Genomic DNA, 221,226 nt, shown 5'->3' with positions numbered 1-221,226 from the left:
TTCTTTCTTTCTTTCTTTCTTTTCTTCCTTTCTTTCTGTTTCAATGGATGCTGGTAATCCCATATACAGCTGACAAGGACTATATAGATTTCACAGCAAACGCTACAGTAAATCCCTTATAGTGATACCATTAAAACGACACTTTCTTTTTTCTTTCTTTCTTTCTTTCTTTCTTTCTTTCTTTCTTTCTTTCTTTCTTTCTTCCTTTCTTTCTGTTTCAATGGATGCTAGTAATATCCCATATACAGCTGACAAGGACTATATAGATTTCACAGCAAACGCTACAGTAAATCCCTTATAGTGATACCATTAAAACGACACTTTCTTTCTTTCTTTCTTTTTCTTTCTATCTTTCTTTCTTTTTTCTTTCTTTCTTTCTTTCTTTCTTTCTTTCTTTCTTTCTTTCTGTTTCAATGGATGCTGGTAATCCCATATACAGCTGACAAGGACTATATAGATTTCACAGCAAACGCTACAGTAAATCCCTTATAGTGATACCATTAAAACGACACTTTCTTTTTTCTTTCTTTCTTTCTTTCTTTCTATCTTTCTTTTTTCTTTCTTTCTTTCTTTCTTTTCTTCCTTTCTTTCTGTTTCAGTGGATGCTGGTAATCCCATATACAGCTGACAAGGACTATATAGATTTCACAGCAAACGCTACAGTAAATCCCTTATAGTGGTACCATTAAAACGACACTTTCTTTTTTCTTTCTTTCTTTCTTTCTTTTTCTTTCTTTCTTTCTTTCTTTCTTTCTTTCTTTCTTTCTTTCTTCCTTTCTTTCTGCTTCAATGGATGCTAGTAATATCCCATATACAGCTGACAAGGACTATATAGATTTCACAGCAAACGCTACAGTAAATCCCTTATAGTGATACCATAAAGTACCACAAGAGTATTATAAGAGATTATTATAGTGATGATACCACAGGAGCTGCGTGGAAATAAAACAGGCCTACCATCAGGTCACTGTAGCTGTTAGTCCCTATTGATATATTATGCAATAGACATATTAAAGGGGTAGACTAGATGGATGGATAGGCTGTAAAATACTATAGGGTGCTTTAAAGCGCCACAGGCGCACCACAACTCCCTACAGGAGCATTTTAGGCTTATCAGTGTGATTGGTGATTAAAGATGTCCTTCAGCCAGCCAGCAACCACCTGTCCTGCTGCAGTGCCCTCAAGCAAAACTCTGAAAGAAGAGAGAACAGATGTACAGCGGCTCAGAAAGGAGAAGCCTAGTAAGGAGACTTGAGTTAAAAAGCATTGGTCTTTGTAGCTGAATTAAGGATTTTTTTTTTTTTTTTTTTTTTTTTACCTACATCAGATAGATAGTTTGCCAGCCAACAAGGACTTGTGCAGGGTGAGAAGGACAATCTTTGCTTTATTTTACATACAGAAACTGCACTGGAAAAGTGTGGATAAAGTGCGCTCTTTATCCACACTTTGCACGCTATGATACTAATCTTATTTAGATGTAAATGCAGTGAAAGACTTTAGAGGGACTAGAAGGCAAGTGTTCAATCCCCATGTTGACAAGTACCCACTGTGCTCAAGTGTCCTTGAGAAAGACACTGAATCAGACAGTGAGCAATGAATGTATTACAAAAAAAAAAGTGCTTTGGTGCTTTATTTTTGGAATTTACCAGCCAGACTTTCAAGCAAGAGCTCTATAGTGAGGCGACCGAGGAGATTTTTAGTCAGAAGTGATCAGTGCGATGGGACAAAATGGGGAATTCTGGTGCAGGTTGAAGTTACCCTGAGTTACGCTTTTAAAGAGATCATACCTCAACCAGAACCAGTTTCATGCCTTCTTATTAGCAAACATCCATCATGCTGAAGTGTCTTGGAGCAAGCAGCTGAATCCCCCATTAGCACTAGGGGGCGCTGTTATGTAACTGTACACTAAAATTCATCCCTACAGGCATCAATAACGTATGACTTCACAAAATCAGTCTCCCATTTATTTATTGCACAAAAGCTGCCTTTCATTGCCGCACACTGTAATTTAATTTACAGTCTAGACATTTAAAGGGGCAGTTCACCCAAAATACAAAAAAAGGTAAGGCAATCTTCCTGCCAAAGAAACTGTATCTATCCTGCCTGGTGTATGAACTCACTCAAATAAATCTGCTGGTGTTTTTCATCTTTGCCCCCAAGGGCTGTGGATTACATCTGGTGTTCTTGTCACTGATTTTGCAAGTTGTAGCTGTTCAGTTTTTCACAGGTGCATTTTTGATGGTTTGAGTTCTGCAAAAAAAAAAAAAAAAAAAATGGGGTCAAGGGAGACAAGGAAGATGACAGCAGACTGGAAACCTCACCAAATCACACAAAAACTACCTGGATGGACCGACTGCAATGGGAGTCAGTAGGGAAATAACTTTTGTTTGTGTTTTTGGTGAACTGTCCCTTTTAAAACAACTCATGAAAAGGTTCTGGTTAAGGATCAGGACATGTCAGAGAAAATACTGAGACCTTTTGTAAAGATTTTCTCTCTTGCCACCGCACCAGGATGACAACCAGGAAGAGTGATGCCTCCTCCATCTTTTGCCTCCATTTATATGATCTAATCCCTGTGATGCCATGATGAGCATAACCTTTGTGGTTTATAGCAGTGAGATGCTCGTTCAAGTTCACAAAATGATTGGATTATCATCAGCTTTTAGTATAATATACGACACTTCCCCTTTAAAATAACTTAGTGATGTCCCCCCTTTGCATCTCTATCACATCAAGCCAGATTCCCCTGCATTGGTGACTAAATTGGTGTTCTCATCCCACTGCGAGGATGATTTTTTTACACATTTACGATCATCAGGGGGACGCTCAGCTTGCAGCGTGTAGAGAGTCGAGTTGGTGTCTTCTCAGAAAATTAACGTATTATTAGAAAGTTATTCAAGCTAACTCAAAGCATGAAAAATTCATTGTTTTTCAATCGTACCACCATGGGCCAGATGGCTCCCGAGCGGCATTGCAGTGCCGCACAATGACATATTGTATTTGTGTGTGTGGGTGGCTGTGCGGGGGTTGTTGGTGGATGAGTAGGGATGTGTGCATGCATGCGTGTGTGTGTGTGTGTGTGTGTGTGTGTGTGTGTGAGTGAGTGGGTGAGGTAATGAAGCACTTCCTCAAACAACTGGGTGATGAAGGTGCCAAAAGCTGACTCCTCAACCTCACGTCCACCACCCTTCATGCACCTGCAGAGCGCTCGCACGTACAGTTTGGAAATGCAGCAGAAGTGGACGGCGAGGGCTAAGAATAAAACCGGGCCTTCTGTTTTGACTTGATTCACTGCTGCGTCATCTCTTCTGTAGGTGTTATACAGTATATGCACCTACAGCACACAGTAGATGCTGTAATCCCAGTGAACACACAGCAAGGATGGCGGGAGTTTGCCTTCCCAACTGTGACCTCTGCTGGCAACAAGTGTTGAGTGATTCGCCAGTAAATGGTAAACCCTGCTGTGGTCACTTTCAAAAGGTCCAGAAATAGAGAAGACAGTGTAGTTAAAGTATTCAGCGGCAGTTCAGCTCTGACAGTCCCATCGGTGGGTTCATCATCAAATGTATGCTGCTTCGCCAAGCTTTCTTCTAAGCCACAGGACTTTATGTGAAACTTTAAAGGACATCCCAAGTTTCCAAAGACACCAAATATGCCCCGCTGAATCACAGGGAAATGTGTATAAAATGCTGCACAAATGTCTAGACATTTTATGTTAAAAGCAATGATACAGCCACAAAATAATGACATCTTGGGTTTGATTTTCCACTCAATCTAAAGCATGATGTAGCTAAAATGACATAATGCAACAAGCAGATACAGAATATACACTATATTACCAAAAGTATTCGCTCACCTGCCTTTACTCATACTATGAACTGAAGTGCCATCCCATTCCTAACCCATAGAGTTCAATATGATGTCGGTCCACCTTTTGCAGCTATTACAGCTTCAACTCTTCTGGGAAGACTGTCCACAAGGTTGAGGAGAGTGTTTATAGGAATTTTTGACCATTCTTCCAAAAGCGCATTGGTGAGGTCACACACTGATGTTGGTCGAGAAGGCCTGGCTCTCAGTCTCCGCTCTAATTCATCCCAAAGGTGTTCTATCGGGTTCAGGTCAGGACTCTGTGCAGGCCAGTCAAGTTCATCCACACCAGACTCTGTCATCCATGTCTTTATGGACCTTGCTTTGTGCACTGGTGCACAGTCATGTTGGAAGAGGAAGGGGCCCGCTCCAAACTGTTCCCACAAGGTTGGGAGCATGGAATTGTCCAAAATGTTTTGGTATCCTGAAGCATTCAAAGTTCCTTTCACTGGAACTAAGGGGCCAAGCCCAGCTCCTGAAAAACAACCCCACACCATAATTCCTCCTCCACCAAATTTCACAGTCGGCACAATGCAGTCTGAAATGTACCGTTCTCCTGGCAACCTCCAAACCCAGACTCGTCCATCAGATTGCCAGATGGAAAAGCGTGATTCATCACTCCAGAGAACGCGTCTCCACTGCTCTAGAGGCCAGTGGCGGCGTGCTTTACACCATTGCATCCGACGCTTTGCATTGCACTTGGTGATGTGTGGCTTGGCTGCAGCTGCTCGGCCATGGAAACCCATTCCATGAAGCTCTCTGCGTACTGTACTTGGGCTAATCTGAAGGTCACATGAAGTTTGTAGCTCTGTAGCAATTGACTGTGCAGAAAGTCGGCGACCTCTTTGCACTATGCGCTTCAGCATCCGCTGACCCCTCTCCGTCACTTTACGTGGCCTACCGCTTCGTGGCTGAGTTGCTGTTGTTCCCAAACGCTTCCATTTTGTTATAATAGAGCTGACAGTTGACTGTGGAATATTTAGGAGCGAGGAAATTTCACGACTGGATTTGTTGCACAGGTGGCATCCTATGACAGTTCCACGCTGGAATTCACTGAGCTCCTGAGAGCGGCCCATTCTTTCACAAATGTCTTGTTTCACAGTCTGCATGCCTGAGTGCTTGATTTTATACACCTGTGGCCAGGCCAAGTGATTAGGACACCTGATTCTGATCATTTGAATGGGTGAGCGAATACTTTTGGTAATATAGTGTATCATCAATCAAATGGAAAAAAAAGTTGTTGTTTTTTTCTATCTTTGAAGTTCCTTAAGGGAAAACTGAGTTCAAGCGGTTCAATGTTGAAATTTTACTGAATTTCATTTTTTTTTTTTTTGTAACACTTAACAATAAGAGTACAACAATTAACATTAGTTAATGCCGTGATAAACATTAAGTAACAGGTAATAAATATTAAGTAACAGTTAACTAACCGTTAACTAATGTGTCTAAGAATCATGTACTAATGCTGTTCATGCTAATATATTAATTTATATGTTATTTAAGGGTTATTGTAGATATTATTAACATTAGTAAATGTCATAATATTCATTAACTAACAGTAAAGTAACTATTACGGCATTAACTAACATTAACTAACATTAACTAACGTTAATTGTTGTACTCTTATTGTAAAGTGTTACCTTTTTTTTTTTTTTTAATTGAAAATGTCAAGACCTTTATCAAGAAAGAGAGAGCCCTTTTTGATTTATTTTGACCTTTTGGATTAGCCCTGTTTTCTAACGATATGAATGAGGACTCCACTATTTAAGATTGTATTTTATTTATATACATATATATATATATATATATATATATATATATATATATATTTATATTTATTTAAAATGATCATCATTGGCTTTGCGGGCTCATCATATTTTTTCCTACAGTTTTCTTTTTTAAGATAATTTTTACTCATTTGCTTTTAATCATATCTTTACTTTTTTTAAAAATAATCTTTGGCCCAACATCAGTGAAGTGAAGTGACACTAAACTGTGGGTTGTATGTGTTGCCATTTGATTGGTTAACATGAAACTCTCAACCCGTTCTCAACTGTTGTTTCATGTGATTGGTTGATTTATTTTACAGTTTGTATTTTAACTGGCTTTAGTATAACTTTGTGTGCCAAAACATGTTTGTTTGAGGCTGCATTTTTTTCCTAGAGGTGTGCCTGGAATTCTTTGATTTTTCAAGCAGACAGTCTAACTATTTCAGACTGAACCTGTTTGTAAAAATATGTTCAGGGTCAGAAAAGCCACATGAAGCACCTCTGCTGTTTTTAGCAATGGTCATACTTTTTTTTTTTTTCTGGGTTGTGTTTCTTATATCAACAATATGGTTTGAGCACAGAGTGAGGAAATACAGCACCAAAGTGGTCATGCCAAAATTGTCATTAAATGTGAAAAATATGATAAATAAACTCCTGACACGGCAAATTTTAGGTTTAGGTTTGCACATTAAGACGTCTCAACCTGACTTATTTCCACTGAATGGGCTGGCAGAGATTCAGTGTCTTTAAGGTCACATGGTCTCATAAAAGATGACAGGACCTTGAGCACAGGTACCTCAAGGACCCATCCTCCACACACACACACACACACACACAGCCACTCACTCCTACGCACCACAATATGAAGGCGCAGTGTGTAACCATGATCACAACATACAATTACATAACTGTGTTTACACCACGTTGCTACTAGAGGCCAGTTTGCTGGACTTCATTACCATATTATGCCCGGAGGGATAAATTCTCCTGCATCTTAACCGAATTTACAAGGCAGCAATTATGATCAATTAAAGCCAGCATCAAAATTACGCCTCTCTCAACCACAGCAAATAAGAGGGTCATATTCAGTCTCTATTCTGACCCTCTGGGCCTATGTCCAGTATTACTACCACTGCTAGAAAAAGATATTTTGGTTTGTGTTAAGTAATTCTTAAGATGTTATACTTGAAAACTGACGAGTTCAGTTCAAAGTGGTGAGATAAATGTTGTTAAATTAATCACTTGTGCATGTTTTGTACCATAACAGTTTTTTTTTTTTTAGTGAATAAATTATGGTGAAATTAAAGTATTCCTCGGTTTTCTGGGGAGCCTCTGGAAGCTCCTCAAGGACCCCTGGGAATCCTTGGACCCCTGTTTGAAAACCACTGCCTCAGCTAAGCATGATGGACTTCTGCACCGTTTGCTGTGTTTTAACTTCTCTCATGCTTTAGAGCACATGAAGAAATAGTTAAATATGAGCCAAAAATGAGCCAAAACTGCATAGTTTAGACTGCTCAGTATCAGAAAACTACATTTGTCTTCTTATACAAATAAAATCACGCATTTGACGTTTTGAAGAACCCATCACAGTTTAATCAAACGTTAAACATGAAAGCAGCATTCTACTTTTTTCTGCTCTACTTTATTCCACTCGCAGCGTTTAGTAGAGCGATGGCCAAAGTTATGTTGTTACGCTTATGTGGTGAAGTTCCTGTTGCCGTGGTCAAAAGTCCTTCTCTGTCTTTCACTGCTTCCTCACATTGCAGTTGTACATCACTTAATTCTAAGTGATGTACAACAAAATCACGGCATGCTTCCTCATTTCATTTCCACAACAGACTGCCATAAAAAAAAAAAAAAAAAATTAAACTGTCTCTGATTAGGTATCTCGAGTGCACTGTAGCTCAATGGTAGAAAATTGCCAGCCTTGTGGTTCTCACTGTGATCATCTAAACAAAATAATGGATGAATTAATGGCATATAATTTAAAGTGGTAATCTGAAAAGAGGGGGTGGTGGTGGTGGTAGCATCAGCATTTTAGCAGAAAGCAGCACAAAGGAGGGTGTTGATTTCAGTTCTTTTATGCAAATTTTAAGCATCCAATAGTTTAAAAAAATCATTACTGAACTGATGAGGTTCTTAAAAGCGAAAGTGGCATTCTTGTACAGAAATAAGGCATGTTTAAGGCATGTATCTAGTCTAATCGCTTTTAGTCAGATTAAATCTCTTCTGACTTACTTAGAGCTGTGTGAATGGGGTTGTTTTTTCAATTAAGGTTGCTGAAACATTTTTGTACTTCTTTTTAATTATCTATGTATATTTTATAAAAACATTTTGTAAATATGTATATTCACTTTTCCATGTTATCCCTTGGATTATGGTGTCTGAGGGTGCAGACAAAATCTGTGTATCGATCTATCTAAATTGTTTTGTAACTTTGTGTACTTTTATTGAGTATTTTTTAAATCTATATTACTTGTTTTGCTTTTATGATAACTTTTTTTTTTTTTTTTATGTATTGTAATCAGGGCATCTCGTAAAAGAGACCAGGCTCTCATTGGCCTTTCCCTGTGTAAATAAAGGTTATGATGAGCATGTTTATCTATAATGTATGTTTAAGCGTGAAGTTTTTATATTGTAATGCCACTTTGATCTGTTGTGGTGTTTAGAGTGTGTTCATTGTTTTCTCAGGCTGAGTAGACGGCTGAGAACAGGAACTGAAGGACTCATCTGAAACACTCATAACTGAACTTCTGAGGAGGAACTGAGCCAGATCATAATTACATCCAGACTGGGAGAAATACATTTATTTTATTAAAATGAATGGTAGCATGCTCGGTGTTTCAGTGTTTCACATACAAGAGCATCATCCTCAAAGACCCGCATCTTCATCATCACCTTTATTTATTCATGGATGGGCCGACTGCGAGCTGTCTCTCTTCTTCAGTGACACCCTGATTATAAGAAGTTCAAACGTTCAAGGCACAGACACAGATATCGTCACGCCATTTTCAAATGACAGACATGACTCGAGCTCACAGGGTGCATTTACGATGCGCCTGCAAAGTGTCAGGCAAAAGGTGGCTATCATGATCCACTGTCTAATTTTGGCAAGCTCTGTACAGTATTTCATCTGCGAGGGGCAAAGTATCTAAAAGTGAATCTTCTGAGCAGTGTGTGTGTGTGTGTGTGTGTGTGTGTGTGTGTGTGTGTGTGAGAGAGAGAGAGAGAGAGAGAGGTAGGAAAGAAGACAGAGGGAGAGATTGACACCTCAGAAGTTATTTTGAATTTTGCAATTTTAATTTGTGCTCTTTTCATAACATGGTTTCTGTTTAACCCTATAAAGCCTGAACTATGACAGAATTGGCAGAAAATTCCATTTTTTAAAAAAAATTGAACCGTTTATTTAGTCCTATAACAAAATACATTAAAAAAATTTAAAAAATATGTTATTACACAACCTTTCTGGTGTATGATATATGATATGTACTTGAAGTGCCAATGGTATGGTCCAGGGTGAACAGGGGAAGTGTTCAAAGGTATACAACAGTATTTTGGTCAAGTATTGATTAAACTGAAAACGAAAAACGGATTTGAAAATGTGTATCATATATGATACAAATGGCTTTATGGGGTTAAAGTCATATGACTTCTGGCAAAGAGCCAGAAACGTTTCGCAAGCTGGAGGTTCCCAGCCACCTTGTTCAAAGTGAAAGTGGCACAGATACTGAAAGGACAACAAAAAACTAAACTTGGGAGGCTTGGAGGGCTTTGAAAGAATCATGGGGCACTTTATTTTAAAATTTGAAAAGCATTTGACAGCATTATTTTCTGCTCCTGACTTTTGCTCAGCACATAGGGTAGCATATGGCGCAGAAAAGGGGAGATAAGTCTGGAGATGATCTGCATCCTACTGAGTGCACTCCTCTGGTTTTGTAATTAATTAATGATCTATAAATGATTTGTAAAATTAACCCTATAAAGCCTGAACTATGAAAGAATTGGTAGAAAATTCCAATTTTTTGAAACGGAACCCTTTAATATATATACATATATACATATACATATATAAAAATTCAAAAAATATATTATTACATGACCTTTCTGGTGTATGATATATGATATGTACTTGAAGTGTTAATGGTATGGTCCAGGGTGAACAGGGGAAGTGTTCAAAGGTATACAACAGTATTTTGGTCAAGTATTGATTAAACTGAAAACGAAAAACGGAATTGAAAATGTGTATCATATGTGATACAAATGGCTTTATAGGGTTAAAGGAATGAAAGGCTGCCTTCCTCCCTGTCTCTCTCATGAATTTCACCCCCACCAAATACACCAGGGCAGCCCAGAAAATCAGCCTAGGACAAACTGTGCAGGCTGACAGTTCAGCTAAACCAATCCGCTAAAGGGAGCTATGGATAATTCTTGCATGTTACCAGTCTAGTCTTGGTGCACAATTCTTCAGCAAAAAGTTACAAATGGTCCAATAACAAGTGAAGACATGTCTAGCACTCTGAAAAGCTTGGAGAGATACAAATAAACGACATATTTTTTTAAATGCTACCACATTTGTCAGTCCTACATGTTTGTAGTTAGGAGTTTGTGATAGAAAATTATGCAGTGTGGCATTATCATGGCGTATGGCTAAAAAATTATGCTATCTAAAAAAGAAAAGATTATCATTGGTTACTCCATACTGTCTTCATGGTAACTGCATTGTGAAATTGCAGGGAAGGGAAGGGGAAAGTGCTTCTTCGTCATAGTGGGAGGCACTTGAGTCCAGCATGGATTCTGGCTACAAACATTGCCGAGGTGGAGAAAAGTTGCTATTGGTTCATATCATTTCATTTCAATTCCAGTCTCCAGAATCCTCAGGATGTTCATAGGGCCAGAAATCACATAGTGCAAGTTTAAAACAATTTACCATGTTCCCAAATTTCCTGTTTGTTTGTTTTTTTTCACTCTCCTTTTTCACAGCTCCGTTGGTATGAAATGACTATGTTAAACTCTCATTTCCTCAGTGTCATGAGTCAGCAAACAACTTTAACTCCCCGCGACTCGTCCGTAATGGGAACTGTCAACCAAGATAGGCGTACTACTTTCATTTCCCCATTTGTCCCACATGACAGAAATAAAGTGTAATAAAGCAGAGGACAAAACCTTAATGACTTACTGGGTGTTTCAGAGGAACAGTTTCACAACTGCTGAGGAACAGCTGTGTCAAACAAAAAATATACAATTCAGGGTGGACATGCAGTCAAGGATTACTTCCCTCATCCTTTTGTAGAACAGTAAGTATTAGAAACTTTTTTTGGTTTGTTTTAACGTTCAGTATGTATTGATTAATAAATGTTAGAACAGTATTTATTGATTACTTCCCTCATCCTTTTGTAGAACAGTAAGTATTAGAAACTTTTTTTGGTTTGTTTTAACGTTCAGTATGTATTAATTAATAAATGTTAGAACAGTATTTATCACTTCACTGCACGTTTATATACAGTGCTGTGAAAAAGTATTTGCCCGCTTCCTGATTTCTTATTTTTTTTTTGCACATTTGTCACACTTAAATGTTTCAGATCATCAAACAAAGTTTAATATTAGACAAAGATAACCAGAGTAAATACAAAATCCAGTTTTTAAATGATGATTTCATTTATTAAGGGAAAAAAGCTATCCAAACCTACCTGGCCCTATGTGAAAAAGTAATTGCCCCCCTAACCCTAATAAGTGGTTGTGCCACCCTTGGCGGCAACAACTGCAATCAAGCATTTGTGATAACTGGCAATGAGTCTTTTACATTGCTGTGGAGGAATTTTTGCCCACTCTTCTTTACAGAAATGTTTTAATTCAGCCAAATTGGAGCGTTTTCGAGCATGAAAGGCCTGTTTGAGCTCATGCCACAGTATCTCAATTGGATTTAAGTCTGGACTTTGACTAGGCCACTCCAATCCGTGTATCATTCGTTCTTTCTATTTTCAATTGCCAATCAAAAATTAAAAAATGAAAAAGTGACTGGTTATTTTGTTATTTGTTTTTTAATCTAACACCAAAATCCAAATATGCCTGGTTTTTCATAGTTCAATTTTAGGCTCGGATCAAAAATACGAAATGGAAAAACGGGAATCAGGACTGAATTTGATTTTATTATTTAATTGGTCCGGTTTACTTGACCCAGAAGTTTGGTAATGAGCGGTAGCTCACAGCAGATCACAGCAGCCAGGTGCATTCAGTCCCGCCACCCTGATCACCGCCACCATGGATAGTTATTACGTGTTGTTTCGAGGACCAAAGCGTGTGACTAAAAGAAGAGGACATGACAACCGAAAAAATCAGCTGAGCTTCTTAACAATGATGGGTAGTAGCTCCGGAGACCTTCTTAACCGATCTGGGAAACCCAGCCCTTTTCTGTGAAATTGCACAGTGGCGGTTCTGCCTATGTTGCCGCCCTAGGCGAAATTACTGGCTTGCGCCTTTCCATGTTACTACTCCTACCGCGGCGCCAGTCGGCCGCGGCATCAGGCGGGCCAGCCGCAGCACCGGACGGCATCAGGCAGGCCGACCGCGGCACCGGACGGTACCGCGCCCACCCGCTTTGGTCCTCGAAACAACACGTAGCCTAATAACTATCCATGGTGGCGGTGATCAGGGTGGCGGGACTGAATGCACCTGGCTGCTGTGATCTGCTGTGAGCTACCGCTCATTACCAAACTTCTGGGTCACGTAAACCGGACCAATTAAATAATAAAATCAAATTCAGTCCTGATTCCCGTTTTTCCATTTCGTATTTTTGATCCGAGCCTAAAATTGAACTATGAAAAACCAGGCATATTTTGGATTTTGGTGTTAGATTAAAAAACAAATAACAAAATAACCAGTCACTTTTTCATTTTTTAAATTTTTGATTGGCAATTGAAAATAGAAAGAACGAATGATACACGGATTCACTCCAAAACCTTCATTTTGTTTTTTGTTTTTTAAGCCATTCAGAGGTGGACTTGCTGGTGTATTATGGACCATTGTCCTGCTGCATAACACAAGTGCGCTTGAGTTTGAGGTCATGAGCTGATGGCCAGACATTGCCAAATGACAAATATGCAAAAAAATAAGAAATCAGAAAGTGGGCCACTTGTCATCGAGATGTGTGGTTAAATGGAACTGGCCTCACATGCACTCAGTTATGTTTTTCTCTGTACATTAAATGCACATACAGCACACTGCACATCAAGGAGGCTAATATTTATTAGGGTTGGGAATCTCTGGCATGAGGCCGATTCAATACATATCTAGATACACGGGTTACGATTCGATTCAAAAACAATATATTTTTAATACAGAACGATTTGATACGGTTTAAGAATGATACGATTCGATACGGTGTAAAAACAATACGGTAGTTAACATTTGTTGATGTAGACCGGGTAGCACTAAACGGTGATACCCAATTTCTATAATACAGTGCCTCAGCGGAGTCAGCACCACGGACAGTACCTGTGAGATTTTCCACGGAGATGTGCGGCTATAAATCTGTTCCTGTTTGTCATCAGTTATTAATTAGCCTATTAATCGTTATTAATTTGTTTAGTCTTTATGAGTTGCCTAGGCCATTGATTTAATTAATTTGTCAATTTGTTTGCATCTGTACATTGAAATGAACATTTAATCTGTTAATCAACACATCTGTGAAAACTGTCGTCTTTATTTCAGAGGTAAATTGATAACAGCCTGAAAAGGTGATTAGCAAAAGCCCCCGAAAGGTATGGGTTGAAATTATATAACTCTGTTCAGCCTTAATGTCACTGGTTACTGTCGTTATTTTTGCTGCTAAGCCACATTAATCGGAGCTGACTTTAAATTGGAGTGACACTCCCCCAGCTGAAATAAAACATCTGCCGGTGAGTTTATGAAAAGATAGATGTTTGCCGACACTGGAAAGCAGTAACCTATATTTAAATATAATTGTTAATATAAGTTGGTTGTAGATAAAGATCAGCTGCTGTCACGGCACCTGTTAAATTAAAAATGACCGAGAAGTCGGCAGAAGTATAACTATCAGTCCAGGAAAACAATTTTTTTTTTTTTTTTTCCAGCGGATATTCTAGTTACAACATGATTCAGCTAGCAAAGCAGTTTTGTGTTGCTATGTGTGGTATTTATTCAGTTTCGGGGTACTTTGCCTGCTAAAATAATTCATAGGGGGTACTTCACTGACAAAAGTGAAAAAAGTGAGAACCACTGTGTTAAATTATTATTTGTTTTAAAAATAAAAATTACTTATCAAACAGACCTAACAATTCAACAACCAATGAATGAGCAGGACTATGCCTGTGGTAACATAGACTGAATATGAAAAATAAGCCGAGCACGCGCTATGTGAAAGCCCCTTAACGTTACGGAGCATGCGCGAGAGTCCTTTCGTGAGCTCTCGCGTTGTTTAGAGATGAAGACTGTAAAGCCTCACGCAACCGACTCCTAGTCTCACGATATCGGATCCACAACTCTGCAATCGATTCATCTAAGGATTCATGGCTGATTCTTATCGAAATCGGTTATCCGGTCATATTGGTTAATCGTTTCCAACCCTAATATTTATGACAGTGGTCTCAGATCCTCAGAATTTGTGCATATTTATTTGTTGTTTGTCACCGTTGTTGATTTTTTTTCTTTTTTTACTTTACTTTTTGGATCTACAGGATTGGACTATTCAACAGCTGGGGCAAGGAATCGACAAGAAGCCTCACTTTCTTGTTTGTTGGATATCACTCTTGGTGTTCTGTATCAAAGATTTCAAAAAAGGAAGGCTGTGAAACAACACGAGACAAAAATGACGCGGTCAAGAGAAGCTAAATTTTTTCAGTTAAGAGCTCTTTTCTGCCTGCTGAGTATCACCGGGTTTGCTGTTCCTGTCACAGCTTACACACTGAAGAGGTGCCGAATAAGTCGCAATAAGGCCATATGTACAGAAAGTCATTTAACAAATATTCCGCAGGACATTCCAGCCAGAGTGATAGGTTTTGACTTGTCCAAAAACAGAATTTCAAAGATAAAAGTATCAGACTTCAAAGATCTAAAAAATTTGAAAACTTTATACTTGATAAAGAACAACATTTCTGTGATAGATAAAGGTGCTTTCACCCATCTGATTGCCCTGCAGGTGCTGAATCTAAATACTAATTCTCTTACTGAAGTGGAAGATAATCTCTTTGATGGTTTGAGCAACCTCACAGAGCTACGCCTGGCTAAAAATCACATCCAAGCAGTAGCACCGTCCGCATTTCAGTCCCTGACCAACCTCAATTTTCTGGACTTAGGTAACAACAAGCTGCATTCCTTAACACAAGTTAAGTCTATCTTACATTATTTGCCACATCTACAATATCTGTGGATTGGAGGAAACAATTTTTCCACTTTTCAGTCATCTGACTTTTCAAGCAAATCAACAAAACTCCGCGAGCTTGATTTGTCTGGTAATTCTAATCTGAAGGTCTTTAACCTCACCACAGATATCTTCCCCAACCTCACTAGTTTAAACCTCGGCCACTGTGGCAAAACAAATTCCATGATCTGGGAGGTGCACAATAAGACTTTCCTTGGAAGAGTGTCCAATCTTGATATTAGTGGGCTTAACATGTCGTTGGAGGGAATGAAAACATTGCTGGAGAGCCTGAACTCCTCGCTAATTTCTCTGAGGATGAGTGCAATGCGAAGAAATGTCCAAGCGCTTATCAACATTTCCTGCGGAATTCCCTCGCTGTCCAAACTGGAACTCAGATCTAATGGCTTCAAGGCTGTCACTCAAAATTTGTTTCACTTGTGTGTCAGTGTGTCTGAGTTAGACTTGGCAAGTAATCAGATACGATGTCGCTCTGATAACTGCTTCAGATCTCTTCGACAATTGAGGATACTGAATCTGAAAAGTAACAGGCTTTCATCTGTTCCATTTGCCACAAGGAATCTACCCACCCTTGAAGAACTGGATCTCAGCTTTAATGAGATCAGTGCACTTGGTTGCCAAGATTTTGCCAATCTAACAACGCTCAGAAAGCTCAGTATTCGTCAAAATATGATCTCATCTCTAAAAGATTGTGCTTTCAAGGATTTACGCCAATTGCAGGTCCTACGGCTGAATAACAACTACATTTCCAACTTGAATGGTGCTTTCAAAAATTACTTGCCAAATCTTATAAGCCTGACTTTAAACAAAAATCGCCTCACTATCATCAGAAAGGGGACCTTCGCAAGCCTACAGTCACTACAGAATTTGTCATTACATGAAAATCAAATAAATCGCCTTGAACCTGGGTCTTTCATTGGATTGACCAATCTAACGATCATTCAGCTGCAGTCTAATAACCTTACTAGGTCTCAAATAAATATAAGTGTTTTTGGTGCTCTAAAAAATTTAAAGACGCTACATTTGATGGAAAATCACATTAAATATGACACAGAGGATAAAATAGTCGATCCCCCATTTTCTCAGCTGTCTAAACTGGAGACATTGCTTATTTTTGCACAACACTACAGACTTAAATCTCATCTACCACAAAACCTACTGCAAGGCTTGACAAATTTATTAGTATTTCGTACCAGGAATATTGAGATTCTATCTTTGCACCCAGACACATTTAATTACACACCACTGCTAAAAGAACTTGACATTAGCTCAAACGAACTTACAGATATCCCTGCACAATTGTTTTCTCAGATTAAAAATCTTGAAAAACTCTACGTGTCTAGGACAAACCTTCGCTCTCTAGATTTCCTCGTAAATGCCAACCTTACCAAGCTACGGTTCTTGCAGGTGAGAAAGAATGCGTTTTCAGTGATCAGTGAGGAGCAATTGCAGTCTCTCCCGGCTCTGGATTATCTGGACATGCAGGGCAACAGTTTCACCTGTAACTGTGATAACGCCTGGTTCCTCCAGTGGGTGAAAAACAACAACCAAACTCAAGTTTATGATGCCTATAACTTTGAGTGTAACTATCCCCATGCCCTAAAAGGTATGAAGCTGTTGAATATTGATTTCCACACCTGTTCAGTGGATATTGGCTTCATCTGCTTTATGTCCACCTCATGCACGGTTATCCTGTTTCTGTTGGCATTCTTTACATACCATTTCCTAAGATGGCAGCTCGTCTATGCCTATTACCTCCTCCTGGCTTCTCTCTTTGACAAAAAGCAGAGGAATAAGCAAACTTCTCATCAGTATGATGCCTTTGTCTCCTACAACATCCATGATGAGCCCTGGGTCCTCAGAGAACTGTTGCCAAAGCTGGAGGGCGAACAGGGCTGGAGACTGTGCCTGCACCATCGAGACTTTCAGCCAGGTAAGGTTGCCTTTGCATCTGCCATTTACTCCTTGAACTCCGATTTCCCCTTAAATTTCCCCTTACATAGTTTCAAAGTTTGAAAAATAATAAGAGCTCCTTCAGGGATCAGTGAAGCCTCTCAAAAGTAGCAAATGTAAATGCAGCTGTTTCTGAAGTCCACATAAGTCAAATATCTAAAGTGTGTCAGAATAATTAGTGCACTTGTAATGACAGCAGCTGCAAAAGTACTTCCCTAATGTCTGTCCAGATCATGGTTATCTGACTGACTTCTTAAATATAAAAAGGAACTTCCCCGAGTGCTGGCTGTCTTTCCAAGAAGTGTGAATATTGTAAGGGGAAGTAACCGGCACTGTGACTGTATGTTGCTTGAGCAAAAATCATCTGTCTGTAAACTGGTGATGCAATGTTGGGTGTAAATGTCACCTGGGGGTGGGGGGGGATCATATTTACACACAAATGAGACCCAGTGTGGGTGTTCTCATGTTGCATTGTCCTTAGTATTCCAGAAGGTGTCGCTGTCTAGCTATGTATGGCATGATCAGTATATGTAGAGATAACATTTTATGGTCTTATTATTGACCCTTTGTACTTCCCTTTATTCCTCTGCAGGGAAACCCATCCTGGACAACATCACCGATGCCATCTATCAGAGCAGAAAGACCCTCTGTGTGATCAGTCGGCGGTACCTTGAGAGCGAATGGTGCTCCAGAGAGATTCAGGTGGCCAGGTAATGACCTGAATACAATAGAATACAATAGAGTACAATAGTGTCATTGTCCTGACAAAGCAGGGAAATTATCTTTGTTCCCACCAAAGGCTGTAAAAACATGACATTTTCTTTTCATCACAGCATCACATCAATTAAAATACAAAACCCAGAAATGCTGAGGGATTAGTACAGTTTCTTAATTAATTTGGTTGCACTAGGAACAAAAGATCCTTTTTAGATGTTTTTTTTTTCTTTTTTTTCTTCCAGGTATGCTCTGTAGTGTGGCCCTGAGGGTAGTAATTCAAACTTGTAGTGGAGGGGGTGTTGGGCCCGATAATAATGAGCAGAGCTTTTCTGTGTACAGCTTTATTACTGTACAGGTTCTCAAGTGACCTTTGCTAATGAGCTGCTTTTTTCCAAGCTGTTTTGACTATCCTGGCCTTCTAACAAATGCGAGCTTATTTTTTGCTCGCATTTGTTAGATTTCCATACCAGATGGAAAAATTAAAGGATGTTTCAGGCTGGCGTGCACTCTTTTTCCACATTTTACATTAAGCTATGATTACACTGGCTATACTTACACATTAGCCAGACCTGAGTTAAAGACTATTAATACATTAAGATGTTAAGCATGAACCTTTGTGGCCATGAATAACCCAGGTAACATAATATTCCTGTATACCTGTGGGAAATATGTTCACTGGCATGTCACCTCATCCACAAATCATAAAAACTGCCAAAAGACACCGAAATCATGATGAGAAATATCCAAAAACAGCCGTTTGTACACCACCAGATGACTCCGAGAGGTCTTGTGCTCTTGTGTCATTTTGCACACACAATTAAATTTTTGGAGGGATGTGTATGCAAACTCAACCACAATGGTGCCAATTTTTTTTAACACATTTTCATGCCAGGCTAACCCCTCCAAGATGGGAGCCAGGCATCTTCGTTTCACATAATCAGATAATGGGCTTAGCCTGGTTACTGTAACTGTGAGATGCCCCCAAAGCTAGGCGAGGCTGTGATCAGATAGGATGCTTTTTGTCTCCTCCAACACAAAGACAGAGCCATGTTAGGCTTGCACAATAATGTTCACATAATGAAGTAAACCCTGCAGGATTCTAGACTCTTGCTCTCCGACTTACATAAAAAGAAAAAGCCTGGATGAGTGCACGTTATCTGACTTGTCAATCCTGTAGATCAGGGGTGTCAAACTCATGCCATGGAGGGCCAAGAGGCTGCAGGTTTTCATTCCAACCAACAACTCCACCAGGTGATTTCACTGATCACCCTACTTCCAAACAGAGAGGCGGGACTAATCAGTGAAATCACCTGGTGGAGTTGTTGGTTGGAATGAAAACCTGCAGCCTCTTGGCCCTCCATGGCACCAGTTTGACACCCCTGCTCTAGATGCTTCCAGGGATACGTCAGCTGTTTCATGTAAATGGACCACAAACAAATCTATAAATCTATAAACATTACATTTTCAGAAATGACTGAAACCTTTAATGAGTCTAGATTTATCCTCACATCACACGGGCTGATCCAGGAGTGATTCCACTCTTGAAACATAGCTGATCTTTGGTTACTGAGGAATGTGTCTGAAGCCCAGTATGATCCTCCGTAATGTCTCACGGGACTAAGTGTATTTTTACATCCAGCTGAGCTCCTTATTTCACCAGCTTTCCTGCGCTCGTCAGTGTAGCCAGTGACTCTCATCCTGCGGGATAAACGGTGTTGTCTCCTGTCCGTCCAGCTTCCGTCTGTTCGATGAGCGGAAGGACGTGCTGATCCTGGTGTTTCTGGAGGAGATCCCTGGCTGGCAGCTGACCCCTTACCACCGCATCAGGAGGCTGCTGAGGAGACGGACCTACCTGAGCTGGTCCCGTGCCGAGGAGCACCGCGGACTGTTTTGGGAGAAACTTCGACAGGCTCTGGAGACCAAAGAGGATCCAGTGCTGCAAAGCAAAAGCCGGAGACACCAGAGGGACCATGGTATCTTTGCAGAGAGCTGATAGAGTGCTCGATCTATCCACTGTCCTCCATAAGAAGTCGTATCATCTGGTGTCAGGTCTTAACTTTCTTAAAACGTAAACTTAAACTTAAACTTAAAAAGTAAAAAAAAAAAAGTGTGCCCATCTGATGAGATAATCCCACTTGTTTCCAATTCTAATCAGCTTGTTTCTGGACTTTTCTTGATCCAAGTGCAATTTTTTGACACTTGACACTCTTTTTTTTATATCTTTTTTTTTTTTTTTTAATATCTTTTTAAAATATTTTTGCAGTCATTTAAAGAAATACTTATCACGAGACTACAGTATATAACCATGATTTCTATCAGTGATTCAAGAATTATTTTGCCAGGTGCTGAGATTTCTGTTGTTCTCGTTCTGCTTTGAACCCTGGCTGTTTTGTTTGGTGTGCATTAATGAATGTACCATTTTAACGTATTTGTTCATTATTGTGCATTGTTCATTATTCATTATCAGGACAAATCCTGAAAAGAGCATTCTCTTCTTTGCAGAAAAAAAAAACAAAAAAAAAAAAAACAAAAAAAAACAAAAACAAAACAAAACAAAACAAAACGATTACGCTATTAAGTAGGAATAGGCTACTTAAGTTTTAGTTTTACATTCTTGGCTCAGCAATGTTATTATACTGTAACCAATCAATCACCTCCCATAATTTCTTGTAGACCTCCTCAAAATCAAGTAAGGTTGTTGATTTTTTTATATAATAAAACAAAATCATGTTCAGAGTTACAGTGAAATAGACTATTATTTAAACATATTGTCTTCATATTTCATCTTTACTGAGATGAGTTGTGTTGAAAGATGCAAAAGAACAAGGTATGTTTGAGAACTGATTGAATTCAGTCAGAGACACTTGTATTCTTAAAGAAAATATTTTATTATATTCTTTCACAACATTTGTTACAAGAATAATCTCCCCTTCCACTGCCTCCTACAGGATCTTATTATGGGAAAAGTATTCATGGTTGCCAAAAGCTAAAGACAAATCATTCTTACACATATGAATTACACATATGATGTCAGTTTGCATCATCGCTGTTTTGAAAAAGTACAGTCGCACAATATGACTTCCACCTGAGCACATTTCACCTGATTCTTCCCGAATTAAAGAAAAAATATTAAAGGAGGTGAAAAAGGCTATATCTCTGGCCATGTTGAGAGCAGCAGCTACACAAAAGGAGAGCCAGTTTGTGGAGAAAGAAAGTTATGATGTCGTTTATGTGGATTTTTAAAATTGTATCTATTTTATTTATCTTTATTTTTATCTTTAGCCACGAAGGTCCCACTGAGATACAAGTTTTATACCTCAGTTTTACCATAAACTTGCAAATAAATATTTTAGATTGACAAACAGCATATGAGTAATTCATGCAACAGTTTCAACAGGATCAAAACATTATTTGTCACTGCTGACTGCTATACATTTTTTTTTTTTTTTTCTGAAGGGTTGGGCCTTTGCCTCCCTATTTCATTGAACACAAAAATATTTTGTAATACTTTCTGAAAACCATGTTTTCATGTTTGTTTGTTTTTTTCAAATAACTGTAGCTACAGTCCACGTGTATTAAGAATACTACACTTCCTGTTTATAAAACAGAACAAATAGACATGAAAGTCCCCAATATTATCTTTTGCAATCTTGCAATACAGGTGCTTAGACTTAAAGATGCATGAAAGTACCACATTATGTAGATACAAAGATATACAATCTATGATAAATTAAAAAAAAATAATAATAAAATAAAAATCACAAGAGGATCCAGGAGATTTCTCTTTTCAGACGTGAGCTTTCATCCTCCTTGCACTGTGGGAAAAGACAATGTGCATTACAACTGTGCAGCAAGTAGTTACAGGTACAATCAGGCTACAGAAATTAAAAAAAAGAGACTCAAATGCATAAAACATAAAGGACGAGTACAAACACACCACATAAATGGGAAATATGGCTGTACTCACTTCAAGCACTTGATCCCTCTCATAACCCAGGGCTCATTGGGGTTTGCACACACAAACTTGTTCTGAATGTTGAAACTGCGTGACACAGAAAACAGTGAAGGATGAACACACGTGAACGCACTCAGTGACTTCCCAGGAACATTTCACCTTAAATAGCTTTAGTCAGGTGAAATGTTCTCCCATGACTTTTCCTCAACCTACTTCTCTATGAGCGAGTGGAGTTAGATATTCAAAATAATGCAATGATTGATTTTCCTGTGGCATTTCTAACCTAGAGGAATATGGAGAGTGCTCTAATACATAATGTATGTATAACACTGGGACAATACAATGGAAGTACATGGAAACTGTGCAAACTAAAATACATACAAAATCACTTGTTGCCTTCTTGGATGATGAATCATTTTGGCTGACTAATTTGCTATTGAATCCACAATTCACAGCTCATAATTCAGTTTAGTATACAAGTATAATGCAAGCAAGTAATGAGTAAGTTTAGTTTTCATTTGTCTTACTTGCATTGCTGTTCACGTTCATAAATACATTGTGTAATAGAAAGGCTTCCACTAGGAACTTGATTAAAGCCACTGCAAAGCTGCGGTTTTCCAGTGTGCAGCCTCTCTGAATCAGGGCGGAGGATTTTCAAAATTAATAAGCTGAAAATCTCCCTTCCATAAAAAAAAAGGCTGTTAACCACATTTCAGCTCTATCTAAATTCTGCAGACCTTCAGAACTGCAGTTTCAGCTGCAGCGCACACGTTATCAGATACAAGCACATGGAGGCACTTCAGATGGGATCCAATGGGGTTTGGATGAGTTTACTCACATAACAGCACTGATGTCACAGGAGCCATTGATAGTTTGGATGCTGTAGTTCATCAGCTGCTTGCATCGATAGACACGCCTTGTGTAGCTCAGGCAGCAGCTTGCTGCAAACACACAAACACACACACACACACACACACATAAACATCACAAAAACTGCATGCAATGGCAGCACCGAGTGGCAGAAATAGGTAAATGTTTGTGACACTAACAGCCACAGGTCATGTAAAGTAATGGCATTTACATGACAAACAAAAAAATGCCTAGAAACACCTGACTTTACAATAAGAAAAAAAGCACTATCATTTAATGAGGATGGGAGCAGCAGGTGAACCAGAATACTACACTGCACTGCGTCACTCGATCGATGCCGAGACACTCACCTGACTGTGTGCTGCCAGTGAAGGTGGCGAGGATGAGGAGGGAGCAGAGGGCTGCCAGGACACACAGTTTGCAATTCGCCATGGTTCCTCTTCAGCGGTTGGTTTGATTGCTGTGCTGTGCTGTGTGTGAGTGTGTGTGTATGTGTGAGCGTGTGTGAGTTTGTAGGTGAGGCTCCTGGCTGGTGACGCTGCGAGTGTGACTGCAGCAGAGTGTGTCCATTCCTTAAGTAGGACGCGGCTGGGATTTTCCCCTGACGCGCCAGTTGTGTAATGCACTGTGTTTTTGACTTGAATGGAAGCCAACAAACTGGAGAAGGGAGAGGGATCTGCTGATGTAGCTTAACCTGTGTGTGTGTGTGTGTGTGTGTGTGTGTGTGTGTGTGTGTGCTGTTATGTGTCCAATCACAACTAAGTCCCATTCATGCAGCGGATGGTATTACATTGTGCTGCAACAGTGCTCTGCCTCTGGTGTCAGGTTTAAAGTGTGCATATACTCTTTTATTTCTAAACTTATACACGGCAAAAACACCCAGCTTAAGTTATTTAGTCCATTATTCACTATTAAAGTCTTGTTTTTCTTAAAAAAAAAAAAAAAAAAAACTGCCAGTGGGTTAAAGATGAGACAATGCCACTTGTTCCCGATGCTGATCGACTTGTTTCCAGAATCTTCTCAGATTTCTCGATGTGTCACTGACTTCATTATAGTGGACTGACCTGCTTTGCTCAGTCTTGTTTCAACATATTGCTACAACTGCAAGTCAGACTGTGCTGGGAACCAGTGGGAGTATCTCATCCCACTGGGAGATTTTTTCACATGTTTTAAGAAAAACAGGGAACTACATAAATGACTTGTTGTAATGGTTATTTTGCAGTGTGTCCTCACATGGGCACAACGATGAGAAAAATGTTTGATGTGAGGGTTTGTTTCTTGTTTTAAAGATTAAAATAAGGATTCAGTTTCATTTAGTGTAAGTAGTGAGAGTTTTCATGGTAACACAAGTATGCATGCATGTGTGTGTGTGTGTGTGTGTGTGTGTGTGTGTGTCTGTCTTTTTCTTTACTTCCTTGTGCATGTTATTCATCAACTTCCTTGGGCCAGACAAGGTGGACTCTCACTGTGTGTGTGTGTGTGTGTGTGTGTGTGTGTGCGCGCGCGCATGTGAGTGGGAGTGTGTCTGCACATTCTGTCTTTCAAATAAGATGGAAAATGAAAATGATCCCTGAAGCTAAATAAAATTTTCTCAGGAATGCATAACTTTAGATTACAGGAATAAAAGAGATTAAATAGTCTTCAGTGAAAAAAAAAATCCCACAACTGCCTTATCAGTTGTGGTCAAGATAGCTGCTGCTTATCTAATCACACAATGCCTTTATTCATTAATCCAAGAATGGAGCTCGGGACTCTATCTATGCAGTCAGTTTATAATGAATTGGAATCCAAGTTCCCTATTGTGGGATTATTTGCATTTATTTGTCAGTACATTCATCGTCATGGAACATTTGATGTTAGAGGTTTTCCCATTTTAGTCCCAAGAAAATTCCCTCTTCAGTTCACATTTCCATGGAACGGGAACATACCGACGAGCAGAAACGATCCATCAGAGATCAAAATTGGAGGCAAAGATCTTGCACACTGGAATATTCAATTAGCCCTTTCCAAAACAGAGCTTCACTGCAAATATTTTTTATAAATTTTTTTTAATTGTGTTAGTTTGGTAGCTCTTTATTTTCCAAGTTCACTTGCTATTCTACAAAAAAAAAAAAAAAAAAAGTTATCTGTGCAAGCTGGACTCATCATGTGGCAAATATTTGATTGCAGGCCAAATGATGAGTTTCTTTCTCCCTTCCTGAAAAATACTGACTCAGTTGTGTCCTTCCTGGTCTTTTTCTCATGACCTAAAATGAAAAACCTTGCAAAATATAGACAAAGTATCGCATTTTAGCAACCAGAGTACCCATGCAAACTTGCATGTGTTTTCATCTGACATTGATGTGATGTCAGACCTCTGAATTTATAATCACAGGGTCCAGCCGATATGGGTTTTCAGCGCTGATAATGAGGCTTTATGCTAACATTTACAATGTCTAAGAAATAATCAAAGATCAACATTTATCAGACTGACTGTATTTTGATCCCACTGTGTAAGGAGGGCTAAAAATAGCAACAAGGTACCTGTGCTAAAAATAGCAACACACTATCTGATAGTGACCTTGTGTATGTGTGTGTGTGTGTGTGTGTGTGTGTGTGTGTGTGTGTGTGTGTGTGTGTGCTACTCTTTGCTTTGCATGTTTGTTTTGTGAAGCTGTTTCCTTGTTGATGATGAAATCACAAGACGGGAGGTACAATTGAGGGTTTATTGTCCAGCCAGGCCCAGGGGGAAATCAGGTGAACGCTGCGTTGTCCTGACTGACCAATCAGAGCAGAGTATTCCACAGGCCAGTGTAGTAAATAGCAGAGCAGGTGTGAAACATGCCCTTCCTGGAATGAGCTTATTGTGAATGAAATTTGACACATTTGCAAGAAAAGAATAAAATTAAAGAGAAAATTATTCCGGGTCTTGAGCGAATAAACTTCTTCAATCTCAATAAAATTCTAAATAAAGTCATAATTCTTGTGTGTGTGTGAGTGAGTGTGTGTGTGTGTGTGTGTGTGTGTGTGTGTGTGTGTGTGTGTGAGTGTGTGTGTCCAATCCTCTTCCATATTCTTACGATGTCTCATAAACCTAAAAAAATATATATATATTAAACTGATTCTATTTTTAACTCAGTGTTGAAAGATATCTGTACTAAAAATAGCAACAGTGTGTGTGTGTGTGTGTGTGTGTGTGTGTTAGTCTTTCCTTTGCATGTGAAGGATGCATATATAACAATACAAAAATCCTGCATGTACTAAATCAGTGTATGCAATGTTGATTTAGAGAAAATCTAAGTTCAAGTTCAGTTTAATATCTGTGTGGGGATAAATCAATATTTCACAAGAATCAGGGACTGACACCTTTCCAGTGATGACTCTGTCACCAGGGTGGAACCTGATAGATTACAATTCAAATCTGTGTCTCATAATGTGATTCATAGCTTTACTGCCCCATAACCTGCAAACCAGCGTCAGTGGAAAGACTCGGGTCAATAGCCCAGCTCTTCCCAGGTAGCTATCGTCATTTTTAGCTTGATGGGTATCAGGGGCGTTGCTATGGCCAACAACCTTGTTATGATGAAATATGTGTAACAATACAGATACAACACGAATGACACAGCACTGAGAGACAGGACTCAAAACCAATACGTCAGCCTTCTCAGCAAAGAAGACTGGCTTGATGCATTGTCATATGTATATGAATGTAAAGTAAAAATGTAAGTAAATGTAATGTAAATGTAAGTAAAATATGTAGGTATCATATATTATGGCCTATACATTTATTTATTTATTATTTATTTATTTATTATTTATTTCATTCATTTATAAAAGAAAAGAACAATTTAATATAAATACAGACGTTCCCAGATATTGAATGAAAGGGAGCAGAAAGAAGAATAATCTTATTTAACCTACCCCTTTTATCCCAAGAAATCCATTTACAAAAAACATAATTTAAAAAACAAAATAAACTAGAAATTAAATAAAAATAAAAAAATAAATAAAATAAATAATAAAATAAATAATAAATAATAAATAATAAAAATACATGGTTCATTCTGCTAAAAAAAAATCTACTACACCTATATATTTTGACTCCACTAATTCTATGAAGGTTGCCATTACTTGTTACTTTTTAACACAGCTTTGAAGTCAGCTGTTGAATTTATTTTGTGTTTTATATTGCGATTGGCTACACACTGTGTCCCTCACACAGGAAAACAAAACAAAAAAAAAAAAAAACAATCACAGTGCCTGCTCTCGATTGGGTTTGATGGAAAAGCAGAAAATGTCATCCAGCTCTGCGAAACAAGTGCGAGCAAGACATTCACTTTCATTTGGTGGTTCCAGAGAGTGACCAGGCTCTGTAATGCATTAAGAAAACAACACAGCAGTGCATTGATACTGAAAACAAAACGTACTTTTGAACACTTAAGTATTTTTAAAAGCAAATTCTCCAGTATTACAGTTTTTCTCGATTGCTAAAACACAAAAACTGGTTCCTGTAGCACAAAAACCCAAACCTTTTTTGTCATTCCCGGAAGCACACACACATTTCCCATAACCATAAAGACAATTCACCTGTCTCCACGCATGTTTCAATATTCAAAACTCTTTCTGCAAAACCTTACACAAAAGTGGCCAGATAAATCATTCACTGCACTATGTGTTCATTCAGCAAACACATGCTCTCAATATAATTAACTCAAGTTATCATGACCTAAACTCAGAGACCACACCTTTCTACACACCAATCACAATTGTGGGTCAATAAATAGGCCTGGAGGCATGTTCATGTGCTTTGGAACAATGGATCACAACCACGCCGAGGTTGGTGGACAACAAAGAGGAAGAGGAAAAGGGTGAAGCAACTTTACCGTGTGCCTTTTGAGAGGAATTCTGAAAGGGTTAAGGAGCAACGATTCGAATATGTGCAGGTAATTGCTATGCAACACAGAAATGTTATAGTATGTAGAGTAAAGGCCCATCTTTCACTCCAATACACACAGTACTGTGTTTCAAGTAAAATGTGTGTTTTTGACTCCTGTAGAGAAGCTTTGAGATGGACGCCATGGCTGACCCTCATGAGTACATCTTTATCGATGAAGCAGACTTCAATCTGACAAAAAGGCGCAAAAGGGGCCACAACATCATTGGACACCGAGCAATCACACAAGTTCCAGGCCAGAGGAGAGGCAGCATCACCATGTGTGCAGCTATTACAGTTTTTTTCAATTGCTTACACACAAAACCTTTATATATCACACTATTTCTAAACTCTTTCACTCAAACCTCACAACTTCACCTCAAATCAGCAAAACCATAAACTAATTCTCAGCCTTGACACAGTTTTCAATTTAGCTATTCACTTTTTGCAAATCAATACACACAATTCTCTAGCTAACACACAAAAATCTATCAGAAAGTAACTTGATTTCCCATTTCAAACACAACCAATCAAAATGCCACACTTATTCATCAGTGCCTCAGACTCTGTCCTCATATATGTAAACAATAATTGCTTTACTGAACACCAACCAATCACTCCTTGACATAGGCCTATAAAACTATCTGTCTTGAACAATGGATAACAACAATGCAGAGAGCCAGGGGAGTCAGATGAAGACGCAGAGGACGACGAGTCCAGGTTCGTGGAGGACGCTTTGGAACAGTGATGGGTCTTTCGCGAACGAAAGAGCCGGCTCTTTGAAGTGAACGGCAGGAGCTGGCTCCTGATTGGGAGCCTTTTTTTTTTTTTTCAGGATCCGGTTATTTTTTCTGCGAAAGCCGCACGTGATTGGTCAAGATGTGGGTACCGTCTGTCTGAACTGAGTGCTTCATCCCGAACCGGCAGTTACACACACAAAAACACACACTCACACTTTCCTCCATATTTGATGGTTGGTGTACTTTGCTTTGATTTTTGTTTATATGCTATACAATGCTGCATCCACAACAGCAACTGATTTATTCAGAAAATTAAATATTTTTGGTTCCATTATTGCTTGTGTTGACTTCTATTTGCATGCTACTGGATTTTCACTCTTATATGGCAATATATCAAGAAAATCCATAGAAACAAAAGAGCTTTAGATTTAGAGCAACAGTGTGTAAATGATATACACAAGTGTGTGATACAATGGGAGATGTGTTTGTGATGTGAGACAAATGCTTGCTTTTGAGATGTGTTTACAATATTTTGAATACTGTGTTTCATTTTGCAGTAGATAAGGCGCATTTTGCATTTTGTGTTAGCAGTAGTTGGATTTGTGTGTAAAGTTTTGAGAAAAAGACACAGAGCTTTGAAAATGTGTGTAAGCAATTGAAAAAAACTGTAATGTGTGATGTTGACAAAATACTATGGCCTGACCCTGACCTGAGACAAGATCATGCTGTTGCCGATGTCGATGCTGATGAACCTGTATATGTGCTGAATATGGAAATACTGTGAATAAAACCTATTGTGGACATTTTGGTGGCAGCATTTTGAATGAATCCCTCCAGTGTGTAACAAACACTCATGTAGTCTGTGTGTTTCGACAGCTTGTGTGTGTTGTCTGAGGGTAAAAACTAATTGGGACCCAGAAGTTGGATGTTTGTACCGTTGCGTGTGAGTTTTTAGAATTGTGTGTGAAGAGTTGAGAAAATGGTGAGTTGTTCCAGGAATTGTGTCTAAGCAATTGAGAAAAACTGTAAACTCAAGCAAAAGAATATCTATACTTTGACTTTGTCCACTATTAGCCATTAGTCTGTATTCATTGTAGGCGGATAGATACAGTGATAATAGTTACCAACGAAAGTCTTCATCCTGCAGGGCTGTGGATTATTTTGCGTATTTTTATCACTTATTTTTTAATGTGTTGTAGCTGTTGAGCTTTTCATATTAAACCTTTGATGGCTTGAGTTACCCGTCCCAGTGTACCGGGGTGAAGGGAGACAGGGGAGATGGTGGCAGACTGGAAACCTCACCAAATCACACAGAAGCTGCTTTGGTTGGAGCGCGGCCAGATGGTCAACCAACTCCATTAGCTATACTAAATTATTCCATCTTATCTTGCTATTTACTTCTCACAGACAAACATAGTGTTTCCCACACACTTTGGCACTCCACTCAAGTATGTTATCAGCATATTAAATATATTTCACCTCATTTCCACAATAAATTAAACACCGCATTTGGGCGAACAATGTCACTGATAACTTTCACTTTAAAAAGGTTAAAACTTTGTGACTGTATACACGCAGTTTGGCTCAGTTTGGAGCTGATAATAAGTTAAGCTGATAATGTGTTATGTAGAGCAACAGTCCAGGTTTACCGTTCACTGCAAAAAGTCAAATCTTACCAAGATTATTTGTCTTATTTCAAGTCAAAATGTCTTATTTCTAGTCAAAATATCTCATTACACTTAAAATAAGACATGATCAGCTCAGAAATAACTTGTTTTTAGACATTTTTCACCTGTTTCAAGTGAAAATTTACTTGAAACAAGTTAAAATTAGCTTGAAACAAGAAACAAATTCTGCCAATGGAACAAGCAAATTTTTACTTGTTCACTTGTGTCACAAGTAAAAATTTGCTTGTTCACTTGTGTCACAAGTAAAAATTTGCTTGTTCCATTGGCAGAATATGTTTCTTGTTTCTAGCAAATTTTAACTTGTTTCAAATAAATTTTCACTTGAAACAAGTGAAAATTGTCTAGAGACAAGTTATTTCTGTGCTGATCATGTCTTATTTTAAGTGTAATGAGATATTTTGACTAGAAATAAGGCATTTTACTTGAAATAAGACAAATACTCTTGGTAAGATTTTGACTTTTTGCAGTGTACTGTCGTTGCTGAAGTGCAGAATTTAGGACATCCTTGGTATTTCAGGTCTTTGCAGCACAGATTGGATTTAACATAATAAAGTTAACCTGGAGAAATGAACTTGGTGGAATGCCCCTGCTGTAGCTTCACAAGGTAACTGAATAACAGGGGGTGCGACCCACACACACACACACACACACACACACAGACACACAAAGCATTGGACGTCCCTCCCTCAGAGGTCTCCTCTTTCCCGGCAGTGAGTCTCAAGTGTATCCTAAACTCTCTTCCTCCACAGTCTGTCCCCCTGCTCTCTCATTCCCAAACTCTTCCCTCAGATGCCAGCGCTTCTCGTCCGTTGTGAAATGAGGCTGTTTTCTGCTCTTTTATTAGCCATTTTTTGGCTGACCGTCATGGCCACCAACAAAAACACCATGGCTCAAGCAGCAGGTAGGTTTTGGCTTACACTACAGTGAATACAATAAAGAATACAATTTTCAAAGTATCTCTTGGGTGTCTGCTAGTGTTGTCTGCTAGTGTGTTTTCTTTTGTAATACAACTGTATCTGCTTTGGTCATTTGCCCACTGGGTCAGCACCTGTTGCACGCCTGTCTGGCCATGAAAGATCTCCTCTCTCTGTGGATCCTCACAAGTTTTCTTCCATTTTTTTTTTTTTTCATTTTGGGGGGGGAGTTTTTTCTTGCCCACTATGAGGATTAAGTTTATTATTTGTGAACTTGTGGGCCCGTAAAGCCCTTTGACACCGCAAAGAGTGATTCTGGGGTCTAAATAACTTTGTAGTAGACTTCTCCTGTAATGCACTGTCAGTGTTGAGAGAGTCTCTTGGTATCTTCATATTGATGTGAATGACATGCCAATACACTACTGATGCCTTGGCTAAGGTGCAAATGTACAGCATGCAGTGGTTCTCAGCTTGGGTTCCCAGGACACCCAGGGGTCCTTGAGGGCCTTCCAGGTGGAAATGTTTAATTTGGCATTAATTTAGTATCAGCCTGTGCAATGGAAACACTCAACTTACCATTTTATCACTTGTGTGGGAATTTGGGTCAGAAACAAAGTTGATACTAAGTTGAATGCAAGCATGTATGCGTACAATCCCACAAAATGATTATAACGTATCTGAGGAGCACTGAAAAGGTTTCCCAGATTTCTAGGTAAAGTTCTAACATCAAGTAAATACATTTTGAACACAATCAAGAAAAAAACTAGGTAAATGGATGGCATTACCCTTCTTCTCTGGTCAGTCCAGCCCTTGCAATACAATATCCAATGCATCAAAAAGCATTTGTTACCCGATTATTGTTTAAATCCAAGTTTTAAAACTGGTTCATAGGTTCTTCTTTTGTCCTCCACCAAAACACACAATAGGAGGCGTCGGCAAGCAGGACACTACAAGTTTTCCCAAAAAAAAGGATGGTATTGTAAGTTGTTTGCCAAAAACTGCTCATTGCTCCTATCGGATAACTATTGTGTGTGTGTGTGTGTGTGTGGGTGGGTGTGTGTAGGACGGCATAGCTGCTGTACTGCCTTCTCCAAGGCCCGTGCTGTGCATGCCATGTTAACCAAAGGAGGAGTTGCCAAGTGCCAGCCTCAGGGCATCACAGAGGGATGCAACATCAACGCAGTGTAAGATTCGGTTTCTTTTCTGTTTTCTTTCTACTCGGTTTTCCTCCTGTGTCTGATGCCAGCCTGAGCTCTCCTGTTTGGTTGACTTACACTGTTTCTTAATTGATTTTCTTTTTGCAATCTTTCAACATCTCTTTATCCTTTTATCAGACTCTCCCTTTAATGCTCTTTTCATTTTTCCAGATTTACATGGCTGTTGTTGAGTCAGACCGCCAGACTTTGAGTCCTGTCTTTGTGTTTCAGTGTGATAACCTGGAGAAGCCGCAAAGTGTGTGTGGACCAGACGCCCCGGAGGATGCGCAGACTGCTCGCAACTTTGTGGTACAGTGACGCACAAAGACATGCACACACACGCAGACACACACACATACTCACTGTGTCAATGCATAACCAAGTGGGACTTTTTGGGAAGTTAATGACTTGCCAGCTGATGATGTGAAATTCACCTGCAGTCCCCGCTGAGCACACAGGCCACGACCTGAAAAACACAGCTCCCACATTCCCACGTTACGTTTTGCATTTTTGTCCATGGGAAAAAAAAAAAACGCACTTTTGGTCAGTGCACTGAGACTGTTTCCCGGAAACAGTCTTGAAATGCTGTTTTCATTTTTCTGTGAGGGCAGTGAAAATGGCACAATCGTATAACACCGATGTGACTGCCGCAACAAATCGACCTCTCACAGCGGGGCTTTTGGAAGTTCCCTGTTAATTTCAACAATTTGCATTAATTTGTCACTTTCAGTAGGAGCTCTGTCTGGTCATTTGTCCATGTAAATGACACACCCCTGTTTTTGTCACCGATTTTTCTTTTTCCACAGTTTTAGACGTTATTAGATGGTTTTTAGCCATATTTGTACCTAAACTACTCCCATAACTCAGAGACAAACCTGAACAGCTTCTGAATTTGGCAAACGCACCAGTAGATTTAGACTTTTCATGAGTCATAAGCAGAAAAAAACTACGGCAAAGCTAAGCCGGGTAAATCTGAAGACATCGTGCATGTGTGTTTTTCTCTTTCCAGACACACTCGGCCTTCTTCTTCTTCTTCGATTAATTCCCAGTCCGCGCTGAACTTCAACAAGTTACAAAAACATGACACAACAAGACACGAATGATGTCAGTTCAAGCAAGCATGCATACGACACATATCATATGACAAGTGCCTTCGAGATTTCCTGTTTTCCCGTCAACACTACAACACAACACAGGGTGTGTTAAATGTATCCACATATTAGGAAACATCTGGCTGAACATGCCATGTTAGGGTGGATGGAAGGCAAAAACAGAGAAACAAAAATAACTGGCGATTAATTGGTGAAATAGGGTAATTAGTGGCCACATTCAGTTAATTTTACTAATTAATTAAATTGATGAAAAATGTCTACCTGGCCTTTAATTATTATTACATTTGTATTAGTAATAGTATCATTATATCTACAGTAAACAATTGGTGAGGTCGTTTTTATGTAATGCTGGAGAATGAATGGAGGTGAATGGGCCTGAGCCGGTTACTGCTATTTTAAGGCTCACAGTAACCTCTCACAAAGAAATAGTATGGGTATATCATACATTTCCTGAATCCTCAAAGTCCATTAGGTATTGTGGTTGTTGTCTTTTGGGTCCTTGATATCCCTTGATCCCACAGGGATAAAAGAAACTATATAGTTTGTAATTTATGGTTTAAGGAGGTCATGTGACCTCTGTGTTTGTCAGAAAGAGACACCCATGGGCTTAAATGAAAGCTGAGAAGGTCCCCTTTACAATGATACCAAACAATCATATATAGAATATTGACAAATAGGAAACTGATAGCCATTTCTAACTTTGGGCGACTAATCAATAATCATGCTAATTAATCAATAATTATGACTAAACGGTAACTTTTACAGCTTGGCATACGGCAGAAATGGATTCAGCACTAAAAAATCATACAGAAACAACAGATGCTTTTCCTCAAAAATGCCTAACCATGTTGTTTTCTAAGGGGCTTTTTCAATTTTCGGTCCTGACTAAAAGTGTTTTCAGATTTACCTTTATAGTGGACAAGGTCTAAAGTCAAATGGGTGCTATACTTTATCCTTTTTCTAATTGACTTTCATTCTTCACACATTCCCCCCTAATGCTAGTCATAGCCAACTTATACCTAACCCTAACCTTAACTTAACCCTAACCTTAACCAATAAGCCCAAAATGACAACACAAAATGTAAAAAAGAAAAATAAATAAATAAATAAATAAATTCATTGCTGTACAAGGAAATGCACATTACCATCCAGGATATTACTTAGCTGTCAGCTGGACGTGCTTCCTGCATATTCTAGGAAGGTCACAATATGTCGGCACCATGCACGGGCCCTAATCAGCTATTCTGCTGTATGTTCACAATGTGCATTCATTCACTTTACATCCTATATGTCCAGAAAAACAAACAAAAAAAAATCTCACTTGAGTGTGGAATCAAACCTGTGACCTTCTGTATTTAAGCGTGCTCCATTAAACTCCATGCTGCAGCTGACACAGACAAGCCACATTCTCACAGATATTGTCTGACTGACACTGAGCATCACCTTTTTGCATACCTGATACATGCTGGTCATATGCACCGTGTGAATTGTGGGATCAAAGACAAATACCGCAGGCTTAAAACGATGAGACAGACACACCTGAACCACATAAACGTGCAAAGTCATACGAGTCTTTGTATGTGGAGTGGATGTCGCAGAGTGCCTATCTGATGAAGCACTTCACCAGAAAGTGTCAGTCAGACATCTTTGTGTTCAACAATAAACAATGACATGCATTTCCTGTTCTCTTAGCCATAAAGTGATGATTATCTCCTTGTCTGTAAGAGAGAGTCTGGCCTGACCTGTTAATTGTGGGAGAGGTTCGCCTTCAGGGCTTTCTGCCAGACCGCATTTTTAAGGGTAAGATAAAAAGGTTAGGGTTAGGGTTGGAGAGCCTTTCTGCCAGAGAGCCCCTGAAAGCAAAGCAAAGCAAACTTCCTCCATGTGTGTTATCACACGACATGGAAACAACGTCACCGTCTGAACCGCGCCGCAGGTTTGGCCGTTTGTGTTTGTGTTTGTGTTTGTGTGTGGTTTCGCTTTTCTGGTTGTGGCACCGCAGTGTTTCCACAGAACTTTGATTTGTGTGATTGCATTGCACAACGCCACACGGCACTGATGTGTTAGCTCGCACACCCATACACCTGCACACACATTCTTCCACAAAGCGCACACACCCACACAGGGAAAGAAAAAAAAAAAAATAGGAATGGATCCAAATATGAACAACAGGTCATTTTAGTTTTAAAATTTTAATTTAGTTTGGGATTTTAAATTTTAGTTACAGTTTTAGTTTTAGCTACCTTTCTAGGTACATTTACAGTTTTAGTTGTTTTTTTTTCTGAAATTGAAAAGTCTTAGTTTACTTTTCATTTTGCTTCAGTTTTAGTATTTTCTATAAGAATATCTCGCAAAAGTTTCAGCGATCACACAGTTTAGTTATGGACCAGCAATAATGAATCAAATCGCTGAGCTTCCATAGGATCTATATTTTCATAAAAAGATGAAAACTAAATCGTTACTCTCCATAATCGTATTTAGTAGTAGTTAGTTTTGTACTGCACATTGCAGCTTTAGTTATGTCTTTAATATTTAAATGTTTATTTTCACCAGTGGTTTTAGTAGTCGTCTCAGTTTTTGTTAAGGAAAATAAAAAAAATCAAAGTTTTTTTTTGCCCTGCAATGGACTGGCGACCTATCCAGGGTGTTTCCTTGACTTCTGCCCAATGAGCGCTGGGATAGGCTCCAGCAACACCCCGCAACCCTTGTGAGGATAAGCAGTTTAGAAGATGAATGAATGAAGGTTTTTTTTTTTTTTTTTTGCTACTCCTCCTGCTTAGAAGCTAAACTGAGGCGGTATAGGCTACACCTCAGTGTCACTGACAAATAAGATGTATGCACAGGTGTAGTATTGGTGGTGTTCCAATAATGATTCATTTTACCACATGAACAATAATGTGGGCTCACCAGTTCTGTCTTCACTCTGCAGCACAAGAAAACCCCAGAAGGAGGAAAGAAAACCCAGCCCACGCAGAGGGAAGACCAAGAACTGACTCCACATACCAAACACAGTACTTTGTTGGAGAGTATCCTCCACTCTTACTGTACATGTAACTATAGTTTGATTCTGTCACTATACCATGGGGACTCACAGATTCTTTCTTACTACTGTATGTTTTTGGTTAAGGTGTCCTTGTCCAAGACCCTGAGTCGCCTCCTGACTCAGCAGCATTACCAGGCATCCACCATGTGTACAATTATTAACATGTTGTAATGTCAGTCCCCTGCACTGTGGCCCACAGGGGGGCTTGAGGGGGTTCAAGGGGTCCTCCAGAAAAATGCAGAATATTTTAATTTCACTTTTATTTACTCTCTATGGGGGAGTGTATAAGAATGACTATTCAGTTCAGGGGTTTCACACTCCTCACTGTTAATCTAACAATCTACAGTACAGACAGTTATGGAATAACTAAATATTATCAGAGGGGAATCCCTGACACTAGATCAATATCTTTTATTACAAAATAACCAAAAATAAAAATAAATAAGAAAGGTGTCAACTCAAAAATGTATACAGTATAGAGTATACTGTACTTTACAGTACAGTACAGTTCACTTTTTCCAGTATAATGAAACTGGGATCCACTTTGTCGTCATCTTCACCTCCTTTTCCACAAACCACCATTCATATGGTGGTATGGTGGTTTCAATTTATAGGCCTATAAATTGTATTCTGTATTTTTTTTTTTAACTCCTTTGAGTTTTTCTGTGTAATACTGTATGTGAATTACAGTATTTCAGTTTTGGCCATCAATACAGTAAAATTTCACTTCAGAGTCTTTCTGAGTTTGGATGCAATTCTTTACTGTAAGTTCACATTTGAATGTGTAGCTCACAGGAGAACCTTGTTCAAACTGACAGCTGTATTTTGTATTCTGCTGTCAGCTGTGTTACAGTACAGTAGAGCTGATTGAAGGAATCTACTCATTTGGGCAGAAGTTGAGTTGTTTGAGGGAAATATTGGCTTTTGCTACTTGCTTTGCAATATGTAACGATGTAAATTGTTAAAAAAAAATATGACTGCAATCCACACAGGAGAAAGTGAGGCTGAACCTGCTCAGACTGAAAAGGGTAAGTTGCATTTTGGTGTTGAGTATGAAGTGAGTGAGTGGATTAGTTGTATTGGGCGGTGACAAAATGTGCTTTTGCTGCATGTTTGAAATGTTTTGTCATGATAAGAGCCTTTTGCAAACAAAATGTGTTATTTTGGGCAGAGTGCCTGTCATTAGGCCTGTGGATTTACTGTTTTGAAACCATGGTTTCTGAGTTGACAAACATAAATAAACATACATACATAATATGTAAAGCAAAAATAAAACAATACAACAAAATCAAACTACGCACGGCCACAAAATCTCATCCACATCGCATACGATGTCTTCCTGTGCCTCTTTCTCTCACCGCCTCCACGCAAAGTACTCAACATGGCTGACCTGGGGTCTGTTTGTAGAACACCTGACTGATTGGTGTTTTCTAAGTAAGTAAGTAAGTGCTTTCATGTGTGTGTCTCAGGTTTTCTAATTAGCCGATGTGTTTTATATTTTGTGCATAAGTGTTTTCCCTATGGTAACCATATGATTTCATTTTTGAGCGAGGTGTCTTCTGTGTGAAATAGTGTCTGGTGTTCAGGAGGAAGTGTGTTGCAGAATTGCAAACACAGTTCAAAGCAGCACCTGTGTCTAAGGTATGGCCACGCTGTGTTTGAGGTTTAGTTCCAATGAGTTCAAGTTTTGTCAGTTTTTGGTTTAAGTGTATGTTCTTAGTGTGTAAATGGAAAAAAACTGTAACTTCAATCACACAACCTTTTCTTCCACCTCTGCTCCTCTCCTCCACAGTCAGACACACACACTGTAAAACTCTGCCCCTCATGTGTTGTATAGGCTGGCATGAGTGGTCAGATCCCATGTTTTGTTACACATGTCGATTTTGAATAATGGCTGTTCGTGCATGGCTGAAAACGTCATAGTCACGCGAGAAGTGGGGCCGTGTCGTCATCATTTTCACAAGAATTTCGTTGTGCCAGTTTACACGGCGACGGGGAGAGCGGCGTTATCAAAAAATTTCACTCTGGAACCCGGTTTCAAAAGTTTGCGTTTTCAAGCACCTAAAACGCCGTTGTCGTGTAAATGAAAGGCCAAACCGCAACAAAAGTTTACCGTTTTTGTGAAAATCGTTGTCGTGTAAACGGCACCTTAATCTCATCTATGCATCCAACTGCCAGCACCATGAGAATGAGAATGTTTGTGGCAGGGACACATACTCTAGCATGTTTCAATGAAGGCAGTGTGCATGTGTGCAGTGTGGGTGTGTACATGTCTAAAATGAGAGTCAGAAAGCAAGTGAGATAGGATTTCAATTGATCAAGGCCATGATGCTTACAGCTGATTAGGATATACAGTACAGGCCAAAAGTTTGGACACACCTTCTCATTCAATGCGTTTTCTTTATTTTCATGACTATTTACATTGTAGATTCTAACTGAAGGAATCAAAACTATGAATGAACACATGTGGAGTTATGTACTTAACAAAAAAAGGTAAAATAACTGAAAACATGTTTTATATTCTAGTTTCTTCAAAATAGCCACCCTTTGCTCTGATTACTGCTTTGCACACTCTTGGCATTCTCTCAATGAGCTTTTTTTTAAAAAAGCTTTTTCCATTGACAATGCTTATTGTCACCAAGTCCCACTCTGCGTTCGGGCGGTCGACCGCTTTAAGATGGCCGCCAAGTCTGCTGTGAAAAAAGGTGGAGGCGCCAATCTAGCCTCTTAATGTCTATGGCAGGCACTGCAAAAACAACATTTTTGCCAGGTAGCAGGAAGAATACCACTGCAAGCCCACCAAATGCAGCAGTATTCCTCAAAGGCCTTCTGACCACATCATTCTGCCACAGTCTTCTGAGAAGAAGACTTTTAGAGGGGGAAGAGGGGGGGTAGAGAGAGGGGTAAAGGGTGTAATATCGTGGTGGTATTTATAACCTCTGCTTTTATAACACACATTTATAACACAAGCTGGTCAGCTTGTGTGTGTGTGTGTGTGTGTGTGTGTGTGTGTGTGGAATGTCTCGCTGACCGAAGGAAAGCAAATGACACTGTGCACAGGTCAGGACAGCAATAATTTGAAATGGTCAAATTATCGTACATTTGGCCTTTTGGGGGATTATTGATCGTACAGAGGGCCAAATTATCATACAAATACGATAATTATCGTACACCTGGCAACCCTGTTTACAACGGACTCGGACTGTTTGGGCGGGTGTTAATCAAAACAAACCAATCATGTCTTGATCTCTTCACAGGTTGCTGGCCTCTGATTGGCCTGGCCTGTCTCTCTGACTTCTCTCTCTCTTTGATCAGACTGGCGAGGCCAGCCAGACCGGCCTGACAGCTGATTGGCCTGGCCAGCAACCTGTTTTTTTTTTTTTGTTTGTTTGTTTGTTTTAAAAAAAAAAAAAAAAAAAAAGACGGGCAGGCCACTGGGCCAGTGACAGGCCGGCGCTTTGGGAAATCTCACGGTTCTCCCGATGTACAGTCCGGGCCTGTCTTACACCATTGGACGATATGCAGCGTTGTGTTCAAGTGCAACTCCAAAAAGGAGGACAAATACGCGTCCGGCTTGAGGCTACGCCGGACAAGGCATTTAAATTCCGGACTGTCCGGCCTCAATCCGGACGTTCATCATTGGAAGCAGTATCAGTAATAATACTTGCTATGGGTTGCTAGATAGTCTATATAAGCTTCTGCACACTTTTATACACATCTATTATCCACTATTATACACATGACCCAGCTTTGAGGTTGTTGTTTTGTTTTTCTGACATCCGAGTAAAATGGCTGCAAACCGCTGAAAAATGCGCTGTGCAGATAACGTCTAATCACTTTTAATCTTCCCTTCAAGTTGGCGGAAGGCGAGAACAACAAGGAACCACCATACCTTACAACTTGTGATATGATACTTGATCTTTTGAGTCAAGATGCTTGGCTTGTGGCAAAACTTGGCACGGTCACAGTCCCAGATACTTCACTGGCCGAGTGCAGCACAGGAATTTCTCATGGTGACTTTGATGCAGGTCATATTAAGAGCTGGCATACTAACATCACTATATATCACCATATCATATTGCAGCTGTAGGGTGGCAGTGAGTGTGTTGCAGTAATTTGAAGTAGGTCTAATCATATATAACTACACTCAGTATAATGAAATGAGTGGATTTTGTTTGTAGCATTATTAGCATTATTAGGTTTCTGTACCTCTGGATTACAGGAGAAACCCTGTAGATTTATCTTACAATTTTACTCCCCGCTGCATTAGATGCATTTCTGTTTCTGTTTGCTTATATGAATGTTAGAGACCTGAAGATTTATCTAGATTTGATTGTTAGTTTATGTGCCTGGGTGTTTTGTTTTTATGATACTTTAGGAAAAGGTTTCACTGGGAATTGTTTCTGTTTTCCAGAGGTCTGTTTTCTACTGAAATTAAAGCGGTTTTGCTCACAATGGTCAATGTTTTTTTTAATATATATATTTTTTTGGCATTTCTGCTTTATTTGATGCAGAGAGAGAGACAGATTGGGGGTGGCACTCTGTTAGGTGCTCGGTGTTTTACCAGTTATTCTGTCACTAATTTCTAGTGAAAAAAAAAAAAAAGCATTGGGCTAATTTATCCAAATAAACACAAAGGGTTAGGTCACGGTGCTGCAAACAGAGAATAAACACTCTTTAACAAGTTGCAAGTGGTAAATGGAGCTCTTTAATGTTTTATGGTAATTTAAAGCTGCACTAAGCAAAAATATGATGTGAAAACATAGATATCACAGATTTACTCTATGTGCCCGAGTGGATTGAGGTAGATTATGGAGCTGGTGGGGGACTTTGGTCCCAAACAGGAAGCGTCACATTGAAACTGAAGAGCAAACCTAAACTGTGTGGACTGTCCAGCATCAGATGTGAGGTCTCTCTCTCTCTCTCTCTCTCTCTTTTTGTAAACACGAGTGTGTTGTGTGCAATTTACTGACATTAACATAACATGACTCCTTTGGAAATCTGACGTATTCAAACGTTGGCTCCTTCCAACATGTGGCCTTGCCTAATGGCTCCTGCCATCACACTCAAGTCTGGGGGGAGAGATGTTAACAGGAAAACAAGAAAAACAGCTGCTTCTTTAGTGTGATGATCATACATCTTTGATGTTATGCAACGGCGTTTCAAAAGAATAAACTGCTTGGAAGTTCCTGGAATGCAAAAATGAAAGTTAATTCATGCGACTTTGAAGCACATAAATTAACAAATGTGCATAAATTAGCGAAAGACAAAGAAAAGAAAAGCATAGTTAGAGCTCCTCAGACAGCACTGAATGAAAATGCAGGACATTCAAAACGGGAACAAGAGACGACATAAGATCACCTGCGACAGATATAAAATAATAATAAGATCAAGTAAAATAAAATACATAATTAATTGATAATACCTACAGAACACCGGCAGTAATACAAAGATACAGTGGGGTGCATATAAATCAAAGAGGACATCAAAGAAAATGAGAGAAATGTAGTTCCTTAGGAGATTTTAATCTGGTGCCTAGATTAAAAATCCACTGGGCTTCTGCTTCTCGGCGACATAATTAAAATCCCTTCCCCCCGTGTGGGTCCGTGTGGCACAAAATTTCACTTCGGTGACTAAGTGTCCTTGTTGCTGTCGTCTTTCCTGTTTATTCTGCTCTAATGCTCAGCAGTGGGAATCTGAAGGGTGTTACAGATTTGGCTGAAACATGGTGGAAAGATGGATACGTATGTTTAATTTTGATGGAGATCAGGGTGATATTTGTTTTTAGCTCTATCTGTGCTGTGTTCATGTGCTGTGGAAAGAGCTGCCATGTGGGGCATCCACACTGGCTACTCAAACACTTTGAAATCTTGCTGAAAAATCAAAACCCAGAAGGCAAACAATAAACAAAATGCCAGACAATCTACAGAGATTTGCAAATGGGACAGTTGTTGAACATTGGTAGGATTAGGTTTGCACTTGATTGCACTTGAGTGATTTAGTTTGGCATGTAGGCCTGTGTTAAATGGGTGTACATGAAGACATGGGACGTTATGTTACAAGGTGAAAAAGTTGTTTTTGTCCTTGAATAGACATCGTGCATGAAGATAACTCATGCAAAAAGATTAAAAAAAAAAAGACTCGCAGAACTACAGTGACCTTAAGCAAATGAATTGAAATGAATTGCATGGCACTAAAAAGCCTTACAGAAAAATCAATCTCCCTCTTTTTATTTATTTATTTTTTTTTGTCCCTGATGATTCTGGCCGCTGTTTTTGTCCAGGTAACTATTACTAGCAAACACACAGAGCAGACAGCAAATTCAGTCTAATTTTTTATTGCAGTTTTTGAACAACACAAGAACAAACAGATAATAGCTGGAATTAAAAAAAAAAAAAAAAAAAAAAGCATCGAAATAGACATACGCAAGAGACAAATGAAAGGTTACTACACAGAAAACATGAAGGAAACCTAACAACCCTAAATAAATAACAGGCATACAAACAGATAGAGTGATGTGGCGTGAAGCTCATACACAGGACCGCGGTCAGGATGGCAGTAGTGTTACATCTTATTTTTGGCATTTGGCTCACAGTCCAATCCAGAGTGACTTCTCCTGACAGCTGTGGATTGCCTGACGATGATGATGGAGTTATACCTGACTTTGGACATATTCCATAGACAAGGCTGTAAGAAACTACTGAAGTAATACAACATTTCTTGAAGCATCCCGACGGTCACATTTTGAGTTTCTGTAGCGGTCCTGCTGTGTTTTGAGTCAAGACCGTTGCTGTCTGTTATAAATATGAGTTACATAAATGTGTGCAGAATATGCTTTGGTTGCTTAGAAGTCAAGGCCGTGGTTTGCTCCCATTCATGTTCAAACGATGTGTTTTATTTCTAACCAGGGGCAGACTTACCGTTAGGCAAAACTAGGCGGTTGCCTAGGGCCCCAAGTTCCTGAGGGCCCCATAAAACTCCTCATACACTTATGGTTAATACAGTTCACTGCAAAAACTCAAAATCTTACCAAGATTATTTGTCTTATTTCAAGTCAAAAATGTCTTATTTCTAGTCAAAATATCTCATTACACTTAAAATAAGACATGATCACCTCAGAAGTAACTTGTTTTTAGACAATTTTCACTTGTTTCAAGTGAAAATTTGCTTGAAACAAGTGAAAATTTGCTTGTTTCATTGGCAAAATTTGTTTCTTGTTTCTAGCTAATTTTCACTTATTTCAAGTGAATTTTCATTTTTTTTCCACTGGCAAATTTTGCCAATGAAACAAGCAAATTTTCACTTGTTTCAAGTGAATTTTCACTCAAAACAAGTGAAAATTGCCTAAAAACAAGTTACTTCTGAGGTGATCATGTCTTAATTTAAGTGTAATGAGATATTTTGACTAGAAATAAGACATTTTTGACTTGAAATAAGACAAATAATCTTGGTAAGATTTTGCGTTTTTGCAGTGTTATTACTTATTTGAACACATTAATTGTGTTTTTGATTAAAATCCTTTCGCTAAAACGCCAGCAGAATGCTTATATTATGTGTGTCTCGGGGCCCCTGTTTTGTGTGTTGTCTTCTCATTTCAGAGGGCCCCATGCCTGCCTTTGCCTTGGGCCCCAAATTTCTTAAATCGGCCACTATTTCTAATACAGGTGTTCTTCTTGTTGGCACGGTCAACAAAATGCCAGGTTTCATCCTGTAGCCATCATCATCAAAGTTGTCACGACATTTCAACTCTCAAAACCACCATGACCACGACCGCTATCACAACATTATGGCCTGCTGGTGGCGCTAGAGAAAAGGTCACGGTCATTTCTTTATTGATAGCAACAGCAGAGAGAGAAACAACAAAGGCGGTGAAGAAAGAGGGCATGGAAAGCAGCGCTGACTTCAAAGCTGCCCGAGCATGTTCTGTACGTATTTATGAAAATGATATTCACAACAGACAGATACGATCAGCGCTGTTGACTGGAAGTCAGAGCAGGACGGGCGTGTCCTGTAACCTCAGAAGACGCTCGGCTGCTTTCACCAGACTGCGGAGGCACACGTCATGTTGACAGTTCACAAGCACAAACACATACGGTAGCGCGCACACACACACACACACACACATGTAAACACATACAGATACATAGTGCCTGCACTAAAGCGCTTTGGTCTGGTCTGTGGTGACGTGCACAGTCGGACACGAATTCAGTCAGCCCTGCACACGCGGAGACTCCAACGTGAAAAGGCACTGTGGCGCTCTCCTGTGCACACCGTGGCCCGTCTGTGCCGAGAGAGAGAGAGAGAGGGAGAGAGAGAGAGAGAGAGAGAGAGAGAGAGCTAAAGAGAGAGAGAGAGAGAGCTAAAGAGAGAGAGAGAGGAGAGAGCGACGCAGGGCTGGTACTGGTACTGGTAGTGTGGTGTGTGTGTGCGTGTTTCTGAGTCCTCCAGGGGTTGTCGTCCAGCTGTCCCATCACGCCTCCTCCTCCTCCTCCGTGCATTCGTCGCTCCTCAGCCTCTCTCGCTCTCGGTGCCGCTGGATCGCCCGCCAGATGCGGCAGAGCACCCCGCCCCTGAGTGGAGAGAGTTACCATGTCTGATGTGTGGAGTCAATTTTTCTTTTTTTTTTTTTTTCCTTGAGAAACAAAATGATACCATATCCTGCGACCTCACCTTAAAACCCATGGACATTAAAGGAGCAGTTCACGTAAATAGATATGAGATGTTGTCACTTCCCGCTCACCCTCGTGCCAGTTAAAGCACAAGTTGCATGGACAAAGTGTCTTTGTTCATACAGCAACGCAGCCAGCACAGCCCCATAACAGGACTCAGAACAACAGAAGTCAGTGGATACCCCTTATTAGAGTAAAGTGGAAAAATGACAACTACACTGCAAAAACTCAAAATCTTACCAAGATTATTTGTCTTATTTCAAGTCAAAAATGTCTTATTACTAGTCAAAATATCTCATTACACATAATATAAGACATGATCACCTCAGAAGTAACTTGTTTTTAGACAATTGTCTCTTGTTTCAAGTGAAAATTTGCTTGAAACAAGTGAAAATTTGCTTGTTTCATTGGCAAAATTTGTTTCTTGTTTCTAGCTAATTTTCACTTATTTCAAGTGAATTTTCACTTTTTCCACTGGCAAATTTTGCCAATGAAACAAGCAAATTTTCACTTGTTTCAAGCAAATTTTTACTTGAAACACGTGAAAATTGTCTAAAAACAATTTACTTCTGAGGTGATCATGTCTTATTTTAAGTGTAATGAGATATTTTGACTAGAAATAAGACATTTTTGACTTGAAATAAGACAAATAATCTTGGTAAGATTTTGCGTTTTTGCAGTGTAAGTTATTCCATGCCGCCAAAAGATCCCATCCTGAGTGGAAAAGAGACATATTTACACTGTAAACGCCACAATCAGCCCCTGTATTTTTGTGTTTACATTGCCGTGCTGCACGTAGGCCAACAAACACACACGGACAAGCTCTTGCAGCGATGATACTTTGAAAATGCCTCGTGCATGTCCCTGCATGCTGAACTCTCTTGTTGAGCAGGACGTGCATGTGCAGCGTTTGCATGCACGTTAGCATGGTGTGTTTTGCTGTCACAGGAGTCTGCACCGTTCAGAATGCGATCACTCGGCTTCGGGAGGCATGGATCATGTTGCGAGGCCTGCGTGGAGCCGTTTTGCTGACATTTTTCTCTCCCTGACTTCAGCTACAGATTTGTGTCAGCCACCTCCCTCTGTGTTGTATGAACAAAGACGTTTCGCCGGTGTTTCACCTTGCTTGGGGGCGAGTAGAATGACGAATCTTCATTTTTGGGTAAACTGTCACTCTAACTACAAAACGAGAGAAAGGACCATTTCAGCTACTCTTGGATGCCAGTGGATACTCTAAAAAAATGTCTTTTGTGACAGAAAAGCCGACACTTTTTGGCAGAAAGCTTTCATCGGGGTTATGTGACACAGACCCGGAGGAGGCTGGCGGACCGAGCCCACACACACACTGGGCGACGTCGCCGGTCGCGCTCAGTGTGACTGCAACATGGTTTGAGGGCTTGAAACGGGATCAGAAAGGACAAACAGGACTGGCCGCATGACATCACACGTAACCTTGGAAACAGCGATGCAAATGTCTCACGTGGAAAGCCGATATGTGCTCGACCGTCTATTTTTGTCAATTGCATGGAAACTCATATGGAAATGTGATGGAGAGCACATTTGTCAGAAAGCACACTGACCGCCAGACATTCACTGCAAAAACTCAAAATCTTACCAAGAATATTTGTCTTATTTCTAGTCAAAATATCTCATTACACTTAAAATAAGACATGATCACCTCAGAAATAACATGTTTTTAGACAATTTTCACTTGTTTCAAGTGAATTTTCACTTTTTCCACTGGCAAATTTTGCCAATGAAACAAGCAAATTGTCAAGTTCTTGATCCTGATCATGTCTTATTTTAAGTGTAATGAGATATTTTGACTAGAAATAAGACAAATATTCTTGGTAAGATTTTGAGTTTTTGCAGTGTAATAACACAAGCCAGACGACAACATTGTAGCTCTCATGTAGCCCAGGATATTGTTGCCTGTGTATAGTCCAGAAAAACAACAAACACTCAAACTATGCGTAAATGACTGTATCCATCAAAAAACCTACACTAGAGAACTTATGCACAGTAAAACGCTGCATTTTATGCTGTATACTTCAGAGGAAAAAGTCTAAAATGTTTTTTAACCTCTAAGTCTGACTTTTAAATAGTGAATTGATGTATTTGCTCAGTGAGTGTATACTGTATTAAAGTACAATAAAACAACACACTAGTCAGACAGATATTTCCATTATAAAATTTTGCCAACGCTCGTGCTTCTTTGATTTTATCGCTTCACCTGCTTCATGTCAGCGGAACGACAGATTTTGTTTCCAAAGCTAATCAGCTTGTTTCAAGAATTTTCCTTAGTCAAGAGTATTTTTAGTAATACTGTGCTAATCTGTCTTATTTCACCTTTTGTATACTTTTTCCCCCAGAAAAGAATCCAGAAACAATAGAAAATTGCATTGGAAAGTGAGATTATCTCATCCCGCTGGCAGATTTGTTTCAATAGTAACAAGATTTTTTTTTGGACCAAATGAGACTAAACGAGTTGATAGCATGGAGATTTCTGCAGGATTTTCTACGAACATCCACTGGCCTCCAAGAGCGGCTTAAATCAATCTGCGTTTTTGGTCATGTTTTTTGTGGAGAGCAGATACCGTAGGCGGAGATAGCGCAGGTCGTCTTTGGTGACGTCGCTGAGAATGTCGTTCAGTGTGTACTCCTCCAGCGCAAACTGGGAAACACAGAAACACACAGAAAACCCGTAAACCGCCAGCGCACAAACACACTGACATGACAGCTAAAAAGTAAAATAAACCTAATTTTAACACAAATGATAGGCTAACACACGGCTGTCTTCACATAACAAGATGCACAACCTTGTCTATGGTCTCAGGATCTGCCCCCTGGTCTTTCAGCCAATCAGAGAGCTGCTTGTCAGGCTCGTGGTCAGCTGGGATGTGGAAGATGGAGGGAGGTGAAACGTCTGGGAAAAAAAAAAACAACAGGTAGGTGATGAGAGACAGAAAGAAAGAAGGAGAGAGACAAAGAAACAGAAGATGGAGATGGAGAGGAAGGTCACTCTGACTTTCCATGACGAAAACGTTGAATTTCCATCGCCTGCGTACAATAACAACAACATGATGTGTTTCTCCTTGACCAAAATTTTAAACACACTTCAGTTTCAGAGGACTGATTAAACTTTATTATTCTATTTTATGCGAGTAAATGAGTAACTAGGCATTCACCAGTGAACCCAACATGGACATAAGGCTGGGCAATGTGGTTGAAATCAATGTTACAGTTCAGGATTTTTCAGTATTACCATATATAACAGATGACTCATGTTTGCAAGCTCATATTTCAAAATAATCAAATTAATGTTCAACCCAATCAAATGGCAATGTCAGGTGTGATATCAAACAAAATGTTTTATTCCTAATTTTATATTTTTTTAGTGAAAAAAAATCTATTTGTTATCATCAGTTGAGACAGCAAAATTGTCATGATGTCCAAAAATAGTCTAATAATCAATTTATTACTGAAAGATGAAAGACTTTAATTAACATGGTAGATGATAAATATTACAAAGTAGTTAGTATTTTTCTCAAAACTGAAGCACAGATTTCCATGATTTTCCATGACTTGCCCCAATAATTTACTAAAATGACCTTCTTTCCTTGTTTGGAGCAGGAATTCAGTGACCTGTGTGTGTGTGTGTGTGTGTGTGTCTACCTGCTGGTCTGTGCCTGACCCGGGCCAGCTCCAGGTCGTGGGTCCTCTGCTGCAGCGTGGCCTTCAGCACCTGCTGGTACTCCCTCTCCTTCTGCAGCAGCTCCTCCAACAGCCTGCAGGGGGCAGCACAGCACCACCAGCAGCTGTGAGCACACGCAGCCACGGAGCCGCTGCATTCTTGATGTGTTTGTCTGTGTGTGTGTGTGTGTGTGTGTGTGTGTGGGAGTGTGTTTGTGCATGTGCATGTAAATGCTCTCTCTGTCTGTTTCCTCTTTCCATTGAGACACTGAATGGAATGTCATCATGTGTGCATGTGACGTTTGTGTGTGTGTGTGTGTGTGTGTGAAACCACTGAAATATGGAAAGAAAAAAATTCTGAAAAAGGTTTTTAGTGGAATAAAAAAAAAAAAAAAAAAAAAACCATAAAACATCAGTATGTGTGTACCGGTTAGTCTCTTGTTTGAGCCGTCCCAGCTGAGCTCCCAGCGGGTGGTGTGAGCGCTGCGGCTCCTGGGAGTGGGCGGAGCTTAGCGTGCTCGCCCCAGAGGCGGTGGGGTCAGGGGTCGCCCTGGGGTCGTCAGTGGGAGGAGCTAAGACGGGGCCGAACTCCGCCTCCTCCTCGTCCACCTCGTCCTCCTTCTCCGCTCCTTCGCTCTCTGACGCCGGGCCGAAATGAGTCTTCAGCTCTGTTGAGGACGAGTTCAAGGTCAAAGGTCATGATCATTGTACAGCAACAGTGTGAGACACATAACATCATTTATGCATGTAGAGTATTTCCTAAGTATTTCCTACAACACGTTCACATGCACAACACACTGTAGGAATATTTATCCCTAATTTTCACTAAGAAACAGAATATTGAAAACAAGAGCAGGTGAAAGCCAAAACTATGCATGGTTGGCCACTAGATGGCGATAAAACCATAAGTTTTGATTTGAGAGAGGAAGCAGAGTGGAGGCCTCCAGTTATTCCCACTCCACACATGCCTGCACACACACTGGAGTTTGGCTGACACACACTTTGGGGTTTGGCTTATTTTGGTCACAAGTGCTTAACACCTGCTCCCTGAGGAAAAAAAAAAAAAAAAAAAAAAAAAAAAAAGCTCCCTCCAATGGTTTCATGATCTCAGACATTTTCCAATCTCTCCCTGAAACACTTCATCACAGAAAGCGGATTGGTTGTGCCAGCGGTCTGTAATCTGTAACTAGGTGTTCATCCTGTTTTCCCAGGTAAACCAGTGACCTACTTGCTTTGCAGGTCTGAAACCACTAGAGGGGGTGTAGTTAGACTTGTTGCACAGGTGAGGCCCTTTGATAAGGACTGAGGTCATGAAATAAAACGAGTAGAAGCACCAAAACATATGTTTAGGCGATATCTAGGTGTTGTCTGAGGCACAAGAGAGTAATATCGAGCACTTCTTCACTATATGTGCATACGCTGAATAACCACTTTCTCTTGGGTTGAAATTAAAAATGCGCAAATGCCATTGGATGTTTTGTACTGTTGTGCTTTGATACATAATCACACTGATTTGTCAGCTGCACCCTCCTCCCGCTGGCCTTCACCCAGTTTTCTTCAACGCAGTTTTTCCAAACAGCCGATCTGAAACCATTAGTGCAATCCTGCTTTCAAAAGCTGGCGCAGGCTTGAGGCGGGGAGTCTGCTTTTAAAAAGGTTGGACAGACCACCAGCTGAAGCAGATGGTCTCCCGTTTGACAGTTTGGCTCTAACCCAGCCACTAATCACTCGTTACATATCATACAAAAGCTTGAGAGAGCGCAGGTAGCGTTGCCAACTGTTTATAGAGGAAAGAGTGACATGCACACTCTTTTTTTTTTGCAGCCCCTTGGCAATATATTCAAAATACTAACACTCTGCCAGGTGTCTTTTATCTCCATTACCACTGATGAGCTGATTAGCAGCACCTTGGATGCATGTTTGCATAATGTGAGACTTCCCCACAGGTTCACTGATAGACCAATCCTAGGACATACAATGAGGAGGCGGGGCCAGTGGGGAGAAGGGGGGCGGGGGGGGGGGGCAGGCAGACCATGCAGAAAGAGAGAATGGACAGGGAGGGCCCGTTTACACATACACGGGTATTTTTAAAAACAGAGACATTTCCCTTCGTTTGTGCTCTTCTTTTATACACAAACGGCGAATTCGCCTCTGAAAACGATTCTTTCTAAAAACTCCGGCTAGAGTGGAGATTTAGGAAAACTCCCGTTTCACGTTTGCATGTAAACTGAGAAAAACAGAGTTTTAGGCAGCCGACTTCACATTATGCACCATCTGATTGGCTTGCATGGTTTTCTCCTTCTTCCTACACTGCCGCCCATAGCCTTGGCGTAGTTATGATGGCGCTCGACGGCGTATTTATGCTTTTTTGAAAATTATGCTGTGTGCACGATGTTATTTTGGAAAACAGAGGGAGGGAAATATTTCTCAAAATACCCGACTATGTGTAAACGTAGCCGGAGTCCTTGTTCAGACTGTCAGTCCACATCTGCTCTGATTGATTTTAGTAATTCTGGACAACCAAAAACTACATGAAATGTGATTTTTGCAAATCAGATCTAAGTCACATTTGGAGGTGATTTGAACTGCGATTCCAATCCGATTTCTAAAGATGAGTCTCAGTCCGGGTGCTGTGGCCGCTGAAATCGGCATTCAGATTCCAAATTGTCTTTGGACGATTCACAGTTCACTTGTAATGAACGTGACATAGAACCTGGGCTGAGCAGAATCCAAGCTGCCACTAGCAGAGCAACACGGAGGACCACACAGAGGACAGCAGTCCCAAGGACAGACACCGAAATAAACCGCCTGCCGGCACTTTGCAGAGGGGCTTCTGGACATTTCTCATGCTCCCGCTTTGGAAAGCCACGTCACCGGCGTACGTCACCGACATCATTACCGCAGCAACCCATGAAGATAGGTTGGTGATGCCCGGATGCAAAAATCCAATCTGATTACTTGCAAATAACAGTGCACGCAGGGGCGCCGGCACCTGCACAAATACCTTTTTTGGAAAAATACTTTTTATATGGACAAAATCTTGTTTGAATAAAAAAAGCCACCGGCCGGCATCAGGCGGGCCGGCCGCGGCACCGCGCCCACCCGGTCAGGTCTGCCGGATCTGACAGGTGAGCAGCGCACACATAGGCTACTGCCATATATACCTTTCATTATAAATCAACTTTTGTTCATACGGCTGCAGCAGCACAACGGACAATGACACAGAAAACATGGTTGATTACTGACTGCGCAATGAGGCCATTTGCCGGTAATCGCGGCATCAGGCGAGCCTACCTACTGGTTTACATATGCAGGTACAATAGCCTACATGTGTATGTGCTTAGACCCCCAATATTAGACAAGGGCGTTTTTTCAGGGTATTTTCAATGGAAAAAATATCATCTTATATTCGGATGAACACGGTAATAGAAAACTGATGATTTTTTTTTTTTTTTTTGCGCTCGTGCCGCCCCCCACGTGACATGAAAAAATGCCACCCATGCCTAAAACCGCTACTGGTCTGAACCAGGCCTGTGTGGAGATGATGGAGATCGATACTGAGCCCCCACGACATGACCGTCATCATCAAACCTTATATTACCTGATATTACTATGTACATTGGCAACAGGACAATGCATGGACATCCATTACTGACACAATATTAGCTTTTCAACACCGCCGCATTATCACTGGGTAAAAATAGCCTAATCAGTTGATGAAATGCGTTCGTGTAACGTTACTCCACCACGTTTCAACTCCGCCACTAAACACTCCGGGCTGCAGCCACCCGACACTCACCTGGTATGAGGATGGTGACGGCGGCCTGCACCGCTCGCCGGATGATGTTATCCATCGCAAACATCCAGTGGGGTTTAATGTGGTGGTTCCTCAGCACCTTGTTCACCTGAAGGCATCACACACACACATAGAAACACACACAAACTTGCAATCACACCGTGTGCAAGTGCAGAAAAGTTTACCTGTGGGTGTTAACTTTAACGTGTAACATTTTCTGTTGAGTCTACACCGGATAAGGAGTTAATATAACACACACACACACGCACACACACACACACACATACATATAACTAGTCTGCACCCCCAATCAGTGGACTTCCTAGAGTGACTTTCACATATTTTAAACTCTACTCTTTTTTGTATTAAGAACAAATGAAAGATTGTGGTGAGAAATAAAATAAAATAAAAAAGAAATTGTCACATTCATGGGCTCTTATTATGTCCAAGTAAAGTACGCCATCTAGTGTTAAATATTGGTATAATGGTTCAATCTGGTGATTTAATATCAAATCAGTATGAAGAATTGACCCAATGGTAATTAATGAGGCTTCTTCCTCACCACTGGCAAATTAAAGTCATTCTAGTGCTGACATTTACACCAGTGCTTGTGTAGGTCTCTGTGTGTGTGTGTGTGTGTGTGTGTGTGTGTGTGTACTGACCGAGTCCTGGAAGCCAAAGAGCACCAGCTGGATCTGGTTGATGGAAGTGGAGTCGAAGTCCAGGTCCAGCTTGAGCTTGGAGATGGTCGTGGCCATGACGCGCCTCTCGGGGGAATGGATGAAGTCTCGCAGGATGCAGATGATCTGCTTGATGTGGTCGACGGACAGCTGCAGCTCCTCGCTGCCCTGAACACACACACAGACACATGGACACACACACACACACACACACACAAAGTGAGATTTTTAGCCATTTTAATGAGATTTTTTATTCATTCCAGTGATGTCTGGTGAATGTTTTATTATACCAACATGAAGGATCTGATCTAACACTCCTTTTAAACACTAATACCTTTAATACTAAGATTTGCTTGGCTGTCTAAAATTTCTAAATTACTACATTTAGAGGTCTACCATTCCAGTTCTATATTGTTGTACATCAGCATGATAGATGCATCTTATTTTATTTTATTTTTCTTTATTTTACTTTATTTTTGGATCTTATTTACCTTTATTTAGTATTGATTATTATTATTTTGTTTTTGCTTGATTTACTGATGTTTATGTTTGAAATAAAGATCTCAATCAATCAATCAATCAAGACAAATGAACCAACTCTGGCCATAGGAAACTAAGAAAAGATTGTTTTTTTGTTTTTGTTGTTTTTTTCCCCCCCCTTACGATGGTTTAGTGAATCTGACCTGTGGCCTGGATGTTCAGGTCCTTTGTGTCTTCACATGCTGTTCCCAAACTTTTGTTTTCATGTTTTCGTTATTTCTTGGGTCTGTTGAAATTCGTCCTTTACATGTATACGGTAGCAGCTTCATCTCCACTTTTGTATGTTTTTTTGTCCCTGCATGCCATCGGAATATTTTTCCACCTGGTCTTTTGAATATCACGTCTTTATCTCTCTCTCTCTCTCTCTCTCTCTCTCACACACACACACACACACACACTCTCACACACACACCTGGATGTGGTTCTCCATGAGGTTGGAGATGACCTTCTCCTGGTCTTCGTTCAGGACCTTGAACAGGATGGCCCGTCTTTCGCTGTCCTTCTTCAGCAGGAACAGACCGCTGTCCCGGTCCTCAGGGGAGGGGGGCACGCTGCGGTCCTCGGACACCGAACCCTCATCGGGAACACTGCAACACACACACACACACACACACACACACACACACACACACAGTGGAACACACAGCTGATTTACAACTGCATGGTGTGTACAGATTCAAGCCTCTCCTGGCTACTGTGTGTGCCCAAGAAAGTGGAGACAAAGTGTGAGTGAGCAAGGCAGAATGCGGACCTGTTTGCTTGTGCACGTGTGTTTGTGTTTATATAAGCCTGTGCATGTACAAATGCGTGTGTGTGTGTGTGTGTGTGTGTGTGTGTTCGACCCCCTCCCAAAATGAAGCTTGTAAAATTATCAGACCTCATTGTAATGATGTTGTAAATGGCACTGAAGCGCACTGTGGGAACAGTGAGGCCACCTGCTACTCACACACACACACACACACATGCACGTACACAAATACATTCATTCACATCCACATCCACACATTCGCATTATCTTTATTGTCCTGCCAGGCTTTTGTTTGCAGCCGAGGCTAAAAGCAAATTAAAATACACAGAAATCCACGCTGCACTCAGACCACAATGGCAACAAGTAAATTTCCAAATTCTCTGATTCCAGCTTGTCAGGTGAGAATATTTTCTGGTTTCTTTAGTCCTCCAAGACATTAAACTACATATCTCTGGGTTGTGGGTTATAGATTAAGACGTTAAGATTAAGATTAAGACGTTTGAGGGCATCACTTTGGGCTGTGGGAGATTGTGATCAACATTTTCCATTTTTCATTTTCTGACATTTTATGGACCAAACAACTCATCAGTTCATCGAGAAATAATAATTGGCAGATTAATCAGTTCTATTTTGTTTGATGCTTACATTACAAAGGCTCCTCTGCATCACCTTGTATGAAAATATAGAACAGCTGGCACTATTTAAATGGCTTTCCGAGCTCCTCAACTTACAATATCCCCATATGTAATCATGTACATTTTCAATGATTTTCTTCCAAATAATATGACCGAATCAAACTGTGTTTTTTTGCATGTGGAATATGTGACACTGGTACTCTGAACATGTCTGGTTGAATAAAGGTCTATCAATATAAGCAGTGGAATCGGTACAGACGAAGCGCCATGCGTGCACGGTTTTAATACTAAGGTCATGACAATAACTTCTCATGGGGATTCACAGACCTCAGGTAGTTGGAGTTGGAGGGTTTGAGCAGGTTCTCCGAGGCGGACAGTTTCTTCTTCTGGAAGAAAACGTCGTGTTTGGAGTCGCAGTCTGGACTGACGGAGCCGTGCTCGCTGCTGCTGCTGCCAGTCGCCTCGCACTGCAGCTGCACCGGCAGGGAGACGCTGTGGATGTAGTCTGATGGATACACACACACACACAGAAAACACATTAAACACACAAGCAACTGAAGAACCTGTTTACGCAAAGCTAGATATCCATTAAAAAAATAAACACTGCTTGAGCCATATCACAAGCGGCAGATACTGATTTTCTCCTAAAGTATATTCTGCTATTTTTTTCTTTCTTTTACTTTTGCTTGGTTCCAAATTATTGGTACATACACACAAACTGTGTAGACGTCACGCCAAAATGATTTCCTGCAATATGCTGCCTGGAGAAAGTCACTTTTCAAGCCCCTTGAGGGTTTTTGAGGCAATTCTCTCTCACATTTTGCTCACATTTTTCCCTCATAAATATAAATTAAGAAATCACAGCAAAACAAATTCACTTGTGTGATACACTCCATTTTGTAATCATTACCTGAAGTTTCCTAATCTCTCCAGTTTGAAAAGGTAATTAACAGTGGATTTGAGTTTGCACTATCCATTAAAGAGTGCCACCGTTTGTTTTAATTTGGATTTATGAATAACTTTGTAAGAATGTGACTTATTTCTGCAGGGAAAAAAAAAAGAGAAAGACAAGGGACGACATGAATTAACTCACAGGTTGGCCAAAGGTGAACCAGACACTAACCACACAAGCCAAAGGATCTCTGATAAAACTTTTATGTAAGTTTGATATAATTCATATCAATGACAGTGACAGGCTGGTGTAAAATGTCCACGTTTCATGTCGAAATGCTTTTGAACAACAAGACCGTTCTACATTGCTCTGAATAAGAAATTAAATATATATATAAAAAAAAAAACTCATAAGATAATGTGGCTTGTGAAGCTAATGGCTCATCCAACAGACAACGAACCCTCATTTGACCACAAACACACCGCGCACACACACAGAGCTCTGATACTAACCTTGCCACACTGAAACAATCCCGACAGCAAAAAGAAACACAAAAGAAAACACACACAGTCAACACAGTGCAGTCGTTGGTAACACTTTACAATAAGAGTACAACAATTAACTTGTCTTAGTTAACGTTAGTTAATGCCGCAAAGGTTAATTAACTGTTAGTTAATGATTATTATGGCATTTACTAATGTTAATAATATCTACAATAACCCTTAAGTAACATATAAATTAATACATTTGCATGAACAGCATTAGTACATGATTCTTAGACACATTAGTTAACGATTAGTTAACTGTTACTTAATGTTTATTACCTGTTAGATAGATAGATAGATAGATAGATAGATAGATAGATAGATAGATAGATTTACTTTATTGATCCCAAACTGAGAAATTCCCACGATACAGCAGCATCAATAGAAACATAAAATAAAATTAAGAAGTATATTCAATAAAGACTAAATATACTAAATATATACAATAAAGACAATAAGGACTAAGTATTACAATAAAATATGAGATGTGAAATGTGAAATATACCGATGGTAATAATAAATACGAAATATGAAATATACAGATAGTATGGCAATAAATAACAGTTACTTCATGTTTATTACGGCATTAACTAACGTTAATTGTTGTACTCTTATTGTAAAGTGTTACCCAGTCGTTTCATTGTTTCACATTCTGGGAGTGTGTAGATGAGTCCCTGTGTGTGTGTAGATGAGTCTGTGTGTGTGTTTGTGTGTGTGTGTGTGTGTGTGTGTGTGTGTGTGTGTGTGTGTGCCACCTGATGGTTTGAAGGCGATCTTGCTCTTCTTGCCCTTGGTGTTGTGTCTCACGAAGGTGTCTCTGAGCAGGTCTGCGGCCGTGGCTCTCTTGTGAGGGTCCGGCTCGAAGCACCGCAGGATAAACGATTTCGCTTCCACGGACAAAGACTCCGGGATCTCCGGGTGGATCTTAAACATCCCCACCTGCAGCACATGGACACATTGAGCAATGTTTAATGTTTTATAGCTTCAAATTACGTGTGTGGCAGCCCCTTTTCTGCATGATAACACTGTTTTCTTTGGATTTCAGTGCCCAGAAACCTTGTCATGACGCATCACTGCACACTCTTAGTGTCCGACAGGGTGAGACGGTGAAAGTCTCTGCTAAGTAAAAGTATAATAATGCTCATTTTATACCATACAAGAACTTCAAACTGGTGTGGAGAGCAAAGTTGAAAATGGGGGTGTCGTGTTGCTGCATTATACTCTAATACCAGACTGGACTGTTGGTTACACATATTGAAAAATGCAACAGCACTCTCTGCCTTTTTTCAGCACACCGCGTGAGCATCCACCTTCGTTTTTGTGTTGTTGGTCGCCTGTTGGTGACTTTTCGTCCGACTGAACATGCTGAATCGGCGGTGAGAGGGATCACTCTGATTGGCTGTCCAAAAGACCAACACCGGTGCCATTTGCCACTTCTTATTAGACATATTCTCGATTATACCTATCTATTTATGTTATGAAACTGGTGAAATGGTGAGTAAATGCTACTTTTTTTGTACATTCCTGGGTCTTCCGACTTCCCTTTACAGACTACCGCCACCTGCTGGTATGAGGAGTTATTTCCTCTCACACAAGTGTAGAAAGTATGTGCTAGTTGGCTGTTATTTGGTGACCTTCAGCGGCCTTTGCGGTGTGTTCAAGTGCAACTTCTTGGCCCCCACCACAGGCGACTTGAGGTGGCACAACAAGCTAGTTCTTTGATGTTGGTTTGGTGTGTCTGGGCCTTAACTCTATACCAGAGGATGTCCGAAATCATTTGCTGTAATATTTGGTTGGAACAAAAACCTGAGGACTCGGCCTTGTGCGGCACGTGGTTTGAAAGCTGTCTAAATGCACGTGTCAACCTTAAACATGGCGGCCTGCGGTTCCCCGAGCTCGTGGAAAGGAGGTTTCCCTGTAGCCATTTCTATGATGGTGCAGCCGAGGGACCAGATGTCAGCCGGGGCTCCGTAGCCTCGAGGGCCCTTGTCGATGATTTCTGGAGCCATGTATTGGAGAGTACCTGCACAGACAGAGGCAGATAGTAACCTGGGACAGCCACGGCAGATAAGGACAGGCCATAATCCTTCAGCTGTGTCAATAAAGCGTGATTGAATTCAGCGACTGAGGCAGAGATGTGGACTTGCACCTGCCATACCGATCTGGAGCTCGTTTTGATTTTCACCTTAACAGTGATCCACAACCTCATCCCTGCTTTGACTACACTGCAGGCCAAATGCCAAATCCAAACATTATATAGAATAAAAGAGAAAAAAAAACATACTGCACACATTCATTTTCAGAGTAACAGCTGTTTTTGATGTTGCGGTTTGATCAGGAAATGAAAACTGGAGTTTGGCAGCGCTGGCTGCTTTGTAACAGATGTGGTGAGCTGCTGTGCCGAGGACGGAGCTCAGAGCACTTTGCTGACATGGTGAGCAAATCGATGTCAGAAAACATAACATTTAATTAATTAACACACTTATTTACATCTATGGAATTCTGTGTCAAGTGCCTTTTAAAGCAATATGTACTTTTTCTGCACATCAACCAACTTATACACTGATATCAATACCTGTATACGCCACTATCATCTATGTAGTGGTCTCAATATTGGTCTACATATTGATATAAACTATAATAACAATAATAATAAATAACGGTCTAGCTTTAGAAGAAAAGAACTGATAACTGAACACAATATATTGATTCCCTCGTGTTTTATTTTCCCACATACAGAAAAAAAAAACTGATTTATCAATTCCTTTCTTCTGCACGTCCTATACAAGTACTGAGTGGGGAAAAAAAAAAAATTTAGATGGATGTCCATTCTTATAATTTATATGAAAACACTGATAAATGCTGGTCTAAACACTGAGCTGAAAAAAGTTAAAGATGTTCTGGGGAGAGACAGCGAGCTATAAAAAGGGAGCAGAATGAGGGAGAGGCACACACACACACACACACACACACACACACACACACACACACACACACACGCACGCACAAACTCAACGTGACTTCCAGTATATCTCGTTCTGGTTCATCCTCCTCTTGTCATACACGCACACACACACACACACACACACACACACACACACACACACCTGCTAATGAAAGGTAAACACCCTTCTGCCTCTGCTTGATTTGCTAATCTAATTACATTCCTGGCTGGCTGCTGCAGCAGGCCAGATGGCCATGAATGTGCACACGCGCATGTGTGTGTGTGTGTGTGTGTGTGTGTGTGTGCGTGCATGCGCCTGTACATTCACATGTGTCTGGGAGTGTTTCCATAGAGGTTGATAGTAGCTCTTGACATTTTGAGGGTCATTTGATATTTACTCTCGTCTGAGAGCGGCGTTTCTATGACTCTGTTTATGGAGCCCAGGTTGAAATACAAGCTGGACATGAATCACCGAACTTTATGAAAACTCGACTCATGGTGTTTGTATTTTCCTTAAATATTAGTTGTTACTGTGGTGAAAAGGTCAGTGGATAATAAAGCTTCATACCGTGTAATTTTCGCTTTGATTGACATTTTCCGCTATTGAATTGAATTGAATTGAATTGAAACCTTTATTTATTCTCGGGCGACAGTTGAGGTTTCCCTCTTTTACAATGTCGCCCAGATTACACTTTAAACTGGGGGGATTATTGAGGATTAGTGATCGTGAGTCATTTACAGGCAAAAATACACGTCGTAGGATTTTTACAGGACACCAGCTGCATTTACCGGTGAATGTCTCGGTGCAGGGGTTGACGCCCGCCAGCCGCTTGGAGGTACCAAAGTCTGAGATCTTCAAGACACCACTGTAGGTGTTCACCAGTACATTATCACCCTGAGGGAGCGAGAGAGAGAGAGAGAGAGAGAGAGAGAGAGAGAGAGAGAGAGAGACCAAGCAAGAATGTTTTTGAGGTGGTTAGAGATGTAGAAACTCAATTCACCCATTTTTTCAATGTGTGAAGCGGTTTACATACCTCTGAATCACAAATGTCAAAATATTATCAATACTATCAAACTAATGTCATATGAGTATAGGGTCTTTTAAAGCAGTATTATGGATATGTTTGTTTGTTGCTCTGAGGGCTAAAAGTTCAAAATTAGGTGAGGAGACTGATCCTTCAAAGACAAGTCCACCTTTCTCTGCTGTTTAGGGGAAAGTTTGGGATTTCACATCAATATTTTGATTTGTCCCAATTTCGCAAGAGTGCCCGTATCCATCTCTACCACATATGCAAAATTCACTTGGTCAAATACGGTGGATCTGCAAGGAATTCAGTGTGGGAGGATGAAATGCTCCTATAAATGTATATTTTCACATAACAGTAAGGGCTAGAGGAGCTTTAACGGTTAAGAAGTTAATTAATGCTGTACAGAAAATGTTCTTATTCCTCCGGTGGGTGTAATGCATTATGACGGTCGCCAGCTGATCAAGTGTTGACCACAAACTGCACTGCAGGAAGGGCGCCGGTGGCCGTGGTTACACCCACCTTGATATCCCTGTGCACTATCTGGTTCTCGTGCAGGTATCGGAGCCCCTCCAGGATCTGCCGGGTGTAGAAGATGATCGTTGCCTCCTTCAGCGGGCCCCATTTGGACCGCAGCAGCGCAGACAGGCTTCCTGGAGGGAGAGAGAGAGAGAGAGAGAGAGAGAGGAGCAGAGTCCAAAAGCGATCGTGAAACAGGAGGACGGCTCCGCAGCCAAGAGCCCAACCATTTGTCCACCATCGGCCTTCTGTTGGGCTTTCATGACTGTAATTTTGTACATTTGTGATCTAGGAAATGTTATTGCTTTTGTCACTGCTTTTGAATCCGCACAGATTAGAGCTTTATGCATGCCTCGGTCTAATGGATTATTTTTAACTACGTATTGTAGATACTTGTATAGAAAGGCCCAACCAGGGACTGGGGTCGCAAACTAGCCTCAGCTATAAACCCCTTATACAATGCAACGGTTTCATGTTTTATAACTTGATACACTGTTTTTTGTATTGTCCCTGTTAAATACACTGCAAAAACTCAAAATCTTACCAAGATTATTTGTCTTATTTCAAGTCAAAAATGTCTTATTTCTAGTCAAAATATCTCATTAAACTTAAAATAAGACATGATCACCTCAGAAGTAACTTGTTTTTAGACAATTTTCACTTGTTTCAAGTGAAAATTTGCTTGTTTCATTGACAAAATTTGTTTCTTGTTTCTAGCTAATTTTCACTTATTTCAAGTGAATTTTCACTTTTTCTACTGGCAAATTTTGCCAATGAAACAAACAAATTTTCACTTGTTTCAAGTGAATTTTCACTTGAAACAAGTGAAAATTGTCTTAAAACAATTTACTTCTGAGGTGATCATGTCTTATTTTAAGTGTAATGAGATATTTTGACTAGAAATAAGACATTTTTGACTTGAAATAAGACAAATAATCTTGGTAAGATTTTGCGTTTTTGCAGTGGAAAATAAAATATATAAGTAAATAAAATGTCCATGAACGAGAATAACGATGCCTGCTCGGGCATACAGAAGCCACACAATATTGTGAGACCATATATTATGATACATACTGGGACTGTCAAGCACAAACACTGACCGACACATTAAACCTGTCATAAATGTTGCAGTGGTACAATATCAGCATTTGTGATCCATACTGTATCTCCTTACACTGTGCTGGGTTGATTTTTCTCCCCCACCACTACTAATATGGCAACGACAAACCATCTCGTATGTCATGAAACACAACGCAGAGCCCAGAGGTAAACAGGACTCTCTGTTTATTCTGCTCTCTCTCTCTCTCTCTCTCTCTCTCTCTCTCTCTCTCTCTCTCTCTCTCTCTCTCTCTCTCTCTCGTGCACACAAACACACACCTCCGGGGACTTGTTCCATAAAGATCTTGATGTACCCGTTCTCCGAAACAGAGCCCAGATACTGGACGATGTTCCTGTGCTTCAGGTACTTGTGAAGAGCGATCTCCTCATGAAGTGGCTGGGAGTATCTAACAGAGAGAGAGAGAGGTGACATATTCACTGAGCAAAAGATGAAACACACACACACACACACACACACACACACAGTCCTCTCCTCCCTACCTGCTGTCTCTCTCTGGGATCTCCTTGATGGCGATGCGGACCTGGTTGCTGAGGTCCCGCCCGGCGTACACCACTCCGTAGGTGCCCCGCCCGAGCACCACCCGGTCCCCGGTCTCGTTGGTGTCGTATTCGTACTGTGACGAAGACGAAAACTCATCATCACTCACCACACACGGTCCAGCAGCAGCAGCAAAGACACGCAAACCTGAGGCGCTCATTTCTTTTATTGTTTTATTTGCATCTTTTGTTTTATTTCAAAGTTCTCGTTTTTAGCTTTTTCTTTTTAATTCCACCCTGTGCTGTTTTTAATGTTTCATTTTAATGTTTTCAAATGTTCTTCATTTTACTGTGAAGCACTTTGAGCTGCAATTCTTCTATGAAAGGTGCTATACAAATAAAGTTTTATTATTATTATTATTATTATTATTATTATTATTTCCAAAACGGCACATGTTCATCATGCAAAACATTCTTAAGTCACAAACTTATTTTATCTTATCTTAACTTATGTAATCTTATTTTATGTGACCAGAGGCCTGTACCATAAAGCTGGATTAACATAGCCGGGCTTTCTCTTACTTATCTGGCTTCACTTAACGAGGCGGCTATCAACTCACTGATTCAACCCAGGCTTTCCAATCTAGAACTGTGCGCGCTCACATAAAAAGGGCGGTGTTTGCTGCATACGACCAATCGCAGACATGGAAAAATCTACCCGAGCCGCATACTTCACAACGACGGAGCAGACAATAATCATTAATAAATACGAGGAATATAAATCAATAATCCAGGCAAAAGGCAACACAGTTGCAGTAGCCAAAAGCCGCAAGGAATGCTGGCAAAAAATCGCCGACTGTGTCAATGCGTAAATTAGTGGGATTATAATCTGACTTCCCCACCATGACGGCACGAGTAGATCTGACTACAGTAACATTTATGTGTTCAGTAAATGAATGTGTCTCCCACTCAGCCATACACTCCTGCAGAGGAACTGGCCCTCTCTAACAGTGAGGGGCGACCCTCGCTGGACCTCTGCCCTCAGTTTGAGTTTCGTCAGAATCGTCACTTTGATTCAACTGGTTTTGATATTTAATTTCATAAAGCATCTGACGCCTCGTGATTATTCTGCTGGTTAAAATATTATTTCACTGTCACGTAAAGACTGTAAAACATCTGGCATCAACTCTTATGTGGACTTTTCAGGGCAGACTCCCTAAATACTAAATATGAGCAAACTAATGGAAACCTAAAGGAGCCCAGAGCCCAGAGCACTTATCCTGGACTTAACCTTCTCCGGAGCAGGTTAGGTGTTCAGTTACCACGGCAACGTAGCCCGATAAAAAGTAAGCCACCTTTATGGTACAGAAAAGCCAGGGTTAAGCCTGAAGTTAGCTCGCTAGGCCGAAATCCAGCTTTATGGTACAGGCCTCTACTCTCTTCTTTCTTAGTTTGTCAGCATGATATCCCAGAAATGTACGATAGATTTTGGTGAGATTTGGCAGACAGATCGATTCTGGGCGAAGCAACAATTTATCAAATTTTCCTGTTTATCTAAAATGTGTCATTTCTGCCTTTTTCTTCTTCCAAATCCTAAGGGTGTGTGTTTGTGCAGGGTAAGGGAATCAATTTCCATAGTACGAGTTCAATAAGTAATATTTTGTTAGTATTGGCAGAGGTTTACTCACTCGGCGTGCCTTTTAGTTTGTTTTAATTTTGCGTTATCAGTTATTTTGTGAGAGCAGAGGATGTCAGCTCAAACTCTACATGTTTTCTTACAGTCGTGCATGTTTTGAGTCACGACAGGACACAACATAAACACACACACACACACACATACACACACATCCTGACCTCCAGAGTATCTCCATCCCCTTCCCCTTCCAGCTCCACAGCATTCCCTGTGCCGTCAGATATCATCTCTTTCACCATGGAGCAGAACCTGCACACACACACACACACATGAACCTTCCACCCTTGAACACACACATTATTTGCCTCCAACTGCCAACCATCACATGGAACATGTAGGTACACGGAAACACACACACACCAACACCTACACAGACACATCTAGAGGTGTGTGTCCTCACCGACCGCACTGATCCTCAGTGGAGAAGTAGATCTGGAAGTCGTCGGAGTTATCGTGGACGTAGAGGAAGCAGCAGCGCTCGTCGAACTTACTGATGCTGCAGACACAGGAGAGAGTCTTTATGGGACATTTTGTTTTCTGACTGTTTTACCATCGGCTTTAATCACTTCCATTCGGCGCTTTAAAGAAAAATAAACGTACATAATTCCCATTTGTTACAATTACAAACCACACAAAGCCTCTTGCATGATGTTGCACAGTTCAAATGCTGCATGATGACTTTCCAGCCCAACATTAGGAGATTTTTGTTTACTTTAGGGTTAATATGTAGATATACACTACTCACAAAAAGTTAGGGATATTCGGCTTTCGGGTGAAATTTCAGGATGAACCTAAAATGCATTCTAACCTTTACAGGTGAACTTAATGTGACCTTCTGTAAACTTTTGAATGCACATGTCCAACTGTTCAGTGTTTCAGTACTTTTTGCACAAGTTGCTGTTCTCTAACAAGGAGTTTAACGGCAAAATTCACATCAGGTGTTTGATGCTCCAGCTCATCGAGGTCGTATCATTAGGGAACGGCTGCTGGAGACTGGGGTACCTCAGATGGAGTGGCCTGCACTTTCTCCAGACCTGAATCCCATAGAAAACCTATGGGATCAGCTGAGTCACCGTGTAGAGGCTCGGAGCTCTGTACCCCAGAACCTCAATGTCCTGAGGGCCGCCCTTCAAGAAGAGTGGGATGCCATCCCTCAGCAGACAATAAGTCGACTTGTGAACAGCATGAGACGTCGTTGTCAAGCTGTAATTGATGCTCAAGGGCACATGACAAGTTATTGACACTGACATTTTTTGTTGTGGTATACCCACCACTGTTGTTGGCTTTTGTTTCAATAAATTCTTTGAGATGAGGAAATCACCAGTGCATGCTTCTACTTAAATGCCCTACTTTTATGATATAATATCACTGTAGCGTGAACTTTTTACATTTTCCATAAATTTCACCCAAAAGCCAAATATCCCTAACTTTTTGTGAGTAGTGTATATATATATTTTTAAATTGCTGCATCATGGTCAACATGCCTAAGGAAACAGCTCGGGTACTTGAACACAGTTTAGTTTCCGATCTGTGCGTATAATCCCTCTCATGGCGCTCTGCAGGTGTTCGGCTTCCATACCTGATGCCTTTGATGGACATCGCGGTGAAGTTCCACTCGTGGATCCCTTTCTGGAACCAAACAGAACATTTTTTTTTTTATTCTCACACATTTACTCTTACGTATTCTTTGCAGCGTAACCCGTGACGAGTGTCAAGCTGACGGACACCACGACGGGACATTTGACATTTTGTGAGGATCGAATTAGTGACCTTTCCATCCAGGCAGGCCACATGCTCGCTCTAGATAAATCAAACCGCCAGGCCTCCCTGCTAGCCCGGCTTTAATGCCACCGAATGAGGAGCAGAGGGGAGAGAGCACAACTGTAGAGCGATGGACTGATATTGTATATCAGCGGACTATTAATATCAAACGATATCAGGTTTTAAAAACAACATCGTATCTTTCCAATAATTATTTTTATTGTCGATATTTGGCTCGTTGTGAAATTGGCTCTTGTGAGACGTTTATCCAGCTGTCAAAGTTAAACCCACCTGGCCTTTTGTCAAAAAAAAAAAAAAAAAAGCCATATTCAACCCATATAGATATGCCATTCTACTCTTTAGGAGGGTTAAAAAAACATGGTAGTAATTGGAGAAAAGGAAGTATAAAAGAATACAGATGGATAAAGGAGAGAAAGCGGCAGAGAGGACTACAGGAGTAAGGCCATGCACCACGAACTCTGCAAAAAAAAAGCATATATCTATCAACAATGCATTGCAATAAATTAAGAAAGCAGAAGTGACAAATGGGGTGAGGCAGAGAGGTGGCGCTCTGACCGTTTCAGCAGGAGAAACGTGCCAGATGGAGACGTTCTTCTCCTCGGCCTCATTGTTGATGGACACATACGACGGCTGGTACACCTTGGTGGGCTCCAGAATCAGCACCTGGAGCACCAAAGAGAGAGAGAGAGAGAAACGATATAAAGGTGTGTGTGTTCGTGTGTGATTTTGGGGCGTACAAGTTCGGCGTGTTTGAGCGTGTGTTTGTACGGGAAAGCGCAGCCCGTTGGTGGTGCCCCTCGTGGCCTCGACGATGATGTCCATCCAGAAGTTGAGTCTCTCCCGCTGGGGCGAATGCTCGACCATCTGCTTCTTGAACCTCTGGATCAGCTGCAGGTTCTGCACCACTGAGCGCAAGTACCTGGGGAGAGAACAGTGCATGAAGGAAGCAGTGTGAGCGGAAAGAGAAAGTGAAACATGGGAGGAAAGGTACACTGCAAAAACTCAAAATCTTACCAAGATTATTTGTCTTATTTCAAGTCAAAAATGTTTTATTACTAGCCAAAATATCTCATTACACTTAAAATAAGACATGATCACCTCAGAAGTAACTTGTTTTTTGACAATTGTCTCTTGTTTCTAGTGAAAATTTGCTTGAAACAAGTGAAAATTTGCTTGTTTCATTGGCAAAATTTGTTTCTTGTTTCTAGCTAATTTTCACTTATTTCAAGTAAATTTTCACGTTTTCCACTGGCAAATTTTGCCAGTGAAACAAGCAAATTATCACTTGTTTCAAGTGAATTTTCACTAGAAACAAGAGACAATTGTCTAAAAACAATTTACTTCTGAGGTGATCATGTCTTATTTTAAGTGTAATGAGATATCTTGACTAGAAATAAGACATTTTTGACTTGAAATAAGACAAATAATCTTGGTAAGATTTTGCGTTTTTGCAGTGTAGTGGAGAAAAGGAGGCGGTAAAATTAAAGTTGCTCTGGGAAAATGTTTTCTGTGAAAATATACCCATCATATCAGTCTTAATTACAAACTGGTGCTGCAATAGAAAAAAAAAAAAAAAAAAAAAACATCATCCAGTTTTCTCCCACAGTCCAAAAACATGCAGGTCAGGTGAAGTGGAAATTCCCCTCTAGTGTGAATACAGAGTGTATTTTAGGTACTATATGTATATGATAATATTCTGAAGGAAGAAGTAAGACGTAAGTAAGAAAAACTGTAACCGCTCACTTCTACAGGTGATCAGATCAACGAAAAGGTGTTAAAAAATATCCCATTGCACAAATAAGAGTCAGAATTATAAATTATATGCACCCAACTAGGTTTATGAAATGTCACATAACCCTCACAAATTGCTGCCATGATTTTTTAAAAAGTGGGTATTAACCCTATAAAGCCTGAACTATGAAAGAATTGGCAGAAAATTCCAATTTTTTTAAAACTGAACCCTTTATTTAGTCCTATAACAAAATATATATATATAAAAAAAATCAAAAAATATGTTATTACACGACCTTTCTGGTGTGTGATATATGATATGTACTTGAAGTGCCAATGGTATGGTCCAGGGTGAACAGGGGAAGTGTTCAAAGGTATACAACAGTATTTTGGTCAAGTATTGATTAAACTGAAAACGAAAAACGGAATTGAAAATGTGTATCATATATGATACAAATGGCTTTATAGGGTTAAGCACATTAATATACTGACCTTCAATGAGAAATCAGTTTCATTCTCAAGCCAGTGATCATTTTGCAAGGACAAAGAAAAACAAAACTACAACTTCTGTATTTGAGCTTGCAAATGCATTTTTTTATATTTATTATTATTATTTTTTTTTTTTTACCAGAGAGGTGGTTTGAGTTTGAAGAGCTTCTCGGCGGCCTGCGTCGCTTTGGGGATGTCGTTAGCCAGCATGCTAACAGTGAAGAACTGACCCACATCCCAGTAGTTATTCATTTTCTCCAGGGAGCCTTTGCGGCCCAGCAGACTGTTCAGCCTCACACCTGAAGACACACAGCATCAGGGAGAGAGCTGTTAGAGAGGGACGAGTGGCAGCTCGCTGGAAATACAGCGGCTTCCTTTGCAGAGGTCCTGCATCCATTCTGTAACAGTGGAGCAGATCATTATTTCTTGAATAACAAAAAACTAGCATGTTTCAGTCCACTGGTTACAAGACCATGTGTATAATTTTTAAGGCAGGAAAGCAGACAATTTTTTTTCTCTTCAAAACTATTCCCCTATGTGCAGCAGTGGCTTAATATGCAGCATCAAAAGTATTTACAAGTGATTCCATTTGTTATATATTTAATCATGAATTGTTGACACCCAGTTTTCCTATGGACCGAAGACATTTATAATGCAACTCCCCTTTCTCCACAGTCTTCTTCTTCTATGTTGAGACTACATGCACATCAGATAGACTATAAATACTGACATATTTTATTCAGAAAACCTGCTCAAAGTAACTGCATCACCTTTGAAAAACATTTTGCCTCAAAACAATTCAGATATGACATAAAACAACTATTTGGTGCTCCAAACCTACTGTAGCTACATTTCTACTTTAATTATACAACTAGAGTCCGTTGCCCAGGCTTATACGTTCAGGCTCACTGAAGCACAAGGCCAATTATAGCTGCTGCACAGCAGTAGTGGTCGGGGCCAGGCAATTTTAGGCAATTCTGAGCAACAAGTGGAGAACAGGAAGATGAAAAGAAAGGTGGCATTTTGCATCAGTTGAGGCTTGAACTCACAATTTCTAGCATGAAGGACAATACTGTATCTCACTGAGCTAATTGGCAAGTGTCAATTCATGTGAGGCTTCACAAACTGACTAAGCCAGTCACATGACAGCAGCTGCCTATGCATGGAAAGGCAGATTTCAAGCCACTTCAAAAAAAAAAAAAAAAAAATCAGTCATCAAGACAAAAATCTGAAAATACACATACTGCATCTAGACAGCATGGAGATGTTGGTAATTTGTTTTTAACAATGATTCATTTGCTCCATAAGTGAAAAACTGACTTTAATTGTAAAGGGTACAAAAGTTTCTTCAGTATTGGGGCTACATTTTGGGGAAAGTTGCAAAGCTGTAGCACATATGGTTGATTTATTATAAATTTTCAAAGTTTTGAAATTTAGAGGCTTGCTGTAGTGCCACCATCAGGACTATTGGCTTGTGTTTGCAGCTGAGGTAATCTGACATGGGACTGGACCTTTGTGCAAAGTTTGGTGATTTTTCGCGCATGGGAAGTAGGACTTCCTCGGAAGAAAGAAGAAAGAAGAACACGCAGGAAAACAAGGCTCCTCTCACCTATTTTCCTCAGTTCAATGGAGCTCTCAAACTGCTGACCAGCAACTATGAGCAGCACAGCCAGATTGATCCCCGAGTAGAGAGTGGGCTGCAGCTCAAAACCTTTTCTGTACCTGCAGGGAATGGGTGGGTTGGGATGGAGGATGACATACAGATGAAGAAGCAAATAAACAGTAAGATGTAGCCAACCTCAGCCTGATAACAGTGGTGAATAATTGTTTTATTCATTTGTTTTCAGATATTTGTACTGCCAGATGGGTGGGATTAGAGTTATTGTACATTGTTGAATTTCTTTGTGGTCGTCCAAGCAGAGTAAAGATGACGACCAAGAATAATTTAATAGGAATAAAAGATGCAAAAAATGAAGACAGACATCGGATGTGTGTGTGTGTTGAGCTGCCTGTGCTCCCACCACTGTATGGCGTTGTCCCTGTTCTTGGTGTCTTTGCAGTCGGAGTCCAGGAAGATGTCCTTGTAGATCCGCCCGCAGAGGCAGAACATGTCCGGCGCCGGGTGTTCGCACGACTGCAGCACCTGCAGCATCACCTTCAGAGCCTGCTCCCTGTCGCCAGGGCTGTTCCTCCTGCACACACACACACACACACACACACACCTCACCAGTGTTAGGCTGACATTTTGTGTTGACTTATGCATTGCTATCTCTGAGAAGGAGAAAAGTTATCAACATGTTAAAGACCTTTAGTTAATGCTAATTTTTTTCTTGATTTGAATCCATTTTAGCGTTCTTATTATCCTCAGTGTTATGCTATTGCTGTAATTAAAGGCATCAATTAACCTTTAAATACATTCACATACACGAATTACATTCCATGCATCCTGATACAGATGTGTTGTTGATCCATGTTTAAGTTTTATAGTTATTTTTTATGTGACTACTTGCACTAACACTTATGTTATATTTCACTTATATTGATGTGATACGTCTGTGTGAGAGGAAAATAATTTATGGGCAATTTTCAAAAGGGAAAGAATGCAGACAGTGTGTCTGCCCTAAAGGCTGGAAAAGCTCAATTTAAAGGACTGAAAAGGGCCAAATATGTTTAAATTGGGTAATTTCTCACTTTGTTTAAACATTATGCGTAAAATGCATTTTATTCTCCACTGAGATACGGAGCAGTGGCCCATTAAATTCCCATCCATGTGCTTAATTTCCCTCAACCTTGGGGCAATTTACGCCGAAAGACCAACTTTTAATGGGTTGTAATTCTAAATCTGCGTTAACCTCAGAAAATGTTTTAATTTCCATGGATACCTAATAGCCTTCGCAATTACCGAGTGGAATAATAATACTTTTATTCCTCGAGGTGGCTCAGAATGAAAAGTAAAGTAAATTGCGGCTCATGTCATCCAGCTCTCCTTCGCAGTTTCTAGAGGCCGTCCATCAAACTCGGTGGACAAACACACACAACGTTGGCAAAGTTAGGAAGATCAAATTCGAGACCGTGTAGCTCAGACACATATTGGATGTCATGAATCGCATCCATCATCAAATGACCCTGTAATGATATGACAGGAATGAGCAGCTGTAGAAGCCTCTGGATTAAATCAGGGATGTCGGCCAGGATAGTAAAAAAGGCAGGACAGAGCAGGCACACCCATTTTATTTTTTATTTTTTAACTGAAAAATCATAACCTTGAATATTCACTTTGAGTAAAATAAATCCCTGCAATTTACAGTGGTACTTTGAACTGGTGAATTACAAAATAGTAACAGTTTCGAGGGTATTTGAAATTTCAAATGATGAGGAGTAAGCAGGGCACATATTTTTATTTTCCGACATAAACACAAAACCCCTCAAATCTCCCCTGAGCAGTGGAGCTTTCCCTCTTGGCCGAGTTACACTAAATGAGAAATCCCCTTTGGACCTGAGTGCGGGCGCTGTGTACCTGTTGAGGGCGAAGGCGTAGTGGAACTGGATCATGGGCTGCGTCGCCAGGTCGCAGGTCGGCAGCATCTCCAGGGTCTGCACCAGCTTCACCATGGCGTCGTAGTCCTGACGGTCAGAGAACGTTAAACATCACATAAAACCAAATCTAATGCTGTTTCAAGGTGCAATGTGTACGTGTTTATCAATATATCCCTTCAAATTTTAACCAAAAACAAAGTGGAAGCTTCCGGTGAGTTGTCAGTACAGTGGTCCCTTGTTAATCGCAGGAGTTACGTTCTAAAAATAACCCGCAATAGGCGAAATCTGTAGTCAGCTTTATTTTTTACAATTATTCTAGATGTTTTAAGGCTGTAAAACCCCTCACTACACACTTTATACACTTTTATCAGACAGGCATTAACATTTTCTCACTTTTCTCTCCTGTTTAAACACTCTCAAAGTTCAAACCTTCGTAGAAAAATAAGTCCAGTAACAAAAAAAAAAAAAAAAAAAAAAAAAAAAAGCATGCAAAATTGCAAAAAAAAAAAATCCGCGAAACTGCGAGGTGAACCGTGTTATAGTGACGCACAACTGTACTTGTGTTTCTTTGTTTGTTTTAAGGCCACATTTCATTGCAACATCCAGAGACTTTGTTGCTCCTCGTGGCTCCTCCCGCTTGTAGGCACTGACTGCCATGTCTTTGTTTCCTCTTTTGTTTCACTGAATATGACAAACATGCTGGAATTGATTTTTCCACTGGCCTTGAGCTCGTTCCACCATCTCTAATTCTGAGAAACAGATTTCCAGTGAAATCCACTGACACAATATGAAATTCAGTTATGAGGCCGGCAGATGCTCCCTGTCCTCTTGGCGACGGCCTCATTTGTTTATGATGATTATACGAACTAAATTAACATGTTTATGATTCATGCTACAGCCAATGAGGCTCCAGCACCCCCCCTCCCTGACATTTACAAGGATAAGCGGTTTGGAAAATGAATGAAAGAATAAATGATTTATGTTAAACGCAGCATGTTGCACCTTTAGTTTACTGAGTACATTGCAAGTACATTCTTCATTAAGATGATGCAGTCACTATGCCAGGCTAAACGAAAAATGCACGTTGTTTTACTTCATTTTTGCTATTTTCTCTTTATGTTTTCATGATGAAAATGTTGTAATATCATATTAAAGTCCCCCTCCAGTCATTTCTTAGGCCCTTAAAACATAATCTCTGTTTGTCATTATTGCATATATGTGAGTTTTTTCCATGATAAAAGCATCCTTTAGTGCATTAAAACGGTTCAATGTGATGCTAAATGTTGCCTTCATTAAAAATGTGCATATCTATGATCGTCACCCGTTAATGCAGCATCACATCAGTGTGTGTTTGTGAGTCCACCTGGATGTCTCTGTAGGAGAACAGCAGGTTCATGACGATGTCCTGCGTGAGGACCTCGGTGTTGTCGATGCGGAGTTTGATCCGGGAGAGCTCCTTGGCCAGCTCCTCGCCCTGGTACTTCTCCCTGGCCTTCCTGATGTCGTTCAGCAGGGTGTCTTTAAAGGAGGCGCTGCAGCAGACAGAGAGAGAGAGAGAGAGAGAGAGAGGGAGGGAGAGATGATGGGAGAGGGTAAGGGAAAGAGAAAGTGAAAGGCTCTGCTCTTTTATGCTCTGCTGTTTGCACTTCACGTTTTAACCAGGCTCTTCGTCCCCTTAAGTCTTCATTTAGCTGCTGTGTTCTGTTCTCCACCTCCCTTTTTTCTCTGCTTTGTACTTCATCCCTTTTACGAAGCACTTTGACACAAGCTGTGTTTGTATTTTAAAGGGAAAAGCCACCAACAAAAAAAAAAAAGACATCCATATTGTTACAAAACAGTCTCTAGGGATGTTTCTTGCATTTCTGGGTCTATTTTTCTTGTCGCCATGCATAACTGGCCATAGTTACATCACCTTTTCAGCACAACAACAACAGAATTTGATAAGGACATTTTTAAATCTTAAACATTAATGGTAAACACCTGGTTTTGCTTCTTTCTAGCCTCTTTCTAGCCTGTGTTCGACAAACCACGAGTGAGGGGTGTTTAAATCACATGCACATGGCCACCTAGCCAGCTACAAGTATTCATCTGCCCGTTGGATTAAAAGCAACAAATTTGGGATTCTTAGGAAGAGGAAAAATATGAACCAAAAAAACACTTCATCACAAAATAATACAATCTAATCAGTGTAAAAGTATCTGAGGGTGGATTTGCCCTTTAAATCTCCACTTAAAACGCTGACGACTTTTTTTTGCATGATTTACTTTGCCTGCCTATGTTTAAGAGGCCCCTTAAAGTACGAATATGTCTTGTAAGCCAGTGTGAGCTGAGCGCCTAAACTTGAGTTAAATAAATAGCCGTGTGTGTGGAGAGAGTGTGTGTGAGTTCATCCAGCAGGCAGGCCGACACTCAATCTTCCTCGCATCGTCTTTCACGAGGATTCATCAGCGGAGGAAGGGGAGGCCTCATGCTCATGTTCGGAGCGGCTGCAACACACTCCGCATGCACACACACACACACACACACACACACTCCTTCCTCACACTGGCAGAAACCACAGCCACATCTGATGTAAATGCACACAAACTGTAAGGGGATTTTGATGCCATTACACTGCAAAAACTCAAAATCTTACCAAGATTATTTGTCTTATTTCAAGTCAAAAATGTCTTATTACTAGTCAAAATATCTCATTACACTTAAAATAAGACATGATCACCTCAGAAGTAAATTGTTTTTAGACATTTGCGTCTTGTTTCAAGTGAAAATTTGCTTGTTTCATTGGCAAAATTTGTTTCTTGTTTCTAATTTTCACTTGACACTTTCATAAGACATTTTTGACTTGAAATAAGACAAATAATCTTGGTAAGATTTTGCGTTTTTGCAGTGTAAATCGACCTGAATGGCCTAAAATGTAATCTGGAAGAGTTTAAATTCTGTTTCTTTACCTTAGTGCGTGCCTGTGTGTGTGTGTGTGTGTGTGTGTGCGTGTGTGTGTGTGGGAGCTCTCACCAGGACGTGACGTGGATGTCCTTGAGCAGGCTGGTGAAGCGGTCCGTGAGGGGGACGCAGAGCGGCCCCAGCAGGTTGTCCCAGCTGGGCTGCATGTACTCGCTGGCCCGGCGCTGGGCGTCGCTCTCGCAGCACATGTACTCGTGGTTAGGAGTCAGGATGTAGGGGATGAAGTAATAGTTACCACTGGATGCCTGGAGGGAGACAGAGGAGGGGGGGGGGGGCTTGTTCAGTTCAGCTGGTGCAGTTTTGGTGTCATGGACCCTGACAGCTGATACACATCAGGCTGTGGACCTGTATCTGATAAGATTTAGTTAATCCACACTAGTCTGTACTGTAGCTTGGCAGATTAACAGTGAAGCGTGTGAAACCTATGAACAGAAAAAAATCGTTCTTCTCTCATTCTCTCATTGTGCAACCCTTTAGTCAGTGAAGTAACAGTGAAATTAGTGCTGGGCGGTATGACGAAAAATTTATATCACAGTATTTTCTTTTTTCATGCACGACTGGGTGTTAACCACATTTTCTAATGATTTAGAGAAGAATTACTGCAGTAAATTAACTTAGAATGACCTATTTTACTGAATGACCTATTTTACATGAGGAATGAAAACTGGACATTAATGTCCAAGTTGTCCACCCTAGTATTAATACAGGTTTACATGGCAACACAAAATGATGCAAAGAGGTGGCACTCATGATTCTAATGAAGTGAAGGAATCAGAATGCATGACAGTTGCAGTCAAAACACAGAACCTTTTTATTATGCAAATTTAAGGCCACTTGCATTAATATGCAGACTGATTTGACTGATTTAACAATATGTTAAAATATTATTATTATTTTAAAAATGTGAATTACTTATCAAATAGACCTAACAGTTCAGCTACCAATGAATGAGAAGTGGTATGCCTGTGATAACATAGATTGAAAAATAAGCCGAAGTGATACCTCTTCTCTGAATAGACAAGCTAAGCCAGTGTGCTGCTGTTAGCCAGTGAAAATAGAGCAGAGTGGCAACTCTTCACTTTGTTACACAATCTATGTCAGTGCGCTGCTGTAGCCTGGAAAGTTTCTTTGCCTTTGCCAGACGGATTTTTTGAAGCCGAAGAACTTCCACACAGCCGACACAGCTCCTCTTTTTGGGAAAAGTTCTTCAGCTTCATTTTCTGAGTCACCACTGCCTAGTGAGTGCAACTGCAAAAACAGTCCCCCCTCCAACGATGTCCCGCGGCGCTACGTTCCGCGTGCTGTTCCCAACGTTATGTGCGCTACACACACACACCGGTATTGGGGTATCTGAAAAATTCATATCATAAAAAAAAATATATATATATGAACCGGTATACCGCCCAGCACTAAGTGAAATTAGCATATTCGCCATTTTTTTGAGGACTCCTATAACCTGCTCAAGGTCCAGTTTCAACAAAATGATGCATCTTTTCACTGACCGGTCCAAAAGGGGCCTGTATGATATAGTTCAGCTGCATCGTTTCATTTCGTTTCACTCAGCTCAGCTTGGCTTATCTCATCTTAAGTTAGCTTAGTTTAGCTTAATCGCACAGTGGCCAAACAGCCCAGCAACGGATGGCAGCGTGCAGCAGGTGGCCAAGTTCAGTGTCAGCTCGCACAAGTGCAAATGTTTCACTGCTGTGATGCTGCGGCAGGGAAAATGCTTTTTGGAAACGGTTTTGAGCCGACAGCAGAACGCTACTGTATGTAGGGCTCAGTTTTACTAAATGATCAAGAGAAAGGTATATCATTGATGTAACTGCTGATTTTTCAGGGCCGTGAAGGCTGTCAAAATAACATCTATTCATGTTTCCTGAAAGAAATAAAGCAGAAACACAGAGAAACAGAAATGGAGAGAGAACAATTAAATCTCCTTCTTTTGAAACATAGAAGACTAATAACTTTCACCAAGAAATAACAGATAAATGAAAACAAATCAGCACGACAACCAAAGATAAAAAGACAAAAACTTAAAATGACTACACACCAGAAAACTATATGACGACAAGACAACATATAAATGACAAGCAGTGAAAAGAAACCAGCCTGGAGGCAGAAAAAGAAAATCTTTCAAGAGGAGAACTTGATGGCGTTGTGGGATGAGGGGATGATGGATGGGTGAGAGGGTGGAGTACTGTGGGTGGTGAGAGGGTTATGTGAGATGATATCTTTACTGGCAACACACACAGGACGCTTGGAAAAGAGTGACATTTTATTTTACTAACTGCTGTGATGGCTGGCAACGCCCTAAAGGTTACAGAAGCACACTTGTGATGGAAAGATGGCTGGTCTGAACTCCATGACCTTTTGGGAAAAACTCGCCTTGGGAATGTGAATAAAAGAAGGGCAACTTGGTACAGAATAGATGTGCACAGTTTCTTTGGTTATAGACAGTAAATCTTGGAGTGGTCAAGTTCCTAATTTTATTTATTTTGGTCTCTAGGTCCAGACTGGCACACAAAGATGATTGAGCTTTTAAATCACTTTTAAAAACACACTTTTTTTAAAACTGATTTTTTTTTTGTGAATTTATTTTATCCTATGGCATTTGGCATATGGCATAATCTCTTGGTGTTTTATAATGTGACTAGTTTGTATGGCTTTTAGTTTGTTTTAAACTTTTTAAATCTCTTTTGTGTTTTCCTATGTTGTACATTCAGTGTCCACTTTATCAGGTCCACCTGTACCGTCTAATGCAGTTCAATGCAGCGGCTCGGCCATCAAGTCTACCTGTTAAGACAGTTCATCATGTTCAATTTTTGTTCACATTATGGAGAATGTGTCAGTTTAATTCTGTGTTTAATTATTGAGATTGTAGTTTGCAGAGGAATGCTTCTGGACTACATTATATTTAGAGGTGTTTCCATTTTTTTGTCCTCCCTATTTATATACAATGAGGGGGACAGAATAGTGGAAACAGCTCTCAATAAAATTAAGTCCAGTACAACAGCAGCACTAACTATGAGCTCAACGCCAAACGTAGAAGTGAATGAACACCTCTGTTACTGTGACAAGAAGACAAGCTGAGCATTATAGGCATCAGAAAAGCAAATTTTATGGCAGAATAGTTGCACTGGATTGTATTAAATTGCACAGGTGGACCTTATAAAGTGGCCACTGAGTGTATGTTGTCTATGATTTATTGTAAAGCACTTTGTATCCCTGTGTTGAAAGGTGCTGTATAAATAAAATGTATTAATATTATTATTATTATTGTTACTGACGATATCTTTTGTGGTAACTAACCGCTCACAGTGGTGTTTTTGCACAACAGCCCCCCGCAGGTCACCTCAAGCACCCATGGGAGAAATCAAACAAATGAGTGCAACAACCAAGGCAAGAGAACGTGATAAGAAACGTAAAGCAAAGCGCAGATCAATACTGGACTGGCATGGTGAAGTTTGAGAGGACGGGCTTCACAAAGGCCAAGGGTAGGCCACTTATCCCCTCCAAAAGTAGCATGCAACGCAGCTCGTGCCAACCATTGACCCTATCTGTGACCTCACACAGCCTGAGATGTGCTGCATTACAGCAAATATTCAGGGCAAAAAAAAAAAAAAAAAAAAAAAAAGGAAACGGGAAAATTATTTGTTAAAATGTCAGATTTAAACTTTAAACTGCTTTGAAAGACAAATGCACAGATGCACCCAAGTTGTACATCCACCTCCATGCTGTTATTGCACATTTACACATGAAGACACACAGTCAAGCACAGCAGTCCAGGTGTAAATACACTCATGTTGCACTGGGATCTGATCATCCAAACCACCTAAAAGCACCACAAGTATTCAGAGGCACATTTGACTTTTGACAGCAAAGTGTAAATGCTACAACACATCTCAGGCTAGAGCTGCACAGAGATAAGCTTTCATGTGTGGATCCAACCAGAGTGCACACAAAACAAACAGGGGGCTTGGCAGGCGAGAGGGAGAGAAGTCAGATTTCTGCGAGAATAACCGGAGATGCATTTTAATGCCAGCTGTAAACATAATCCAGCTGTATCAGATCTAGACATGATCCGGATATGAGACTCATCGCAGTGCCAGGGGTTAAAGGAGGCCAGGCGAGGGAGGAGGCTGAAAGAGGAAGAGAGGAGAGACGGAGGAAAGGAGATGCGAGGATTACAGAGTGATTAATGAGGAGGAGGAGGAGGAGGAGGAGGAGGAGGAGGGGTGCGAGGAGATCATACGAGGAACATGATGATCACTGTTTCATAAAATCACAGCCACATCGGCACTTAAATTAGAAAAGGTCATCATGTGGCGGTTTGTAAGCTGTAAACCCTGCAGCCGTGGACGAGCACAGCATTTACACACACACACACACACACACACACTGCATATCTGTTTCTGTCTTTGTTCCTCTCCTCTTCGAATATGCACACACCCTTTGTCTCTTTATTTCATAATTTGCCTTTTCCTTCCTCTTTTTGTCCCTTTCTCTTCCCATTTCTCTCTCTCTCTCTCTCTCTCTCTCTCTCTCTGTAATTTTTTCTCCACATAAAACTTTGTGCTATTGAGATTTAGCTCCTCTGCCACCTGGATTGGCGGAGTAATCTTTAATTTAAGGTGCATCCGGATTTATTCTTCATGCTTAAATCTGCTCCTCACTGTTTTCTATAATCACTGGTGGCTTATAACATTGGTGATCTGGACACTGAAGCAAATTTGACTGTTGCACTAAGTCACACTGGATAGGTAGGTTAATTAAGTGCCTTAAATGTAAATAAAAGAAGAACAAGAATGTCGTTGTCCCTCACATGCAATGACAAAGAAGTTCAAATTTTTCCAAATACTGAAAAGAAAACAGCAGAGGCACATTAAGAAATAGTTTCAAATGTTATCATGGCCTAAAACTTTGGAGATCCGTGCTCTGGAGTTGAAAAGTGGGTGTGTGAATAAAAATTCCATTCATTTTTCCTAAATGCCGTGTCACGGGACGGCTTGTTTGAACGGTTCCAGCACCTGGAGGAACATGAAACTCTCCCGGTCGAATCGTCAGTGCAAACAAAAAGCAGGTGCACTCCAAGTGAAAGGCACAACACCATATACATAGAAATGTAAGCAAACAAGGCGACAGCGAGTCCCACAATGCACTGCCTCAAAAGACGCCCAATCAGCGGGCTCCAGGTTGTAACCTTTAATCGACTTTATAATGACAATTATTTTTGACCCTTTCATCAGCTACGGAGCACTATTTCATGCGTCTCGACTGTAACCAGTTGTCTGAAATATAAAATTATACGATATTTTTCAGCTTCAGCTTCTTCACCATAGTAATGGCTGCTGAGGCTCGAGAGCACTACAGTATTCAGTGACATCTGATATACCAAACTGAAGAAAAACGTGATTTCTCGAAGATTCTTCATTTCTTATTCGGAACAAACAGCCAGACGTCTCCATGTTTTACTTTGATGCAAAATGCCAAGCTCAGTTACATTCACAAACATTGGAATTACAGCCAGCACAAAAAAAAAAAAAAAAAAAAAGTGCCGAGTCTGTATTGAGCAGCAGTTTATATGCTGACACGTGCAGTTTCCATATGTCAGACTGTGCATAATGCTTTATAGATGTGTGCTATGACTGATGTTATTGATACTATTTAAATACTTCCATTGCGTCTATAAATCAGCCACTGTGTACATTAGAAACTCTGTTGAGATTTCTAAATGATCAGTAGGACACGCTGATAAAACATGCACACTCTCATAATGATCAACACAGCAACGCAAAACCAATCAATCAATCACACACATCTTCAGGAAATGCTCCTTTTCTACTTCACAGTTCGGGTTATTATATTATTGTGTTATTACAACACAAAGGGGGCAATAATATTTAGGTCGTCGAGGTTAGGGACCATACCCATCCAATACATGATTAGTCAGTGAGGGGAACTCCCAGCATGCTTCAGTGCAGCCAGGTACATACTTTATTGCGCAATCCGGAGCCTCTGTATTCTGGAGGCAACTGAATCCAGGGAAAACCTAGTGCTGGAGGACGAGCGGCCTACTCCACACACACACACACACACACACACACACACACACACACCATATGTACATGTAAAAAACACTAAAAATAAAAAAAAGTATAGGCACTCATGATGCAAGGGTTTACTTCAGAGGTGTGTGTGTGTGTGTGTGTGTGTGTGTGTGTGTGTGTGTTTGTACATATACATGGCAGTGGCTCTGGTGTTGCTGAGAGAAGAACAGCGAGAGAGGAAGAGGGCATGCACATGTGCATTCCTGTGGGCATTTGAGCACAAGAGGAGGAACAGCACTTGTCCTGAATATTACTCCACAAATAGCACAAGACAGTGTGCGGAAATAAATCACTCGGAAACACACAGGGGCTCTCGCGCTGTCACGCAGACCGACAGACACACACACACACATGTGCACACAGACGGAAACACACTGAAACTTACTGTGTTTTTCTGTGCCACCATGTCCTGTAATAAGTAAAAAAAAAAAAAAACATGTGAGAATGAATTACTTGGTTGTTACCAGCACTGGCTGTAGTGCAGAGTTACTTATGCACTCTTAAGTTACACTGGCATGTTATTACCACACTTTAAACAGCTGTCAGAGTTCACACATGCACACACACTCTCACACACACACACACACACACTAGTCTGTAAATATCTTAGTGGACCACTTTGTTCTGAGGAAGAGTGAAGGAATGGCATCCTTGAACTTTGATTACATCAATGGCAGACTCAAAACTGTGTGTGTGTGTGTGTGTGTGTGTGTGTGTGTGTGTGTGTGTGTGTGTGTGTGTGTGTGTGTGTGTGTGTGTGTGTGTATTTACCTTCAGTGACTGGGCAGTGTCAGGGTCAGTGTCATGGTACAGTATGACGTTGTTGGCCATGTCAAAGCTCTCCCTCACTCCCAGATGGTAGAACAGGGAGGGCTGACGAAACACATCACTCATATCCACAACTGCAATGTCTGGAGGAAGAGGGGGAGGGGGATGATGATGATGATGATGATGATGATGACCATGCAGTAGGTGATGTTAGGATAGCATGCTAAATATAACATTAGTCCTAAATAATACATAACTGTTATTGTTAAATATGACTTTAAAGACAAGTTATACCTATAGTTTATTATGGTAGGCTTACAAGGATTCAAGGATTCAAGGAACTTTATTGTCATACCAGCTCACATTTAGACGTTAGTGGTACGAAATTAGAACTAAGGTCCCGGTATAAGCCTAAATAAATAAATAAAGCAAGGTAAAAAAGAAAAAAAAAGAAAAAAGAAATGTAAACAATATGTATAAATATAAACAGTATATGTAAATAAATATAAACAGCCTATATAAATGTAAGCAGTGTATATATAATAAATAGTGTGTATGAATAGATATAAGAAGCATATATAAGGCCTCGAGTTGGGTGCATTATAGTTGCTACCACGTGGATACAGTCTAGGAAATGCTAGGTAGGGTATTAGTTACCCTGTTTTTACTAACGTTCCAGAAAACCACAGTCAGCTCTGGTTTCAGACAAGAGAGAGAGACAGAGAGAGAGAGAGAGAGAGAGAGAGAGCAGCGGTGGTCGAGCGAGGTAGATAACGAATGACGAGAGGGAGCCGCGGTCGAGAGAACAGCGTTTTTTTCAAAGGTTTGAATCACCTTAACCACAACTGTGCACATCCATTTTGCATGTACGGTCAAACGGACGTCAAGGCGTGAACCGACAGACCGACATCAGCCCAGAGAGAGAGAGAGAGAGAGAGAGAGAGAGAGAGAGAGAGAGAGAGAGAGAGAGAGAGAGGAAAGTGTGGAGGAGGTGGGAGGTTAGGTGAAGCCTATATGTGCCCTCCATTGCTGGGAATTATTATGAAAAGGGGGTAATTTGTTTTAAAATGACTGAAGCACAAAGAAAGACAAGAGGAGGTTGGACAGTGGAGTGAAAAGCAGAGGTGTGTTGTAAACGATGGTTGGTTGATTTGACTGACCGACTGTTTACATGACTGTTTACATGACGAGCGCTGTCCATGGTTCTGATGGCAGGCTCTTTGACCTCTCTACTTTATACAATAGCCCAAGTAACTCGTTTGACAGTGCAATCCAATACATTGTTGGTAATGTAAGAATTTACATTTTGCACTGTTGGATCTTAAGAAGGTTCTAAGTAGAGCTTCAAAATGCAAAAAGAAGAAATGGGAGTGAGCCAAAAAAAAAAATGAGTAAGCAATTTATTGCAGACAACCATTAAACTGAAATAGGCTGTTCATCAGCTGATCAAACGTTTAAGACCACTGCCTTTAACCCTATAAAGCCTGAACTATGAAAGAATTGGCAGAAAATTCTATTTTTTTTTTAAAATTGAACCCTTTATTTAGTCCTATAACAATATATATATATATAAAAAGAAAAATCTAAAAATATGTTATTACACGACCTTTCTGGTGTACGATATATGATATGTACTTGAAGTGCCAATGGTATGGTCCAGGGTGAACAGGGGAAGTGTTCAAAGGTATAAGGTAACAGTATTTTGGTCAAGTATTGATTCAACTGAAAATGAAAAACGGAATTGAAAATTTGTATCATATATGATACAAATGGCTTTATAGGGTTAAAAGCCCAAATCTTGGCCAAAATGTGGATTCAGTGTCATTTTCTGTCAGGTATCCACACTGTCATGACCACATTCCAGAAGCACATTTATTACCTAGCTAGCTAACTTGTATTCTGAATGGCAGTGGCTTTTTAGCTCCGCCCATTGATTTTTAACACAGCCAATCAGATTACTTCTGCATTCTCAGCAGCTCTGCCTCCAGAAATGTTTTATTTATTTATTTATTTTATTTATTTATTTTATAACAAATAAAACCCTGCTTTGTGCTCAGAATAATCCAGCTTCATATGATCTCAGGCCAAACAGGCAGCAGAGGTGGGGACAACATAATAGCTCGGTAAAAATAACTGGCAATTAAAAGCTTTAGAGAGCAGCTCGGTTTTCATTGCCACCCTCAAAGAACAGCAGCTATAAAAGGTGCTGGCTTTTCAGGATGAGGGCAGAATGGTGGGTCAGTCTGACAAGGCTTCAGCTAGAAAGACAGAGGCCAGAGCTGACCTGGTCATGTTGCTCTGTGTCAAACACAAGGCTTTCGGGTTAAGCAGGGTCACCATTATTATGAGTTTAGACAGTAACAGATTAGCAACAGCATGTTTTTTTTTTTTGTTTGTTTGTTTTTTTTTTCTTGTCTGTTTGTTTGTCTCTGTTGTTTGTGGGAAAAAATGCATTATCAATTATTAATATAAGTTGAATAATGAAGTCTGATACAATAAGTTTTGTAATGAGCTTCTACTATAGCCTCAACACTCACTATATTGGCCTGCAATGATATTCGTAGGCATTTAAGTGTCTGTGATTGTAAATTGAGAGTATTGTATTGAGTAGTGTACCTTGTTGGATTTCTATCTCCTATAATATAATATTCCTATTATCACAATAACATTATAGTACCATCTACTTACAGGCTATTGTGCATTTGTTTAGAAACCTATATCTTTAAATTGTTCCATTACCCAACTGATTATTTATTCTAACACACACCTAACACCAACCCCAAACTTGCACTCTCTCTTGAAAGTTAGGCTGCTACACTACAGACGTCTAAAATGCGTCGGTGGTCCTCAAGTTTAGCGTGTAGTGACCTCATTTGCCTTTTGTCCCCTTTTCCACCACACACACCTGCATCGTAGAATGTGTCGAGCACCGACGTCTCTCCAAAATCCAGCCTGCCGAAGGTGACGGTGGTGAGCAGCGCGCTCTCGGCGTCGCACGCTCTCTGGAGGCACTGGAGCGCTCCCGACTCGGGGCTGCTGGCCATCACCGACTTCAGCCCGTCGTTCAGGACGTACACAGCCCGCAGGGAGCGCTGCTTAGCCGGGGGACTGGGACTGGACACCTCGCCTCTCTCCCGGTCCCTTTCCCGGTCGCGGTCCACCACGCACACCCCGGCGGAGTGCTCTCCTCCCGGGTCCGCGACCGGTGCGCTCTGCCCCGTCTCCATCACAAACGTGGACCCGAAAACCGTGCGTAAGCCTGACTTCCTTTCACTTTCCTCTCCCCGGTCGCTCTCCTTTTAATTCCTTTTCCGTTTTATCCCCTGCGTCCTCTTCCTCCTCCTCCCTTTCTCTCTCTCTCTCTCTTTCTCTCTCTCTCTCTCTCACTTGTTGCGCACCTGTCACCGGTGGGGAGCAGGGCATCTCCGCCTCATTAACTCACATCATCTCCCGATTATCTCGCACCAAGAAGTCCGCTTTTCCAAGACTGGATCGGACTAGATTGCTGCTATCAGAGACAAAGAGGTTCAGAGAGAGAGAGAAATAGAGAAAAAGTCTTCAGTTGCCCAGTTTCCCGGTACAGAAGGCTTACATGTTCATTATTCCTCTTCCCGGCCCCGCTATAGGTCCAGATTTGTCAAACTTTTTATATTAATCCACAGGCTACAAATTGGACAGCGGGTTGTGTTTCCACCGCCTCGCCTGCAGTGTTTGCTATGTTATCGCCGTGTCTGGTTGTCTAAATATAAAACGGCCCGTCCTTCTGATCCCCTCATGTGCCCGCCGGCCGTCCAAGTAGCCTGGGACTGGCAGCCAAGTTATTCTGAGTTATGCCCGACACGCTGCACAAAATATCCTTTTGCAAGAGCCGTTTAATCGATTGAATCTTTTTTTTTCGGTGTCTTTAAAGAAAATGTGTCAGAGGGCTCTGCGGCCTTCTCTGCAGCCTGTAGATACTGACATTTTCCTGGAAAATTTGATATGAGAACTTGCCTTGGAAACAAGTGGATTTATTCCTGCAAACCTTCGCCAGGATTTCTCATTTTCAATAAAGAGATCAGCATGTCTAAATATTTATATTACAGACAGAGAAAGTATAGATGTTTGACATAATATTAGGAGGGATATTTTTTTGCAGTGCAGTGTCCACACACTCCCCAGCTGACAGAGTCAGGGCCAAAAACATCTCCAATAGCTCCAACTACAGGGATGCACTGACTGAAGCCCATCTATCATACGTGACCTATGAAATGGACCAGCTTAGTGGCTCCCAAAATGGTTCATACTGAGTTTGGGTGAAGGGTTTTGATAAAAACAAAGATGTTCTCAGAAGTCAGGCACAAACCTAGCTGCTGTAGTTTTAGATTGAGATAGTGTCTCACTACATATATTTGGAGATTTTCTCAGGTTTTACTTGTTTAAATGAAGGTTGAAGAAAAAAATAATGCTGTTGCATTAGTTTTGCAAGACAGTTTCATTAGAAATTTATGGCAGCATCCCATCAGGACTTTCACTTCTCCTTTTGTCTATTCAGACCTCCGGTGACCGACAGTAGGTCCAGTTTCCATTGGCTGCAGAGCGACTTATCTGTAATGCACACACGCACACACGCACACACACACACACACACACACACACACACACACAGTTCTCTGGGAGTCATTCATGCACAACCACCAATTACTTGAACTAACAGAGTAAAGTGCAATGGAACGGAATATAATGCTCCTGTGCATATCTATGTATAGTGCATGTACACACACACACACACACACACACACACACACACCACATTCCACCAACAGACCAGTTAAGTGCAAATATTTGTTTTTGAATCTTTTATTGTTGCTTGTCTTCACTTCAATGTCATAATGGACATTTTATTTAAATGCAACATGTACCAGATTTCATCATGGGGAAAATGCAGTGCTTTAATGCAAATGTAAAACCTTTTGCATGATGATCGATCTACTTCGACACATTTGTGTTTGTTTTGCATGTCATTTTGTGCTCACCAACATGCATGTCAAACTAGGCCTGCTCACTTAGAGCTTTGCATTTTAAAAGTCTGTTGTGACACCTGAGTGAAAGTGGTCAGATGAGCTGTTACTGCAGTGTTTCCTTCTGTAAAACTCTCTAATGAGAAGTCCGTCTTCACTTAGGCCTTTGCTTAATCCAGGGCCACCAAATGTCTTGATGTAACTGACAATATTCACAGGACACAGAGGAGTTTGCCCAGTGATGGTCAACTGTTGCCACCTAGTGGACGAGTCAGATTCAGTTTAAGTCGTTTACTGCTTTAGAGTCACTTGACTTGTTTTCCATTTCTGGTCCATCTTACCCATTTCGTGGTATTTCCTACTCCATGCATCCGTGTAATACATCCACCAAGTTTGATTCATCAAGTTGCAAGAACAAGAGCTTCACTGGGAGTGTACTGCTCCAAAAAGAATGAAATATACACCAGAAACTGATATGATTTTGAGTGGCAACACCGAGCTGAAAAACTCAATTCAAGGACGCACAACAACACATCATTGTTTAAGTTTCACTTCCATTTGTACCGCTCTCTTTGGCCTGCTGGTTTCCAAAAATGGCAGACCTTTTTTTAGCCGCACCACTGCCAAAGTGTCACACCATGTGATGCCACTGCATGCAAAAGTTTCGCAAGATGATGCAAAAGTATTTAACATTTTATTGTTTGTTCATTTTTTTCAGCCCATTTTTTTTCTTCCCCGTGTCTCTGTAGGCACTCCATACATTATTGTATTGTGACCATAAATGTAGCTGTTCTTGTAAACTTCCTGTAACAGCCTATACAGCACATTTAAGACATTGATGAGTTTTACTTTAAGAAGGCAAAGGCCTTTTAAAAAAAACATTTTAGATGCCTTGAAACAATAAATTTGTGAGGACCTCTCTGAATATTGTTTTGCTTAGACGTATGCCGTGCATACCCAGTCGTTCAGATGGCATTGTTCACAGACAGAGACCGCCCAGGTATTGTTTGAAAAGCTCATTTTTAAGTAATCGAGAATGTGGACATGTGGAATGCTCTCCTTCTTATGGTTTTTACATCCAATTTTCTGTGCCTAACTAGAAACACCACAGCTAAGGACCCACCAATTGTTTTTAGTTTAGTTTATCAATGTTATTAATGAGAGCTGACAGTCAGTAACAATGAAAATGAATTACTGGGGTTATTTGGTTGCTGTATCCACATGCTGAGTATTTCAGAGTTTTTCAGTTGGCTTTTCACACTATTCTAAATGTAAACACAGTAAGACCAATTGGACAATGAAATGAGATTTAAAAGAGGTTCATTTCCTGCTGAATTTTCATTTCACTGTCAGTGCTGTTGTCCTTTACCACTTTTTGGACCCCTTGGCTAAAACGGGGTGTGGTAGTTGGCACGGCATAATCACAAAAAGGCTGAAAACGTCCCAGTGGATTCATATAACACAACAATATTTTGACGCAAGGTTGGCTAAGATGCAACACGTTATTTTCTCACACTGATTTGGCCATGCACACTTCTGTTTTTTTTGTTTTTTTGTTTTTTTTTTCCTTTTGGGCTGTCCTCAGACTCCATCTGTAGCTGCCAGCAGATTGGTTAATCCATGGTCACGCCCACTTTGTGCTCTTTCGTTCTGCACCAGAAGTATTAGCACAGTACCTCTGGTGCAAAGGCATTAGGTCTATGGATGATTCATGTCATATCTCACCATCGTAAGTGAAAGCTGAAAAACTTACTCCCAACAAGAGTTTTTTTTTTTTTTTACATCCAGCTGCATCACTTGCTAAATATTATCCCACTTAATAACTTACCAATAGTCTTTCTGTTTTAGAAGAACTTTTTTTTTTCATTTCTTTATCTAAAAACAGTTTTTTTTTTTTTTTTGAATATGCAGCTTCTTTACATGGCACTGATCAAAGTGGGTGTGGGTGTGGGTGGGGGGGCTGCACACCACGGTGGGGGACAACATGTTTTCTTGTTTTATTAAAATCTGCACACGTACAGTACATAATAGCATCTTTATTACACTGAAATACAGTATAAAAGTATATATATTCATCACTATCCTGGAGAGAAAGGACCAAGTCAAGAAAACAACTTGCAGCCTCAGTCGTAGCAGTTTTCTCTTTGTCGAAAGAAAGACGTGAAAGACTTGAAAGAAAGAATGAATGAATGGCGAAACGGGAAAATAAAAATTAAAAAAAAAAAAAAAATCAGAAAGAAAGATCTGGAGTCAGAAACAGGAAGGCCACAGTGACAGGTTGCCGTAGATTCTGTGCACGTATAAGGAAGGGAGGCACGCGCGCGCTCACACACACACACACACACACACACACACACTTGTCTTGCTGTGCTTGTGAGGACCTTCCACTGACTACATTCCCTGACCCGTCGCCCTAATCTCAAGACTAAACCCACTTCTAATCCTAAACTATCCTCATGAGCTTCTCTGCCACAATCCACAATACTGCATTTCTATCATATCTCTCCATTCACTTCTGTTGTGCCGCAAAACCACCAAAATAACACTTTCAGGACATAAACAAACACAAAAAATGCCAAAATAAAAAAGAAACTGTCTTAACGAGTCTCTCTAAACTTGACTTGATATCAAACAATTATTTTGTATATTTAACTGGGTATTAAATGCACAACACAGTCTTTTTTTTAAAAAATTGCCATCAGTTCAGCTACAATGTCTAGACTCATCTAAAAAATATAAACTGAGATTTCTCGACAGATTAATCAATTAATTGAAGATTTATAGAAGTAAGGAGAATGGAGAGATCAAATTCCAGTCCCCTGATGCTGACGCTTCATGTTTCCTGCCTGCAGTTCACCATAGAAACGTCAAACAAGATGCGCCAAATGAAGAGGCCTCAATCCTGAATCTAATCCTAATCCTGTCGCCGGACTATAGGCCCCTGGAGAAATGAGGGCCGGCCAAAATGACGTCGCTCCGTGAAAACGTCCGCACTGCACAGGTCTGAAATGTAGACTGGTTCTCACAAGGACAGAGATACAAGAGCTCTCTCTCTCTTTCTCTCTCTCTCTCTCTCTCACACACACACACACACACACGCACACACACGCACACGGACGAGAGGCAAAGGCCGCAGAGTGGATACAGAACAGCACAGGGGTCATCTGAACCAACCAGGCTAAGGAAGTTGAATTCCAAGTTTCCTTCACACACAGAAGCAACAGTACCAGCGAGGTTGTCCTGACAACCACTGCTCCGCGTCGCTGTTCTGTAACCATGGCAACACACAGCGACAGGCCCAGGTTAGTACCAGTGGCACGGCGAGCTCCAATAAAATAGCAGTAAACAAAGAGAGAAGCCTCTTCAAAAGAAACGAAAAGTAAACGCAGGATAAGGCGGCACAGAGGGGGAAGGTGGCGGTTTCCATGGCGCCGTGTCGTCGTCGTCGTCGTCGATGGCGTTGGTGATGTCGTGGTCGTTTGGCACAAAGTTATATGGCTGAGCGTCACGGCCAACGCCGAGAACGTTTTCACATGCCGGCTTCCCGCGTGGTGATGTCATCAGAGTGTGCCAGAGAGGATGCTTTTGTTTTTTTTTTTTCATTTCAACAGGCTCTTCTTTATGTGCTCGACTTCCATCTGGAAAACACACACACACACACACACGGACACACACACACACGGACACACAGGTGAGCTTTATTTTCCTGTATATTTTAAGATCTTTTTTTTTTTTTTTTTTTTTGCAGATCGTTACTCAAAAAAAAAAAAAAAAAACATGATTAGATCCTGAATAAGATTAGATTAGTTAGGGTTAGATACATTTAGATTAGCTCAGATTGGATTAGATGAATTGAGATGACATTCAATTAAATTACATCACATCAGGTAAAAAACAAGAGCTAAAATAAAATTACATTATATCGCATATATTGCAGAGATGGTGCATTTGAGTGCAGTTTGTTGCTAGGAAATATCCAAAACAACAACAATCAAATCACCAACCTCGATAATGCCAGAAAGCTTTACCCAAATCAAATTAAGGTATTAATGTATTTGTTTTGGGACACTTTTGACAGAACCTCATGGCTGCGGTGAGGATTTGATCCTGCGGTGGTGTTTTTCAGGCGCAGTTGAATTTAACCACTGCACTGGTAAACGTTCACCAAACACTTCATAACGCTACGATGTGTTAGAGTCTAAATCATACCGTGAAAATACACAGGGTAACAACTGGGGATATTTTCTAACTATTTTCATATTTTCATCCCCACTGCATTCTTTATGATGCAGTCGGTTGGCCGTCGCTTGACAAACATTGGTTTGAGTTTATTTTTAAAGCCTTAATTGGTGAGCAACCTCTCTACATCACATCCTTACTGGAATGGAAAACAGGGCCTCACCTGACCCGCTCCAGTGACTTAATGTTTCTTCGAGTCCCCCGGGCTCGCTCAGAACTGGGGAAGACTGCTTTTTCTCATGATGGCCCAAAATCCTGGAATGCTCTCCAAAGCACTTTAAAACTGGAAAGTCTACCCTCCTATGCTGAATTTAACTCTATTATCACTAGCCACTGTGTTTCTACTTGTAACTGTTTTAATTGAAGGCATTCCTTATTCTGCATATGCCAGACGGTGTATTATGTGTATTTCCTTTAACTTTCTGTTTATTATGTGTATTTCTTGTCATTATAATGTATGAGGTATATTTGGTGTTGATGTATTTTAAAGTGTAATCTCGACGGCATTGCAAAAGAGGGAAACCTCAACTGTCTTCTGAGAATAAATAAACTTTTCAATCAATTCAATCAATCAATAACGCTTCAGTCTGCGCACTCAGTTGGTTTCTGATTAAAAACAGCAGCGTTTTTCTCTCTGGTGAAGTTTGGTGAAGTAACAGCTGCTATAAAACACGGATTATTCGAAAACTGACGCCTTGAAGTGGGTGAAATATTTCTAAACACATTTTGCGCCCCTCATTTTTTATTTCACAGGCACATTTTGCTTTTTTCTCTCTGTTTCTAAAATAAATATATACCTAAAACATATAGAAAAATAAACCACATGCATCTTCCCTTCCTTCCGTTCAGAGGTCTTACCTGTAAACTAAGACGAATCTTCTTCTCCTCGTCCAGCTCGCTAGCCAGCTGCTTCATCTCCTGCCTGCGATGCACAAATGTTCACAAACACCATCAGGTACTCTGATACACCCACAACACACACACACACACACACACACACACACACACACACACACACACACACACGTGTACAGGCACACACACCTGTGCTGGCTCTTCAGCAACTCCACGGAGGCCCTCAGGTCTCGGAGCTGGTTTCGGAGTTCCTCCATGGTGGGCGGGGTCAGAGGTGAGGGCCGGAGCTCGGGGAGGGGCTTAGGGCCGAGGAGGAGGAAGGGGAGGCGGAGCGCTGGCTGGGGCTGTTGGGCGGGGGCAGGACAGCGGGTTTTGGGGGTAACCCTGATTTACTGTCGGGTACCTTAGGGCAACAAACACAGGCGGGTCAGGGTTTTGAAGAATCTGCATTTTTCCATTCATTTAGGTTTTATCTAACCAGACAAACAGCAACAGCAACAAAGTGAGAAAGACACAGTTTGACAGACTTATGATAATATAATGCTGCTTCAAGGTCAACATGAATCAACAACAATTAGTAAGACTTTCTGTTAATAACTTTATAAAACTTTTTCACATTAATAAGTTTGAGCACAAATCCAAATAACAGAAAATATTCATTCTACAATGAGATATACCCACTTAAAATGTGACATGTACTCTAGTAAGATGATTATTGGCATGAAATATAAATTAAAAAATATATATAATTATAAATTTAAAAATATTAATTATTGCATTGATCATCATCTTTAATAATCTTTAATAATCTTCTTTCAAAATGATAATAATAATAATAATAATAGCAATAATAATAATAATAAAAATATTAATTATTGTATTGATCATCATCTTTAATAATCTTCTTTCAAAATAATAATAATAACAATAGCAATAATAATAATAATAATAATAATAATAATAATAATAATAATATATTTTTTTTATTTCTTTGTCTTAAAATGGATATACTATGTGCATGTGTCCAAAATAAATTTCATCTTGTTTCTCAGCGTGTGGAGGAGCGGCGCCCTCTGCTGGACAAACTGCTGGGCAGCAGGCGGCGGTGCAGCGAAGGTGCCGGCCTTACAGAGATGGTGGGAACTCCTTTCCTCCGTGAAACGTCCAGAGATCTGGGGGGGAGCGACTCCTGCTCCTCCTTCCCCCGCTCCTTCTCCTTCCTGTCCTCCTCCAACGAGGGCGAGTCAAACAGCTCGGAGCTGGAGAGGGACGACTGAGAGAGAGAGAGAGAGAGAGAGAGAGAGAGAGAGAGAGAGAGAAGGGCGGGCTCATTTTTCATGTCATGTTCAACTTCCAACTTATTTTATAATTAGCAGCTTTCAAAATTCAGCTTATGAATCTACAGGCCAGACAATAAAAACCAGTAGCAGCTCTGAATGACTCCAATGGGTTTATCCACAGGATTTGAATAATGCAAACTGTCCACAATCACACACACACACCAGTCCTCTCATCACATATTGGCTAAATCATGTGAGCAGCAGTGTGTTGGGTTCGTGTGTCCTGCACTCACCGGTGTGATGATCTGGGAGCGAGGCCGGCGGTCTGTGACGCGTGGCCGCGATGCCGTGGGATGATTCAGTCTCTCTGTGGATGAGACCACCGCATCCAAGTCCATGTCTACACAAACACACACACACACACACACACACACACACAAACACACACACACAGACAATTTCAAAGTGTTACGAAAGTGGGAGAAGCGATGTGGAAGGCCGATGAGGCAAGAACCGCCTTGCAAATTACAAAATGAACAAAAAAAAAAAAAATGACCACGTCTAAAAATACACCTTGAAGCGGCATTATCATCACGTCTTCAAGCATTTCACACACTCATATGTTAACATGCACACTCATTTTCCACTACTATTCCTAATATGACAATATTCCGAATTTGGTGTGGACCATCTAAACAGATATTCTGATTTAGGCCTCATTCCAAATGTCGCATTTTCCAATATAGATGTGTGGGATTTACCGATGTTATTCAGGTTTCAGCAGCATCCTTTGGACCTGTAGGCACGGTTGCATGTAAATAGGAATATTAGTGAAATATTCCTTTTTATGAGCCGTGATAACAGCTTAGAAGGATTTTTTCCTGAATAAATGTAGTCAAATGTTTGTTATATTTGCACCTCTTTTACATAACATGTATCATTGTCCTATGTGGCATAAGACTGTGGTCAACAAGTATTTTGCAGGAGATTTCTTGCCCCATCGTCTTTCCTTAAACGGAGGCCAGAGCAGGAAAGCAAAGCGAGGTTCATGTCGGTGCACAGAGACAGGCCATGTCCAAACAGAAAGATTTTTTTGAAAATGTAACTTTAAAAAAAAAAAAAAATCTGTACAGTCGGTCTGTTTTCAACATGTCAATTCAACATTTCAAAGGTGTTTTTAAAATATATAAAAAAAAGTCCATTCTGGAGAGCGTTTTCCAACAGTTCCAGTTTTGGGGTCCAAAAACGAAAGAGCGATGAAACGTGAAGGGAAAAAGTTGCATTTTCAAAAAAAACACGCCTCCGTGTGGACGCGGGCGGCAGAGAACCAAAGAGAGAGAGAGAGAGAGAGCTTCTATTCTCGATGCGTCACCATTGTCCTGATCTCATTGGTGGATGCACCTGTCAGTCAAACTCACCGGTGTCATGTGACCTGTCAGAAGCAGACTCTGGTGTCGAAGCCCCGCCCTCAGACTTAGGGCTTTCATTCCTGAGCAGGTAAACCATACAACAAGATTAATGTGTGTGCTCTCCTGTGTGTATGCATGTGTGTGTGTGTGTGTGAGTGTGTGTGTGTGTGTTGGGGGGTGTACTGACGCTATAGTGGGCGGTCTCTCGGGGCGCCGTGGGGGTTGGGAGGAAGAGGAGGAGGAGCTTGTCTTTGGGGGGAGGGGTTTCTTGGGAGGGATGGATGGGAGGGCGGGCTTAGGGATGTCTCCAGCCTTCAGCTCCTCACCTACACACACACACACACACACACACACAATCAGACACATATGAACAAACAGACATATTTAAACAGGGGAAAACAATATGCAACTCAAAAAAAAACTGTAAATCAGATGGAGAAAACGGGTTTATAAGGCACATAAACACACACAGAGAGGGCATACACTCCCACTCATACACACACACACACACACACACACACACACATATACATAAACAGGTAGGGGGAGAGTATTGGAGGCTGGAGCAGCAGCAGTAGCAGGGTCTAAACTAGCTCTGGTCCAGGGTGTTTGCTGCAGTGGGAGGGCTAACGGGACAGCCACGGTTAAGCCCCTTTTCCACCAAAAAGAACCTGGTGCTAGTTCGGTGCTTAACTGGTTCCAACAAAGAACCGGTTTGCTTTTCCACCGGCCGAGAGCCAAGCGTAGCCACGTCAGAGCCACGTCATGACGTCAGCGTAAAACGTGATCACATGAGTGTGCGAGACGCTCGCTCGAAATCACAATAACCAACATGGACGACAAATGGACGAGCCAAATACTGCTCGTGTCTTTATAAACCTACATTGCGATCCAAAGGGGAAAAACGCAATTATTGCTGGCTACCCGTCGTATTCGTGGTCGGAACAAACGGCAACTACGTTTAGCTTTACGTTTATAGCGTTCACTGGTCCCGTTTGGGTCTGTAACCCCGCCCACCAATGACGTGGTGGGTCGTGTCATCGGTTCCTGTTTAGCCCCTGCTTGTTGGTGCTTGCCTGGAACCGATTTGGAACCAGTTTGGCCGGTGCTTGGGAGGTGGAAAAACAAAGAACCGGTGCTAAGTCAGGCACCGGCTCCGAACCAGCACTGGAACCGCTTTGGTGGAAAAGGGGTAAAAGAGACAAGTCTTTCATAACTCAAACACCACCTTTACTTTGCTGAGCAGAGTTAAGCACAGGCAGTGAGAAGCTCAACAACGACATTTTACATCGTCTCTTACAGGGTTTTAATGCGGACAGGCTAATAGGCTGGTGCTGCAGCTGATAACCCTGAACCAAGGAACAAGCACAAGAAGGAAAGGACACGACCTCACAGCATCGGTGCCGAACCTTGGTGCTACTTGAAGTCAATGAGACGCACATCCCACTAATGGCACTTTTCTAACGCATCATAACTCCATCGAAGAAAAGGGCCATAAAAGCCACTACACCTGTTCTGTTCCCTCCCTAATGGAATTTGTAACACCTGTGTTTACCCTGCTATATCATGTCAAAATGGCTGCCGTGAAGCTGGTATATTAACCCTCCTATTATGTTTGGGGTCAGTTTGACCCCAGCCAATGTTTAACGTCTCTAAATAAATGATTAACATAATTTTTTTGCTTCATATTTAATGACTTTTCCTAATGTAATGGGCACTACCGGGTAAACATGAAATTCACATGATGATATGTTTTCAATGTCCTGCACACACTTTGTAACGCGTCGGTTATAAATAACAAAAATCTGTACTTAGAAATGATATAAAGCCATTACAACACCAAACATTAATATTTCTTTACAATTTTAGGTCAGTGAGCTTTTATGGTGATTTGCATATTTTTCCATAGTCACGTAACAGGAATACTGGATGTTTAAGTGGGGGTTGGAGGGGGGTGTTATGTTTTATTTAAAGGGCTATTTAGGTCGTCAACAAAGAAACATAAAGTACCTGACACATAAACTTTGGTAACAATTTTAGTTATGATAATTTTGTGGAGGTTTAAACTGCTCAGGTCAAATTGACCCCAAACATAAAAGATGTTCGTAAATTTGAACATAGCAGGAGGGTTAAAGTGGGCAACTAACTCATGAATGGAGGGGTGGACAACACATTCACCACTATTTCAAACCAAACCAGAGGTTTCCACACTAATATGCTGACATGATGTCCTTTCTTTCTTTTATCTTTTGGATGCCCTGGACCAGAGCTATGTCTAAAATAAACCCAAGGTGACTAAAGGCTGGCAGAGACTGAAGCGGGAAGAAGGGAAGTATGAAGCTGCAGAGGGAATGAAGGAAGAATGGAGGAGATGTTTAGTCAGAGTGTTATGCTTTGGTTTATGTTTTTTTGTCATGCCTTAAAAAGTTATTTAATCTAAGATTTTTTTTTTGTCTGAATCAAGTGGAAATATGAGCCAACTCAATGAAATGACTTTTTTGAATATAGTGTTTTAGAATGGTTTGGGTTTTGAGAAGTAGCTGAGCTCTAGTGAGGCTGATTCACACTTTTTAGGGTTAAAAATGCAATCTGTATCATTTCTAGACAGGAACATAGCAAATTAATTGTGATACTCTGGTATGATAAACCGCACATAAATAATAGACGTTGGTCGAGAAGACTGGACCCCTATCTCACATTTGTAGTAAGGCCAGACAAAAATAATTTCTGGGTTCCGGTTCCCGACCAAGTGTCCCATTTAACCCCCGAGTCAGGTTATTTTATTGGCCTCTGTGTAAAAATAAAATAAAAAAATAAAATAAAAAGGTGGTAACTTTTGCAAATATTGAATCAATTATATTTAAAAAGCAACCCATGCATCTTTTCCGAAAATAAAAAAAGAATAAAATAAAATAAAATTCCTACCTACCCATCCTTCCCATGAATAAATAAAATAAAATAAATCCCCCCTACCCATCCTTAAAATGGTAAATAAAATAAAAAATAAAATAAAATAAATTCCCTAACTATTCATGCCCTTAAATGACAAAGAACCGGAACCCAAGGTATTTTTTTGTTTGGCCTACTGTGTGTGGTACTGGTGGTATTTCTGAATCTGATAAGCTTGTTTTAAATAAAATTTCCATCAGCCTTTCACTTATTCCACCGTTTTTAATTGTGAAAACCGTTAGCTATGTTTGTGCTCGGCAGGAGCAGCGCCCTCTGCCTGTCATGTGCCGTAAAGCAATCCAGCAGATTTCTGACAAAGACTGACCCACTTGTGCACAATGTATTAACAATCTTTTCTGCATTAGCCTCCTTTGTAAATGCCATTAATAATAATGCGTCAAAATGAATATGTAAATGATTAAGTGATGTTAAAATTCGACTTGTAACACATTTAAGAACAGACCAATATGGTAAGACTGTGCTATGTCGGAAAGGAGCTCAAAGAAGTACATTGTGAGGCAGTGTAGAGTATTACAGTTTTTTTCAATCGCTTTTTCCAGTATAATGAAACTGGGATCCGCTTTGTCGTCATCTTCACCTCCAAACCACGGCAGAAGTTTTCTTTTGCAAATGTGTTCACACCTTTTCATTGGATTGACACATTTTTCACGCTCTTTTGCACAACACTTCTCACATGTGTCATTTACATGGCCCAGACTCCATTGACGTCACTATGGTAGTCAAAAGCAAAACATCTGCTCACAGCTGATAGAAATGACCTCACTAGTGCACCTGCATCACTACCTTTTCCACCAATCACCATTCACCAATCAATCAGGATTTTTTTTAACTCCTTTGAGTTTTTCTGTGTAATACTGTATGTGAATTACAGTATTTCAGTTTTGGCCATCAATACAGTAAAATTTCACCTCAAAGTCTTTCTGAGTTTGGATGCAGTTCTTTAATGTAAGTTCACATTTGAATGTGTAGCTCACAGGAGAACCCCGTTCAAACTGATAGCTGTATTTTGTATTGTGTTGTCAGCTGTGTTACAGTACAGTAGAGCTGATTGAAGGAATCTACTCATTTGGGCAGAAGTTGAGTTGTTTGAGGGAAATATCGGCTTATTCTACTTGCTTTACAAAATGCAACGATGTAAATTGTCCAAAAAATATGACTGCAATCCACACAGGAGAAAGTGAGGCTGAACCTGCTCAGACTGAAAAGGGTGTGTTGCATTTTGGTGTTAAGTATGAAGTGAGTGAGTGGATTAGTTGTATTGGGCGGTGACAAAATATGCTTTTGCTGCATGTTTGAAATGTTTTGTCATGGTAAATGACAATATGTTATTTTGGGAAGAGCGCCTCTCATTAGGTTTATGGATTAACTGCTTTGATATCAGGGTTTCTGAGTTGACAGAGGAGGTAAAGCGATTGAAAAAAACTGTAATAATGGTGGTGTTATTGCAGCAGAAGTAGTGTGTGGAGCAGACTGGTGGGAAGCTGCGACAGGCTGAGGTCGGCCGGAGCGGGCCGCCGGGCTGAGGAGGGCCCGGGCGGTCTGTACCTCGGTCCTGGTCCCTCTGGGGAAGATGCTCGGGCCGCTCCGGAGGAACCTTCTTGGCCTCCGACCTTCTCTCTACAGGTCAGAGTTCACACAGGGGGGTCACCTCAGGCCACCGTGACATCATCACAAACCCTAAAGCTAAAGCTGTCGATCCCTTAGTCAGTGGGCTGATTTTTTTTTTTGTTTAATGTCTGGATTTCTTTTCAATTTCTCTCTCTCTCTCTTTTTCTCTCTTTGTCAGAACATAAAAATATACAGCAGATGCCCACAAACACACACATTTCACCAGTTTATGTTCTGAAGTGGCAACAAGATGGTGGATCTGAATGACGAGAGAGGAAAGGAGAGGAAGGAAGAGAGGAGAGAAGAGAGGAGAAGAGAAGAGAAAAGAGAAGAGAAGAGAGAAGAGAAGAGAAGAGAAGAGAAGAAGAAAAGGGACGAGAGGAGAAGAGAGAAGAGATGAGCAGAGAAGAGAAGAGGAGAGGAAAGGAGAGAAGAGAAGAGAAGAGGAGAGGAGAGGAGAGGAGAAAAGAAGAGAAGAGAAGAGAAGAGAAGAAGGAAAGGGAGAGGAGAGGAGAGGGAAGGAGAGAAGAGAAGAGAAGAGAAGAGAAGAGAAGAGAAGAGAAGAGAAGAGAAGGGAAGAGGAGAAGAGAGGAGAGGAGAACAGAAGAGAGAAGAAGAGAAGAAAAAGAGAGAGGAGAGCAGAGGGGATGAGAGAAGAGAAGAGGAGAGGAGAGGAAAGGAGAGAAGAGGAGAAGAGGAGAGAAGAGGAGAGAAGAGAAGAGAAGAAGAAAAAGGGAGGGGAGAGGAGAGGAGAAGAGAGAAGAGATGAGGAGAAGGAGAGAAGAGGAGAGGAAAGGAGAGAAGAGACGAGGAGAGAAGAGAAGAGGAGAGGAAAGGAGAGAAGAGAAGAGAAGAGAAGAGGACAGGAGAGAAGAGAAGAGAAGAGAAGAGAAGAGGAAAGGAAAGGAGAGAGGAGAAGAGAAGAGAAGAGAAAAGAAGAGAAGAGTAAAGGAGAGGAGAGAAGTGAAGAGAAGAGAAGAGGCGAGGAGAGAAGAGAAGAGGAGAGGAAAGGAGAGAAGAGGAGAGGAGAGGAGAGGAGAGAAGTGAAGAGAAGAGAAGAGAAGAGAAGAGGAGAGGACAGGAGAGAAGAGAAGAGAAGAGAAGTGGAGCAGAGAGGCGAGGAGAGGAGAGGAGGGGAGAGAAGAGGAGAGGAGAGGAGAGGAGAAGAGAGGAGGAGAGAGGAGAGCAGAGGAGAAGAGTTACCTGTGCTGTGTTTAGCGGAGGGCGCGCTGGGAGGAGGTGGTTTCTTTGGTCTCTGGAAACACACACACATTACAGTCCGGCTAAAAACACTGCAGGCATCTGCTCTGACTCTTTCCTCCGTTTTTATGATCAACACACAGCGACTGCCCACGGGCCATTTTTACCTCTTTCTCGACTTCAGGAACTAACATCTTGACAAAGTTATCGGGGAAGACGCCTTGCCTTCCCCCGATCTCCCCCATCCACCATCCGGCATCGGCACAGTCCTGAACACACAGAGAGAACGAGCTCACACACACACACAGAAAAAACTCATATGATGCATAAAAAATGTCATTCTATGAGGTTAGAGCTTCTGGAGGAGGGGGGGTTAACAAAATGTGCTCTTTCTCATAATTTATCCTCTCCTTTGTTTTTTCTAGTTTAGGAGACATAAAGAAAAAGCTGAATACGAACATCAGCAGAGACCGCAATTTGCCTTCGCTTACACATTTATTTATTTATTTATTCAAGGTAAATGCTGGCCAGCCGATGTAAACATCCACAAACTGAGCACAGTTTTTGCTGTTTCCCCTTTGGTCGGCAAAATTATCCTCTCTCATTGCAAATGAGAAGAGCAAGATTTGCATTTTTTCAGGCACGGTGGCATTTATTCGGTGGCATTGCTCTGACCTGCCGAAATAAACCAAAGAGAGGGAGGGGACGCTCCAGTGTAGTGTAAACACACCCTGACACATAAAAACAGAGCGGGTCGGCTTACACACACACACACACACACTCACCTTGCTGATAATCGTGAGGATGTCCCCCTCTTTGATGGACAGCTCGTCTTCGTTCTGTGCTTCGTACGGAAAGAGGACTTTACACAGCTCCCGCCCTGACAACCAATCAGAGGATACGTCAAATTTAAATGAGGTTGATTGATTGTTTGTTAAGATCCCCATTCCCCAACATCATCACTCAAAATTATAATACATACACACATTGTAGACATAATACAATACCTCTTCCGCTCAAAACAAACAACATAGACATCTGCTCTGTTCTAATACAAAAAAAACTTGCCTATTCTAGCGCTATATATGACAAATCTTGTCAAAAATGAATTATTTAAGCATAACATTCATCATCACCACCAAGATAAAGGACAAAAACAGCTTCATTTCATGGTTCCTTGGCGAACAGAAATAGCTTAGGCTTTTTCTTAAAGCATATCATATTAGTTTCGGATACAAGAAAAGATGGTAACTCATTCCATGCCACCGTTGCTCTGTAATGCGTAGTCTTCTGTCTAATGTTTGTCCTACATGAAGGTAACAAAAAGCGCTCCTCTGACACCTGCCGAGTAAAGTGACTATGTGTACCTGAAAAAAAAAAAAGATAAACCTCTATACAAAATTTCTGGCGTTTTTGTCATGGTAATATTTTTGATAGAGCAACTTATAGAATACTGCACCCTGCCTTTGACACTTATAGTCCAGTCATTTTATGAAAAAACCCAGGACAAACTGCAAGAGAAGCAAACTCAACTGATTTTGTATCCTCAGTTTGTCCTGAGTGAGGGGGAAAAAAGTCCCAAGGAATCCCATTGGTGGAAAGTTTTGAAAATCACCTATTTATGACCACATATTACCAAAAAACACTGTTTTTAACACACAGGGGAAAGGGGTTCAAAATTTTACTTTCAGATATCACTATAAAAATTCACAAGTTGATTACACACACAAAGACAAGAAAAAAAGTCAATTACAAGTTCTTTGAATTATTCTGTTTACACATGCATATCACACATTATCTGATTTGATATGCGCTAATTGGAATATAAGGAATAAATGCCAGAAGAGACATTTAAACAGTGAATTAAAAGGTTACTGTATATATAGTAACCTTGAATTAAAAGGTTACTATATAACAGTGAATTAAGTTCATCAGTTCAGTTGAGTTTGCTTCTCTTGCAATTTGTCTTAGGTTGACCTCAATTTTGGCCTAAAATTACTGGACTATTAGCCAGGCTAAATGATTATTCATTATGTGAACACTAGCTCGGTATGGGCACTGAAGGACCAGACGAGCTGCTTTGTTCTGGGCAATCTGTAGCCTGGACAGATTACTTTCTGAGGTACTGGACCAAATCATTGTACAATCGTGCAGATGTGACAAAAGAATTGCCTGTACAACCTGTTTCATCAGATGCTTTGGCATAAATGGTCTGCAGTGCTTGATCACTGCCATACCTCTGCCCATTTTTTGGACCATATGGTCAATTTGACTGTTCCAGGACATACAACTGTCAACCGCAGTTTTTAACACTCCACTACTCAGCATCTTACTTGTTTATTTATTATCCATTACCCAGCACCTTAACTGTTTATTTATTGGAAGTGGTGATTCCACGGGGCCGAATCAAGTCTGACAGTTCCTGAATCCCAGTACCGGGCGTCGGGTTCTGCCACTTGGTTTCTTGGTTTCATGGTTTCAAGCTTACTCTGTGCCATACTATCTGTATATTTCATATTTATTATTACCATCGGTACATCTCACATTTCAACATCTCATATTCTTAGGTTAGTTTACTGTATATACTTAGTCCTTATTGTCTTTATTGTATATATTTAGTATATTTAGTCTCTATTGTATATACTTCTTAATTTTATTATATGTTTTTTTATTGATGCTGCTGTAACGTGGGAATTTCCCAGTTTGGGATCAATAAAGTAAATCTATCTATCTATCTATCTATCTAACCGTTATTCCCAGAAGCATTACTTCTGATAGCTGCTCTATCTCTGTGTGAGCCATAGTTAAGTGAAGCATGGGTGCTTCTCTTAATGAGTGTTTAGTACCTATTACTGTGCTTTTTGTTTTTCCTTTATTTAGAACCAATTTATTTATCCTCATCCGGGTATTGGATAAAAGTAGAAAACTGAGAACACTTCTCTGCTTCAGGAAGCAGAGAAGGGTTGCAACTTGTGAGAGACCACAATGTATTAGCATATAAGCAATAACGATGAATAAAGTCAGCATTCGTTACTGATATGACATGTTAGAGGAGTGCAGTATTCTCTGAGCTTCACCTCACAGTATTTTTTTTTTTTTTTTGGCTGCTGTGCATACATAGTCACATTACAGTAAAAACCCAAAGACCACAAACGATTATGTTTAGTTAAACCTTGCTCGGCTTGTCTTGTGAATGTGGCTTTCGCTCCTCAGATTGCTTGGCCGAGACAATTTGTTATGTAATTGCCATTGTGTATTTGTTAGAATGAGTCAATCCCTGCGGCACTTCCTCTTCAGCTGAAAATAAGGAAATCTGCAGCAGGTTACAGGAGGCGGTTATTTAAAAAAAAAAAAAAAAAAAAAAAAACTGTTAAAACTTTGGTGCCCAGAAAACATTTGGTGGAGTGTTTGATCCCTGCTGTTTAGGAGACCATTTGTATGGGATTTGTCGCTTCCTGTAGGTGGAGAGATCTGCCTGTCAGTGTCTGAATTGGGCAAAAAGGGCAAATCTGAGGGACCTTGCTTAGCAGGGATGAGTCAGTTTTCCCCGTTGCAGCGACACTGTGATTTAGGCTGATAAGACAGCTGTATTTTTACAAAAATATCTTCCCTAGTGACGCTTTAGGCTGAGCCAACAGGGGGGGGATAGGGATGGTTATTGAGCAAAACAAGGGAGGGACTCATCTGAATTTATGTCAAGCTTGTAAGAGGGATTAGTGTGATTGAATGCCTGGTGATTCTGGTATGTTTTTTTTTTTTCCACATATTCCAAAACCTTCTGAATGAGGAGGAGGCAAACTGAGCCAGACGATGATAAACGCCCGTCTCTCTCACCTTTCGCTTTGCTGTCGGGTTCAGCCTTCATGGTTTCAGGGGCGACGCCGGCTGCCTTCCCTGCGATGGCCTACGTGAGGAGGAGACGGTAGAGGGGAGAAGCCTTTAGAGACCTTCAAGGAAAAAGTCATCCGCACACTGAAGGAGTTTTAGTCTGCGATTTAGTCTGCGGTGCACCCGCTCCCCCTGAAGTTTCCGTGTCGACTTGTGCTTCTGTTAGTGATTTGCATTTCCTAGAATGACTTTCAGCAACTTCCAAAGTAAGAGCAAGAGCATCAGGGTTCTTTCCAGCTGAGAGACAGTGGAGAGACCCCTAACTAATAACAAAACATGCCTTGTGGCTGCAGGTTTGAGTTCTACGATGAATTTCCTCTTTCTTGTAAAATGGCGCATTTAGAAAGAAGCCCTTGCTCTTTATGATTATGAGGGACGGACTCTAAAAGCTGATGTTATACAAACAGGCCTTCGCTTTCAGATAGCTGAAAGTATAGGCACTAAACTCTATCGTAGCTGCACTGGAAATATCGGAGCATAACATCACATCATCTGTTTGGGTCAGGCATACACAAGAATAAGAGAAATACATCGCCAAGCAACAAAATGAGTACAGAAATCCAAGGTGCATCACCAGCGACTGTTTTTTCGAGTGTTAATCGCTTTCTCCTTCCATAGTTGCACACCACGCTGCATGAAATTTCAGCTGTATGTGGGTGTGTGTGCGTCGCCAGTCCCATTTTTAAAAAATTTCTTTGCTTTCTAACGAAGATTTTAATTACTGCCCTGTTTACTCCAATTAACAGGGCCAGGTTTGACAAGTCCCATGCGCTCAATATTTAACCAGGGAGGATCCGATTGGATTTTGTGCAAAATTCAGTGAGTTAATGTTGAGGCAAGGTGTGTATGTGTGTCTATATATGTGTGTGTGTGTGTGTGTGTGTGTGCGTGTAGGCCGTTAAAAGGACCGTTGTTTTCCACCTGGAGTGGATCCCTACGCCGTGTTTGTGGAAGCAGGGTGGCTCTTCCACAGGAAACACACATACACACTCACGCACAGGGCCCCGTCTGTCCTGAACACACACATCTCTTGTTCGGTCGAGGACCAACCCCCCCTACCCCCACCCCCCGTCCAGCTCCAGTACTGTCCCTCCTTTCTCTCGGCACTCGCACCCCCACCCCTCCCCACTCCTCCACCTCCTCCTCCTCCTCCATCCCGTCCCTCACCCTTTCCCTTCTCACATGTCTCCCTCCCTAATGAGACCCATGTGGTGCCACGAGCGTCGAGCCATCATTACAAAACATCACAGGCAGTTTTTTCCGTGTCCGTCTATCCACACTGTAGCCACACTGAGCCTCGAATAGACGCTCGGCTTTAACCCATATATTCGTCTGGAGGCTGTAACCGCTATTTTTGGATGGAGGGGTTTGACGTCAGTTCCTGAATCCGATCATTTTCATGCCCCAGAAAACACAAGGTTTCAGCATGGCCCCTAAAATTTTACTTTCTAGGTGGATACAGAGCATAGTGTTAAGTTTTGAGGACGTGCACAACCAATGCAGGACATGCAAGGCGGCAACAGTGCATCGCCTGCTCAGCACTCGTCTCGTTCGGCTTGTTTGGCCACGTGGAAATGATGCAATTCAAAAGCCAAGCCAGAAAGTGCGCGCTTGAGTCCTCCTCTTCCAAGGCAACTGCAATTTGTTAGGAGTGGAAATGTTATCTCAACTCACTCCAGGAAAAGCGCCCAAAACATGAGGGTTTTGAGCGCATGAGAAGACGGATGTTGACATCGGACAGTCAGCAGTTTCTCGTGCTAGGTTAGCATAACAAAATGACTCAGGGCTGAACCACAGCCTCCATTAACGCTCACAATCAGCTTTTTCTTTCGCGTGTTCTTAACCGGGATGAAGTGGTCGCCAACAAACCGTCCTCTGCGATTCAACTGAACTCAGCTGGGAGGGTAAATGATGGCAAAGAGAGGAGACAGCACAGTTACAGCAGCTGGAATCAAGTATAACTGTCCTTGAACACCGAAAAATGTGATGTCAGGTTATTAAAACTCTGTCCAGTGAATAAGCTGCAGGACCTAAATCCATGTGACTTTACTGAAAAGGCCTGGATTTGCTTGCAGTTGACAGTGTGGACCGAAACGAACCAAAAAAACCAAATGTACTGAACTGGAACGTGATAAGCTCTTCTGGCGGTGTTTGCACCCGAAACAAACTATCTGCTGCTGTTATCACCCATTTTGACTCGTTGGCTTTTAACCCAGCGTGACATCTTTTTATTGTGTTTTAGTTGTTTATATCCTTTTTTTTTTTACTGTTTTATTGCTTTTACTGTTTTGTTGTCTTATGATCATTTATGCACATTGATTTTAAATTCCAGCATCAGACGTTGCTCTGTTTTAACCCTTGAGTTACCCTTCAAAAAAGTTACATCCATGACCCTTCGTGGACAAAAAATGTCCATTTTCTAGAAAGTGACCACCAAAAGGTCACTTTTTGGCTTAGAAATAAAATCAAAATGAGAGTTCAACATGAGAAAAATATTATAATGAGAGTTCAACATGAGAAAAATATTAGATTTGATTTACAACAATAAACACAGTAAATCTTGAACAATAACAGTACAGTAGATAGTACAATTTATTTCTAAGGTACACCTCTTTCACCCCTTTCAGTGGTTTTGCCCTCTACAGAAACAGCACCCAGAGGTGTTCAAAATGGCCTGGAAGGGGTTCAAATCTTGAAATCCATGCTAAAAATGATTTAGTGTAACTCCATATGAGTCACCTCAAAGATTTTGAGGATAATAAGTACAAACAGCAACAATAAAAACTGAATAAATGACAGGTGGACATTTTTGTCCACGAAGGGTCATGGATGTGATAAAAATGCATTACAGGGTCAAATAATGGATTTTCATGCTGAAAGTCGGGATTTTCAAATTTAACCTAAAATTACCCCCTCTTGCCAAAAATCACCCCCCTGTGACCTTTTGGTGGTCACTTTCTAGAAAATGGACATTTTTGTCCACAAAGGGTCATGGATAGGTTAAAAATGCATTACAGGGTCAAAAAATGGATTTTTGTGCTGAAAGTTGAGATTTTGAAATTTCACCCAGAATGACACCCCTCACCAAAAATCAGCTCTGGTGAGGATGGTGATTGTCTGTGAGGGAGTTTTGAATTTTTGAAAATGGACAAAAATGTCCAGGGGTCATACGAGGGTTAATGTGTTTGATTGTTTTTATTCTTTCTACTGTTCTTACTGTTTTGTTGTTTTATGATCATTTGTGTACAGCACTTTGTTTCAGCTGTGGTTGTTTTAAAGTGCTATATAAATAAAGTTGAGTTGAGTTATCACCCGCTGGACCTCTCCACTGAAAACCGTTATAAAGAAATCATTTTAAGTGATGTGGCTCACCGCTGACTTGCCCACTGTTAACATTTAAGATGTCCAAAATTACTACTTGTGCCGGCAGCCCTTTTAAAACTATGCTTCTGTGCCCGACCAGCCCACGTGCTCCCAGCGTCCACAGCATCAAGGTTAAAAGTTCATGGCTGCTTTAATAGTTCTCATGGATAAATTTGCATTTTAAATTTGCACTTTCATTGCCGTTTGTGTTATCATGGAGAAACACACCACGCTGCCAGTACAGGTGCAGTATGGTTCACTAATAAAGTGAAAAAAAAAAAAAAAACACATTTGAGACAGATGGATCCTGCGTCATGCCTCGGGGGACCACAGCTTCCCCTCGCCTTTTCGCACACACCGACATTACCAACCACACCATGGTGTCATATGCATATATAACACACACATATCATGAAATGGAAGCTATGAGGCGAGCATGAGGGCAGCAGTAAGCCTCAATTCTTGGATGCAAAGACGGTGTTTTCAAGCTGATTTAATCACCAGACGTGTCTTTGCAGGATAACATTTTATTTTCTATTGCAGCCATCCATTGCTGTCCAGCTGACTGTCAGAATAAAAATCACAACCATTTTTTTTGCCAAGCACAATAAAAAAAAAAATTCTTGGTGCACTGCTATAAACATATTAATCACCAAATAACCAAAACCAGAGGGTGTTTTGATGGTGGGGGTTAAAAGTGACGCCATGTTCCTCGCAGGACTGGGGGAAAGGGGGACGGGAGGGGGTCACATCTATCGGCCTTACAGGAATCTGATTGCAAAATATAAAAAGTGACAATAAATGACGTCATCAGATCAAAACCAGAGTCACTTCCAATCGGTTACAACAAAAACTGGACAGGGATTTGATGGGACTGATGTATCACAGACTGACACTCGGCATAAAGCTTGATATATCTGCCTGATATCAGATTTTTATTAAAGATTAAAGATACTGGCCAGTCAACCGGTTATGATGGAGGTTCCTCACTGACCGTAAAATCGTCAAATTTTGTAAAATGCTTACTTTTTTTGCACAATTTATCAATCCATCCTGTTATTCGAAATTTATTCCACACTGTTGTCTTTTATTGCGTTATTTGCATCTTTTTCAAAGTTCTCGTTTTTAGCCTTTTCTTTTTAATTCCACCCTGTGCTGCTTTTAATCTTTTATTTTAAGGTTTTCAAATGTTCTTCTTTTTATTGCGAAGCACTTTGAGCTGCAATTCCTGTATGAAAGGTGCTATACAAATAAAGTTTTATTATTATTATTATATTATTACTAACCCATTTCAAGGAATTTCATTAGTCTGGGTCTCAACGGAGATGTTTAATGTCCCGGAACGAAATTTGGGCTATCTGAAATATAATATAATATAATGCAATATAATCAGCATTGCATTTTGGAAACCCGCATGCTTACATGCTTATATCCTTTGCATTTGATCACTATTGCAGCGGTGGCCGGAGCCTCCGCCCACGTCACGGAGGAGCCAGACAGACTTCCAGGCTGGACTTACGATGTGACGTGTCTTTGTGTGACTCAGCGTTTCTGACCTCCCTTCCACCCCTCACCCCCCCCCCCCCCCCCCCCCCCCCCTCCCCCTCCGGAGCCTCATTAGGGAGCAGGAGGGACTACACTACCCATAAAGCTGCATTACACCCATCCGCTCAGCGGGACAGGCTGACAAACATCCTTCAACACCAGCAAACACAGTTAAGCTCGTTTAGGCTCCACTTTAACTGGCACTGGTTTGTGAGGAGCAGCTGGACCGAGGTGGTGCTGCGTCTTTACATTTGACCTAAAAACAACTAAGGTTTTCCCCCACAAGAGCACTCAGGCTGGAAAAACCTCTGAACATTTCATTCAACTTTTAAAAGCCTCCACTGACATCCACACAAATTTGTTGCAGGTTATCAGCTCCTTAACACAGGATTACAAAAAAAGATATTTAATAATTCAATGAATCATTAAATTACGGCAAGAAAAATACATTTAATAATTTTTTAACAGACTGTTTAAATGCCGCTTTTCTGTTGTTTTTTTTTTTTAGAACTCTTCTTCGTGTTTGCTTCTTTTTATTGATTTTATGCATTATTGTCTTACTGTTAGATTAGATTTTTTTTTTTGTGCTATTGGTATTGGTCCTTGCTTGCAAGTATTTTTGTTGCTTATTTTGAATTCTGTTAACCCTTTATAGGGCACTCATTGAAATACTTTGAAATTAAAAAAAAACAACAACCCTAGACTGTTATTAGAGAACATGACAGGACTTTATTACTTCTATAAAATTTTTCAAAAAATTTCGTTTTGTAATAGAAAATCAAAGCCAGTGAGATTGGTCAAATGCCACAATCATGTGACCTGGGATGTAGAGCGATTTTTGCTGATTGGCTGGGTGAAGACCAAATGATTATTGAACTAACTGAGACAGGGGATGGGCCTGATATGTAAAATTTTTGAAATGACCAAAAATAGTCACTTGCTCTATAAGGGTTAACAATGTAAAGCATCTCTGATTGTCTTGACAAGTGCTATACAAATAAAACATACCATTGATATTACTATTATTAACTGTACTCTGATATTTACCCTCCAAAGGTGGACCACATTCACTTGCTGATAACTGATACTTAACCAAAGGTCGGTATCGACATAATTGCAAAGCAGCACATCGGTCTAATCAAAGTAAGACACACTCACTCGCGCGCGCCAAACACTCGCTGTAAATCTGCACTGTTACCAGTAAACAAAGCCGACAGTCTCACCTTCCGTGTTGCCAAACGCCACCGAAGCTCAACCGCACAGCATTTACAACACAGATTCAACTAATGTGGAAGGAGAAGTGAGAGGGAGAATCAGAGGGGACAGAAGGTGAAAGACAGGAAGAGGGAGAGACTTAAGTGACAGCAGAGGACGGGGAGGGGGGGATAAAAACTGAATGAAAAGAGGGAGAGAAAGGAAAAGGCAGGAGGAAGGGAGGAATCGTTTACAGAGAGAAACGCTGACCCTACCGTCCTGATCTGGTTCCAGTCAAAAACAGACACAGCTTTGCTTCATCAGCCCAGCCGGCGGGAGACAGTGTGTGAATATGTGAACGTCACTGAAAAACTGTATTCCCTCCCCTCCACTCTCTCTCTCTCTCTCTCTCTCTCTCTCTCTCTCTCTCTCTCTCTCTCTCTCTCTCTTTCACTCCCTCCTTCTCCCCTGTGGAGCTCTCACTTCTGCTTTGCTTGTCAAATCCCCGCAGGATGTGTGTGCGTGTGTGTGTGTGCATGTGTGTGTGTGTGTGTGTGAGGGAGAAGTGTGTGTGAACATAAAACCACTTCCTGCTCTCTGAAGCTGAAACAGAGGAAGGGGAGGAGCCATGGCTAAGACTTCCTGCCCTCACAATACAATGAACATAGTATCAAAAAATGTATGTCGTAAGAGCTGTGTGTGTGTGTGTGTGTGTGTGTGTGTGTGTGTGTGTGTGTGTGTGTGTGTGTGTCACCTTGTCCCCCTCTGAGTCAATCTCCATGGAGCGAGGCCTTAGCTTGATTGGCTGGTCTTTGAAGATGTCACCAAAGCCAAACCCTCGCACCTACAGATCAATTTAAAAAAAAAAAAAAAAAACAATATTTATACAAAATGACTATTGAAATTTAAGATTTGAAATAATACTTTGCTATATAGCGATCATAAAGTTTACAGCAACATACAAACAAGACCATGATGGAGAACACCGGCAGCTTCCCTCTCATGACACTGGTACTCTTGGTGAAACTGTGAGTGCTGTTGTTAATTCAAATTAATGAGACCTTTTGTAAAATCAAAATGAATGAATACCCATTTCCCATAAAGCCTGTGGCTAAAAGTCAGAAGATGATGCTACTTCCTCTCCTCTCCCACCCGAGTGAGTGAGTGTTTCTTTTCTGTTTGACGTTGCTACAGAAAATAAACTGGAAGTGACTTTTTCAGCCTTGACTTGTTCCACCGTCGACCTTTATGAGTAAGTCTTAAAACTTCAGCTTCTGTTGGAGGAACGGCAGCCTCTTCCTGTTTTGTGCCATAAACAAATCCGACAGATTTCCTGCCATAAAATGATCCAGCGGTGCGCAAGATGCTGGCCTTTTGTCTTGTCCTGCCACCACACCACGTTCACATGTCCTGGAAGTGTGTACTATTACAAGGAGGAAGGTTCAAAATACAGTTTCCTGCAGCCAAATGTTGTTCCACTGCAGGAACAAGTGTGAACGCCACCTAGTGTCTGCTGAGGAAAAAAAAAGACCTCGCACTCTGCGTTCAGAAATTTGTCGTGGATTTGGAACCCGTGTCCACGAAATGGTTTAGTTTTGTCTCTGAGCTTCAGTTTGAAAATGCGGTGAAACGGCAGACTCAGCCACAAGGTTGGTTCTGAATTCACTTTTTTTGACCCTTTTCCACCAAAAAGAACCTGGTGCTAGTTCGGTGCTTAACTGGTTCCAACAAAGAACCAGTTTGCTTTTCCATCGGCCGAGAGCCAAGCCGGAATCACAAAACAAACATGGACAACAAATGGATGGCCCATCGTAGCGATGCAAATAGCGCTCGTGTCTTTACAAGCCTACATTGCGGTCCAGAGGTGAAAAACTCAATTATTGCTGGCTACCCGTCGTATTCTTGGTCGGAACGAACAGTGACTACGTTTAGCTTTACGTTTATAGCGTACGCTGTTCCCGTTTGGGTCTGTAACCCCGCCCACCAATGACGTGGTGGGTTGCGTCATCGGTTCTTTCTCTGGCCCCTGTTTAGCCCCTGCTTGTTGGTGCTCGCCTGGAACCGATTTGGACCCAGTTTGGCCGGTGCTTGGGCGGTGGAAAAAGAAAGAACCTGTGCTAAGTCAGGCACCGGCTCCGAACCAGCCCTGGAACCGCTTTCGGTGGAAAATGGGTATTTGTGTCGCTGCATCGCTGACTGAAGAGGCTTCTCGTTGTGATTTTAACTTAGCGACACACAGCACATGTTGCTTACCTGAATCAAAAAGGTAAAGTCTGGTCATGAGCTCCATGAATGCAGCTAGTTTGCCATGATAATGCAATTACAGACTGAGAGAACAAGTCCAACAGCTTCAAATGTGTGTGTGTGTGTTCGCCTTCTACACCGCATTTGCTGCTCCACAAAGTCGGCATCAGCCTGGTTGCGTGTGCGTGTTGGTGAGCGGTGGGAAGGGGAGCCGCTCGGCTATTTTAGGAGTCTGAAATCTCAACAGCCATGACGGTAACTGGCGCTGTGATGTGGTCATTTGCACGTTTGAACATGCAAATGATTCGATTTTGCATCTAATTCCGAGCGGCACGGCTCGCCCTAGGTTCACCTCGTCTTGTTTTACCGCGCCGAGGCTTAGAGCCGGGTCCGTCCGAGGATGGCTTAGCCCTCCTTCACATGTGTCATCTTTACACAGACTTCTTTTATCAAGGCAGGCTTGGCTTTTCCCCCTGTCTGTGTAAACACCTCTCTGTGTACAGACGGCTCAAGGTGACGGCTTCAGTGTCCTCCACTTTGCAAATTCTTCAAGTTCAATGGAAACAGAAACAGAGAGCTCAACCACCTAACCACCGACTTTAGATCCTGTGCCGTGGAAAAAGTGGATATGTAGTGCAGCATCGAGGCTGCCAGTTTTCTCGGTGATGGTCTTGTTTGCTTACTTTAATCACATTAGAGTTTCAAGATTAATTTAGCAATGATTTATTGATGTTATAATGCTACAACAATCACCTGATATTGCATTTTTAACCATTTTAAGACTGTTGGCTACCAAATACTAAGACAGCATGGAATTTTCTTCAAGTTTGAGCAACAATAAATTAGATAGATAGATAGATAGATAGATAGACAGATAGATAGATAGATTGTTTACCCTCTTAGGCTGGATTTCTCCAGACCCCGTATCAGACCGACTGTCCCCACCATCGCTTTCACTACCTGGACTGTCCTTACCTACACACACACACACACACACACATACACACACACACACACACACACACACACACACACACACATTAATATATAAAGGAAACATGCTTCCCCTTTTTGCAGCTTTCAAATAGCAGACACTTCTCAAAACAAAGATTCAGCAGAATCACAAAAAAAGTCCCACAGACACTGTTGGACATGCATGTACTTACACCTGATATATCAGTTGACTAAAACTGAAATATGAGCATCGCTTCTGACAAAAAAAAAAATGCAACTGTTCACAGCTTCAGTTACACTCATTTCAACACTGCTTTTATCATCTGTCCATTTCAGGAAGCATCGAGTGACAGATTTCAGATTTTCAGATGAACCAATTTTTTTATTTCCTAAAACAGATATGGAAGTTGATGAAGGTTCACGCTGGGATTGTGATTCACTTACAAATTCCACATAAATGTGCATGCAAGCAACACAAGGAAGTGGAGAAGGAGAGCAGAAAAAAATAATAAAGACTTCCGTAAATACAACCATTATCATGCCATGTGTCGATACACGATTTTTCGTGAATTGTCACAGGATAACTTCTACAAAATGTATATTCATTTATATCAAAATGTCAGGGATTATCATTTAAAAATCAGATCTCAGTGCCGTCCCTAAATATGATTGGCTGAGACTCACTGGTGCGTCTGCTGCGGAGGTCCTCCTGCGAGGTGGGCGTGTCCAGCGACGGCATGTCCGGCTCCGGCACGATCTCTTTGGTGAAGTTGGAGGGAAACATCCCCGTCTTCCCATTTAGAACCCCCTCCCACCAGCCTTCCTCCACCTGAACACACACACACAGAAAACACACACCTATTAAATCCATCTCCAACCGAAGTTCCAGTTTGCAAAAATATCTCTAAAACATCTCTAAACTAAGGGAAAAGATCCACAAATGTGATCATTTTGTCAGCCGAGGCCTTACAGCTTAAACAGTCCAGCCAAAATACAAAAAAAAAAAAAAAATCTTACACCTGAGACTGAGTTTGAACATCGGCAAACTATATCTATCCGTCGTGAGTTTGTTGTCACTGGGTGCAGACGGATACAGTTTTCCAGTGTTCTATTTCCCAATGAAACTCTTCACCTTCAAGGGCTTTGAATTATGCCGGGCGTCTGTGCCATTATGTTTGGAAACTTCTGTTGCTGTCAAGTTTTTCCACATTTAACATGTTGAGCTCCACAGGAGAATACACAGCCAGTCCCACTGTATTTGGGTGAAGGGAGACAGAAACTATCTGGATGGACAGACTGCAGGAGGCAATGAATTCTGCTTTATTTGACAGTCACAAGAGAGAGAGAGAGAGAGAGAAAGGGTGGACGCCATGCAGCAAATGGCCAGAGGTCGGATTCGGACCCTGGACGCTGCCTGCAGGACTCAGCCTTAACAGGTGATAGCTGAGTTACGGGAGCGCCCCCTGCAGGAGTAGTCAAGTAATTGTCGGCCAAAATTGGGGTCAACCTAGGACAAATTGCAAGAGAAGCAAACTCAACTGATTTTATATCCTCAGTTTGTCCTGAGTGAGGGAAAAAAGTCCCAAGGAATCCCATTGGTGGAAAGTTTTGAAAATCACCCATATATTTATTCCAATTAGCACATGGAATGGAATGGAATTATTCCAATTCCATTTATTCCAATTAGTACATATCAAATCAGATAATGTGTGATATGCATGTGTAAACAGAATAATTCAAAGAACTTGTAATTGACTTTTTTTCTTGTCTTTGTGTGTGTAATCAACTTGTGAATTTTTATAGTGATATCTGAAAGTAAAATGTTGAACCCCTTTCCCCTGTGTGTTAAAAACAGTGTTTTTTGGTATTATATGGTCATATAGAGGAGATTTTCAAAATTTTCCACCAATGGGATTCCTTGGGACTTTTTTTTCCCTCACTCAGGACAAACTGAGGATACAAAATCAGTTGAGTTTGCTTCTCTTGAAATTTGTCCTAGGTTGACCCCAATTTTGGCCTAAAATTACTGGACTATTTCACTCTGGCCATTGTCAACCTGAACTCTATTTCCCGTCTATTTCTGTCATCCTGATTGACTCTGACCAAATTATAATCAACTCCTTCACTGTAGAGCTTCTTACATCTTGGCTGCTTGACTGTCACTCATCAATGCCTGCTCGCGGTAAAGAATCAGTGACAGCTCAAACAAATCGACCCCAGAGGCACCGAAAGCAGGTCCTGAACTGAATATTGACATTCTCTGTCCTGAGATGCAAAACAGGCTTTTTTCCCCCCACTCGTCCACTGTTTAGCTGGCACTTCTTCAAACAGCAGAACAATTAAACAGGCAACCACTGCCGGCCTGCGAAGAATAAAATAGGAAGTGCTGAGGAGAAATCATTTTTTACCGACTAGTCTCGCTACAGAGAGAAAGAAAAATCAATACGTTGAAAGAAAAGACATAAAATGGATGCTCTTAGGGTTGATTTTCCCATTATCCCACCGGACTTCATCAGAAATTAGCAGTGTGATGGTAAAAGATGGAGGCGGTGTACGGATTCATTCACTGCACTGATGCATTGATTATAAATCCTGCCTGAATATGAATATGAAATGCCTCGAGTCAAATAGTTTGTGAATCTTTTTTTTTTTTTTTTGGGAGCACTTTGACTTATAAAATTTCTTCAATCTTAAATGTATTTATTGCTTGTCCCCCTACTATTTTTTTTACTGAATGATTTCTCCACCCTATCCCCATCTACTTTTATTTTTAATTTTTTCCCCTTTATTTTAATTTATTATTACGTGCTTGTGTCTAATCCTGTTACCCTGTTACCTATTTGGGACCTTAGGGGTGGTGGGAGGGATCTCTAAGGGTGTGTGTTTGTCATTGTGATTGTCTTAATATTTGTATGGTTGTTTGTTGTGCATTTCTTGTGTTATAATTTACAAAATAAATAAAAAAAATTGATCAAAAAGAAAAAAAAAAAGACCTGACATTGTGGTGATCTGTCAGAATACTGTTAATCGCAACTTTTTTTGTTAATTTTTTCTGATTGTTTGTTTTCTTAATATGTAATGTTTAAGTAATTTCAGAAGAAAAAGAATAGTCTTACATCACTGCATATTTATTTCATGGTTATAAAATTATAGTTACAAGTACTGAATTGAAACGTTGACCTCAATCGTGGTTTATAAACCAAATGCATCGCCAAGGAGTGATTCCTGAGTTGAGTGAAATCTCGGTGAAGTGGTGAAGCAAAGATTCATGCACCACTAGAAAATAGTCCATGTCACCAAAAATGGACGGACTTCTCCTTTAAGTCACTCAGTAAACATTAAAAAAACGAGTGGAAGGAGAGTTTCAGGTTTCTTACCTCCGCTATAATCTCGATGATGTCGCCTATTTTCAGCTCCAGCTCATCCTCGTTCTGAGGCAGGTAGCTGAACGCCGCTTTACACCTCCGCTTACGGATTTGCTCCCCTGCAGCACACACACACACACACACACACACACACAAACACACACACACACAGAAAAAAAGTGCATACAGAAGCAATAAATACCTACTTGACTCACATCCTTTGCATTTAGCTGATGGCCTTACCCACAATCCTCGGCTTACAATGACCGAGCAGGTCAAGGGTCACCAGCTTACTCAAAGTCACATGACATTTGAAACGCAGGGCAGTGTCGCCACCCTGCACCGGCACCAAAAGCTTCCCACCGGCTTTACATTTGTTTACCCCACACTCATTAGCCCACTCATCATTCATGACTCACTGCAAAGCGGCTGTATGCTATGGGAAGTCATGTGCCTGCACTTCCTCTTGTGTCCACCAGGTGTCTCTCCTCCTCCTCCTCCTCCACTCCACTTTTGAGGTATCATATCACACATGTATGTGCATGTGTGTGTGTGTGTGTGTATAGAGAGTGTGTGTGAGCATGTTAGCCCAAATAAAACAGAGGGCCACTTGACCCAAATCCTCGCTCACACTAATAGGATCTGTGTTGGAGCTGGATGACTTAAACCTGCCTATGGACAACAACTTTGTGTGTGTGTGTGTGTGTGTGTGTGTGTGTGTGTGTCTATGTTGTGTGTGACAGGAGAAGTACACAAATCTTTAAATTAAGCATAAATACACAAAAATATGTTTATGGAATATTAAATAAACATCCTGCATTAAAATACTTAAGTAAAGGTGCCTTAAAATGTCACTTAGCACAGTACACTGCAAAAACGCAAAATCTTACCAAGATTATTTGTCTTATTTCAAGTCAAAAATGTCTTATTTCTAGTCAAAATATCTCATTAAAATTGTTTTTAGACAATTTTCACTTGTTTCAAGTAAAAAACCACTTGAAACAAGTGAAAATTTGCTTGTTTCATTGGCAAAATTTGCCAGTGGAAAAAGTGAAAATTCACTTGAAATAAGTGAAAATTAAGAAAACAAGAAACAAGCAAACAACAAGCAAATTTTCACTTGTTTCAAGCAAATTTACACTTGAAACAAGAGACAGTTGTCTAAAAACAAGTTACTTCTGAGGTGATCACGTCTTATTTTAAGTGTAATGAGATATTTTGACTAGAAATAAGACATTTTTGATTTGAAATAAGACAAATAATCTTGGTAAGATTTTGAGTTTTTGCAGTGTACTTGAGTTAATGCACTTAGTTACTTTCCACTGCTGTATACGGCTAATGGCACTGAATTCCTGATTTAATTTGATTCCGATTCACAAGCTGTCGATGTGATTCGATGCTTTGATTCCATGTGATTCCGTGTCAGTTCAGCGATAACAACTTTGCAGCTAACATGCAGCTTTGCTTTCTTTCAGCATTTCTTTACGATCATTTTGGTTTTTAAACCCAAACTGCATGAAGACATTGGCTCTCGGGGCTGAGGCTCCGGCATCTGCAGGACAGGAGGCGCTCTGCAGACATGTGGCAAAGATCTGCGCACAGCCAAAGGCAAAAGATTAAGACACAGATTAAAAGATCGATCTCCGGATTTTAAGAATTGTTATCGAGCCATTCAAATTAAGATCGGAAAATAGATATTTTTACGCGGCCCTGCTGTTGTGTGTGTGTGTGTGTGTGTGTGTGTGTGTGTGTGTGTGAGTGTGTGAGTACCTTTCCTGCTTGGTCGTACGCTGGGGTCAGACACTGGACTCGCTCTGCCATTGGACAGGTCCGATTTGATCGTGCTTGCTTGTCCTCCATCCCTCTTCCCTTCCTTTTTTATCTCCTGCAGATGGAGGTGAGGAGGGGAGGACACAGGAGAGAGAGGGAGAGAAAGAGAGAGAGAGAGAGAAAGAGGGAAGAAAGGGAGGGACAGATGAAAGATGGTGGGAGTGAGACCAGACAGAGATCGACAGAAGGAGTAAGTGAGAGTGTTTTAGCTGCAGTGTTATGTAAAGGTTTTTTACGTGGAGGGGAAAAAAAAAAATGCACTTGTCTTCTTCGCTTAAATCACAGAACGAGGCTGTGAACGAGAGGAGCGTCCCATCTTCGCTCACTGAGATGAGATTCACCGTTTTTCTCCCTGTGGGAATCTGCTGTCAGGTCAACGCCGGCAGAAAAGGACGAATCCAAAAAACTTGAAAGTGAAATACAAACTGTCTTCTTAACGGCAGCAAACTAACACTCCGTCCACAGAAAAGCAGGACTCATTAATCAGCGTTTGATCTTTTGCCTCTCCCGTCCCCTTGGTACTCACTGATACGCCAAAAGGATATCAGTGAAGGATATCAAAGCATTTCTGGGCACGAAAGCCCTTATTTTTACAACCTCTTGCTACCATTTATGGCCGACAAGATAGGAAGTTGTTAAATTTAAATCTACCAGTTAAGAAAAAACAGCGGCAACCTACGTGTGCGTAATGGTTGACAGCACAAAACAACAAATTATGGTCAATTTTAGACAGCAGGCAACATACACTCTTGGTGGATAAAATTACAACACAGATTTAAGGCTTTATATTTTCAGCCTGGAAGGGGTTTCTGTCTGCAGCTCATCTCCCATACCTCTGGGCCTATCAGCCTAATGTTTTTTTTGTGCACAGTTGATTTTATGATCAAGAACACCTTGCGGTTGCAGTGATTCAAAACCTTTGAAAAACCTGTTTTATACCCTAATTCAGTGCAAACTGCTCGGCTGGTTTCCAAACACCAGAGAAGGGGAGATATGCAGGCAGTGCGTCTGTATTTTCCCTTCTCCCGGTGGACGAAAAAGGCGAGGTTTGTCGCCTAAATCTGAGTACGAGCGAGGCGGAGATACACCTGGTGGAGAGCTGCAACTCTCTGCTAGCTGCAGTGTTGAATGACCAACATCAGGTGATTTTTTTTTTTTTGTAATACAACTCACATGTTTTGTAAAAGAGTAAAGAGCGGATTACATCGATGCACATTAGGTTTATCCAAGTGTGTGCTGTAACAGCCACGCAATTCCTGCAGATGCTGCAGTTGGCCCTGTCACAAGTAAGTCAGCACGTTTACATGCACACCTTATTCCTGTTTTATTCGGAATATCCGCAATATTCCGGTTGTGCACGTGTCATGTAAACACGCACCGAACCCGATTAAGGTCATATTCCGGTTGGAGAGAATTCCCAATCAGACTCCTAGCATGTGCCTGTTCCAACTGGAATACTGTGCCATGTAAACACCTTAATCTGAAAATGGCCCGAACCGGAATATTCAGTTACGCCTGCGCATGCTCGATTCGCAAGGAATCCTGGGGCGTCTTTGTTGCTATGGTTACCTGCAAGCGGGGAGAACGACCTGGCGAACAGCAGCAAGAGCCAGGAGGCTAATGAAAGACTTAAATATCATGGAGTATATCGATGGGAGAAAAAAACAGAAATAGCGACAGAAGAAGAAAACGACTTCTTCGTCTGTATTTCCGACACGTACCACCATCCCACATTTATTTATATCGCACATTTAAATACAAACGGAGTTGTGCCAAAGTGCTTTACAATAGACAATAAACATAAATCATTCAACACCATATATACAACATACCCAGTGCCACATAAAAACATCAAATGCTCAAGCTGTAGATGTTGTTGTTATTTGAAATTTGCTGTATTTTATATGTGTGCTGCTGCCCCCTGCAGGCTGAAAGTCGCATTACGTAAGAGAGTGGAATACGCTGAAACACGGGAACATGCCAAGTAACATGTAAACGGAATATTCCAGTTGCCACGGCGCAGTTACCTTAACCGGAATATTGACCTGAACTGGAATATGGTGTGCATGTAAACATAGTCCCATGACCCAAAGCCCTATCACCTGACTGATCGACCCCCCCCCCCAACTCAGTGACCTGAGTGACCCTGACCGTTTACCTACAGACAAGAACTGAAAAGGGTGTGCAAATACACACACACACACACACACACACACACACACACAGTCTGCCCCTCCCTTCTGAAGTCGTTCCCGCCGTCTCTAACTCACTAGTTGTGACTGTCCCCATGACTTTCTCTTGCATAAAGAATCACAAGACAGGACAGAGCCGGGCAGACCTGAGAGAGACAGGCAGAGGAATACACAGACTGACAGGAAAATCGACTAACAGCCGGACAGGCAGACACACACACACACACACACCTACGCGCACACAAACAGAAACAAAGAAAGGCCAGACACGACTGTTCACATCTCTTCGCCACATTCGGCATGACACTGTTTCATAAGTCTGCCTGCGGCTCGCGCGGCGCTCTGAAGCAGACAGGCCCCGGGACACTGACTCACGCAACGTAAGCCTGAACACACTGTCAGTGTGTGTGTGTGTGTGTGTGTGTGTGTGTGTGTGTGTGCAGAGGTGGCGCCGCACAGTGCACGATGCAGCACGGAGGCCTCGGCCAAGTCTTAAAACTATAAACACGACGAGACCAGAGGTTTCCTTTAAATGATCGCTGACGCCGATCGGGAGAACTGAACAGGTGTGGAGCCGGGCGTAAAGGTGCATCCCGCAAGATTTTGTGTGAAAATACACTCTGCTCACGGATTTGGCCCCAAAAATGAGAAGAGAGTCCCGCGCCTTAATTAAAACGCCATAAGTGAAATTCCGTTGATAATTTACGATTTTCCGCCAACAGGAAGTGATCAACGGGAATTTGTGCTGCATTCAGATGGATTTAGCATGGATGACAGACTGGAAAACAGATGTAGTTACAGTGAATGAGTGTAGGACAGTAAAATCAGACAAGACCGCTACATTTGTTAGATGGCCCTGCGGTCAAAAGTTAACATATTCTGTCGTTTTCCGCCAACCACATTGTTTAGAGAACATGGTGGGCTTGAAATTACTGGAATTGTTTTGGGCCAAAATCAGATAATTGCTAAAATTAGCTAAGAGGTTAAAACCAGAACTTGAATGGAGAAGTTTCAAGTTCTCCATTCAGGTTCAGTGTCAAACCTCCTCAACTCTGCCAGCCCCATCTGTGGTCACGGTTACGAGTGCAAGCTGTGCAACTGAACTTTGTTCAAACCCACAGAACTTTATTTCAACATCTCGAGGAGGGCCCGAGGTTCCCACATATTTGATATTAGACACGTCCTGCTGAGTTACAGGAACGTGCATACAAAACAAGACCGAGTGCGTCTATCTGATGCGATGCTGCAGCCGCAAAACATGGCGTCTTGGCTTTGAATGGTTGACTCAACACAAGTGGAACAAGCAGCTTCCGTGAAACGTTGCAGCCAGAATTAGAGATAAGCCGAGTCATCGGTCATGCTGCTGTTAGGTGCAGTAAAACTGTATTAAATGTTTATTAACTGGTAATTAATTTTAAAGGTTTTTTTTTATACAGTTTACCTTATTTCCGTTTTTATGTAAGATAAGTGGACTGCAGACCACGTGCAGACGATGTAGACAATTACATTAGTGTTAAATGCTCATTTGAGTTCAGCAAATTTGTGTCTCAGCTGTTATTATTTGAAATTTGCTGCATTTTATCTGATGAAAAAAAAAAAAAAAAAAAAAAAAGATAACTGCATCGGCCACAGAAAAACCCATATCAGACGACCGTAACCAAAACACACAGGATATGTATCTGCCAAAGCCGAACAATATGGAATAGATTTGAGGCTACTTAAGGGTAAATTTAAGATGATTACATACAGTATATATAAAAAGACACTAAATTATCTTATACAATATATTGAGCTTTTGCAACCAATATAATATCATCTTAGCAACTCTGTAGCTATTTTTTGCCGTCCTACCGTTGTGCAGCCCGGTTTTGTTTGTTTTTTTCCATGACGTATTGTCTCCTGCTAATGATGATAATGGCTGCCTGATTCCAACTGAACTCAGCATTAAGACAAAATGTAGCCTCGACTGTCTCCCAAACAGCAGCAAGTCAGAGCTCCGACCATTAGAAAGCTGGACTCACCGTCAGATCTTCTGCCTCTTTCATCCCTTTGGTGTCTTTTCTCTTAGAAAATAATTGCAGACCTGCCTGTTGCAGCCATGAGCCTGCTGTGCTGTGCTTGATTGATGTTGCCCAGCAAGATTTCTGAGTGTTGGAAGTTGAATTGTTTTCATGAAAGTTACCTCTTGCTGCCTTTCGGAGCCACTGACGTGCAAAGCCTCCTCGTGCAGCTTTAATGAAGAAAACAGGAAAACACCGATTCTGCAGTCAGAGATTGCAGACGAGCAAAGGTGTTGTGTACAAACTGCACGCCTCCGAGCGTGCAACTGCAGACAGACGCACACACACACATTCATTCAGAAATGCACAGGCACAGACATAGACGCCCACACCCACAGACAAACATCTGAACTCAGACGGTGCAGAGTACAGGCCTACCTACGCAAAAACCAAAGCAGCCATTTTTCAGCCTACAGCTTCCCGTCCTTACAGGCTGTGAAGTGGAGGCAGTGTTTACAGGCCTGAAGCTTGACGCTTCATGAAAAAGCAAACAGAACATAAATCAATAAGAGATGAATCCAAAATGCATCTGTGACCCATTAGGCCGGCAAATTTAAATAATTAAAACAGGCCTGTTTAGAACCTGAGACCGAGCGCTGTGCGGCTTTGCAACAGAAATCAAGTAACAAAACAAACTGTATGTGGAGCCTTTGTGGCTGTTTGGACCAAATTCAGTATCGCTGCAATTCCTCCTCTGGGGAAATGGAGGTAATTCAGAGTTAAAGGAAACTCAGCTGAAACGAGGGGAAGAAGATGTGATTCATTATATCGGCACAGGAAACACCTGCATAATGTACACAGTGCTGTGGTGTATCTGCATGTGTGTGTGTGTGTGTGTGTGTGTGCAGGCGACGTAGTTTACACACCGGGCCCCCTCCTCCCACCTTTAACTCCAAACATTCGTTTCTGTATCCCATATCGCCAGACCTGTGACCCTTTCCCCTGCTCCCCGCTGCAGATAACGCAAAACAATGCCAGCTAACTTCCATGTTGTCGGATATATTAGTCACCGTGGCATTGAGAGGCAATCTGCAACAAACAGAGATGGAGAGGAGAGGGACAAGGAAACAAAGAGGGAGCATATGCTTGTCAGAGACGCTGTGAAACAGACCGGCGCTGCTGTTCCGGGGAAACAATGGGATGACAGTGATGCAAAATTTCGTTTCCATTCTTTTCATGAACTCCCGTTCTTCGTTCACAACTCAATCTGCCCATGAATCATCTGTGTGTGAATATGCATGCAGCCAAACTGTTAATAGAGCAATGTTATGGCTTTATAGTAAATGTGTGGGTTTCACATCCACATGAAGTTAAAGTTAATGCAAGGAATGACTTAAAATCATGGGCGTGCCGCTGCAGTTTTAACCCTCCTATTATGTTTGAGGTCAGTTTGACCCCAGCCAATGTTTAACGTCTCTAAATAAATGATTAACATTTTTTTTTTTTGCTTCATATTTAATGACTTTTCCTAATGTAATGGGTTCTACCGGGTAAAAATGAAATTGACATGATGATATGTTTTCAATGTCCTGTACACACTTTGTAACACATCGGTTATAAATAACAAAAATCGTTACTTAGAAATAATATAAAGCCATTACAACACCAAAAATTAATATTTCTTTCCAATTTTAGGTCAGTCAGTGAGATTTTATGGTGATTTGAATATTTTTCCATTGTCGCGTAACAGGAATACTGGATGTATAAGTGGGGGTGTGGGGTGTTATGTTTTATTTAAAGGGCTATTTAGGTCGTCAACAAAGAAACATGAAGTATCTGACACATAAACTTTGGTAACAATTTTAATTATAATAATTTTGTGAAAGTTTAAACTGCACAACATAAATGATGTTCAAAAATGAGGGTCAAATAAAATGACTGGATCTCTTTCATAGCCTTCCTCATCAGCTGCAATGTAGTAAACAAAGTTGTTGATTGAACAAAATGCCTCTGCCGACGCCATGAACGTGTACAGCTGTTGCCTTGGCAACGTGAGCCCGGAAATACCCTGATAACCCCTGAACCAAAGGCCCATGCCAGTTTCATGGGCCAAATGGCAATTTGAGATATTTTGTGAGTGTAAAAATGTCATATCTCTGGAACAAGTTGCTAGGAGGTTTGGGTCCAGAGATATCTGCCAGTAAGCCCCCCTATTCACAGTGAATCAGGGATGGCGTGGTGCTGGTGTGTGTGTGTGCCTGTGTGTGTGTGTGTGTGTGTGGGCAGGTGTCATTGGCAATTAACGGCCAAACCGCGGCGCGTTGCTTTCTCACCACGGAAATGAGAAATCCTTGCCGTCACATCCCATCCATTCAATTTCCACAGTCCGTACACAACAGAGGCTGCACAGAGGCGAATTGGTACAAATACCAAAACAAACTGTAACTCTTCACACACACACACACACAGAGAGAGAGGCATGTCACCACTCCCTGTCACCTTTCAGCTAGTCTGTCCACCTCCCCCACCCTCCTCCCACACACACACACACACACATATATCACACTCATCTGCACTGCATGGCTTAACGTCAGTGATTCCCATTACTGCAGTCTTGTGACAGCCAGTCTGGCATTACTGCATTACTCACAATCTGTCTCTCTCTCTCTCTTTCTCTCTCTCTCTCTCTCTCTGTCACACACACACACACACACACACACACATATTCGAGCAAATACCCTCGGTGTGCCATCACAGGCCCATTGTCCGGCTCCCTGACAGTGAATGAGAGTCGTGACGTTCAGTCAGCAGAAATAAAGCCCGGCTGCGCGGCCACCAGCTGACAATAGACCGACTTCTTTAGGGCTGTTGAAATGCGAGTGCAATTCTCTGTGTCACTTTTCTACTTCCCCTCCTGGTACAGTAAAGGAAGTGGACGCTTCCTCTTTTGTCACTATAAATGTACACACTGACACACACCAACACGACACACACACACACACACACTCCCTAACCCACACTCTGCACAACAGTCTTAATATAATCCAATAGTTGCTGAACTCTCACTCTTGACACACCTCACCTTAAACCCTGCTCTAGTTGCTGCTAATCGTCAGTCCTCATCAAACTTTAAACTAATCTTAAACCCTTGATTTACCCTTAAATTTCCCCTCAAGTGCCCTCAATTTTTTTTTTTTTTTTTTCCGTATGACAATGTCAGACATAATTCTGTGTCTGCTGGTTGCAACACTTGACTGAAGCCGCACCGCCCATAACGAGATGCCACTGTTTTATGGCTGCAGCGTTACATCAAACAGAAAACATCATTTTAATCACATTTCCGTGTAATTCAGCGGAGCATGTTTGGTATCTCTGGAAACCCCGGGATCTCCTCTGCAATTTCAAATAAAGTCCTGTGGGTTTGAATAAAAGCCTGGCATGCATTTGTAAATGAGAAACCCAGCAATGTGACCGGCAGGGTGGAAGACTCTGAGTAAGGACCAAAACCTAAGCTAATTTTAACGCAAATCCTAATCCCAAACATAAAAAAAAACTAAAAAGAAAGGAGATAATAATGCACAGAAACAGGACTAATTACTTGCAATCACTAGGGCTATAAGGCACGAGCACTTCAAAGCAAGAATTGAACACAACAATAGTCCCTAATGTCCCTAATGGGCCCTAATGTCCTAATTAATGTACTCGAACCCACTGGGTTGTTTTCCACTGTCTAATCCTAAACCGGCCACTTGTGAACTGAGAATCTGTCGAATGTCCTCACTTTACCAAACATGTCCTCGCCCTGAATGTCAGCACCCAAACTGATTTCCGCAAGATGCACAAGAACACACACACACACACACGAACGCACGCACACACAGAGCTGTGCCACAGTGACAAACCAACCACAGCTTGCTTACTCTGCTGCTATTTATGGAGGGCCGCTGGTGGATTTATGCAGTGTGTAAGAGGCTGAGAATGAGAGAAAAGAGAGAGAGAGAGAGAGAGAGAGAGAGCGGGGCAGAGGGAGAGAGAGAGAGAGAAAAAGAGATTTTGATTACTCACCCTGACAAAGTTATCCGGGAACAGCCCCCTGCGTCCGCCCAGCTCGCCCTCCCACCACCCTCCATCGTCCCGGCGTATGTTTGTGATGACGTCGCCCACCGTCAGGCTCAACTCATCGTCCTGCTGAGCCTCATAGTCGAACTCCACCACGGCCTCCACTGGCCAGGGAGGGAGAGAGAGAGAGAGAGAGAGAGAGAGAGAGGGAGAGAGAGAGAGAGATAAGTTCAAACACTGCAGAGAGACTGTTTCACGTTCACGGTTCATTTTAATTCTGACGATTCTGGCGTTGTCTTACCATTTCAAGGCTGGAATCAAAAAGACCGAGACGTGGCACGGACGTAAGAAAACACACAAATAGCACCGAAACAGTTAGTCGATGAATTGATTGATCGGGCGGACAGAAAATTAACGATTTTTCTGTTCAAGTCCTGTGAAAAGATACCGAGCATTTTCTGGCTCCAGCTTCACAGATGGCGATGTTTGCTCACTTCTCTCTATTTCAAACTGTTACAGAATTCATCGTTTGCAGGGTTTGGGGCGGCTGGTAACGTTTAGTAAGCCATTTTAGACATCTAAAAGACAAAAGTGTTCATTTATTAATTAAAAAAAGAAAAGAAAAAAGAAACATAAAGGATAAAGAAACATAAGCTGCAGCCCTACACACAAACAGACATGCACAGCGAATGCGATTTTGTCATTTCCTCATAGATCTGGAAATTTTGTCAAAAGACGGAAAGAGAGGAGACACTATCTGCATGTGTAAAAAAAAAATGCACACAAGTGAGCACGTACATACACTGTCTCTCACCCACCCCACCCCCCTCACACACACACACACACACACACACACACACGAGTCTGTGACAGCTCATGGAGTTGCAAGTACTTGTAAAAATGTACTGGATGTGTCATATCACATAGCTCTCTTAACCCTAGCCCTTTTGCACACACAGACACACTCACTCTCACACTCACACACACACACACACACACACACAGACACATGCCCAGTACTGATGTGTGGGCGGCTGGGATGTGGGGTGGAGGGCGGCGTTGCCATGGAAACAACCGAATGAAGGGGTCGCTATGACTCAGACGCACTGGCCCCTCTCCCCAAATGATACACACACACACACACACATGCATGCATATACATACACTTATACATAAACATGCACACAGATGCACAAGGGAGCACACACACACACCTACACACAGATGCACAGACGTGGACGGTATCTGCAGCGAGAAACAAGTCACCGAGTGGAATCCAGCGCCTCAATGGTGGCATTCTCTCTCGTGGTGAAAGACTACAAAGTGTGTGAGAAGTGGAAGGTCAGAGCCTCGCTGAGAGTTTACGTTATGGGGAAACGGGGAGAGAGTCCAACTTCCGCGAGTCATCAATAACGAGCGGACAAGGGGACAACTGTGGTCCAAGTTGACTCGGTCTCCAGACAAGGGGGAGGACGGCTCTCTGGCCTCAGATAGCTGCAGAGATAGCTCAAGACTAGACAGTGACGTGGCACAAATTCCATTAGTCCTGTTTTTTTTTTTTTCTCACTTCTGTTGTTTGGCTCCGTTTTGACTATAGGAGAGCAGCATAAAAACTCCTGTAAAAGAGGGGAAGTGAAGCACCGGCCCGCAGAGATTCTTCAGTAATGACAAATATGTATAAACTCAAACCCCTGCCACCCATATCTCTGTCAGGACTAAAGTGGCTGAGGCTGTGTGAAAATACGCAACATGAACGCGAAAAGGAGGAAGTTAAAAGTAGCATGACATTAAAATAATGAAAAGGAAAACGGTCATTTCAGTTCTCTGTAAGCAGTGAGAATGGATTCGGGGGGGGGTTGAGCTGCACACCAGCTGCAATTTCACAAAGCAAAGAGTTCACCAGGGATCGGCAATTCATGCGTTTTTGGAGCTGATTCTGATTCTGATTCTGATTCCTTGTGGTGGAACCGATACACACAACTCTGAATTTATTTCAGAGTTGTGTCTTTGGCACAAGATGGCGGCGCGCAGTGGTGCAGCGGCTTCTCGAGCTCTGAATCCCAGTACCGGGCGTCTGAATCCCAGTACCGGGCGTCGGTTCACTTGGTCCACTTATATATGCTGCTTATACTCTATTCATACACACTTTATATTATATATATACTGTTTACATTTATATAGGCTGTTTATATTTACTTACATATACTGTTTATAGTTTATACATACTGTTTATATTTATACATATTGTTTATAATTTATATATACTGTTTATACTTACATACTTTATATTTACATTTCTTTTTTTTTTTTTTTTTAACCTTGCGTTATTTATTTATTTAGGCTGATACTGGGACCTGAGTTCTAATTTCGTACCACTAACGTGTACATGTGAGCTGGTATGACAATAAAATTCCTTAAATCCTTGAATCCTTGAATTCCGCTTTCCGGGATGAAATCAGCTGCAGTCAAATCCATTTATTTTCCTAATCGTTTCTCAGACTTGACGTGACGGAATCAAGAATCAATTCTCCTTTCGGAAAGGACTCCCCGTCCCTTCAGATCCCCTCTATTCATCGTCAAGAGGGAGTGAGTGCGTGGGATTAGAGCGTAATGGGGGATAGGTGGTGATGCGAGCCGGCGCCAAGGCGTGACAAGAAAAGTTGACTAATTGAAATACAGACTTAATCACATTTGGACAAATATCAGAGCGGATCTGTGTTCCCAAGGTCCTGTATTAATGTGTTCATTTTTTTTTTTTTTTTCACAGCTCCATATCTTCCCACAATCCTGTTCCCCTGGCAAAATAAGAACAACACTGGCAGTATCTCTGGTACATTAATAAAAATGCAAAATCCAACAGTACACACTCATTAAATAATATCTGAAATGGCGATTATTGACAGACAATTGTAACTAACTTGTATTTGCACTGTTGAGAAACACCATTCAGATACTGAACACCATCAGATTGTCCATTTTTTTTGCCGATACAGCCAACCAGCATGTATGGACATTACGCTGCTACTACGCTCCAATAGAGCTTTTCCACAGCAGCCATTTTGACATGAAATAGCAGGGTAAACAAAGGTGGTACTTTTTGTAAACAAAGGTGGTACTTTATGACATTAATTAAGGTTCATTTCCATTTAGGTGTAACAGAGCTAGGGGCCCTGGTGTTGTGCACGCTGCTTCGGTGGGACTGTGGGAACTGAACTTTAACTAATGTAATTCACACCATCTGTGTTTACCCTGCTATTTCATGTCAAAAATGCTACTCTGAAGAAAGGCCTATTTCCTCTTTTTTGTTTTTTTGTTTTTTTCTTTGAATGCAAAACAGAAGCCGGCTGTCAGAAGTTCCTGAATTATAGTCTTTACCCCATCTCTGTCAGCTCATGATAACAGAATCGGTGGTGGAAGGTGACAACAGCACTGACCTTTAGCCAACTTTTGCCACTTCAGCCGACTTCAGCTAAACTTTCCACTTGTTTAGCTCGTGTACTAAACAAGTAATGTTGGCAGAACAAGTGATCATTCAAAGAGCTGTGGCTGCTCAGCTATGTCTCAAGTGTAAAGCGTGATTTTGATATTTCGAGCAATTAAATTATGCGTAATGAGGTAGTCTATATAAAGTTAGAAAATGCAAAATAGGAACACATAACAGCCACAGAAATGTGCACAAGTGACTTTTGATAGAGTGAAGCAGTGCAAAGCAAAGGAATTACAGCAATTCAGTTTGACTTTGTGTGTGTGCGTGCCTGTGTGTGTGTGTGTGTGTGTGTAGCCTACATGCAGGGTTAAAAGATGAAGGATGAGAAACCTTGAGATGAACCAGACAGAGAGAACTTTTCAAAGCCTGCAGACAACATGGCCGGGAAACATGCACGTGCACACACACGCACACGCGCACACACACACACACACACACACACACACACAAGGATTTCAAGATGAATCTGCACTGTCTTCTGTCTGAACAGCTGCAGTGGGTTTAGATAAGGAGAAACCACCACACCACACACGCAATACACACATGATGAACTCTGCAAAGCCCTGTTGACATTTTCCTGGTTTAGACTGGGTCTGTGTTTAGCTGTGTGGGCAGCCCATGTTGTAGCGGTGTTACTGATGATGCCGGGACCAGCTGCGTGTTTCTCCCCATAAAACATTCAATCCTGGACTGCAGCCCGCTGGGAGTCAAGCCCAACCATTTTCCACTGTGGATCAGATCGCAGGATTCACCGAATTCTCCCACGTTAAAGGAGAAGTCCGCCCACAGACTCTCTTACACTCTTAGGTATCGGCTCCCACTTGTGCAATGTATTCCTGCAGTTATTTTATCTTGTTAATTAGGTCTCACAACTTACTTCTTTTTGTGTGTATGCACTTAAACTGCCTTGCCTGCTTCTGCTTCACTAACCGACAACATGCCAACATTTCCAAGAATGACTTTCAGCAAGAGAACAGGTATTGAAACCTGTTGTATTCATGTTGTGGGTTATAAAGGTGCAGACAGCGAAAGTGGTAGTGACAACAAGAACAAGACAGCGAGCTTTTCAAGTCAAGAAAAATCAAGACATGTCTCGGTAGCAGCTCTGCATTCTGGCCTACCGAGGTTGCTGCTCGTAGAGGTTTTTCTAGCTGTCTCTTCTGCAGTGGATTCCCTGTGATTGATTGTTTAATGTCAGTTTAGAGGACAAAAAAAAGGCCTTTGTTCTTTGACTCTGAGGAACTGGAACCAAAATTGGGCATTTACGCTGACATTTTACATAGCTAAAAAAAAAAAAAAAAAAAATGGTTCTGCTATCAAACTGTCTGCTGGGCTATATTTGGCCAGTCACCTACAGGAATAAGAAAAAATACAACACTAAATAACAAAAAAAAAAAAAAAAAATGACCCAGAAATGCAGGTAGGGCTACTTTGTCAGTGCAGTAACTGGGTTATAACAGAGTTTTAGGGTGGATGTTTCCTTTGAGGCCTGACCTCCCCAAGCCAGACTCATATCCTCCTCCAGAAGTCAGGATAGCGGTGGCTGAGGACAAGACCACCCCCCCCCCCCCCCCCCCCCCCCCCCCCCCCCCACTCCCCACCCCCCAATCACCCCCTCCCTCCCTCTCTCTCTTTCTCTGTTTCAATTCAGTCCAAACTTCTCCGCCTGGCATGAATAAACACCACGATGCACAGTCACGTCAACGCAACAGGCGCGGAGCTGAACAAATAATAACAGTAAGTAGTGCAAGTCGCTGTTGCATGACAATAAACATCTGCTCTACTAGAAGGACTGCAGAAGTGCGCGTTTGTGTGCGTGTGCGTGTGTGTGTCTGTGTGTCTGTGTGTTTGTGTGTGTGTGTGTGCGTCCCCTGAGGTGAGCCGTGCATTGTGCGTGATGCGCAATGCCGGGGAAATGATGGCGATGATGAGAGATGCAGATAGAAGAATGCCACAGTCAGGCCTACTTCATCCAACATCGAGAGAGAGAGAGAGAGAGAGAGAGAGAGAGAGAGAGAGAGAGAGAGAGAGAGAGAGAGGAATACTGTACAACACAATGGACACATCAGACAGAGTGAATGTAAACGTGTCAACATCTGTAACTCATCAATGTGACCGGCTGCTCTCTCTCTCTCTCTCTCTCTCTCTCTCTCTCTCTCTCTCTTTCGCTGAAATTGCACCCACGGCCGCGCTGCACGCACGCCGACGCACAGTTTTATAATCACCACGAATAAGGAGTCGGAAGCATGCAAATACATTAATTACTGTAGGCTGGCCTGCACGGGAGCTTACAAACATGCGACGTCAGGCAGGAGCGGTGGGGTGGCGGCGGCAGCGGTGTTGATGTTGGTGAGATGAGGGCAGAAAGACGCACACAGAGAGAGAGAGAGAGAGAGAGAGGGAGAGAGAGAGAGAGAGAACCAGGCGCATCTGGACCGGGCGTTTATTCCAGCCCATCCAGATGCGCATGAATGTACGCGTCTATTTTAGGAGGCATTCTCCAAATTTCAAAAAAAAGAAAAAAAGAAAAAAGAAAAAGAAGGGACAAAAGCGTCACATCTTACCCATTTATAGCCCGTCTCCCGGTGGTGCTCCTGCACACTGGTTCGCAACGGGGAAGGATCCTGTGCTTGTGTCCGAGGGGGTGGGGGGGGTGGTTTGGGTTTGAACCGGACCGAGCCCCAGCCGCCTCCTCCTCGCAGGCTGCTACCAGAGATCCGCTACAGCGCCGAGACGGGAGGAGCGTCAGCTGAAACCATATTCCTTCCTCCTTTTTTTCTCCCGGTGATACGAGAGGAGAGGCAGAGCGCTGAAAAACGGGGGGGAAAGCGCTGATGTACTGTATACTCTCTCTCTCTCTCTCTCTCTCTCTCTCTCTCTCTCTCTCTCTCTCTCTCGCTGCCTTCAAGGGTTCCCCGTAAGCTCCGACTTCCGAGTGCGTAACGGTGCGTTCACTTCACGTCCTCATGCTGCGCCAGCTTGGAGGCCAGTAGTCACTATAGCCAATTTAAAAAATAAAATTCAAAAAATAAACTCCTCAGTGTTCATTAACAAGCCTCCCGTGAGTTACCACACAGCCGTAAGTCGTGTATTGCCCATTAGTCATTACTTTATTTAGTTAGCTATTTAATTTTTATGTGTCTGTATTAATTTATGTCGTTTTATTTCCTGATAATTTAGCCATAGTTATTTTGGGATGTGTGTGAGCTAATGTACTAATGATGATTTTTTTTATTTTTCTGTGCTGTCACTGTGTGTATGGTGGTGTAGTTTGTATACTATATGACAACCAAACTAACATATTTAGCTGTGTACAGGGGTGGACTGGCCATCGGGCACACCGGGCATTTGCCCGGTGGGCCGATGTGCTAACTGGGCCGACAGTCCCCCGACACTTTTTTTTTGTTTTGTTTAATTATTATTGAAATAGCTGACCGTAAGATCAGTAGATCAGCGGCCCGATTGACACTGGGCTGGCCCAATCACATTGCTAAACAACCCCTTTTGCGTAGTTTGGTCCCGCCTGCATAATGATTTCGGCAAATAAAGTCATTGCGAGAGTTTGTTTACTAACCACCGGGCCGGCCCCTGAGACACGCTGCTCTGCGGCCCATTGGTTATTTTTCTTCACTGACACGGGGCTGGCCCAATCAGATCACGAGCCTGTGGCTCGGTGCGCCGGTGTGCAGTGCAACGCGGGTCGAACGTTATCTCATAGGATGGACTGAGATGGAGAGAAAACGCAAAAGTGGCGCAGAGAAACTGCGAGAAAAAAAGCGGCTGTCAGTTTTCAAACCGATCGGACTTTTTCGCTTTTTCGTAATTTATCAACATGAATGAAGAGCAAGCCCAAACAATACCCGATGGTAGAGCGGATAGTGCCCCCGTTTGCCATGCAGGAGATCTTCGGTTCAATTCCCCACCCGGACAAAAGGTGGATTTTACTTTATTACCTCACTTTGTTGTTAGCTATGACAGTGAAGTGATTCTTATCATTCTGCCTGTCACTGGCTAGATGACACACACAGTGGCATTTAGGGTTTCTGTAATTTTCATTTCTGTACTCTTTTTGTGAATTTGTAACCCAGGTGCTAAATTATTACTATCATTATTGTTATTATTATTATTATTATTTTGCCTTGTTTTGCTTTTGGTTTTTGTTGTTGTTGTTGTTGTTGTTGTTGTTTTTTGCCTTTTTTAATGCCTTGTTCTAACTTTATGGGGAGGTATATATACCAATCGAATCAGATTCAGATTTAAAGGATTTGTGTGGTATACTTTGTTTGTCGCCATGACCTTCCTATGTGCAGTTTGGGCTCATTCTCCATCCATTCATGTTGATGGGCACCTGCACTTACTGATCTGAAATAGATGCCCAAAAGGCGTTGGCCAGTTGTGGCCTGTTCAATAGAATAAAAAAGTTCAATTCCTATTCATCTATTGTATTTTATTGTTCCACTATAGTACTATAGTCCAGTATGATTGGGGCAGCCAAGTAATTTGACATATTTGAACAATTTTTTAAAAAGTAACGTAATAGTTACTTTTCCTGGTAATTAATTACTTTTTAGTAGAAGTAACTAGTAACTATAATTAATTACTTTTTCAAAGTAACGTGCCCAACACTGCTGATGACAGCTAACTAATTGCATGGCATTATGGTTTTAAAGAGTTGCACAGTTGGTATACACATTTAAGAGAGCAAAAAGACCGCAAAGGTGTGCGTTATCGAATGTGGTGGGCCGGTCTGGTCCAAAATGCCCGGGCCGATTTTTTGTCCCAGTCCGCCCCTGGCTGTGTAGCCTATATTTGGTCCACTAAACCTGTGAGAATGCCAATAATTATATAGGTGTTCATTATATCTTTGCAGAAATGTAAGTAAATCCCAGTATAAATAATAGTCACAGTAATGTTCAGCAAACGGACGAGTTGTAAGCATGGCCAAAATGCATAACATCTACAAGTTATGGAACAAAATGTAAATACAGAAGTAGGTCTACCAGTTATTTACACAAGGCGCCAAACAATACGACATAATTAACAAACCCTGACTATCTGACGCTGACGTTGCTCTCTAAAAAAGTCACCATCCAAAACGCCACACTCCCGCAACTCAGGTAACACACAGGAAATCGCATTCATGTGCCTACCAGTGGGAAACTCAAAATTTCCGACATGACTTGAAGGCAACAATTCTTTGAGCTCACGCCTCGCACCTATGTACCTCAAATCTCGCGAGAGCTCCTGCGTGAGAGAACTCAAAATAGTGCACAAAACTGACCAAACGTTGTCTTGCCATTTTGAGTCATCTTTTACGTCTGCAGGCGAAATTGTCATTTCTAATCTGAAAATTATTTCAGTTTAACATTGCATTATATATTTTAATATTAGGTATTTTATATATTGTCATTATATCATGAAATGTAAATAAAAACATTGCAAATGAATGCAAAGAAAATATGAAATATAACGACATCATAAATTATGTCTACATGTTTTATAATAATAAAAATCATATTAATGTTCTTAAAATGACCATTAAAAGCCTCTTTTTATATAACTGAGTAATAATGGAATTTATGTAAAACCTTAAAATCATGTATCAACCTTACAAAAAATTAAGACCTGTTGATTGTAAAGTTCACTAAATATCTTAAACTTCCCTAATCAAGCCTTGTCTCCTCTTTGTTTTCATTTATTAGTGATATTACTATCATTAAACTCACAGTAACATGTATTTATATAAATTTTAATCGTCTAAATTTTCAGTATTTGCATGACTTATTGTTTCTATGTATGGGCTTCTTCTCAATTAAATAAATAGATTAGTAAACAAACAAATACATAAATAATACAAATTGTTTGCCATAATGTTTCTCCAGTAGGGTGGTGGTTCTCAAAGTGGGGTCCGGGGTCCACCCAGGGATCCATGAGGACATTCCAAGGGTCCTTACAGCAAAAGGAGGAAAAGCTCAATGTCATTGTTATTCCATCTATGCAACCCTGATGGGATTTTTTTTTTTTTTTTAACATCATTCTTTCTAATGAACATCTGGTGACTTTTCCTTCATGTTTGCTCTCCGTTATGATGATAATAATTGCGCCCACGTGATTGGACTTTGATTCACTTGGTAAAGAGATACTAAACCGGGTCTCCCAGCTAAATGAGGAATATTTTAATATCACTTTAATTTAATTCTCAAGAAATCCCAGCTGCCGCATGCATGAGAACGACCATTTTAATCACCGGTTTCACCCACAGCTCTGCTGTCTTCCCACACACAGGGTAGACAATTCAATTCTGAATCAATACCAACAAGAAAGATCCTCACACTCGAGCTTCCTGCACGTTAAACCTGAACAAACAGGGGTCCGCTGCTCGCCATTTGGAGAGGGGCTGAAACCTCCAAATGTTTCATCAGCTCTCATCAAATAAGGATTTGTTGTTTTGATGCGAGACTGTGGAGGGGAACTTTTTGTGCACCCTTGCCAGAGAGAGCAAATGAAAGATATATAGTGAGCACCGAGCAGGCAGATGGTGGATCTCTCTCTCTCTCTCTCTTGTTTGAACCCCCTCCACCCCGCCCCCCTCCTGTCTTTTGCTTGGTGTTGTTGTCCCCACTGGACTGAACCACGCACAGCAGAGAATGTGCTGTAGGCAGCAGAAAGAGGGAGCCTGTGTGTTGGAGGACTTGTTGGAAAGAGGGCAATGCAAGGATGAACAGATGTAGGAGACAGAGAGAGAGAGAGGGAGAGAGAGAGAGAGAGAGAGAGAGAGAGAGGAATTCATTTCTTCTTTTTTTTTGTGCAATTAATTGGGGATAGTGCACCTTGAAAGGCAGGGTGCTGTTTTGGGCAAGAAAGAAAAGTGCAATCTAGTAAAATAGAACACAATTTTATTCTTATTAGCTTTATCAGGCCAGGTCAGATTTGTGAATATGCAAGCATCTCTCTCAAAGCAACAGTGGCACTGACAGTGTTTTTTTTTTTTTTTTTTTCCATAAGCAATGATATATAATCTGTTGCAGAACTGCCAACAATATCATAAAACAGCGCTCCTCTGGGTGCAAAAGCTCAAATCGACATTTCATAAGCGCTCTGATTCAGCCTCCCACTGCCAAAGCAGCGGTTCCACACTGTGCCACTTGATCACAAATAAATCACCAAATGTCTGAGCTCAAAACTAAAGTTGTGGCTTTTGTGCTCTGAAATCACGCTCACATGCATTCGCTCAATCGACTAAATTTGTAGCATTCAGCAAAAATGTGTTGGTGGGTGGATTTTCCATCTAAAATGTCAGCAGTTTCTAAGAAAACGATTAACTCCAACTCCAACTTTTTTTTTTTTTTCAGATAATGAGGACAGTGATAATTTCCAGAGAGGGTGAGTGATCTCAGTGCAGGGTAGTAGGGTGACACCTTCTGGGCTGATGTCGCTATTGCATGCTGTGCTCAGTGCAGACTGATTGACACACTTTAACCTCATGTTGATGGTATCTGCAAGGCTGCAATAAAGTCTGTCAAGTCAGAATTATTTATGCAACCCTTTTAGTTAAAGTGCTATGAAAAAAGGTAATTTGATTTATTTAAAGACAGACACACACCGGTTCCACATTACTGAAATGTCTTTAATCAGCACAAAGATCTTTGTTTTGTTTAATTGCATTTGCTGCAGAATTGGCAACATAAAAAGCAGAAATATACAAATTTTCCTATGCATGCAATTTTGTAAAGAAAAACAAATTTCAATGCTTTTTTTTCAGTACATACCCACCTTTTACCTTTTTTTTTTTTTTTAACCTTTTATTGGACCCTCAAATGAGAACAAGGATCAACTTCCATGAAAACCTCATTAGGAAAACAGAATTGGAGGAAAACTTGAGGAAGGCCTGACGGAGGGAGATGCATAAGCAAAATCGACAGAATAACCAGAATGTGAATGCTGCCTGAAGAGCAGCAAGGGCAGAGGACTTGGGAGAAAACATCTGAGTTCTTTAGAGAAGTGATCGCTTCATCTCAGTCGGCGTCCCGGCTGCCATCTCAGGACACCTTTGATAAAACAGCCACATTCGCAGGGATGTCTCCTTCAGTTTCAATAAAACGTTTAATGAAGCTGCTGCTCCCCTTTATCAGGCTGCAAATCCTGATGGTGCTCGCATGACTTCTGGCTTGTTCTCCTCCTTGGTGTCAAAGAGGAAAAGCATCGGCGCACATCTAAGCAGATTACAGGAACAGGACATCACCACAAACATGAGCATGAGGGGATGTATGATGAACCTCAGCATACAGAAGCAGATTAAAGTCTGTGTACCGTCAAGAGTCATACCTTGAAGGATTAGTGCCAAAGACATTCACAGGTGTGTCAACCACTATTTTGTTGTTGTTGTTGTTGTTGCTGTAGGCATTTCAGGTATTGTTTTTTTTTTTATTCCTGTCAAGTCAGAGACGAGGAAATAAAGTCAGTGGTTCTCTGGAAGGAAGTTATTATTTTAAGGGATGGTTATAAATAGTTGTACGGCCTGTAAATAAAACTGTCTTGCTTTAGGAAATGATTTGTTAATGTGTGCCAATTTTGTCCAAACTGTCCAAAGCCAAAGAAATAATCTCTCTTTAAGTCAATCCCTCTCCCTCCATCCTTTTCCCTTCTTTTATTCTTTAAAGTCCTGTAGTCTTACTTTTTGAAGACTTGCCAGAATTGCGAAAACAGTGTCTTCCCAGGAAGCATGCTTGTCTAGGACAGTTTTTTTTGTTTGTTTTTTCAGATTTTAGCAGTAAACACCACTGCCCTGCAAAAAGGGCCGTGCAGATGAGATGACACATGAGGATGCAACAAAAACTATAAGTTGTATAAAGACTGGATCTTTAGAATGCATTAATCTGAATATTTTTCAAAAAATTGTGCGTGTGTGTGTGTGTGTGTGCATGTGCATGTGTGTGTGATACTAACTGCTGAATATACCACCTGCTGATTAAAGATGATTAACAGTCATGTAGAACTTCCTTCAAGCCCTTACTAGATAATATTTTAGGGGCTGTTTTATTCCAGAAATGAAATATGGAAACTTTGTGCTGTTGTGGCAAAAGAGGAGGACAAGATACCTTTACAGCCTGTTATACATTACTTTTTATTTCTATGTTTTGTTAATTATTGACACAGTTTCATGCTCTAAGTCCCTTAAGTTTTATCTCCATCACAGCTTAACACCTTTACACCAGTTGCCAAATACATTTCCAACTTTTTTTTTTTAGGTCGTTGTGCGCTTTAATAAGTTACCTGCCATATTTCAGCACAGGAAAGCAACACGTGTTTGATTTTTCTTTTTTCTTTTTCCTGCTGCATCATCTAATGTGATATATTCTCTTCCTTGTCTTCCTTCCCCAGCAAACAGGCCTGCAATGGCCCTTTACAGGCCCACTTAGGGCAGCCCGCGCAGGCCCCCTGAGAATTTGCTCATTGGCAAAACGTTGGCCCCTCAGTGCTGGTCCCGCATGGGCAGCCCTCATTAACCCCTAAGGAAGCCTGCACTGGCCCTGTATGGGCCCACTTAGGGCTGGCTACAGGGCGCACAGCAGGCAGCCTTTACCTAGCCTTCAGGAAGCCCTCACTGCCCTCACTAGGCCCACACCGATTTTGCAGTTAAATTAATCTACAACAATAAATCATAAACATTTTTCATTCAGTGTAATGTGTGTGTATTTAATAAATGAATTGATTTGAATCCTTTTGACTATTGAACATTTTTGACAATGCGTATATATCAATGACCGCATCCATTTTAGATGTATGGAACTCCCAAAGGAAACTACACTAGTAGCTGAAATACATTTATGTGTTGAACTGATTTATTGTTGTAGATTAATTTAACTGCAAAATCAGTGTGGGCCTAGTGAGGGCAGTGAGGGCTTCCTGAAAGCTAGGTAAAGGCTGCCTGCTGTGCGCCCTGTAGCCAGCCCTAAGTGGGCCCATACAGGGCCAGTGCAGGCTTCCTTAGGGGTTAATGAGGGCTGCCCATGCGGGACCAGCACTGAGGGGCCAACGTTTTGCCAATGAGCAAATTCTCAGGGGGCCTGCGCGGGCTGCCCTAAGTGGGCCTGTAAAGGGCCATTGCAGGCCTGTTTGCTGGGTCTCTTCCTTTACACCAGTTATCAAATACATTTCCTTTTTTTTTTTTTTTTTAGGTCGTTGTGCGCTTTAATAAGTTACCTGCCATTTTTCAGCACAGGAAAGCAACACGTGTTTGATTTTTCTTTTCCTGTTGCATCATCTAATGCAATATATTCTCTTCCTTGTGTCTTGCTTTATTCAATATCCCAATATAAGCGGCTGCATCTGCATCACTGATCATATGACGTTCATGTGCGTAGCTTACGCGACTACGTAAGCGGAAGTATAGTCATATAACACAGCACACCGCAAGTAGGCGCGCAAACGCCGCCCGCGGGAGAAAGGTGAGTCCATATTTCCCTCTTTCACCTGCTGAATATGGAGCCATAACACTGTAAACCTTGGCGAGCTGACGCTTGAGCCAGAGGCCGAAAAGTTGTAAAGAAACTAGTTATCATTATTATTATTTTTTAGAGATGCTAGGCGCTAATTAGCCGCCTGACACCTGACTCGGCCTGAAACGTGTAACTCACCGGTTCGCTTTCGGGTTTAACCCTAACCCAGAAACTCGTCCACGTATCAACACATGGCTTCATCTTTGAATTAAAGTCGTGTTGTCTTCCCTTTACTTGCTAATTCTAGTTTTTAGTGACTGTGATATGCCCGCAGCATCATGACGGGACACGTGGTGGATGTCATCCGCCTGTGGTCTGGTCGGAAACGGCAGTGCGTATCGATTAGTCGTGGTGATGACCGCCTGAGTGAATTTGCACTTTCCTGCTGCTAAATGAACGTCTTCAACTATCATTTGTGCCTTTTATTCATGGGCTTGTTTCACTGGTTGGGAGGTCAGGTTGTGTTTTCTTTCTTTTCTTTCTTTTCTTTTCTTTTCTTTTCTTTTTCTTTTTCTTTTTTTTTTTTTTTTGCTGCTTTTACATCACTAGTTTGTCTCAGTGTGTCCATTCTGGGAAGGTGATTTTTTTTTTTTTTTTTTTTTTTTTCTGCAAATCTGGTCCCAAAACTGATTTGTTAGTCTCTAATCCCTGTGTCATCTACAGGAAGCTGAATCATTCCCCTCCCTTTGACTATCAGCCATTCTAAAGTCTCCCATAGTGAATATAAGCATTAAAAAAAAAAATACATTTGAGTATATTAGTTTTTTTTTTTTTGTTTGTTTGTTTTTTTGTATGGTATCAGTTCTCCATCCCATTTTCAGTGTGTGTCCTTATTTTCATTTTCATTTTCTTTATTTTATTTAAAGTCAGTATTTTAGTGCACTATGACTGACTGCTAATTCTGATTTTAATAAAAGCTGAATGGGAATTGCGAATCATTTTAACTCAGTTTGTCACCCAGTTGATCATATTTTATATTATCCACCGAAGCGGTGGTATGCAGTGGGTTGCATTAAAGTATTTATTTATTCTGTAGAGTACTACGGGTTGTTGTGGTGATTATATATTGTATCCCGAGGTCCTTGTTGCTCTAATGTTTTTCACATAATGGACCTAATAGCCCGACTTATTGACGCAAGTAGCCCAGAGAGGCTTGTAGTCTTTCCGCGCAGCCTCATCTGACCTCTCCTTCCCTGTAAAACAGTACTGACTTGAAAGCATGAAGCGGATGCCCTTATCAGTGACTAAGACTACAGAATAGATTAGGAAAGGCTTGTATCATATCCTGTGTGCCGGGGGAAATTCTGAAGTATGTGCCGTCCCGCCCCGGCAAAAATCAAAAGTTGACTGCTAAAGACATTACTGAGGTTTTAGCATTCAGCGCTGTATTACACCAACATCAGTTTGTTCTCATCAAGGTCTCCACTAAGGGGGTATTTCCTGCCCTGCATAGGTGAAATTCTGTGGGAGAGTGACTCATGTTGATAAGCTGGAACTGTAATCCATGCCCTTTCATACCATTTGAGTTAACTTTGACACCTTTTTACTTCACATTTTCATGCTGTTTTTTTCTCTATTGATTAACTATTGCATAGAATTTATATGGTAGAAACTGTCATTGTTTGCAATGTGATTCTAAAAAAACAAAATATCTAGTGCTCCCTTATTTATTCTGTTCTGGATGCTGCTTCCTTCTGCCCCGTATGTCTCGAACCTCAAATTTAGAGCCGGTTGGCCGAGTTCACCTTGCACGCGTCACCTGTAGGGAACTGTAGGGAAATGCGTGGGAGAAACAAGGATGGGTGTTTAGCTGGAATAGACAAAGCTCCTCCAGCGTGGGCTGAAACATGGCCAGGGTGTGCGACATGTTTCATCCCAAAACAGGGATAACCTTGTTTTTATTTTGTGTCTTTTAGTTAAGGTTTCCAGTTATTTTGGGTAAATAATGTCCTTCTAACCTTACACACGCCTCATCGTTTTTATGGTATTTTCAGCAAAAGCATAATATTGCACGTATCATCAGCCCCTGTAAAATAATGAATCATATTGCATTCTGTCAATCAATAAATTTATATTTTTTGGAGCCCTAATTAGCAGTCTTGAAGTAACATTTCAGGAGATAAAATTTCATATTAAGTATGTGATATCATGTCATTACCTCATAATATTATGTGAGAGTATATGGATATGTGTTTGATGCTGTTTGCTTTTCAGGAAGTCCTTTCAGGAAATGTTCAGATCTGTTCCCTGCCTGTGGCAACGACTAAACAGTTAAACTGACCGTTAATCAGCAAGAGCGTCTGAAATTTCCTGTTTCAGCCCCTCAGATGTGTAAACCCCCTGTGGTTTCTCACACACACTTACTAAAGTGTAAAAGGTTCAGCTGAGTGGTTGGATGACCTTATTCAATGCATGTATGTTTCTAAGCTAAAGTGCAGTGATCTACTTTAGGTTTTCTACCAGAGTCGGAAAAAAAAACAACCCCGCCTGCTTACTGAAAACAGTCTTAGCCCTGTGATACTTTCAGTCTGAATAGCAGCACTGTTGACTCACTGTGTGTCCTCGCCTTACTTTCCCTCTCTTTGCTTTTTTTTATTTTTTATTTTTTGACTCTACCGTCTGTTTGCTCCACATCTGTCTCCTTAACTTGTTTCCTTCCATCTCATCTTCTCTCTCCAGGTTAATAACATCAGCAGCAATGGAGCGACTGAGGTCGATGGTCAGCAACTTGGTGAGTGTGTTTTGTGTCATTGCTAGGGGTGTGCGATATTGACAAAAATAATGTCTGTTTTTGAGGATTTTGCCTGATAATTGATATTTTGCATCCCTCAAATGTGTATTAAAAAATGCTGTCAGTGATGTTATCAAATCTGTTGTGGTGGCAAAATATGAAACCCTCTGCAGTTTACGCTCCACAATTTGGTGACATGAATCATACAGTTTAGGCAGAGCTGTATAGGTGAAATATTAAAAGTAGTCAAAAGTTGTTTGAAATAGGGATGGCGAAAATGGAAAATTTTCTTGGTCGACCACCGGGCCTCATTAATCGGTTTATTTCGGTTAACCGAGAATATTATTTGACTGTCTGTAAACCTTAAAAGAATAACCGCAACAAACAACAGTTTCAGACATTTTTTAAAGTTTCTGAATATCACAAGCGGTCACGGAGAAATCGTTATGTAAAGTAGGCATGCCGAATCCTGTCGGTGCCGACATCGCTGGGTTAAATAACAAACTGCTGTGTTTGCTTCTATCATAACAAAACGCCAACATTTGTAATAACGGTAAGTGGGCTCACTAAACATCTCAATGTGTGACGTCATCACACTTTTTGAATGGCTTTTTAGAACATATAGGTGAACTTAAAAAATCCAATATTCAGCTGAGTGTATTTTTTTAGCCCCAACTTTTGAAAACAGTATTCAAATTACTGGGAAAAAAATTATTTCCAGAGAAAAGTGGATTTTTAGGGGTGTGGACCCATAGACTCCCATTCATTTTGCACTCGCCCGCGAGCGCCCTCACATGGCCAGAGAGACCCGCAAGTTAGACGAGAGTGGCACTTCTCCCCATATTAGAGATTCTCTGGCTGACTCAACTTCTTTTTAACCGACAAGATTATTCGGTTAAAGTTCAAACGGTCAACAACCGGTCAAACGGCCACCGATTAGCATCCCTAGTTTGAAACCGCCTCTCTCTCGGCTGCTTGAATTGGCACCAGATCCTCTGCAGTGTAATTGGTGACGGCGTTTTTTATTTCTCGCCATCTGTTGCCCTTCTTGTCGTAAGGTGCTCTTTTGCAGAAAGACTTTGCTGAGTGTCTTTTATCTTTTATTTTCATACTCTGTGCGGTGGTTAATTCGCATTATTAAAATCCCAGATGATATCTAGTTTCATATCACAGTATCGATATATGGCCCAGCCCTAGTAGAAACCCTGTTATACTCTTTACAGCCCTACATCACACCTGTGCCTTTCTGTTCCTTTTTTTTTTCTAACCTTCTCCATGCAGCAGGTGGACTGAGAGCGGAACACATGCATCATTTATTTTTATACATATGTTCTCCTTTCTTTCCCTCTGCAGAGGATCAGTGAGAGGTACAGCAGGTTCCCCCTGCAGCCCGAAGAGGAAGCAAACCATGTTGAGGTCAAACTGACCGACGAAGCCACGGACGGCAACACGGAGGACGCTGGCCAATCAGGATACTCTCCCTGTGCGAGGCCACCAGCCCAGCCACTGAGCTGGCGCACAATTTGCCTCTGGACCGCAGGAACCATGGTGCTCTTCTTCATCGGTACGGCCCACACACCTGCAGCTCTTAAGTCATGTTTCTTAAACCAAACTTGATGTGTATATATAACGCAGTTTGTTCAGCAGACCTGTTTTTTTTTTTTTTTTTTTTTTTTTTTTTTTTTTAACAATAGTTTGTGTAGCAGTGACTTGGCTGAGCAACAGGTGTTTGTTCAACTGTAAAATATCAAACCTGCAGTACATATTGTTACAGAAATTATCAAAAATTTGATGACCAAATTTTGTGTTTTTTGGGTATGAGCAAAATAGGATAATATCGTTACTCAGAAGTTGTTCACTTCTAAATATCTATTGGTGTCAGCCCCAAAAAGCAGTCCCCCCTGTGGCCTAATGATTCTTGTGTATTATTATTATTATTATTATTATTATTATTATCTAAAGGCAAAAATGGCTAATGATTCATTTACATCAGTTGGGTAAGTTGGGTCCAGGCATTATTCTGGCTCAGTCTGTTAATTTAGAGGCAAAGAGGGAAGACGGTGCAGATGTATCAGGACTGGCGATGGTTGGGTAAATCTTTTTAATTCCTCTGTTTTAATGCATAACCAACTTTTTAATCAGTCTTGTTATCTTGTATGTGTTCCAGGCTTTGGCTTTGGCTCCATAAACCACCATAACTCTCAGCAGAAGGCAGTGAACTGCACTTCAGGGGAAAAGAAGATTCTCACTGCAGCGACTGCAGCTCCTGTAGCTGAAACTGATGAAACTGATGAAGCTGCAGAAGTTGAAAAAGCTGCAGAAGTTGTACAAGCTCAGCTGACCTGGAAGGACATCACCCGCCTACTGAAAGAGAAACTCAGTGCTGAAGCCTTTAACAGGGTTCTTAGGTACGCTGTTTAAGTGCGCACACACACACATACACACACACACACACACACTCTCACCCTCCTCCTTTCAAGATGAAGATAAAAAGGTGACAGGAAGACTTGCACCTCTGCTTGCCCACAACAACTTACAAACACCAGACAGAGGGCACTTAAAATAAAAAAACAGTGAATAATATGTTGAGTCTTACTAGGAAAGTAAAGTTCATCACAGTTGGCTACTGTTATAAAAGAAGCTGTGGCCTGTAGTTTTCCTGAAAAGGAAAATGATAGTAATTCGAGGAAGCTGGGTGAGAGGTTTAAAAAAAACAACCAAAAAACCCTCTCAAACCTTATTTTTAGTATTACAGAACTGGTGCAGAATATAGAGGAGACAGGATGCAGTGTGAGTGTGTGTGTGTGATACTTTCCATTCACCTCCATTAACAGAATCATATTCAGTTTGTTGTAGCGTTTGAACCCAAATTTCTGGTGCTAAAGGAAATATAAGTGTTGCATTCATTCAATTTTTGCATTATACAGGATCAATTCCCTGTTAGTCTGAAACTAGTTTCTGCAAAGTGTTCCCTCGTATCTGTTACTAACGGAAATAAACGTGTCGCTTCTTGCAGATAAAGGAATTTAAAGTCTTCTCATTAACTTCTTGTAAAAAAACAAACGCTATACAGTAACTCACAGGTACAAAATGACCGTTAACAGAAGGTAATGGCTGTTGTTTCACCACTGAGACAGATTTGCATGCCATCCCAATGCAAGAAAGGCTGGTGATAAGACCTGAATAGAGCCATTGTTTCCTGTGACCTTCAGTCAAATGCTGTGTCATCGTGAAAAGACAAAATATGAGGACTTCCAATTCATTTTGAGAGAACTAACACGTTGTTACAAAATGATTACTGGAATAAAAGTAAAGCACATGTGTTCCCACCAAACCTACGAGTCACCTGTAGAGCTTTGTGTAGAAAATAGTCAGAACTGTGAGTTACAGAAAGGGTTATTTCCAAAACTGACACAGCTGACACTTTTTTGCTGTACAGAAACGGCAGCCTGCCCAGCCGCCCAGCAGGCAGCTCGGAGGACAACAAAATGGGAAACGACATCTTCAAGCAGTTCAAGGACCTGGGGATGCAGCCCTGGACTGACAGACACTATGTTCAGCTGCAGAAGCAAGACAGGTGAATACAATGTTTTGACAACGGACTCTCATTGTTTTGTTTTTTTTTCTCTGGTTTTTAAGATCTAAAGGTCAGCTTTTAAAGATGCCATGCCAAATGACACCTTCCTTGAATTTATGCATTTCCTTTTTTATAACCGGATGTTATAGCTGGACCTAATGCAGGAAGGGATCTTTTTTTTTTTAAAAGTGTAAACCAGTAGATCAGTAAGGGAGAGAAAAACAATTTTATCTGAAGGAATAGATGGAGGAGTGAGATTGTTCAAGAATTGTTGTCAGAAACTTTTATGTACACCTACTTGTGTAGCTTGAAGTCACCAAGTGAAAGTAGGAGCTCTTTTCAGGAGACTTTAACTGTGAAAGGAGCGATTTTCCCATGGACACTAAAATTGTTGCACACATTACATACGACACTGACTGGCTTTATGAGGGTTTTATAAAGGTCAAAATGTCAAGCATCACATGCCGCACACGGCTGGTGCTATTTTGGGATTTAAAAACTTTACGAGTTTGAAACTGGAAAGGACTTCATGTTGAGTTTTTTTTTTTCCTCTATTTATCCTCCTACCAATTGTCCACCTCCTTTAATCATCCTGGAGCCACAGAAATATTTTGTCACATCAGTTTCCAGGGGAACTGTAGCTCTGACCTTTGAACTCCTGCCGTTGGTTGCCTCAGATTGTTGGTGATGATTTACAGTGATTGAACAAAAAATAACAAATATTTACTCTTTTCATTGACAGTAAGAATCCAAACCGTGTCATGTTTGGTTCAGATACCTTCCAGCCCACAGGGTATCTTGCCTACAGCCGTCAAGGAAAAGTTGAGGTGAGTTGACGTGAACCTTGAAGGATCAAATCCTGAATCTGATTTTTTTTTTTTTTTTTTTTATGAGCTCCCATGCAGGCTGCTGTCGGCACCGGCCAAAATATTTATACAAGAAATGAGGGTTAATGTCATGCTGATCTTAGGCCAGTTGTTGTTTTGTTTTTTCCACCCACTGTAAGGCAACAACATTGAACTCATTCTGGTGTGCTGACAGGGTTTAAACACACACACACACCAGATCACCACCTCACCAATCACTACACATTTAGATATGGTGCAAATCCAGCAGAAGTAATTCAGTTGATCTTTGTCGTGTGTGTGTGTGTGTGTGTGTAGGGCAAAGTTGTGTATGGCAACTACGGGCGTCCAGAGGACCTTGATGTGCTGCTGAAGAAAAACATTTCCCTGGCTGGCTGTGTGCTGCTGCTCCGAGCCGGACGCACCAGTTTTGCACAGAAGGTAAGTGTGCATGACCAACACAGAGCAGCTGATCGGATGCCTTGATACGTATGATACGTATCAAATGAGGCTCAGTTTTTCTTTGAACGGGGCTGAGAAACACAGAAGAAAAGGGGCTAAAATATTAAATATAAAAACAAACAGAAGAAAAGAAATGCCCATTCCTACTTGGTGCAAGTAGATAAAAAGCTCACTTATCACTTTGTTTTTCATCATTTTAATCACTAGATTTTGAGAATAAAATCAATTTGAAGTGTTTTCACCGGTCGTAGTGGCTGGTAGAAGGGACAAATTTAAGCTGCCACATGCAAAATAAACAAGTATATCCGCAAGTATTTGTTTTTGGTAATGCACGTTATTAAATGTTTTATGTTCTGTACTCAGCAGAAAAGCCCAGGAGGGCTAAAAGAGATTCACATAAAACAAACAAACAAACACAAAGCTGCAGCCGTACTGATGAGGTTCCTGTGTTTTGTGCTTGGATGTTTATTTGTTTTTTTTATGCTTCCTTTAGTAAACGCTGGCTCTCGTTGTTCCCTTAGGTGGCTAATGCTGCTGAGAAGGGCGCCTCTGCTGTTCTGATCTATCCGGACTCTGCAGATCACCGCTACGATAGTGACATAGAACTCTACGGACACGTACGTTTGAACTCACTTCCTGTTAAAATTTAAATGAAGCTCATAACAAATTTTTAAAAAAAAAATCTAAATAGAACAAAATAACAAGGATTCCTTCAAGCCATTAGGAGCTCGGTGTTAGCACGACAATTATGTTATATTTTGTTAGATTGTCTTTAGGTCCTGTTTTTATTGCATTCCTGCACTCACATTCCTTTCATCCAGTGACTCGGTAGCCATTCAAGCTTCTGTGGGGAACTTTTTCAAGTGCGCAGTCTTTTGTCAAATATGAATTCAAACAACACTCAACTGAGGAAGTAGGAAGTAGCGAGCTGTAGTTACGGTAAGGTAAGCTGGATTACCATAGCTGAAGTAGACCAGGAAGAGTTTTTTTTTTTTTTGGTGATGGGAAGCACATGGCGTGATTGGACATGATTGGACACTCCCTTGAGGTGATTGGTTGTTTGACGCATCCTGAATGAATTTAAACAAATGAGATTAGGCCTTCACCAGCAGCCTGGAAGACTTATTTATTTATTTATTTATTTATTTATTTATTTTCTTCCCCCAGAGCATTTGGTTTAGATCAAATCCTCTGTGTATATTGTGTGATTTGTCAAAACTGTGAAGGAAGGAAGTTACCCTACAGAAATGTTAAAAGCTTAATTTCACCTTCAAATGAATCAGAAACCCGCTGTGGTGTAATGATTTGTTTCTAATTCCTTTGTGTGTTCCCTTCAGGTTCATCTGGGTTCAGGGGATCCCTACACTCCCGGGTTCCCCTCCTTCAACCACACCCAGTTCCCCCCAGCCCAGTCCTCTGGTCTCCCCACCATCCTAGCCCAGACCATCACTGCCATGAATGCTTCAGCTATACTAGAGTAAGGACACACACACACACACACACACACACAGACAAAGCAGTAAAGGAGTTTTTGCCCAGTTTATTACTGTGCAGATACGTTCTCAACCTCTGACATAGCACCTCTGCCAAATTTCATCAAATGAGCAGTGTTTCTTTTTCTTTTTCTTTTTTTCCCAGGAATTCTTATGCTCTGTGGCTATTAACCCTCTGAACCCCAAGCAGTTTTTGGGTGTTTTCTGCTCCCCTCACATTTTGGCTCACTGTGGGCTTGTTTTTCTGCTGCACCTCTATGGAAACAGCACAGCTGTGGCTATCACCTGAAGCCATTCAAAAATGTCTTTCACACAGTATGAAAGAGTTATAGTGCCATAAATAATAAAAAAAATAAAAAAGGCAAATTGATTTTTTTTTGATAATTTATTTTACAAAAATCGAGAAACATTGGAATAAATGTACAGAACATTTTTTCAGGTGCCCACAAGTGTCACTGATCCAGGAAAAAAAAAGTAGGGCTTCACATGATTTATTTCCTGAAATATTAACATTTTTCCAACCTGTATAAACTTAGGTGTTTTTACTGCCTTGCTCCCTTCCATGTTACTACTGCTGCCTACACACTGAAATTCAGTGAATTTTTGTCATGCGACTGTTGGTCACCTGAATCAATCAAGATGTCTCAGATTCACTGAAGACCGCAGAATTTTCTGTTTTTTTGAATGATCTGGATTGAGTAAACGACTATTTTTTGGCGAATTGTTGAATGAAGCATGTATAATAAAATGACTCGAATGAAAAATCACTTTTTTAGGCTTAGTTTTGTCCTTTTTTCTACCGCTAAACCGAAGTCGGACATGTTGCATTCAGGGACCGTCGGAAAAATAGGTTTTTAAAGCTTCCAGCTATGATAAACGATTGAATTTTGGAGAATTTTTAAAAAATACATGTCTTTCTATCCCGCCGGCGGGTTTGGGGTTCAGGGGGTTAATGAATGTCTGAACGGATTCAGACCAAAACCTTATTTATTCATTTTGTTAGTTTTAGTTTCTTCACTCGGTATTTTCAAGACACATCCTTTGCTCTCCGAAAACATAACTTTGTAAGCAAAAATGACGACTCACAGCTTCACAGCATGGTAACCAGGATGCACTTGACTTGACTTGTCGTGTCTTTGAAATGGTATGATAGCTCGTTTTGAAATGAAGTGACTTTGGCTTGTGTGACAAAGTGGAAGGCTTAAACTGACCACGACAAGCAGCCTCTATTGCACATTTCAGCGGCACTCAGCTCTACTTTGCCAAACTTCTCTCTCTCTCTCTCTTTTCTCTGTAGGAAGATCGGAGGCCCCGAAGCAGAGAACGACTTCAAAGGCAAAATGCTGGGGTCGTACAAACTCGGAGGCGTTATGAACATCACAGTAGAGGTGAACAACGTGCTGGTCAACACGGAGATCCACAACGTGTTCGGAGTCATCAAGGGATTCATCGATCCTGGTAGGACTAGCTCTGGTTTACTCCAGGAATTTTAGGCCAAAATTGGGGTCAACCCAGGACAAATTGCAAGAGAAGCAAACTCAACTGATTTTGTATCCTCAGTTTGTCCTGAGTGAGGGGAAAAAAAGTCCCAAGAAATCCCATTGGTGGAAAGTTTTGAAAATCACCTCTATATGACCATATAATACCAAAAAACACTGTTTTTAACACACAGGGGAAAGGGGTTCAACATGTTACTTTCAGATATCACTATAAAAATTCACAAGTTGATTACACACACAAAGACGAGGAAAAAAAGTCAATTACAAGTTCTTTGAATTATTCTGTTTACACATGCATATCACACATTATCTGATTTGATATGCGCTAATAAGGACTATAAGGAATAAATGCCAGAACAGATATTTAAGCAGTTACTACTATATATATATATATATATATATATATATATATAGTAGTAACCTTTTAATTCACTATTTAAATATCTGCTCTGGCATTTATTCCAATTAGTGCATATCAAATCAGATAATGTGTGATATGCATGTGTAAACAGAATAATTCAAAGAACTTGTAATTGACTTTTTTTTCTTGTCTTTGTGTGTGTAATCAACTTGTGAATTTTTATAGTGATATCTGAAAGTAAAATTTTGAACCCCTTTCACCTGTGTGTTAAGAAGGCTGTTTTTTGGTATTATATGGTCATATAGAGGTGATTTTCAAAACTTTCCACCAATGGGATTCCTTGGCACTTTTTTTCCCTCACTCTGGACAAACTGAGGATACAAAATCAGTTGAGTTTGCTTCTCTTGCAGTTTGTCCTGGGTGTTTTCATAAAATGACTGGACTATTACCCGCGTTTCCTGCACAGTAGAACCCTGTTTATCCAAACTTCTGATTTATGAACAACAGTCAGCTGAAGAAACCAAATGAAGATGTCTGTCAGCTTGCAAATCTGAATGTGAAGAAGGAATTTGACTTTACTGCTGCCCTACCACCTACCTAATTCTCTCTCTCAAACAACTACTGTATGCTGTTAGAGAAAACATTGCTGCTTAGTTGCAGAAGGACAGACTAAGACTCTTTGGTTTTTCCTTTTTTTTCCCCCTTTTTCCTGGTTTTATTTGCAAGCATAATTCAAATATTTTCATGCACGTATCTCTTTTATCTGAACATTTCTATCATCCGGGCGACCTACATTCCTGTGCGGTTCAGATGCGGTTGCTGTTGCTCTGCAAGTCTGTGGCATACGTACAAATTAATTGTCATCGTTTTTTAAGTCTTAAAATGTCTTAAATTTCATTTTATAAATATGAGGCTTTAAAGGTTATTAAATAGTCATAAATTTGAGTTAGTTAGGTTATTATTGAACCTTTAGCACATTCTGTCTACCACTGTAACCTATTACTTTATGGTAATTTCCCAACTAACCTATTCTGCATCAGCCCTGCTCACTTTATACCTAAGCTGTAGAGAAATCCAAGAACATCTTTGTACTCAGAAAAAGTGATAGCTAGATTTATTACAGCAGCACCTGGCTATCTGGCTGAAATCATATGAGAATTTGTGTAAAAACTTAGTCTTAAATTTTATTAAAAAAGCATTATAATTAATTCTTACACCTGTAGACACCCTGCATAGAGTGGGATTATTTTCTTTTTTTCATTGGAGTACTAAAGTGTGTGTCTCTCTTTATCTGCAGATCGTTACGTTGTTCTGGGAGCTCAGAGAGACGCTTGGGGTCAAGGTTATGCCAGAGCCTACGTCGGCACCACCATACTGACAGAGCTGGCCAAGGCCGTGCACGAGATGGTGGAGAAAGGTAACAAACACACTCCTCAGATAAAATACACAGCAAATAGTGAAATACATTGTCAGTGTCCTGGAGAAAATGTGTGTCACCTCGACAACCAAACACTCCTGTTCCTGCTAAGTGAAATTGCTAAGTGGTATCATTGGTCATGAAGGACTTGCCACTGTGTTGGAGGAGCTGTGACTCAAAGAGGTTGCATTGTTATCACCTCACCTCATACAGCTCATCTTTCCGCTACTTTTGATTTTAATTTGAGTACTTTGACCAAACAAAATAGAAGTCCATTTTCTGAATTGAGACGAGGAGGCAGTAACATCAGTCTCTTTTTGGTATCACTCCTTCAGTATTGAGTTTTCTAATAACTTTTGAAGCATTCAGTCAGTGACAGAGCTTTTTCATTGAATTTGTTTTCCCTGCATAAATGTATGTATTTGAGATGACCAATATCACCAACAGTGAGGCTCTCACTATTGTGGAACCTTCTCTCCATGTGACAGACTGTGAATCAAAGAGAAAAATAAACGAATGTGTGTTTTGTGGTAGTTTATTTTCCTGCATGACATCAATTCTGTACATTGTTTTTAAATTTTTAGACGGGTTCAGGCCCAGGAGAAGCTTGATTTTCGCTAGCTGGAGTGCTGGAGAGTATGGAAGTGTCGGCGCCACTGAGTGGTTGGAGGTAAGGACCGCATGCTTCGATTGGTTAGGGGGGGAAAAAAGCTTTCGTTTCGGTTAGAGAAATCTCTGAACTGCTCAACAAGTGTTCACCGTATTGTTTGTGTTTGTTCATAGGGTTACATGTCGTCTCTTGACAAAAAAGCTTTAACCTACATCAACCTGGATGGAGCCGTCATGGGTTAGTACAGTTGTATACACACACACCCACATGCACACACACCTAAATACTCAAATGGGTAATATTGGCAAGAGTGTCACTTGACTAATGAGCCCATATTTTTACTGGCAGGCCGCGGAGGGTTCATAGCCTCGGCAAGTCCTCTGCTCTACAGTCTCATTGAAAATGCAACAAAACAGGTAAGCACACCACCTGCCGTGCTAAAGGCAGTTTAAATACAGTTTAACAGACAATAATAGTTTAATTTTGATAATTGATGTGATGAGTTGAATTAGTCATTTGTCAAGTAAAAATCCCAAATGCTGAGGTTGTCATTCTTTTCTCTGTTCATATGGTTATAAAACGAATACTTGGACTGTTTGTTTTGGTCAGTCTGAGGAAGCACTTTGAAGACTTCACTTTGGAAACTTCTGATGAGCATTTGTCCTTATTTTTGACACTTTATAGACTAAATTATTAATTGAATAATCAAAACGATGAATTAAAAGTGGAAAAAATAATTCATTGCAGCCTTAGTCATCTCTCCTTGGTGATCCTGTCCTGATTTTTGATCTCACGCTTTCAAATCTGCCTCCACACAGGTGGACAGTCCTTATGGCTCTGGCTCTGTATACAATGCGATGGGAGCAACTACATGGGAGGAGAAGGTGTAAGTACAATAAGTTAATCTCAATTACAGAGTGAAAGCTATAATCACTGATATTTTAAAGCAATATGTACCCAGTATAGGGATTTCATTCACCTTAAATTCATCATCCAGTGTCTCTGAAATAACAAGCATCAATTTGTGAAAGTGATATTCGGCTGAAGTGAACTGCTGTTCTTTCAAAAATATTGCACAGTGTGAGAACTGTTCCTGTCAAATATGTCATTTTTGAACCGAAACTCAAAAAAGTTTCTGCTCCCCTTAAACTTCAAGGCCACAGAAATCCCCTCGCACCTGCCGACCTTTTTCTCTAGAAAGAGGAAGCAGCCGGTCCGTGTCAGCCATGTGCATGCAACACATTTACATTCTAATGTTTAAAGCGTCATGAGATAACCTTTGTTGTGATTTGACGCTATATAAATAAAGATTGATTGATTGATATTTCCAGGCTGAGGCCCATGGAGATGAACGACCCTGCTTATCCCTTCCTGGCTTTCTCGGGAATCCCCTCCATCTCCTTCCACTTCATCAACCCCCGTGTGAGTGAAATACCTGCAAAAACAGAAAATACTGCCGCCACTAAGAAGAGGATTTTTTGCTTTTAAATCACCAGGTTCACATGTTCGATCTGAACTCCCACTGAAATTTCACTGAATTGAAAATTTGAGATTTTCTAACTTTTTTTGCGTGTGAGATCATATTATTGGAAGGGTAAAGAGAGACATTACTATTGAATTTTGAATTGTTGTGCCCTTTACTTGGTGTGTGTTTGCCTTCGACTGCTGCTTTCAGCCACTATGCTCCAAAACTCTGGAACAGCCTGCCGGAGGATCTGAGAGGAGCTGGAAGCATTGAAACTTTTAAACTTTTAGACTAAAAACCCATCTCTTTGGTCTGGCCTTTATGTAGTGTCTTTATAATATTATAATTTTATAATTTTATAGTTTTATAGGTACTCTATTTCTTATTTACTATTAATTATTATCTATATTTGTTTTGTTATTTTATTGATAGTTTCTATATATTATATTCTACATTCTATTTTATTGTTTTTCATCTTGTTTTTATATTTTATTCAGTATCTTATTCTTGTTATTTTATTGTTTTAAATCGTTTCATATTGTTTTTTTTCTTTTATTCGGTATCTTGAGTTTTTGGTTTTCTCGTATTGCTGTTTTTATTGTTTTTAAATCTTTTTATTCACTTTTTTTTTTTTTAATTAACCATATTTTATGAGTGTGCATCGGTCTCCTTGTCCTTTCACTTCTTATTTTATGCTTATTTGTCAACCAAGATGTAAAGCACCTTGAATATCATGCATTTGTTTGAAAGGTGCTATATAAATAAAATTTGATTGATTTGATTGATTCGACCTAACATCTCCCCCTGTGTGTGTGTGTGTGTGTGTGTGTGTGTGTGTGTGTGTTTGTCACTACAGTTTGAGGCATACCCTTACTATGGCACCGACCTGGACACCTGGGATCACTTCAGTGCTGAAACCAACCATCACAACAGTGAAATGGTGGCGGCGGCGGGGCAGCTGGCCGGCCAGATGGCTCTTCGGCTGGTCCACGACCACCTGCTCAAAATGGACGTGACGAGATACGGCCGCATCCTCACAGCAGCTGTGGGCTCGCTCTACAGTCGCATCCGCCGGCTTACACAGGTCTCTCTCTCTCTCTTTGTTTACCTCCCTCTTGTTGCACTCTTTGCTCATTCTTCATGTCTGGGCGTCATTACTGAGGGTGAGACAAAATATCGAAATCACGGTACAGTGGTCCCTCGCTATAACGCGGTTCACCTTTCGCTGTCTCGCAGTTTCGTGGATTTTTTTTAGTGCAATTTTGCGTTTTTTTTTTTTTTTTTTTTTTTTTTACAGCGCATTGTGTTCTGCGTCCTGATTGGCTAAGGGACTGTAGACCATTGTCAATCAATCTCCTCCGTGCCGGGAGGTTTTGATCTTTGGTTTCATTCTATAATACTTGACTTATTTTTCTACGAAGGTTTGAACTTTGAGAGTTTAAACAAGAGAGAAAAGTGAGAAAATGTTAATGCCTGTCTGAGAAAAGTGTATAAAGTGTGTAGTGAGGGGTTTTACAGCCTTAAAACATCTAGAATAATTGTAAAAAATAAAGCTGACTACTTCGCGGATTTCGCCTATTGCGGGTTATTTTTAGAACGTAACTCCCGCGATTAACGAGAGACCACTGTATTTACGATACTTTTGGACTGGGTGTCGATATTTGAGCTTTCAACTTTATTTGCACATTTGAGCCCCAGTGAGTTGTGTTTGTTCCCTGCCTTTTGGTGTTTGAACTGGAGCTGTCATTTTCATGTTGCGGTCGCTGCACATATTAAAACACTGGAAAAACACAACTCATTCTCGTTGATTTGAGAAATTCGCTTGCCTGTTCAAAGGTAATTGTTTCTTGCGTTACAGATGTCGTGATGTATCATATCCAATTAGCTTACATTTTATTCCAGAATTGCCCATATCTTGATGCCATCGTTGTCGTGGGTAAAAAAAAAAAAAAAAATTGCGGTAGTATCATGATTCACCCCATGTAATTACTCATTTAGAGCAAGTGCGTCTCTGGGTGACGGGCTGAGTCATCGCTTCAGGGTCCTGTGGTGCATCTAAAACGATAAAAATCTATTTGTCACCGCAAAGTTTTTAGAGCAGCAAACATTGTCTTATGATGCTTCCACTTTAAACATTTAACTGATGTTGCACCTGTTTGCGCTGATAATCAATTGCAAAACAAGGTTATGATGCACATAAAATACCCAAAATGCAGCACCAGTAAGATCCAAGGAAGCTTGTTGCACTGTGGACATGCACTGTAACGTGTTATGTTTTATCTGACAGGCACGAATTGGTCCTAAACACTGTTCTCAACATTGTTTTTATTCTTTGAAATTGGTGTTACCTGAAGCTGATGTTTACTTGACTCTTTGTTTTCTCTTGTAGTCTGGCGAGCTCAAGGGTGTGACGCACACGTGGCTCACGAGCGCACGAGGCTCCTTCATGCGAGCTGCTTCCAGCATCAATAACGACATCCTTAACACCGACCTCACCGATAAGGAAGCCGGCCGCATCATCAACGACAGGATCATGATGGTGAGACACTGCTGGATTTTTTTTGTATTTACCAACAGAACCTGGAAACTGATTCCATTGCAGTTACATTTTACTGCATTTTCTGAAGATGTGATTTACAGTTGATAGATTTGTATTTTTGATCAGAGGTAATTAATTGCTTTTAGCTTTTCCCAAGTAGCCTCTGATAGATGGTTGGATTGTTGGACAAATACAGGGATGAGTGATGGACTTAATCCTTGCTGTCATTTTTATGTTTGTGATACACTACTCACAAAAAGTTAGGGATATTTGGCTTTTGGGTGAAATTTATGGAAAATGTAAAAAGTTCACGCTACAGTGATATTATATCATGAAAGTAGGGCATTTAAGTTGAAGCATAGACTGATGATTTCCTCATCTCAAACAATTTCTTGAAACAAAAGCCAACAACAGTGGTGGATATACCACAACAAAAAATGTCAGTGTCAATAACTTGTCATGTGCCCTTGAGCATCAATTACAGCTTGACAACGACGTCTCATGCTGTTCACAAGTCGACTTATTGTCTGCTGAGGCATGGCATCCCACTCTTCTTGAAGGGCGGCCCTCAGGACATTGAGGTTCTGGGGTACAGAGCTCCGAGCCTCTACACGGCGACTCAGCTGATCCCATAGGTTTTCTATGGGATTCAGGTCTGAGAAAGTGCAGGCCACTCCATTTGAGGTACCCCAGTCTCCAGCAGCCGTTCCCTAATGATACGACCTCGATGAGCTGGAGCATCAAACACCTGATGTGAATTTTGCCGTTAAACTCCTTGTTAGAGAACAGCAACTTGTGCAAAAAGTACTGAAACACTGAACAGTTGGACATGTGCATTCAAACGTTTACAGAAGGTCACATTAAGTTCACATCTAAAGGTTATAATGCATTTTAGGTTCATCCTGAAATTTCACCCGAAAGCCGAATATCCCTAACTTTTTGTGAGTAGTGTAGGTGCTTTAAAGCTGCAGTAAGCGGTTTCTGACCACTAGAGGGCGTTAGGAGCTCAAACTGTCTGTAAATGACCAGTCAGTCCTGCTTCCAGAATCACAGCTTGCTTGTATGGAAAAATAAGGGAGGATTAAAAAAAATGCATTTTTGGATGAAAATGAGGGATGCATTTCACTCTCACGAGGCTCTTGTTAGATTCCTTGGATTATTAAGGAAAGAATGTCATTATGTAATATCCTCCAAAATTTTATTTTTATTATTAACCGTCATCAGCATGAACGACTGAATCCTAGCCCTAACATTCAAGTTTCATTTTACAGATTCAGATCACTAGTATCATCTTCTAATCTTGCATTGTGAAATAGCATTCACGTTCTTGGGACCGTCTAACCCACTTGCATATAACGTGCTAATTTTGTTTTAATAGAGCAGTAAAAGCCTTACTTTTTTTTTTTTTTTACTCATTTAATTCACATTCACCCTTGTCTCTCATTTCAGGTTGAGCAGGGCTTCCTCTCTCCGTATGTGTCGCCCAAAGAGACTCCGTTCCGCCACGTCCTGCTGGGCCGCGGCGCTCACACCCTGGCAGCCATCTCCAAGTGCACCAACATGACGGAGCTCCGCACCCAGCTGGCCCTTGCCACCTGGACCCTGCAGGGATGCGCCAACTCCATGGTGGGAGACATCTGGGACATCGACAACAATATCTAAGAGGGCGGAGGAGAGCCGGGAGTGTGAGAGTGGGCATGAGTTTGAGCGGTGTGTGTGTGAGGATTGGTAGATGGATGGATGTCGGTAATGGAGTGAAGGACCGTGAAACTTGACAAATTCACTGTAGAACGATGACAATGAATGTTGTGCATGTGTGTGTGTGTGTATGTGAGCGCATTTCTTCTGCCAGAGGGAAAGCTCCAATAGCAGCACTAGAGCACAAGCTATTAATCAGAGGTTTAAGCCCCACCCCTTATCTGCAGGTATGGCTTATAGTCCAGCGAGGGAGGGGGTCGTCATTTCCTCAGACCTTGGAGGAGATGGAGATGTTACAGAGCTTGAAGAAAACAGATTATTTAGACAAAAACGTAAGATGGCATTAAGTATAAATACTGCCTGTCAGACCTCGCCTCTCCTCCCAGGTCTGCCACCCCCCCACCCCCCTCCAATCCAACTGAACCAATCAAAGCCTCGGCTGCGACCTCTTGCCACCTTAGCACTGAAAACCTTATTTATACTTTTTTGTTATTTTTATCAGTGGCAGTGCCCACTATAAATGTTTGTCTTTTTATACGACATTATCGGAAGCAGTGCCTTCCATAATTATGACGGTTATACTGTCTCATCCTACGGCAGCATCTGCTACAGAAACGACTCCTCAACTGTTGCTGGCAAAATGGGGCCCCGCCGTTCTGATTCTTGACATTCCTGACCTCCATTCCTCCGGTTAAATGTAGAGTTCCCTTGATGTTAACAGGGGATGCTGCTGATTTCTTAGTAGAAAACGGTTATCTTCATCCATTGTGGAGTGTGACAAAAGGCAAAAAGTTTAAAAATGGTTTCAGAGGCTCTAATGTGACCAATTTACGTGTAGCTTGGATGCTGGATCTTGTCAAGGCACACTTGCTTTTTGGTTTGCAAACCAAATTGCGCCTGTGAGTAATTTGGCTCATGGGTTTCTTTCAAATCAGAACTCTTACATCTAGGATCTCTGCTTGCATTGCACTGTACTGGAAAAAGTTGGGTGCCAAGTTAGCATCAAAAGCACGTACAGTAAGCTGCTCATGTGACCCACATGACCCAGCAGGGGGCTGACGAGCTCTGGAACAGATTTAGACTTTTTTTGCCTGGAATCACAGCACTCCCTAAAGGGTAGAGAGAGACGTATGACCTGTTGAAAATAGGCAACTTTCCATTCTAAAACAGCATGTGAGGGGAAAAAAATGATTGAAAATGATTGGGCCAACAGTGGTCGACGGGAACATGCATGGTTGAAATGGTCAGATTTGCTGAAATGACCCCAACAGCAAATGGGATGCACCTGTGGCACTCTGCTCGGCTGTCACAGAGATCTAGATACTTGTTTAAAAAAAAAAAAAAAAAAAAAAAGAAGAATGAATTAAAAAAAAAAAAAAAATTAAGGGTAGAAAGTGGTGTCAAGTACTGCTGTTTCTGTCAAAGAGGAGATAGGATGCGGGAACGGAATTGAAATGGTCTTGAGATTAGGGAAACTGCAACAAGCCTAGAGGCTAAGTGTTGGAAAAACATGTCTTGAATAGAATGCTGCACTTATATGAAAAACATGCACTTTCCACAAAGAAAAAAAAAAAGAAATGCATTTAACAAAATTGATTAAATGAATTGACCAAACCATTAGATTTTGTCCTAAATCTAATGCAATATAAAATCCCCTTTTTAGCACAACGAACGACTTAGCTGATTGTTATAAGTTGCAGGAAAGCCATTTATGTTGCACAGTGTACTTTGGAGCAGTTTATATTTCTAATACAGTAAATTATCGGGAGCAGTGCCTTCCATAAGCTGTGATGGTAGATTTTGTCTACCCGCGTGTGTGTGTGTGTGTGTGTGTATCGGGAGCAGTGCCTTCCATAATAAGCAGTGATGGTAGATTTTTGTCTACCAGTGTGTGTGTATGTATCGGGAGCAGTGTCTTCCATATTTCACTTGAAGGGTGGAACAACTTATCGGGAACAGTGTTTCCCAGAGTTTTATATTTTTGTGTATTTATGTTTGTTTTGTTTTTTTTTTCTTTTCACTGTATTTTTTGGTTATTATTTTGCTTTTGCTGGTTTTTCTGTTTCTTGCTGCTCTGTACAACCCTCGAATCATCCTTCATTCATTCTTTGTTTCTCTAACATGAAGTCAGTCAAGCAACATGATTCACGAAGATACACTGGAATAGTTTAGTTCAGAAGGCGAACATGATGGGTGGGAACACACACGGTCTCTCAGCCTCGCCAGTTTCAGCTTCAGCCCTGTCTTGTGCGTCGGTGAAGCGAGACCAGATACTCTGCTTGCTTAGGGACAAGGTCATAACTCTACTTAATCTCACCACAGAACACTTCTGCATGTTTGAGCACCATAACTCTTCACTGCATGTTACTAAATGTATTGCTTTATTGAGGTGTAGCGCTACAGAAAAAAATAAAATAAATAATAATAATAAATGCATAAATGTTTCATATGTCCAAAATAGGGTTAGACTGATATTGGATTTGTGGCCAAAACAATGTCACCTTCTCCACAATGCCAATGGTTTTGTATTGGAGTAGCTGCTGTGTTCATATTTAATGTCTTTAAATTGAACCATTTAACACGAGTAAACTGAGAGAGACGCCTAGAAATCCTAAAAAGAAGAAGGAGCGCCGTCTCTAACTTGCAGCTAGAACTGTTTCAATCTACTACCTCTACTACTGACATAAAGACGACATGAAGTAGATCTTTTGAGCCGTCTTTGATCAATTTCTAGCTGCGAGTTAAGGATTTTTTTTTTTTTTTTTTTCCTGTATTTTATTCTTGTGAGGCCTGTCAAAACAACATTTTGGCAATCATGGGTCATCTAAATGGATTAGTTTGGATTTAAAATATGAATTAAAATCAAGTAATTGAGTGTCAAAGGAAAATATGTCACTGCACGTTATACTGTCTTTATTTATTAGTGCTCTGGAAGAAATCATATTGGCAGTGAGCGGTGCACTTGTCTGACACCCAGTATTTAATACAGGATTTTGGTCTACTGATATCAGTCTAACCTTCGTTCAGTTTCATTTGCTTCATTTTTTTTTTTTTTTTTTTTACAAACACTCCCTTTGCATATTTCAGCAGGCAGCTCGGTGGATGCAGGAATCCATTTTTGCTGCTTGTTGACATCTTCAGCATGAAAACACTGTATTTTTGTTTTTCCTTGCCCCATCGGTTTTAAAAATTAAAGTAAATCTTTTTCAGTCCTTAGGGGAAACTGGATAGTCGGGAAATGAATTTGTTACTGTCATTAAAAATAATAATAATAAAAACAAATAATTGTTAACATTTCACTGTATTTTCAACCAAAACCCGTTCAGTATGATTTGATTCTCAGTTTGACCGTGCTGTCAAGTGACCTAAAGTTATTGAAATGTACTTTTCCTTGTTTTCCCTCATGTTTAGCAAACTGTAATAAACCCTTTGGCTTAGCATCCTGTACAGCTCTCTGTGTTATTTATTTATTTATTTATTTATTTATTTATTTATTTTTACAGCCACCAAGGGTCGCTGTAGATCATATCTGGTAAACTAACACCAACCTGGAGGAAACTGCAAGGGAAATAGTACGAATTTCTCTTTTGAGTTTATTGTCTGTATATGTATTCATATGTAATATGAACATGAAATTATTTTCACTTATAAAGAAGCACTGCTTTATGGTTTGAAGGCTATAATGAGCTTATCGTTAGGTAGCCAGTTTTTGGAAGCCAAAAAGAAAAACTTCATCAGTCGTCATACTCAACACATCAACATATTCCTCCTATTCCTTGATTTCATTCTTGGCTAAGGCACATTCTAAATTATTTGTGTCTGGTGTTTTGTATGTGCGAATAATTTGTATAAGTCTCCATCAATCAAACACTGACTACAAAAAAGTTTTATATTTCACAATAAAACAAACTAATTAGCAAAATGTAATGCAATACATTGTGTTTTACTGCAGCTGCCCTAGTAGTTTGAATTAGGCTTATCACAACTCTGACAAAAACCCCAACCCTACATAATATACAGCTTAAAGTACAAAAAAAAAAAAAAAAAAAAATAATGAATTAAAAGTGCATTTCCCCTTTGTTATCCTTACTGATTCATGCACATCCACACACCTTCAAATGGAGATCTTGAAAATGTTGAGTGTGAAGAGCACCAGGGACTGCATCAGGCCCTGATGCGATACACACCTTCTGGCTGAAGAAGCTAAGAGCCAGCTGCAAACATCAGGATGTCACCCTGACTGACTAATAATAATGATGATGAAGGATCCCCACAAGGGTAGAACACCTTTAAACTACCGGCGGATAACCTGCCTCTTCGCCACATGGAAGATCCCGGCGGTCAGGCATCATAGCAGCTGAGTCAATCCGTGAGCAAAAGGCAAAGAGGGATTCTCGAAACGACACCAGATGGTCAAAGCGTCAGCTACTGGTTCACAGAGCAGTCACCCAAGACTCTAAATCCAGACAGACCAGCCTGAGCACAGCCTGGACTGACATCGAGAAAGCCTATGACTCAGTGCCCCACACATGGTTACTACAGTGCTTGGTACTATGCAAAGCCAAGAGGTAACTAACAGCTTTCATCAAGAACTCAAAGACAGTCACACAGGTAACCATCCAATGTGGCATATACCAAGGTGATGCATTGTCCCCACTGTTGTTTTGCACAGGTCTGAACCTCCTGAGTTGGATCATCACAAAGAGAGGGGATATACACTACTCACAAAAAGTTAGGGATATTCAGCTTTCGGGTGAAATTTCAGGATGAACCTAAAATGCATTATAACCTTTACAGGTGAACTTAATGTGACCTCCTGTAAACTTTTGAATGCACATGTCCAACTGTTCAATGTTTCAGTACTTTTTGCACAAGTTGCTGTTCTCTAACAAGGAGCTTAACGGCAAAATTCACATCAGGTGTTTGATGCTCCAGCTCATCGAGGTTGTATCATTAGGGAACGGCTGCTGGAGACTGGGGTACCTCAAATGGAGTGGCCTGCACTTTCTCTCAGACCTGAATCCCATAGAAAACCTATGGGATCAGCTGAGTCGCTGTGTAGAGGCTCGGAGCTCTGTACCCCAGAACCTCAATGTCCTGAGGGCCGCCCTTCAAGAAGAGTGGGATGCCATGCCTCAGCAGACAATAAGTCGACTTGTGAACAGCATGAGACGTCGTTGTCAAGCTGTAATTGATGCTCAAGGGCACATGACAAGTTATTGACACTGACATTTTTTGTTGTGGTATATCCACCACTGTTGTTGGCTTTTGTTTCAAGAAATTGTTTGAGATGAGGAAATCACCAGTGTATGCTTCTACTTAAATGCCCTACTTTCATGATATAATATCACTGTAGCGTGAACTTTTTACATTTTCCATAAATTTCACCCAAAAGCCAAATATCCCTAACTTTTTGTGAGTAGTGTAAGTTCAGAGGTCAGGTTACCATGAGCCACCTCCTCGATATACGTGGATGACATCACGCTGTATGCATGGAATGAGCGAGACGTTGATTCGCTGATTTGCATCACCAGGATCTACAGCAACAACATGGGGAGGCCATTCGGACCGGACAAGTGTGATCGAATGGCGGTAAAAAAGAGGAAAGATGGTGGAAAATGAAGGGTGTTGAATTAGCAGATGGCAGGATTAGGTACCTAGTTATCCCACAGAAAAAAAAATGGAAACCACAAGGAAGCAATAAGGAGGTCAGCTCCCGCCAAAAACTTCAAGAGAGTGAGGCAGGTTCTGAAAAAGAAAGACCCAAGCCATCAACACAAGCATAATACAAAATTTTAATTAGAGGTTTATACTAGTCCTATTTTGCCATGGCATATTTGTGCCACTGTAGGGAGAAAAAAAATTATGGAGCTGGGGGAGGGGATTTAATGTCATAAATTTATGAGAAAAAACTCACAAATGTAGGAGAAAAATACTTGAAAATTCTGAGATTGTGATTCTAGGCTAAACTTACCAGCATTTCCTTCTTACTAAATCCCATATTATAAGAAAAACTATTTTTCAGAGGTTTTTTTCTCAGAAATTTGTGACTTTTCTCATAAATTTACCACTTTAATCTCAGAGAATAGCCAAGTTTTTTTTTTCTCTCATGAATTTAAAACTTTAGTCTCAGAAATTCTGAGTTTTTTTCTCAGAATTATATCCCCCTTCTTTGGCTTAATGCTCTTTTTTTCTCTCTGCAGTGGCTGTGGTACGCCACTGTACTAGAGAAGAAAGAAAGAAATGATTAATTTTGAGTGTTATCACCGCTCTGTCCAGCACAATTCACTCATGACAATAGTATGCAATAAAATAATAACAAAACAAAACAAACACTGTCGCCCTGAGATGCGGAACTTTGTCATTTGGTCATTTGGCATCCGGATGCTGAGCGGTTTAAACCGTTTGAGCACATTTTCTGTCCAACACTAGAACCAAAACACCTTGACTTTTCCTTGTGCCAGGTTTGTACATTATTTTTCTGTCATCACTTGTTTCCTCTTGGCGAAATATCTTTAACCCTTTGGCGCATAGCAGTCACTACAGTGGACAGCTGTTTAAAAGTCATTTTCTCCTAAATGCAATGGTTTCTATGGTGGAATTGCATATCAGCTGTTAGAATGCTCTCTGCTGCTCCCCCCCATTGAGGTTTACGCAGAGACTGTCAGTTCTTGTTGCTGAAAACATATTAATATTAGTATCATAACATGGTAATACCAGTCCTGCATCCTTAAAGAAGTATGGAGACTCGCAAAAGCGTTCATGTCCTAAGAAGAGTAAAAACACATAAGAAAAAAATCTGGACTCAGGCTTTCATAATTCATTCATCAAAGGGTTAAATTGTGTATTTTGCGAGCTAAATAGTTATTGTTAGTGTTGTGATCAGTACTAAGAACTGTACTTTTGTTGTATTTGAGGAGCCGTCCTGATCCCCATGTTGTGCTTGCAGTAATTTCCAGTCATATATTTGATTTTGATGGAAATATGTGCGATTGGACGGCTTGAGTACTTGACAAAAACATAAAATCAAAAAAATTCAGCAGCAGTGTTTCTAGGTTTGCTGGTGGTGACAATCTGTCTTTAACGTCACTTTGAATAATTCATTGGTGTAATGTTACAGTTTATGTGCGAGCAAGTTAGTGTAAGTTTACAGTTTGGCGATCAAAGCCTTCATGTAATTACTAAAATCAACAATATACAGTAAAGAATTAAAGCAGGACTTGGTGTGGCCTGTGCAGCAGTGTGCCCACGTGTGTCTGAACCAAACATCCTCAGTATTAGGATGCAAAGTGGCAGACTGTAAATCAACCCTCAATTATCAACAAGTTTTTCTCTCAGATATTAGTTGTTGTATAGTGAGTTGTTAGTAGTTTAGACCAAAGCTGTGTTCAGCTCAGACTCCACAGGGAGGTAGGTGTGCGTTTAAATCCGTAGTTTTCAGTGATGCTGCTGAACTCTCATGAACTGCATGTTTCCTTCTTTTCTCCACAGGGTAAACTAGCAGTGTCAGACATGGACACTGATTTTATCCATCAGCAAGTGGAGCTGATGAGACCGTCCTCCTTCTCAGAGAGGGAGCAGGACATGTACCGAGCCGAGGTGAGTCTGCTCACCGTGAGCGTAAAGGTGCATTGCTGAAACTGAAGAAACACATTGCGCACCTTTGGGCGTCTTGCGTTCTCCAGTTCAAAGCAGATTGTGTGTGTGTGTGTGTGTGTGTGTGTGTGTTGCAGAAGAAGATAATGAGGCAGTTCCTGCTCATGAAGCAGCAGGATGAGGTTCCTCCTCATGTAACTGTGAGCGATATGAAGAACTGGCTGCTGACAGGACGATGCTTCCTGGATGAGTGAGTCAAACTCTTCATGAGTCCGTTTACATGACATATGACATTAAAACTTGATACAAAATGTGTAATATTTCTAATAGATAGCTAACATATTTTTGAAGGTTCCAGGAAATTGCAGCGACAGCCGAGGCAAGAAAACTACTCTTAGCTGAACTGGTAAATATCACACAGTGCATCCTCAGATTGTAGAGATACATCATCATATATTTTTATATTCAGTGTCAGCTCCATGATGTTCATGTTGAGACTAACACGCTGGTGATGTGCACAGGCCTGGACTACAGCAAGGCGCCACTGCCTCGATCACATGGAGGAAGAGCTCTGGGAAGAGCTTTGTAAAGAGCAGCAGCTCTCACTGCAGTTTGGCAGGAAGGTAAAACCCAAATCCAACATATTCTGTGTTGCAGCAGCTACACTGTAGGAGTCACTCAGATTCACTGTTGCTCTCTTTCTCCTGCGGACACACAAAGATCACACTGGAGGGTCTTCAAATGCTGCTGTCAGCCGTCCGCCCTGCACTAGAGGAGGATATCAAAACCATCCTCCTGTCCTTCTTTGGATGGCTGCAGAACTCTGCTCCCTCTTTCCAAAAAAACTTCAGCGTCTCCTCACTGCGAGCGGCTCTTCAGCAGCATGTGGCCTCCCTGGTGGCAGAGATAGCAGGACGAGCTCTGGATTTCCTCCTGGAGGAACCAGGACTTAATGACCAACACTCCCAAAAGGCTGCTGTTGCCCAAACAGGCAAACTGCTGGCTGACACAGCGGCTCCCTGCCTGTCAGAGCTGGGGTATTTCCCACCTGGTCTGCTGAGATTCATGTCCAAAACTGCAGCCCAGGACATGGCGGCGCTGGTCCACAGCAGGGTTGTCGAGAGGCTGCAGTCTTTCAAACTGGTGGACTTTGATGACAGCATCTTCAGTGCCAGAAAGGCTGTAGTTTGTGCCGTTCAAGACATAGACGCCAGCACTCAGACCGCTGCGGACAGCCTGCCTCGCCCTCAGCTCGATACCTCTGAGGAGCTGGAAGAGCCTGCAGGGTTTTCTGAGGAGAAGTCTGCGCCGTGTGCAGAGGAGCTCCTGCAGCCGACGGACGCTCCTCCTGAGCTGATTTCTGACCATACGGTACATTACAGCTGTTTCCACATGGCATCACAACATGTGTGCTGTCTAGAGCATGTATTTATTTCAAATTGATTTCCAAATTGTTCACAGTCTGAGAAGGCGTCTTGTCTCGGTGTGGAGACCGGCACGGACACACTGAATGACCTGCCGAGCCAAGCCAAGGATTCTGGGAAGGAGGCCTCCGTCCTGCAGATCGCTGACTTGAATGTGACAGCCCACATCATCCTTGAGGTAGGAGACAAACCAAATCCAAAAAAAAGATGTGTCATATGTGAATTAAAAATAACATTGTAAACCAACTCTAATGTTTTCCTCTGACTCTTCACTCAGGATACTGCAAAGGACCTCGCTCCCCAGATCTCCACCTGCCATAGTAGAAGAAATATCTGCACTGAAGTAAGACAATCAGTTTTATTATCAATCCTAAGTTTTCCTTTTGTTGTTGCCTCCATGTTTTTGATTATGTAATATTGTTTTTTCTCAGACTCCTGAGGTTTGCAGAATGGAGCTTGAAGAGAGTCACAGTGAGTTTGTGGATCATTTGGACAACAGGAGAGATGATCATGAAATTAAAAGCACCATTTTATTTGAGATTCACATGAGAGCATCTCTTCATGCTCAGTACTTTCTGACTCCACAGATGAGAAGAAGATAAAGAAGAAGAAGGAGAAGGGAGTGTGTGAATTCTTCAGAAGAATCTGGAAGAGCCTGAACTTCATGAGCATTAAAAAATAATACCATTTTAAATTAAGGTCAATCTTTTTTTCCTTGCATAGAAATGGTATGAAACCAATAGTATTTAAATTGTCCTTTTTCTACAGGGTGTGTTAAGATTGAAGAAAAGAAACGCATTTCATGTAGTAATAGATCTATTAACTTCATACTGTGAGAGTAAAAAGTCCGCACTGTTGTCTTTTATTGTTTTATTTGCATCTTTTGTTTTATTTCAAATTTTATTTCAATTTTTAGCCTTTTCTTTTTAATTCCACCCTGTGCTGTGTTTTATCCTTTTTAATGTTTTACTTAATGTGTTTTCAAATGTTCTTCTTTTTATTGTGAAGCACTTTGAGCTGCAATTCTTGTATGAAAGGTGCTATACAAATAAAGTTTGATTATTATTATTATTATTATTATTATTATTATTATTATTACTATTAAAACTTGCCTTTAGCCATTCATTGAGAAATTATTGTGTGTGGCCTACTAACCTCAAGTGAATTTCAAATTTGTCCCACTTGCTGCTGAAGTTGAATAGCCCGGCCATAGACATTAGCAAAATAAAAGAATGTATGAGAATGACTTGAGTTTTTTTTTGTTTTTTTTTTTTTTAATACTTTACTGACCACCCAATCAGAATCAACATCAAAATCAGAAATACTTCATTGATCCCCGAGGGAAAATTGGGTCAGTAGCAGTTGCTAAAATTCCTAAGAGAAGAATTAGATTATAAAAAATAGAACAAAATACAAAATATTAAAATATGTGCAAACGTATGTGCATTATGTGTAGGTTTTATCAAAAGTAGGCCTATGTGCATAATGTGCATTAAGTCTCAATGTGTGCACTAGTCCTATATTACAGCACAATGTTACAGCAATACATTCAAAAATAAGAAACTGAGCATATGTAAAATTGTACTGCCCTGTTGAATTGTCATCAAGTCCTACAGGAATAAATTACTGAACGGTCAAATGGTTGAATCAACAGTTTGCATAGCTTATAATTATGCAGTCCTTTAGCTCTGACTGTCTGACCCTCTACAAGAGGTGTTAAGAAGTCTGACAGCCACAGGGAGAAATGACTTCCTGTTTCGCTCTGCGGTGCTTCTCGGTGGAATAAGTCCTCCACTGAAAGCACTCCTCTGCTTGACCAGTGTGTCATGGAGTGGGTGGGAGACATTGTCCAAGATGCCACATAGTTTGAGCAGCATCCTCCTCTCTGACAGCACTGCCAGAGAGTCCAGCTCCACCCCCACAACACCACCAGCCTTGCAGATTAGTTTGTTGTCTGTTGGCGTCTGCTGAGGGCTTCAGTGTTCTCAGCCCAGTCCAGTTTATTATGGACTGGGCCAGATACTTGTTGTCCTCCATGATGTCCACAGGGGTCTCCGGTGACTTGGCCCTCCTCAGATCCACAACCAGCTCCATAGTTTTTGCCATGCGTTGCCATCAGTTTCTCACCCAGTAGAGTCAGTCATATGGTGTTGAAAGCACCAAAAATAAAAAAAAAACATGACTCTGACGGTGCTTGTCGGTTTGTCCAGGTGGGCGTAGACATGATGTAGCAGGTAAATGACGGCGTCCTCAACTCCAAGTCGGGGCTGGTAGGTGAACTGGAGGGGGTCCAGGAGTGGCTCGACCAGTACAAGTCTCTCCAGGGGCCTCATGAAGTGGGAGGTCAGTGCCACCGGTCTGTAGTCTTTGCAGCCACTGGGACACGGCGTCTTAGGCACAGAAACAAGGCAGAGTGTCTTCCACAGCAGAGGGGCCCTCTGAAGACTCCGGTTCATGTTGAAGATGTAGTGAAGCACTCCACACAGCTGGGTGGCACAGGCTTGGAGCACCTTGGGGCTGACACCATCAGGGCCTGCTTGAGTGAAGTCTCTTCAGCTAAGAGACCACGAGAGCAAGTTGTAGCCCCCGATCCCTGGTACTGACAAAAAGTGTTTTAATTAAAATGGATGATCACTGAAATCCATTTTGGAAACATTTCAAAATAGGGGTTAAATTCTACAACAGGTCCTTTCGGGCACTTAAGCTTATTATTAGCACAAATTCAGAGTGGAGTATGGCCTATGTCCAGGAAGCAGCTCTGTTTTGTTTCAGTCCTTCTCAAGAAAAGAGGGAAAGTGGTGTTGCGTTTCAGCTTCTGTAATGCCACTCCTCGGTCATGTCAGTGTGAACTGTCGCCCAGGGTGGGATTCAAAATGAGTCACCCCACAAAGTTGAAGTGAAACGTGCCTGCGCCCTTGCATTATGTTAAGTGCTTGCCAAACCCAGCATGGGAAGGGAACTACAGTCACATCCATGCTGTGTTCTACATCTCTGGTAGTATCTGGTAAATCTAACCAGCCCAACATGGGGCTCAAACCCACAACCCTGTGAATGAGACTCTCATGCTGTACTCACTAAGGCCGGCTGGTGGTTCCTTTCAGTTTTCATTGTAGGGTCCAGGGACCCCGAGAGGTTCTGAAGGGACTTCTATGGGGTCCCAAGCGAAATTAAGATTATTCTTTTCATACCACTGTAATACACTAGAAAATGGTTAGGATATAAAATACGTATGAATTATTATTTTAACATGTTCTGATCTCACCACTTTAAATCTGTAGGCCTATTTGCCTCCAGATGCCTCCTTGTGTTGAAGTCTGACCTTTAAATAATTTAATTATTAATTAAAAATATCTATCTATGCAGGGGTGCTGTATATGGGGGAAAAGTTAGGACAATTTCAAGGGCCCTTGCCTGACAGGGGCCCCAAAAAATAGGTAAAAACTAATATAAAATTATTAAACCATCATCTAGTAAAAAAAAAAAAAAAAAAGTGTATATATACATATATATATATATATATATATATATATATATATATATATATATATATATATATATATATACACTTTTTTTTTTTTTTTTTTTTTTTCATGGGGCCCAAAATTCCTGGCGGTGCCCCTGTATCTATCTATCTATCTATCTATCTATCTATCTATCGCTATATATGTAGGCTATAGATAGATAGATAGATAGATAGATAGATAGATAGATAGATAGATAGATAGATAGATAATCAAAATCAATTTGGGGGTCCAGAGCATGAAAAATAATAATAACATAATAATAATAAAACTAAGGAATAAACGACCGACCACACAGCATGGTTTTATTCTCTGACTGACAAACCTATTTATTCTCCAGTGGACGCACACAGGCGCTTATAGAGTTGCAGAATTCAACGAATTATAATTTGAAATGCTGAATTTATATCTCATACCTTTAATTTTGAAGGCGGGGCGCCCCCAGCGGAAGTCATTTCGTGTTATCCTGTCTGCCTTGGCGCTTTGAAAACGCGGAGTGCGCCGCTCTGCTTGCGCTTTAAGGTTACGCACAGGCAGTGACGCTCACAGTCTCGGCAGGCGCACTGGGGAGAGTCCCGGAATTAACGGAGGAGAGGCTGAGATAACGGATCCGGTGGATTCAAGCAGTTCCCGTTGTGAGTGCGGGTCTCTTTCACAGCACGGCAGCCGATTAAAGCGGACAAAACAGCGGCTGAATAGGAGAGGGGCTCTGTTTTCCTGAAGCTCGTCCACAGAGGTTAGTACTGCCGAGGTTATTATCCCAGTCCAGGCGCGTCTCTCGCTGCTTGTTACTCCGTCCAACTGGGTTATTATCACCGGCAGCGTTCGCCTGTGACAGAGATGCGGCACATTTTCTCATTTGCGTTAAAAACGAGCAGGAGGTTCCCACAGTGTCGGTGAGAATAAAAGTGAAATAGTGCGAGATGAGTGTCGGTTTTGTTTTCCTCTCTGACACACAGGCAAGTGGGCAGCCTGACGTGACCGAGGCAGGCTAATCAGCTTTGGCTGAGAGTGTGTGAAGCCCTGATGAATCAACAAGCTGCGTCCGTCACATTCTCTCTAAGAAATGCGATGTGCTTCTCGTCTTCTCTCTCTCTCTCTCTTTTTCCCCTCTGTCTCTTTGTCTATGTTGATCTTTATTTTCTGTCCCTTGCCCTGTTTCTCTCTCAGTGCAAGTCAGCGAGCTTTACTGAAAAGAGTTAAAGAACATTGCCAATTCAAAACAGCATGTAAATCAGGGGTAAAATGAAGCAACATGTAGATGAGGCACAACATTTTTCCTATTTCCAGTGCCAGTAGCCAACTTAATGCTTATAGAATACAGTATACGATTGCAGCAGGCCAAATATATAGAATAATATTTGGTGAAATGCCTCGAAATCAGGTCCAGTTACTGAGAACTTCTGCTTTTCTGACAGGTTGTGACAAATTTTACAGCAACCAGGGACTTTAGTCCTTTGCCCGAGAAGATGACCAACATTTTCTTCATCACTTAAATGAAAAAAATCAGAGCAATGCCGAATTTCATCTTAAAATGATTCATGCATGGAAGAATAATTTATCCGCCTCTCTCTGTCTCGTTGTCTCCATAGGTGTTGTCCATGGCGTCCTCCAGGTGACCTCCAGTGCCTCCAGTCACTCCTGACTACAGCCCCAATCCCTGTTCCACCAGCAGAGCTCTGCAGGGTGAGACCCGTCAAAACACACTCTCATCAGTCTGCATCTAGGGGGCAGAGTGTGCTGTGATTTAATCAGAACAATTGATCAGCATTGGCAGCCTCTTCTGCGCCGCATGCCAACAGGTCCGATGTTTATCAGAGAGCTGCTGGATTTCTTTACGGCAGAGCGGGGGTGTTGCTTTATGGTGCAAAACACGAAGAGAGCAGTGTTCTTCCATTCTAATTAGAGCAAGAGCTTTCAGAGTTTCTGGTGACGGCAGATGGTGGAACGAGTGACAGGCTGATGGAAAGATCACTTCTAGCACAGAGAGAGAGAGAGAGAGAGAGAGAGAAAGATTTAGGACAGCAGTTTGATCCCTTCCATCACTGGCCCAGATGTTTTTACCACGAGTGCCTTCATCAGGGCACATCACATGAATTAAAGACAGAAAACGCCAGCGAGCAGACTTGGGAGGAGGGAGGGAAGGACAGTTTAGGCGGTGCATAGAAATAGATGTGTTAGAAATGTCACCGCAGGACAGAATGGTTTTAAATGTTTTAACTTCTGTTTTTGCTCTTTGTTGGAGCCCTGATGAAGACCAGCTTGGTCAAAACATGTTAATAAAGGCTTTTGAATTTATCTACCACCTTCACCCTCCTCTTATTCTAGAGTGCCTTAGGAGAAAAAAAAAAAATCTTACCACTCCAGTATATTTACTCATAATTAAATTACATTTGCATAACCTAAACCAAACCAATGGGCCTGGATTGGTAGTGGTGATAAGTGATAATCACTATCATTATCATGGTGATTAGCAGTCTCCAAAAGTTATGTTTATCCCCTCCCACTGAGTAGAGAGAGAAAGCTCTATGTGATGAGAGGATGCTGCAGGGCTTATGGGAAATGTAGTATTAATATTGATGCCACAGTAACAATGCTACATGTGTGGTAGAAGCTAAAAGTAATCTAAACCATCATTTAATTAGTAATTAGACGAAGGTATGATTAAAGTGAGAGTGATATATGGGTGTTTAAGAATTGTGCATGTAAAATTGTAATAGGGCCTAAATGATTTGACTGTTTTTGGTAAATTTGTCTACAGTCTTCTTTGCCAGGCAGCTGGACTGACCATTATCTGGAAATTACGCCCCGTTATAAAATTCCTAAACTCTTAATTGCGTTTCAGCTTTGTTATAAAAGAAAAAAAAAAAAAAAGACTTATCATGATCTGACTTTTACCCTAAGCCCCAGGTCAGGAAACCAACTTTTCATTGGGTTGCAAAAAAAAAAAAAAAAAAAAAAAAAAAAATCATAAAAAAAAAATCATAAAAAAAAAAATCTCCCCAGACATTTATTTCATTATTTTACCAACCACTATGATTTTTAGAAAATAACAGAAGAACAAAGAACAGGATAAATGGTAAACCAACTTACCAGCCACAGGAAAAGATTTATTACCATTCAGAAAAATGTTTTACTTAATTTTCCATGTCGTAATATCCAGCCATTTAACAATGCAGGCCAAAAACTTAAAATAAATATGAATTTTCTTGTATTTTCATTTAAAACCCCTGTTACTTTTTCCTGCTCCATCGCATGTTAGTAAAATTTCAAATCAATATTAAAATTGCACATTTTTTAACATTCTCCTATATTAACCCTTTGATTGGCATGTCAGAGACTTCTGAAGGCTTTCAAAATGCTGTTTCTTTCCCATCCCGCTTTACATCATCATGAATTTTGCGGCCCGATCCGAGCAGCACAGACTTTGAAGCCAGCTCACGGGCCCGAGTTGAGTCTCAGGTGCGTGATGCTGCAATGAGAGGGAAGTAAAGCAGCCTGATACACACCACGCTGCTTCCCATGCCACAGAATGTAACCTAAATTTAGCTGCCTATATTTAGAGCACCGCCCTCGATAGGACGCGTGCACACGGAGAGAAGAAAGCTCTGAATTCACCCTGATTTAGGCCAAACACACACACATATACACACACACATACCTATCTATCTATCACAGCAAAAATGAACACACATCTCACACCTCTGTTTCCCTATTTTTCAAAATAATTAGTCACCCTGAGTGGGATTCAGTGTCGTCGTTTCTCTCGAGAGCACAGCAAAAGCAGCGGGGTACTTTCAACCGAATGGATCAGCATGAGCAAAATCAGGCTGGAGCGAGATTCATAATGCTGGTATCAGTGTTTTTTTGGGGGTTTTTTTTGTACTGCACAGGCCTGCTCTCTGTGTATCTTTCTCGTGTTGTCATGGCTACGCAGTCTGTTTGATGCCGAGCAGATGTTTATAACAGTACGCAACAACGATCAAAGGCTGTAAAAATTGACTTAATGTATAACATATTTGAGTTTCTCTTTCATGAAGTGCGTTAATGAGGTAAATCCCGGTGAACGACACTATCCCTTATTGATTTTCCCCTCATTAAATGGATGCGTTAGAGGGCGATATTTAAGCTTTGACGGAGGCCCTCCATAACTGTTGCATCGTCGCATGAAAACCAATCTAAATACTGATTATTATTACGCGTTGTAACTCAAGTGCTCTGATCACAGATGGAGCCCTCTAGCAGTGATCTATCGGCTTAACCACTCATATGCTCACTAGAAATATGCGTGCGCGTTCTCAGCCAATTAGGATGACCTTCCCAATCCTATGGCGTCTGAATCTACACGAGCAGCTCGGCATCCACTTATTCCTCTGGGAGTCGGAGAGCTGCAGGGTAACTCATTAGAGGGCTCCCTCTGTGATCGGAGGACTGGAGTTGCAATGCATAATTATCATTTTATTTCATAACGGGGCTCCGTTCGCTTAGGGGATGGGGCTGATTGTCCTGGCCCTTATATGGCATTGGAGCCCATAGGTCTGACTCCTGATTGGCTCAGCACCTGCATGTAAATATCAGTGTGCTAATACAAGGATATGAGCGGTTTAAGGAATAAATCCCTGCTGGAAAGACGGTCTTTTTATAAAACTGCGCCGTTGCATGTTTTTTTTTTTTTTTTTTTTTTTTTTTTTTTTTTTACATTGCTGCTACATGAGCAGAGATAACAGAGAAAATCGGGTGTGTTATTCTCTTTGGCTGAAAAGGTAGAAAACCTACACCAACCAGAATGCACTGCACAGATAGCACTGGGGCAGTGTATGCACTTACGTGTCTTACTTTCTCTTACTCGATGCTCAAACATTCATTTCCCCCTGCTGACAAAAAAATGCAAAAGTATGATGTGTATTTCGCTAGAGCCGGCAAAGGTCTGCCGCATGACAGCTCTGAGTGCAGGCAACGTGGAGGGAAGGCGACCACTGTTCATTTGCATACACTACCGACATTGTAATAATACAAACCTGCTTGAAAATTGGCACAGTATTCCTTCAGGGAGTAACTAAAACCCCAAACTCAAATCTCAGTGAAGCCTGATCCCTAATGCTGAAAAGAAGGGTGTCAGGGGAGTGGTTGCAGGTGATGTCATCAGCTGTTGTTCTCTGCGGGTGGTGACATCACCTGCCCCAAAAGACCTGGCACCCTCCTTTTCACCATTAGAGGTCAGGCCTCACAGATATTTGGGTTAGGGGGTTTCTCTTTAAGCCAGTAGCCAATGCACCTGTGTGAAAAAGAACTACCTGATATTGGTTAAAAATTCTTTCTAGAGCAGTTTTTATATAATTTTTTTTCAACATGCCATAAAGTTATGCTTGCTTGGATTGATGTCCGACTTGGCCACCATCTGCATCCATCAAATGCCCACTGGGAGCCGTCTGCCTGTCTTTCTTTTTGCCTGACCAACCATCCATTTGCACATCCATCTGGCCACAAACTGTATCTCTGTCTGCCTTTTCGCCATCCCTCCCTGTAACATCTCTCTCTCTCTCTCTCTCTTGCTCTACTTTCTCTGCTCCTCTCATCCTCTTGTTAGGGATGCTGAATTATTTAACATTACACAGTGGGCTAGGATGCTGAGCCAGAGCGAGAGAGGGGAGGGAGAGAGGGAGAGGGAGAGGGAAGGGGAAGTGTGGAGGTGTCCTGTGCTGTAGGAAGCTGTGAGTCAGCAGGGTGAGAGAGAGACAGAGAGAGAGAGAGAGATAGAAAAACAGAGAGGGGAGAGAGTTTATAGATAGCTTAGGTGATACAAGTGGATGGCAGGAGGGAGAGTGGTGTCAAATGCCTCCCGGTGTGTATATGTGTGAGTGCGTGGATGCTTGTGTGTGTGTGTGTGTGTGTGCGTGCGTGCATATCGATTGAGCAGAGAAGGTCGTGGAGCCGCGAAGAGATTTAGCAAACTAGACTCGGAGCCAGGGGAGCCCAGCGGCGCAGCTAACGCCTCCTCCGAATAGCTACGCTTGACGCTAGACAGAAAAAAGACGAGCGCAAGAGACCGAGAGGGTGAGAGAAGAGGGGTGAAGGACGAGACGAGGGTGAGCTGTGACACCATGGGAGAGAGCTACATGTACCAGCGACTCCCCTACGCCAGAGGAGAGGAGGAGGAGGAGGAGGACGAAGAGGAGAGAGAGAGGGGGATCAGAGAGAGAGGCGGAGAACAAATGGTTAAGTCTGAAGTTGGATTTAGTGTGGGCAGAGTGGGCGAGGATGCAGTGATTATTCTTTTGTTACTGTATGCATGTGCCTGTGTGTGTGTGTGTCTGTCTGTCTGTGTGTGTGTAGATACTGTTCTTTTGATAGTGTATATGTGTGTGTGTTGATTTGCGTGAGTGGATGCAGTGTTGTAACTAGACTCTGTGTGAGTGTGTGCACCTGCATGTATGCGCGTGTGTATGCACATCTGTGCATGTGTGCAGTATTGTGTAAGCTGGTTAACACTGTGTCAGTAGGATGAATATTTTGAGACTGTGTGTGTGTATGTGTGTGTATGTGTATAGCATCCTCATGTGGCTGTGCCTGTGTTTACGTGTGCTCCTTTATTTCTAAAATGACGAGGACCAAATGTCCTCACAAAGATAGAAAGATGAAGAAAATCAATATGAAAGGTGAGGACATTTTGCTACTCCTCACCTCTTTCATGGGCTGTTTTTAGAGTTAGGATTTATATGTAGAAAATAAAAGCAAAAATCCACCCTTTTTATGAAGCAGCTATCGGCAGTTTCTTGCATTTCTGGGACCATTCTGATAGCTCATGATGTTTTTCTCTTATTCCAGTAGATAACTGGTCAAACATGGACGGCATGACATCATATGAGTCATCATATGAGTGTTTCCAGGGCAGTCGCAATTTGACAGGAGAAAATGTTTCTAAATCGCATTTTATAATCAAACACAAGGGCGAACGTGAACAACCCAGCGGTGCTTACATTCTAGCTTTTGCACTTCTGCAGTGATGTGTATGTCGCTGAATTCAAGTCACCAACCAGCAACCAACCGACCAATCAGAGTTGGCGACCTTGTGCAGACTTTACACTATGTTGAGGTTCTTGGGCAGGTGCACGACACCTGTGTAGATTTTCAATGAAGTAAAAAAATGTGATCAACAGTAAGCATCAGGTTTTACTGTGAATCCCTTAGAGTCAACGAGCGAGCGCTTTTTTTCCATACTCATTATTTTCCACCGGTATTGAACAATCATACATGCAGAAATCCGTCATAAAAGAAAAACAAAACCATTTTCTCCACAGATGTACAGTAGCCATTGTATTTAGTAGGTATATAGATCTATGTATCATAAGCATAACAGTGAAAGCTGATGTAATGTAATAGCAACCAATAATATCACTCAGAGGAAGCATATAAATGGGAACAACAGGGGGCCGAGGACAGAGCCCTGAGGAACACCAAAGTTAACCCTGAGGTATTCTGAGGTTGAATTATCCTTATAAACAAAATTATTATCCCAATTTTTCCTCGGAGAGACAGGATCTCAGCCACGACCATGTGAGACCACAAGTGCCAAATAAGCGGTCAGAGCTCCTTAAAAGAATGGCGTGACCAACACTGTCAAAGTATAGTAATACAAATGTATGTGTGTGTGTGTGTGTGTGTGTGTGTGTGTGTGTGTGTGTGTGCAGATGCAGTGTGAGGAGGGGACAGAGTGGCTGGTGGAGTTGCTGACAGACGTCCAGTTGCAGCAGTACTTCCTGCGGATCCGTGATGACCTCAATGTCACACGCCTCTCCCACTTCGACTATGTCAAGAATGAAGACCTGGAGAAAATTGGCATGGGCCGTCCTGGTAGGTCCAGTTACTCCACATTAGGACTGCTGCAAATGATTATTTTTACTTGTTTAAATTTTTTTAGGTACATATATATTTTTTATTAATTGATTAATCATTAATCATCAATCATTGCTCTCATGAGGAGTGAGCAAATCCCAAAATTATGTCTCTAAATTGCTTCTTTTGTCTGACCAGCAGTCAAAGAAGCCCGAATTCTTAATTTTGTTAATATGTGAAGAGAAAAGTAAGTAAATATTAGCATCTTATTGTTCTTAGTGAAGCTGCAATCAGCAAATGATTGGGGTTTACACTACTATAAATGACTAAATTGATTCATTGGTAATCATAATTATAAACATCTGATTGTCTGTTGATTAACTAATGCATTGATTATTGAAGCACCATGCCGCATTTTACTCCCTGCTGTGTTTTGAAGAATTGTGTTACATATTGAGGATGCACAAATAAAATATCAAAATATACTGATATACTGATTAGTACAGAGGCTGGGAGGTGCAATGACAGGAAAAGAAAATATTTCAAGGCCACAATTAACTAATTTGTGGCCAAATATACAAAATATAACTCGTTCACCCAATTTAATTACCTTGTTAACATGATTTAGTTAGATAAGTGTGCAGTACTCTTCCTTTCTCCTTGCAGCAGACTGTGACTGCAACAGATGTTTGTCCCCAACCCTTTAACCTGTTGTCCTTAGTGCATATGTATGTTTTTTTTTTTTTTTTTTTTCATTTTGCATTCGCAATCTTATATTTGTATTACGAGACTCAAAAGAAAGTGTGAGCTAAATGGAAAAACAAGATTGAATGTCAAATGTTTTAGACATTTGCGGTTGTGTTGGTTCAGGTCAGAGGAGACTGTGGGAGGCGGTCAAGAGGAGGAGGGCTATCTATAAACGCAAGTCCTGGATGAGCAAGGTACAGTGGTGTCGAAAACACACACACACACACACACACAAGCACATATATTGGAGATTTGATTGATTACTTTCATTTTTAGTGGATATCTGGTAACAACTCATAGCTGAACAAATATTTTTAAAGGGTGACTCATCCACATTGTACGGAGCTTGAATAATGGTGAAAATGTCTGGGCCTGCAGGTGTTTCCAGGGAAACGGCCCGACTCCGACCAACAGCAGCCCCTCACCCCGGGGGCGTCGGCCAGCATGGCCCCGGCCAATAGCGAGCCAGGAGCATCACTTACCTGCCTGATCAGAGATGCGGAGCTGCAGCTCTTTGAGCGGCTGGGAGACGGCACATTCGGAGTCGTCCGGAGAGGAGAATGGACCGGGCCCAACGGCAGAGTGGTGAGACGCACAGAGAGTGCAGAGCCTCCTGAAGAGAATAAACTATGTTTTGGTGATAAAGAATCGAGGCAGATGGCCATCCATCCAGAGCAGGCGTCTGGGCTCTAGTTGAGTTTTTTTCCCTGTTTAAAAAGTTTCTTCCTCACCACTGTCGCCAAGTGGAGTGGTCATGGAGGGGATTTTGGTTCATGGAGCGAATCAAAAAGCGCCCGCGGATAACTTCTGTTACAATTTGGTGTCATACAAATAAAACTGAATCGATCTGAAAGAATTCACTCGTGGAACACAACAATTTGTAAAGCACAATTTGCATAAAAATATAAAAAAGAACCATAAGACATCTGTTTTTAGTGCCCTGTGGCACAAACCGACCATGATATATCTGTCGATAGTATTGCTGACCAGCAGCAGTGACTCAGTGGTTGCTTCACCAGCTGGCTTGCAAAACTCACTTCCAGCTCCCCACCCATCACAAGAAACCTCAGCTACAAAGGCTAAAACGTCTCATTCTCAAGCAAAAAGAGCAAATGACAAAGCAGGGTTATTCTCTTCTAATTAGCTCGCTAACTGGTCTCTACTGTGGAAATGTGTCTTTACTTTACAGGCCACAGTTGCTGGCGTGTCACAGTTCCTGGTATGTGAAGGGCTTAGGCTTATCTTCTCTTATTTGTGCAGGAGGATTTAAAGCAATATAGTTTGTATAGGTTTGTAAAAAAAATGCCTATACAGTATATATTATTGAGCTCAATATACTCAATATATCCATATGCTGCCACTCAATGGGAGATCTGGTGATTTCTGCATGTAGAACACAGATTTAATCGCTTCATTCATATGTGTCATGCTAACAAAATAACTCTCAAAAACATAGTTCTGACAAAAACATGAACAAGTTTGAAACATGATCAAATGAATATCAAATAGGGAAGCCTGGTTTAATAGGCTTTGAATGCTGAATTTTCATTTTATAATTGTTTGAATGAGACCGAAGATCCGGTTCAGTGAAAACTAGATGGACTCAAAAACCCAAATCAGCTAAATCTATTTTTTAAGGGGGTGAAATCAGTTGTGAAATTTTCTGGATACGATAAATTGAGCCCAGTGTACACACATTCAGTGGCCACTTTATCAGGTCCACCTGTACAGTTGAATGCAGTTCAATGCAACAGCTCGGCCATAAATTCTACCGTTTAAGAAACTTTATCATGCTCAGTTTTTGTTCACATTGTGGAGAAATGTGTAAATTTAATTTTATGTTTATTATTGAGGTTGTAGGTGCAGAGGTCTTGTACTAGACTACATTATATGTCGAGGTGTTTCTAATTTTTTGTCCTGCGTATTTATATACAATGAGGCGGGACAGAATAGTGGAAACACCTCTCAATAAAGTGCACTCCAGTCCAACAGCAGCACTAACTATGAGCTCAATGCCAAACATAGAAGTGAGTGAACACCTCTGTTACTGTGACAAAAAGAAAAGCTGAGCATTATAGGCAGCAGAAAAGGAAACTTTATGGTAAAACAGTTGTATTGAATTGTATTAGATCGTACAGGTGGAGCTAATAAAGTGGCAGCTGAGTGGATATCTTATTGATTTGTAGGCATATGTTAACTAAGATAAGATAAGATATTCCTTTATTAGTCCCACTGTGGGGAAATTTCAAACATTACAGTAGCAAAGTGGATAAAAAACTGATATGTTTTCAAGAAATTTATGTGCACGTTTAGGTGAGCTGTGTCTGTCCCTCCATCCATCAAATGCATCTTATTACCAGTCTCTCTCTCTCTCTCTCTCTCTCTCTCCCTCTCTCTCCCTCCCTCCAGCTGTCAGTAGCAGTGAAGTGTCTAAAGGGAGGCGTGCTGGATGCAGATGGTCTGGATGATTTCATCAGAGAAGTGAACGCCATGCATTCTCTGAGCCACCAGAACCTCATCCGCCTGTACGGCATTGTCCTCACACAGCCCATGAAGATGGTGAGAGGCGCACACACACACACACTCTTACAAATGCACATGCACACATGTACACAAATCCACCACCTTTAGCTTTCTATATTGAGGACTGAAAGCTGAAAGCGTGTGTGTGTGTGTGTGTGTGTGTGTGTGTGTGTGTGTGTGTGCAGGTGACAGAGCTGGCCCCTCTCGGCTCTCTGTTGGATCGTCTGAGGAAGCGTCAGGGTCACATCCTGATCTCCTCTCTGTGTGGCTACGCTGTACAGGTCAGTATAACACCACACACACAAACTCACACCAAGTTTGACTGTGGTGCTGGCAAAGTGTCACTCTCCATATCCATCCAATAAAAGTTTGATGCCAGATTTCCCTCTAAGCAGGCATACAGAGCATAGAAGTACACTTTTTGTGCACATCATGGAAATTTTCAAGGGAAACTGGAACAAATTTGCCTTTGGGACACCCGAGAAAATGGCTGACTCCCTGAGAAGTTCACTAAGCACTGAATGAGGGTGCAGTTTGAGACACATCCTTAAGTCTGCTCACTGTTCATGGTTCCTATATATTATATTCACTTTGGAAAATGCTCGAAAAGATTCTTAACTTAAGCATCTGCCTAGTTTAAAGGAAAACCTCACTCAAAAACTGTATTTATTATTATTTTTTTCCCCTTTGGACATTTAAGACAACTTGGGGTGAGTGCGTGAATGAATGAATGAATGAAGGCTTTATTTTGAACATGTGCAAAAAAAAAAAAAAAAAAAAAAAAAACAATACAGGACAGTCGAAACAACAAAACATGTCCAAAAAGGAGTAGAAAGAAGCATATGCTTATTTAAATTCTACCCCTTCTCCACTACTCGGTAACTACTGTATCAGTTTGCTTCCATAGTAAATGAGCGAATGATTTTTGGGTGAAGTATTCCTTTAATAGCAACCAATAATATACTCCTTTACTTTACTTTCAGGTGGTGATATGTCCAGAAGACCGTCCCCAGTGTACTTGTAATATACTGTATATTTTATAACTTAATCTAAGTGTGTGTGTCTGTGTGTGTGTGTGTGTGTGTGTGTGTGTGTGTGTGTGTGTGTGAGTGCAGGTGGCATGTGGCATGGCCTACCTGGAGCAACGGCGTTTCCTCCACAGGGATCTGGCCGCCCGGAACGTCTTGCTGTCGACCAACGAAACGGTGAAGATCGGAGACTTCGGCCTGATGAGGGCGCTGCCGTCACACACCGACCACTACGTCATGGAGGAGAGCCACAAGATCCCCTTCGCGTGGTCAGTGTGTGTGTGTGTGTGTGTGTTCTCATAGCTTCTCAGTCTAGTGTCTAGTGAAGAGAAGAGAGTGTCCTGTTGCTGAAAGCTTACAAGTCTGATCCAAGCCAAACACTTCTATTGCTTTTAATATGGTTTTTATAATTTTCATTTAGCAGCATTTGGTTGCATTTTGTCCGTTAACATGACATTATCACCTTATTTTATTTACCCTAACAGTGAATCTTCGTTGAACAAAAATAAAAAATAAAATAAAAATAAAAAAAGTACTAAAAGGCATAAAAGAGTTGAAATATGAGCACAAAAAGTACACATTTGCTCATTGGCACTGCATTGTGCTGGCAGAAATATGGTTTCTTTTAATGTTTTTGCTTGTTGGCTAAATATAGCCTGTGATTCCTCATCGCCACCCTCAGGCCTTCCTTCCTCTCCCTCGATCTCTCATTCCCTCTCTGATTTATGTTTCCTCTCTCTCTCTCTCTCTCTCTCTCTCTCTCTCTCTCTCTCTCTTTTTCTCCAGGTGTGCTCCCGAGTCTCTGAAGTCGCGCACTTTCTCTCACGCGTCCGACACCTGGATGTTCGGAGTCACTCTGTGGGAGATGTTCACCCACGGACAGGAACCGTGGCTGGGCCTCAATGGGAGCCAGGTACACACACACACGCACACACACACACACACACACACTTCACAAACGAACACACACACATGCACACGCTCAATATAAGGCTGCAAAAAAATCCTGTTCCAAATTTGCCGATGAATGATACACTGGTCATGGATTAAAACGCATGAAGATACAGGTTTATTTATGTTTTTTTCTGCACTTTAAAATTATGAGGAAGAGCTAAAACCAAATCATTTTCTCTGGTATTTAATTTGTTTTCTGCAGGGCTTGAAACATACACAAGAATATTATGTAGGAAACGGGGTGTGATATATTTTTTTTTGTTTTGTTTGTTTGTTTGTTCTGTGTTAGTATTTAATCTATTTGTTACAAAAAAAAAAAAACACTTAAAATAAATTGGGTTAAAAGCTTAATAATTAGTTTGAATAAATAAAGAAAATAAATAAAATGATATTAAAAAATTAAATCTAGACTCTAGATTTAATTTTCTAGACTCTAGGGAAAGTTACCTGACGTGTTGGCCAGACAGTTCATTTTTAATACTAAAAGTATAAAGGCAATAAGAAAAAAAACCCAAAGTCACCAAAGTCTGCAACCACTGCCTTAACTGACCCAATGCACTATATCCCACAATGCATTCTCGGTATTTTCTGATTACGGTAGTGTTTACTCACGTGTGTAACCGTGTATGTGTGTTTGCAGATCCTCCACAAGGTCGACGTGGAGGCCGAGAGGCTATGCAAACCAGACGACTGTCCTCAGGATATCTACAACGTCATGCTGCAGTGCTGGAGCCCCAAACCCGAGGACAGACCCACCTTCATCGCCCTCAGAGACTTCCTCATCGAGGTGGCTACCTTTATTCCCTTCAGACTAAACAGAATAACGCCTTTGTAGTTTAATCACAAGTCTGCTGGCACCTGTGTTCAGCGCCATCCATTACCACCGAGTAACTTTATTAATACTTATTAATGTGATCTATTAGCAGTAGGTCACATTAACCTAAAAAAAAGTTAACTGATTAAATTAATAAGGTAATGTGAAGTAAATTTAATTACAAATTTAGGTCGTCTGTAACACTGTAAATGTCCTCAGCCATCGTCTAAACATCCAAACACCACAATCTGTAGCTTTACAGGGTTAGTTTAGGTCATATGAACAAAGACTAATTTAGGAAAATTAATGAGAACAATGCTACTAGTGTACACTATTAACACTAGCATCTACTAGATATGTTAGCTTGTGTGCAAAAGATCTCGCTTTTGTTGGTTTGTCTAAATTACCCTAGCCCTTTAGTAATTGTCGTTTTATATATTGTGTGCTTGCTAATTGTCTGTTATGTCATGCTTCTTGTACCGCTGTTAGTTATTTCTCTGTATTCTTTTGCAACATCAACCTGCCAGGGACTACAGATGCAAAATAGCCTGATGGCTAAATCTGGTACATTTTATGCAATGCATGTGATCAATGTACATTGTCCCTTCTAAAAAAAAACAAACAAACAAAAAAAAGACTGGCTTTTTAACAAGCTCTAGTATTCTCTCAACACAAAACTGATCAACTTGATCAGGTTGGAACAGAGGTGATTTGTCGTTTCCCAGTTAAAAAAAAAAAAAAGGCACAGAAATTTCCCATGTGGCTTAAAGGATGCCATTCTGTTGATCTGACAGCCCATTATTCTGAAAAATCTCCTCGGTCTGATATGCCGATGACCTGTTCATGCCCATTGCTCCAAAAACACACACTCTGGAGTTGTTGGAGTTCAGTGATTGCTGATGTTATGCCGAGTTTTGCATCCTTGCCCAGAAATGCATCTACCCTTGTTTACCCTTTAATCCTAACCTGCTGAGACCCCTGCCTAAACTCAGCCAAATTTACAGAGTGGGAATGTTGTGGACGACTGGGGTTTTTGGGATAACGGGCTGTGAGACTAATAGGCATTGGGGACGTTTGTCAGACTATTGGGGTTTCCCAAAAGTCCCATGTTAAAGTATGCCTGTAACGTTTTCGGCATACTTCTAGGAAATGAGCTCAGGAAATCACGTTATTCACTGAACATGTCCTAGGTTGTGCATTTTTATCCAGATGTGTGGACATTATTGTTTCTGTCTCATGAAGGTAACATAAGACTGAAGGAACACGGTGCTGTTTCCAGTTTGAAAAAGCACAGCCCACTCTTACAACACGGACTCTCACCTGAAATAAAGCCCTAATTTAATTTAAGGGAATGGACAGACAGTCGTGATTGAGGCTGACCTCAAGGTGGCGTTTCTATGGTGACAGATCCACATCGGATCTAAGTTTTGTCCGTCCATGGAGGTCGGACACAAACAGTGTCAGGTGTGTGAAATTACTGCCATCCAATCAAATTAAATTTGCTCCTAAGTGGTGGCCGTTTGTCACAGAGTGGACAAATAATTGAATCCAAGTCAGTCGGGCGGAAAAGCAAATCAGCACTGATATGAGATTAGGTTTGTGTGTTTGTGTGTGTCTTTTGTTCATACCGTGTCTGTGTGTGTGTGTGTGTGTGTTGTCCAGACGATGCCCACAGACATGAGAGCGCTGCAGGACTTCGAGGAGGAAGACAAACTCCAGATTACCATGAATGACGTCATCACCATCATCGAGGGAAGGTCGGTGGGCCCGTGTGTGTACCAGCAAACACTTCACATAACGAGAAGAGCATGATCGAGGGGATTTCGGGTCCTCTCCCCGTTTCAGCTCACGTCCCATGCACAGAGCAGCTTTTTAACAAAATTATTAGTCTTGCTGTAAAGAACACAAAGCATCTTTTGTTGACGTGGGATTCTTGACATTGTGGAAAATAACTGTAATTACTGTCTTATTACCAGCTCATTACAGCAAGACTGTGGTTTCTGCCGACGGGACAAGCAAACATCCGTTTAGTCTTGTGCATGCCTCTGTGTGTGTGTGTGTGTGTAAGACAAGAGGCAAACAGCTAACAAGATAATGCTTAATTTCCGATGTCATTTAAAGTGGAGTCATGTGACACGCGCAGCATTTCATTTACTCATGACAATCCTGACTTTGTTGAATGGTATTTTTTAGTAGTTTGTTAAGTTGACTTTAATCAAAGGAGAAAAAACAAAGAAATATATTCGATTCAGGGCAGTATATGTGCATGTCTACCATCTGTCAGAACTTTGACTACGAGGATTGAACCCAATTGCACGACTCCAGACAAGAGTTTCAATATATAGTCTTTTAATAGAAGTAACAACTGAAATTCACAATGTCTCTGATAACAAAAGTAGCAACAGAAGATCACTCATAAAGAGGAAAACTCCAAACTAAGGCAAGACAAAGTACCAAAGAAACATGAAAACTTGACAATGGGAAAAACAAAGCAAAGTATCAAAGGAAATGCAAAACCTGATGTGACTTGACTTGACTTGACTTGACTTGACTTGACTTGACTTGACCTGACTTGACTTGACTTGAAGCAAGGACGAAGACATGACCAAACAGGACAAACTCACACAGGACAATGGGAAACATGGACTATATATACACACAAGGTAATGGGAAACAGGTGGAAACAATCAGGGCGTGGCAGACAATCAGACCAGTGGGAAACACACAAGGGGAAGGGCAAGTGACCTGACACAAGAGGAGAGTGGGATTTCAAAATAAAACAGGAAGTCACGAGACAAGACACAAAGACAAAACCTAACAAAACAAAACATAATTTCTATGACATGACACCATCTAGGCATTGAGCAGAGGATAAGCGAGTTCCTTAACCCTATAAAGCCTGAACTATGAAAGAATTGGCAGAAAATTCCAATTTTTTGAAATTGAACCCTTTATTTAGTCCTATAACAAAATATATATATATATATAAATTCAAAAAATATGTTATTACGCAACCTTTCTGGTGTATGATATATGATATGTACTTGAAGTGCCAATGGTATGGTCCAGGGTGAACAGGGGAAGTGTTCAAAGGTATACAACAGTATTTTGGTGAAGTATTGATTAAACTGAAAACGAAAAACGGAATTGAAAATGTCTATCATATACACTATATTACCAAAAGTATTCGCTCACCCATTCAAATGATCAGGATCAGGTGTCCTAATCACTTGGCCTGGCCACAGGTGTATAAAATCAAGCACTCAGGCATGCAGACTGTGAAACAAGACATTTGTGAAAGAATGGGCCGCTCTCAGGAGCTCAGTGAATTCCAGCGTGGAACTGTCATAGGATGCCACCTGTGCAACAAATCCAGTCGTGAAATTTCCTCGCTCCTAAATATTCCACAGTCAACTGTCAGCTCTATTATAACAAAATGGAAGCGTTTGGGAACAACAGCAACTCAGCCACGAAGTGGTAGGCCACGTAAAGTGACGGAGAGGGGTCAGCGGATGCTGAAGCGCATAGTGCAAAGAGGTCGCCGACTTTCTGCACAGTCAATTGCTACAGAGCTACAAACTTCATGTGACCTTCAGATTAGCCCAAGTACAGTACGCAGAGAGCTTCATGGAATGGGTTTCCATGGCCGAGCAGCTGCAGCCAAGCCACACATCACCAAGTGCAATGCAAAGCGTCGGATGCAATGGTGTAAAGCACGCCGCCACTGGCCTCTAGAGCAGTGGAGACGCGTTCTCTGGAGTGATGAATCACGCTTTTCCATCTGGCAATCTGATGGATGAGTCTGGGTTTGGAGGTTGCCAGGAGAACGGTACATTTCAGACTGCATTGTGCTGACTGTGAAATTTGGTGGAGGAGGAATTATGGTGTGGGGTTGTTTTTCAGGAGCTGGGCTTGGCCCCTTAGTTCCAGTGAAAGGAACTTTGAATGCTTCAGGATACCAAAACATTTGGACAATTCCATGCTCCCAACCTTGTGGGAACAGTTTGGAGCGGGCCCCTTCCTCTTCCAACATGACTGTGCACCAGTGCACAAAGCAAGGTCCATAAAGACATGGATGACAGAGTCTGGTGTGGATGAACTTGACTGGCCTGCACAGAGTCCTGACCTGAACCCGATAGAACACCTTTGGGATGAATTAGAGCGGAGACTGAGAGCCAGGCCTTCTCGACCAACATCAGTGTGTGACCTCACCAATGCGCTTTTGGAAGAATGGTCAAAAATTCCTATAAACACTCTCCTCAACCTTGTGGACAGTCTTCCCAGAAGAGTTGAAGCTGTAATAGCTGCAAAAGGTGGACCGACATCATATTGAACTCTATGGGTTAGGAATGGGATGGCACTTCAGTTCATAGTATGAGTAAAGGCAGGTGAGCGAATACTTTTGGTAATATAGTGTATGATACAAATGGCTTTATAGGGTTAATCAATACTTTATATGCTTACTTTTCTATCTGTGTGTTTGGGTGTGTGTTTTCATGCGTCTTCAGGGCGGAGCACTACTGGTGGCGGGGCCAGAACAGGCGAACGCTGCGCGTGGGTCAGTTCCCTCGGCACGTCGTAACGTCCGTCGCCGGCCTGTCCGCCCACGACATCAGCAGGCCGCTCAAACACTCCTTCATCCACACGGGACACGGAGACACGGACCCCCACCGGAGCTGGGGACACGCAGACCGCATTGACAGGTTCACACACACACACACACACACACACACTTCCAGGGTCTAAATTTGAATCTTCCAAAAAAGCTTGAACTGAAACATTTGGTACCTTAAAAAAACATGAAATCCATTTGCAAATCTAGGGCGTGACACAGTCTCTATTAATAAACCAACAAACCAACTTTTATTTATCGAACATAAAACAAGAACTGGACTTGGAGGTGCAGTACGCAGAACGGATTTTAACAACTGAGTAGTTGCACACTTTGAGGATCTACTCACAACCTTTCTGACTTGTTTCATTTCAGAAATGTAAAGATATTACCTGTAACAGACCCTCATGCTGCTATCCATAAACACCTGCGCTACAGAGGAATGTTGGAGCCACACATACGATCCTCATTCTCTAAAAGCTTTAAATGTAAATGTGTGTGATTCTAATCAAGCTACCAAATTGTTGCATCCCACAGATTGATGATGGGATGCCCTAAAGACAGTCAGTGGTGCACCCGATTGGACTTTGTATTGGCCAATTTTGAGTCCCAGTTCTTTGACCTTTCACCCACTAGGCCTCTCAGTCATCCTAACCATCCTCACCTGCTCTTTAGCCTGGCATAGAGCCGTGTCAAGGTGCTTTTGGACCGCCACTTTATAAAGTTACATAAATCAAAGCTGGTTTATACATCGCAAGAAAGTCACAACTTTGACTTCTTTATCGGCGTAAATGCTACATTCTCAAAGTTAAATCATGCAAGTGCTTTTTTCAGGCATGGGAGCATTGTATTGCAGCATTTTAAAAATATACCGTATTTCACCAATTAATCGCCCGGGCGTTTAATACGCAAAATCAACTTGGACCCCAGGCATTTAAAAGAACCAGGCGGCTATTCGCTGCAGGCCTTTATTTATTTTTGCACAGACCTGCACCAGGCCATTATCGTGATGACAGCTACTGTCCAACATATTTACAGTCGGTCCATTTAAGATTATGGTACACCCTTTTTTTTTCTAACGTTAGCTAGCGCTCTTATTTTGACAGAAAACGGAAGTGAACTGTTTACTTCTGCAAAAATAAGGTGAATAGCCTTATTTTGGGTTTACCTCAATATAATGCAAATAATCGCCCCAGCGGTTATTCGGGTGGGCGTTTAATATGCAAAATGGGTGCAGACCCCAGGCGTTTAAAAGATCCAGGCAGCTATTTGCGGCCGGGCGATTAATTGGGGAAATACGGTATATAAATGCATATTTTTTAATGATATTGTTGACAGAGCCTCTGTGGTCTCTCATAAGGCTGCGTTTACTGTCCTTCACCACTGGAGTGCAGCAGCGCTCCACCTCTGGCTCATGATCACACACTTCACCTGTTGCTCACACCCAGAGCAGCTCGAATACTGTCTGAATAAAGTTGACAGCCAAGGTGTGTGAGGGTCAGTAACAAATATTCAGCCGTTGTAATGAACTCTCTGATCTTGAAACAAACATGGACAGCATAATAGAGAAGTGGTCAATGTAATAACCTCCTCATTCCTTGTCTCCAGAAAACATAAAATAGCAATATTAAAACGAATACAAAAATACAGCTTGTTTTAAAGAGGCTTTAAATCTATTGATGGTTGCCCTGTAGAGTGTTTTAATGGCTGTCACAGGTGATGCAGGCAGGTGGACCCAAACACAGGTGCAAACAGGCAGGCACAGGAAATGAAGCAAAGAACTAGTTACAACTGCAGCACCAGGGAATATAGACAAAGACCAGAACGGAAAGCAGGACTCGAATACAAACTGAACTGATTGGAGCACCGGACGCACCTGGAGAGCACCTGTGAGGGTGAAAACTACTAACAAGAGGGCCACCGCAGGGCAGAGCAACAGGTGAACATGAGGGACACACAGAGCAGGAACTAAACTCAAACAACAAAGTCCATGAACACGGAAACATGAGAGACCAACAAAAGTTCAACAAAAGTCCAAAAAATGCAGAACCGTGACAATGACAGTATTGTCAGACACACACACCCACCAGACCTCTGAGATCAGCTGAGTCAAACCTGCTGCTGGTTTATGAAACCCAAAACAAAGATTATGAAAGCTGCTTTTGTGGCATGTGGCCTGTGGAGCAGCCCTCCTGAAAATGGCAGGACGATTGAAACACTCCAAAAAAATTGCGAAACTCATCTTTTCTCCTTCGCCCTTAACTAGGATTAAGTTACAACTCGTGACTTTCTCTGTGATTATTGAATTTTGTCTGCCCCTCTCTTACTTAATCCTCATTATTTTTGTATTTTATTGTTTATTTCATTGTTTATATAAAGGTGAAGTTGCTGCTTGGTGCTGGTACGTGGCATTAACATGCATCTTGGGTGATGCCATGACAGGTGGACAGCTCTAAGTACATCCATTCACACCTTCCATTAAAATGCGTCTCGTGCCCACTTGTGATTGGATGTCACTTCTCCGCTCTATATGCAAAGAAATACCTATCATCTCCATTTGCAAAGACCAAATTCTTCATTTTTTTTTTTTTAGTCAAGGCAACAGGCATTCTACAAAAAGGAGACGTCCTTGCTCGCTCCAACCTCATTTTAATACACCGTCAATTACTTATGATGCATTTCACTGTAAGTTATTACTCTACAGAATGATGTTGTCATACAAAATTTGACGCACTCTTACAGAAATACAATAAATTATCCAGTATCCGATCTGCAGTTCTTTTCTTTTATCGCCGTTCCACGTGGTTGTGAAAAGCAACAGGTTTTCACAAAGTGCTGTGTGAGTAAATGCTGCTGGAGAAGGTCAGGCTCTCCGCTGTGGTGGATAAATGACTTTGAACCTGAAGTTGAACTTGAAGGCTTGACTGTGCGTGCGCGCGGTGGCTCTGATGTGCGTCAGAAATTACAGATGAGGTAAACAAAAACAAAACAAAAAACAAAGCCTGTGTTTTTATTCATTAAACAGCTGCTTTGTAGCCGACCTGCGGTTCACTTGACATTTGGCCCCTCAGCTGACGGTTCAGCTGCGCTTGGCAGAATCACACAGGATATATTTTAATTTTTTTTTCTGTTGGCGAACTGACGTCTCAGGGCCAGTGTCGGGATTTAAGCATGGGGCTCTCTGGGCTCTCTCGGAGCTGGAGCCGTGCTGCACAGAGGGCGGCAGTTTAGTGTAGGCGGTCCTTTAATGCCATGTGTAAACCGGGCCTTAGTTGTTTATCTTATAGCCTTCTTTCATCATCCAGCCTTCATTATTCCATTAGTTCTGATTCACTGTTTCTGTGTTTCCCCTAGTCTGTACTTGGGGAACCCCATGGACCCTCCTGATGTTCTTGGAATGGATCCGAACACAGCCAGGCCGACCAAACTCCCCAATCGTGCAAAAAGTATGTTTCCTCAAACTCTGAAGCACACACACTCAAGACTCAGGGGTGCTTTTTTCCTTTACCTGCTTATAATGGCGGTGAACTGGGAAACTGAGCTTATTCTGTAGCTGCAGTCATTGTAAATCTCTTGATATGAGTGTGAGCGAAATGCCTTAAAGGTAAAATGGCATTTTAACATCAGTGAAACTCTCTTCTGTCCTCCCTCTTATCAATCAGTCAATCAATATCTTTATTTGTCCCCAGTGGGGCAATTAGTTTCGCAACAGAGGAAGCACACACAACAAAGTACACAAATACACATGACATAGTAAATTGCAATTCCAAGTGCACATTATAGAAAAAAAAATTAAAAATAAATAAATAAATGATCACTCGAATTAGAGAGATCATTTCAAGTTCGGAAGACTATTCCACCCATCTGCCTTTTCCTCCTGGCGTTTAAAAGAGAAACAGTGGAGGGTACAAAGGAGTCCCTCTTATGTCTTTTCTTTCCATCTTCCAGAGCAGCCTCCACCTCGCCCGCCGCAGCCTGCTGTTCTGCTGAAGAGTAAGTTCTTCTCTCTTCAATTTCTGCCTCTGCTCTCTGGCCTTTCAATCGGCTGGCTGTTGTTGTTGTTTGTGCGTGGCCTCACTTGTCTCTGCGTGCGTCTCCAGAGCCGTTCTACGACTCCGTGATGGACGATTACGACGACGACGACGATACCAGCGCCTCGTCGGGGCTGAAGAGGCTGGGCGTGTCTCTGGGCCTCAAGCTCCGCCCCTGGGAGGGGCCCGGCGTGCGCGCGGCCAAGAGCGAGGTGTCGCTCATCGACTTCACCGACGACAGCTTCAGCTCGGCCACGCCCTCCCCGCTCACAGAGACACGGCAGGCGGATCAGGACACGCTGCAGGTACAATAAAAGAGACAGAGGAACAGAGAGCTTGCTTTTTTCCCAGATAAGTCCTGCATCACTTCAATTCCCTTCCACACATTCAGATCTGGGTGACACTCTGCAGTCCCACAGTAATAGTGTTGCATCTCACCTTTAACGACCTTTCTTTCTCGTATTTTTTTTTTTTGTTCTGTTTTACACCATCTCACACTACATGATTATACATTCTTCTTACAATCACTTTGCCATAGGAGTTTCAAAAGCTCATGCTGGGAAGGCTTCGACTGCTTGTCTTTCCCATGGCTGCACTCAAGGCAGGCATGATGTAGTGAAGCAGTACGAATCAGCTGCTCGGGCTTCAGTGAGGTTTACTTTGGGGGTTTCAGAGCTCACACCATGAGCCTCCAGTTTCCTACAGTATCTGGTCTTTTTCATGCAAAAGTCACTTTGGCACTTGGTCATGGATGGTCTGGATGGGGTTCAATCATAATGATCACCTGCTTGGATCACCACAAAAAGGTGGAAGGTTCCTAGTTAGGGAGCAATTTTAGGAAATATGCCCCCTAGGACTGTCTTATTATAGTGGAAAAACAGAAAAAAGATGAAAAAAGATTCCTTGATTTGGGGAAATTTTGAAGAAACATCTAGTGTTTCCATAGACTGTGTGGCAAACGGAAACCCTTTCATCCGGTTAGTATAACAGCAGATGGAAATGCTGTTTAAGTTTGGAGTTAAAATTTAGTAAATGTAAATACACGAGAGTGACTTATGTATGTTTTAATATAAAGGCTGCTTTAAAAGATGTAAATTCACCATTTTACCAAGGATTATTTTACCAATCACACAGTATTACAGTAGAAAATCCAGCTCCAAAACCTTTATTACAGTTATTGACTCATAGGAACTCCAAACTCTTGGTGAATAATGGAAATTGTACTTCTGGATAGTAGTAAATGAGAAAATCCTCCCCCTTTTTTTCTTTTAGCTGGGTTTCCCTTTAAATTCATAAATAGAGGATTGAGTTATACTAGCTAAGTTACGTGTTCACTGCCTGCAAATGATGTTATATGTATTTCCAGAACACCTTAGGTTAGGCTTAGATAAAATCAGGCTTTTATACTATATATTCAAATATCGTGTTCCTATTACTTTACTACTGCTGTCCAGCAATACTCACGAGAGGCTTTTTTTTTTTTTTTTTTTTTTTTTACCATGGAAAACAAGGTCTGCACCAGTCATGTGATGTTTCCTTGTTTGGTTTTCAAATTTCATGTAACCTTTTGGACAAAATAGGCTCCTAATAAGGAACGGTCCTAATTAGGTACCAAGGTGATAAGAAGCCCCCTTGCAAGATGAGAAAGACTCCGATTGTCCACATTGATGTTGCATTTCTTGGTGGATAAAATACAGTGTAGAATATTGTGGGTTTTTTTTTTTTTCCAACAGAAAGGTGTGGTGTATTGTTATTGTGTGTACGATCAGAGTGGATACACACTGAGTTTTGGATTAGAGACTCAAACCCCTCATTATATGCAGCCCTCACCCACCGCAAAGTCTGAAATTGATACCACCTGCCAAGCCCCAAATGTCTGGCAGGTGGTATAATTTATCTTTGGCAGATAAATCAATCACCCACTCCGCTGGCCAGAAACTTTTTGTCATGATAACTTTTGATAGCCCGAGTTACACGCCGTCTTTAATCATTGCCTGTTTTCAAAACTTTGAAACTAAGCTTCACAAATACCAAAACCCAAATTTGATATCAGGACCTCATGAATTATAAACTTGTTGCCTCAGTATGAGCAAGATGTTTTAGATTTAGAAATTCTGCCTGTGTCTGTGCACAAACTGGCTCTGAGAACAGGTGGTGTGGAATATTTTCATGAAAAATCTATATTATTTATTTTTGTTGGACCATATTATTCTTGGCTGGTAAACTGATTTTGGCAAAGAAGTACAGAATCCATGCAAACTGGAGCTCTGATGCACCTCAACAATGTAGACATCCTTTTCCTGGTAAAATGAGCGGTTAATTCTGAGTTAATTTTGATCGACATAACTTAAAATATTTCCAAATAAGGCTTTGCAAATGTCCTTCGAGGTATTTCTTCTGTTTCTAAATTCTTCTATCTGTCTGGCCCTGCCCTAGGACACACCCTCCATTTTGGACTGGCCCCTCCCACTGCCGGCTTACGATGAGGTTACTTCAGAGCTAGAGGATCAATCGGAGGACCAGGAGGTGCGTTCCATCAACAGGGGATTGGCTGAAGAGGCCTCGGCCCCGCCCAAAGGCTCAGTGGAGGGCAGGAGTGAGTCACAGTCAGCTGATCTCTTCCAAGAGCTACAGCGAGAGGTAATGACCTTGCAGCAGTATCTAACACCACAATGCCTTTCCTCTTTGCAGATGATACCAGCATTTTTGTCTCAAATAGAAATTTAACAACTCTCATCAGAGACCTAAATCACGATCTTACGAATTACTCAACATGGTTTCAAACAAATAAACTTTCACTAAATGTTAAGAAGTCGAATTTCATGCTTTTTACTGGGAATAGGAAATATGACAGTGAACAAATTAAACTTCATATTCATAATGAAGAAATAGTTAAAGTTTCAACAACATGTTTTTCGGGCATTCTAATTGATGATAAACTCTCTTGGAGAGAACAGGTTGGCTTTGTCTGCAAAAAGGTCACAAAATCGCTTGGGATTTTAAGAAAAATAAGAGATTTTGTACACAGTTCATGTTTTCTTACATTATATTATTCTTTAATTTATCCGTATCTAACATACTGTAATATCGTGGGGGCAAGCACATTTCCAAGTGCACTTCTCTTTTTTAAATTGGAACTCTTAACTATCTTTGATATCAATGTTCTTCAAGTCTGTACATTTGTTTTTTGTTATTTTGTCAGTAATTCTCAATTCCATAATTATTCAACTCGACAAGCCAAAAATCTTCATCTTCCACTTTCTCAAACATCCTGTGGTCAATTCTCTATTAAATATCGTGGTGTTATTATGTGGAATAACTATGTACATTTAACTGATTCTTCTCTGTCATTGTCCATATACAAAAAGAAACTTAAAAATGCTCTTCTGTTGATGTTTCTTGATTTAGAAAAATAGAACCACTCTATTTTTTTTCTTTTTTTCTCTTTTTTTTCTCCTTTTCTTTTTACATGATATTTTCAACTTGAACATTTAATATGTATTTGTGAGTTTTGTATTGTGTGTATTTTAACATTAGTATATTTCTTGGGTGTGGTTTTCATATGAGCCTCTATAGGTTTCTGACCACACCTCACACATATTTTTCTTGTTTTTTGTTGTTGTTGTTGTACACACATTTTCAGATACTAGAAATGCATACATACTTAAATCTGTTGGTATGCGTAAATGTCATTCTGTATTGATACTCTGCTCTGTCTCTGCTGACCAGGTGATGGTGAAGCTGCAGGTTCCCATGGCGACAGGCCGCTCCCTCCCCTCCTCCCCCCTCCCTGTCCCCCTGGCACCTGTAGGCCCCCACAGACAGATCTACCTGCCCACGCCCGCCTCCTCCTCCTCCAACTCCTCCTTCCCTTCTTCCTTCGAGGACAAGCCCGTGCTGCCGCCCCGCACCCCCGTCCCGCCTCTGCGTCCGTCCAAGCAGACGCTGGGCTCCCGCTCCCCTCGCCCGCACGTGCGCACCAGCTCCATCTCCCTGGGCGACGAGGACACGCCCCCTCAGATCCCACCCAGAGACCACGCCTTCTCCCAGCCAGGCTCCCGCTCCTCCTCCCCCCTCCCGCTGGTGCCGCCCCTGTCCTCCTCGCCCCTCGCCCTGCCCCCTCCTCCCCTCTCCGTCTCCCCTCGCAGGGCGTCCGGCCTCCTAGGCCCCCTCCTGTCCTCCTCCAACTCCCCCTCGTCCTCCTCCTACTCCTCCACTCCTCCCACCACCTCACAGGCTTTGCAGCTCGCAGCCCCAGGCGCCTCCTCCTCACCCGGCTCCTTGCTGGAACCACTCTCCTTCCGGGAGGGGCGGAGTCTGACCTCACTGATTGACAGCTCCCAGAGTTCTGCTCCCGCCCCCCTGCCAGAGCGCCCAGCTTTTCTGGAAAGGTGTGTCACTGGTATCAAACACTCCTCCCATGTCCTCCCGCTCCATATATGACCATTAGCCTCACATGATGTGATGGATTGCAAAATATTTTAAATTTTAGTCAGTTATAAGAGAAATGAGAAATTTTGGGAAGACTTTATAATAACTAGCTGTAAGAATCTGTGAATCTGTCATTACTGAACATTACATACACACCACTGTAAGCATTAGTGAATGATAAACATGTTATTTTTTAAACATTGTAAAACTTATGTTTATGTGTTACTGTGAATAACAAGTGACTTGTAAGCCATCAATACACATTCCTTTTCCCTTCAAATGGTTAAAAACGGTCCTTATAAATAAACAACCATATTTGTGTTTGAGTTGGGTCTCATTTTTATAATCAGAAATACATTTATGAAGTTTAAAAAGTCAACACAAGTTAAAAAAAAAAACAAAACTTAAAAACTTAAACAAAAACTTAAATCACTTCTAAGTGTGGCACAAAGTTGTTGATAATTAATATGGACCACTGATATTCACATTCCCCAAATTCAATTTTTGTTTCACTTTTCTAAATCTAAAACATCAAAACAAATTTATATTAACTAGTCATCAATTTTCTGGATTAATTATCTGTGAAATCCTCTGAAATTTTTCCAAACTAACTATTTACACCAACTTTAAGTCAAACTTTTGTTTAGGCTTTAAACAGAGAGTAAATAAGAACGATTATTTTACATTTTTGCCCCTGCCTCAGCTCGGGAGGCTGAAGTGAATGTTCCTCTGTTACAGGAACCTTTTTAATTATTATTTAATTTTATTTTTTACTCAACTGGATTGGTTTAGTTTCCACACATGCAGTTGAAACTGTGTTTATTTGCACACTCCCAAATCAGAGTTCATTTTTTGAATGTATATCGGTATTGAAATTCTGCTTCGCGTCCCACAGGAAGCAGGAAATACTTTGAAGCTTTATTTTATTTTATTTGTTTTTCCAGTGTGTTTTGTATTTCGGTGTACTGACTGTGTGCTACTATTTTTGGATGGTTTATGCTACCGTGCTCATTGTTGTTGTGGGTGCTTTTCTGAGGTTAGCGCTCTGTTTGTATGAAATTTTTATGATCCCTAAGTAGAAAAAAGACAAAGCCAAAAGTTCTTGTATGAACACATTAGGGCTTAGAAGAGTTTTACACAGAATTTCGATCTCACAAAAACAGACAGTAAATTCATTAAACAGGGCTCTGTTCCTCGCACATGGGTAAGCAAATGATCAAAAATAAGTTTGTTAACAGTTTGTCATAAACTCTGGAAAAATGTTGTCTGACTTGTTACCCCAGCACCCGCTCTTCAAACTCAAACCTGCACAAACGGAGGCTTTTATAAGGCCCTTAAAAGCTGAAGACATCCATGAACTCACTTCCAGACATCCTCAGAAACAAGCCAATAGATCAAAGTGTAACATCAAATTGACATCATTTCCACTGAGTACTAATGCAGCATCATTCCAACGCTTATATCCAATTCTTTTCTTCATCAGCTATGATAGAATAGGCATTGCATTGATAAATACAATAGAATAAGGTAAATTTGCATTGTTTTGCTGTAAATGGATGAAGTGTGTCCGTGTTTTTGTGAATCAGATACGGAGCGGCCAACATGGCGGCGGTCAAGCCCATGATGCAGCAGCCAGGCGGGGGCAAACCCAACTCCTCCTACAACAACAACAACGGGCGAATCGCAGCTCCCAGCATGCAACAGGAGCAGAGCCTCTCACAGGTGAGCGAGAGGAAAACAACAGTGGATGTGCGACATGACGTACATTTTTTTCCTCCTTTTTCTTTTTTTCCCAGTAAAGTTTGAATATCATCAGAGAGAGCATCACTCCATATGCCAAGATTAATAAATAGAAAGTCAAATTTAGCGGTGACAGTGGTGCAGGGATACAAGAAGCTATTCAGTAGTATTCAGTATCCAGTAGCTATTCAGACGTTTTTACTTGTTTTTCCACTGTCAGGATGGTTCGTTATAATATTGTTACTTGAGGATTAATGGCAAATTTAAGCCAAATATCATTATAACTTCAAAATTCAACGTATTTCTCTTAACTGTGACTGTTGATTTTTTTTTTTTTTTTTTTTTTTTTTTTTTTTTTTTTTTTTTGTTAAAGCAAAAGCAGTCTCCCCTCTGTGAGGAATAATGACATAAAATAAAGGAAAGAATTCCACTCAACTGAATCTTGCAAAAAGACTTAGGGCTCTAGTTTCGCAGACCAGGCGAGGCGGGGGCGTAGCACAGATGCGCTTCGCCAACTGGGTGTGGCCAGGCAGATTTTCCAAGTTTGGCACGCCGTTCTCGGTGGCGCAAGTACTCCGCCGTCCCTCCTACCGGCGGAGGGGAGGAGAGAAGGCGTGGAGTGGGTTTGACACAGCCGATTCACATTTAACCAATCAAATGAGCCCCTGTCCTTGCCTTTAAAATGCGCTGCGTGAAGGCGTAATGAAAGTTTACACAGCTGACATGGAGGTCTGTTGCCGCAGGCGGAGCGGAGCTCAGGAGACCGGCGCGGAGCGGAGACCGGCGAGCAGTGCGGACACGTCACCAAAACCTCACAGGCAGGCTTCCGGAATGTCAGACACATGAACGATGCAATAAATACCGGAAAAAACACTATTCAATGCTACGATCACAATCAGCACATACATATATCTCCATATCAACTGTCCCGTCACAACTGATGTCAGATCAAAGGAGATTGGCACCGTTTGTGCTGATTGTGAGGTTTTGGTGATGTGCGCCAGCCAGCCAAACTTCCACTGCGCCGGCTCCGCTCCGCCTTGTGCTGAAAGTAGACGTGGTTTCAGATGGCGAGCTTTTGACGCACCTTGGCGAAGCCTTTTGGCACGAAACTGTCACTGCGCCAAGCTGAATCTGTCGGCACCTCCCCCTGCTGCGCCGCCACTCCCATCTCAGCGCACCTCGGTCTGCGAAACTTGGAAACTGTCCGCCTCTGCCGCTTCGCCGGTCGAAACTAGCTCTGCGCGGGGTTCGCCTCACTGCGCCACCCCGCGCTGCGCCGGGAAACTAGAGCCCTTAGATTTATTTATTTCTTGACATTTCTGCATAATTGGTCTTGTCATTAGAGGTTATTCAGATTTCATTGTGACACTTCAAAGAAAATGTCCCACATGGGGGTTCACTGTTACTGTCAATTAAAGGCATATATAGTCTCTTGTAATGTGAATTCTGTCACACTTCATGATGAATTGTAATATTGACCTGCTGTTAACCCTATAAAGCCTGAACTATGAAAGAATTGGCAGAAAATTCAAATTTTTTGAAACTGAACCCTTTATTTAGTCTAGTTTATATATATATATATATATATGTATATAAAAAAAAATCAAAAAATATGTTATTACACAACCTTTCTGGTGTATGATATATGATATGTATTTGAATGGTATGGTCCAGGGTGAACAGTGTTCAAAGGTATACAACAGTATTTTGGTCAAGTATTGATTAAACTGAAAACGAAAAACGGAATTGAAAATGTGTATCATTTATGATACAAATGGCTTTATAGGGTTAAAATAAGTGAGGAAGTTTTGAAATAAAACTCTAAACCTGCCTTGGCTCACACGCCACAGGTGAGCCCAAAAAAAAAAAAAAAAGTACATTTTGGACACAGCACACACAGGTGCACATGGGTACACACACCGCTTTCTGTCTCCGTGTGTATTCACCATGCATGTTCGGCGTGGCTGACAGGTGCAGGGAGCGGTGCACGGTGTGACGGTGGAGGAGTGTCAGGCCGCCCTTCAGAGTCACAAGTGGAACGTCGCTCAGGCCATATCCCATCTGAAGGTGATCCATCTGTCTGCCTGTTGATCTGTTATGAAGAAACTCAGCTTATGCATAATGTTCCCCACCCTGAAAGGACTGTAACTATGTGACTGTGTGTGTGTGTGTGTGTGTGTGTGTGTGTGTGTGTGGCAGGTGGAGCAGTTGTTTCGGCTGGGGCTGCGGTCCAGAGCGGAGTGCCAGGAGCTTCTGCAGCGCTGTCAGTGGAACCTGGAGCAGGCCAGCACCCTCATGCTGGACACCTACGGACCGCACCGCAACAGGTACACACACACACACACACGTTCATCTTGTCTGGGGCTCTTACATGACCAAGCTGTGAGAGTTTTTGTTGTACAGTTCACAGGGATTTCAGGCGATATACAGTGGTGGAAAAAAGTTTTCGGACACCCCATGCATTTGTGAAATATTGCATTAAGAATCACTCTTAGGTCTTCAAGTGCAATTTCTTTTAGTACAGTCACAGCCAAAATACTAAACAAATCCTAAAAAAAAGCCATTAAAAACTTAAAATTGATTGGTTCCATAAAAATACATAAGAAATTTTGAGTATTGGGTCATTTTGGTACCAGTGATGAAGGTCGTTCTTTTTATTAAAAGACACAATTTTTGTTGCCAAGCTCCGTGTCTATATAAAGCCAGCACATTTGAAACTTCTTCAGACACAAAAATGGCTAAAACAAGGAACCTAACGCAGGAAACACGCCTGAAGATAAAGATTCTCAGCCAGGAAGGGTACAGCTGCCGCCAGATAGCCAGGAAGTGCAGATGCAGTCCTTCAGCAGTTGGATACACTCTGCAGAAATACAGACAAACCAACAGCTTGGAAGACAAACCAAGATCTAGGCGTCCAAGGGTTTCTTCAGCAAGAAATGACCTCATCCTGATCCGCATGTACAGGCAAAACCGCCGAATGACATCACAGGAGCTTCAGCAGCAGTGGTCAAACCAAACTGGTGTCCAGTGTTCAAGCCGCACTGCACGTGGCCGACTTTTAGATCATGGCTTAAGGTCCTACAAGGCTATCAAGAAGCCCCTGATCAATGAGAGACAGAGGTTAGCCCGGCGTCGTCGGCCCAGGCACACAAGAACTGGACAGCCAGGAACTGGAAGAAGATTCTGTGGTCAGAAGAATTTGTCCAGAATTTAGTTTTGTCGGTTTTTCTTGTAAATAATAAACAAAAAAAATATATAATTTGTATTTGTTTGTATCTGTCTAATGCAGCCACACCTTTTGAAACATAAAAAAGATTTTTCCACAAATATTTCATGATAATATTTGAGATTGTGTAAAATTTTAAGGGTGTCCGAAAACTTTTTTCCACCACTGTAAGTAACTCTGAACTCAGCCAGGTCAACAAAATTGGTTGGAATTACATCGTCACTCCTAATAAACTGCAGTGCAGCTTTCGTTGAAGATGATAGTTCACTTGTTTTAGTGCAATTCAGGCATGAAAGTGCTCCATGAGGCTCATTTCAACAGCAGGAACTCTCCACAGGGACTAGGAACCCTTTTAGGAACTGTCTGTGTTTCTGCAGGAACCAGAGTCCAAATGTAGTTCCGGTACTTTTTTTTTTTTTTTTTTTTTTTTTTTTTTTCCCAGAAAAAGTCCCCCCAAAAAAGTTGGCTTTTCTCTAAAAGTGTAAAAGTAAAAAGTGTCAGTAATCTGTCAACAAGGAGGTTCAAAAACGCTTATTTGCCTAATTTTCGCAGATCTTTACACCGCAGTAGAAACACAGACAGCAGGGAACTGAAGTATTTTTTTAGTTCCTTGAAAAGTCACCATGGTAACACTTTACCCAGGTCACTTGGGTGGACATCTGGCTTTTGTTGCAGTAGTGCAGTTAGTGTTTCCCCGGTCCTGTGTTAACCAACCGAAATTAACCAAAATATTGCTGTTGCCCAGTTGTGGACAGCAGCATTTTGCAGCAGCAGATCAATATTGGAAAAGTGGAGCAACAACAGACGTCAGTATTTTTATGTGTTTCCACAAGCAGACATGAAATGTTGTCGTCGGCTCGTGTTTCCAGAAGAAGCCGATCTCATTGTTACTCCGCGTTTGTCCCAACTCATCCTGGCAGCACCAGCAGCTCTGCCCGGCAGCTGACAGATGTCGGTGTGTTGGTTTGTTTCAGTTCGGTCTGATTATGTTCTCCCGTAATGAAGCGTGCCGTGGTCCATTTGGATCCACGCAGCGTCCTGAGCGCTCACATGGACCACGGTTTGTGTGTGTGCTCCTCCCCGGGCTTTGAATGCGTGTCCAGACTTTTTCAAACAAACAAAGTAACAGCACTCGCACCTTGGTTTGATTAAAAGGGACCACACCATTCAGATAAATAGATAGATAGATAGATAGATAGGTATACTTTATTGATCCCAGACTGGGAAATTCACACATTACAGCAGCAGCATCATCAATAAAAACAAAAACAAAAAATTAAAAATTAAAAATTAAAATAAAAAGTATATACAATACAGACTAAATATGCGAAATATATACACTAAAGGCAATAAGGGCTAAGTATATACAATAAAGTAGCCTGAGAATATGAGATGTTTAAGTGTTGAAATGTAAGAAATGTAGGATACACTGATGAAAATAATAAATATGAAAAATACAAATACAGATAATAGATGGTGTTCATTCCTTCACACAATCAGTTTTAGAAATTAAATTCGATCTCAGCCCCAGTTTGTATTTATTAAATGATACACTGGATCTTCAGCTAGACCGGAAAAAATGCAGGATATTAGTTATGATCACATACTTCGTTGTATACTTTTACTTTGGAAAGATGATTCCCCTCCAACTTTCAAGTTCTTTTTGGATCAAATGTCAGTGTTTTTACCACTGGAAAAATTAACTTTGGAAAAATACAACTGTGGCCATATTTTTCAAGAATTTTGGTCTCCATTATTTTCAAAATTGGAGAACTTTTCCAAGGGGGACCAATGATTATCTCTAATTTAGAACTTGTACCTTGCCCAGATGAATTGACTTTAACATAAAATATACACCATGTGAATGTACTGTATGAGAAAATAAGCATGTGCTGTATGTATGTATATACAGTATGTGTATGTATGTGTGTATGTATATCTATCTATCTATCTATCTATCTATCTATATCTATAGATATATACAGTATATATATATATATATATATATATATATATATATATATATATATATATATACATACATACATTTGGAGAGAGTTTATTGATATCACTGTTGCTGCCATTTTTTATTTATTTTATTTCATTTTATTTTATTTTATTTTATTTTATTTTATTTATTTTTTTTGTTTGTTGTTTTGTTTTTTGTTCTCCCTCAATGTATTTGTCTGATTTTGTACTTTTTATTTATTTATTTATTTTCTGTTTTGTTTCCCTAGGGACTAATGGGGAGGGTAGGAAATAACATGGGTAAAAAAAGAAATTGTACAAATTACTGTTACTGATGTTGTATCAGAGCCAGAGGTCGCGTTAACCGAATATTTTCCGTCATTGACGGTTTTTTTTAAACGGTGACGGAAAAATCTGAAGGCCATCTGTCATTTTGACAGATTGAGTTCACACCCCTGACCACTTGGTGGCAATGACAGAGCTGATAGCAGTCCGGGGCAGTGCCAGTTCTCCGGCTTACCGGTGTGACTGCGAAAAAAAAATCTGGGTTCGCCCAGCTTTATCTAACAGACATATCTCTGGATCCAATAGAAGTGCAGCTTTCGTTCTCAACCACACTAACAATAGGCCTCGTAGCCAATCAGAAGTAGGGCGGGGGCGGGACTTGGGTGTTGACAGTGAGGCGCTCCATGTACCGTCCAAAGTGAGCCTCGTCAGCCTTCAGTGACGCACATAGGCATATATGTCTATGTTGACGCACTGCAACCCACAGGATGGACCGCAGGTTAATGAAGCCCGGGGAAGACAGCAAAGACGTCTCTTAAACCGATGATGTCGGCGCCGACAGGATTCGGCATGCCTACTCTACATATATTTATCTCCTAGACCGTTTATGACACACAGAAACTTAAAAAAACATCTAAAACCGGAAAAACGGAGCTTTGCACCTATATACAGTGCCATTACGGTAACTCCTTAGGACTACTGACACTTCAACCGTCCAATCACAGAAGAGTTCTGAACCCATGGTGCGACCGAAAAAAAATGAGACGGTTTCTGAGAGCAGAGAACCGGAGCTTTCCGATGGTGTGCGAAATCACTCAGTCATTGCACAATTCTGACAATTCTACAACCATAGAAAGCAAAATAAATCAAGGCGGATTTAGTTTAATTGCAGGGTTAATAAGAATAAATGGCGATGGGCTTGGAATGGCAATAGATAGTTACAAGATAGTTAATATTTCAAATAATGTATATATGTTATATGATGAAATTTGCCGCATTCAAAACGTCGCGGCAGTTGAGTGGCAGAAGTTTCTTTAAAAAGATATGGTTTGGATTTTCTGTTCAGCTAACTTTGGACTGAATATTAATTAAAAATGAATGAAAATGAAATGCTATTGAATATGTCCTTATCATTTAAAAAATTAAAGTGACTGGTAAAAATAGATTATGAGGGGATTTTTACGACCCTGTCAGTCAAAATGACAGACAACGAAAAAGTGTAGCGCGACCTCTGATCAGAGCGGACATTTTTTTGTTGCGGAATCATTGTGAAATAAAAAGATGAAGAAAAAAAAAATGGTCCACACAAGGTTGGTTTGGTGTGCGCTCAAGCTCAAATGGTTTCGTTCTCACCTGCCCAAATCACTCAAACGTAAAGACGCTTAGGGGGCTTTCACACCTGCCCTGCTTGGTCTGTTTTAATCCAATCATGGCTGGATAGGAGCAGGTATTCGAACACCGGTGTGGACAAAACAACTGAACCATGTCTTGAAGAAACCAGGACTCTGTTGCCATTGAACCATAGTACAGTTTGTAACGAGTGAAAACATAATCTGACCTAAACTATGGGACGTGAACCAAAAGAACCAAAATCCTCTAGAAATATGAGCTGATAACATTTCATGATTACATGTGGAAACACACAAAAACACCAAGGTCTACTTAGCTCTGCTGTGGGTGCTCCATTGTGCCAGTATCGCTCTGTTGTTGGAATAAGCTGTTGCACACACATGGGATTTTACAAGGCAGTTTCCTTTCTATCCAATAGCCTGCGTGTTATTTGCTTACACATTTTGGTTCAATTGGTTCACAACACAGTGCTATGTGAACACTGACTCGACCGAATGCAACAAAACAGCAAGTTCATAACTAAATTGGACCAAAACAAGTAAATACGCATGATGCAAAAAACACAGACGGAATCTCAAAATTTGGCAATTAAAATGGAGGCATCTGTAAAATGTGGAATATTGCAGAATTTGCCAATAATGTGGATGCAATTTACAAAAATCAGGTTTATCCCTACCATCGTTTTTCGCATTGCCTAAGCTGAAAGAACAGAAAAAAAAAACTATCCTGTGTGTTTTGATGTCATTTACGTGCATGCTGCTGCAGCTTCTATCCTCTGACTGCTGTTTGTTGGGACTCAACCCCTCTCTCACACACACACACACACACACACTGAGGCAGTACATTTGCGAGAAGAGCGCATCACTTCAACAAACTCGCAGCAATGCAGTGACATCGTCAGCTTCAGCACCATTGGAGCTCTTTCTCTGAAAAAAATAACAAAAAAAAAAAAAAAAACGTGCAACAAATTCATTGATATCGATTAAATTATGGCTATTTTCTTTCCGATTTGTGGAAATTTTGTGCAACCACCACATGATTAGATGCTTTTCTGATGACAAGCTGTTGCTTAAAGTTTAAAACACAGAATTCAGGAAAAAACAAAAGCAAAACAAAAAAAAAACACAGAATACTGGGGAAAAAATAAAAGAGAATCTGGGGGAAAAAAAAAAGAAAAGAAAATGGATTTCACCCAAGAAAGCTATTTGGGACCAGTTCACAGGGCTGGACGACGGCAGGAACATGGATCTTGTTCCTGCGGTGGAAGCTCTGGTCTGAAAGGCTGTTTGCTCTCTCTCTCTCTCTCTCTCTCTCTCTCTCTCTCTCTCTCTCACTCTCTCTCTCTCCCAGGAAGTGACAGCAGGAAGTCGGAGCTCCAGCGTTACTGACGTCATCCAGGCCTGCGACCCGACCGAATGACTCATCGCATAATAAAGCCGGGGACACAGCGATGCTCCCTGATGGCGTTTCTCACTTTAAGTACTGTGAACCCCGGACTCCGCTCCCACCTGTGTCACACACATGCATGCTCATTATTAGCCAATAGAGCAGCCTGTTGAATGAGTCACACTATTTACTTGAACAATTGATATTTATGAGGTTTTTAACATGGGTAATGAGAATTTATGTCGCCGCTGACAGCTAATGCAAACTTTCATTGGTGCGGGTGTGTGTGTGTGTGTGAGAGTGGCGCATATGTGTGTGTGTTTGTCGCAGGTGCTTGTTTGTGCGTGTACAAATGCGTGATTACATTTATGTACAGACACTGTAAATGACCATGCCTTCCACTGTTAATGAAGTGAATTACGATCAGGGAAATGCGAGTTAATAACGCGGGTTTATTCATGTTATGTTCATGTACAGCTGCACTGATACGATGCTGTATTGTATACAACACTTTATCGAGTGTGTCGACACACAGGCAGATATTTTTGAGGTGCATCAACTGCTGGTCAGAAAAGGAAAAAAAAAAAACAGATTTATCTAGTGAATGAGGTGAGCATTAGTATTAAATGGTGCAATAGCATATTATTAAAGTATAATAATTAATGTATCCTATGTGTCTTAAAGTTTTTCAGGCTTTATATATGCACGCTTTCTGACTTGTTTGGATCAGAATTTTCCACGTGGTTTTCTTGTCTCAGTAACAGGGATAACTGTAGATGATAAGATGTCAAAGCAAATGAAGAGATTCCCTCCAAAAAGAAAAAAAAAAAAAAAAAAAAAGATATTCATCATTTGGAAAAATCTAGCCTTACAAATCTAATGAGTGCATGTGAACGTTGGGTACCAATTAAATATAATAAATATAAAAATAATAAGATTAACTTTATAAATGGTTTAAGAATGGTTTATAATTGATTGTTAATCATTTACAAAGTGTTTACAACCCAATAAACAACCTGATTATAAACAGCTTATTATACAGTTTTCAATATGGGCTCACTATTTGGCTGAGACTTAACAGAATAGATGCTGTGCCGCAGTGACTTGATCTTGCCAAATAGTGAGCCTAAATCATTACATGAAAACTGTGTTATAACTCATTTATGGTTGTTTACTGATGATTTCCAATGTGTTTATGAACTTAATATAATCCCTTCTTAAACTGATAATAAAAGTAGTCTTATTGTGAAGTGGCACTGAATATTGAATCAAATTGTTTTATAAGGATAGTTGGCGCTTAAATTCTTTGCTGGCGAAATGGCAACAACTTTTAGAGTTGATCCTCCATATTGTAGGCATATTTAAAGGAACAGTTCACCCAAAATACAATAACAGATATCACTTATGCAATCTGCAAGATTCGCTTTGCTGGTGTTGTCTTTGTCTTTGTCTTGAGCTGTTGAGGTTTTCACAAGTACATTTCTTGTACTTTGAGCTCCACAAATGAATATATACATGCAGCCCCTACTGTATAGAAGTGAAGGGAGAGCGACTGGAAACCTCAACAAATCACACAGAACCTGTCTGGGTGGATTAATTGCACTGGGCGTATGTGGGAAAATAACTTTTGTGTATTTTGGGTGACCTGTTCCTTTAAATTTCAGCTTTTTTTTTTTTTTTTTTTGCTGTTGTTTTTCCAAAAATGGATATGTACTGTTTTGGAAATGAACTCTGCATATGTTTAAAAAGACTCTGTATGATAATCATAAACACATGCTGATATGCAGATATTAACCTCTGACCCAAGCAGGTCAGGCTACTGCAGTGTGTGCATGTGAGTATGTGAGCGTGTGTATGAGAGTGTGTGTGTGCACTTACCTAAGCATAGCCAAGAGAGAGAGAGCATGTGTGTGTGTGTGTGTGCACTTAGCATTGTAATTATTGTTCTCTCAGATTAATGGCACAAATCCATCTTCATAGTGTGTGTGCACGTGTTGAGCATGTGTATCAGGCTGGAAAATGAATAACAGCCTCTGACCAAATGCTGTTAAATTTGGCTTCGGCTGGCGAGGGTGTCCCGCCACATTGGCAGGTAACCAGGCGCCATTAGCGTGTTCCCCTCTATTCCAAACAAACAAATAAATAAATAAATCTGTCCGGTGGAATTCAAATTGAAAACGACAGGCGAGTTTTAGAACACACACGATGGCAGATGGACGAAGATATTTCCTACTCTTGTGTGTATGTGTGTGTGTGTATGTGTGTGTGTGTGTGTGTGTGTGTGTGTGTGTGTGTGTGTGTGTGTGCACATGGGTGTGTGTGAGCCTCTCCCTCAGTGGCTCAGCCGTTAGCTCCTGTAGTCAGGTTGTTGCAGCTTTCAAGCGCAAAATGCAAACATGGCCTCCACTATTTTCTATAATAAAGTGAGAAGTGGATCCGTCTCATCTCAGACCTGCTGCTGTGCTGTCTTTATTTCCTTAAAACATACACACACACACACACACACACACACACACACACACGTCTTTTCTCTCACATGAATCTCTTTCACACGGCTGTAAGTGTAGGAACTAGCACAGGCAAGGCAAGGCAAGTTTATTTGTATAGCGCAATTCAACACAAGGTAATTCAAAGTGCTTTACAGAGACATTAACCTTTTATCGGGCGAGTGACTATTTTTGATAATTTCAAAAATTTTACATATCACGCCTATCCCCTGTCTCAGTTAGCTCAATAATCATTTGGTCTTCACCCAGCCAATCAGCAAAGATCGCTCTACATCCCAGGTCACATGATTGTGGCATTTGACCAATCTCATTGGCTTTGATTTTCTATAGGAAAATGAAAATTTTAGAAAAATGTTATAAAAGTAATTAAGTCATGTCATGTTCACTAATACCAGTCTAGGGTTGTTGTTTTTTTTTTTAATTTCAAAGTATTTCAATGAGTTCCATATAAAGGGTTAAAAGCAACAGGACACAATTTAAAACAAAAAGTCAATTAAAAAGGGAAATAGAAATTGAGAATGATAGCGATAATAAAATACACTAACATGAAATCAACTAACTTCGCTTTTAGAGATGAAATATCAGTTACAAGTTCTATAAAAGTCCAGTTTGGGGCTCACGTGGTCTTTTCACAGTCAAAAGGAAGAGATTACACTGTTTCACCGTTATGTAACTGCTGAAATATGTATGATGGAAATACCTGAGCTGGATCACTGCAAATTTGAGTATGAACATCCAAAAAAAAAAAAAAAAAAAAAAAAAAAAAACTTTTTAAGCCTCTGAAAACCATAAACCTGCGGACGGAGTTTTACTTTCACTTTGATGTGTTATCCAAAATTCCCTTTATATCTCTCAAAACTATTTTCAAAATCACAACTTCACTCTTGGAAGATTTTTTTTTTTGAAAGTATCGATTTTTGTCTATTAAAAAAAAAATAAGAAAATTAAAATAACCACAATTTTCTTGGGAGTTTTTCTTTTGTCCTGTGCTTTTTTTTTTTTTTTTTTTAAGGTTAGAGTGAAGGTTATTATTATTATTATTATTATTATTTTTTTAGTCTACACTTTCCAACAAAACATTCATCTTCAAATATACAAGGGTTTTCTTCTATTCATCTTCAAAGCAGCAGTTTTGTTGAGGTTAAATAAAACATGTCAAATAAAAGCCTCACGAGTGTCGGAGGGTTAAACCGAGCGAGCACACGGGCTGGCGTCCCGACACGGAGGAGGCACGGCTCCCCCTCCTCCTCGGGGATCACACTTGTGACCTTTCCATTATGGAAGTGCCGGGCCGCCAACGCCGCCCTCTCCCGCTCTCTCATGCAGTCGCTCGCTTGCTCTAAAATTGACTGAGGCTGCATTGCATCATGGTCCGGCTGCTCAGCTTGATCCCAAGACGGCAGAGTTCAGCAGGCTGATTCCCCTGGACGCTCAGCCTGCACTTCTCTGCTGCTGGGGTAAGCACTCTGTCACACTCACGTTCACTGATTACACATGGGACACACACGCACACACACACACAAATAAACAGAAATTGGGCTCCTGTGCTGTGACCACGAGGTGTCACCACGTTCCTGCTGGATATAAACACATCACTACTGTGTGATGATGTGTTGTGTCATGATGTGTTTGCGTGTGTGTGTGTGTGTGTGTGTGTGTGTGTGTCACATACATGAAACAACTTACCAAGAGAGGCCAGCCTGTTTGTGTGTAAACGGGTAATAATTGTCACTGCTGGGTGAATACCTTGCATCTCCAAAATGTATTTTTTGTGTCATTTTCTGATGCTGTGAAAGCGTTTCATGAGCCCAAGAGGGATTTCCTGAGGAGACAGAGCAGCGGATTTTGAAAATGTTCATGTTTGAGAACCCCAAGTTGACTTTCACCACGCAGCAGAGCACCATATGAAGTGATTTTGCCCAAGCAGCCCTGATATGAAAGCATATTTTGTTTTTTTGTTTTTTTTATTCGTTGTCTAGATGTCCTGCTTGAACAATCAAGAGCAGCAATGACTGGATCTTGCCAAATAGTGAGCCTAAATCAGTGTATCTGTCTTCTAACTTGTCTATGATTGTTACTGATGATTTATAAAGTGTTTATAACCTCATTATAAGCCTTTTTTAAACCGATTATAAGAGTAGTCTTATTGTGAAGTGGCACTGAATGTTGAATCAATTTTTTTATAGGGATATTTGGCACTTAAGCCCTTTGTTGGCAACAGCTTGTAGAGTTGATCCTCCATATTTTAGGCATATGAGAGCACCATATGGAGTGATTTTGCCCAAGGGACCCTGATATGAAAGCATATTTTGATTTGTATTAATTGTCTTATTAATTGTCTTAAACACTTGAGCAATGAAGAAAGCCAAGTGAGCTGAAACATCTGCCATTTTAACCCACGTGAACTCACTTTCTTTATTTTTTTTTTTTTTTTATCATTTTTTGGAATAAAAGATACATTTCTGATCTGTCTTTTGCAGTGTGCCGGGCTCTGCCTACGAATATACTCAAACACAGACAATGCATTCAAAGTAGTGAGACTGCCACATGCTATTATTGTTATAAAAGAAACCGCACAATAAAAGAGAGAAGGCGAACATAATCTAAACTGTGTTACGAGCTGCACATACCAGGTTTATTACCGTCTGAGCGATATCTCAGATCCAAGGTGCGCGTGCAGGAATCAGGTTGGCATAATTTCAGAAACGTCAATCCGCTGGAGGCTGCAGCTGTGATCACTGGGGATTGATTGCTCCCGTCTCAGCTGGCAGAGCACTGATCAAGAGGATGACAAGTCGGTAAATCAGTCAACAAGTATGGATTGACTGGATTGACAATCGACTGGCTGATTTGACCTTTCAGCCCCCCAGGATGCAGCTGTGCTCCGCAACCACCCAAAAAAAAAGAAAAAAGAAAAAAAGATCATTGGCCTTTTCCATCAATAAACTATTTAATGAATTGTCATTTTTCACTCTCCGTGTGTTTGTGAGGCCTTTATTTGCATATTGCCATTAGGAGAAAATAATGATTTGTCTTTCTTTCTCATTAGTTTTGTCAATCCAGATGCTTTTTTGATCCAGAAACAAGCGCCTTGGGGAAAGTATTCCCTTTAAAACCTATAAAGCCATTTGTATCATATATGATACACATTTTCAATTCCATTTTTCATTTTCAGTTTAATCAATACTTGACCAAAATACTGTTGTATACCTTTGAACATGTCCCCTGTTCACCCTGGACCATACCATTGGCACTTCAAGTACATATCATATATCATACACCAGAAAGGTTGTGTAATAACATTTTTTGAATTTTTTTTTTTATATATATATTTTGTTATAGGACTAAATAAGAGTTCAATTTCAAAAAATTGGAATTTACTGCCAATTCTTTCATAGTTCAGGCTTTATAGGGTTAAATTTTGCCAAACTCGGATGTGTGCTATACTTCCTGAGACAGTCCTAAGTGACCATATTTCCCAAAACCGCTCCCTGACCAGGAGGCCTCCCTGCAAATGAGACAGACCCTAAATCTCCTCAGCAGCCTGTCAGTATCTACGTGTTTGGAGTTGAAATTCCAGGAAGTGTTTTTGGTCTTCAGCCTGGTGACGGGTGGAGACGGCTGGACTCGGCCGAACCAAAGTGTCTCGTATGAGGCGTCGCGGTTATTTGAGTGTTTGCGGTTCTGTGACATCTGATCCAACAAGTGTGGGATCAGATGTCATCGTCATTACGGTGATAAGAGCACGGCGCTGCTCCGGCTCCTGCCACACTTACCCGACAGCTTGTGCTTACGTGTTTCAGCCGCTGACCCCAGAGGCTGACTAACGGCATCTAATTGACTCGAGATGGATTACCACAGCAAGATATTACACAAAAATCACTATAGATTTCCAATATGGAATGTAATGGCATACATGAGCTTTTCAAATCCGCTCAGGGCATGTTTATACATGTCAGTATGAAAGTGTGTGTGTGTGTGTGTGTGTGTGTGTTTGCCCTGTGCATTTGTTTCTGTATATGAACCAACATAATGCAGTCTTGTCTGGATTCATTAGTATATGTGAGCATGAATTTATCTGTGTGTGTGCATTTGTGTGCGTGCATGTGTATATACGGTATGTGCATGTGTCTATACCACTGTGTTCCTGTGTGTGTGTGTGTGGCCAACTCCGGGCAGCACTCACTGTACTGAAAGCTTCTGTGACACAGAGCGGGTCCTTAGGACCACGTCGCCCCGTTGTCCTTGTTCCGTGTTTTGTTGTTTTCTCCTGAACTGTGACTCTGAGTGCAAACAAGGCGGATGGGTTGCCAGTTTGTTTGTGCCCTTGCCAAACTCTGCCCAAACACAGTCTGGCAACCACGCCTGACCAGAGCTCTTAATGAGTGTACGTGCACGGGTCAGCTGCCGAGAGACAATGAGCGAGCCAGAGATCCAGATCACACACACATTAGACACACACAAACACACAGTGGCGTAATAAATTGAATAAACTGTGCAATAGCTGAATCTGAAAAACTCATATACAGACCACAGCAATTAACACAAACATGGACTTTTATATATTCTAATTTCAAAAACTCATAGTTCACACAAACAAAAGCAGCCGAGCCCGGCTTTGTTGAAATGAACCGAACTTTAATTTAAATTCCAGTGGAGAAAACTTGGTGCCCAAAGATGCCAGGAATGTGCTGCTGAGCTGCAGGGAAACGTCTCTAAAATGAAGCACAAGACATCGAGATATTTTCTGTTTGATGTGATGCTGCAGCCATAAAACTGGCGTCTCGGCTTTGAATATTCCTCTGTGCGATGCAGCGTACGTAAAGTGTTGGAACCAGAATGTACAGACGACGTATACATGTGTGTGCAACGTTGTACAATATTTCTGTCTTACTTTGAAGCTACTGAAGAGGAAATTTAAGGGAAAAAATCAAAGTTTAAGGGGCAAGGACGCTGATCTTTTCCAAAAAAAAAAAAAAAAAAAAAAAAAAAAAGAGTCTTTTTGGATTTTTTTCTTTAACTTAAATGTCTATTCCCAATAGGCATGACTGAGGAATCTACTGTAAAATATTCATATTATTTTAAGGAGCTTTAATATTTACAAATCTACAATTTTACAACTTATTTTTACCTCTCTCTTTGCTCTGAACTATGGCTTGCATGTGGCATCACGCTGTTTGGTCACTGACCGGCTGAAAATATAGAGCAGGTGTTACAAGTGAAGCCACTCTCTTGTCTATTGTGATTTTTTTTTTTTTTTTGGATGTGATTGCTCTAATCTACACATTTGTATTTATCTCACCTCCAACCATGTAATTCCCTGCTGAAGGCCGCATGCCTAAACGTGTTAGTTTTAGCAATAAAGTGAGTTTTTCCACACTTTTGCTCCATAGAACACACACATACACACACAAACACACACACACACACACACACGTCGCCCACCAAAAACAGAGCGATATCAAACAAGCCCCCGGAGGTGAGGCCCATCAGCCCAGAATGGATCATTAGGCGGGCTGGACGCAGGGCAGCAGCGGCACACTGTCCTCGCGCCAAGAATCACTATCATCCCACACTGGCAGAGGCTTTCTGTTAGCGACACAGCAAACAAACATTTAACGAGCAGTGCCCGGCTAATGACATCAAAACCTCTGACAGACTTTCACAGCAGGCATCCTTCAAAGTTAAAGAAAGAAACCCCGGCCTCAAAATCGACAAACTTTCATCGCAGTGAAAATCGTCCATCAGGCAGATCATTATTCTAATCTTTTGTCTTTTGTAACAGGTAAAGAAAACCCCCCTGTGATCCCTCCCATACTCTGTGCTTTCACTATGAGCTGTCACCATCAGGCGGACGATACAGAGCTCAAGAACTCCTTTGTGCCTAAGCAGCTTTTTTTTTTTTTTTTTTTTATGTTTACTCTTTAATGTCTCTTGTTTACTGGTGTCAAATTCCCCCACAGGGACAATAAAGTATCTATCTACACTACTCAAAAAAAAGTTAGGGATATTTGGCTTTTGGGTGAAATTTATGGAAAATGTAAAATGTTCACGCTACAGTGATATTATATCATGAAAGTAGGGCATTTAAGTAGAAGCATACACTGGTGATTTCCTCATCTCAAACAATTTCTTGAAACAAAAGCCAACAACAAAAAATGTCAGTGTCAATAACTTGTCATGTGCCCTCGAGCATCAATTACAGCTTGACAACGACGTCTCATGCTGTTCACAAGTCGACTTATTGTCTGCTGAGGCATGGCATCCCACTCTTCTTGAAGGGCGGCCCTCAAGACATTGAGGTTCTGGGGTACAGAGCTCCGAGCCTCTACACAGCGACTCAGCTGATCCCATAGGTTTTCTATGGGATTCAGGTCTGGAGAAAGTGCAGGCCACTCCATTTGAGGTACCCCAGTCTCCAGCAGCCGTTCCCTAATGATACGACCTCGATGAGCTGGAGCATCAAACACCTGATGTGAATTTTGCTGTTAAGCTCCTTGTTAGAGAACAGCAACTTGTGCAAAAAGTACTGAAACACTGAACAGTTGGACATGTGCATTCAAAAGTTTACAGAAGGTCACATTAAGTTCACCTGTAAAGGTTAGAATGCATTTTAGGTTCATCCTGAAATTTCACCCGAAAGCCGAATATCCCTAACTTTTTGTGAGCAGTGTATGTACACTTAGCTGATGAATTAATGAATATACTGAAATTATTTGTATGTTTGGTTAACAGTTTCTTTCAGTTGCTAACAAGCTTTGGTCAACACTGAAGCCACCTTTTTCAAAGCTCTTCATCCAGTCTGCATGACCGACATGGCCAAACAGGTAATCTCATCTCCAAACCTACCCATAGCTGGGTGTGTATCCTGTTTGGTTATTGAACAGACATCCAACCTGGACATATTGACACCGGAGTTCTTTCACACATTCATCGTTTCTCTCAAAGGGTACAACTGTTTCATCCTTATTTTAAGTTTCTCTTGGACTCTGGCAGTTGTCGTGTTGTTGACCGTATTCACATTATTTCCTGCAGTTTCCTGCTGTTGCCAGTTACAACGTTAACAGCGGCGATTTCCTGCGCCTCTGAAAATATTCTGCCTCTTTCTCCTGTGGGAGGCAACTTAACTGTCTATTTGTTATCTATATATTATATCCTAGGTTAATATACATTCATACTGTTTTTCATACTGACTGGAGGGAAGGGGGTGATTCCATAAGGGGCCAAATCAAGTCTGATAGTTCCTGAATCCCATCGGGTTCTGCCACTTGGTTTCATGCTAACTCTCATTTTATCTATTACAACCATCTGTATACTTCAATACCATCTGTATATTTCATATTATACCATCTGTATATTTCAAGAACTGTGGCCCTCATCTCATCAGAGACCTCGGCTCCTGGTCTTCCTCTCCTTTGTCCTCCACACGTTCTCTCTCTCTCTCCCTGCCACTCTTCTTTCCCCACCAACCTGTTTTCCATCATCCATGTTCCCAAACAAAATCACTCTGAAGCCGTCCCCGTTTGTCCGTCTGGTCACGGGACTCAAAGCAGGACACCTGGGTGGGCTTCTCAGCTGCAGCTGCAATCATCTGTGTTTGGAACGATTATTATTTCAGCTGATTGTAAATATTCGGCTAAGATTTTCTGTGAATTTCAATACGGTTGCTGCAGAAGTGCATGAAATTTCTGTTTCTGAATGTGTTTTAAACAGTTTTGGAAAATGTGCCGCAAATTATAGTGTTCTGCAGGTGGTGGAGCATGAATCAGAAAAGAGCTGATGGGTTTTGGAAAATGCGGTCATTGAAGGCATTTTGTGTGAAAGCAATGAAAAACGGTTCAGAGTTTGGTGGTATGAAGGCATGGCAAAGGCATCTATCTATCTATCTATCTATCTATCTATCTATCTATCTATCTATCCAGGCTGCCTGCTCTAAAACATTTACCAAAATTATGTTAATAGTTTCCACCCCATCAGTTTGATATGCTTTATGCACATCACTCCATATCCTCTCAATACTTACCACATCCACTCCAAAGACTTGGCTGAAATTTGACTTCATTTGATCTGATCTGAGTGCCGGGATGAAATAATTCCATAAATATATAAATATTTACAGTGAGAGGGAGAGAGAGAGAGAGTGAGAGAGAGAAAGAGAGAGAGAATGACTCATCCTTGAACCGGGCAGAAATCGATTGTGTCAAACGGAGAGGAAAATGTGTTCTCCCTGAGGAGAGGAGAAAAAGAGGAGAGGACAGAGGGGAGGCGAGAAGGGGAGAGACAAGGGAGAGAAAGTAAATGGGTTCTCCACAAAAAAAAAAAAATAGAAAGAAAGAAAAGGGGAAAAAAATGTCTGAAGTGTCCAAATATCCCCCACACAAATACACACACGGGCCCAGAAAACCCGCATATTCTGGTGTGTGTTGCTTTGCGTCGGGATTGGTGTTTATTGTGAGCATCGAGATAAGCTCTCGCCGTACCAGCTGTGTGCAAAAAGCAATGACAAGACTCCACATTTTGGCTCCCTGAGACCTGCTGGGCGGCCCGGCGTCGTCCCTCAGCTCCACTAACCCTGCCTCGTTTTTATAACTTGTTTTTCTGGGGGTGATCATATTGGCCTCTTTCCCCCCACCTCTCCCTTCCCCCCACGAGATCCATCTGAAGGCTGTGTGGAAGCCGTTGCCTTCTAGTGGACTAAAAGACAAAGCAGAGGGAGGCCGTTCTTTGGCTGCAGCGAGATCAAAAGCAAAGAAAGGAGCGCGCCCTGTTGAAAGTGTCCTTGAGAACGACGCTGCACCTCTTCCTGTTTATTCCCTCTGCATAAGCGTGACCGCCGAATGCTTCAAACTCTAATATAATCAATAGACTTTTTTAAAGCTCCTTCCCAGTGAGGTTCATTCCCCTCTGAGCTGGATTTTTTTTTTTCTTTTTCTTTTTTTGGCCTTTATAACCACATGGGCTGTGCTGCAACATTGAGTTTTTCTCATTTTTTTCTCTAAAGTACATATATAAAAAAAGAGACTACTAGCTTTAGTTGGACACCTGTTGATGTCCCTGCACATTTTTCTGTTGTCGCTCACCATCAGCCCAAGTGAAAGTAAAGTAAAGTGAACGACATTTTGCACATGTTTCGTTTCACGCGTTGAGGCAGCACTTTAATCCACAGCCACATAACTCAACTTTTTCAACACAAAAAAAAAAAATGTTTTTTCAAAAGTTGACATTTGGAGCAACAAGATTAGACAGCCGTGATATGTAACGATGGGCGAACATTATAGTCTTTTGCACTTCTAATTGCCTGGCTACTCTTTGCACTTTAAGATGGTTCACAGTGGAAAGAGCTGTGCAGCAAACATGCAGAAAATGTCAATCCTAAAGAAATATGATGCATTATTATTCTGTGGTTTGACACTGAAAAAATAGATATATAGATAGATATTAGCTATACAGATAATACTTTACTGATTTTTTTTGTGCATCAACAGCAGCTCCATCTGTAGCATCACATGACAAAAAAAAGAGAAAGAAATTAGGACAAAAAAACAAAAATGCATACTTTATATAACAAATAATCACTGAGGACAAAATTAGGTGCAAGTGATAAAGTATACCTGAAAGTGGCTGCTCAGCTGTGCTCAGGATTTGGTTCTTTTAGGGCAAAACTCAGCAGTGAGCCTGGCTGAGGCCGCCAGTGTGAGACTAGCCGCCACAGAGCAGGGAAGAAATAAGTAACAGCAGCGACAACAGTGGAAAACAGTTTGACGAAAATGATAGTGAGGCTCTGCATGAAGCACACAAGACCGGTTCAAAATATCATCCTTGTTTTACACTCCAGATTCCCTGCTTTCATCTGCATCTTCAGTGCCATTAGTGTCTTGAGGTGCAAATG

The 221,226-nt window shown here is 41.1% G+C and overlaps 6 protein-coding genes across 8 annotated transcripts; 3 read left to right on the top strand and 3 right to left on the bottom strand.

Moving 5' to 3' along the window:
* The first annotated feature begins 10,834 nt into the window (after positions 1–10,834).
* On the top strand, positions 10,835–19,693 carry LOC115379210 (toll-like receptor 13). Its single transcript, XM_030079930.1, has 4 exons — positions 10,835–10,930; positions 14,330–16,963; positions 17,576–17,693; positions 19,435–19,693. The coding sequence occupies exons 2-4, from the start codon at positions 14,461–14,463 to the stop codon at positions 19,691–19,693; spliced, it is 2,880 nt and encodes a 959-aa protein (XP_029935790.1). The 5' UTR covers positions 10,835–10,930; positions 14,330–14,460.
* Positions 19,694–20,612: 919 nt separating this feature from the next.
* On the bottom strand, positions 20,613–23,047 carry ccl20b (chemokine (C-C motif) ligand 20b). Its single transcript, XM_030079504.1, has 4 exons — positions 22,876–23,047; positions 22,494–22,596; positions 21,668–21,742; positions 20,613–21,515 (listed from the first exon to the last, which is right to left on the bottom strand). The coding sequence occupies exons 1-4, from the start codon at positions 22,955–22,957 to the stop codon at positions 21,488–21,490; spliced, it is 288 nt and encodes a 95-aa protein (XP_029935364.1). The 5' UTR covers positions 22,958–23,047; the 3' UTR covers positions 20,613–21,487.
* A 20,651-nt stretch (positions 23,048–43,698) lies between these two features.
* On the bottom strand, positions 43,699–84,707 carry map3k15 (mitogen-activated protein kinase kinase kinase 15). Of its 2 annotated transcripts, XM_030079297.1 has the most exons (30): positions 84,386–84,707; positions 81,484–81,623; positions 81,098–81,121; positions 74,657–74,850; positions 73,008–73,176; positions 71,625–71,731; positions 70,129–70,299; positions 69,717–69,829; positions 68,247–68,406; positions 66,656–66,806; positions 66,443–66,550; positions 65,685–65,734; positions 64,506–64,601; positions 64,267–64,354; positions 62,416–62,549; positions 62,194–62,321; positions 60,820–60,950; positions 60,062–60,167; positions 58,194–58,351; positions 57,084–57,267; positions 56,296–56,304; positions 55,219–55,396; positions 53,921–54,095; positions 52,951–53,136; positions 52,292–52,397; positions 48,920–49,160; positions 48,475–48,587; positions 47,619–47,725; positions 47,397–47,473; positions 43,699–44,700 (listed from the first exon to the last, which is right to left on the bottom strand). In XM_030079297.1, exons 1-30 carry the CDS (start codon positions 84,705–84,707, stop codon positions 44,601–44,603), a joined length of 4,026 nt encoding a protein of 1,341 aa, XP_029935157.1. In that variant the 3' UTR covers positions 43,699–44,600. The 2 variants fall into 2 exon arrangements, with proteins under 2 accessions (XP_029935157.1, XP_029935158.1); XM_030079298.1 differs by lacking the exon at positions 56,296–56,304.
* A 3,746-nt stretch (positions 84,708–88,453) lies between these two features.
* sh3kbp1 (SH3-domain kinase binding protein 1) lies at positions 88,454–133,025 on the bottom strand. Its single transcript, XM_030079369.1, is given in 20 exon segments — positions 88,454–90,118; positions 91,578–91,641; positions 91,764–91,869; positions 91,872–91,977; positions 92,704–92,847; positions 93,148–93,254; positions 94,273–94,343; positions 94,451–94,589; positions 98,779–98,850; positions 100,045–100,096; positions 100,209–100,310; positions 100,827–100,921; positions 103,876–103,945; positions 110,786–110,875; positions 113,171–113,250; positions 113,914–114,058; positions 116,607–116,713; positions 118,365–118,479; positions 126,682–126,839; positions 132,727–133,025. Coding segments are annotated over 20 exon segments (1,866 nt in total). The 5' UTR covers positions 132,731–133,025; the 3' UTR covers positions 88,454–90,079.
* A 7,495-nt stretch (positions 133,026–140,520) lies between these two features.
* tfr1b (transferrin receptor 1b) lies at positions 140,521–161,855 on the top strand. The gene is made up of 19 exons (XM_030079261.1): positions 140,521–140,610; positions 143,341–143,392; positions 144,746–144,956; positions 145,560–145,800; positions 146,832–146,969; positions 147,712–147,796; positions 148,133–148,255; positions 148,798–148,893; positions 149,614–149,753; positions 151,067–151,227; positions 152,927–153,046; positions 153,631–153,716; positions 153,830–153,893; positions 154,005–154,072; positions 154,475–154,542; positions 154,988–155,078; positions 155,978–156,205; positions 157,511–157,660; positions 159,110–161,855. The coding sequence occupies exons 2-19, from the start codon at positions 143,360–143,362 to the stop codon at positions 159,320–159,322; spliced, it is 2,316 nt and encodes a 771-aa protein (XP_029935121.1). The 5' UTR covers positions 140,521–140,610; positions 143,341–143,359; the 3' UTR covers positions 159,323–161,855.
* Positions 161,856–172,435: 10,580 nt separating this feature from the next.
* On the top strand, positions 172,436–211,281 carry tnk2a (tyrosine kinase, non-receptor, 2a). Of its 2 annotated transcripts, none has more exons than XM_030079290.1 (21): positions 172,436–172,635; positions 173,492–173,585; positions 179,588–179,750; positions 180,603–180,673; positions 180,858–181,064; positions 182,889–183,038; positions 183,188–183,283; positions 184,118–184,299; positions 184,817–184,943; positions 185,625–185,771; positions 187,461–187,555; positions 190,307–190,501; positions 193,765–193,856; positions 194,359–194,403; positions 194,511–194,746; positions 196,878–197,081; positions 198,171–198,832; positions 200,459–200,594; positions 202,587–202,682; positions 202,815–202,942; positions 208,795–211,281. In XM_030079290.1, exons 3-21 carry the CDS (start codon positions 179,588–179,590, stop codon positions 208,799–208,801), a joined length of 3,039 nt encoding a protein of 1,012 aa, XP_029935150.1. In that variant the 5' UTR covers positions 172,436–172,635; positions 173,492–173,585; the 3' UTR covers positions 208,802–211,281. The 2 variants fall into 2 exon arrangements, with proteins under 2 accessions (XP_029935150.1, XP_029935149.1); XM_030079289.1 differs by lacking the exon at positions 172,436–172,635 and adding an exon at positions 172,642–172,942.
* The last annotated feature ends 9,945 nt before the right edge of the window (positions 211,282–221,226 follow it).

Source organism: Myripristis murdjan, chromosome 20 (genome assembly GCF_902150065.1).
Source record: "Myripristis murdjan chromosome 20, fMyrMur1.1, whole genome shotgun sequence".
NCBI lineage: Eukaryota > Metazoa > Chordata > Actinopteri > Holocentriformes > Holocentridae > Myripristis > Myripristis murdjan.
This window is presented reverse-complemented; position numbering and strand designations above follow the sequence as displayed.

Coding starts and splice junctions, on each gene's coding strand:
- LOC115379210 (XM_030079930.1), top strand. CDS start 14,461: ATGACGCGGTCAAGAGAAGCTAAATTTTTTCAGTTAAGAGCTCTTTTC. Junction 16,964..17,575: donor CCATCGAGACTTTCAGCCAG/GTAAGGTTGCCT, acceptor ATTCCTCTGCAG/GGAAACCCATCCTGGACAAC. Junction 17,694..19,434: donor AGAGAGATTCAGGTGGCCAG/GTAATGACCTGA, acceptor CTGTCCGTCCAG/CTTCCGTCTGTTCGATGAGC.
- tnk2a (XM_030079289.1), top strand. Junction 183,284..184,117: donor TGTGTGGCTACGCTGTACAG/GTCAGTATAACA, acceptor GTGTGAGTGCAG/GTGGCATGTGGCATGGCCTA. Junction 193,857..194,358: donor ACTCCCCAATCGTGCAAAAA/GTATGTTTCCTC, acceptor TCCATCTTCCAG/AGCAGCCTCCACCTCGCCCG.
- map3k15 (XM_030079297.1), bottom strand. CDS start 84,707: ATGGAGACGGGGCAGAGCGCACCGGTCGCGGACCCGGGAGGAGAGCAC. Junction 81,624..84,385: donor CGACACATTCTACGATGCAG/GTGTGTGTGGTG, acceptor CTCTTCCTCCAG/ACATTGCAGTTGTGGATATG. Junction 60,951..62,193: donor TATGGAACAAGTCCCCGGAG/GTGTGTGTTTGT, acceptor CTCTCCCTCCAG/GAAGCCTGTCTGCGCTGCTG.
- ccl20b (XM_030079504.1), bottom strand. CDS start 22,957: ATGGCGAATTGCAAACTGTGTGTCCTGGCAGCCCTCTGCTCCCTCCTC. Junction 22,597..22,875: donor CACTGGCAGCACACAGTCAG/GTGAGTGTCTCG, acceptor GTGTGTTTGCAG/CAAGCTGCTGCCTGAGCTAC. Junction 21,516..21,667: donor AGAGGGATCAAGTGCTTGAA/GTGAGTACAGCC, acceptor CTTTTCCCACAG/TGCAAGGAGGATGAAAGCTC.
- tfr1b (XM_030079261.1), top strand. CDS start 143,360: ATGGAGCGACTGAGGTCGATGGTCAGCAACTTG. Junction 144,957..145,559: donor CATGGTGCTCTTCTTCATCG/GTACGGCCCACA, acceptor TATGTGTTCCAG/GCTTTGGCTTTGGCTCCATA. Junction 157,661..159,109: donor TCAACGACAGGATCATGATG/GTGAGACACTGC, acceptor CTCTCATTTCAG/GTTGAGCAGGGCTTCCTCTC.